The 288,358-nt window shown below is 42.8% G+C and overlaps 4 protein-coding genes across 8 annotated transcripts in view; 2 read left to right on the top strand and 2 right to left on the bottom strand.

The window, feature by feature from the left end:
* The window catches only part of LOC145348401 (leucine-rich repeat-containing protein 52-like), an 8,847-nt gene extending 3,178 nt beyond the window's left edge, over window positions 1-5,669 (top strand). Inside the window, exon 2 of the mRNA XM_080196622.1 lies at window positions 4,252-5,669. Coding sequence (XP_080052748.1) covers window positions 4,252-4,610 — 359 coding nt within the window. The 3' untranslated portion in view covers window positions 4,611-5,669. The remainder of the gene's footprint in view (window positions 1-4,251) is intronic.
* Window positions 5,670-19,922: 14,253 nt separating this feature from the next.
* On the top strand, window positions 19,923-25,089 carry lrrc52 (leucine rich repeat containing 52). Its single transcript, XM_080196621.1, has 2 exons — window positions 19,923-20,544; window positions 24,797-25,089. Exons 1-2 carry the CDS (start codon window positions 19,923-19,925, stop codon window positions 25,087-25,089), a joined length of 915 nt encoding a protein of 304 aa, XP_080052747.1.
* Window positions 25,090-56,275: 31,186 nt separating this feature from the next.
* On the bottom strand, window positions 56,276-129,542 carry hsd17b7 (hydroxysteroid (17-beta) dehydrogenase 7). 3 transcript variants are annotated; one of them, XM_080196619.1, is made up of 10 exons: window positions 92,690-92,892; window positions 85,536-85,739; window positions 83,384-83,476; window positions 80,500-80,614; window positions 79,132-79,326; window positions 77,830-77,934; window positions 76,396-76,452; window positions 68,077-68,175; window positions 67,605-67,727; window positions 56,276-56,333 (listed from the first exon to the last, which is right to left on the bottom strand). In XM_080196619.1, exons 1-9 carry the CDS (start codon window positions 92,758-92,760, stop codon window positions 67,626-67,628), a joined length of 1,041 nt encoding a protein of 346 aa, XP_080052745.1. In that variant the 5' UTR covers window positions 92,761-92,892; the 3' UTR covers window positions 56,276-56,333; window positions 67,605-67,625. The 3 variants fall into 3 exon arrangements, with proteins under 3 accessions (XP_080052745.1, XP_080052746.1, XP_080052744.1); XM_080196620.1 differs by lacking the exons at window positions 56,276-56,333; window positions 92,690-92,892 and adding an exon at window positions 129,498-129,542 and having other exon boundaries at window positions 67,507-67,727; XM_080196618.1 differs by lacking the exon at window positions 56,276-56,333 and having other exon boundaries at window positions 67,507-67,727.
* A 1,933-nt stretch (window positions 129,543-131,475) lies between these two features.
* Window positions 131,476-285,627, bottom strand: ddr2a (discoidin domain receptor tyrosine kinase 2a). 3 transcript variants are annotated; one of them, XM_080195883.1, is made up of 19 exons: window positions 285,458-285,627; window positions 254,355-254,487; window positions 192,566-192,672; window positions 183,181-183,283; window positions 175,707-175,935; window positions 169,623-169,770; window positions 165,091-165,196; window positions 160,468-160,654; window positions 149,481-149,724; window positions 146,149-146,220; window positions 145,838-145,888; window positions 145,239-145,384; window positions 142,911-143,118; window positions 141,683-141,906; window positions 140,474-140,601; window positions 139,458-139,655; window positions 137,662-137,896; window positions 135,112-135,261; window positions 131,476-132,566 (listed from the first exon to the last, which is right to left on the bottom strand). In XM_080195883.1, exons 3-19 carry the CDS (start codon window positions 192,648-192,650, stop codon window positions 132,417-132,419), a joined length of 2,664 nt encoding a protein of 887 aa, XP_080052009.1. In that variant the 5' UTR covers window positions 192,651-192,672; window positions 254,355-254,487; window positions 285,458-285,627; the 3' UTR covers window positions 131,476-132,416. The 3 variants fall into 3 exon arrangements, with proteins under 3 accessions (XP_080052009.1, XP_080052011.1, XP_080052010.1); XM_080195885.1 differs by lacking the exon at window positions 145,838-145,888 and having other exon boundaries at window positions 285,458-285,626; XM_080195884.1 differs by lacking the exons at window positions 254,355-254,487; window positions 285,458-285,627 and adding an exon at window positions 226,292-226,478.
* Between the last annotated feature and the right edge of the window lie 2,731 nt (window positions 285,628-288,358).

Genomic DNA, 288,358 nt, shown 5'->3' with positions numbered 1-288,358 from the left:
GAAAAACCTTATCAGTCAATTATTTGATGGAATTAAAGCTAAAGGAATCAACATCATGGCAATATGGAGATAGCAGGGTGGGGAGGGGGGTGGTGGTGGGGGGGGGGGGTGGGTGCAGGATAGTGGTGGTGCAAAGGAGATCCCTGAGACTAACATGAGACATGCCAAAAGATGGCTGTTAAAACCATAAGACATTGGAACATAATAGGGCCACTCAGCCCATCAATTTTGCTCTGCCATTCAATCATAGCTTTTTTTTATCTCATCCCCATTCTCCTGTCTTTTCCCCATAACCCCTGATCCCCTTATTAATCAAGAACCTATCTCTGTTTTAAAGATACTCAATGACCTGGCCTCCACAGCCTTCTGTGGCAAAGAATTCTACACATTCACCACTCGCTGGCTGAAGAAATTCCTCCTCATCTGTTTTAAAGGATCGTTCCTTTAGCCTGAGGCTGTGCCCTCTGGTTCTAGTTTTTCCTACTAGTGGAGACATCCTCTACATGTCCACTCTATCCAGGCCTCGCAGTATCCTATAAGTTTCAATAAGATCCCCCCTCATCCTTCTAAACTCCAATGAGTACAGACCCAGAGTCCTCAACCATTCCTTATATGGAAAGCTCTTCATTCCAGGGATCATTCTTACAAACCTCCTCTGGACCCTTTCCAAGGCCAGTACATCCTTCCTTAGATAAGGGGCCCAAAACTGCTCACAATACTCCAAATGGGGTCTGACCAGAGCCTTATGCAGCCTCAGAAGTACATCCCTGCTCTTGTATTCTAGCCCTCGCAACATGAATGCTAACATTGCATTTGCCTTCCTAATTGCCGACTTAAACTGTGCGTTAACCTTAAGAGAATCTTGAACAATGACTCCCAAGTCCCTTGCTGCTTTTGATTTCTTAAGCATTACCCCACTTAGAAAATAGTCTATGCTTCCATTCCTCCTTCCAAAGTGCACAACCTCACACTTTTCCACATTGTATTCCATTTGCCACTTCTTTGCCCACTCTCCTAACCTGTCCAAGTCCTTCAGCCCCTGCCCCCCCCCCACTGCTTCCTCAACACTACCTGCCCCTCTACATATCTTTGTATCATCTGCAAACTTTGCAACAGTGCCTCCAGTTCCTTCTTCCGGATCGTTAAAGTATATTGTGAAAAGTTGTGTGGTCCCAGCACTGAGCCCTGAGGCACACCACTAGTCACCGGCTGCCATCCTGAGAAAAAACCCTTTATCCCCACTTGTTGCATTCTGCCAGTTGCTAATCCTCTATCCATGCCAGGATCTACCCTTAACATCTTGTGCTCTTAACTTAATTAACAGTCTCCTATGTGGCACCTTGTCAAAGGCTGACTGGAAATCTGAATAAATTACATCCACTGGTTCTCCTTTATTTAATTTCCTTCTTACTTCCTCAAAGAACTCTAACAGAATTGCCAGACATGATCTCTCCTTGACAAAGCTGTGCTGACTCAGTCCTACTTTATCATGCACTTCCAAGTACTCCGCGATCTCATCTTTAATAATAGACACTAAAATCTTGCCAACGACTGAAGTCAGGATAACTGGCCTATAATTTCCCATCTGCTACCTCCCTCTCTTCTTAAACAGCGGTATTACATTAGCTACTTTCCAGTGCTCTGGGACCTTCCTTGCCTCCAGTGATTGCTGAAAATTTACCACCAATGCTTCCACAATTTCCTCAGCTGTCTCTTCTAGAATCCTGGGGTATATTCCAATCAGTCCATGTGACTTATCCACCTTCAGACCTTTTAGTTTCTCCAGAACCTTCTCTTTAGTAATGGCCACTACACTCACCTATGCCCCCTAATTCTCCTGGAGCTCTGGCATCCCACTGGAGTCTTCCACTGTGAAGACTGATGCAAAGTAACTATTCAGCTCCTCTGCCTTTTTTTTGTTTCGATTATTACTTCTCCAGCCTCATTTTCCAGTGGTCCGATATCTATTTTTGCCTCTCTCTTACCTTTTATATATTGAAAAATACTCTTCCTATCTGCTCTTATATTACTAGCTAGCTTACACTCATATTTCATCTTCTCTCCCTGTTATTGCTTTTTCAGTTGTTCTCTGCTCACTTTTAAAGGCTTTCCAATCCTCTGGCTTCCTACTAATTCTTGCCATTTTGTATGTCTTTTCTTTTGCTTTTATGCTGTCCTTGAATTCCCTCATCAGCCATGGATGCCTCGTCCTTCCCTTAGTATGCTTCCTCCTCCTTCGAAAGAATTTCTGTTGTGCCTCCTGAATAACCCCCAAAATTCCTGCCATTGCAGTCCCACTGTCTTCCCTGCTCGGTTCCATACCATGAGTGAGTTTAATCACAAATGATTGAGGCTGGGTATCTCAGATTTAGGGTAGAAATGATGATTTTGCTTGTTTCCTGCAGCATGCTGCTTATTAATTCACATATCTCATTGTTATTTTCCTGGTGCACTTGTTTAAAATATAAAAAATAAATGGTTGGTGACAACCCCCAAAATCCCTGGGAATGTAAATCATTCTCAAAGTGCCCAAAGCTGGCCATACCTTGATTTATTTGCGAAGTTATCTCCAAATATTTCCTCTGATTTTATGAACATTGAAATTATATCACAATCACTTTGATTTGTTCTGTAGAACCTCCCCCTTGGAAACTGACTACATTATGTATTTTTTATATGTTTTTTGGATACATGGGTGAAGTTGGTAGCCCCATTCCCAGTTAAACTGAGAAAATAGTGATGAGCCTCCTTTGGACCCACTGACTGAGTGGATTCCTAAGCCATGTTGGAATTCAACATTGACTGTGTATTGGAAACATGTGAGGGCACTGTGAATTAGAAGGTTCTTTGATTGAAGGGCAATTGGATTTTTATGACAATACAGCTACTTTAAAAAGGATGAACACTTGGCACATCATAACATTCAGGGCTATGGACCAAGTGGTGGAGGATGGGATTAGGTGGAAGTTCAGGTATTTCTAATGTGTCAGTGCAGACTTGATGGGCTGAAGAACCTCTTCTGCACTATATAATTCTATGATTCTATGATATTTGCATTCTTATTTTTGTTTCTGGTGTTATGCCACAGATGTTCGGATTCATTGAATTCAATCCAATTTCACAACTTTCCAAAATAGCTTTTGTACATTAAACCCTTAAGTTGTTAATCTAATACTATGATCATTATACTATTGGACAATAATTGATAGGGAGATCTTGTGTCGCAATGGATAGTGTCCCTGCCTCTCAGCAAGAAGCTTCGGGTTCAAGTCCACCCCTGGATTTGATGGCCAAGAAAGTTGTCTTCATAATACGGTCAAACAGGTTGAGTGTATCAACCTGCAAATCCTTCCAACATGCCAATGGTTAGCTGAGAGAGTGGGAAAAACTCCTTGTCAGCCATGCATTACGTGGAGTGGCACCCCTCAAGCTATAAGCCCCTAGTGACAAACTAGCTACCTGTTCCTGGAGTTATTAGCTATGGAAACAGACAGAAGTCTGCCTTAATGCACCATTAGATGCAGGAAGAGAATTGGACAATAATTGATAAGTACTCAAACCAGTTTCTTAGGAGTACAGACAAAACTTCCCAGAACTTAGGGTTAAATATTCAGCTCCTATACACATCTAAATTGATCTGAACTTGACATCTTTGGATTTTTTTTCAATGTGTCACAGTCAGACTTGATTTTGGTGGATAGTTTTGATGATATTTTAAGTCACAAGCAGTGTGAATTGTAGTATCTAGACCTTCCTTTAAATTACCTAAATGCCAAGTAAATCTAAATACAAGAATCATACACACTGAAATTTAAAAAATCGTTCGTGGGATGTGGGCATCACTAGCAGAGTCAACATTTTGTTAGCCATCCCTAATTTATTGCCTATGCCTAATTGCCATTGAACTGAATGACTTGCTTAAGAGGCAACCAGATTGCTATGGATCTGGAGTCACACGTAGGCCAGACCAGATAAGGATAGCAGATTTCCTTCCCTAAAGGGTATCAGATGGCACCACAATGGTTTCATGGCCACTATAAGATATTCAATTCCAGATGTTTATTGAATTCAAATTCCATTATGAGCAGGATCCTGAGTCTCTGGATTACTAGTCCAATAACAATAACCCTATGTCACTGCCTCCCCATGATGGATTTGGGATGTAGATTCGCTAATGTATCTGAGTTTGTGTATTTGAATGAACTAGTTACAGCACATTTTAATCAATCACCCTTTTCTTTACCCTTACAGATGCTGCTAATGTCACTTGCACATTTCCAGATCCTTTGCAAGGCGTTCTTGTCGTGGAAGCTGCAGAGAAACTTTTTTCACTTTGCCGGAGCAAGTGGCAACTCAAACTGAGAGAAGTCCTTTACTTCTGTCTTATTGGCCCTGGGTTATTTTCTGCAAGCATTATTCTCAATTTGACTTTCAGTTTACTGATGGCTCACTTCAATAGATTCAAAAAGAAAGAGCTCAAACGTTATCGTAAACTCCGCAGGGCCATCTCATTTAAGTATTCCAAACGGTCTAATGTGATGACTCAAGAAATCACTGCCAAAGCCAATGCAAATATGAATGTTTATCTAGGGACAGAATGCCACCGATGACTTTATACTGGAGTGCTTGCTCCTTGAGTGCTTGCTGCTGTGAGAAGATGACCCCTATTGAATAGGAATGTGATAAACTGGCACAAAGGATGTTAAGTGAATATTAATGTATTGCCTTAGTACAGAATCCATCAGCAATTGGTGCCTATGCAAACAGCTTATAACTAACTCTCTCAACTGGACTTCTAATTGACCTTTATGAAACTCAATTTTGTAACATTTTGTACCTTATACCACACGCAATATGATTTTGACACATTTATTTGTTTCTGAATAATACAGAGAAGGATTACAGAAATATCCAGATTTTTTGATTCATATTACTTTTTCAAATGACAATTGTTAAGACTACAATCTTACTTTATTACTATAATATAAGATAGATCCAAAGAATTAAGTCCAAAGTTGTGCAGGTTAGGTGGATCGACCATGTTAAATTGCCCCTCAGTGTCCAAAGATGTGTATAAGTTAGGTGGCTTGGCCATAGTAAATGCATGGGGTTATGGGGATAGGTCAGAGGAGAGGGCCTGGGTAGGATGTGCTTTTGAGGGTTGGTACAGACTCAGTGGGCCAAATGGCCTCTTTCTTCACAGTAGAGGTTCTAGGGAATTAAGTTTGAACATCTGAGCACTTTATCACTGTGAGCAGCCATAATAAGTAACTTTGCATGTGGGGTGGGGGTTGGTGGAAGCACTGAAAGAAGAAAAAGTAATTGGCAGTAATCATAGAATCCCTACAGTGCAGAATAAGGCCATTCAGCCCACCAATCTCCAAAGGGCTTCTTACGCAGACCCACACCCCAACTTTATTCCCATAACCCTGTAATCCACCAAGCATATACTCCTCTGGACAATTGGGACAATTTAGTATGGCCAAGTCACCTACCCCGCAAATCTTTGGACTATGGGAGGAAACCGGATTATCCAGAGGAAATGAATGCAGACATGGGGAGAACATGCAAACTCCACACAGTCAGTCACCCAAGGCCGGAATTGAACTTGGGTCCCTGATGCTGTGAGGCAGCAATCCTAACCACTGTGTCACCCTGCTGCCCTTAGATGAACACTTTCTCTATGGTATGCAAAATAAAGAGATTCAATAAATGAAAGTTTCTACTGTGTATTTTTTATTTTTCTAAATGGAGTTGAGTTTCGCTTTTAATATGGGGTTAGAAATGGAATCCAAAGACTAGATGTGGTGAAGTATGTTAAGATGCTCTCCTCTTACCTTACAGACCTGGCTCTGAATCCAGCCCATTTCAGTGGAAAGAAAGTTTCCTTCTCTGTTGGAGTGGTTGAATAAACACAGTGGACAGTCAACACAAGTTCTAAGGATTGCACCGCATTCAAAATTCATCATAGTTTGGTACAAACAAATAATCTTTTACACAGAGAAGCATGAAAGTAGCTGATAAGTGAATTGTAACTAAGACTGTTTTGGGAAATTGCCTTCTTAGGCTGTGACTGAGGCAAATTATTCAGGCTGGATAGAAAGAGTCTAAGGCTGTCTATGGATTGTGCAATACTGGGGTTTACATCATGCTGACAGGGAATGCCAAAATTGGGCAGATGTTCTGAATTCCTCATCTGATACCGATTAACTTAATGAACTGCAAATAGTCTTTAGTAGTCCAAACCTTTTGTTGCTGAAAAAGGGACAGGCTGTTGAAGTTTTTTGTCTTGCACTCATCAGGACAATTGCAAGAATACCAAGTTTCACAGGGAGTAACTGCATGGGAAAAGGGTGCCAATTGGATGGAAAACCATCTCATGAAAACTCTTGCCCCCAGGGGTTTTGTTTACTTCAAAAAAAGTGCAATGCCTAGACATTTTCCTCTCGCCTACAGAGTACTGGTGCCTGTGTATGAATATATGTAGCTTTTGGCAAGCTTAACTGAGCCACATTGTGAACCTGCTTGATAATATTAAATTGGCCGTTAGTGTAACGGCAGGTACTATGCCACAGCAACACAAGTTATATTTTCCACTAACAGGGTTCTGCTGTCAAGCCAAAAAGATGTTCTGCCTACCATCCAAATGTATAATGTGGTATATGAATTTCATGTGCTGGTATGATGGCAGGGAGATAGGCTGTACATCCCAAAGACAGGTACATGATATCAAACAGCACTTTCCTTTGGCTATTTGTAATAGAGTGAGTACTGGCTGTTTGTACTCAACCAACCCGTGCTTGCAAACCTCAGGACTTAATGTCTAGGCTAGACATTTTAAGAGCTGGGATTTATTAAATAGTGGTGGTAGGCTGAGAGAGTTTTGGAAATCAAATGGTTTCCATACTGAACTGGCTGGCAGGATGGATCAGCTCTGGGGTGCAAGGATGGGAGTGGGGGGTGGGGGTGCATTGGAAGATGGTTGTGCCAGTGGAAAAGGTAGTGGGGAAAGATGTGTTTGAAAGGGCCAGTAGGGAGCTGTAAGTTTCTGTAGACTCTTGAATGAGGAGCCTTGACTGTGAGATGAGGCTTTGAAATGTATTTGTTGATAGAACATGAGTGTCACTGGCTAGGCCAACACTTATTGCCTATCCCTAAATGTCCTTGAGAAGGTGATGGTGAGCTGCCTTCTTAAGCTGCTGTAGTCCAAGTGGTGTTGATATACCAGAGTTTGTGTCAGGACTTTGAACCAATGACAGTGAAGGAATAGCAATATAGTTTGAACATAAGAACATAAGAACATAAGAAATAGGAGCAGGAGTAGGCCATCTGGCCCTTCGAGCCTGCCCCGCCATTCAATAAGATCATGGCTGATCTGTCGTGGCTCAGTTCCACATTCCCGCCCTCTCCCCATAACCCTTAATCCCCTCTCTTATCAAAAACCCATCAACCCGCTTCTTAAAAATATTTAGCGAGGCAGCCTCCACCACTTCAACGGGCAGAGAATTCCAGATATTCACCACCCTTTGAGTGAAGAAGTTCCTCCTCAACTCCGTTCTAAACCGCCCCCCCTTTATCTTGAGGCTGTGCCCCCTAGTCCTACTGTCTTTTTTGAGCGGGAAGAGTCTCTCCACCTCTATCCTATCCATCCCATTCATCATCTTATACGTCTCAATGAGATCTCCCCTCATTCTTCTAAACTCTAACGAGTACAAGCCTAGTTTATTCAGCCTCTCCTCATAGCTCAACCCCCTCAACTCCGGTATCAGCCTAGTAAACCTCCTCTGCACTCCCTCCAAGGCCAAAATATCCTTGCGCAGGTGCGGCGCCCAAAACTGCACACAGTACTCCAGCTGCGGCCTCACCAATGCCCTATACAGCTGCAGCAAGACCTCCCTACTTTTATATTCAATCCCCCTCGCTATGAAGGCCAGCATCCCATTCGCCTTCCTGACCACCTGCTGCACCTGCAGGCTGGGTTTTTGCGACTCATGCACAAGGACCCCGAGGTCCCTCTGCACCGTCGCCTGCTGCAGTTTTTCGCCACGTAAGTAATAGTCCTTCCTACCATTCTTCCTACCAAAGTGGACCACCTCACACTTGCCAACATTAAATTCCATTTGCCATTTCCTGGCCCATTCGCCCAGCCTATCTAGATCCTTCTGCAGACTCTCCACACCCTCCGCACAATTTGCCTTTCCCCCAATCTTGGTGTCATCAGCAAATTTCGACACCCTACACTCGGTTCCCTCCTCCAGATCATCTATATAAATGGTAAATAGCTGAGGCCCCAGCACCGACCCCTGGGGCACCCCACTAGTCACCAACCGCCAATCCGAATAGCACCCATTGACCCCCACTCTCTGCCTCCTATTTGACAACCAATCCTCTATCCACGCTAACACCCTACCCCCAACTCCATGTCCTCTGACCTTCTGCAGTAACCTCTTGTGAGGTACCTTATCAAACGCCCTCTGAAAATCCAGAAAGACCACATCCACCGGCTCTCCTCTATCCACCGCCCTAGACACATCCTCATAGAACTCCAGTAAATTTGTCAGACACGACTTCCCTTTAATGAAACCGTGTTGCGTCTGCCCTATCAAGCAATTCCCTTCAAGATGCCTCGCAATTTCCTCCTTAATGACGGATTCTAACATTTTACCTACCACAGACGTTAAACTAACCGGCCTATAATTCCCCGCCTTTTGCCTGGCACCCTTCTTAAACAACGGCGTAACATTAGCCGTTTTCCAATCTTCCAGCACTTCCCCGGAATCCAGCGACGTCTGGAAAATAACCACCAAGGCATCCACTATCGCCTCCGCCATTTCTTTCAGAACCCTCGGATGCATTCCATCCGGTCCTGGGGACTTGTCTACAATCAGCCCCTCCAGTCTGTCGAGCACCACCTCTCTAGTAACAGTAATGTCATTAAGACCCTCCAGTCCTACCACCTTTCCATCGCTAACACCCGGCAAATTATTCACGTCCTCCTCCGTGAAGACAGAAACAAAAAAGTTATTCAAGACCTTAGCCATATCCCCATCCCCTACCACTAGCTCCCCTTTCTCATCCTCTAAAGGACCAACGTTCACCCTAGCCAGCCTCTTCCTTTTTATATATTTATAAAAACTCTTGCTATCCTTTTTTATATTAAGCGCTAGTCCAGCTTCATAGCTTCTTCTACCCTCCTTTATCAACTTTTTTGTCAATCTTTGTTGACATTTAAACCTTTCCCAATCCTCTTCTCGCCCACTGCTCTTAGCTACTCTAAATTCCTCCGCTTTTAATTTAACACTTTCCTTCACCTCCTTCATTATGGAGTCAGGATGGTGTGTGGCTCGGAGGAGAACTTGGAAGTGGTGATGCACTGGGGCCCATATTCTTCTAGTTGTTAGAGGTCATGATTTTGGAAAGTGGTAGAAAAGGAGGCACTGCATTGTAGATGGAAGTCACTGCTGCTACTGTGTGCTGGTAGTAGACAGGATGAAGTTCAAGTAGGCTGTTTTGTCCTGGATGGTCTTGAGTGTTATTCCTTTACACTTGACATGTATCTTGTAGATGATGGAGAGGCTTTGGGAATCATGAGCCACTTGCAACAGAATAGCCACATACTCCTCTTATAGCCACAATTTTTATGTGGCAGGTCTAATTATGTTTCTGATCAATGAAGAATGTTGATGGTGGATTGAGTGATATTGATGATGTTGAATGTGAAAGGAAGATAGATTGGAGGTGCCCAGCATCCATATAGTATAAATGTAATTTGCCACTTATCAGCCCAAACCTGAATGCTGTCCAGGTTTTGAGGAATGCAGACACAGACTGCTTGAGTCTCTGAGAAGTCACAAGTAGATGGTGGAATCATCGGTGAATCTCTCCATTTCAGACCTTATGATGCAGAGAAGGTCATTGATGAAATAAATGATGATGGTTGGGCCTGGGATAATACCGAGGCATATTGTCAGCAACATGCTGTGTCTGAAATAATTAGCTGATATGACTCCAACCAGTGGAAAGTTTTCTCCCTGATTTCCTTTGACTTCAATTAGGGCTTCTTGATGCCACATTTGGCCAAATGCTCTCAAGGGCTAGTCTGTTGTGTTGTGTTGTTGTGGGCTGGCCTCTCAGCTTTGAGTGCCCTACAACATTCCACAGACAACTGCTCATGTGCTGGAAAAATGCAATTGACATCTTATAACAGGTATAGGATGTATGAAATGGGAATAATGAATTGATGGCTCACTATGTAGAACGGCATGGTGACACAGTGGTTAGCACTGCTGCCTCACAGCACCAGGGACCCAGGTTCGATTCTTGGCTTGGGTCACTGTCTGTATGGAGTCCTCACGTTCTCCCTGTGTTTGCGTGGGCTTCCTTTGGGTGCTCCAGTTTTCTCCCACGGTGCAAAAGATATGCTGGTTAGATTCATTGATGAAGCTAAATTCTCGCTCTGTGTACATTAGTGGGTGCTGGAGTGTGGCAACTAGGGGATTTTCACAGTAACTTCATTGCAATGTTAATGTAAGACTACCTGTGGCACTAGTAAATAAACTTAAACTCCTTTTGACTGACTTCAATCAAGCATGGTGTATATTCAGTGGCTGACTCAATGTCTTCCCTTTATCTCACAGTCCAAAGTTAAAATTATCCTTACTCTCCCTCAGTTTAGTCACTTGTAAAATTATATAAATAACAACTTATCACAAGTTTCACTCACTTACATATCGATTATCGAAAAATCTACTTCAACTTTGCCATAACATAACTTTTGAAACTTCCCCTTTACATAAGAACATAAGAACATGAGAAATAGGAGCAGGAGTGGGCCATCTAGCCCTTCGAGCCTGCCCCGCCATTCAATAAGATCATGGCTGATCTGTCGTGGCTCAGTTCCACTTTCCCGCCCTCTCCCCATAACCCTTAATCCCCTCTCTTATCAAAAACCCATCAACCCGCGTCTTAAAAATATTTAGCGAGGCAGCCTCCCCTTTAGTTGCTTTCCTCAAGTTGTTTTGACATTAAAGAAAAATTGCTCAGCAAGAATAAAAATAATAATACAGCCCGGAACATTGGGGATCATGCATACACTCCGACTGTATTCAGCAGCGTCAGAGCTCTGAGCACAAACTCAAATTCATGGAAGAGGGTGTGAAAACTTTAAAGAGAGCATTGAACAACACTAAATACAATTCAACGGACAATCATGTCATTGTGAAATATAACTGCATTTTGATTTTGGTTTCTATTTGTTTACGTTCTTATTTTGAACATTGAAAATGATGGTTACTGAGTCAAGAAAGGTCATGAAGGCATTATGAGCAACTGGAGAGAGAGAGAGAGAGAGAGAGACAAGATAATAAAGCTCCACCTGGTGGCCCAGCCTGCAATTGCATGCTGTAGACTCAATGGTTTCTCATGTTAAGATTGGAGCATTGCAGGTCAGTGATCTGACTAACAGTGTAAATTCAATTAGAACACCATTCACTGCACTTCCAATTAAGTTATTTTAAAGTGAGAAAATCCATGGGAATAATTATTTAGAATTTTTCAATGGAACACGTACAGATACACACATTGATGCCTGTGGTAATGCCTGTATCTTGGGCATAGACACTTTCAAGGGAAATAATTAAATCAAATTGGAGTGGGAGGGAGAGGGAGGGTGAAGATGATGAGGATAGAGAAGGAACAGAGAGAGACGGAGAGACAGACACACAGAGTGAAAGGGATGGGAGAGACGAAAGGAAAGGGAAGGGAAGGGAAAGAATCATAGAGTCAAAATAGTAAAATAGGGCCCTAAGTGCTGGGTGGACTTGAAACTGGGAGTGTTCCAGCTCCAACTTTTAGGCCTGTTCTCAGGTGCCCCCATAAGCATTCTGTCTGAAAATACATCAGCAATTCTGAATCGCGCTGCACAAGCCTGTAGGCGGGGCTTACTGCACCCGAAATCCTGCGGCTCCGATTGGTGTCTCCAACTAAGCGTGTGGAAACAAAAAATGATAGAATAATGCTTCCCTGCCACACCCCTCCCGGGCCAGATAACGCCTCCCACTGACCCCCACAGACATTGCCCCATCCCCCACAACATTACTGACCTCTTTATCCCCCCCACTCCCCCAACCTAGACCAAACACAATTTATCCTGTTAATCCTCCTGACAGTAAGAGGCAATTTAGCATGGCCAATCAATCTAACTCACACATCTTTAGACTGTGGGGGAAACCGGAGCACCTGGAAGAAACCCACATAGACAAGGTGGAGAATGAGCAAACTCCACACAGACAGTGACCCCAGGCTGAAATTGAACTTGGGTCCTTGGTGCTGTAACGCAGCACCGCTAACCACTGTGTCACTGTGTGGCCATTGCAGAGAGGGTAAGAGAAAGGGACACATGCTGAGCAGAAGAGGAGGGGAAATGAAGGATGGTGAGGAAAAGAAAGGAAGAGAGTGTTGTCATATATCTTTAAAAGAGAGTAGCAGAATGTCCCTAGAAGGGAAGTGTGTCATGTGATCCAGTGTTAGTTTCATTTTTGTTTTTGTGTAGTGCCCACACACAACTTTGCTGCTGATTTCTTCAAGCTTTCTACCTTTGCATAAATGTTCTCCTGTCTAAAAAAATGGACCCACAATTTATTTATTTAATCCCTTATGAGTGAGTGGTGTCTTTATATCATTATAAAAACACAGCAGAGTGGAATGGGAGCTGAGATGGTGCGAATGGAGTGAGGGGGAACTGCAGATAGGTGAGGGACAAGATTTGGAAAGGATGAAAACAGGGAGATGTGGCAGACGAAATTTAATGCAAAGAAGTATGAATTAATACATTTTGGTGAGAAGAATGAAGAAAGTCTCCCACCAATAGTGAATTGGTGATGACCATATCTCTGGGCAAGAACAGAGAAACTAAAATCAAAAGGAAGAAAAAAAAATCAAGAAAAAGAGAGAAATTAGTTATGAAAAGAGAAATCAGATAATAATGCAGGCTAAATGGTAGGCTCTATCCTTTCCTTATTACTACTGGTCAACTTTCCAAGGCATAGCTTGTGGTATAATAGATATCCTTGTGCCAACATTCTTGCTGTGTTTTCAGTTTGCAAACTAAAACTTGATATGAGCGGCCAAAATTCCACATGAGAACGAAACATTCCACCTATTATTAGCAATCAACTACAACCTTTCAGAATAGAAAAGTTTAAATAGTCTATGGCATGTATGTGCTACATGTAGCATCATGTCATCTTATAGCACACAGTCTCTTTCTACAGAGGATTTGACCTGTCCCATTTGTTTCAGACACTATGATTTGGAAATCCATCTGCCCAAAGACCTTCCATGCCTTCATACTTTTTATGAAGATTGTCTTCAAACTCTTGCAGGGAGTCATGGAGAAGAAGTTGTTTGCCCTTTGTGCAGGAAAGTGGCCCATAGAAACGTCACTTAACACAAAGATTGTGGTAGCCCTCATGAAGTCTGCGCCACTGGATGAAGAAGGACCTGTTCTGAGCCACAATGTCATCAAAAATGAGGAAACTGCTTCAGCACCTGGACGATGTCTTCTCTGCTCCTATAATTATAATGACATGACAAGAAAACCCAGAATCTTGGAATGTTCTCATGTCTTCTTGGGAACTGTCTGACAGCCATCTTATCTTCCTCTCCTGGTGGCTGGGTAAAGTTTATTTACTGTCCTGTGTGTAATGGTCAGTCTGCTGTGTTCTCTTCAATCAATTCCTCCAAGATCTTTGTATCCTGCAGCTGATTGTTGTGGAGTGTCAGCACCTCGTCAGCTCTACCTTCAGCTCTGCCGAGGCTTGCTCGTACACGGAAGGCCCAATGTTCAATGCAAGAGATCTTGAAGTAGAATCGGATGAAACCAGACCTCTGAGCCAACTTTAAACTGCAAATGTTGTGAGCTGTGACATTCCTGTGCCCTCTTGTAACAATTACCACAGAGTATTTTTAAAGGATGGCTTTTTTTGGGAGTGAATTTGATTTTAAACACTAGCAGATGAGCTCTTGTAACTTTGAATATGAAAGAATTGTCTGTAAAATCCACTTGCCATTTTGCAATATTGTAATTTCAGATGCATAAGATTTATATTTTAATAAGAGCTACATTGAAAATTTATTTTATCATCTTTCTCAATGAGCTGAGCATACTAAATAGATTTTAATATAGAATATATAATGCAGAAGGTTTTAACAGCTACTACTAAACAGATGGATATATATTTTATAGGATGGAAATGCTGCATTCAATTGTTCTGCATTGTCTGTTGGCAAATAAAATAACCACTGTGACACCGTACTGCCCCTGCCTCATGTAAGGTGAGGAACAGTTCTTCGCTTATAAAGGATATGAGGTATACAGGACATCATTTCAAACATTTTAGGCGATACAAAAGTCAAAAGCGTAGTAAACCGTGAGGAGGATTGTAACAGGTTTCAGGAGGAATCTAATGACAAAACAGGCAGATAATTTAATACTGAGGAGTGATATATCTTGAAATGATGAGAGGCAATATAAATGAAATGGTAACATTTTAACAGGAGCAGAGAAATTGTGGGGGGGGTGCGGGGGTGAATGTGAGTCACCTGATGAAGGAGCAGCACTCCAAAAGCTCGTGCTACCAAGTAAACCTGTTGGACTTTAAGCTGGTGTTGTGAAACTACTTGCTGTGCCCACTCCTGTCAAACGCCAGCAACTCCAATGTCATGTCTCTCAGTTGAGTTCTTTCTTTTCCACTTTTGTCTTCCACTTTCTCTCTCCCTCCACTGTTCTATCCTTCTGTTTTCGAGATTCCCTATTTGTTTCTGCAATTAAAACTTTAATTTAAGATAGGGTGACAAACCATAGTGAAATAGAATTGGACCCCATCTCCCTCTTGCTACTTCCAATTCTGTGTGTCCACATTATTGTGAGCTGTGGAAGGCATTGGCTGTTTGGTAGGGGCCTGTTCTTGTCAGCAAGCACATGTGTAGAGCCTGTGAACATTCTCTGCTTTGAGATATTAATACTGAGTAATGCTCATCTCTCTGGTATTCTAATCAATAAATAGAGGAATATTTCTGAAGCAGTTTGATTTGAAAATATTATCATGGTTGTCTGTACTCCCAGGGAGGAGAATCTACATCTTATCCGGAGCCTTCAACATGTCATCGATGAAAACAAACATCTCACCATGACCATCCCCATACTCTCACTACTTGTCTTCAAACAACCGTGCAACCTCAAACAGACCATTGCTCACAGCAAACTACCCAGACTTCAGGAGAACAGCCTCGATGACACTACACAACCCCGCCACAGAAACCTCTGCAAGACGTGCTGGATCAATGACATGGATGCCATCATCACACGTGAGAATGCCATCCACCATGTACATGGTACACACTCATACGACTTGGCCAACCTTATCTACCTCACACGCTGCAGGAAAGGATATACCGAGGCATAATACATCGGTGAGACCATGCAGACCATTCAGATGAATGGTCACGGCTCGACAATCACCTGGCAGCACTGTTCCCTTCCTGCCTTTAAGACATAGGACAGTGCAGAATTGCCGAGCAGAAACAGATAGCCAAGTTCTGCACGCTTTAGGACAGCTTCAATTGGGATCTTGGGTTCATGTTACACTATGTGTAAACCCCATCATTTGGCCTTGGCTTGCAAAATCCTACTAACTGTCCTGACTTGAGACAATTCACACCTCTTTAACCTGTGATTAAATCTCTCTCCACTCGCATTGTCTGTACCTGTAAAGGCTTGATTACCTGTGAAGACTCACATTCCAACCATTATCTTGCAATTGAACCTATGTCTATATGTTGTAAACATGATGTGGGTATGCCGGCGTTGGACTGGCGTAAACACAGACTTTTTACTATATGTTGTAAACCCAGCTCTCCACTCAGCTGCTGAAAGAGAAGCGTTCCAAAAGCTTGTGATATCAAATAAACCTGTTGGACTTTATCCTGGTCTTGTGAGACTTATTACTGTGCTTGCCCCAGTCCAACGTCGGCATCTCCACATCACTTTAAAATGAACATTTAACAGTTTATTTATTTAGTTAACAGGGAACTTTAACTAAACAAGTAACACACCAAATAAAATGAGATTTTAAAGGACTGCTGTTCAAATAAATACAATGCCCATTCATTGACTAAAATTTGTTATTACTTTTTTCTTTACTCAGAAAAATATACGGCGAGGTTATGAATTCCAAAACCTTCTGGAGTTTCTTGGTTGATTTTCTGTTTGTAGATTCTTTCTGATTTGGTACCTGTCACAAGTTAGATGGTGCATTCTATATAAAGACATATATAAAGCTGGCAGAACTGAGAGATGAGAACTCTTAGCTCTTGGCAACTGGCACTTGTTCTCTCCCACTTGAGGCTTGAGCAGTAGCTATCTGCTGTTTTCCCCTTTACATTCTTTTTATACTTGTGATGACCTATCAATTTTCCTACACTAAGCTTGGTCTGATGTTGTCAACACTATCAAATTCAAACGTTATAAGTTCTTGGTATCTGAGTGTCTGCTTTAAATTGATAGGCTGAATTCAAAAACATTCAACTGCCTGAAGCCTGTTACCAAGGCAACCCTGTTGCCTGGTCTTAGAGACAAATGTTTCAGTCTGGGATCCCAATATTAACCTGCATTTTAAACCTCCAAGCACTGAAACAAAACACTAACTTTCAAAGGGACAACACAATACTTTTCCCCCCTCTAGCATGTTTATACTCTTTATAACTTTACCAATATCAAATTCCAACTTCACAAACTCAACTCCGCAAAAGTAGTTAAGCTACAGTTGGACAATGGTATAAATGCGTGGGTGAAAACAGACATACAATTTCAATTTTGTATATGTGGTCCCTGGGGGTATGACGGGGAGGGGGGGATGGGGTTTGTGTTGGTGTGCGGTCCATTTGTTATATTCGGACTGCCATCAACTTTTCAAACATTACAAACTCAGCACCAAAAATATTTGTCTGATTAAAACAGGAAGATTTTATTGAATTTCACAGCAAAATCCGGAAATTGTCTGTGGAACTGCAGCAAAAGTGAAAAGTAATTTCACTATCATCCACGTTTTGAAAAGTCATACCAGAAAAGTATGATTTTTGGTTGTTCAACCTAGATAGTTTACTTTCAACAACATATTTTTATGTATTTCTCTGGTGACTCGGTGGACAATAGTTTTATGGTAAGGTCTTAAATTTCAGTTACTACTTGCAATAAATTAGCATAAAACCAGCTATTATTCCAGCTTCTCATTAGGTCAGTGTTCTGGATGGAGCTATTCAAACCATCTATTCCATCCATCTCCCTCTCCCCTGTTTCCACTCTTTATCTATTGTTCCTATTCTCTAGCATGCAGATTGCTTCTTTATAATTTAAAAGTTTAATTTAGAAATGTGACACGCATGAATGAGTATGTTGTTATTTTAAGTGATAGAAGGTGGGTGGAGAATTAGATCCCATTTTTCTCTTGCTACTTCCAGCTGTGTGTGTCCACATATGTTGTGATCTGTAGAGGGAACTGTTCTGTTTGACTGGGACCTGTTCTTGTCAGCAGTCACCTGTGCATAGTCTATGAGCGTCAACAGGCTTGAGATGTTAATGCTACATCAATGCTCATCTCTGACATTCTGATCAATAAATACCCTTCAGACAACATTATTGAAAAGGTTTTACCTGAATATAATCTCTTGGCTGTGGGAACCTATTATGTGCATTTTTCCTGCTGACGTTGTTCCATAATAAAGGTGAGTTTAAGTTAAATTTATTTATTAATGTCATGAGTAGGTTTACTGTAATATTAGTCACCCCACTCCAGCGGTTGTTTGGGTCAATGAGAGAAAATTTAGCATAGCCAATGCACCTAACCAATTTTAGACTATGGGAGGAAACCAGAGCACCCAGAGGAAACCCATGCAGACACAGGGAGAACATGCAGATTCCATAATGAGAATGACCCAAGCTGGGACTTGAACTCAGGTCCCTAGCACTGTGAGGCAGTGATGCTAATCATTGTGCTATTGTGCCACCTCAGCAGTGTGGGTATCTATTCAACTTAGGCTATAATCATATCACTCTTTGTCCTTTTTTTTTAAGTGGATGTTTAGGTGTATAAATGTCAAAAAAATCAGATATGTTAATTTGAAAGCGGAAAATGAAGTGAAGAGTGAACCCAATTTGTGTTTGGATTTTTGTAGCTTTTTCTGTGAGCTTTGTGAACTGTGGTGGGGTCTAGCTTGTGTGACTGAGGCCATTTCCTGTCAGCAAGCCCCTGTGTAGAGCCTGAGATTGGCACCGAGAATTGGACAGAGAGTAATTTTCCTCTCTCTTTGGTGTGCTGGGCAATGTATACATCCTAGACAACATCATTGTGTAAATTTAAGCTGAAATGTTATAGATAATTGTGAATGCTTTGAATCATAATGTTTATTTCCCGTGAAATAAACCCATGATCAGAATCATAGAATCCCTACAGTACAGAAGGAGGCCATTTGGCCCATCGACCTACACTGACAACAATCCAATCCAGACTCTATCCCGATAACCCCACATATTTATTTTGCTAATCCCCCGACACTAAGACGGGAATTTTGGCATCCTGCCTACCACGCGAATCATGTTGGGTGGGGGAGGGGGGGGGTGGAGTGGCGGATCATGTAAAGGTCCATTGATCTCGGGTCGGATTTTCGGGTTTTAGGGCAAGCATGCCTGGAAAATCCTGTCCCAAGTGTCAATTTGTCATGACCAATCAACCTAACCCACACAGCTTTGGACTCTGGGATGAAATTGGAGCACCTGGAGGAAACCCACACAGACACAGAGAGAAAGTGCAAAACCCACACAGACTGTCAGCCAATGTGGCAATTGAACCCAGGTCCTTGGCGCTGAGGCAGCAGCGCTAACCGCTGTGCCACCATGCCACCCATCACTTTTCATAAATTGATAAAACCAATTTCTAAAAAGAAACAAGAACATGTTGCATTACTCAGTTATAACCCTTGGGGAGAGGGACATGAAGTTGTAGGGGGAGGAACATAGAACATTACAGCGCAGTACAGGCCCTTCGGCCCTCGATATTGCGCCAACGGAAAGCGGGGTAGAGATGAAGATGAGTGCGGGGTCCGAAAAATTGTAAGGCCGCCACTGAAATATACCTACACACCTCTGTGGGTCTTCAATAGGAATGAGGGAATGCTGGCATTTCGTGTTGGCTGGGGCCAACCATATTGTTGGAGCAAGTAATTTAGTGGAAATACTTCAACAGCTCTTTGATGAGGGTGCTTTCTCGTGATGGAAGCAGCAATCGCTGACAATGAAGATTGCTCAGTCCATTCTGCGATTGTGAAACCTTTCAGAGGGTCACTGGCTGCCTCCAATGCCACACACACACTGTCTGATCTTCAGTGGACGGTAAACCAGTTCATGTGACAAGCTTGGAGGAGGCATATATATATATATAAAAAAAATCAACAGCAACAATAAGCGACGCTAAGAGTGCGTTTGGAGAGAGGCGCCTTGTATGAGTGTCTGAGCCAAGGGGTGAGTGAGGATACCTTTGCCTGGACAATAAGTGTAACTCCCCCTCCCCCCTTTTGTTTTAAGACTCCATCCAGGACGTCACAAATGTGTTAACTGGCAACTGGTGTGACATTAGATGCAGGGGTTGGGTCACATCTGCCAACTCTTCTTAACTTTCAATGCTTATCTCTGCCATCTGATAAGCTCTCCTGCCAGTACAGGAGGCATGGATAACTTTTGCATTCAAACATGAGTTAGCTGTTGCAACTGATCGAAGCCTCCGTCAAGTCGATCATTTTTTTCTGCATGCGTGTGTGTTAAGTTCGAATGAACCAGCATGGAATTGCAGTTTGGATAACATCACACCAGGATGTTTGTGTGCGGCGCTAAGCCTCAGGGACTACTTTGGGAGTTGCTTCTGATGGGGGTGATGTTGGCAGCGGCGTGCCCCCCGAACTGTACCTGCAGTCCGTTTAAAGTGGTCTGCAAGGGGATAGCCCTGACAATGTTCCCAGACCCTCTCGTGTTAAACACCAGGTATCTGGACCTCTCCAGAAACAACATCGCCGAGCTCAATTCCCTGGAACTCGGTCTTCTCAGTGACCTCGTGCACCTGGACTGCAGCCACAACCAAATATCGGAGATCTCCAAACTGCACTTCCTCGGTGTGATGAAGCTGGTTTACCTGGACCTCAGCCACAATCGCTTGAGGAGCGTTGGCATGTCGACATTCTCCCCATTAACCAACCTGATCATCTTGCGGCTCAACGACAATAAGCAGTTGAAACGAATCGAAGAGGGCGCCTTTGTGAGCAACCAGGGGCTCCGGGAGATCAATCTCAGCAACAACGACTTGTTATATTTAAACGTCACCTCGTTAAAGCGCCTGCAAGCCTTGAAGCGCGTATACGTGTCCGGCAACCCTTGGGAATGTCAGTGCACGATTACACCGCTCAGTGAATGGATGCTTACCAGCAACGAGACTTTTCCAGGTGAGGTTCAATACATCTGATCATCTCTTAATTTGTCTGACTTGTTATTGCGGTTGACAGACTATGTAATGAATGCATTGGGTGGTGTGTGTTTAGAAGGAAAATTTCTGCTAGCGCAAGTTATCAGTCTTCTGAATCAAAGACTGTAGCATCAGCAACCTTTGGCTCCTCAAGCCTGTTTAGTCACCATTCAATGAAATCATGGCTAATCTGAAAGCTCACTCCACACCCCTCTCCCCCACCAGTCGTAGACTCCCTCCAATACAGAAGGAGGTAATTCGGCCCATCAAGTCAGCACCAACTAGAATCCAACCCGGACCCTATTCTGGTAACCCCATTTATAAAGTTTATTTATTAGTCACGACTAGGTTTACATTTACTGTGAAAATTCCCTATGCCCATATCTACCCCACTAATCTCCCTGACACTAGAGTTAATTTAGCGTGACCAATCAACCTAACCTGCTCATCTTTGCCATTTGCAAAAAGGAGTTGCAAATTTTTGCCATCCCCTTGTGTGTAGAAGTATTTACTAACTCCACTCTTAAAAGATACATAAGAACATAAGAAATAGGAGCAGGAGTAGGCCATCTAGCCCTTCGAGCCTGCCCCGCTGTTCAACAAGATCACGGCTGATCTGAAGTGGATCAGTTCCACTTTCCCACTTTCTTCCCATGACCCTTAATTCCCTTGTCTATCAGAAACCTATCTACCTGTGACTTAAATATATTCAGCAAGGCAGCCTCCACCACTTCAATGGGCAGTGACTCACCACCCTTTGAGTGAAGAAGTTCCTCCTCAACTCTGATCTAAATTGCCCCCCCCTTATTTTGAAGCTGTGCCCTCCTGTATAAAAGATGTAGCTTTTTTTTTGGAATGGCCCAGAATGGGAGAAAAGTTGTTCCTTTTTAATATCTTGATCAAATTTGCTTTTAACTTCAAGGAGCTTCAGTTTCCTTCCACAGTCCAAAGGTATATGGGTTAGGTTGATTGGCCATTCTAAGTTGATCCCTAATGTCAGGGTGATGAGCAGGGTAAATAGGTCGGGTTAACTGAGTGAGGGACTGGGTGGGATTGTTGATGGTGCAGGCTGAATGGGTCTCATACATTGTAAGAGTTCTAGTCTATGAAATATGTCCATCATTTGTGTAACACTCCCCCTAACCCCATCCCATCAAAAACTTGTAATTTAACCCTTGCAATTCAGGCATCATTTGGATTAATTCTTTGAGCTCCTTCCAAAAGCGTGATGTGAAGAATTGCTCACAATACTCCAGCTCTGGTTTAACCAGGACTTTGTACAGCTTAAGCATCACCTCAATACTTCAAACAAAGGGTGGATTTTCCAGCCCTTCCTGCTGGTGGGATTTTTCAGACCTATTGAAGGCAAGCCCCTGCAGCAGATTTCCCAGCAGTGCAGGTGGCAAGCGATGCAAAGGACCATTGACTTCGGTGGCAATGGAAGATCTCACTGACAGGGCTGGAAGGTCCCACCGGCGGGTTATGGTGAGCTGCCTCTGCTCCCAGGTAACCCAGAGCCAATTGGAAGCCTAAATTGACTAGATAACCAATAAGATGAATAGATTTTTACACATGAACTAGAGCAAGAAAAAAAGCTCAACACTGAAAATACACAAGAGTTCTGGTCACCCTATTATAGAAAGAGTACAGAAAAGATTTACCAGGATACTACTGGACTTGATGGCTTGAGTTATAAGGAGAGGCTGGATAGACTGAGACTTTTTCTCAAGCGCATAGGAGACTTAGGGGTGATCTTAGAGGTCTATAAAATGAGGGGCATAGATCAGCTAGATGGTCAATACCTTTTCCCAAAGGTAGGGGAGTTTAAAACTAGAGGGCATAGGGTTAAGGGGAGAGCTAGAAAAGGGTCCCTCAGAGGAGCAGTTTTTTTCACAGAGGGTGGTGAGTGTCTGGAACAAGCTGCCAGTAGTAGTAGAGGCAGGTACAACTTTGTCTTTTAAGAAGCAGTTAGACAGTTACATGGGTAAGATGGGTATAGAGGGATATGGGCCAAACGCAGGCAATCAGAACTAACATTAGTGGTTTTTAAAAAAAAGGGCGGCATGGACAAGTTTGGCCAAATGGACTATTTCCATGATGTAAACTTCTTTGACTCTATGGGAAAACAGACTAACTTGATTCTGATGAAAGGTCTCAGATGTAACCTTCCTTCTCTTGCAGATGCAGACTTCCTGCTGTGTATTTTCCAGCATTTTCCATATTTTGCTGAGTGGGTTGTGGAGTTGAAGGAATCGAGCCTCAAAAGGGATTAAAACTTGAATTTTACATGGGAAAAAATGATTTGAATTAGCATGGAGTTACAGTTGGGTTAATATCTCCAACTAGGAAGGAAACATAGAGGACACTGTACGAATGTTGCTGAACTGATCCAGAGTGAAGTTGAAAAAAGACCCAGCAGTTTTAGTAGGCCAGATGCCAAATATGGCCAATTGGTGCAGAGCAGCAATCAACAAAGCTAACAAGATGCTGAACGACATAGCCAAAAGAATAGACTAGAAGTCAAAGGAGGTACATTAATGATCAAACTGTTTAGTGGGCACTTTGAGTACTGCGTCTCATTCTGGCCATCAAGGAACAATAGGTGCACTAGACTAGCGGCATTGCAGAGAAGAGCCATTATACTCAGTGTCTGGGATTTAAATTGAGGAGAGACTGAGGCTATCTGTGTTGGAATGTAACCCCCCGAAGTGGTGACCTGACAGATTTTTATCTATACTCAAAGATTAAAAAAACCCCAGAGAATATTACTTTAAATTAAACAGATTCCAATGAGTCAAAGCTAGCTTTAGGGGTGATATTATGAACAATTTACTACACAGTGGTCATCCTAGAGAATAAAGACCTAGATAGAGACATGGGGAAAAACCTTGATGAGAAACAATTGGCCTCTTTTAGGTGGTGAGAAACAACTGGATGGTGCAAAAATTACAAATACAATTCATTACTCAGCTTTTCAATTTTATAACCTTTCCTTCTTTATCATTTAAGTAATGGCAACACTAAAGAACATTAGCATCCAAATAGTTTTAATACAAATATAGTAAAGCCTTAAATATCACCTACCTGATTTTATTTTGTCAAAACCTTTTAGACAATTCTCAGGAATGTATCCTTGGTGAATCCTGGTTCCTTCAATTGGAAATGGACTGAAGTGTAGAATATAAGTGTAGAATGCTCCTTGGGACTATAGTACATGGTGATGGGGGTTCCAGGGTGCACGAGAAGAAGTTGAGGCTTTAGGAGAAAAGTGTAGATGATTCTGTGCCTTCAAATTAAAGTTATGTTACTAGATACCAAAGAAAAATAAATCCAGATGCCCTACACATTTTAATATCCTGGAGCTCTACTATATCTGGCTTTTAGCAAAATTAGGTTTGTTGATGTTTCATCAGTTTTCCTGTTACTGGATATGGAAAACAGTAATGCAAACCTGCCACAGTAGCAGCCACACACTTTGCTTTAAGAATACAGCCAACACCGCTATTCCAAATTAAAAGCATTGATCCACATCCTGAATTGAATACAAATTGCAAGCTGTGTCTCTCTTGCTTTCTAGATTTTCAAACTATTTTGTGTGGTGGGCCTATGCAGTGTTGACACATCCCCTACTCTTAACTCCCCCATGCACTTTTGTTAACAAAAATATATAAATCTCAGATTTAAAATGAACAATCAATCAAGCATCAGTTGTGGCTTGCAGAAGAGAATTCCAAACTTCTACCACCTTTTTTTTGGAAGCGAAGGTTTTTTTTCCAACTGCACTCCTGCAAGATCTGGCTCTAACCTTTTAGTCTTTATGCTCTCATTCTAGATTAGTTTTCCTCTCCCTTTCCTAACAATTAGTTCCTTAATCCCTTGAAAACGTCTAACCTTCTAAATTTCAGGGAATATGACTCTAATTTGTGTAATATTACCCTGTAACTTAACCCATGGAGTTCAGGTATCATTTCTGGTAGATCTATGTTGCAATGCAAAGGATAACCTTTCTGGGTCTCCTGTGTTCTCATCAGAAATTATTTAAAGTTATCAGTTAAGCGGACATACTACTTTCAGTGATAGATGACTCACAACAAAGCACAAAGCTATGCAAGTTTTAGTTCTATGTATGGCTGTGTGGATACTTTTTTTGCTTGTTTGTATTCCTATTTGTGTTTCAGTATCATTCTAATAACCTCAAATCAAAAGAAAATTATTTCCTTTTATTTAAACAGATGAAGCTAATGCTTTCTGCACTTTGCCAAAATCAATGGTTGGAATTCGTGTCTCCAAAGCTGTAATCAAGATATTTGATATTTGTCACACACCCCTGAGTTACTTTGACTATTTATTTTTCGTGATCGTTGGCTTTGCAATATTTTTCGGTGGTATCATTGTTGCCTCGCTTACAGGTGCAATCATGGTCTTCTTTGAACGTCAGAAGATGTTTTCAGTAGATGACGATGAAATGGACACGATACTACGTAGATCAAATAAAACTATTGCCAGGCTTGCCAAAATCACATGATATGGGACTTTGCAGAAAAATCATCCCACCACTGCATGAGCTCTAATCAGCGGGTGTCTTCATCGTAACACATATTCCCATGCCAATGGATCAATGCAATGATCTATTGTGGAGGACTGGAGTGCATCACTCTACTAACTTATCATGGTTCTTATTACTTTGTATTTCCTTTGCAATTTATGTAATATCAGAAGTACAAACTTATTTTGTAAACTATATGCCAATAAACTTTATACTTTTATCCAAAATCTGAGATTTTGCCATGTCAGCGAGTGAATGCAGTGCATTGAGTACGCAAGAATCATTCCCTCTGAACCATGGAAGGGAAAATGATCCATTCAATCGGAGTGGTCAATTAGATTATCTATTTGCAAATTTGAACCCTACAGATGAACACAAAGATTGCTGATATGGCAGCAAGTGCGAGGTGGTCCACTTTGGTGGCAAATGGAATTTAATGTTGGCAAGTGCGAGGTGGTCCACTTTGGTAGGAATAATGGTAGGAAAGGCTATTACTTACGTGGCGAAAAACTGCAGCAGGTGACGGTGCAGAGGGACCTCGGGGTCCTTGTGCATGAGTCGCAAAAACCCAGCCTGCAGGTGCGGCAGGTGGTCAGGAAGGCGAATGGGATGCTGGCCTTCATAGCGAGGGGGATTGAATATAAAAGTAGGGAGGTCTTGCTGCGGCTGTATAGGGCACTGGTGAGGCTGCAGCTGGAGTACTGTGTGCATTTTGGTCGTCGTACTTACGCAAGGATATTTTGGCCTTGGAGGGAGTGCAGAGGAGGTTTACTAGGCTGATACCGGAGTTGAGGGGGTTGAGCTATGAGGAGAGGCTGAATAAACTAGGCTTGTACTCATTAGAGTTTAGAAGAATGAGGGGAGATCTCATTGAGACGTATAAGATGATGAATGGGATGGATAGGATAGAGGTGGAGAGACTCTTCCCACTCAGAAAGGACAGTAGGACTAGAGGGCACAGCCTCAAGATAAAGGGGGTGTGGTTTAGAACAGAGTTGAGGAGGAACTTCTTCACTCAAAGGGTGGTGAATCTCTGGAATTCTCTGCCCGTTGAGGTGGTGGAGGCTGCCTTGCTAAATATTTTTAAGACGCGGGTTGATGGGTTTTTGATAAGCGAGGGGATTAAGGGTTATGGGGAGAGGGCGGGAATGTGGAACTGAGCCACGACAGATCAGCCATGATCTTATTGAATGGCGGGGCAGGCTCGAAGGGCTAGATGGCCTACTCCTGCTCCTATTTCTTATGTTCTTGTGTTCTTTTCTCTTCTGTCCCTACCACACACCGCAGCTTCCTGAAGGTGTTGACACAGCTGGATGCTGCCATGACAATGCTGGAAATCTTCTAATGTCTTACACCTCTGGCCATTGCTCACCTTCACTTAGCATCCACACATGAATATTGGATTAGAAATGGGAGTCCAAATTTTCATCTTATTAGAGGTCAGTTGAGGCCTTATGTAACTCATCACAAACTATATAGGGATGTATAGACCATTCGCCCACCAGTCCATGCCAGCATTTATGGTCTACCTTGAGCTTCCCCTGTCTTTTGTCATCTAAATCTCCTATTGTAACCATCTATTCCCATCTCTTGGGGACCAGATATGGGTTGGTGGAAAAGTCTTCACCAAGGCAGCATGAGCAGCAATTTTGGGATCCAGAGTATTGCTGGAAATGTGCCATGGAGGATGGGTGGGGTGATGTGTTCTGTGTCTCATGGGTGCAAAAAAGTCATAGCAAAAACACCATGTGGAGAAAGGAACTTGCATGGCTGACAGTGTATGTTCCTGAACTCTTTGAACCAATGCTGTCATAATGCCATTCAGTCCAAGTGGCCAATTAGATGACCTGTTGGCAAATTTGGACCATACAAGTCCATTCAACGTATTCCCTAGTCATTCACACAAAGTGTTTTGCTGCAGGAGGAACCCAGCATTGATGTTATTTGAAGGGCCAAGCACCTAACCTGCAGGTAAAGAGAAATGCAGAGTAGCAAAGTTATTTAAATATAGCAAAGCTTGTGGATTGCTTTTGGAGTTGTGTTGAGTTCCTGGATGTGGCAGGAAGTGTTGCTGTATCCTTACAGTATGGAGGCGGCAGTTAGAGTGTCTGGGCCTAACATAACAGGACATTAAAGGGGAGGTTCTGAGTGATGCCCTCTGCCAAGTTGGTGCTGATCTCCCTCAGGCTTTGGGACAGTGACAGGAAACTGTCTGGCAGCCCACCATTATGCCCACTCAATGTGCAGCCTCACTGGCCTTCTCCTGTAGGTCAGCCTATTAAATTCTTCATCGAAGTTGCCTGCAGCTGAACTCACCTATGACTTTGCCCTCTAGTAAGCTGACCCATGAGCTACCTTTTCTTTCATCCTGGCTACACCCTTTCATGCTCCCTGACTCACCACAATGTGGATCCCAGTGCTACCATCCAAGCAATCTGAACTGGGAATTAACTGCCCATCTGACATTTCACAGGCCAACCTCAGGCCTTCTCTGGGATTTAGGAGTCTGGGGTCAGAGATCCAACCAGCTGAGAGAAAATCCTAAGGCAAGCAGTTCTCCATTGCCCTTCAGCACCATTGGATTACCAAGGGTAAGGTTGTTTTCAGCCTAATCTTGTCTCTTCCCAATGCTGGGTCCTTCACATTAATTGCTCATTTAAGGGCCTCATGTAGCATTTGGGCAGTGAAACTGTCCAAAAGTTTCCCACCTCAAACTCAAGGTAATGAGGTCCCTTCTGCTACACTCCAAATAAATGCTTCCCCCTGCCTCAATGTGGCTGATGGGATGGGGGAGGGGGGTCATTAACTTGGACTCACTTCATGTGAAGAAATGCTTTTTGATATCATCCTTGTATGGCCTAGCTGTAATTTTAAGAACCCCTTGTTCCAAGTTCCTATAACAGAGAATGTAGTTTCTTTCAATCTGCTATTAACTCTTTTTAAATGAAAGAGAAATCAATGTCTGACTAATTTATTAGAGTTTTTTGAGAATGTCTCAAACAAGAGTGGACAGAGGGGAACCAATAGCTGTGTTGTATTTGGATTTCCAGAAGGCGTTTGACAAGGTACCTGACAAAAGGTTAAGTCGTAAGATAAGAGCCCATGGTGTTGGAGGTAGTATATTGGCATGGATAGAGAATTGACTAATGGGCAGGAAACAGTGAGTGGGAATAAGGGGTTCAATTTCAGATTGGCAGCTTTTAACCAGTTGGGTCCCACAGGGATCAGTGCTGAGACCGCAGCTGTTTACAATATATATTGATAACTTGGAGGAAGGAAGCAAATGTACTGTAGCCAAATTTGCAGATGAAAGATAGGTGGAAATGCAAGTTCAAGAGGAATGTAAACAGTTTATAAAGAGACATAGATAGGTTATGAAAAAGGGCAACAAGTTGGCAAATAGAGTATATGTGGGAAAATGTGAAGTTATTCATTTGGAAGGGAGAACAAAAGAACAGTATTTAAATGGAAAGAAACTGCAGAAAGCCGCAACATAAAGGGACTTGGGGGTACTTGTGCATGAAACACAGGAAGCTAGCACACAAGTGCAGCAGGTAATGAGGGAAGCTAATGGAATGTTGGCCGCTTTAGAACATAGAACATTACAGCACAGCACAGGCCCTTCGGCCCTCAATGTTGCACCGACCAGTGGAACCAATCTAATGACCCTCTAACCTAAACTATTCCAATGTTATCCATATGCCTATCCACTGACCATTTGAACGCTCTTAAAGTTGGCAAGTCCACAACTGCTGCAGGCAGGGCATTCCACGCCCTTACTACTCTCTGAGTAAAGAACCTACCTCTGACATCCATCCTATAACTACCACCCCTTAATTTAAAACTATGTCCCCTCGTGTTAGCCATCACCATCCGAGGAAAAAGGCTCTCACTGTCCACCCTATCCAATCCTTTGATCATCTTGTATGCCTCAATTAGGTCACCTTGTAACCTTCTTCTCTCTAATGAAAATAACCTCAAGTCCCTCAGCCTTTCCTCATAAGACCTTCCCACCATACCAGGCAACATCCTGGTGAACCTCCTCTGCACCCTTTCCAACGCCTCCACATCCTTCTTATAATGCGGGACCAGAACTGTACGCAATATTCCAAGTGCGGCTGCACCAGAGTTTTGTACAGTTGTAACATGACCTGACTGCTCCGAAATTCAATCCCTCTACCAATAAAAGCTAACACACCGTATGCCTTCTTAACAACCTTATCAAGCTGGGTGCCAACTTTCAGGGATCTATGCATATGTACCCCAAGATCTCTCTGCTCGTCAACACTACTAAGAGTCCTTCCATTAACCCTATATTCGGTACTCCTGTTACTCAAGGGGTTTGAGTATAAGAGTCAGGATGTTTTGCTGCAACTGTACAAGATACTGGTGAGACCAGACCTGGAATACTGTGAGCAGTTTTAGTCCCCTTATTTAAGGAAAGATATTATTTCATTGGAGGAGTTCTGAGAAGGTTCACTAGGATGATCTCTGGTAGAGAAGTTCACTAGGATGATCTCTGGTATGGAGGAATTGACTTTGAGGAAAGATTGAATAGGTTGGATCTCTGGTCATTGGAATTTAGAGGAATGAGAAGTGATCTCATTGAAATGTATGGTTTCTTAAGGGGTTTGACAGGGTAAATACTGAGAGGATGTTTCTCCTCATGGGAGAGTCTAGGACCAGATGGCATAAAGGGGCGCCATGTTACAAAATAATGAATCACAGTGTCAAAAGTGGCAGAGGAAGGAAAAACAGGAACACATTTAAAATCTGGAACCTCTAACAGAGTCCTGTGGGCTGGTGAACACTGTGGACGATATAACAGCAAAATTTCTCCCCAGCCAAAGGAATGTCCCTCTTGTACCAGCAATGATATAGCACCCAGCCAGGGCATGAACATTGGCCTGACTCCAGGAAATTTGATGAGGGCAGAGTGACATCAATAGCCGACACAAGTTCTGCTTTATCTCAGATCCACTGAGCAAAGAGGCTCTGCATTTAAAACATTCTCCTGTTGTTCATAGCAGGCTTGAAGGGCTGAATGGCACACTCCTGCTCCAATTTCTTATGTTTTTCTTTGTGTTAGCTTTGTGACCAATCACCCTTTGATCCTGCCTTACCATCTAATGTTGTAAAGAGAGTAACCGATGTGCGATCATAAGCTTATCCCAAAAAAAAGTTTAGGGTTTCTGATTGAAGAGATAAAACAGCATGAAATCAAGGTAGAATCCTGAGTTCCATTCCATACCATAATGTTACTTTCCTTGGTCCCTGGAATTTTGGGGCCAAGAGCAATGGGACAAACAATAATGAGGTTAAGTTATGTTGGTGGCACAGATCGGAGTCATGTGTGTGATAAGAATAGAATTCCTAATATTGTTATGGAGGATAAAAAACAATAGGTACTTCTTGTTCTAATTTGGTCAATCACACACATGGGAGTAACTAATGAAGAGTTTCACAATGTATTTTACTGGTGCTTCATTTGCCTGATCTGAAACTTGTTGACACAATATGTGTGAAGGAACAATAACCAGGTTTATGATTTCACAATAACTGCAGTCTGAAGTGATCTTGCATGCTGGGAAAGATCAATGGGCTACATTAAGAAATAACTTATTAAAATAGAGAAACACGGCATCAGAACAAGATCACGCAACATGTGGGAAAAAGGACAATTCAATTCACTGAGTTGTAAAATGAATGAGTAACATTAGATTGAATGCTAATTTGAAAAGCTACCTAGTTTTTTGATTGTGATCTGTGCATTACATCTTGGGGCAGTCACCACAGAGACGCAATGGAGAAAGGTTGGTGTCTAAGACCATAGTGCATTGAAGGGCTGGAAATTCTATAGTCACGCTAGGCCTGTATGGCTAACACTGAATGTATTCCAATTCTCTTCCCGCATATTAGTGGTGCACTAAGGCAGACTTGCATCTGTTTCCATAGCTAGTTATTCCTGAGACAGGTTGCTTGTCTGTCGCGCATTGAAAATATGCAGTGAATATTACCTGCATCACGATTATATTGAAGAACAATAATGTAACATGATCTATGTAGACAACTTAAATATCATTGCACTTTCTGTAATGACGATTTTGACCACTTATATAGATGATCTGGAGGAGGGAACCGAGTGTAGGGTGTCGAAATTTGCGGATGACACCAAGATTGGGGGAAAGGCAAATTGTGCGGAGGGTGTGGAGAGTCTGCAGAAGGATCTAGATAGGCTGGGTGAATGGGCCAGGAAATGGCAAATGGAATTTAATGTTGGCAAGTGTGAGGTGGTCCACTTTGGTAGGAAGAATGGTAGGAAGGACTATTACTTACGGGGCGAAAAACTGCAGCAGGCGACGGTGCAGAGGGACCTCGGGGTCCTTGTGCATGAGTCGCAAAAACCCAGCCTGCAGGTGCAGCAGGTGGTCAGGAAGGCGAATGGGATGCTGGCCTTCATAGCGAAGGGGATTGAATATAAAAGTAGGGAGGTCTTGCTGCAGCTGTGTAGGGCATTGGTGAGGCCGCAGCTGGAGTACTGTGTGCAGTTTTGGGCGCCGCACCTGCGCAAAGATATTTTGGCCTTGGAGGGAGTGCAGAGGAGGTTTACTAGGCTGATACCAGAGTTGAGGGGGTTGAACTATGAGGAGAGGCTGAATAAACTAGGCTTGTACTCGTTGGAGTTTAGAAGAATGAGGGGAGATCTCACTGAGACGTATAAGATGATGAATGGGATGGATAGGATAGAGGTGGAGAGACTCTTCCCGCTCAAAAAAGACAGTAGGACTAGGGGGCACAGCCTCAAGATAAAGTGGGGGCGTTTTAGAACGGAGTTGAGGAGGAACTTCTTCACTCAAAGGGTGGTGAATCTCTGGAATTCTCTACCCGTTGAAGTGGTGGAGGCTGCCTCGCTAAATATTTTCAAGAAGCGGGTTGATGGGTTTTTGATAAGAGAGGGGATTAAGGGTTATGGGGAGAGGGTCGGAAAGTGGAACTGAGCCACGACAGATCAGCCATGATCTTATTGAATGGCGGGGCAGGCTCGAAGGGCTAGATGGCCTACTCCTGCTCCTATTTCTTATGTTCTTATGTTCTTATGAAATATCTGTAATGATTCTTTGATTGTATTGAAGTACCTCAGAGTGCAACATGATCTACATAGAAAACTTATTATTGCACTTTCTGTGGTGGCCATTTTGAAATGTTTTGTAATGTTTCAGATATTTTATAAATAAAGTTTATTTTTGCAAAAAAATCTGTACAATAAGTGCTAGTTTAATGGGTGATTAATGCCTTCTGTCTGGAATTAAGGAATTGCCTAGTGATATATAGCTCCTGCTTTATTGCAAACATCCCCAGAAATAACTCAATTCCTCTGAATAAAAAGAACTGACCAACATTGAGGAGCAAGTGACAACTGAGTGTGTTGGTCTTAATAATACATAACATTACAACCTTTAACCTTGCTTGAGCTGTTAGCATTCAATGGTGTTACTAACCCTGTAGCATCCTTTTCTGTTGGAAATCAAACATGCCAATGATTTCTTACACTTCTGCTTTTTTCTACTTGCTTTTGAAGCTTCTAAAACAACAAATGATCAGCTCCTGCCTGTGCACCACACAATTTGGTCAAGTAAGAAGTAGTGAAGCCAGCTAGGTGACAAAATTATATTGGGATTTAATCTTTCAGCCTCTTTGCACCAGTTTGTGACCATCTGTCGGATGAGACATTAAACTGATGTCCCCACCCCTACCTGTTCTGGTGGACTTAAAGGGTGCTGTTGCATTATTTGGCGTAAGGTCAAGGTCTTTTCCAGGTGTCCTGGCAAATATACGTACCTCAACAGAACTAAAACGCACTAACCTGGTTATTTGGCTCAATATGTTAGTAGAACCTTGCTGTGTAAAAAATGGCACTGTGTTTCCTTTCAAAATATCAGTGCTCACATTTCATTGTACAACTTTTAAGTCTGAAATAACTTGAACCTGAATTCTGACTGTTGCTTTTGTAGACAATGTTTTTAATCAAAAATGTAACAGAGCAAAAGTAAAAGTAAATCAAAGAATAGGTCAGTGGGACTAGTTGGAATGCTATATCGAAGAGGTAGTACAGTCAAAATGGGCTGAGTAGCCTCCCTTTTTTTCTATTTTTTTGTTGTTACTGGGGGAGGACTAGTAATTGTAATAGTTTCAACCTTAAGTCACAGTGAAATTATGATGCTATTAGTATCCCTAAACCCTCTTTGCCATTACAAAACTCAACAAGTATTGACTCAACACTATCTTAAATGCAAATCCATCCCTTTATATGTGTTATAGTCCCCTATGTGTTATGTTATCTAACCTTGCTTGAGCTTATAGCATTCAGAATCTTGTAGCATCCTTTCCTGTTGGAAATCAAACAAGCCAACTTGTCAAGTGTAGCTGCATTTCCACTTGAGCAGTCATCTTCATGAGAGCTGATACATGACAATACTTTTCCAGCGTTGCAACCAATTGTGACAACACAAAGACATGTAATTCCTTGGCATGAGTCACATTTTTGATCTTTCATCTTCGGAACTTTTGACACATTTCAGAATAATAGAAATCAACAGGAGGTGGGGTTGTTTCGCTCTCCATCAGGGGTTTTGAACGTGTGTTGGGTATCTATTTGGCTAGTTAGCCATTCCCATTGTCTTGAAAGAATGACATTTGATTGAAGCCCAGCACTTTGCATTTTTAATGTGTTCCTTTATCCATCAGTATCTTTCGTCAATTATTCTTTCAAAAACAGGTTCTTTTTGAATTGTTTTGGCTAGCTGGTGAAATTATGATTACATCTCACTCAGACACAATTTCTCGCTGTTGTGACACAGGGAGAATGAAATGCTGTCATTTCAACATTTGTCATTTCATTTGAATGAAACTGTCATTTCATATATATAAATAAAACTATGAACACATTCACTGCCATTCATTCTTAGCCTTGCTCTGGATTATCCCATCAATTCTAACTAGGTTTTGATACCCATCTGACCCTGAACTGTGTTAGCTTTTGGATAACCTGCTACTAAATGGATTTTCAGCTGCCCTGTCCTTGGTCCCTTTAAATTTAACTGGTTCTTCAGTTGTCCCTTTGTGCTCTGGAACTTCCCTGGTCCCTGTTTAATTCTGAGAAAAACATATCTATCGACCAAATTTACAGGTCATTCTCTTTTTCTGTTTTAACTTCCTCTGGTCCTTCCTAAACCTCCTTTAACTTTACAAGTGTTGAACTGGGGTAAACACAGTAAGAAGTCTGACAACACCAGGTTTTAAGTCCAACCGATTTATTTGATAGTACACTCACAAGCTTTCGGGGTTTGCCCCTTCGTCAGGTGAATGGAGACTTCTGGCCTCAGACAGAGCATATAATCCATCTAGCCTGTGTGTGCTGTGTGTAAACTGTGTGCGCTGTTATATGCTCTGTCTGAGGCCAGAACTCTCCATTCACCTGACAAAGAGGCAAACCCCAAAAGCTTGTGAGTTTACTATCAAATAAATCTGTTGGACTTAAACCTGGTGTTGTCAGACTTCTTGCTCTCATTTCATCCTTCACAGAGGATTTTGAATATGTTTTGGGTTTCTGGCTAGTTTGCTGCTCCCATTGTCTTGACAGAATGAGAGTTGATTGAAGTCTAGCACTTTACATGTTTAACACCTCTTTTCAAGAGTCCCTACTTGATACTTAGTACAACACTAGTTTGTGTAATTTATCCTCATGATTTAACTCTTGAAATCCAGCTCTCAATCTGGTTAGCCCATGCTGCACTGTATCTAAGGCCAATATGTCCTTCCCCATGTGTGGTGATTGCAACTGCACCAGGGACCCGGGTTCAGTTCTGGTCTTGGGTGACAAATGTTAGAATCCGTCATCAAGGAGGAAATAGCGAGGCATCTTGAGAGGAACTGCTTGATAGAGCAGACGCAGCAAGGTTTCGTTAAAAGGAAGTCGTGTCTGACAAATTTACTGGAGTTCTATGAGGATGTGTCTAGGGCGGTGGATAGAGGAGAGCCGGTGGATGTGGTCTTTCTTGATTTTCAGAAGGCGTTTGACAAGGTACCTCACAAGAGGTTATTGCAGAAGGTAAGGGGGCATGGAGTTGGGGGTAGGGTGTTAGCATGGATAGAGGACTGGTTGTCAAATAGGAGGCAGAGAGTGGGGGTCAATGGGTGCTATTCGGATTGGCGGATGGTGACTAGTGGAGTGCCCCAGGGGTCGGTGCTGGGGCCTCAGCTATTTACCATTTATATAGATGATCTGGAGGAGGGAACCGAGTGTAGGGTGTCGAAATTTGCTGATGACACCAAAATTGGTGGCAAGGCAAATTGTGCGGAGGGTGGTGAGAGTCTACAGAAGGATCTAGATAGGCTGGGCGAATGGGCCAGGAAATGGCAGATGGAATTTAATGTTGGCAAGTGCGAGGTGGCCCACTTTGGTAGGAATAATGGTAGGAAGGACTATTACTTACGTGGAGAAAAACTGCAGCAGGCGACGGTGCAGAGGGACCTCGGGGTCCTTGTGCATGAGTCGCAAAAACCCAGCTTGCAGGTGCAGCAGGTGGTCAGGAAGGCGAATGGGATGCTGGCCTTCAACGCGAGGGGGATTGAATATAAAAGTAGGGAGGTCTTGCTGCGGCTGTATAGGGCATTGGTGAGGCCGCAGCTGGAGTACTGTGTGCAGTTTTGGGCGCCGTACTTACGCAAGGATATTTTGGCCTTGGAGGGAGTGCAGAGGAGGTTTTCTAGGCTGATGCTGGAGTTGAGGGGGTTGAGCTATGAGGAGAGGCTGAATAAATTAGGCTTGTACTCGTTAGAGTTTAGAAGAATGAGGGGAGATCTCATTGAGACGTATAAGATGATGAATGGGATGGATAGGATAGAGGTGGAGAGACTCTTCCCGCTCAGAAAGGATAGTAGGACTAGGGGGCACAGCCTCAAGATAAAGGGGGGGCGGTTTAGGACGGAGTTGAGGAAGAACTTCTTCACTCAAAGGGTGGTAAATCTCTGGAATTCTCTGCCCGTAAGTGATGGAGGCTACCTCGCTAAATATTTTTAAGACGCGGGTTGATGGGTTTTTGATAAGAGAGGGGATTAAGGGTTATGGGGAGAGGGCGGGAATGTGGAACTGAGCCAAGACAGATCAGCCATGATCTTATTGAATGGCGGGGCAGGCTCGAAGGGCTAGTTGGCCTACTCCTGCTCCTATTTCTTATGTTCTCGTGTGTAGAGTTTGCACATTTTCCCCATGTCTGCATGTGCTTCCTCCAGGTGCTCCGGCTTCCTCCTACAGTCTAAAGAAGCTGATTGGCCATGTTAAATTGCCCCTTAGGGTCTCAAGGTGTGTAGGCTAGATGGATTAGCCATGGTAAATGTGTGCGGTTATGGGGATAGGGCCTGGGGAATGTCAGAGAGTTCGTGCAGACTTGATGGGCCAAATGGCTTTTTTCACCACTGTAGGGATTCTATGATTCTATGAAAATCCAGCTGTCATTTAACCAGGGCTTTGTGAAGCATGACTTCTTAACATAATTAAAATTTACGTTATCATCAAGTTAAATGGAAGTGCACGGATGACAAATAAATGACACATGTACAATATCGCAATTGCTTTACAATAACTTTGGCAAAACAAAAGCAATAAAGGCTGGAAATCTGGAACAGGAAACAAAAATGCCTGGAATTGCACAGCACCTCAATTAGCACCTGGAAGTAAAAGCTAGTTTAACATTTTTGACATGGGGATCAAAATTGCTGACATTGTGTTTGATGCTGAGTAACCTGCTCTATGTATCCAGCAGCGAGGTCTCTTTATGTTTATGTTGTGGCTGCTACGTTTCCCTCATTACAACAGTCACTGTGCTTCGGCCAGTGAAGTATCTTTTAGTGTGCGAAAGGTGCTATATAAACTCAACTCTTTCTCATTCAGATCTCTGCTGGATACGGAATATGATGTCTCCATTGCTCTTCATTGTATCTGCCTGCATTGGATCATTGAATCATATAACAAAGTGCAGTAGCCTACAGAAGGAGGCCTCTTGGCCTATTGAGATGTGTAGCCTCTTTCAAACTGCAACCCAATTAGTCCCAACCATTGGCTTTTTTCCCAAACCCTTGCAATTTTTTTCTCTTATTTATCCAGTTCAGTGTTGAAGGCTATTATTGAATCTATTTGTACCTTTCTATCAGGCATTGCCTTCCAAAGCCTAAAATCATCTTTAATAGACAAATATGTGAAGATCTAAACCCCTATAGATTGCAGCAGAATTGAGACAGTGTTGTAAAGCACTTTGCAGAAGCAGGTAGCACACTGCAGTAACACTGCAGCAACAGGATAAGGACATTACCAAGATGTGCGTGGACAGATGGAAAATGCCCATTACCTTTGTCAACTGATCTGTGATGGTGACTTTCCTATTGGGATTAGGTTTAGGGTTAGCTTTGAATTTCAATTACAATTAGAGTCAGTTACAATTACAGTTAGGAAGAGGATTCAAGTTACTCCATTTGTCACTGCTTGATGTCCAGAATCTGTAGCTTTCGGAATTATTAATGTGGCTGCATCATTGGTAACCTTTTAATTCTCTTTCTCAAAGATTTTCATGGGGGGAGTTCAAGTACTTGGATGCAATTATAGAATAAAAATCTTTAGATTCATTGAGATTAATAATTAGGAGGTAAACAGAACTCAGAATGTGAAATATTAATTTGTCACAATAATTAGCAAACCTAGTATTCTACTGCAACACAGATTGCTGGATTGCAGCAATCCTATAAGACCGTTTGGGCACAGACATCCATAGTCATGGTGGGAACAGTCTGAGCCTGCATGGCATAGCAGCAAATGTGGATTTCATGACCTGTCTGAGCTGCCACTGCAGCACTGAGATGTTGGTGGCTTCTGCTTATGCTGCAATGAAAACTGAGACAGCAAACACTAGACATGTCATTGTGGTTTGATTTGTTAGTGCAGTCATAAAGCTGCCTACTTGTCCAGTGCTGGAAAAGAGGAGGTCCAAATTCTGCCACATGCTCTGCTGCATTGGAGCCAGACCTACACATTCCTTGGCAATGACAGAAGGCTGCCTGGAATATCTGCCAATCTAAGTGTACATGTTCATCATCAGCCTTGTCTTGTAGGCTATGCTCACTGTCCCTCCCATCCCCACACCAACAATCCCCATCAATGCCATTATCTGAATGCCCTGTAGTTGGCATAAATACTCCCTTCCCCTCCAGTCTGACCAGTGACTCACCACATGCTAATCCCAACTCTGCACTTGCCATTGTCTGAGCTGGTGCCTGTGAGTATCAGATAAAGTAACGGTGCTTTCTCATCACTGCTGTGGGGTTTCTCTCTCTTCCTCCTCTGTGCACTGTAACTGGTCAGGTGGCAGCTCTAGGGTTTCTGAAAGCATCAATTCTGGGGTGAGGGAAGAGCTGTGGGGTGGAAATTAAGACATCCAGGTTCAAACCATCTGTTGTCTTTACATCTTGCCAGATAGCAGGGTGAGGATGAGGCGAAAGTTGAGAAGAGTCATAAAGCAGTAACATGCAACTATTTTGAGTGGTTTCAGAGATGCCAGAGGCTATGGGCTCCATTGCAGCTGGTTTCCTCATTCCAAGCATCATCTCCTACATCCGGCCGAATGGATAAATGCATACCTGATGTTTGCCGAATCTCTGTGGTTCCCTTACAATCTATCTTGACCTCTATATAAGAGAGAGAGAGGGCTGAATGTCAGTGATTGTGTTGCACTCTATTTGGGTGATCTGCCTTCCATAATTGAATAGCTGTAGATATGTGGAAACACTAACAGTGTGAGGTTGGGATCAATGAAAGGGTGAGGAGGACTGCCTGAAATGTAGGTGTGAGACCTGAGTGTGAGGGCTTGCTGCTGGGTAGGTGACAGGGATATGGTGCATGGAGTCGTATGAGAGGTTGGTGATATGGGAGAAACCTTGTGAAGATGCATTCACTGACCTTGACTAACAGCACAAAGTCATTAAATCTCTTCCAGCACCCCTGTTAAGCCCTCAGAAACAGTTGTTGGGAATCGGCCTGCATGGCCAATACCCCCCATTCCTTCTGAAAGGCTTTCCGCAAGGATCTCTTGGTTCCTCCTTTGAAAATATACCATCCAACGTCCTGGTTACCTCCATGATGAGATCCACCAGCAATGCAATCATGAATCACAAACTCTGCCCTGAATGCATCAATGGGATTCACGAGCAGCTTCCTATGAATCAGTGTGGCTTCCCTTTAAGAGGGATGGACTCCTTTTGCGAGCTAGGGACTATCTACATAACACATATACTAAACTAGCATGCTAATAGGTCTACTCCCCCACTGTTGTGTGTGTGGCCAATTGTCAGTGCGAGTTGTGCTAGGCCACATGGTGGCACAGGCATGGCATGGTGGTATAGTGGTTGCTGCCTCACACTGCCAAGGACTCGGGTTCGATGCCAGCCTTGGTGACTGTGTGATGTTTGTACTTCCCCCTACATCTGCATGGGCTTCCTTGGGGTGCTCCGGTTTCCTCCCACAGTCCAAAGATATGCAGAGTAGGATGATTGGCCATCTAAATTGCCCCTCAGTATACCAGGATGTGTAGGTAAGAGGGATTAGTGACATAAATATGTGGGGTTACGGGGACAAGGCCTGAGTAAGATGCTCTATCAGAGAGAGTCGATGCAGACTCAATGGGCTGCATGGTCTGTTTCTGCACTGTCGGGATTCTATCATTTAAATGAGGAGGCAGCATTGAGTTTGTGTTCTGTTCACCTCAAGTGATACAAGCGCAGGCAGGTTGTGAATTGAAACCAACGCCCCCCCCCCACCCCCCCCCCCCCCCCCCCCCCCGCCCCCCCTCGCAACCTGCACCCCAACCTACACCCCCAAAGCTCTCCATGTCTGTGTGGGTTGCTTCCAGGTGCTCCAGTTTCCACTCTCAGCCCAAACATGTGCAGGGTAGGGGGATTGGCCTGGTGTCAGGAGATCTCTACTGCCTCCCAAAGATTCACAAGGCAAACACACCTGGCCGTCCCATCGTATCGGGCAATGGGACTCTGTGTGAGAACCTCTCCGGCTACGTCGAGGGCATCCTGAAACCCATTGTACAAAGAACCCCCAGCTTTTGTCGCGACACTACGGACTTCCTACTGAAACTCGGCACACATGGAGCAGTTGAACCAGGGACACTCCTCGTCACAATGGATGTCTCAGCGCTCTACACCAACATCCCCCACGACGATGGCATTGCTGCGACTGCATCAGTACTCAATGCTGACAACTGCCAGTTTCCAGATGCAATTTTACAACTCATCCGCTTTATCCTGGACCACAATGTCTTCACCTTCAACGACCAGTTTTTCATCCAGACACATGGAACAGCCATGGGGACCAAATTTGCGCCTCAATATGCCAACATCTTCATGCACAGGTTCGAACAAGACTTCTTCACTGCACAGAATCTTCAACCGATGCTGTACACTAGATACATCGATGACATTTTCTTCCTCTGGCCTCATGGTGAACAATCACTGAAACAACTATATGATGATATCAACAAATTCCACCCCACCATCAGACTCACCATGGACTATTCCCCAGAATCAGTTGCATTCTTGGACACACGCATCTCCATTAAGGACGGTCACCTCAGCACCTCACTGTACCGCAAGCCCACAGACAATCTCACAATGCTCCACTTCTCCAGTTTCCACCCTAAACATGTTAAAGAAGCCATTCCCTATGGACAAGCCCTCCGTATACACAGGATTTGCTCAGATGAGGAGGATCGTGACAGACACCTCCAGACCCTGAAAGATGCCCTCGTAAGAACAGGATATGGTGCTCGACTCATAGATCGGCAGTTTCGATGCGCCACAGCGAAAAACCGCACCGATCTCCTCAGGAGACAAACACGGGACACAGTGGACAGAGTTCCCTTCGTCGTCCAGTACTTCCCCGGAGCGGAGAAGCTACGACATCTTCTCCGGAGTCTTCAACATATCATTGATGAAGACGAACATCTCGCCAGGGCCATCCCCACACCCCCACTTCTTGCTTTCAGACAACCACACAACCTCAAACAGACCATTGTTCGCAGCAAACTACCCAGCCTTCAGGAGAACAGTGACCACAATACCACACAACCCTGCCACAGCAACCTCTGCAAGACATGCCGGATCATCGACATGGATACCATCATCACACGTGAGAATACCATCCACCAGGTACATGGTAAATACTCTTGCAACTCGGCCAACATTGTCTACCTGATACGTTGCAAGAAAGGATGTCCCGAAGCATGGTACATTGGGGAGACCATGCAGACGCTACGACAACGGATGAATGAACATCGCTCGACAGTCACCAGGCAAGACTGTTCCCTTCCTGTTGGCGAACACTTCAGTGGTCACGGGCATTCAGCCTCTGACCTTCGGGTAAGCATTCTCCAAGGCGGCCTTCACAACACACGACAGCGCAGAGTCGCTGAGCAGAGACTGATAGCCAAGTTCCGCACACATGAGGACGGTCTCAACAGGGATCTTGGGTTCATGTCGCACTATCTGTAACCCCCGTGACTTGCCTGGGTTTGCAAAACCTCACTTACTGTACTGTCTGGAGACAATACACATCTCTTTAAACTGTGATCAGTGCTCCTACCACTCACATTATCAGCCACTTCAGGTCTTGAACAGCAGGTTAGGTGTAAGGATTCGCATTTTAATCAGTAATCTCTAAACTGTCTGTGCTTTATATGCTCTGTCTGAGGCCAGAACTCTCCATTCACCTGACGAAGAGGGTAACCCCTCGAAAGCTTGCGAGTATATTATCAAATAAATAGGTTGGACTAAAACCTGGTGTTGTCAGACTTTTTACTGTGTCAGGCAGATTAGCAGGGTAAATATGTGGGATTAAGGGAATAGGGCCTGGGGGAGGCTGAATGGCCTCCTTTTGCACTGTAGGGATTCTATGATTCTATGAATACTGAACCTATTGTGAAAGTGATTTGTGATTCACATATTGTCTGTTTTTAGTTCAGCTTATTTAAGCAGCCTAGCATTGTTTGGGACAACATATTAGAGTACGCTACTAAGTCTTTAGAATTTGTTTGATTAAATAATCAACTCATGGTTAATCTGTACCCCATCTCAATTTACCCTCTTTGCTTCAATATGTCTTAATACCCTTGCCTATCAAAAATCTATCAATTTCAGTTTTGAAATTTTCCATTGACCATCCCCCCAGCCTCGACAACTTTGTTTCAGATTTCCATTATCCTTTGCATGAAGAGGTGCTTCCTGAAATGGATTGGAAATGTTTATTGTCATTAGTGAGGATGGTGATTAAAAACCTCTACCTACCCATAATGCAAATTAAAAAGTTCAAGGAACATCTTAAAACTAAGTTCAGCAGCTTGAATGTTGTTATTCAGTCCAGTTTTTGATCCATAAATCCATGTAACATTATCCAATAATTTATCTACTCTTTATTTCAGCCATTTGTGCCTTCCCTGCACATCTCAATATTGTCGTTGCAGGACTTGGCTTCCCATTTTCGTCACACATAGCTGCTCTCTCTTTTTTCCATCTCCTTTTTCATCCGATGAAGTATTCATTTTCCTTAACTTTTATGATGGCCTTGTGTAATCTGTAATAAATTTGGACCATGTCTTCATTCACTTGAATCTACAGAATTACCTCTGTTATGTAAACAATGTTTTACATCTAACATCATTGATTGTGTCCTTAATTTTAAACAAATTAATTCAACTAAACATAAAATATTACCTTGCAGTTTTTCACTTCTTTTGTGTGTTTGCCAATCCATAGACCTTCCCCATCAATAGTTAGATTACAAATGCTAAGATATTCAAACATTAACCTGCATCTATTAGGGCAAGTACACCCATAGGCTACTGAACAATCTTTAACTAACTTTTAAAACAAGGAGGCTTTATTGTGTTAACTGAGATATGATACATTTTATTATGTAACAGATCACAAAGGTTCTTTCATCGGACGAGGCAGGTAATTATTTGTTTTACTTGTACTTAATTATGAAACACAGACTGTACAGGGCAGGAATTCAGTATAATAAGTGAGACTGTAGTTTGGCAGGGTAACAAGATAGAGAAAGAGGTGGTTAGCTTTTATATTTATTAGTAACTTAAGATGTGCCTGTTCATTACTTGCCTAATGGAATGCATTCATTAACATTTTATGGTGCTTTTCACAGACATTGCTGTGAGAAAGGCAGTAAATTTTGTTCGCATTTCCTCTAACCTTCCATACAAACTTAAATTTGATCTACATCTGAAGTGGAGATGGGGGGTGCAAACAGGAAACTCCATGGTCCCATATCCTCAGTTTGAGCTTTCCATCTGAATGAGGCAACCCAAAATATTTCCTTTATCTGGTGTTAATTCTAAAGAGAGCTGTGATGGGGCAAGCAGTAAGGAAACAGAGACTGATCAAAGCACGAGGACTGCGCGTTTCCTGAACTCAGGAGATTTTGCTTTGGACAATGAAGATAAGCCTGCTAGTTCCCATAATAATTGGACATCAGCTTCACTCCATACCCCGTCTTCCAACCCAACTACTGTATCAGTCAGTACATCATCGACATCCCAGTACAAAGGTTACCGGTTACCAATTTCATACAGTGAGTGGTCCAATGGGAACCATGTATCAACGCCAGCATCGGGCCATGGGATAACAACTCCAATCTTTGACATCACACGACAACCATCATTCCATTACCACACCATCTGGGATGACTACTCAAACCGTTCAGCCAATGCATCAGATCCATCAAAGGAAGGTAATTTAATTGCATGGACAGTTTAGTATCTGGGGTGTGACGTTTTCATTGGTTGGCTAGCTGCAGGCAAAGGTGCAACAATGGTTGTACAAAAAACACATGACAAAGATAATTTCAGACAGGCTGGCGCATTATGTGGAGCTATTAACACCAGCAAGAAGGCACAGAGAGAGTCTGGAAAAACTGGGATTGTGCTGCTGTCTGGCTCAGGAAAGCTTTGAAAATGGCATGAGACAAATTTTAAATCATGAGGGTCCTTCTCCAAAAGCTTGTCCATAGACCTTTGACAAGCAATACAATTATCTGAGAATATAAATTCCAGTGAAACAGCAAATCTTAAATACAAAATGTAGCACATTATTAATTAATCACTCAAAGTGATATACCTGATTTTACAACCAGCATATTAACAATATTAGCCTAGGTTCTGCTAAAATCAATCCATTTGAGTACACAGATATACAGTACTTCATGCCTATTGATTTGTGACCCCCAAACCCACAATTTAACATAAATGATAACTATTGTGAGTCTTACCTCACCATTTTTTAAGATCGAGCAATTTGAGACATCGAAGAGATCTTTCATAGAATCCCTACAGTGCAGAAGAAGGCTATTTGGCCCGTCGAGTCTGTACCGACCACAATACCACCCAGGCCCTATTCTCATAACCCCACACATTCCCCCTGTTAATCCCCCTGACACTGGGGTCAATTTAACATGGCTAATCAATATAACTCGCATATCTTTGGACTGCGGGAGGAAACCGGAGCATCTGGAGGAAACCCATGCAGACACTGGGAGAACATGTAAACTCCACACAGGCAATGACCGAAGGTGGCTCCCTGGCACTGTAAGGCAGCAGTGCTAATCATTGTGCCAGCATGCTGCCCACTGCAGTGAAAGTATTGTGAAAATCCCATAGCTTCCATACTCCGGCACCTGTTTTGGGTAGATTGAGGGAGAATTTGGCATGGCTAATGGGCGGCACAGTAGCACAGTGGTTAACACTGCTGCTTCACACCTCCAGGGACCTGGGTTCGATTCCCAGCTCGGGTCATTGTCTGTGTGGAGTTTGCACATTCTCCCCGTGTCGGTGTGGGTTTCCTCCGGGTGCTCCAGTTTCCTCCCACAGTCCAAAGATATGTGGGTTAGTTTGATTGACCATGCTAAGATTGCCCCTTAGTGTCCTGAGATGTGTAGGTTAGAGGGATTAGTGGATAAATGTGTAAGAATATGGGGTGGGGCCTGGGTAGGATTGTGGTCAGTGCAGAGTCGATGGGCCAAGGGGCCTCTTTTGGAATTTTGGGTTTCTATGATTCTATAATTCAATGCATCTAAACCTAACTAGCACTGTGGGAGAAACCGGAGCACCCAGAGGAAACTCACAGGGAGAACATGCAAATGAGCCGGGAATCAAACCATGTCCCTGGCGCTATGTGGCAGTAGTGCTAGCCATTGTGCCACCGTGCTGAGTATAAAATGCCACCCTAGTAGGATCATGAGGTACTTCATGAGGTACTTCTTCAAAACTGACTGGTCAAATGGTGCCATTATCAAAAAGGTACAACAGTCTGAGGACATGTACCAATCGACTCAAGAACAGCTTCTTCCCTGCTGCCATCAGACCTTTGAAGACCTACCTCATATTAAGCTGATCTTTTTCTAGCTATGACTGTAACATTACATTGTGCACTCTCTCCTTTCCTTCTCTATGAATGGTATGCTTTATCTGCACAGCAGGCAACAAACAATACTTTCACTGTATGCTAATACATGTGACAATAAATCAAATCAAAATTATCTTCACCAAACTGATAAAGTTGCCTTCTTGTTGTTCAACCCCCTACTGAACACAAGAACATAAGAATTAGGAATTGGCAGAGACTAGGTAATGCATCAAGTCTGTTCCACCATTCAATATGACTCTCCCACTCTATTCCCATATTTCTTTAGTACCTAAACATCTCTCAATCTCAGTCTCATCAACTGAATGTCTGCAGTTCTTTAGGCAAAAAATTCCAAAGATTCACAATCCTCTGAGTGAAGAAATTTGTCCTAATTACAGTCCCAAATGGTCAATCCCATATCTTGAGGCTATTGTCCATTGTTCTAGACTCTTCAACCACGAAAAATAATCACTCAGTATTGACCATGCCAAGCCCTCTTTTATGTTTCAACAAAATTATCTCTCATTGTTCCAAGCTCCAAAGAATATAGGTTTATTCCACTCAACCTTTCCTTAATCTCATGAATCTTCAGTACAACCAGCAGTGAGAAAAGTATATAATTCTTTAGGTATGAAGATCCAAACTATGTATGGTACTGCAGATGGCACTGCAGTCTTGCAAAGCCCTATATAATTGCAGCAAGACTTCCTTACTCTTATAATGCCACCTCGTCATAAAGGCTAACACACCACTTGCCTTCCCAATTGCTTGCTGTATTTGCATGTTAACTTGCTGCAATTTCTCCCACCTTTTAAAAAATATTCTGCCTGAAACTGGGGGGAATAGTAAAAGTAAGAAACTTAAAAATATTAATATTATGAAAGAAAAAGTACTGCAGAAATTAATGGGACTGAATTAATGGGACTGAAAGCTGACAAATCTCCTGGAAGTAAAGGTCTATACACTTTGGCTGGAACTCTACCACCTCACCTGCCATGGAATCGGAGCAGGTGAGGGCCTGACAATGGAAATCTCTGTTGGCCTTGGGCAGGACTTTCCGGTCTTGCTTGAGTGAGCCTGTGAAATCCTACCCTTTTGCATAACTACCTGTCAATCTTTCATTAACGTTCCAAAGATCAAGCCAACATTTCCCAAGCATAATATCCAATTACGTTTAATTTTTAAAATGTTTTTCTTATTCCTTTTTCTCTCTTTCTTTCCTGCTCTTTGTTTTGCTTTTGTCTCCAATATGACTCTAACATCTGGACCATTACTTCTCTATCATTCACTTTGTTCTTTTCTCTACCATTTTCTATAATTCTCTACCTATAATTGGCTAAGCAAATAACAATTGAGCAAGGCACTCACAAGGTCCCAGGTGACGTATTGACATTGCTGCGCCATTATCATTTTGACGTTCCAGCAATTTGCGATGCAAGTGTTGTGCAATGAGAATGGTGAAGTAGGAAGTCCAATTCATGTGGTCACAAGTCAGGCTTTTTCGTAATAATTTTTAATTATTATTGCTATATGTCTACTTCCATGGGCAACCCTATGGTTCCAATAACTAAAATTTTATCTTCTGCTTGAAAATTAAGAAATTGCCCCTTAGTGTCCAGGGATGAGTAGGTTAGAGGGATTAGTGGGTATAATATGTAGGGATATGGGGATAGGCATATGGGGGTAGGGCCTGGGTGGGAATGTGGTTGGTGCAGACTCTATGGGCCAAAGGGCCTCTTTCTGCACTGTAGGATTCTATGATTCTATGATTCTATGAAAATATGAGTTTAATTGCCGAGCATGAAGAATGAACTGTTCTTTGTTAGGTAAATGGTGTCATCCTGAATTCTCTGAATTGACAGTGGTACATTGCTGAGAGACAATTTAGTTCAGGATAAAAATGGCTAATCAAGCTTATTGTTAGAAGTGAAATTAGAAAGAAGCACAAATATACCAGTAGTTATATTTCAATTCAGTATTAAACTTTTACCAGAGCAATAGCTGATTTTCTCAGTCAGACTAACAAATGGTTGGAAGAAGATGAAGGATCTTCTTCGCTCAGCCAGGGTAAGTGCCACTGTCTGTCTCCACTGGACCCCCTCGCACCCCCAATCCCTTTTCACACTCAACCACCTTGGCTTCAGCCAATTCCAGGCGCCAGATCCCTCCCTCCTTCTCCACAATCACCATGTTCCCCTATGAGCTGCTATGCTCTGCACATGCCAGCTAGCACTCAAACCCCACGCCTGCCACAGCTCATCATCCTCTAAAGATGGTGCCCTGATCTCAGAGCAGCCAGGCTTTAATAACGAATGGAGCCCCCACCCACCCCTCCCCCAGTGTGGTAAGATCTGGGTAGAAACACATCGATTTTCTCACTGGAACCAACACATTACCAAATTGTGATAAGATCGCCCCCAGTGATTTTAATGCAAGATCAATCAAAATGAACTCTAAATTTTCTATGCACCTAATTGGGATTGTGACCAATAGTTAGGAACCGTTGCCGTAAATGTTTTGGATCACCCCATGCTTCTGACTGACGCTAAATAAATACAAGCTCTCTATTTCTAACATTAGAAGCTAATTTTTCCCCCATTTTCACTTAATTTTGTCAATGCAGGAGCAGTCCTTATCTTTTTTATTATGTGCTACAATAAATGGCTGTGACAAGTGGATTGTTCTAAAGCTCATGAACAAACAATTGTATCTAATGCAATTGAATGTTTTACTTATCAAAACTGGATTGTTGCATTGTAATCAATAGTAACAAAATGTTCTTGCCTTGGTTAATATTGAAACGTATTTCAGATGACTCATTAAGATTGCAGACTTCTAATCACTTGAGAATTTTATCAATAAACCTTAATCTAACAAAAATTATAAAAATACATTATATACAATTAAATACAAAATACAGTGTATTTCTGGAAGTGGAAAAAGCCAGACAGGCACATTTCTGGGGACCACATTATAGGAAAGATGTGAACGCATCAGAGAGAGTGCAGAAAATGTTTACAAGAATGGTTCCAGGGATGAGAAACTTCGGGCCCGATTCTCCCATTGTGACCTGCAACTTTTCTAGCAGGTCTGGTTGACAGAATCACATGTCGGCCATTTCACGGGACTTGCGCATGTGCCAGGAACACATGCACATCTCCCAGAGCCGGAGAACAGTCGCAGTCGAGACCGCACTGGAAACGGGCAGGAAGAAAGGTAAGTCATTTGAATCCTTTTGTAATGTAGCTTGAATATATTTTGCACGCCGGGCCAGAAAGCATCTTCCGCCCTGCCAGGAGTATTTCATTCTGGCAGGGTTTAGAGTAGCTGCTCACGTTTGTGGAGCTAACGGGAAACCCCACCGGAATGAAGGGGGGCAATCGGGGCCCCCCCCAGGAGGCCAGGTGGTAGGGGAATGGTGCCCACACCCTGGCAGTACCGAAGGGGCGAAATGTTCGTGCTGACGGGGCATCTTGGCACTGCCCATTGGGCATCGGGCTGTCAAAGGGGTGGGGTCTATTGTGGGCAGGGCCTCGAGGTGATTGGTGGGGGTGAGGGGTCCCGCTACCACTCTGCAGACAAGATCAGTCTGGGCTGGAGAGAGGGCAAAGATTGGGACAGGCTGCGGGGAGGGGGTGGTCTGCTGGGGGGTGGGGGGGAGTGGTGGGGGGGAGGGTGGGTGGTGGTGTCTGCCTCCTGGAGGGGAGTCTGACCCCAGAGGAGTTCAGCAGGAGATGTCTTCCGGGTTGAGGGGGTGGGGGGATAGCCACTGTTGGTTGTGGGGGCTGGACTTTGGGACACTCTGGGGTGGTGGGTCAGGGCTGGCCCAGGAATTGCAGTGGGGACTGCAATTGGGTCATGCGGGTGGGGGGTGCTGGAGGGGCAGCACTGTGGGGGTCCTGGGCTGGCCAGCAATTAAGCTGGTCAGCAAATGGGGAAACTGAAAGATCGGGGCCACTGCGCACGCGCAGAGTTCCAGAACTGTCAAACTCCGGTGCGGATAGGTCCCGCACCTCCGGGTTTTTAATGAAATTCCTGATTGTGACCTCTGCAGTGCACAGAGTGCGGAGATTCGAGTGTGGAGCTGAACTGACAAAACAGTCGTGATCTAGAATAGCTTTCCCACTAATTTAACACGTTTGAGAGAATCGCTCCCAAAAGTTCTGATTGGAGAATTTGGACTGTTCTCCTTGAAGAGAAGAAGACTAAGAGGAGATTAAATAGAGATGTTCAAATTCTTAAATGGGCAGGATGGAGTAGATGGGGAGAAATAGTTCCTGCTTGTAAAAGGATCAAGATCAGGAAGGCACAAGTTTAAAGTGATTTGTAAAAGAAGCAAATGCAATATGAGAAAACACTTCTTCACACAATGGATGGAATTTTCCCATCCTGCTCACCACAGGAATCGTAACAAGGCAGGACAGGACCATGCAAAGGTCCATTGACGTCAGATACGATTTTCCGATATTAGGGGCGAAGGCGGTCAGAAAACCCTGCAGAGCGAGTGGTTTGGACTTTGAATGCACTACCTTGAAGTCTGTTGGAGGCAGATTCAATCGAGGCATTCAAGAGGCCATTAGATTTGATACAATGTGCAGGGGTACAGGGAAAAGGCAGGGGAGTGGCACTAAACCACAATGCTCATTTGGAAAGTTGGTGTAGATACAACAGGTTGAATGGCCTCTTCTATACAGTAACAACATGAAATCCTGTGATTCTGTGAGGTTGCCAAGATACCTTGCTATCAATCTTCTTTGGAATTCTTTGCCCACCAATTTTTCTCGCCCCTGATTACGATTGAGCAAAGATTGCTTGAACTATGGGAATGATTCCTACAACAAATATGTCCAAAGCATCTTTATCAAATTAAGATATCACCTAGGGCACCTTATCAAATTAAGATATCACCTTTTATCTAATGGTCTCATATTTCATCTCAACTACCTAAATGACAATCTTCCTCTTGATTCTTTTCCCATGCCTAGAGACACAAGGCAGACAAAGAACATGCCTATACCTGTTTTTGTAAATCGGTTTCCCTGGAACAAGTCGTCAGCCTGATGCCAGAGGATATAGCTTTAGGGGCCACCATTAAGTGTGGCCAACCTAGAGACTCTCCTTACCACCTGCCATCGGCATATTGGAAGGATTTACAGGTTGATAATCAACCTGTTTAGCCATATCATGACCACCTCATGGCACCTTCTTTGGCCATCAAGTTCAGGTTTTGGTTTAGAGCCAGGGACGCTATCCATTGCTCCAGAAGATCTCCCTTGATGATAGAAGCTCCTTGCTTATAGTTGACCAACCTTCAAATGTATGGTTGTATCATTAGCTTTAGACATAATACATCAATGTAGTCTCTCTTGCAAAGGCCAAACAAATACTGGCTAACATTTCACAACATTAAAAAAGGTTTGTTTCTATAGCATTACAATTTAAGTATTGCTGCTAGATATAATTGCCTGGGTAACCCAAATGTCAGCTATTGAACAACATAAATTGCCAGCAGAAATACACAGATTGGATGGTCAAATAAAAACGTCAAATTCAAGGAAATATTGATACTTGTCCACTGGAAGTGTTCAACTTCTGCACAACATTCCTGAACAGAGGCCAGAATTTAATTCAAGAGATGGGATCCTGGAAGTCAGCAGGATTCCCAAGTAGTTGGGAAGGGGCCAAATTAGGAAAAGTGATGCACTGGGTCCATCCAATGGGGGCAAGGCCTTTGTCTGCTCTTAGTTATATTAGTACGACTAGTGCCTACTGACCTCCTGTCTTAACACTGCTCCACTTGCCCAACATTGGGATCTCGATTAAAAAAAAATAATGGCTGAGTTATACTGCTCATAGAGATAATAGCACTAAAGTTGTTCCATACCAAGGTGCTGTAAGATTAAAAAGATTGTCCAAAGATTTGCGGGTTAGGCAAATTGGCCATTCTACATTACTAGCTAAGGTAAACAGGGATAGGACCTGGGTGGGATTATGGTCAGCGCAAACTGACCAGTGCAGAGTGGCCTTCTTTGGCACTGTTGATTTTATGATTCTCTGATTATACTTACAATGCAAAACTGTGCTGTCCTTGAATCCTTTTTGTGTTATATATTTCTCACAAGCCAGGCTCTAATATCAAAGAGTTTGTTCTACACTGAGGTTAAGTTGACAAAATCATCAATGGTTGCAACCTCTGGATTTGATGTTTCTGTTTCCCTCACACTGCTCCAGTAGGCTCACCCATTCTGGTCTGTGCCCCACAGATTACAACTTCACAAACTCCTTCTATCCTGTCATGGAAGGCAGCGGCGAAATGACTGGTCTTCCATCTCCCTGGTTCAACATCACCAGCTTTCGCTTGTCAGGGATCTGATGGCCCACAATCCCCATTCGCTACTTGTTCAATCCCAAAGTGTAATATCATTCAGCAGCTTGCAAACGAATGCTGACAGCCTTTGTAACCATCCAAATTGGCTTCCTGCTGCAATGATGTGAGTTCACCACCCCACTGCCTTCCCACCATTATGTTCTGCCATTGGTATTCTTACTCATTCATTCTCACCTAATTCTCTGACCATTCCCACCACCAAATGCATTTAGGCAGGTTGCACTGAATTCCACCCAGAGTGTTAGTTCTGCAGGTTTTTAAAGGGACTGTTATCAAGTGTAAGGATATGTCTGAGAATCAAAACCCATAATGTGGTTGATTTCTCATACTCTTTTGGTTGAATAGAAATCATTGATTGTTTTATTGTGCTTTAAATTTACAAGATGAAACTGTTAATGAATTGCCTCCTATACGGATGGTGGTAAACTCCATATCGATGAGAAATTGTTCTTAATTTACTCAGGTACGAAGTCTCATGGAGATAGCAAGAACAAAGATGTATGTGATACTGCCTATTGGGTATGAACTTTTGAATGAGCCTTTTAAAAACCTCACATGAGTTTACATAGAAATACAACTTTTATTTTAGGTAAATATTTTCAGTGGTGAGAGGATGAAATTGTGTCATTCCAGGTAACAGTGGAATCCAAAGATCCAAGTGTAACTCTAGCACCAAGGTGCCCATTCTGCCAAGCCATGACAACGAGGATCTCACAAGGCTCCTTTGGCATCGACCATGTGGATAGAAGATCTCAAGAAGATGCTTTGCATCTGTCAAATCCTGAAAGTAATAAACAGTTACGTATGAACAAAGTTCAACAGTTTAGGTTGAGAGTCAAAGAAGGGGCTAGGCCTTTTAGAAGGCTATTGACATTGTATGAAGGGTTGACTCAATATAAAAGCTCTTGGCTTAGTTTGTGGTCTAGAGGAGGCATATGTCATCATTACTATGCCATCACTTTAATATGTTGCTTAACAATTATTATTGTATTAACCTTAGTTCTCATCACTAATGTAATTTTAAGGTGATGCATTTTAAAGAACAAAAGATTCTTTTCATGTCAATGGGTAATTGGCAACACCTTAGCTGAAGTGACGTTATTGAAATTATGCAGGTACATAATACAATGGAGAAATAAATCCTGAATGTGGTTTACTTTCAAATGCCCTGTGTTTTTTTTTGAATTGAAGCTATCAAGTGGGCAGCATGGTGACACAATGGTTAGCACTGCTGCCTCACAGTGCCAGGGATCCAGGTTTGAAACCCGGCTTGCCTGTGGAGTTTGCACATTCTCCCCATGTCTGTGTGGGTTTCCTTCTGATGCTCCAGTTTCTTCCCACAGTCCAAAGATGTGCAGGTTAGGTTGATTGGCCATGCTTAATTGACCCTGCTTTCAATGGGATTAGCAGGGTAAATACGTGGGGTTATGGGGATAGGGTGGGATGTTGTGAGTGCAGGCTCAATAGGTCGAATGGCCTCCTTCTGTACAATCAGGATTCTATGAAAATGATTGGGATAGTGCAGGATATTCTGATTTCATCTGTGTAAAGAATCAGTCTACTTGCCCTGCAAAAGGGAAGAAATAAATTCTAAATTCCCAGTGCCCGATTAATCTGCTAGTACTATTGCTAAAGCCAGTTTTCTTGAAGGGTTTTTTGCTTCTTTGAATGTGACGCCCTTGCCTTGCAGTGAATCTATTGATCTCATTTATTTTTCTCTGGCTATACAATGATCTCATTTTCACCATGGAACTCATCTCCAATGCATTAGGATTCTCATGTTTCTCTGTGGCGCCCACTTCACCAGCAGCACAGGCATGCTCTTCCTTCTCCCTGGTCAGGTCGAGGGCTCACTCCTCAAAATGTGTGGGCATGACTCCAGCTGACTGTACTTGCTGATGCATGTTATGGTTGAGTTTGCCTTGCAATGACATAGAGAGGGAGAGTGTAGGTGGGAATGTTGACATTTGAGATGGTGACGAGGTACGGCTAGCATGGGGCATAGGTGGGAGCTGGAGTGTGAGGAGCAACTACTGGGGGAACATGGTGATTGTGGGAGGAAGGGGGGGGGCATCTGGTGCCTGGTGTTGGCAAAGAACAAGGTGGCTGAGTGAGGGAAAGGTTGTGGATATGAGGCGTGTGCGAGGGAGTCCAGTGGGAGACTTAGGGGTGGTTCACTTACATGGGCTGAACAGGGGAGATTATTCATCTTCTTCTGATACTGCTGTTCTGTCCTCTTCTGGAGTGCGTTTGTCCTAACTAGGGCTGCCACTACATCCCAATTAGGGGTGCTGACCTGCTGAAAACCCATCTCCAAGGGCAGGGCTCCTCCAGCATCCTGATGAGGGCTCTCCTCAAAAAGTGCGGTGCTGCCTTCTTATCTGCCATCCCCTGCAGTCATTATGGAACAAGTGCTGGGGTGCCGTTCATATGGATCTCCCCAGTGCTTGCAGCAGTTAAGTCGTTGTAGGGTGGGTGAATCAGAGGGAACACATTGCAGGAGTGATCCTTGTGGCATAAAAATTATTACTAATGAGACATAAGTTGCGGCCTGAAAACATGCCAGGGCTGTGGCAGGAATCACTCTGTTTTTCGCGTGGAACTGCCATTTTTTGCTAATATTTCACCTGATGTTTTGAGTCCATATAACCCTGAACTGTTCTCTCCCTTCAAATGCAACCAGACTTGCTGAGTTTAGCCAGCACTTTCTGCTTATATTTCAGATTTCCAGCATCCACAGCATTTTGCTTTTATGTGAGTCATAAGAATGAACTTGAAGCAGACAAACTAATTGACAAGACAAAACAATAGAGGAAAAACTCAGAATTAAAACAAAAAATAACAAAATGGAGGAAGCTGTGTGAGTATTCCAGATGCCCAGTTTATTGATTTCCTCACACTGCTCCCTTTGGATCAAGATGAATGAATTGAAGAACATAAGAACTTGAGAAATAAAGGTAGAAATCCATACATTCCCTTAAATCTGCTCCATCATTCAATACAATCACGGGTGAAGTACTGTCTCAACATCACTTTCTTGCTGCTTTCCATATCCCTAGATTGCCTAAGAAACCAAAAATCTGTCTATCTCAGTCTTAAATATATTAAACGCTGGGGCACCCATAACCCTCAGGGGGACAGAATGCCAAAGATTCACAATTCATTAAGTGAAGAAATGTTTCCTCATCTTGGTTTTTTATCTAGAGACAGTTCCCTCATGGTCAAAATTCCCCAGGCAGCGAAAACACCCTCCGAATGTCTACCTTGAATGTTTCAATAAGATCATCTCTTGTTCTGTTAAATTCTACAGTACAGCCTTAATTTACTCAGCCTCTCAACATTGGACTATCCTCTAATCCCAGAAATCCATCCATTGAATCTCTTCTGTACCACCTCCAAGGCAAGTATATCCTTCCTTTGTATGGAGACCAAACTGTGAACAGTACTCCAGATGTGGACTCACTAAATCACAATACAAATGTAGCAAGATTCCCTTATTCTTATATTCCAGCCACCTTGCAGTAAAGGCCAAAATGCCATTTGCCTTTCTAATTGCATGATGAACCAGCATGCTAACTTTCTGTGTTCCTTGCATGAATACAGTCAAGTCTCTCCCAACACCATTTGAAAGTTTGACAACTTTAAAAAATATTCTATTTTTCTATTCTTACTACTGTCAGTGGGTAAAGACCTTGCTCTATATTTTCATTATATTTTTACATATATCTAATGAACTGGCTAATTCATAAAATTAGACAAAGAAATTATAGATTGAAGTCATGACTGGCCTTGACTCATAACAGCAATCCTGTTATCTCTAAAGAGGCTTTAATGCCCCTGTGAATGCAGCGATTTAATCCAAAGGGCATGTCCAAGGCCCTCCACATCTCTAAGGCTAGGCTCTGGCTAACAGAAATGATCTGCCTATGAGGACAAAAAGACCTTGAAAGCTCTGTTGAACTTATTAATGTTGGAAACATTAACTCTCTAAAGAATCTAGACAAGTAATATACATCCTTTGTCCAAACCAAGATGGAGAAGTGAGAGCCATGTCACATGAAAGCCCCAAGCTGCTAGAACCTGTAATATTGCTTTGTGGAACTGAAAGAAACAGATTGCTGTTTTCCACCTAGCAAGTAACGGTGGATAAGGACTCTGGTTGGATTTTTGAATACCTGGATATACGTCTATACTGTTTTCCACTGGAACTTCTGAGCTTCTGTACCAGAACCTTGATTCATTCCTATGTATCCATCTCATTGTGGAAGTCCTCTTCGCTTGAAGAGTGGGGTATCAGCTTTAGCCTGCTTACCTACAAGAACAAATACCATATGACTTTTAATTCTGAACTCTGGACTCATATGAAACAATAATTCTCATTTTGTCTGTAGTCTTTGCCCTGTGCTTCTTTCTTTCCCTTATCCCACTTCTGGTCCCCCAGAACCTATGTAGCAACAGTCTCTCCCATATTTTGATTGCCTGTAAAATAAACTAACCCTCTTAGCTCAGATTTACTTTGGGTTATTAATAGAGAATTGAATGGCATTGACACTGCGGCATGGGAAAATAAACCATCACTCATAAAGGGGCAAATCAACAATCAAAAAACACCTTTTTGTTTACAGACAGATGGTGAGAAGAGACATCTGTTTAAATTAAACTCCCTCCTGTCTGTAATTTATCAAAGTGAATAATCTCACATTTGTACATTATAGCCATCTGTCACCTTGTTGTCCACTCAGTTAATCCATCTATATCTGTTTGTTGCACTGGTTTCCAGCATTGTTTACACTAGGTTTCAGCATAAACAGAACCAGGAATTTCTTTACTATTTATGTGACCCAGTTTGGGTCACTTGACCCTATTGTTTGGGTCTGAATAATTAAGATGAATGATATCACATTATTGCATTACAACTGTTAGGTATTTTAAAATATTAGCAGGTCAATTCTAGCACCTCTATCTCCAGCTACAGAGTATTCTGAATAATGAATGAACTTAATGGTATTTGTGTTGTGTACCCGAGCAACCATGGTCAACAAATGAGATAAGGGATGGTATTGAGCTAAAAGTTGCATACATAGGAAGTGAGGTGGAGATTGAGCAGACTGGGAGAGCTATAAAAAGCAATAAAGGAAAGTACAAAATTACAAAGCAAGTAATAAAGTCTTTAAAAAAATTGAATGAAAATTTGCAGTAGGTTATACACCTAATAGGATAGAGTGTTAAGAACATAAGAACATAAGAAATAGGAGCAGGAGTAGGCCATCTAGCCCTTCGAGCCTGCCCCGCCATTCAATAAGATCATGGCTGATCTGTTGTGGCTCAGTTCCACTTTCCCGCCCTCTCCCCATAACCCTTAATCCCCTCTCTTATCAAGAACCCATCAACCCGCTTCTTAAAAATATTTAGCGAGGCAGCCTCCACCACTTCAACAGGCAGAGAATTCCAGAGATTCACCACCCTTTGAGTGAAGAAGTTCCTCCTCAACTCCGTTCTAAACCGCCTCCCCTTTATCTTGAGGCTGTGCCCCCTAGTCCTACTGTCTTTTTTGAGCGGGAAGAGTCTCTCCACCTCTATCCTATCCATCCCATTCATCATCTTATACGTCTCAATGAGATCTCCCCTCATTCTTCTAAACTCTAACGAGTACAAGCCTAGTTTATTCAGCCTCTCCTCATAGCTCAATCCCCTCAACTCCGGTATCAGCCTAGTAAACCTCCTCTGCACTCCCTCCAGGGCCAAAATATCCTTGCGCAGGTGCGGCGCCCAAAACTGCACACAGTACTCCAGCTGCGGCCTCACCAATGCCCTATACAGCTGCAGCAAGACCTCCCTACTTTTATATTCAATCCCCCTCGCTATGAAGGCCAGCATCCCATTCGCCTTCCTGACCACCTGCTGCACCTGCAAGCTGGGTTTTTGCGACTCATGCACAAGGACCCCGAGGTCCCTCTGCACCGTCGCCTGCTGCAGTTTTTCGCCTCGTAAGTAATAGTCCTTCCTACCATTCTTCCTACCAAAGTGGACCACCTCACACTTGCCAACATTAAATTCCATTTGCCATTTCCTGGCCCATTCGCCCAGCCTATCTAGATCCTTCTGCAGACTCTCCACACCCTCCGCACAATTTGCCTTTCCCCCAATCTTGGTGTCATCAGCAAATTTCGACACCCTGCACTCGGTTCCCTCCTCCAGATCATCTATATAAATGGTAAATAGCTGAGGCCCCAGCACCAACCCCTGGGGCACCCCACTAGTCACCAACCGCCAATCCGAATAGCACCCATTGACCCCCACTCTCTGCCTCCTATTTGACAACCAATCCTCTATCCACGCTAACACCCTACCCCCAACTCCATGTCCCCTGACCTTCTGCAATAACCTGTTGTGAGGTACCTTGTCAAACGCCTTCTGAAAATCCAGAAAGACCACATCCACCGGCTCTCCTCTATCCACTGCCCTAGACACATCCTCATAGAACTCCAGTAACTTTGTCAGACACGACTTCCCTTTAATGAAACCGTGTTGCGTCCGCCCTATCAAGCAATTCCCTTCAAGATGCCTCGCAATTTCCTCCTTAATGACGGATTCTAACATTTTACCTACCACAGACGTTAAACTAACCGGCCTATAATTCCCCGCCTTTTGCCTGGCACCCTTCTTAAACAACGGCGTAACATTAGCCGTTTTCCAATCTTCCGGCACTTCCCCGGAATCCAGCGACGTCTGGAAAATAACCACCAAGGCATCCACTATCACCTCCGCCATTTCTTTCAGAACCCTCGGATGCATTCCATCCGGTCCTGGGGACTTGTCCACAAACAGCCCCTCCAGTCTGTCGAGCACCACCTCTCTAGTAACAGTAATGTCATTAAGACCCTCCATTCCTACCACCTTTCCATCGCTAACACCCGGCAAATTATTCACGTCCTCCTCCGTGAAGACAGAAACAAAAAAGTTATTCAAGACCTTAGCCATATCCCCATCCCCTACCACTAGCTCCCCTTTCTCATCCTCTAAAGGACCAACGTTCACCCTAGCCAGCCTCTTCCTTTTTATATATTTATAAAAACTCTTGCTATCCTTTTTTATATTAAGTGCTAGCCCAGCCTCATAGCTTCTCCTACCCTCCTTTATCAACTTCTTTGTCAATCTTTGTTGACATTTAAACCTTTCCCAATCCTCTTCTCGCCCACTGCTCTTAGCTACTCTAAATTCCTCCGCTTTTAATTTAACACTTTCCTTCACCTCCTTCGTTATCCACGGCTTATTACCTCTCTTCCTACTGTCCTTTTTAACCATCGGAATAAATTTCTGCTGAGCACCAAGAAAGATCTCCTTAAAGATCCTCCACTGCTCCTCAGCAGACCTACCTTCCAACGCACTCCCCCAGTCCACATTCGCCAATTCTTCTCTCATCCTACCATACTCCCCTCTATTCAAACAAAGGATGCGTGTCCGGGAACCCACTTTCTCCTCCTCCATCTGCACCAGAAACTCCACCATACAATGATCACTCTCTCCAAGAGGATCCTTCACTGCAAGGTCCCTAATTCTACCCGCCTCATTACATAGCACCAGATCCAAGATAGCTCGCTCCCTCGTCGGCTCCAACACACACTGTTCAAGGAAATTATCCCGGCAGCATTCCAAGAACTCCTCCTCGAGCCCACCTCGTCCAACATGGGTCGACCAATCAATATGCAGATTGAAATCTCCCATAACTACTGCCGTCCCATTCCTGCACGCCGCACTTATTTGCGCGTTAACAGCCCGCCCCACCTCCAGATCATTATTCGGGGGCCTATAGACGACACCCACCAGCGTCTTCCTCCCTTTGCTGTTCCTAATCTCCACCCACAACGATTCCACGTTCTGCTCTTTGGCTCCGATATCATCCCTTGCTACCACCTTGATACTATCCTTAATCAGCAGAGCTACGCCACCCCCTCTTTCCTCCTGCCTATCCTTCCTAAACACTTGATAGCCCTGTACATTCATCTCCCAGTCCCTGTCACCTTGCAGCCACGTCTCTGTAATGGCCACCAGATCGTATCCATTTGTGTCGATCTGCGCCACCAGCTCATCCACTAAAGGACATGTATGTCTGTTACAGAAACATATAAGCAGGACTATAATGTAAATGGGAAAACATTAGCCTTGAATGATGGTAAGAAAAGATAATGTGCCAACTGAATTTTAAAAAAACTAAAAGGAAATCAAAGAAAGTGGAATTAATTCAAGTGAATAAACGGAAGTTGAAAATGGGATTGAGACGAATATTCAGTGGATTCAATAGATTCCATCTGGGGAGAATTGAAAGAAATTGATAAGGAAATTGCAGAAATCTTGGTCATAATTTTCTAAAGCTCTCTGGAGTCAGAAATTGTGCCTTTGGATTGGAAAGTTGGAAATTTCATTATTATTTAACAGGGGAGGGAGGATGAAACCCAGCTGACCATAGATTTGTCAGTTTAGGAATTCAGGCAAGTCATGGGGGTTACAGATAGTATGACATGAACTCAAGATCCCAGTTGAGGCCGTCCCCATGTGTGCGGAACTTGGCTATCAGTTTCTGCTCAGCGACTCTGCGCTGTCGTATGTCGTGAAGGCCAGCTTGGAGAATGTTTACCCGAAGATCAGAGGCCGAATGCCCATGACTGCTGAAGTGTTCCCCAACAGGAAGGGAACAGTCTTGCTTGGTGATTGTTGAGCGGTGTTCATTCATCCGTTGTCATAGTGTCTGCACGAGGTAACCCCCATGATTTGCCTGAGCAACATCTCACTTACTGTCCTGTCAGGAGACAATACACATCTCTTTAACCTATGCTTAATGCAATCTCCACTCACATTGTCTGCACCTTTAAGACTTGAATAGCAGATTAGCTGTAAAGACTTGCATTCTAATCAGTATTCTGTAAACTGTGTGTGCCTTTATATGCCCTGTTTCTGATCAGAACTCCCCACTCACCTGACAAAGGAATAGCATTTCGAAAGCTTGTGGCATTTACTATCAAATAAATCTGTTGGACTTTAATCTGGTGTTGTGAGACTTCTTAAAGTATCAGCTAATCAGAGAGTTTTAGCATTGATCTGCACAGACCATCTCACGTTTGTCATCTTCACTGATTTCCAGTAGGCATTTGGTAAGTTTATGCACAAGAAATTAAAACATAAGGAACTAGAGGTACTCTTGTTGCATTGATTGGCAATTGGCTGGGATGTAGAAGACACAAAGCAGAGATAAAGGTAACACTACGTGCCTGCTGATTAACTGTGTGGTGAATGCGTTGGAACGTGGTGCACGTCATCTTCTAAATTCGTCCACTATCTTCTACTGTCCCCTGTCACCCATGAACTTCCACCCACACTACCCCCTGCCATCCCCGTTACCCTGGTTTCTGCTCTTTATGATCTATTTCAACTTCCCAATTGTTCCGTTTCATAGCTCTTAGTTTAACATATAATAGCAATTGTTCATGTGGCTTACTTATGATTAATGTGTAACCAAATCTTATATTTCCTGAAGATCATTGGTCTCTTACTGCATTGGACACACATATGGTACATGTTCTTGTGTACCTAGTCCCTCAGACTACTTTGCTCTTAGAATTGCTTTTGTGAAAGCAATACTTAGTATTGCTTTTCAGAAAGATTATATGTTCCCTACCTATCAAAATAAGAAGACTTGCATTTACATAGTGCTCTTCATTGCCCATGGAGTCTCAAAAGTGCTATAGCAAATGAAGCTTTTTTTTGAAGTGTAGTCACTATGATAATGTTGGAAATACTTTAGCTACACAGCAAACACCCACAAACAGCAATATGATAATCACCAGATAATCTGTTTTTTGTGATGATAATTGAGGGATAAATATTGGCCAAGGCACCAAGGAAATCTCCCCTTCACTTTAAAATACAAAAGAATAATGCTGAAAGCTGTGTTAAGATAAAATAATGGTTAAAACAAGGAGCCAACATCTGGATTGTGTGCTTTGGCGTATGTAATATGAATAAATATAGAGTTTTATACCATGGGCGGGACTCTCCAATCTCATCCAACCAAAACTCCATTCACTGCAGTGGGACGAGAGAATTCCGGCCATGAATGAGGTTGGAGAATTCTGGCCTTCATCTAAATTAGTAGCCAAATAACACTTTCGAACACCAACAAATTAACTCTGAAGATGAAAATGGCAGCGGTGCTTAATTTTATGTGTCCGTGCCCGTGGGTGACAGAGGGAGATGAAGAGAGAAGGATGGTTAGCCATAGAACTGGGCTCAAGATATAGAGTAGAAGTAAAGTTTATTTATTGGTCACAAGTGAGGCTTACATTAACGCTACAATGAAGTTACTGTGAAATTTCGTTAGTTGGCACAATCTGGCACCTGTCCAGATCAATGCACCTAACCAGTATGTCCTTCAGACTGTGAGAGGAAATGGGAGCACCCAGAGGAAACCCATGCAGACATGGGGAGCATGTGCAAACTCCACATAGACAGTGACCCAAATTGGAAGTATGAACCTGGGTCCTGGCACTGTGAAGCAGCAGTGCTAACCACTGTGCCGGAAGGGCAATCAGCAATTGGGGCCAGGGCTTGGAAGTCAGTGTTGGGCAAGTTGGGTTGCGGTAGATTTTAGCTTACTGTCTTTTGAAAGTTGCATACTGTTTCTTTTGATGAGATTTCCTTTCTCCAAGAAAGGAAACCAATGTTGTAGTGGAGACCTGGAATGGTCTCTTATTTGCATATACAAATTGTTAGCCATTTTGAGGTCATAAGGGGCACCATAGGTCATAGCATCAAAAACTGGATGCTCCACAGCCTGATTTAACTTGCATTATATTTAAATCTAATTAATAACTGATGGGAAAGGTAGAATGCCAACACTAGCTATTCATCCATAATTATCAAGAATATGGATTATGGACTATGGGGTTTACAGTGTACAGGACAGAAAAAGTGCAGAAATACAGCAAACTACTTTCTAGTCTTTGATTTTTGTTTGTCTGATTAGTAGCTTCATTCACTGGAAGTAGATGTTTGAGTTTTAGATTACAGAGTCATTGGGCTTTCAAACAATTCTCTCCAGTGCATCAGCTAATGTCCAAACAAGATCCTGCACCAAATTAGAGGAAAATCAATGACCTGCACCCCCTTACTGACATAATTTACATGCCAGGTAACTAAAATTCCAGGCATTTATTTGTTGTTGTTAAATTCCCCAATCTAGTTCATGAATAAATGTAAAAAAAAATGTACATTATGTGATAACGAACTGAACACTAGACATAATACTTGGCTCAACACAGTCAATTATTTACTTGTAGGTTATACCTGATTTATTCCTGGCAACCTGAACAACGTAAAACTGAGACTAAACAGCGTGAAAAATTTATTCCGACTGATACCTGGATGAAGTTTCAGTTGCTAGCATTTATTACCACAGTGAGATGTTTGTGACTTCTTCAAGACACATTACAAATTTGAGACCTCCAGCTAGGCTGACACTACAGTACAGTACAGAGATCTCTGCATTATTAGAGACTGTTTCGAAAGAAATGTTACACTGAAGCATAGATGTCAAAGATCCCAAGGCATTCAGAAACAAAGAGGTATTTTTCCAATGCCCTAGCCAATATTTAGCTTTAAACTGTCATCACCAGGACTGATCATTTAACTAGCTTTGTTTGTGGGACCTTGCTGTTTGGAATGTGATTGGTGCATTCGCCTACTTAATGACAATAAATGCACTTCGTTAAAAAAAAATTGTAAAGCACTGTGGATTTCTTGAAGAAGGGAAGTCATGATATAAATGCAAGTTATTTTCTTTGGAATAAGGCATTATATTGTCCTCTCCTTCTTTAAGTCTCTTTATGCATTGTACAATTCCCTGGGGAAAAAGGCATCGAGGTAACCAAATCATTGTCAATGTTTCTATTCAGCTCACTGTCGACTCTAGTGGACATAATTAAATTGGATGAGTGATCATGATTGGTTAGAAATTGTTGGAATTTACTTGTGCTATTCTTATGGATATTGTTTAAAAACTACAACATGAATTATGTACCATCATTTTTAGAAGGTTCAAATTCTTGGGTGAGAATTTTGCCTTCCCTGATGGAGGCAAACCTGAAGGCTGGCGGGCAGGACAACATGCTGCCAGCACCATCCTGCCGCAGAATCATTTTCTGGGGGCAGGATGGGGAGGTGGCCACCAATTAAGGGTGTTTGAAGGCTGCTTAAGGCCTACAGTCAAAGGCCAACCCTGACGCACCAAGAACTAGGCCAGCTGCCTCGAGGTAGTCTCCTGACAGCAGATCAGGGGGCCATCATTCCAGACAGGCTTTGTTTCACGATAGCTGCAGCTGCAGGTTGGTCAGTGGTCATCCAGCTGATAATTTAGTTTTTGTTTGGAGGTTTAAAAGTTGGAGGGGGAGCACCTCAAGAGACAAGCGCCCTCTCTCCTACTTGAAAAGGCAGAATGTTACTCTTTCCAACTGCAGGGCCTTGTATAGGCCCTCTAGATTCAAGAGTCTGCCTGCTATCCTTAATTGGATAGTGAGCTCACCCTCAGGCTATTGATTGGCCAATTCATACAAAACCATTTTTAGATGACTGTTCCCCAGAGAGTGCAGGTTTGCAATCCTAACTTGGCCTCAATGTCTGAGTCCTGATCCAAATCCAAACCTTTGAACCCATTGGAATGGAGATTACTGAATACCGTTTTCTCCTTACGAACAATACAAAAAGCATCCCACCTAGGCTCTCCCCCCTGCCCTATCTTCGTGACCCCACTCAGTTATCATAGCTAATCCATCTAACCTACACATTTTTCGACACTAAGGGGCAATTTAGCATGACCAATCCACCTAACATGCGCATCTTTGGACTGATTAATCACAGAGTGAGAGTATGCTGATGAATGTTACAGCCAGTGGAAAGCTCTCCATTAAGAGGTACCATCACGGGGGTCAGAATGGTTGCATTCTGTCCGAATAGTTCTGCAAAGAAAACAATGAAAGAGCCACATGGGAAGACTGCCATCCAGACTCTTCCTAGTAGGTGATGTTGGAGGCAGAAAGGAGCTGCAGTGAAGTGCCATTCCTTTGGACTGGATGATGAGGCCAGCTCCACAAACAGACAAGTGTGGCTGGATGTCTTGGAAACAGTTTCCAGAAATGTCGTCCCTAGAACATGAATATAGTGCCATAAAGTGTTCAATGATATCAGGAGGGCAATAAAGATGTGGCACAACACACTCCGGTATGCATCTCTACACGCTTGATTTTCCCAGCATTATCCACCACAGCACGCCTCAGAGCATCACACCTTGCCTCTTTACTTATCCCCTTCTTTTGAGGCACCTCCTCAATCCCTCATCAGAACAGCCAACATTCAACCTTACCCAAAGCTTTGTGCCATCTCACAGGCATCCCCTATCACTACCCTGAACAAATTTCCTTCTCAAACTTGTTACTCTTTTCTTTCGCTCTTTGCAGATGAAAGTGCGTATCTCCAGAGAATCTCCTGACCATTGCAAAGGGTGAAGTGTTGAAGGTCAACAGGGTCATTAAGCAATAGAGAGATGGAGATCTCCCCCAGACTTGGTGACAGAACTAGGTATCAGAATACTACTTGCGCATGATAGTCATTCATTTTAAATTGCTATCAGAACTATTAACTCAAATGACAAGCTCTGCACAATTTAGACGATGAACCTTTTTCTTATGTCAATTTAATTCATGTCTTTAATCTCACAGGTCTTTCAAGGGTGATGGAGAAGGCTAACAGTCCCCCAATGAGGGTGCTCTGAGGGAGAACTGTCACATGATTCATGCACACCATCAATTAGTGCAGAAATAAGCATCTCAGTAGGAGCTCTAGTGTAGGTAGCTCATTTAATACATGGTGAGGAGCACATGATGCCAATAGGAGTAACAATGAAAAATTTATGTGGTTGTGTCTACATTTCCAGAGGCACTGTGCACTCTTGGAAAGAGATCGGAAGAGTCCATCTCTACCATGAGTGTCATGATATATCGGGCCTTTGTGCTAATGTTCACCTACACGGAAAGAGTGGCTACCTGCTTGGAGTGTGAGCCATGGCAGGCAACTGAGTATATTCACACTCCAGCCTGATATTTTAAATAGGAGGAAGGGGACCTTCCCTTGACCATTCAATGCCTTGGTGGAGTTCAAAAAACTGCACCTTAGCTCTTGGCTAGCAGGAAATTGCGAGTGGACCATGAGAGGGAAGATGGAGATAAGGCAAGTAGAAGTGGAGACTCATTTGAAGGTGTTCCCACTTTTCAAACCTTGAAGCACCCTCCATTTCCAACAGAGTTCCACGTAGCATCTGCCGACAGTCCCAACAGCAGAGTCTGCCCTTGCACAGGTGCAGGTTGGGCAGTTTTTGCTAGGGCTCTCAAGGGCCTGAAAATCTAGAATATGTCCACTATGGACATCTCAGCTGTCACAGCAGGCAGACAAGCAGCCTGCCTCATGCTCTGCTGAAGCCACAGACACTATGTAGGAATAGAAAAGCAGAAGATGAAGGCCTACAATTTGCACAAGGGGAATCACTTGGGTGCTTATTATGGGGATGTGTCTCACATCCCTTGCGGTTGCAATACAATGAATTAAAACAATTTTCACTTCGGCTGAATAAGCATGTAAAGGTTGAGGAGCTGATGGAATGAGTCCTTCGAGCGCAAGCCTTTCACACACACACACGGCAATAACTGTACAGTTTTAATCTTTAAGGTAGCCTATCAGTGTCATTTATCAGTGACTTCCTGCTCATGCTCCAGTCTTTATTCACTCTGGCAAGTTCCACACAGCTTGGGAAACCCATCTTCTGGCTGCTAAAGCCAAAATTTTGTGTTAAAAGCCTAAGTAATTGGGTATTTGTATACTTAGATATCTGATACAACTGCTCCATTGAAGTTTCCCATACAACTCGGAATATGCCTCAGTAAAGTGAGGACAAACATGTTGGTTTTATGTCAGCATTTTTAAAGTTAAAATTTATTTATTAGTTACAAGTCGGTTTACATTAACACTGCAATAAAGTTACTTTGAAAATCACCTAGTCACCACACTCCGACGCCTGTTCAGCTACACTGAGGGAGAATTTAGCATGGCCAAAGCACCAGCCAGCACATCTTTCGGACTGTGGGAGGAAACCAGAGCACCCGGAGGAAACCCACGCTGACACACGGCAAACATGCAGACTCCACACAGACATTGACCCAAGCCAGGAATCAAACTCATGTCCCTAGCACTTAAGGCAACAGTGCTAACCACTGTGCTGCTGTGCTGCCCATAAGTGGGATTTTCAGGGATTTAACCCTGCAACAGAACTTGTTCTCCACCCTGGCAGTTAATATTCTGCCCCATAAATGTTAGTAGATATTTCAGAAATAAAATTTGATAATAAAAACAGTAACCTGAATTTCTGATGAAATATTAAACTTGCTATTAAAGGGTTTATTCCAGTGTTAAGAATACAATCTTTCCAAATCACTTCTTAATAAACTAAGTTCTATTTGCAGTCATTAAAAATTGTTGCATGTACCATTAGCAATATTACAGTATGTTAGCTATGGTCCCCAGTAATGCCATTCTTTTCTTTCATCTTGCCTTCAAGCTTTAACAACTCTTGATAAAATATTTCAGCTGTTTCAACATCGATATCCATCTAGGAAGAAAACAGAAGGCCCGTTATTTCAGTGGAAGCTGTGACAGACAGGTCACCACAATTGTTTCCAGTAATTCAATAAAACTCACTGGCATCCTTCAGAAGTTCTGAATAGCAACAATGCCTGTTATTGACTTTTGGGGATGATTTCTCAGACAGCAACAGATTGCTGATCTATTTGGACTAATATTTTTGGCAATATTGAAAGCTGAAAAATGTTTATATCACCAGGTATTCTGATTCAAGTGTCATTAAATCCAATGCCACAAAATCCAATGCACAGCTATTACTCTTTGTTGTAAACATATAATAAAAGGAGCTATAAATATTGCGGTAACATTTAGTGAACCTTGCATGAGGCTACGTAATTATTTCCAAATACAGATGTACAGCTGTGGTATTTCACCATTGCGTCCAATGACTCTGGCTTCTGTGTGAACAACCAAACCTAGAAAATAAAAAAAAAATCAGAAATCGAATAAGGAGCTTAATGGGAATCACAGTGAACAAGCTATTTTTTCTTTAAGAAGATAAAAACATTTGGAAATTTAGAGCAAAATGTGGCATTGCCGTGTGCCAACTCCTCACATTAACATGGCAGGTCAGTGATTATCTCTCAAATATGGCACCCATAATCTTCAACAAAGATCCGGCATCACTCTCTAAATTAGTCCTGTGGAACATAATCTAATGCATTTGTTTTGATGGATTGAAGTTGGATGCAGGTCATTTACAAGCATTTGTTTAAGTTCAGAAGTGTGGTGTGGGCAGATCACTAACAAAGGTAGAGATAAGCTGCCTCCTTACATGCAGAGAATTATCACTAGTACTCAATAGGCTACTCTCAGGCATCTTCCATCAGCCAGTCACTGGCAGTTTAATGGACTCCAAGTGGAAGGTCCATGTTGCATTCAGAGATCTACGGACTAGTAAGGCCAAATGATGATCAAAAAAAAAGGGTAACATGCCATTCAATATTAGTCATTTGAAAATAATTCACTTTTGCAATGATTTTTTTTTTAGCTAGAACTGGTCCATACGCCAGTTAGCTTTATTCGCTATTTCGTTACATGGTGGGAGTTTAGGAGACAACAAGCTATGATTGGGTTATAAGTCAATCTCCAAAGATCCATTGAACATTGGAGGCAAAAGCTGAAACACAAAAGCTAGAAAACTGAAAATGGATGACACAACTGGGACTGCATAAATTAGTCATGGTTTCTTATTGCTTATACATTTAACAATGGAAGGTTTTTATTGAGAAAAATGATGATTATTTTGGTACCTTCAATTTATAATCAGGTTGCAAAGAAACTGAAAAGATACCAATAAATAAATATTTTCCTCAATTTAAGAGATTGAAAATTTTATGTCCAGCTTATCTAGTGATGATACTTTGACAACCATCCTATTTATTCTTCAGACTAAAAATATTCTCCATCTCAATCACAAACTTATAGTTATGAAAAGTTCTTCAAAACCTGGCTGTTGTACATGTATTTTTTCCATCCAGGGATAAAACAGGAATTCATATTGGCAGATGCTTCCCATCTACACTCGATACCTCACCCATTTTTCACTTGTGTGTTTACCCAGTTTTGGTAGAAGATTTAATCATACCAAAGCTTGATGGATAAAGGTAAGTTATGCTGCTAAATTGGGAGAAGGCTAATTACAACAATATTAGGCAGGAACTGAAGAATGTAGATTGGGGGCAGTGTTTGAGGGAAAATCAACATCTGGCATGTGGGAGGCTTTCAAGTGTAAGTTGCTATGGATTCAGGACTGAAATATTACTATAAGGATGAAGGATAAGTATGGCAAGTTTTGGAACCTTGGATAACGAGAGATATTGTGAGCCTAGTCAAAGAGAAAAAAGAAGCACTTATCAAAGCTCAGAGGCTGGGAACACACAAAGCAAGTATGGGATACAAGGAAAGTAGAAAGAAACTTAAGCAAGGAGTAAGGAGTGCTAAAAGGGGTCATGAAAAAGCATTGGCCAGCATGATTAAGAAAAATCCCAAGGCTTTTTATACATATATAGAGAGCAAGAGGGAGGCAGGGAGAGGATTGGCCCACTTAAGGACAAGGAAAGGAATCTATGAGTGGAGCGAGAGGAAATGGGAGAGGTATTAAATGAGTACTTTGCATCAGTATTCATCAAAGAAAAGGACTTGGTGGATGATGAGTCTGGGAAAGGATATGTAGACAGTTTGAGTCATATTGAGATCATAAAAGCAGAGGTATGGGGGTGCTTGAGAAATATTAAGTTAGACAAATCCCCAAGGCCTGATGGGATATACCTCAGTATACTGAGAGAAGGCAAGGGAGAAAATTGCTGGGGCCGCGAGAGAAATCTTTGTATCCTCACTGGCTACAGGGGAGGTCCCAGAGGATTAGAGAATAGCCAATGTTGTTCCTCTGTTTAAGAAGGGTAGCAAGAATAATCCACGTAATTACAGGCCGGTGAGCCTTACATCAGTGGTAGGGAAATTATTGGAGAGAATTCTTCAAGATGGGATTTATTCCCACTTGGAAATAAGTGGATGTATTGGTGAGAGGCGATATGGTTTTATGAAGGGAAGGTCGTGTCTCATGAACTTGATTGAGTTTTTCAAGGAAGTAACGAAGATGATTGTTGATGGTAGGGCAGTGGATGTTGTCTACATGGACTTCAGCAAGGCCTTTGACAAGGTCCCTCATGGCAGACTGGTGCAGAAGGTGAAGTTGCATGGGATCAGAGGTGGGTTGGCAAGGTGGATACAAAACTGGCTCAGTCAAAGGAGACAGAGGGTAGCAGTGGAAGGGTGCGTTTCTGAATGGAGGCTGTGATAATTGGCGTTCCTCAGTGATCAGTGCTAGGACCTTTGCTGTTCGTAATATATATAAAAATGATTTGGAGGAAAATGTAACGTTTACTTAGTAAGTTAGCGGACAATACAAAGGTTGGTGGATTTGCAGATAGCAATGAGGACCATCAGAGGATACAGCAGGATAGAGTTCGGTTGGAGACTTGGGCAGAGAGATGGCAGACGGAGTTTAATCTGGACAAATGTGAGATAATGCATTTTGGAAAGTCTAATACAGATACGAAATATACAGTAAATGGTAGAACACTTAAGAGTATTGATAGGCAAAGGGATCTAGGTGTAAGGTATACAGGTCATTGAAAGTGGCAATGCAGGTGGAGATGGTAGTCAAGAAGGCAAACGGCATGCTTGCCTTCATCAGCCGGGGCATTGAGTTTAAAAATTGGCAGGTCATGTTGCAGCTTAGTTAGACCACTTCGAATATAGTGTTCAATTCTGGTTGCCACACTACCAGAAGGATGTGGAGGTTTTGGACAGGGTACAGAAAAGATTTACCAGAATGTTGCCTGGTATGGAGGGCATTCGCTATGAGAAAAGGTTGGAGAAACTTGGTTTGCTCTCATTGGAACGATGGAGGTTGAAAGGTGACCTGATAGAAGTCTAAAAGATTATGAAAGGTATGGACAGAGTGGATAGTCAGAAGCTTTTCCCCCAGAGTGGAAGAGTCAATTACTAGAGGGCACAGGTTTAAGGTGTGAGGGGCAATATTTAAAGGAGATGTCCGAGGCAGATTTTTTTTTTTTTACACAGAGTAGTGGTGCCTTGAACTTGTTGCTGGGGGAGGCAGTGGAAACAGATATGGTAGTGACTTTTAAGGGGCGTCTTGACAAATACATGAACAGGATGGGAATAGAGGGATATGGTCCCCGGAGGGTAGGGGGTTTTAGTTAAGTCAGGCAGCATAGTTGGTGAGGCTTGGAGGGCCGAAGGGCCTGTTCCTGTGCTGTAATTTTCTTTGTTCTCTAACCACTATCCTGTTCTTCACCACACACTTTTCACTTAGGGTTAATAATGTGTAAATAGGAATTCCCAGGAGCCTTGGGATATAAAGGCCAATTGATAGTGCCAATGTTAGAGATGAGATCAGTTAACTCACTATCATATCTGCAGCAACATGCTGCATTTAGATTGTATCTTTTATACAGTAAAACATCCCAAGGTATTTTCCATATAAGCTTAAGGACATCAGGCACGAAGGGTTTAGAGGCAGGTTTAGCCAGTAACTAACAAACTATAGGGTAAAAGTCAGGTGAAAGTTCTGCCAGCTCAGGAATAACAAATGGCAATTGTCCTTGATATTAAGACAGCACTTGACCAAGTGTGGCATCAAGGAACTCTAGCAAAACTGGAGTCAATGGGAAACAAGAAGAAAACTCTCCATTGGTTGGCATCAAAGGGAGGTGGATGCGGTGGTTTGAAGTTAATCATCTCAACTTCAGGACATCACTGCATTAATTCTTCAGGGTAGTGTCCTCAGTCTAACCATCTGCAGCTGCTTCATCAATGAATATTCTTCCATCGTAGGTCAGAAGTGGGGATGTTCTTTGATGACTGCACCATGTTTAGCACCATTCATGACTCCTCAGATACTAGTCTATGCCCTATGCAGTAAGATCTGGACAATATCCAGGCTTGGGCTAACGAGTGACAAGAAACATTTATGCTACACAAGTGTCAGGCAATGATCATCTCCAACAGCAGAGAATCTAACAACAGAGAATCCCTTGATCTTCAATGGCATTACCATTGCTAAAGCCCCAACAATTAGTCCTGGGAGATTATCTTTGACCAGATATTGAATTGGACTAACCACACAAATGCTGTGGCTAAAGGAGCTGATCAAAAGCTAGGAATCCTACGGTAAGTAACTCACCTCCTGAGTCCCAAAGCCTGATCCGATTCCTGCCCGAAACCGGTGCAACGGCGATTTAAATGTATTTGCATGCATTTAAATTGAACTAATGAACTGTCCATCCAACTTTATTAGCATTTCCCCCTTTCCAAATTAACAAGCACGCTTGTATTCGGGCTGAAATGGGCACGCTAAATAAAAGTCTATTTAGGGTTCTCCAGCTGCTGAAGAGATATCATTGGCTTCCAATGGCTCTCTAACTCAGATCGGTGACAGTGAGGTGGGCGGGGCGGGGCAGTGGTGGTGGTGCTGAGGAGGTGGGCTAGGCCATTCTCTGGTGAGGAGGGTGGGGTGGGGAGGAGGAGGGGGTGCCTGATTGTTGTCTGGTGGGGGAGGGGGGAAGGGCAAATCGTTGTTTGGTTGGGGGGGCGGGGGGAGGGAGGTGTGCCGGATCATTCTTTGGTGACGGGGTGGGAGGGAGGTCAGATGGGGGAGGGGAGGCAGGCGTGAGGCCAGATCGTTCTCTGGTTTGGGGGGGTAAGGAGGAGGAGGGAGGCATCTCTTGGCGGGGGAATTGGGGTGGGGGGGGGAGGCCCGATCGCTCACTGGCGTTGGGGGGGTGGGGGGGAGCGGGGGTTTGATGCTAGGTGGATCTCTGGTGTGGGGAACTGGGGGACACAGGGGTCTGCTGCCACGTCGGTGGGGGGGGGGGGGGGGGGGGGGGGTGGAAATGGGGGTAGGGGATTGCGATCAGTCTGGATAGCGGGGGTAGTGGGGTGGGTGGATAAGGGACACAGTTATGTTATGCGGGTGGGGGTGATGTCTGTGGGGGCCATCGCTCCAGGACCACTTTATCCTTTTTTTGCAGCACTGAAGTGATGTGACATGGGCATGCTTTTTCAAATTTGTTTCTAACTGCCCGTGTGCAGTTCAGAGCTCTGATCGTTTCCGGTGCGCTAAGCCCCACCCACAGCACAATTCAGACCCACAATTTTTTTTCAAGCTAAGTGGCAAAAAACTGCAGCAGGCGACGGTGCAGAGGGACCTCGGGGTCCTTGTGCATGAGTCACAAAAACCCAGCTTGCAGGTGCAGCAGGTGGTCAGGAAGGCGAATGGGATGCTGGCCTTCATAGCGAGGGGGATTGAATATAAAAGTAGGGAGGTCTTGCTGCAGCTGTATAGGGCATTGGTGAGGCCGCAGCTGGAGTACTGTGTGCAGTTCTGGGCGCCGCACCTGAGCAAAGATATTTTGGCCTTGGAGGGAGTGCAGAGGAGGTTTACTAGGCTGATACCGGAGTTGAGGGGGTTGAGATATGAGGAGAGGCTGAATAAACTAGGCTTGTACTCGTTGGAGTTTAGAAGAATGAGGGGAGATCTCATTGAGACGTATAAGATGATGAATGGGATGGATAGGATAGAGGTGGAGAGACTCTTCCCGCTCAAAAAAGACAGTAGGACTAGGGGGCACAGCCTCAAGATAAAGGGGGGGCGGTTTAGAATGGAGTTGAGGACGAACTTCTTCACTCAAAGGGTGGTGAATCTCTGGAATTCTCTGCCCGTTGAAGCGGTGGAGGCTGCCTCGCTAAATATTTTTAAGACGCAGGTTGATGGGTTTTTGATAAGAGAGGGGATTAAGGGTTATGGGGAGAGGGCGGGAAGGTGGAACTGAGCCACGACAGATCAGCCATGATCTTCTTGAATGGCGGGGCAGGCTCGAAGGGCTAGATGGCCTACTCCTGCTCCTATTTCTTATGTTCTTATGTTCTTAAGTGCTAATGGGGGCGCCTGAAAGCAGATTTCCAAGTTGGATCTGAATTGTGCCCAGATTCAGCACTTACAATGAAAATGGTAAAATCGGGCCCAGTGTGTACCATCTACAAGATGCATTGCAGGAATTCACCAAGGCTGTTTAGACAGCATTTTTGAAATCCATGACGGCTACCATCTAGGAAGGGAAGCAGATACCTGGGAACATTATCACCTGAGGGTGTCCCTCCAAGTTGCAACATACTTATTCTGAAATATTTCAGTCTCATCTTACACAGCTGTAATGGGCATTGGTGGCAACTTGGTGCAGCACTATTGCAGGTAGACTTTGAATGTTGCAGTCACCTGGAAGTTAAGAGCGAAGTGACGGTGGGTAGCTAAATGTCACTTATTTCTGTTTGTGAATTAGACCAGTCTAATTTCTTGCTGGTGTTGCACATAAATTAGGAGCAAGAATGTGATTTGGCAACTTGTATTTTTACTGAGTATTCATGACACGATAATGCATGCAAAATAGAGTTCCTGACATGGACCAGTGGAAAAGTCGACTTGCCAATAGACTGGCATGAAAACGCTGAGGGAAAAATCCCACCTTCTCTTCTTGCTGGCAGAAATCCAAGGGTGGAATTTTCCCACCCTTCTTGTTGAGAGAGCGGTGAGAAAGTACGGCAAAATTCTGGCCTAACGTTTGGCCTCACTTGGAATTTTTCCACTGGCAGGGCTAGAAAATTCTGTTTTTTATTACTAAAATCTTTGTTGGGAGATTTTGACCAGTGCTTCTTCTTGAGTTCTCTGCCCAAAAGGCAGATCTGACCCAAAGCGGCATGATCTCCAACACAAGTAGGGTAAGGAGGTTGAACTGAATCCAACCCCAAGTGGAATAGTGATTAGACCCTGTGCTGTTGGCACCAATCATCTGACCAAATGAGCCAACCAGCCTCCTGAGGTGTCCAAGTTGCTATGGCAACATACATTATTACATGTAGTCTGGAACTATGGATAGTGATGGCAGAGATTCCAATTGTGAACATGCCTTGCTTGTCCATCAGGTCCTGGAATGGGACATGAACCCTGAGCTGCTGGCTCAGAGGCAGAGATGCTATCACAGCACCACATGGTCTCCATTTTTACCACATGTGATAAAATGTGGTCGGAAAGTTCAAGAGTAAACATTTCACAGCCAATGAATGCAGTCAATAAAGTGCGCAGCCTTTTGAATCTTGGGCTATGTTTAGATATAAGGAACCATCTTTGGTCAAAGCAAATGATGATCTTGGCCACATAAAGACAGCTACAGAACACAAAACGAGAACTGGAATTCAATGCATAGCTCTCTTACAACTTTAATACAGCTGCAGTATATTTAATTTTCCTGCGCAATTCAAAAACTAGAATAGCCTTTCTTTGCATACAAGACTGAAGGGAGCAGATTGCAGTAGCCAATTCCCAGAAAGCATTGCCATAAGCATGAGTCACTTCTTCTTGGAAAACAACCCAAGACTCTTTAGAACCCATATTCTGCCAATATAAATCAGAATATCCCTTGTTTGATTCCTCCTCTTAGGTTATTCCATTCCCTTGTTTTATGCCTCCTCTAAGGTTATTTGGATATTGTGTACCATTTCCTAATTGAGAAGTGGGCTGAAGTTATGTTGAGCTTGTTATAAAGGACTAGAAGAAGTGAGGGTGATTTGAGGGCTCACAGCTACCTACAATGTCAAACTATTAAGTTTATTAAAAAAAAAACCTCTTGTCTTTAACATTATTGAACCAGCATGTTAAACATAAATATTTGCATAATATTTCTGGTAAATTTGTATGTTGTTCAAAATTTACATTTCATCTCATGACTTCTAAGGTATAAGACGAATTTACTGTCTTGCCTTTGTTAGGCAATTTCATTAGCAATGTGTGCTGTCATTACATTTAAAAGGGACAGATAGAGACAAGCTGTCTCCATTATCAAAAAGCATGCAAAATCAATTCCTGGATTCTTTTAACTTCCAAAAGGAGGTGTTCTGATGAAGATTTCTAATGACTGTCCTTTGGGAATACAATTTGACCAGCAAAGAACTTAAAACGGTTGTTTCACATAACATGCTGTGAGTTGTTGATGATAAAAAAGAATTACATTGTAATATGATTCATAAAATTGTTATATTTTTATCAGGCTACATACCAATGCTTCTGTTCCATTGTAAGGGCTCAGAGTAAATGAGTTTATGAATATACGAATCTGAAGAAAAGAACAAGTAACACAAAGATTATTAACAGTACAAACACATCATGGTAGCTGTTTTTAAATAACTTGAAAATGTCAGGGATATTGGGGGCCATTCTCCTTGCAGTGCAGTGGGCTACGAAACATAATTCCCATTGGGCGTCACAGCCTTCAAGAGTCTCCCAGCCGAAGGTGTCCAGAGTAATCACCTCCACGTTGAAAATCGGCACAGAGCTGATTACCATATGGAAATCTGGATTTCAATGTCATTAGCGAGCCCGGGACTGAAGTCTCCAAGCCCACTAGTGTTTCCCACACCCTGCCTGGAGTGGTTCACTCCAGTGGGGTTTGCAACTGCTCGCCACTAATGGGGAACAGGTGGCCGATCCTGGTGGAGTGAAGAGAGGCCATTGAGGCCCCTCCAGGAGTTTGGGAGCAAGGAGCACTACCCAAGGGGCAAACTGGTACTGTCCATTGGCTGGGGATAGCAGTCCCACCACCACCTTGCATTCAGGATTGTGGGCAGAAGGAAGGAAGACAGTGATCGGGGCTGTCGGGGAAGGTTGGGGAGATTGGGGCTGGCCAGTGATTGGGAGGCTGGCAATGTGAGGCCACCGAGCATACTCAGCAGTATGCTGCCTGCCTCTTGGGTGGGAATAGGCCTCAAGCTTTTCAGAGTGAATCCTGTAATGCATAGAGTGTCGGAGATTCAATCTGAAAATCATGCTAAAAAAAAAATTGCCAAGGAGTTACTCCTGTTTTCATGACAACTGGGGACTTAGAATCTTTTTAAACATAGAACATAGAACATAGAACGTTACAGCGCAGAACAGGCCCTTCGGCCCACGATGTTGCGCCGACCAGTTACAAAAACAATGACCCACTAGCCTATACCAATCCCTTTTCGTCCATAAACCTATCCACAGATCTCTTAAACGCCCCCAAACTAGGCGCATTTACAACTGCAGCAGGCAGGGCATTCCAATCCCTCACCACCCGCTGGGTAAAGAACCTACCCCTGACATCCGTCCTGTAGCTACCCCCCCTTAATTTAAAGCCATGCCCCCTCGTGCTAGCTTTCTCCATCCGAGGAAAAAGGCTATCACTATCCACCCTATCTAAACCTCTAATCATCTTATATGTTTCAATAAGATCCCCTCTTAGCCGCCTTCTTTCCAACGAAAACAACCCTAAATCCCTCAGTCTCTCCTCATAGGACCTCCCCACCATACCAGGCAACATCCTAGTAAACCTCCTCTGCACCCTCTCCAAAGCCTCCACATCCTTCTTGTAATGTGGGGACCAGAACTGCACACAGTACTCCAAGTGCGGCCGCACCAGAGTAGTGTACAGTTGCAACAGTTTTGGGAGGATCCTGGCCATTCTACTCACCAGCCACATAATGGGGGTAATTAATGTCCAGAAGAAAGGAGGAAATATACCATAGGTCAAGTTAGTCAAAACAAGACCCGGACACACCACGCTAGAAAACAGGCCCTGGAAACGACAGCAGATAAAAGAACTAGGTTAAAGTATGCCTGTGGCAATTCTAAAATCCCTTCTCATGTTCGAAAGCAGCAATATGTTGAAACAATAAACATTCAGTTGATTAGATGTTCTTTTGACAATGAAGCCGAGAACAATAACAAGGACAGATTCCTTCCGTGATACACATGAAGCACCCAATCTACAGCACCAGCCAATAAAAGTTCAGAAATTCATCCCATTAAAAGTTAAAAGAATCCAGGAATTGATTTTCTGTGTTTCTGACAGTGGAGACAACTTGTTTTTAATCTTGTTTTCCTATGAAATGTGATGGCAGCATTATTATGCACTGCTGTAAACAAAAGTCACTTGTTTTAATCATAGTCAATGGAAGTGTGTGCTGGAATGTGTTGATACTATTTTCTCCTTCCTCCATCCCATCTTTTCCTCTTTGTGTGGACTGATTTTAGAAGGAGTGCAGAAGAAGACCATTCGACCTATCAAGCCTGCACGACAACAATCCCACCCAGACTGTATCCCCGTAATCCCACACATTTACCCTGCTAATCCCTCTAATTTATGCATCCTGGGATACTAAGAAGGTAATTTAGCCTGGCCAATGCACTTAACCCGCACAACTTTATACTGTGGGAGGAAACCGGAACAGCCAGAGGAAACCCATGTAGGCACAGGGAGAATATGCAAACTCTACACAGATTGTGACCCAAGTTGGGAATTGAACCCAGGTCCCTGGAACTGTGAGGCAGCAGTGCTAACCACTGTGCCACCATGCTTTCATAAAACACAATAAAAGTGTATGACTTGGGCATCAAAACACGTGATACAAATTCAGCATCAATTATACAACCTGCTATGCACAATCATGAACATAGACCAGTCCTGCTTTCAGGAAAGTTGACAAGGGCCACTATGAAAATTACCCCTTGTCTTACATTTGTTGCATCTTTTAATGGGCAGAAAAATCTCCAACACCCCAACCGACTTGTAAGTACTTCATGACTGAAAGCACTTGTATAAACAGGAACACTGCATAAGGAAAATATTTACAGATTCATTATTAAAGTGATTCATGTTCTAACTTTAAGAATGCTACTTTTCTCAAATAATTTGTTCAAATTTACTTACATGTCTCATCACAATCTTTAGATTTGCATTAAAGTGTGTTGCAACAATTGATACCAAGTTTACCTTGCTATTATAGTGCTTGTTCAAGCCAACATTCAGTAGGTCAGTAGCATATTTGGAAGAACTGTAGGATTCCTGGCCTTGGCTATGCTGGTAGTCAGTTAGACTGAAGGCAGATTTTCTCGCATTACTAGAAGACGTCCAAACTACCTGTGATGCACAACCACCTTGACCGAGTACAGGTTCCAGTTCTCGTATCTAGGAATAGACATTCTTGATAATAAAAAATAATAGTTTAGGTGTATAACATATTCAATATTTTCCTCGACCTTTTTCTTTTTTTTTGTGATGCCTTAGAAAAGACTAAGGTGTTAAATTCATTGCTTTTGGTCACAATAGATGCTTCATTGAATATGGTATATAAATTTAGGACTACATGTTTTATTTTCTAATTTTACTCATTGTAAACAGTAATTTGCTTTCTTTAGAGAAGCAGAAGTTTGAAGACAAATTTTCAACCTAGAATTTCTAAATTTTGGCAGAAGAGGGAAAGGAAATTATTTGGATGCATCTTATATGTAACTTACAAATTAATACATTTTAAAAGTGAAAATACATAAAGAAATTACAATTTTTGTGGCATGAGTCTTAATGTAAATATACAGATCACTACAACAGTTTGTGCTGTAGAGGTGGAAGAAGGCTGGCTTTCTGGTGGCGAATGGTTTGGACATTCTGCATAGGCTGAATAAGAAACAGACTGTGAACAGTCTTGTTCAGCTTGACAATGGCTGGGAAGGGAAGGGAATGTGGTAAGGGAGCAGTATTTGTGAGGGGGGGGGGTGCTGAGGGGGGGTGGGAGGAATGTAATAAATTAGGTGTTTCCAATAATTCAACTGCAGAAAATTGTAGCTCATCCAAGGCAAGATAGTGAACATGCAGTGTGGCTGAAGATAAAAGGCTTGTGCAACACTCCAGACAATCCTGGCAACTGGGGACTAGTCTTCAAATCCAGGGGTGATATCCAGCAGGGGTACTTGCATTTAGATTGAATGACCTCTAGCTCAATGTTTACGTTCCAACCTCAATCATAAAGGATGGGTTTTGGGTCCATTCTAGATATCCATAACAAGATGGAGATTGGGGCACTGATTTTACTTGCTGGATCTATACCCAGTGAGGGTACTTGTCAGTGGCCACTCTACCCCAATAAAGAATAGGTGAGTCTCTTTAGCTTTGGCTGCAGTCTGCCAAGGAGAAGATGCTGGGAAGGTAAAAACTGTGGAGAATGGAAAGGGAAACTGACATCCATGCTTCCTAAACACATGGCTCAATACGAAACTGAATTAGTACCAGCCTTCTGACAATATACAGCAGGTGGTCTTTATATGAAAGCACATCAACTTGTAGTGAATACACATGCATTCCTACCAGTAAGAAATGTCCAAAGACATTAGTCATGAAGACCTGCTGTAGTCCGTCATCTGTAAGCCAATCTTCCTGGGTGAGCAATCCCTGCCCCGTTTGAAACATGATGAAAACTTTTCTATTTAAAATGAAAACACCATCACAAGTTAATATGACTATTAACCTCAATTTATCTTAACCACAAATAGATAACACATGCTTTCCCTTTCATTGGCTTGCATTAAGACATTCAGGCTTATATTCTCAGTCTACTATATAACTGGAATTCACTTTTGTGTGAATTTTAATTATAGGCTTCGTAACAAATTAATTTTGCATGTATTTAGATGAAATGCAATTTACTTAAACTTTCTACTTCTAAGAAGAGGGGGTGGGCACTGCAATAAATTTGTGGTCATTAGCCAGTGTAATAATATGCTGAGATAATGTTGACATTATCTCTCCCTCCCTGCAATTTGTGTTCTTCAAGGCTCCTCAAATAGATTTTCAGAAGTTTAGCCAGTCTAGTGGTATTACTTTGGAGTCAACAGCATGGTAGTAATGTTTAAGGATAAATTAGTCCTCGACAGCTATAGGTACTGTTTAAATAATCCCCGTGAAATTCAAGCAAGTATTGTAGCTTTTAACTTGCTGAGGTCAAAGCATCAGTAACTACTCTGTGAAACAAATCAGGAGACTATAAAATAAAAGAGTTCTCCCTTTCATTTTAAATTTTGTATTTTTTTAAATGCTTCCTTATGCATTGTTCACAGCAATCTGAACATGCATCCTATTACTCAGAATGATAACTGTGCATCATTGCTTGCCCCTACCATAGCCCCCTTCTGAAATCATTACACATGCTTCTACAATAGCAATAACTTGCATTCATATGATGCATTTAGTGCAATAAAATGTCCAAGGTGCTTCACAATAGCCTTATCAAACAAATTTTAATGCTGAACAGCATAAGATTCGGACAGATGACCAAGAACTTCATCTAATAGATTGGTTTTAAGGAGTGTATGAAATGACAGGGGTTTAGCAAGGAAATGATGGAGCTTAGGGACTCCAATAGCAGGGCAAAGGAAGTGAAGGTGCTTAAAAGTCCATAGTCCGAGGATTGCAGCAATCTCAAAGGGTTATAGGGCTGAAGAGATTAAAGAGCTGGGGGGTGGTGGTGGTGGTGGGGGGCATGGAGGGATTCCATAACAGGGATGAGAATTTTAAAACTAGGGCATTGCCAAGACTGTCACGTAATGTAGGTCAGTAAGTAGGCTTAGGGGAGATGGCTGACTGAGTTAAGATACACAGAATACTGATGAGCTTAGCTTTACTGAAAATGGAAGATGCGAGTCCAACCAGAAGTACGTCAGAATAGTTAAGGGTAAAGACACCTGAGTGAATCTGTGGCATTCTTTACTGCAGAAGGCAGTAGAGGTTGGATCATTCAATATGTTGAGAGAGACACATTTTTAGTCAGTAAGGGAATCAAGGGTTATGGCGATAAACCAGGAAAGTAGAATTGGGAATTGTTACATCATGATCTCTTTGACTTGATGGGCTGAATGGTCTACTTCTGCTCCTAGGTCTTATGGTCGTATTCAGAACCCTGGTTTTCCTATTGAACTGAGAGCCACTTTTCACCTGAACAATATCATAAGAGATATAAATACCTAGGTAATTAAGGTCTGGTTGTGCTCACAACATGCTTTGGTCTTCTCCAAGGTCAAGTAATAATGACCCTGCTGAATCCATTTTTGGGACAGAAATTTCTGCAGAGGACAGCCACAGCTCAGATTTTAGGGGTGGCAGAATTTCTGTCCCTGTCCCCGCATCCAGCCATTGTTAATTGGCTGGATGCGGGGCTTCTGCCCCTCACTCGGGAGGAAGTCCCGCCATAGATTGGCTTTAGTCTCAGCAGCACAAGAAGCTGCAGTGGACAGGAATGGGATTGTAAGCAGACCACAGAGTCTAAGGGCAGAATTTTCTGGTCCCACCGCTTCCCTAGATTGTCTGTCTCATTGAAGTCAATGGACTTTTGGCTGTGCTACCAAATCTCTCACGACTGGTCCTGCTATGATGGGGCTGGAAAATCCTAGCCTAAGTCCTGGAGCCCAGGACCAGTTAAATAATGGGGTCACAGTATGGGGATGGGAATTGAGGGCCGGGGATGGTGGTGGGCAGAGGTGTTGGTGAGACACTAGCAGGGAAGAAGCACTGGAGAGGCCAGAATTTTTGGGGAGAGGCAACTGTTGAAATGAGGCTGCCATTGGAGGTACCTTGCACTCTTCACTTCCTACCTAAGGCTGGAGCAGGGTCAATTTGTGGGCTTTCCCGCTGGCCTGAACCCCGTGCACCACTGAAAAATGAGGCTTGTTATGAAATGTCAAGTACCTCAATTGAGGCAAGGGCCTGTCTTATCATAAAATTGCCAAGAGGGTGGGGTGGGCAGGAGTCTTGTGGGAAATCCATTTGAGGGATGTTACTACCACCCACCTTGTTTACAGGTCTGCCAGTGGGGTAATATAAAATTCTGTCCAGGTGACAGTGTGGATGCTTCTTGGAAATACACAATGGAAGATCTCAGAGATAAATAATAGCACACTAAATGTAAATGTCAATTTTAACCTAACTTGTTTGATGAGAACAGGACAAGTTGGAAGGATATTTCTCTTTTAGCACTCCAATGGAGAGCATCATCAGGTAGGGTGTAAAACTGTGTCTGAGCCAAACTATTCCATTCCCACTTTTGGGTAAAATTAAAATCAGAGCTATAATTTTTCAGTAATTTACAAAACAGCTCATGCAGTGGATTAGAAAAATAGAAGAAAGGCCATTTAAGCACATTCTTGTTTAGTATGATTCAGCAACTTAAGCTATTATTTCCAAACACTTGGTACAATACCTGGACAGCAGACTACTTAGAAAGGCTTTCAAACTGAAATGGGGATTTGGCATAATCCCAGCATTTAGATAGACGTAATCCACATGCTGATACCTGTAACAAAACAAAGTATTAACAAATTAATGAAACTGATGTTTATACAATATCCATAAAATGCACAGTATTGTTTTGCTATTAACAATTAATACCAGATGTTGGATTACAACTGGTCGATCAGGTTTTTAGATTACAAAGAAGATTAAGCTGTCTGAATGATTCGGGTAGAAGTTACTGAGGGTCATTTATCTAGGGAAGGACTAAGGAAATCTTACTGATTTCACGTTTCTAAATATTATAGTTTGTCTTCCTCCCATCTTCAATTAGAGGGCAAAGCAAAAAGAACGCTATCCTTTGCATCTAACTGTGCTATTTTTGTCTTATTCTTCTTCCTGTAGTGTTGATATCTGAAGCCTTAAAAGTATTGATGACAAAATGCAGACAATATTTGAAAAAACTGGGTGCAGTACAGATGGGCTAAACTTCCATTTGGGTCTGGTCTGAGGGCACTTTGAGGAGTGATTTGCTTTGGCAGAAGTGGCAGTATGATCAAGGTCTGTATCTAATTGTTACTAAATTTGAATGACATAAACAGGGAAATATTCCATTCCCCAAAAATGTATGAAGAGAATAACAAATCAGTTTTTTGGGGCAGCACGATGGCACAGTGGTTAGCACTGCTGTCTCATAGCGCCAGGGACCCGGGTTCAATTCCGGCCTCGGATCACCGTCTGTGTGGAGTTTGCACGTTCTCCCCACGTTTGCGTGGGTTTCCTCTGGGTGCTCCAGTTTCCTCCCACACTCCAAAGACATGCAGAGTAGGTTGATTGGCCATGCTAAATTGACCCAAGTGTCAGGGGGATTAGCAGGGTAAATGTTTGGGATTATGGGAATAGAGTCTGGGGGTGGGATTGTGGTTGGAGCAGACTCGATGGGATAATAGCCTCCTTCTGCATTGTAGAAATCCTACGATTCTATGAAATCACACCCAGCAAAGCAGCTATCACACATGGTTGGTTACAAGACTTGCAGATCTCAGCATCAACCGGTCCTGAAATTTAAAAGGCAGCCAAAGTCCACTGAAATGAAACGTTATCCGTAGAGAGAAACAAAGTTGCTACATGACCTCCTGAATACTTTCAGCAATTTCTGTTTTCGGCCTGAAATTCAAAGCTGTGTTAACTAATTTGAGACAAGTGTGGATGTTGCTATACCAATGGGTTATGTTCACAGTGTGTTCACAATGGTCGACAACAGTGAGTGCTTGTTAGAGGTGGGATGAGGTACGAAGTACTGCAGGGTAGATCTTGACTTTATGCAATAAAGATGGCGATAGTCGAAAACCTGTTTGGCATCTCCTAATTTTTCATTCCTTTGAATTCAACGGCACAAAGCCAAGATTTACCTCTAAGTTTCTTACTTATGCCAGTGCCCTGAATGTAGAAAACCAATGCAAACTTGTTACATTTGCCGTTGACATTAAGTTAGTGAAATCAGAAGAGGCAGTTCAGAAAATACAGAATGAGTTGAACAAAATATGCAAATTGACCAAGAAAAGTAGGTGAACATAAATGTGGACAACCATCGGGTACTGTAAACAGGAAGACTGAACGGGCATACAGATCTCCATGAATGGTATTTAATTAGCAAAGAATAAAGTTGAAAAGAGCCCAGAAACAATGCTCAAAACGTTGAAATAATGCAGGCTAGCAATCAATAAAGCCACACGGCCTGTGAAATCAATACAAGAATACTAATCAGAGGATTCAATGACTGAACTGTGCCTTGCCTTGGTCAAACTATAACTTGAAAGTGGGTCTCAGGGATACTTATGAGACATTTAAACATTGAAGGCAGTGCAGAAATGCATCACCAGGCAATAATCATGCGCACAAAACACAAGCTTAATAAATGAATGGAAAAAATTTAATTTAAATTTGAAAGAATGTATTTCTCAAACCTACAACAAATGCATTTTATTTCAATTACATAAAGTGGCATTGAAAATTTTCTATCATATTGACCTACTGAATTAATCATTGAAAAACACTGACAATTACCAAGTCATTAAATTCATGCTATATTAACAATATTATGAATCATGATATTATGGTACCTTTGTCTTATTTCTTTTGCTGCTTTGATCACTGAGTTAATATTCCCAACATCTATTTTCAAAAGGCTGATGTCAGCTCCAGGATGTGACAGGTGAAGTTCGGACTTAGCAGTTTCAGCTTTCTTCATGTTGCGACATGCCATACACAGGTGTATCTGGTTATCTTCAGAAAGAATGCGTTCACAAAGAGCCAGGCCAATGCCACTGACAAAGAAAGAAAGCTGTTATCAACTTCAAGGGTAACACATACTGCAATGATAAAATATAGAGCGGAGGTTAGCCATAATGATAGAACCCCTTCAAAAGTGTATTAAGCAGGGGTAATTCCAACAGAAAAGTTTAAAAGCCAGAATCCTGACAATGTGGGAAAACACATAGTAATTTGAAGTGAGCACGCGGAAGACAATGTTAGGAAGGAGGCAAAAAGTGTAAAATCTTTTGTTAGTGCTATAAGAACATAAGAACATAAGAAATAGGAGCAGGAGTAGGCCATCTGGCCCTTCGAGCCTGCCCCGCCATTCAATAAGATCATGGCTGATCTGTCGTGGCTCAGTTCCACTTTCCCGCCCTCTCCCCATAACCCTTAATCCCCTCTCTTATCAAAAACCCATCAACCCGCTTCTTAAAAATATTTAGCGAGGCAGCCTCCACCACTTCAACGGGCAGAGAATTCCAGAGATTCACCACCCTTTGAGTGAAGAAGTTCCTCCTCAACTCCGTTCTGAACCGCCCCCCCTTTATCTTGAGGCTGTGCCCCCTAGTCCTACTGTCTTTTTTGAGCGGGAAGAGTCTTTCCACCTCTATCCTATCCATCCCATTCATCATCTTATACGTCTCAATGAGATCTCCCCTCATTCTTCTAAACTCTAACGAGTACAAGCCTAGTTTATTCAGCCTCTCCTCATAGCTCAACCCCCTCAACTCCGGTATCAGCCTAGTAAACCTCCTCTGCACTCCCTCCAGGGCCAAAATATCCTTGCGCAGGTGCGGCGCCCAAAACTGCACACAGTACTCCAGCTGCGGCCTCACCAATGCCCTATACAGCTGCAGCAAGACCTCCCTACTTTTATATTCAATCCCCCTCGCTATGAAGGCCAGCATCCCATTCGCCTTCCTGACCACCTGCTGCACTTGCAGGCTGGGTTTTTGCGACTCATGCACAAGGACCCCGAGGTCCCTCTGCACCGTCGCCTGCTGCAGTTTTTCGCCACGTAAGTAATAGTCCTTCCTACCATTCTTCCTACCAAAGTGGACCACCTCACACTTGCCAACATTAAATTCCATTTGCCATTTCCTGGCCCATTCGCCCAGCCTATCTAGATCCTTCTGCAGACTCTCCACACCCTCCGCACAATTTGCCTTTCCCCCAATCTTGGTGTCATCAGCAAATTTCGACACCCTACACTCGGTTCCCTCCTCCAGATCATCTATATATTGCAATCTCAAGAATGTCTCTTAACTTGTTAATTGTTTTACATCACTAATGGGGGTGGCATGGTGACAGAGCGGTTAGCACCACTGTCTCACAGTGCCAGGGACCTGGGTTCGATTCCCGGCTTGTGTCACCGTGCGGAGGCTGCACTTTCTCCCTGTGTTTCCTTCGGGTGGGCAGTTTTCCTCCCACAGTCCAAATATGTGTGGATTTGGTTGATCAGCCATGCTAAATTCTCTTGGTGTACCCGAACAAGCGCTGGAGTGTGGCAACTAGGGATTTTCACAGTAACTTCATTGCAGCGTTAAAGTAAGCCTATTTGTGACACTAATAAATAAACTTTAACGTGCCTAAAGATTTGCACCACATAATCATCATTGACAAAAAAAAGGGACGAAGTATAATTTGTAAAGAAGGCAGTGCAGATATCCTGAGAAGATTGTACCATCAGAAGGAACTGCATTAAGCCACATAGTTTCTGCCTGTGAAATAAAATTACAACTCAACAAACAGCCAAAGGATTCCTAATCCCTGAATCTACTTTAATCATGAACAAAGCAAGTGTGCGAGGGGGAACGATTTTTGATATTCTGACCATCTTTCATTTGTGTTCAGTACTTTAGAAAACAATTACCCCTAAAGTTTAAGCCCCCATTTTAGCAGCATATAAAGTTTGAGATGTTCACCCAACCAACAATATATACTGTCTAATGCACATTTACTGTTACCGCTCCATTTTATCAAAGCTGGAAGAACATGGATCTTGTATTTGCAATGAACTTATATATTTTGGCCAAAATGTCAAACTGTGCTATTTTTGGCAGTTTATTTAACTCCCCATAAAACTACAAAATATACATCTTATATTTCATTTTGTTTGTAATGACTAAAATAATGCCAAAATATTTAGGTTAGTTGAGAAGATAAAGTTTCTAAAATAGAATGAATCAAATTGGCTTAAGACTGGCATCTGTGATATGGAGGAGACCGAGATGGATCATATCCACTCTACTTCTGGCTGAAGATGGTTGCAAATGCTTCAGCCTTGTCTTTTGCACTGACGTGCTGGGCTCCATCATCATTGAAGGGAGGGATATTTGTGGAGCCTCCTCCTCCATTTCATTGTTTAATGGTCCACCATCATTTGCAACTGGATGCGGCAGGAGTGCTTTGATCTGATCTATGGGTAGTGGGATGGCTTAACTGTTTCTTGTATACTATTTCCACTGTTTAGCATGTATGTAGCCCTGTGTTACAGCTTCACTGCACTGACACCTCATTTTTAGGTAAATGCTCCAGTACTCATTGAACTAGCTCTGACGAAGGGTCATCCAGATTCGAAACGTTGGCTCTATTCTTCCTCCACACGTGCTGTCAGACTTGCTGAGACTTGTCAGCATTTTCTGTTTTCATTTGATTACCTGGCTCGATGGTATTGGTAGGATGAAGCATACAACAGAACATGAGGTGATAGATTGTGCTTGAATACAATTTTGCTCCTGCTAAAGGATGCCCAGTTTTGAGTTGCTTTATCTGTTCTGAATCTATCTCACAGTGGTAGTGCCACACAACCCAACAGATGGCATGCTTAGTGTGAAGTCATGACTATGTCCCCAGAAGGACAAGTACAAGGACAAGGATCATGTAGGTTTTGTCCTCTTGCTGGATCCCTCACCACCTGCCACAGGCCCAGTCTGGAAAACATGTTCTTCAGGACTCAGAAAGCCCAGTCAGCAATGGCACTACTAAGCCAATATAGCTGATAGGCCATGAAGTTCCTCTCATTCTGTGCCCTTGTCACCCTCAGTGCTTCTTCCAAGTTGTGTTCACCGTGGAGGAGTACTGATTCATCAGCTGAAAAAGGTAATAATCAGCAGAAAGTTTCCTTGCCCATATTTGACTTGATGGCATATGACCTTATGGGAGTCAGCATCAATGTTGAGGACTTTGAGGGCAACTCTCTTTTGACTGTGTCCAACTGTTGAACCATCATCTCTGCTGGGTTTATCATGCTAGTCATATTGGACATATGCAGATGTCTGATTGGATTTATTATTGTCACATGTATTAACATACAGTGAAAAATATTGTTTCTTGCGCGCTATACAGGCAAAACATATCATTCACGGAGAAGGAAATGAGAGAGCGCAGAATGTAGTGTTACAGTCAAATCTAGGGTATAGAGAATGATCAATGGTAAGTCCATTCAACAGTCTGACAGCAGCAGAGAAGGTGTTCTTGAGTTGGTTGGTATGTGACCTCAGATTTTTGTATCTTTTTCACGAAGGAAGAAGGTGGAGGAGAGAATGTCCAGAGTGCATGAAGTCCGTAATTATGCTGGCTCCTTTGCCAAGGCAGTGGGAAGTGTATTTAGAGTGAATAAATGGGAGGCTGATTTGCATGATGGATTGGGCTACATTCACGACTTTCTGCAGTTCCTTGAGGTCTTGGGCAGAGCAGGAGCCATACTAAACTGTGATACAACCAGAAAGAATGCTTTCTATGGTGCATCTGTAAAAGTTGGTGAGAGTCATAGCTGACATGCCAAATTTCCTTAGTCTTATGAGAAAGTAGAGGTGTTGATGGGCTTTCTTAACCATAGTGTCAGCATGGGGCGACTGGGCAGGTTGTTGGTGACCTGGACACCTAAAAACTTGATCCTTTCTACTTCGCTCCCATTGATATAGACAGGGGCATGTTCTCCTTTACACTTCCTGAAGTCAATGACAATCTCCTTCATTTCGTTGACATTGAGGGAGAGATTATTGTTGCCGCATCAGTTCACCAGATTCTCTATCTCATTCCTGTACTCCGCCTCGTCATTGTTTGAGATTCGACCCACTACAGTGGCATCATCAGCAAACTTGAAAATTGAATTGATGGGAAATTTGGCCACACAGTCACAGGTGTATAAAGAATATTAATAGGGGGCTGAGAACACAGCCTTGTAGGGCACTGGTGTTGAGGATAATCGTGGAGGAGGTGTTGTTGCCTATCCTTACTGATTGTGGTCTGTGAGTTAGGAAGTTCAGGATCCAGCTGCAGAGGGAGGCCCAGGCCATGGAGTTTGGAGGTGAATTTCATGGGAATAATAGTGTTGAAGTGAATAAATGTTGTGAATAAGTTGAAGTATTAGTGAATTACACCCTTACAGCCAATGTTCAAACGAGTGTGACTATGTCAGATTTTTACTTGACTGGTCTGGGGGAATAGCTCTCCCAATTCTGGCATAAGTCCCCAGACATTAGTGAGGAAGACTTTGCAGGATCAACTAAGCATGGTATGTTGTTGCCATTTCCATGTTCCCACTTTATTCCTTTTTCACTTTTCTGTAGTGGAACAACTGAGTGGCTTATTATGCCATTTCAGAGGATATTTAACAGTCAAGCATATTGCATATGCTGGAGTGAGTAAAGATGGCAGATTTCCTTTCTGAAAGGACATCAGTAAATCAGATGGGTTTATTTGACAATTTCATGGTCACCATTACTAGGACTAGCTTTTAATTAGCGATCAAGAAGGCGAATGGAATGTTGGCCTTTATAGCAAGGGGGATAGAATATAAAAGTAGGGAGGTCTTGCTGCAACTGTACAGGGTACTGGTGAGGCAGCAACTGGAGTACTGTGTGCAGTTTTGGTCGCTGCACTTGCGGAAGGATATATTGGCCTTGGAGGGAATGCAGAGGAGGTTCACTAGGCTGATACCGGAGATGAGGGGGTTGGCCTATGAAGAGAGACTAAATAGACTGGGCCTGTACTCATTGGAGTTTAGAAGGATGAGGGGGGATCTTATAGAGACGTATAAGATAATGAAGGGGATGGATAGGGTAGAGGTAGAGAGATTCTTCCCACTTAGAAAGGATAGCAGGACTAGAGGACACAGCTTCAAGCTGTGGGGAGGTGCAGTTTAGATCGGAGTTGAGGAGGAACTTCTTCACTCAAAGGGTGGTGAATCTCTGGAATTCTCTGCCCGTTGAAGTGGTGGAGGCTACCTCGCTAAATATATTTAAATCATGGGTAGATAGGTTTCTGATAGACAGGGGAATTAAGGGTTATGGGGGAGAAAGCGGGAAAGTGGAACTGATCCAGTTCAGATCAGCCATGATCTTACTGAATGGCGGGGCAGGCTCGAAGGGCTAGACGGCCTATTCCTGCTCCTACTTCTTATGTTCTTATGTTCTAATTCTTGCCTAGTACCAAAAACACTCAAAAAGGACGTGATTGCACTGAAGATGGTACCTGGGATGGAAAGCTTCAACTATGAGGAGAGACTGGATAGACTGGGTTTGTTTTTTGTGGAACAGGGGAGCTGAGGAGGGACCTGATAGAGACATACAAAATTATGAGAGGTATATATAGGGTAGAGTATAAGAATCTTCCACATGTCAAAGGTGTCTAAGACCAGATGGCATGGTTTAAGGTAAGGGGTAAATGGTTTAGAGGGAATCTGAGAAAAATCTTTTTCATCCAGAAGATGGTGGAAATATGGAACATGCTGAGAGGGTGACGGAGGCAGCCATTGTCACAACATTTAAGAATCATCAGGACGAGCACTTTAATTGCCAAAGCATAGCAGGTGATGGCCCAAGTACTGGTAAGTAGCATTAATATAGATTGGTATTTGACAGTTGGCATAGACATTGTGGGCCGAAGGGCCTGTTTCTGTGCTGTATGACTCGATGACTCTAAGTCTGACACAATCTACAACAAAGCAGCCTGTTAATCAGCATCCCATCCAGCACCTGAAATATTCACTTTCTCCACTGTGACAAGGCAGTGATGTGTACTATGTACACAATACATTGCAGAAACTCACCAAGGCTTCTTCGACAGCATCTACAAAACCTGCAACTTCTATTACCTACAACAAAAGCTGCAGACATATGTGAACACTACCACCCACAGGTTTCACTCAAAACCACACACCATCCTGACTTAGAAATATATCACTGTTCCTTCTCTGTTCTGGGTCAAAATCTTAAGTTTATTTATTAGTGTCACAAGTAGGCTTACATTAACATGCATTGAAGTTACTGTGGAAATCCTCTAGTCGCCACACTCCAGCACCTATTTGGGAACACTGAGGGAGAACTTAAGAGTGTCCAATGTACCTAACCAGCATGTTTTCCAGACTGTGGGAGGAAACCAGAGCACCCTGAGGAAACCAATGCAGACATGGGGAGAACATGCAGTGACCTAAGCTGGGAATTGAATCCTGGTCCCTGGTGCTGTGAAGCAGCAGTGCTAACATAACTGTATTGGCAAGTATCAAAGCATGCAAGCTTTCAGCAAAAAGAGCATCTCTCCTCCACCCCTCACTCTATTCTTCTTAATGCCATTTTGGATCAAAGCAGTGACTAATTCCAAGCTATATATTAAATAGCATTCTGGGCAGATAGTGATGGGGGTCATTTTTCAATAATGAAGAGAACTCTCTACTCACCTGACCAAGGGTCAGAGGCCCGAAAGCTATGGCATTTGCTACCAAATAAAATCTACTGGACTTTAACCTGGTGTTGTGAGGCCAACACAGGCATCTCCACATCATGGCCATCCCCAACTCCCATTCCCAGCCCAACTGTAGCTTCATCCCCAGCTCCATCTCTGCCCCCACGGTGCGCTCCATCCTCAGCCCCACTTCCATCCAGAGCTCCATCCCCAGCACCATCCCGAGTACCGGTCCCCAGCTCCATCCTTGGCCGGCCTCGGTCTCCATGGTTACCTGTTGGCTCCCGTCACCAGGACCACCCTGCGCGCGCCCATCGCTGGGGAAACGGCCGCCTGCGCCGCCATGTTGATGCGGTCAGTCCGCCCGGAGCCGCCTCGCCTCAGCAGCTCCTTCCACCCGATCGCCGTCCGGCCGCTTTTGCCAGCCACCCGGTTAAAGGGCTCCGCGTCTGCTCCTCCTTCTCGGACCGCCCGATCAACCGGCTCCTCCCTCCCCATCAGCGGGTCCGCCTCCTCGGACCACATCGCGTCAGCGCCGCCTCAGTCTCAGTAGGCTGGGCTGGGCTGGGCCGCCGGTCGAGTCAGCTGGCAATGACTCACCGGGAGCGAGTAACCGCTTAAATCAATCAACGATACAACACTTACAGCTACTTCATCGCTGGAGAATGTGCCCGGCGGTTTTTAAAGTTATTGCCGTTTTCCTCAAGCCACTTGTCTATTCACCCTTCCCTCAGTCACACGGCATCACCTGTCTTCATCCATCCACAGGAGCTCCTGCACTGGAAATAGGAAACCCATTCCCCACCCCCCCCCCCGGTAGATTTTCACGAACACAGTGTGTTAGAAATGCCTCAATTGTTTGTCATTACATCCCCAAAATGAATGAAGGAGTTCAGATGTGGTACGAAATCCGAATTCGTTTTGCTCCTTCTTAAAGTTTATTTATTAGTGTCGCAAGTAGGCTTACATTAACACTGCAATTAAGTTGCTGTGAAAATCACCCCCGGTCACCACACTGTTAGGGTACACTGAGAGAGAATTTAGCATGGCCAGTGCACCTAATCAGCACATCGTTAGGACTGTGGGAGGAAACCGGAGCAGCCGGTAGAAACCCACGCAAACACGTGGGATGGAGCTCGGGAGTAAAACGAATTTGGATTTCGTACCACACCTAAACTTCTTCATTCATTTTGGGAGCTCACCCTGGGGGCGGGAGAACATGCAGATTCCACACAGACTGTGACCCAAGGTGGAATCAAACCTGGGTCCTGGTGTTGTGAGGCAGCAGTGCTAACCACTGCCACCATGCCAATCCAGTTATTAGGTGTAAAATTGCTGGGTTCCAATGACTGATGATCAAGGGCTTAGAACAATAAGTTTAATATATGTTATACTCTGAGCAACTCTGAAAGACTATGTGCCTGTTTGTGCTCTGGAGAAAACTTCCACACTACTGATATATAACGCCTTGTGCACCCATCATCATCACAGCATCTACATGAGTACCAGGTATATCCAGGTATTATAGGGCAGCGTGGTAACATAGCTCCAGGGACCTGGGTTCGATTCCTGGCTTGTGTCACTGTCTGTGTGGAGTTTGCAAATTCTTCTCATGTCTGTGTGAGTTTCCTCTGGGTGCTCTGCTTTCCTCCCACAGTCCAAAGATGTGCAGGTTAGGTTCATTGGCCATGCTAAAATTGTTCCTTAGTATCCTGAGTTGCATAGGTTAGTGGGATTAGCAGGTAAATACATAGCGATATGGGGGTAGTGCCTGGGTGGGATTGTGGTCGGTGCAGACACGATGGGCCCAATGGCCTCTTTCTGTACTGCTGGGTTTCTATGATTCTATCTTCCCAGTTTAAGTTGGGGCAACCGATAATACAGAGGTGTAGCTTTCGTTTGATGCAAACTAATCACAACGTTCAAATTGAACAGGCTGCCAACACTACTTGTACTGTGCAAAACATGAATTATGTTACTGCAGCTGAAGCATACTCCAGTGGGTCTCCTCCCCCCTTTTAAATGATGGCCGTTGTAGACTAGTCTATGACAGACTCCTGGAACATTTGTACTTGGTTTAGTTGTATGCTTTGAGAGTGATAGTATGAGTTGACTGTGTTGGAGATGCTCTCAGATTGGTGTTCTTAATGTGGATAAATCAAGTGTCTTATCAGTTTACCCAATGGCTGCAGGCTTCTTGCATCGGCCTCTGGCAGAACCTCCATTTATGTTTGCTTAGGGGGCCTGGATTGTAGGCTGAATGGGTGGGGTGCATGGTGGTTGATGGTGCTGGTTCTGATACTTTAAGTAGGTAATACTGATTTTGTACTGAATGGGCATGATCCGAGGCTATCATGTAGCTGTTTGGCTGCAGGGCATGGCTTTGTACAACCAACAATTTGTTGTGTGTGGTGTCAGCCTTGACCATTTGAAGATTTGTTAAACGGCAGAGACTGTGAGCATTTCATTCATAATATATTTTCCCCCTTAGTCTTCACTCCATGATGGCTCCACTCATGTTGGTTTTAATATTTGGCTGCAAGAACGCCTAGAAGTGGGGATTGTAGGTCTGATGCATCTGGAGAACAGTCACTGCTGACGAGGGCAAACCCTATCTTGGCACATATTGTAGGCAGAGGAGTGCAGCATAGTAATTTCCCTTACTTTGGGCGTATTTCTCATGTAGCTGCTTGGTTAAGCATACCACCCATTTCAGCAGGCTGTTGGGTTGTGTGTATAGGGGGCCACTTGTGATGGGGTCAGAGTCCCTTGTGCATGCGAATTTTGTAAATGTACTGGAAACAAACTGGCCAGATCTGTCTGTCATTACCCTAAGACAGATGCCATCTGTGGCAAAGTGGCTCTTGAGCTTGATTATGACTATGTTGCTTTTCATGTCAGCCAGGTGGTCAAGTTCAACCAAGCCAGAATACAAGTCAGTTGTGACCATGGGAAGTCTGGGACCTCATGTAGGTGCTGTGAGGGTGATTAGGGGGAGGCAGGGGGCTGTAAATGATAGGGATGACATAGACAAAAGACAAACGGATTGTAAATGGTAATGCTAAAGGCTAAGAATGGTGCTAAGAGCATTCATTAAGAGATCATAATGCATAAATGGCAGAACAGAGGTGCAGAGTGCAGGAATGAGACAGATGGCCCAAGTGGTGTTGGGGAATAGGGCGGAATGGTGAAACAAGATGGAAAGCAAAATTTTAGAAGTGGAAAAATAAAAATAAGAATATAAAGGAATAAAAATGGATTAATAAGATGAAAAGAAGAAACAAAATAAATGAAAACAGTGTAGAAGTGGATGAGAGTTCGTGGTCTGAAGTTGGTGAACTCAGTGATTAGTCCAGAAGGTTGTGAAGCTCCTAATTGGAAGATGAGGTGCTGTTCTTCCAGTTTACATCGGGCTTCCCTGGAGCATTGCAAAAGGCAAAGGACGGAATGTGGACAGGAGAGCAGGGTGGCGTGTTGCAAAGGCAAGCAACAGAAAGATCTGGTCCTGCTTGCAGGTGGACCAAAATGTTCAGCCATGTGATCATCCAGTCTCCATTTGGTCTCTTCAATGCAGAGTAGGCTGCATTGGGAGCAGCGAATGTGATAGACCAGATTAAAGGAGGTGCACGTGTAGTGTTGCTTCACCTGAAAAGAGTGTTTGCTCCTTCACCTCCTCCCTGCTCAAGATCCCAGGGCCCAGACATTGCACTTCTATGATTGCATAGGAAGATGCCAATGGCAGTGGGTGACATTTTGAGTGTGATGGAGGAGTGGACCAGGGTGTCCCAGAGAGAACTGTCCCTGTAGATTGCTTACAAGGGGAGACAGATATGTTGAGTGGTGGCATCATGCTGGAGTTGGCAGAAATGACGAAGGATGATCCTTTGAATACAGAGACTGGTGGGATGAAAAGTGAGGACAAAGGGGCCTCAATCTTGTTTCTGGCAGGGAGGGGAGGAGAGCGTGAGAGCAGTGACTCAGGAGATGGGTCAGGCACGGTTGAGAGCCCTGTCAACCACAGTAGTTGAAAAACTATAATTAAGGAAGAAGAAAGATATATCAGCAGATTCCATTTTGGAATGTGGCATCATCTGAACAGATGCGACAGAGGCGAAGGAACTGAGAAAGGGATGGAGTCCTTATAGGATGTGGGGTGTGAAGAGCTGTACTCGAGGTAGCTGTGGGAGTCAGTAGGCTTGTAATGATACTCATGGATAGTCTATCAGCAGAAATGGAGACACAGAGGACAAGAAAGGGAATAGAAGTGTCAGCGATTCCTTTGCCCTTATTTGGATGCATCCAACCCTGGGTGGCTTTAGTGAAATTGCTGGATATGGTGTCTCTGCAGAGAGATGGGAATGGTGATTCATTGTCCCTCCAGTATCAGTCATGCTTGTATGGTTCATTCATCTCTGTTGTCGAAAAATGTGCAGAGCTTTTGGGGAAGCGCTCGGTAGGCGGCACGGTAGCACTGTGGTTAGCACTGCTGCTTCACAGCTCCAGGGACCTGGGTTTGATTCCTGGCTTGGGTCACTGTCTGTGTGGAGTTTGCACATTCTCTTTGTGTCTGCATGGGTTTTCTCCGGGTACTCCAGTTTCCTCCCACGGTCCAAAGGTGTGCGGGTTAGATTGATTGGCCATGCTAAAAATTACCCTTAGTGCCCTGAGATGCGTAAATTAGAGGGATTAGTGTTTAATATGTCGGGATATGGGGGTAGGGCCTGGGAACTGTGAAGCAGCAGTGCTAACCATGGTGCTACCGTGCTGCCTACCAAGCACTTCCCCAAAAGCTCAAAAATTACCCTTAGTGCCCTGAGATGCATAAGTTAGCGGGATTAGTGGTTAATATGTCGGGATGTGGGGGTAGGGCCTGGGTGGGATTATGGTCGGTGCAGACTTGATGGGCCGAATGGCCTCTTTCTGTAACGTAGGGTTTCTATGATTCTATGCTCCTGAAGAGCTAGCTGACATTGTGAAACTGCATGTATATGAAATTCGACCATAGGGCTTCCCTGATATCCTGGATTCTATGAGAGTAAAGCAACTCTGTAGTTCTGATGTCAATGACCTCCTCATGATCAGCCTAGTCACTGCTGGGTAGGAAGACTCTTAAAAGGTACCACTCCTATTGTGTTGTTGTAGTGTTGCAGCTTTAGCATCATGTTCTGCAGCAGTGCAGATACAGTGTGAAGAGGCTTTTTAGAATCGTAACAAGTGACTGCTGAACAGTTTCACACTTAACAGGATGTCCAAATATGAAGTCAGGGAATTTCTGACAGGTGTGGGTGAGGCGTTCCTTGTCAACCTGTACATTACGAGTCACATAAGAAATAGGAACAGAAGTAGGCCATCTAGCCCTTCGAGCCTGCCCCGCCATTCAATAAGATCATGGCTGATCTGAAGTGGATCAGATCCACTTTCCTACTTTCTCCCCATAACCCTTAATTCCCTTGACTATCAAAAACCTATCTACCCGTGACTTAAATATATTTAGCGAGGTAGCCTCCACCACTTCAACGGGCAGAGAATTCCAGAGATTCACTACCCTTTGAGTGAAGAAGTTCCTCCTCAACTCCGATCTAAACTTCCCCCCCCTTATCTTGAGGTTGTGCCCTCTGGTCCTGCTATCCTTCCTAAGCGGGAAGAATCTCTCTACTACCCTATCCATCCCTTTCATTATCTTATACGTCTCTCTAAAATCCCCCCTCATCCTTCTAAACTCCAATGACTACAGACCCAGTCTATTTAGTCTCTCTTCATAGGCCAACCCCCTCATCTCCGGTATCAGCCTAGTGAACCTCCTCTACACTCCCTCCAAGGCCAGTATACCCTTGCGCAAGTGCGGCAACCAAAACTGCACATAGTACTCCAGTTGCTGCCTCACCAGTACCCTGTACAGTTGCAGCAAGACCTCCCTACTTTTATATTCTGTCCTCCTCGCTATAAAGGTCAGCATTCCATTCACCTTCTTGATCACCTGGGTTTTTGCGACTCGTGCACAAGGACCCCCAGGTCCCTCTGCACTGTAGCATGCTGCAGCTTTTCGCCCTTTAAATAGTAATCCCTCCTAGTATTATTTCTGCCAAAGTGGATAACCTCACATTTGCTAACATTATACTCCATCTGCCAGGTCCTCGCCCACTCGCTTAGCCTATCCAGATCCCTCTGCAGACTTTCCACACCCTCTACGCAGTTTGCTTTTCCATTTATCTTCGTGTCATCAGCAAATTTCGTTACCCTATGCTCAGCCCCCTCCTCCAGATCATCTATATAAATGGTAAATAGTTGAGGCCCCAGCTAGTCACCAACCGCCAATCAGAATAGCACCCATTGATACCAACAGTATCACAGGGTCACAGTAAGGGCACTTGATGCAAAATCTATTGATCTGCCATTCTGGATGCAGATGGTGTCAAGTTTGTGCTGGGAGGCATCTGCTGATAGGAATACAGGTGCTTAAACATCAAATTATTGCAACACTGTCCGTCACCAACTTCCTTTACATACAACATGCATAAAGTACTACTTCTGCAGCCATAACGGAGGGAATTCCAGGATTTTGACCCTGGATGCTTCCAACCCTAGGTGTGGGTTGCTGTATGTGCCATGATTATGGTTGTGCTGCTGTTCATGTCAGGCAGGTGGTCACATTCAATTGAGCCAGATGCAATTCGACAAGGACTAAGTGCTATTTGCCATTGCATTTGAAAATGTCAGCCACCGTAAGTGACCCTGGGATTTCCAGGACCTCAGTAACTGCACTGGGTCTTTGGCTTGTGTAACTTGGATATATTGCCTGCTGCTCATCTCGATACTTCTCGGTTCATGTCAGTATACTTGGAGGGCTTTTGCCCTCCATGAAGAATCAAAAAATTGATTCTTTTGCCCTGTATCTGGTTGCAACCAACTTTGGGAGGCTTTACTGGACTTCCTGCGTATCGTACCTTTGCAGAAAGGTGGGAATGATGAATGGCTGGCCCAGTAGTATCAGTTAGACTTGTATGGTTAGTTTGTCTCTAATGTCAAAAATGTGCAGAGCTCATGGGAAGTGCCCAGAGGACTCATGCTGGCATTTGATGATGACATTGTGAAACTGTCTACATGTGATATTCATCCGTAGAGTTCCTGGATTCCATGAGAGGAAAGCAACTCTATAGTTATGATGTTGATTTCTTCCTCATGATCAGCCTAGTTAGTGGCGGGTAGGAATTCTCTGGAAAGGACATCTGCCAGGTTCATCGTCTACTGTGTTTGGAGATGACATTGAAGACGTAGCATTGTAGCTTTAACATCATGTGCTGCAGCCGTGCAGGTGCAGAATAAAGAGGCTTTTTTAAAATCGTAATGAGTGACTGATGAACAGTTTCAACACTTACAAGATGTCTGTATAAGAAGTCATAGAATTTCTGACATGCATAAGGAGTTCCTTGTCAATTTGTGCGTACTGAGTCTCCGTATCAGTGACAGCCCTAAATGCAAAGGCTAATGGTCTGCCATTCTTGATACAGAATGCGCCAAGTCCATATGGGGAGGCATCTATTGATAGCAGTACAGGTGCTTGAACATGAAATTGCTAGAATTGTCACTACTAAGGGTGCCTCTTTTGAGGGTTGAACAGCAATTTAGTGCTCCTGCCAGCACCATTCGCCATATGGTGGAGGAGCTGTCGAAGAGATCCAGTGATCTCACTGTTGCAAGAAATGATCTTGGAAAAGTAAATCATATCAAAAGAAACACTGCAAAGCTTGCTTGTCCATGCAAATTAACATCTGTCCTATAGCTGTTGTCTTGGTTGGATCTGGCTTCCCATCATCAGCTGTGAGCAGTTAACCGACAAAGGGTTTAACAGGATTAAGCTTTAAATCTGGTCCTAATTCTCATAGAAATCATTTGGGTGGCATGGTAGCAGATTGGTTAGCACAGCTGCTTCACAGCTCTAGGGACCTGGGTTCGATTCCCAGCTTGTGTCACTGTCTGTGTGGACTTTACACATTCTTCTTGTGTCTGTGTGGATTTCCTCCAGGTGCTCCGGTTTCCTCCCACAGTCCAAAGATGTGCGGGTTAGGTTCATTGGCCATGCTTGATCCTGGACCGGTAGACGGGCGCCGCAACAGCTCGGTGACTAGCACTGCTAGCTGTGCAGATACATGGATTTGGGCCTGTGTCCGTGGGAGTTTGCGCATTCTCCCTGTGGTTGCGTGGGTTTCCTCCGGGCGCTCCAGTTTCCTCCCACACCCCAAAGATGTGCTCTTAGGCTGATTGGTTTTACCAAATTGACACTATTCTCCCCTGAACCTGGCTAAGTTAGGGGTTCCATTCGTAGACATGCAGGGTAGAATAGGTATAGGGTAATGCAGCAGCACGGGCTCGTTGGGCCGAAGGGCCTGTTTCCCGTGCTGGGTTGTTCTTTGTTCTTTATTGTATAAATTGCCCCTTAGTGTCCTGAGATGTGTAGGTTAGAGGAATTAGTGGATAAAATATGTAGGGATATAGAACATAGAACATTACAGCGCAGAACAGGCCCTTCGGCCCACGATGTTGCGCCGACCAATTAAAAAAGCAATGACCCTCTAACCTAAATCAATCCCATTCCATCCATAAACCTATCCACGGATCTCTTAAACGCCCCCAAACTAGGTGCATCTACAACTGCAGCAGGCAGGGCATTCCAATCCCTCACCACCCTCTGGGTAAAGAACCTATCTCTGACATCCGTCCTATATCTACCACCCCTTAATTTAAAGCTATGCCCCCTCGTGCTAGCTTCCTCCATCCGAGGAAAAAGGCTATCATTGTCCACCCTATCTAAACCTCTAATCATCTTATATGTTTCAATAAGGTCCCCTCTTAGCCGCCTTCTTTCTAACGAAAACAACCCCAAATCCCTCAGTCTCTCCTCATAGGACTTTCTCTCCATACCAGGCAACATCCTGGTAAACTTCCTCTGCACCCTCTCCAATGCCTCCACATCCTTCCTATAATGTGGGGACAAGAACTGCACACAATACTCCAAGTGCGGACGCACCAGAGTTTTGTACAGTTGCAACATGACGTTGCGGCTCCTAAATTCAATCCCCCTACCAATAAACGCCAAGACACCGTATGCCTTCCTAGCTACCTTATCTTCTTGATTCCCAACTTTCAGGGATCTATGTACACATACACCTAGATCCCTCTGTTCATCAACACTATTCAGAGTCCTACCGTTAGCCCTATACTCTACACATCTGTTATTCCTGCCAAAGTGAATTACCTCACACTTTTCCGCATTAAACTCCATCTGCCACCTCTCGGCCCAGCTCTGCAACTTGTCCAAGTCTCTCTGTAAACTATGACACCCCTCTTCACTATCTACCACTCCTCCGACTTTGGTGTCATCAGCAAATTTACTGATCCACCCAACTATACCCTCATCCAGATCATTATATGGGGGTAGGGCCTGAGTGGGATTGTGGTCAGTGCAGACTCGATGGGTCGAATGGCCTTTTTCTGTACTGTAGGATTTCTGTGATTTCTATAATGATTTCCCTGCCCTCTATCTTGTTGTATCTAACCCTGGGTGGCCTTAGTGTAATTGATGGGTATAGTTCATCTGCAGACAGGTGGGTATGATGAATTGCTGCTTCTGGAGTATCAGTCAGTCATGTATTGTTAATTCATCTCTGTTGGCAAAAAACGTGTGTCATGGAGAAATGCTGCAGAGGCCTCATGCTAGCATTTCATGATGACATTGTGAAACTGTCTGAATGCGATATGCACCTGGAGGGCCTCCTTGAGTTCCTGGCTTGTATGAGAGGAAAGCACCACTATAATTATGATTCCGATGTACTCATGATTAGCTTGGTCAGTGGTGGGTAGGAAGTTTCTGGAGGGAGCGTCAACCAAGTACTACTCCTACCGCATTTGTAGATGACATTAAGGTTGGACCTTTGGCATCATGTGCTGCAGCTATGCAGATGCAGTGTGAAGAGGCTTTTTAAAATAGTGATGAGTGTCTGATGAACAGTTTCAACACTTACAGGGTGATCATTTATGAAGTAATGGAATTTCTCATACGCATAACTAAGCTGAGGTGTTACTTATCGCTGTGGTAGAGGAGCTGATGAAGGGGTCCAATGGCCTCACTGTAGCAAGGAATGAACTTGGAAAGATAATTAATCATACCATGGGAATGGACATCTGTCGTATTGCTTCTGTATTGTCTGGATCTGGTTTCACACAATCAACTGTGAGCAAGCGACCCACTTATGTCTTAGTAGGGTTGAGCTTTAACTGTATGGTCCTAATCCTGTCAAGAAGTAAACAAAAACATACATGATGTTCTTACAATGTACTAGAATGTTATTGACGATGAGTTTGCAGGATCATCCTGTAAATATTTGCAGGAGGAGATCCCATAGGCATGCAGAGAAAATGGAATCTGATTACCAGAGACATGAATGTAGTCGGCTTCCAGGATTCTTCATAGAGCAAAATTTGTCTGCACCCACATTTTGCATGAAGGATGCAGAAAACCTTGGCATTGGGCATATCAGCTGTTACTTATTCAACCGTTATGAAAATGTAATGAGTTCTGAGCAGCATCTTGTTTAAGTGGACTGGGTCAGTGCAAATCCTGATTCTGCAATCTTTCTTTCCTGCAGCCATCATTACTAAAACTTATTCTGTGGCTTCATCTTTGGAAGCTATATACCCAGTGTTGTCATCTGAAGGAACTCATCTAGCACTTTCTTCTTCATAGTAATGGATACTCTTCTTAGAACACAGACTATTGGTAGTTCTAAATCATCTAGCCTTATATAGTATCTTACAACAAGTATACCAATGATGTTGTAGTTGAATAGGTCTTTGTACGTTATCATTTCCTCAGCTGGTACTACAGAACATGCACATCTGGACCAAGATGGATAAGCCACAGTGTGAAGACCCAACAGTAGACTTACATCCTGGTCGACAAAAGAAATGTAAAGCTGAACTGTGTGCAATGGGGAGTTGCCACACCTTAATATGCCTTGCAGTCCATTTGGTGATCAGGTCTGATACTGCATATGGGTCTCATCATCACCAACAGAACAGAACTGCATGTTTCACTTTTGTTAAATTCTGGAACAAATGTGACAGATGGAATTGTTTTGCAAAATACTCTAGATCTTATCCACAGTGGCTTCTGACAGAACCTCTGTTTCCACTTGCCAAGGTGGCCAGGATTGTAGGCAGATGGTGGAATTCTAAAATCCAATAAAAATTTTAAAAGTCTAATGATGACCATGAAACCATTGTCAATTGTCATAAAAATCCATCTGGTTCACTCATGTCCTTTATGGAAGGAAACCTGCCGTCCTTACCTGGTCTGGCCTGCATGTGACTCTAGATCCACAGCAATGTGGTTGACTCTTTAATGTCCTCCGAAATTGCCTGGCAAACCATTCAGTTGTGACAACCATTACAAATGAAACAAAAGGGATCAAAACCAGATGAGCCACCTGGCATCAACCTAGGCACCATAAATGAGAACTATTGAACTGCCGTGTCGACCTTGCGAAGCCCTCCTTACTAACATCTATGGGCTTCTGCCAAAATTGGGAGAGCTGTCTCTCAGACAGGTTAAGCAAAAACCTGATGTCATACTTTCAAAATTTATCGCTGTTCCTTCACTGTCAAAAAACCACCATCACCATTCCTGGGGATGTCCTGTGACACCAGAAGGACAGACCCAGTCGAGGTGGCGGTGACACAATGGTATACAGTCGGGATAGAGTTTTTTCCTGGGAACACTTAACATTGACATTGGCACCAGATCAAACATGGGCAAAGAAACTTCCTGCTGATTAGCATGTACCATCCCCAGCTAATGAATCAGTACTGTTCCATGTTGAACATCATTTGCAGGAAGCATGGAGGGTGGCAAGAATGCAGAATGTACTCAGGGTGGGGGACTTCAAAGTCCATCACCAAGAATGGCTTGGTAGCGCCACCGTAGAATGAGCTGGCTGGGTCATAAAGGATATAACTGCTATACTAGGACAACAGCAGTTGGTGAGGAAACCAACAAAAGGGAAAAGCATGCTTTACCTCATCCTGTCCAACTTGCCTACTAAAGATGCATCTGTCCATGACAGTATTGGTAGGAGTGACCACTGCAAAGTACTTGTGAAGACGAAGTTCCATTTTCACATTGAGGATATCCTTCATTGTGTTGTGTGGCACTGCCACGGTGCTAAATGGGATGGACTTCGAACAGATCTAGCAGTTCAAAACAGTGAGGCACTGTGGGCTATCAGCAGCAGAATTGTACTCAACCACAATCTGTAATCTCATGACCTGATATATTCCCCAATCTACCACTATCACTAAGACAGGGGATCAACCCTGGTTCAATACAGAGTGCAGGAGGGCATGCCAAAAGCAACACCTGGCATACCAAATAAAAAGTGTCAACCTGGTAAAGCCAAGAAACAGGACTATGTGCATGTCAAACAGCAAGGAATAGACAGAGCTATGCAATTGCGCAACCAATGGATCAGATCCTGCCACATCCAGCCATGAATAGTGGGGGATAATTAAACAATTCAGGAGGAGGAGGCACCACAAATCCCATCCTCAATGATGGAGGAGCCTAGCACATCAGTGCAAATGGTAAGGCAAAAGCATTTGCAAGAATCTTCAGCCAGAAGTGCCAAGTGGATGATTCCTTTTAGCCTCCTCCAGAGGTCCCCAGTATCAGAGATGTCAGTTTTCAACCAATTCAATTCACTCCACACTGGATACAGCAAAGGCTATGGGCCCTGACAATATTCCAGGAATAGTACTGAAGGCTTGTGCTCCAGAACTTGCCATCCCCCTAGCCAAGCTGTTCCAGTACAGCTACAACACTGGGTAATACCCAAGCATGTGGAAAATTGCCCAGGTAAGTCCTATACACAAATTTAACCTGGCCAACCACTAACTCATTAGTCCATTCTAGATCATTAGTAAAATGATGGAAGGGGCCATCCAATGTGTTATCAAGCAGTACTTACTCAGCAATAACCTGCTCACAATCACTCAGCTTGATCTTTGCCAGGGCCACTCAGCTCCTGGCCTCATTGCAGCCTTGGTTGAAACATGGACAGAAGAATTGAATGTCACAGGTGAGAGCGACTGCTCTTGACATCAAGGCAGCATTTGACCGAGTATGGCATCAAGGAGCTCTCGCAAAACTGGAGTCAGTGGGAATCGAGAAAAATCCTTTGCTGGTTGGAGTCATACCTGGCACAAAGAAAGATGGTTGTGGTAGGGAATTGGTAGCAATTAATCAAATTGCTTTGACCTGGATGGTGTCAAGCTTCTTGAGTGTTGTTGGAGCTGCACACATCTAGGCAAGTGGCATGTATTCCATTACACTCTGGACTTGTGTCTCAAGCAGTTGCTTGGCTGAGCACACCGCTAATTTCACCAAGCTGTTCAACTGTGTGTATAGTGGGCTACTTGTGATGTGGTCAAAGTTCCATGTGTGTGCAAATTTCCTAAACACACTGGAGATGAATTGGCCAGCGTTGTCAATCATTAACCTCTGAGGGATACCATGTGTGGCCGAGTGTCACTTCAGCTTGATTATGACTGTGTTGCTGTCTTCTCAGGCAGGTGGTCGAGTTCAACTAAACCAGAATATGGGTCGACTAGGACTAAGCACTGTTTACCATTGTATTTGAAAATGTCAGCCGCCATAAGTGACGATGAAAGATCAGGGACTTCATGTAGGTGATTGATGTGGTTTGAATGCATTGGCTGGTGCACATCTGGATACTTCCCTGTCCATGTTAGCATACACGGAGGGCCAGTACAGTGATTCCTTTGCACCGTATCTGGTTACTTCCAATCCTAGCTGCCTTATGGAGTTGCTGGGTACAATACCACTGCAGAGAGGGGGTATGTTGAATCGCTGGCCCTACAGTGCCAGTCCATCCTGTACGGTTAATTAATCTCTGATGGCGAAAAATGTGCAGTGGGGAAGCTCTTTTGATGACTCTGGCTAGCATTTCATGATGACATTGTGAAATTGTCTGCATGTGACCCCCACCTAGAAGGGCTTCCTTGAGTTCCTAGACTCTATGAGAGGAACATATCTCTATAGTTATGATGTCCTCCTCATGACCAGCCTGGTCAGTGATAGGTTGCAAGGCTCTGAAAAGTTCATCAGTCAAGTACTGCTCCTTAGCGCATTTCTGTCACATTGTAGTTTTAGCATCCAGTGCTGCAGCCATGCAGGCACAGTGTGAAGAGACTTGTTTAGAATAGTTATGAATAGCTGATGAACAGTTTGAACAAGTGCAGGGTGACCGTATACAAAGTCATGGAATTCCTGACACGTGATAACCAGGGCCAGGAGTTCCTTGTCCATCTGTGCGTGACGAGTCTCAGTGTCAGTGAGGGCCCTTGGTGCAAATGCTATTTGATTACCATTTTGGACACAGACTGTGCTAAGTCTATTTAGGGAGGCATCTTCTGATGGGAGTACAAATGCTCGAGTATCAAAGTATTGTAGCCCTGGCATGGCTGAGAGCGCCTGTTTTGAGTTGATCAGCAGTTTAGTGCTCCTGCCAACACCTTTTGCCATATGGAGGAGGAGCTGACGAAGGGACCCAGCGATCTCACGGTAGTAAGGAATGAACTTGGAAAGATACTTTGTCATACGAAGGAAACACTGCAAAGCTTGCTTGTCCATGGGAATGGACATCTGTTGTATTGCTGTTGTCTTGTCTGGATCTGGCCTCACACCATCAGCTGTGAGGGCTTTAGCAGGGCTGAGTTTCAACTCTATAGTCCTAATTCTGTCAATGACTAAACAAAAACACGCATTGTATTCTTGCATTGTTGGCTTGCAAAAAGTTGCTTTGTGCACCATTGGCTATTTTAGGGCATGCAGAGAAAATGGTATCAGCGTACCGGACACAGGAGATAGAACAGAGCTAACTTTGTGGACTGGCTGAGATTTAGCAACATTTTCTGTTTTTGTTTGAGCTTTAATTCAATGGCCCAGATTCTGTTGAGGACTAAATCAAAGCACACATTGCATTCTTTCATTGTACAACCTGAAACTAGGAAATCCTTGACAATGATTTCACAGAGTTAGCCTACAAAGAGCTGCTCCATGCACCATTGACAGACCTGGCTGCCGGTGGGGAAAGTGTTGAAAATTATATTTGCCTACCAGAGACATGACTGAAGTGAGTTTCAAAGATTCTTCATTGAATGGAATTTGAGATTTGTAGTCTTATCAGGCCTGTACTGGGGCAATAGATTGATTAGTCAGTAATCTAATATTTACATCAAATGCAAAATAAACCACAGTATTAGGAATATGTTCCAGAAAGAAAGGCTGTTTTCAATGAATCATTGTAAGCTTATGATCAATGGAATGCACAGTCTAACAAATACAAAAAAAGCAAAAGTTTTAACAAATACATGGGTAGAATAGTTTTTATTCAACAAGTTCTAGATATACAGTACAAGGCATAGTAGTACATGAAAACACATTTTAATAACTGCCTTCCTGCCTTTGAGTACTCATGTGAATTTATCTTTTTTTTGGATTGTTATACCTGAATTCAAGGTTCCAAATATGAGGAATTGAGTTAAATGGAGCAGGTGGGCACAAAAAGTATAGGATATAAAAATAGGACTTAAGATTGAGGAGTAAGGTCACAGTCTATAATTGTTAAACTCAATCTGTCATGTGCTTAATTGGAAGATGAAGAATGCTCCTCCATTGGGCTTCACTGGAGTGTAGACATGACAGCAAGGTGAAAATAGCAAGCAACTGGATGGTTGGTGTCATGCTTGCAGGCTGAGCAAAAGTATTCTGCAAAGCAGTCACTCAATCTGTGTTTAGTCTCCCCACTATCGAGGAGACTACATTAAAATGCCAGTTTATCCTTTCAATTTTAGTTTTCCAGAAAAGCCCTACCCAATTTGTTATCCTGTCTTTTTCCTTCACAGATGCTGATGACCTGTGTGCTGTCCTGTTTCAGTTTCAGATCCCAGAATTTTCACTTTATTTAGCAAATAGTGAGTAGTACAGATATCTTGCCAGTAGGTGTCACTGACAATTTTACACCAAGCACTAGGCATTGTTTACAATTAGAAAGGTTTGGAACATATTTAATCCATCATTGCTTCCCTCATGCTGAATGACTAGGTCCAGCATTGCCTCTGCCCCAAGAGTCAGAAAATTCAAAATCCAGTCAAGAAGCTTAAAGGCAGTCAATAAGTTAAGAATTTATTAAAAGTTCTGAGTTTCAGGTGCATAATTATGGAAGGATTTAATGTACTATGTGCGCTCTAAATGGCTTATATCTAATAAAATTGTTAATTGCTGCAGGAATGTGGGGCAAGGAGCACAAAATAAAGCTAACTATTGTTAGCATATTTGTGTCTCACTGTCAAAGTTGGGTAACATAAACATGATCCATGATGAATACCAATAATCTATAGTTAAAATAAAGATTGTGTGCAAGGTATGTTATTAGTTGTACTTAAAAACACAACAATGTGTAATTTAATCTCACAATTCCATTTCCAAGCTTGTAAATTATCAACTGGAATTGATAGGATCTATGAACAGTTTAGAAAAGATTTCTTGGAGCCAATCTTCTGACATTTGTGCCTTTTCTAATATTGTCAGTCTGCAAGAGCAGTCTGTCCCCATGTTAATGATGGCTTGCATTGAGTGGGGAGGGGTGGTCACAGATAAGTCTCCACAGCAGCTTCTTTGTGGCTGGCTTGTGGTGGTAGGGCAAGGACAAGGGCAACTATCAGAGTGAATAAATGCTTCAGGCAAGGGCAATAGTGCTAGAGGGAGAGGATCCTCAGGGTACAGGCTACAGTTCATGGAGAGGGTGGAGGAAGTTGTGGTAGTCAAGGCAGCGCAGACTGAAGACTGCATGCAAACATAATGGGGAGGGACGGATTTGAGAAGAAAATGGCCAGGCATATGAAAAAACATGCCAAAGGTAAGCATTCTTCCGTAATTGAGATCATTTTGCTTGACCTTTGTTGACATGCTTAGAGGTGGGATAGTCAAGCAATTTTGTCCACTCAAGCAGCTGAGAGTGTCAATGATTGCTCCTCAACTGTTAACCCCTTGCACACAGACTTCAAAATTGAATGAATGCTGTGATGCTGCACAAAACATTGGGAGATGGCAAGCTTGAGACCCCCTTGGGAAAGGCGGTCGTGGAAGACATACAGGGGTATGTATTCCTAATCTTGTACATAATGTTTAAGGAGACATTGAAAAGTCAACCTCCTGGTTCCAGCAAATGGCAGAGCCTTCGAGTGCAAGTTAAATTTGAGTGCAATATCTGTGCCTGAGATGAAATTTCAGGATGCAGCTGAGTGTCTAAAGCTATTGCCTCTCAGTTGTGTAATGTCGAGTGGTGGGGTTTTGGTCAACCATCATGCACAATAAACACTGGGCATCCATGTGGTGGCCAGGTCTCTCCAGCATGCATAAAGGGACCTTAAGAGGCATGCAATGACATGAGCAAGTGCAGTCCTTCTGAGAAAATTGCTAACCCTCTTTGATACTGTAGTGAGGATGCCATCAGGAAGATAAGGTCTTGTAATTTGCCTCATCACTTAAAGGCAGAAGAGCAGACAGAGTAGAATATGACAGTGACATTTGGCTTACCAGCAGCAGGAGCAAAACCCTCAAGATCAAGAAGCTATACGGCCTCCACATCTAGAGGGTGAACCCAGACAGCTGTGATTCATATTTACATCAATAGACCCAGAATCTACAGAAAGCACATGCAATTGAATGAGAACCGGGGGAGGACAAGCTGATGACTTGGAAGAACTGCATGTCTCCTCAGATGAGAAAGAGATTGAAGGGGATGAGGATACTGAGGTCTTGGCATGTGAGGATGCAGGCGATGAGGCAATTGCATTGACCAGACAAAGTGGATATGCTTGTGAGGCCCGCATAGCCACATGTTTCCAGGAGGATTATGATAACGTAGTGAGGACACTCCTAAGATTTGCATATTGTGTCTGTGAACATATAACATCTTCCTGGCTAAGGGCAGCAGCACATATTCGCACTGTGAAGAGGGTCATGTCACAGGAGTACTGCTGAGATAAAGTGGATACATAGATTTTAGTAACACTTGATACTCTGGCAGGCTTCATCATATGTTTCCTTCGTCACCACAGCTACACCTGTCAGGAATGCTGACAAATCCTATCTCTATTGTTCTGAGAGCACACCGAGAATATCAAGGAACCCTTGACATTTGAGCACAAGATTCTTGCAGCAAACACACAGCACATAGATGCAGACATCATTGATCTGGACAGTGACTTAAAAGCTGGATATTCACTGTGCTCAGTTACACACTGCACAGGGAAGAGGCTGTTGCCTGAATTTGTTTCAGGAACCAAGGATTCACAGCAGATTGATTCGAACACTGCTTTCATAACAAGGAGGCATAGATAAGGAGACAGTCTTGGGAGTGTATTTGCAGCAGTCAACATTATATATAAGCGATTAACAGTAGTGCCCACATGCAACTATATCTTCTTAATCTTTTTAATTCTGCTGCTACATCTTGGTGCATCCTCAACATCCATGGCAGAGGTAGAGACAGCCAACTGATTGTTGTTATGCCTAGTTGTCTGTGATGACCTAGGTGAGTTTTCTCTGAAGTGTCAAGACCTGAAAGGCAGCAGCCTGCTTTTGAAGACCTGCTGTGTGGCAGTGCCACCCTCCTCAACTGTGGAGCTGGAGTTGCTGCAGTCACAGCAAGAGGGTATTTAGATGGGCTGGACATTCCTGGAGTCATCTAAGTGGGATGACTCCAGCAATCTTCTGAGTGCTGGCACCCTGGAATGTCCTCAGCCTGCTGTGGATCAGACAGTGAGGTGTGCTCTCCAGATTGTGACCCCCAAGACTACTGTAGAACTAGATTCCACCAAGGTGTGTGTGTCTGCAGTCGTGAGGGTGTGGTTGAACACTGATGGGCCACTGATGTCAGTGTCTGCAGATACCTCATCTGTGCTGTTCTCAAGGCTGGAGCCCAGAACTTGGCTTGTGGGCCTTGTGGGCTGCTTCCCAATGTGCCTGTGAAAGAAAGGAAAGGTTATTAGTGCATAGCAGGGGCCAGTGAAACAGGAGGCATCGGGGCAAATTTTCCCGTTCTGCTCACCGCAGGAATCGTAGTGGCCAAGGGGCAGACCATGGAAAGGTCCGTTGACTTCGGGCGGGATTTTCTGGTTTCGGAGCGAACAAGGCTGGAAAATCCCACCCGATTCATTTATCTGGTGGATGCTGCAGTCCAGGATCCTCATTTGGTTGAGCAATGCTGTCATCATCATCAGCACAGAAGGTGTCTGTATCCTCACTGGCCAGTTGACTTGCTCTGTCCCCAGAGTCTGTTAGGATCTTGAGTTTGGCAATTAGCACCTTTTGGGACCTCTCCCATTTGTTGTGTGCCAGTTTGTCCTGCATGAAGACAGATGGAGACAGTATATGCAGGGAGCCTGCCAGCCCAGATGATAAAAATGCCTGGTATGTGTGTGTGTGGTGAGTAGTGCCATGAACAGGATGAGGACATGATCGCAAGGCAGATAAAGGTGTATGCGGGTGAGTGAGTGGTTGTGTCCCTTGAGCTGGCAGTGAGTGAGATCCCTTTGGGTATGTGATGAATATGTGAATTGAGAGTCATGGGAATAATGACATCTTGACTGAATTTGGGAAGACCATTTATCCTCTTCTGGTACTGAGTAGCTGTCCTCTTGTGGAGTATGTTTGGCATTGACCACTGCTGTCACCACTTCCCATATTGTATTGGTGACTTTCCTTGCTGGACTTTGCCCAGAGCGGGTGGTAGAAGACATTGCAGTGGACCTCTACTGTGTCCAATAGATGCTTGAGGGAGGAGGTGCTAAATTTTGGGGGCAGTATTTTCCCTGGCCTTAGCAGCCATCAGTTCCCAGTAACTTCTTATCCCTTGGAGAGTGCTAGCTTGTGTAAGGGTGATCTTTAAAGATGGCAGCTGGATTATTGAAGATCTGAGGTCCCGATAGGAAGGGTGAATTGGAAGTAGCCCCATCAGTAATCTGAATAGTAACTTATGTACCAGATAGCCAAAGAGCTGTTTTGCATAGAAGCATAGAATCCTGACAGTGCAGAAGGAGGCCTATGGCCCATTGAGTCCATACTGACCACAATTCCACCCATGCCCTATTTCCAAAATGTAAAATTGGGCAATAACATCATGAAACCATCTGGACTTCAAATGGAAAGGAGATAAAAATGATAACTGATGCCTCAGTCATGAGTTTATTATGGGTGGCTTTTATATTATTTGTTGAGTTAGGAACTAATTGCTATATGAATAAAGTTCCTGGCATATCACATTTTACTGCTACATTGGCTGAACTAAAATGCATCAGAATGTCAGCCTACCAGCCCCATGGAGAGTTGTAAGAAATGCACTTGATGAAGCTACAGCATTTTGGTTGGAATTTTAAATATGATGCATTGTTCCCAATGGTGGAAGAGGAAGTGGGTGCCATTTCCGTTCTCTGGCTTTTTGCACAATTTAAAGCGCAAAGCAGCAAGTACAGCCATAAGGCAGGAGAAACTTTCCAATGTTGAAACCTGTCATCAGCTGACAATGCACCAGGTACGGGCAGACTGTAAAAATGCCTCCTGGATAAACAGGAAGGCTCTTCAACATGGCCCACAACTTTCCTGCACAGCTCCATTGCTATTAATATGAGATGTACTGAGAGCATATTAAACCCTATTTGTAAATATTTCACATTGCATTACTCATGTGTGCATAATCATTATTTGTTGAGCCAAGTTAATCAGGGAGCTATATATTAGCAAACATCAATAGCTATAAGGGATTTAGGGACATTGTGGAAGAAACAGTGTTGTATTTTTTGTTCACTATTGAATGTTCATGCTGATGGCCAGTGTAGTACTTGCCACTTTGTCGGACATGAACTTGCTGGCTCATTTGGCTCTCCAAGAATAGAATAGTAGAATCCCTACAGTGCAGAAGGAAGTCATTTGGGCCATTGAGCCTCCATCAACAATAATCCCACCCAGCTCCTATCCCTGTAACCTCATGTATTTACCACGCTAATCCCCTGACATCAAGGAGCAATTTAGCATGACCAATCCATCTAACCCACACATCTTTGGACTTGGAAAAATGGGACCACCTGGAGGAAAGCCATGCAGACATGGATGCTGTCTGTATTGTTCAAGATCTCTTTCAGCAGGGATAACTGGAAGTCCTGTAGGGAATTTGTCAGCCAACATCATAAGATGGACCCACACGTGGACAGTACTGAAACCCCATTAAAAACCTCTCATTTTCTTATCTTGACTGACTGTTTCCACCACTCCCGGATTTCACTCCTCTATGTCCCCCACCCCACCCTCAGTCCTTTGAATCCCCCTTCCACGCAAGGGGTGGCATGGTAGCGCAGTGGTTAGCACTGCTGCTTCACAGCGCCAGAGACCCAGGTTCAATTCCCAGCTTGGGTCACTGTCTGTCTGGAGTTTGCATGTTCTCCCCATGCCTGCATGGGTTCCCTCCGGGTGTTCCAGTTTCGTCCCACATTCTGAAAGATGTGCTGCTTAGGTGCATTGACCTGAACAGGTGCCAGACAGTGGCGAGTAGGGGAATTTCATTGCAGTATTAATGCAGGCCTTACTTGTGACTAATAAATAAACTTAAACCATGACCCCACTCCACACCTCCCTAATTTGTCCTCAGCCTTCATCCAAGCTGTCATTTTTCTACTCCCAACTTCTTGTGCTGCAGAATTCACCAAGGAAAACTGCTGATCTCAGGTACAACTTCACAAAGCTGATTGGTGCATGCCACCTTTAAAGTAATGTAATCCAGATGCTTCTCCTATGCCACTGAAGGTAGGATATAATTACAAAATAATAAGCATTGATAGAATAAGTATTCATGGTATAAGTAACTTTATTGCAGTTTAGGAACTGTCACGGATTAAAACATTCCTTAAAATCTACTTATTTGGCCAAGATGTCGGCCATCTATGCTACTATTGCCAAATGTGGTACGATATACGGTGGCACAGTGGTTAGCACTACTGCCTCACAATGCCAGGGACCCGGGTTCGATTTCTGGCTTGGGTGACTGTGTGGGGTCTGCGTGTTCTCCCTGTGTTTGCGTGGGTTTCCTCCTGGTGCTTCGGTTTCCTCCCACAGCCCAAAAGATATGCTGGTTAGGTATATTGGCCGTGCTAAACCCCCATGCTAGGGAGTTTCACAGTAACTTAATTGCAGTGTTAATGTAAGCTTACTTGTAATACTAATAAGAAAACTTAAAACTGATGCCTAATTTTCTTCATAACACTCCTTGTAAAATGCCTTGGCACATTTTGTCACATTTTGGCATAATGTAAATAGAAATATGAGTTGTTATTAGATACTTAAAGGAATGGCAGCACGGTAGCACAGTGGTTAGCAATGCTGCCTCACAGAGCCAGAAAACCAGATCCAATTTCCGCCTTGCATGGCTATGTGTGAATTTTGCACATTCTTCCTGTGTCTGTGAGGGTTTCCTCTGGGTGCTCCGGTTTTCTCCTACAGTCCAAAGATGTGCCTGTTAGGTTGGTTTGGCTATGCTAAGTTGTCCCTTAGTGTCCCAAGATATATTGGTTAGGGGAAATTAGTGGGGCAAATATGTGGGATTACCAGGATAGGGCCTGGGTAAGATGCTCTGTGGGGGGGTCAATGTAGACTCAATAGGCCGAGTGGCCTCCTTCTGTACTCTAGGAATTCTATGCAGCATTACTTCTAAAAGGGTTTTTGACGGATCTGCTTTTCTTCTGTTTACTCATAAATACTTATAATTGATGTAAAACTCATTCAAATACATCCTCACATTATTCATGCCCAATTTTACTTTAAGAAGAGACACTTTGCCTTTGGCTTTCCTTGCTGTTCAAACAAAAAAATTACCATTCTTGCAAAGACACTGCTTCCCCAAAATAGAATTTTCCCTCCTGGTTTACACAAATGAATTCATTGCACTGTAATTTTCCACTACTCTGCACAACTTAGTTGAAGGGGACTTTGTGAAAAAACATTTTCCGATCACTCAAGGAATCCTGTGGGATATTCAAAGACCCTGGATCTTATTTACAGCTGGTGGGCTGGGCTCAGTGCTGGCAGCATGGAATGTGTGAGTGAAACTTAATGGCCCACAAGCTATCTCAGAAGATCTTTTTCCCAGTTGGCAGTGCATTATCTCCTTGCCAGGTTGACCTGAAGTGTTTTTTTGCATAAGATGTGTGGGAGTTTAATTGAAACATAGAGAATTAAAGCACACTGTGTAAGAACCCTCTTTGCTTGGACAGTGAATCATGTTGTGTGGTCCATTCACCTACAGGGATCAAAGGATCTCTCAATATGTACACCATTAGGTAAATGATACGGAGCAGATTTAAAAACCTGAGAGAGATGTCCAATGGTGCTTTTAAAAGGACAGATGCTTTTATTGTGTAATTTTAAAAAAACACTTTCATTTTCCTAACACATTTAAATTGTGATTTTAAAAATAATCTCTAGAAAAATTTTATTTCTCTCTCCGATTTATTTCTGTGATAACTTGAGGCAGGAGCAGGTTTGTTGCAAAAGATGTAAACTTTATTGGGAACATACACTGAGATGTTCACAGGTTGGTTGCCATCTTAGTACCTGGAGCATTGTACTGGCACTGTTTGTTTGCAGGAGGGATGGATCACCACTCCTGTTAATACACATGGGGATTTTGAGAATTTTTGCATTGCAATACGTGGAGAACATTGCTGTTGAATTAACAGAGCTGGCTGTGAAATTATGGGAAAGACCAACATAATTGAAGCATTTGCAAAACTTCAGCAGAACCAGGAAATATTTGATGGAAGGAGGTGCAAGTACTTTCCCAGATACCTGGGATCAATGAGGTATCAAAATGCAAGTCACTGAGTCCCATGACTGGTGCAAGCTTCAAGTTAAAATTAATGATTGGGGTTTATTTCAAATATCACTGAAATATACTCAGGAAGATAGGGACACGAGCAGTCAACTGAATCCCTTGAACCACAAAGTGAAATCATGTTTGATCTGTTTCCTAACTAGAAACTGCTCTATCTCTTTTTCCTCTGTTTGATCAGCAAGCATGACGTAGAGATGCTGGTGTTGGACTGTGGTAAACACAGTAAGAAGTTTCACAACACCAGGTTATCATGATTACCATCAACACCGCAACTGCCGGATCCAAGTGGAGAGGATCTCCAAGAAGATCGCACATATCGACACAGACATCAAGTTTTTACAAAGATGCAAGAAAGCAGACAAGATACCGAAAGGACTACAGATCACGAACCCACTCAGGTCAACCTATAACACAGACTACGCTGAGAGACTTTGCCGTCGCACCTCTCTCACACTCCTCAACCACCTCATACACCAGCTCTATAGCAAACGCCGCATCCTGGAAATCAAGATAGAATACATTTCTGAGGTGTGTTCTAGTTAAGATCTGTTCTTTTGTGTTATGATTCCATCTCAACACTATTAGTGTGTTGAAAGAGCACGCATAGAGCGAAAAATATGTGCCTGCTCATTTGACAGCCCAACTTGTGCTTCAGGAAGTGATTTGGCCTCAAGCAACCTCAAGCATCACAATGAGTCTGCAGGTGAAGGACTTTGAAAGGTCAATGTCCTTAAGCTTGTGCTTGTAAGCTGTGCCTTGAATAACATGGAATCCAAACCAGTCATGACCCTGTGCTTCAATTTAATACGGCTACTAAAGTGACAGAGGAAACCATACTGGGTATTCTGATGCTTGAGAAATTGTGCCTCATTTATTTTCTGACATGCAATACTCAGCTGCACTTCATGGGGAGAATTTTATTATTTGTGTGGAAAACATATCAGTATATTTATAACGCGGTGCTGTTGGTGGGGCACATGCATATTTATTGTTCAAGTTGAGTCATAACATGGACTTCCCTCACTCAAGTTCCCAATTCCAAGAACTTCAGCTATTTTAAATTACCTAATGAATGTAACCATGTAATGGAACCATGTAATATAGTCTTGTAATGTAACCATCTGACGGTTTTTCCATAGTTGTTAAAAGTGGGGAATGCAATCTAGGATATTATCATTTGAGATTGGTAATAGTCTGAACTTCATCTGTTTTAATGGATGTTTCCATCTCCTGATGCCTATTTTTAATAGATGGGCATCCCGTGACGTCATTGACGCACCTACTTATTGAACTGAGCTTTTTCCAAGTGCTGTCAGAATTGCTCTGGTCATTACCATTTTACCAAAACTCATGGGAGAAAGTCAATTAATTGTATTGTGAAGTCTAGCTGTGAGCAGATTAAGAATGTATAGGTTCATTCTATCCAGCACACAGAGATCGCTTTGTGCAGAGTGGTCAATAACAAGACCAGCTTTTGCTTATATATTGGCCGGAATATTGCGGCCATTCATGCCCCGCCACCGCTGTAAGCTAGGATGGTACTCAACCAAATCTCCATTCACAGCAGTGAGATCAGAGAATCCTGTTGGCGTGAATGGCCGAAAATTCTGGCCATTGTGTTTAATGTAGCAAAACATTCCAAAATGCTTTGCAGGAGCTTTGGAAAACAACATTTGGTATTGAACCGAAGGACTAGACATTTGGGTGGATGACCAATTGTTTGGTCAGGAAAGAATGTACTATGGCATGTCTTATGGGGCATAGAGACAGAAAAGTTTAGGGTATCAATTCCAGTTGCTGCAGCACAGAAACTGAAGTCATAGCCACCAATGGTAGAGAATCAAAAGTGAGAATGCCAAAGAAGCCAGATTTAGAGGAACACAGATACCTCAGAGAGTTGTGAGGCTGGAGGAGATTACAAAAATTAGGAAAGGTGAGGCCGTGGAGAGGTTTTAAAATGAGGATGAAATTTTTAAAATCGAGATGTCCCTTATCCTTACGTAGGTCTAGATGACCTATGTAAACACAGGGTGATGGGTCAATGAGGCTTCATATGAGTTAGGATACGGGCTGCAGAATTTTGGATGAATTCAGGTTTATGGGGGTAGCATGTGAGAATGTGGCCAGGAGGAGGTCACAGCTACCTCAGAGGATAACTCTGATGAAGAACAGGCACCCTCCCTCAAGGCAGATTCATGCACCATGGTGGGGTCTCGAATGACTAGAGTGGTGACACAGATGAGCATCATGTGAGCAGGAGATGGAGGCAGAGGCATCTCTGGGCAGCCCCCATTAGAGGGTAGAGGAGACATCCAGCTGGAGATGCTGAGTCTTGCTGAGGTCATGTACAAAATGGGTGCTAGAGGAGCAGCAACAGGAGATATATAAACATTTGTCAGCATTTCCTGAGAGAGTGTAGTCCTTTTGATGAAACCGGAGACCATTTATGATGTGAGCATTGCAACATCTCAAGCATCTGAAGGCATTCCTCCCTCATTAGATCATCCTTATCAAGAGTCATCAGATGGTGACAGAGCAGCAAACTGGTATCAGCAGATTTTATGACACAAGCCCTCTTAAAACCCACCATGGTGAAAAAACTCTTGTTCCTCACTTTTAATAACCTAGTGGTTAAAATTATTGCAGGGCGGGTTAAAATTGGGGCTGATTGGCTGTTCTACAATAAACCTAAGAACATACAAGAAATAGGAGCAGGAATAGACCATATGGCCCTGCTCCACCACTCAATATAATCATGGTTAATCTCCAACTTCAACTCCTACATGCTCCACATAACCCTTGATTCTCAGAGAGATTAAAAATTAATCTATCTCAGCCTTAATTATATTCAATGATGGAACATCCACAATTGTTTGAAGTAAAGAATTTAAAATCGTCATTACTCTTGAAGTGAAGAAATTTCTCTTCCTCTCTATCCTAAATGATCAATCCTTTATCCTGAGACAGAGCCCCAGTCAGGGGAAACAAACTCTACGTCAACCCCCTTTAGCATTATGCATATTTCAATGAGATTAACTGTCGTTCTTCTGAAACTCTAGAGAATATAGGCCCAATTTATTCAGCCCTTTATTATAGGACAATCTTCTCATCCCAAATATCAATATAGTGAACCTTTATTGTACCACCTACAATGCAATTCCTTAAAAGTGGAGATGAAAACTGCAAAAAATGTGGTCTCACCAAAGTCCTAAATTGCAGCAAAGTGCTTTATTTTTGTACTCCAGTCCCCTTACAAAAGAGGTTTATATATCATTTGCCCTTTTACATGTTTGTTATATCTGCATAGTAATCTTATATGCTTGTTGTTCAAATATATCCAAATCCCCTCTGAACATCAACATTTGAAAGTTTCACGCCTTTTAATAAGAATCTTGCTTTTCTCTGCCTACTATCAAAGTCAATAACCTCACACTTCCCCACATTATACTGCATCTACTGCCTTGTTGCTCTCTCACCTAACTTGTTTAAGTCTCTTTACATTCTCTTTGTGTCCTTCTCACAGCTTGCATTCTCCCCTAACTTTGCATCGTCAGCAAACTGAGATACATTATTTCTTAAGCCATTAATATAGATTGTAAGTAATTGAAACCCCAGCACTGATTCTTGCAGCACTGCACCCAGACTGCTCATTTGAAAATGACCACGTAGTCTGACCCTTTGCTTCCTGTCGCCAACCAATCCTCCATCCATGTTTCTATGCCACTCCAAATCCATGAACCCTTACCTTTTTTGTGGTCTTTCTGACAAATTAATCTATGAACCTCATTCACAAACAGAAGAGTAGATCAATTTTTGTGTAGCGAGAATCTTGATGCAAAGCCTTACTCAGATAATTGGAAATCAGCTAAGCAATTCAAATCAAGCAAAATCCTGGCACTGGATGCCTCACTTGACAAAATTTACTCCAAGTTATCCTAGTGGAGGTAACTGAGACCACTGAACTCTGTAACAAAATCGTTTGTGATACATTATTAATAAATAATACCTTCCATGAAACAAGTACGGGTATTGTTTCCTTATTTCATCAGAACTGATTGTGCTTATGACAATTATGCTTCATCTCGGGGCAACACGGTACACAGTGGTTAGCTCTGCTGCCTCACAGTGTCAGGGACGATTCCCGGCTGTGTGGAGTTTGCACGTTCTCCCCACATAGAACATAGAAAAGCTACAGCACAAACAGGCCCTTCGACCCACAAGTTGTGCCGATCATACCTCTACCTACTAGGCTTACCATAACCCTCAATCCTATTAAGTCCCATGTACTCATCCAGAGTCTCTTAAAAGACGCAATCGAAAGTAGAAAGTAGAAAATAACTCAAAAAGGAAGTTAGAAGGGCAAAAAGGGGTCACAAAATGTCTTTGGCAGACAGGATTAAGGAGAATCCTAAGGCATTTTATACATATGTTAGGAACAAGAAGGTTGTCAGGGAAAAAAATCAGACCGCTCAGGGACAAAGGAGGGGAATTATGCTTAGAACCAAAGGAAGTAGGTGAGATCCCAAACGAATACTTTGCATCAGTATTCACAAAGGAGAGGGACATGTTGACTGGTAGTGTCTCAGAAGGATGTGTTGACCTGTTAGAAAAAATCACAATTATAAGGGAGGAAGTGTTAGGTTTTTTAGGAAACATTAAGACAGACAGATCCGCAGGGACTGATGGCATCTATCCTAGACTGCTCTGGGAGGCAAGAGATGAAATTACTGGACCTCTAACAGAAATCTTTGTCTCTTCACTGGACACAGGTGAGGTCTCAGAGGATTGGAGGATAGTAAATGTGATCCCGTTATTTAAGAAGGGTAGCAAGGATAACCTGGGTAATTGTATGCCGGTGAGCTTGACGTCCGTGGTAGGGAAATTGTTGGAGAAGATTCTTAGAGATAGGAAAAATGCACATTTAGAATGGAATAATCTCATTAGGGATAGACAGCATGGTTTTGTACGAGGGAGGTTATGCCTCACAAATTTGGTTGAGTTTTTTTGAGGAGGTGACAAAAACGATTGACGAGGGAAGGGCTGTGGATGTAGTCTATATGGATTTTAGTAAAGCGTTTGACAAGGTCCCTCATGGCAGGCTGGTGCAGAAGGTTAAATCTCATGGGATAAAAGGTGAGCTAGCTAGATGGGTGGAGAACTGGCTTGGCAATAGAAGACAGAGTGTTGCAGTGGAGGGGTCTTTTTCCGCTTGGAGATCTGTGACTAACGGTGTTCTGCAGGGCTCTGTACTGGGACCTCTGCTGTTTGTGATATATATAAATGATTTGGAAGAAGATGTAGCTGGTGTGATCAGTAAGTTTGCGGACAACATAAAGAATAGTGATGAACATTGTCAGAGAATACAGCACAATATAGATAGGCTGGAAAATTGGGCGGAGAAATGGCAGATGGAATTTAATCCAGATAAATGTGAAGTAATGCATTTCGGTAGATCTAATGTAGGGGGGAGCGATACAATAAATGGCAGAACCATCAGGAGTGTAGACACACAGAGGGACCTGGGTGTGCAAGTCCACAGATCCTTAAAGGTGGCAGCACAGGTGGAGAGAGTGGTGAAGAAGGCATATGGCATGCTTGCCTTTATTGGACAGGGCATTGAGTATAATAGTTGGCATATGATGTTGCAGCTATATAGAATGTTGGTTAGGCCACATTTAGAATACTCTGTCCAGTTCTGGTCACCACTATACCAGAAGGACGTGGAGGCTTTGGAGAGAGTATAGAAAAGGTTTATCAGGATGTTGCCTGGTATGGAGGGTCTTAGCTATGAGGAGAGATTGGGTAAACTGGGTTGTTCTCCCTGGAAAGACGGAGGATGAGGGGGGGACCTAATAGAGGTGTATAAAATTATGAAGGGCATAGGTAGGGTGAACAGTGGGAAGCTTTTTCCCAAATCAGAGGTGTCGAACACAGGGGGTCACAAGTTCAAGGTGAGGAGGGCAAGGTTCAACACAGATGTCGGGGGATGTATTTTACACAGGGGGTGATGGGGACCTGGAATGCACTGCCAAGCAAGGTGGTTCAGGCGGACACGCTGGGATCATTTAAGAATTATCTAGATAGCCACATGAACAGACTGGAAATAGAAGGATACATACAAATGATCTAGTTGGGTGCATGAGCGGCGCAGGCTTGGAGGGTCAAAGGGCCTGTTCCTTTGTTGTTTGAATTTCTGTCCACCACCACTGATGGCAGCTGATTCCACACACCTGCCACCCTTTGAGTGAAAAACTTACCCCTGACATCTGCTCTGTACCTACTCGCCAGCACCCTAAACCTGTGTCCTCTTGTGGCAGCCATTTCAGCCCTGGGAAGAAGCCTCTGAGAATCCACCTGATCAATACCTCTCAACATCTTATACACCTCTATCAGGTCACCTCTCATCCTGCATCTCTCCAAGGAGAAAAGACCGAGCTGTCTCAACCTATCCTCATAAGGAATGCTACCTAATCCAGGCAACATCCTTGTAAATCTCCCTTGCACCCTTTCGATGGCTTCCACATCCTTCCTGTAATGAGGCAACCAGAACTGAGCACAGTATTCCAACTGGGGTCTGACCAGCGTCTATAAAGCTGCAGCATTATCTCCCGACTCCTAAACTCAGTGCCTTGATTGATGAAGGCTAGTACACCATACGCCTTCTTAACCACATCGTCTACCTGTGAAGCCGATTTGAGAGTCCTATGAACCTGGACCCCTAGATCCTTCTGATCTTCCACACTGCTAAGAGAGTTATCCTTAATATTATATTCCTTCATCCCATTTGACCTGCCAAAATGGACAACTGCACATTTATTCGGGTTGAAGTCCATCTACCACTTCTCTGACCAGTCTTGCATCCTATCTATGTCATGCTGCAACTTCTGACATCCCTCAAAACTATCCACAACACCTCCAAGCTTCATGTCATCGGCAAACTTACCAACCCATCCCTCCACTTCCTCATCCAGGTCATTTATAAAAATCACAAACAGCAAGGGTCCCAGAACAGATCCCTGGGGCACTCCACTGGTGACCGATCTCCATGCAGAAAAGACCCATCTACAAACACCCTTTGCCTTCTGTGGGCAAGCCAATTCTGGATTCATAAAGCAACATTCCCTTGGATCCCATGCCCCCTCACTTTCTCAATAAGTCTTGCATGGGGGATCTGATCGAACGCCTTGCTGAAAGTCCACATAAACCACATCTACCGCTCTTCCTTCGTCAGTGTGTTTAGTCACATTTTCAAAAAACTCATCCAGGCTCTTAAGGCACAATCTTTGACAAAGCTGTGCTGACTACTTTTGATCATACTATACTTCTCTAAATGTTCATAAATCCTGTCTCTCAGGATCTTTTCCATCAACTTACCAACCACTGAGGTTAGACTCACCAGTTGATAATTTCATGGGCTATCGCTATTCCCTTTCTTGAATATAGGAACCACATCCGCAATCCTCCAATCCTCCGGAACATCTCCCATCTCCATTGATGATGGACAGATCATCGTCAGAGGCTCTGCAATCTCTTCCCTCGCCTCCCACAGTAACCTGGGGTATATCCCATCTGGTTCCGGCGACTTATCTGTCTTGGTGCTTTTCAAAAGCTCCAACACATTCTCTTTCTTAATGTCCACATACTCAAGCTTTTCAATCCGCCGCAAGCCTGCACTACAACCACCAAGATCTTTTTCCACCGTGAATACCGAAGTAAAGTATTCATTGAGCACTTCTGCAATTTCTACTGGTTCGATACAAACTTTCCCACCGTCACATTTTATAGGTCCTATTTCTTCACATCTTATCCTTTTACTCTTCACATATTTGTAGAATACCTTAGGATTTTCCTTAATCTTACCTGCCAAGGCCTTCTCATGACACCTTTGGCTCTCCTAATTTCCTTCTTAAGTTCCTTCCTACAAGCCTTATACTCCGCTAGATCCCTAACATTACCTAGCTCCCTGAACCTTTTGTACAATTTTCTTTACTTTTTGACTAAATTCATTACAACTTTTGGTCCCTGTAACCTACCAAAACTTCCCTGTCTCATCGAAACGTTGTCGTGCAGAACTCTAGACAAACATTCCTTGAAAATCTGCCACTTTACTTTGGTACATTTCCCCGAGAATACCTTTTTCCAATTTACGCCTCTAATTTCCTGCCTGATGGCTTCATATTTCCCTTTACTCAGATAAACACTTTCCTAGCTTGCCTGATCCTATCTCTCTCCAATGCCAGTGTAACGGAGATAGAGTTATGATCACGATCCCCAAAATGCTGTCCTACTGAGAGATCTGACACCTGTCCACGTTCATTACCCAATACCAGATCGAGTACAGCCTCTCTTGTAGGCTTATCCACATACTGTGTCAGGAAACCCTCCTGAACACACCTAACAAACTCCTCCCCATCCAAACCCCTTACCCTAGGGACATCCATTCGATATTTGGGAAATTAAAATCTCCCATCACAACAACTCTGTTATCACTAAATTTCTCCAGGATCTGTTTCCCTATCTGCTCCCCAACATCCCTGTTACTATTGGGTGGCCTACAGAAAACACCCAGTAAAGTTATTGACCCTTTCCTGTTCCTAACTTCCACCCACAGAGACTCCGTAGACAATCCCTCCATGGCGTCCACCTTCTCCACAGCTGTGACACTATCCCTGATCAACAGTGCAACTCCCCCACCTCTTTTGCCTCCCTCCCTGTCCTTCCTGAAACATCTGAAACCTGGCACTCGAAGTATCCACTCCTGTCCCTGAGTCATCCAAGTCTCGGCAATGGCCACCACATCACATTTCCAAGCAGCGATCTACACTCTAAGCTCATCCACTTTGTTCACAACACTCCTAGCGTTGAAATAGACACATTTCAAACCTTCAGTCTGAGCGCTCCCCTTCTCCATCACCTGTCTATCCTCCCTCTTACACTGTCGACAATCCATCTCTATTTGCGAGCTAACCTCCTTGCTCCCAGTCACTTCATTTCGATTCCCTCCCCCCAACCACTCTAGTTAAAGTCTCCCCAGTAGCCTTAGCCAACCTTCCCGCCAGGATATTGGTCCCCCTGGGATTCAAGTGTCACCCGTCCTTTTTGTACAAGTGACACCTGCCCCTAAAGAGGTCCCAATGATCCAGGAACCTGAATCCCTGCCCCCTACTCCAATCCCTCAGCCACGCATTCATCCTCCACCTCATTCCATTCCTGCTCTCACTTTTTCGTGGCACAGGCAGCAATCCCGAGATTACTACCTTTGTGTTCCTCCTTCTCAACTGTCTACCTAACTCCTATATTCTCTTTTCATGTCCCCTTCCTTTTCCTATGTCAGCGGTACCAACATGTACCACGACCTCTAGCTCCTCTCTTTCCTGCTTCAGGATTTTTGAGATGCGACCAGAAACATCCCGGATCCCGGCACCAGGGAGGCAAACTACCATTTGAGATTCCTGTCTGCCTCCACAAAATCGCCTGTCCGACCCCCTCACTGTAGAGTCCCCGATTAATACTGCCTTCCTTCTCCTTTCCTTACCCTTCCTACAGGGTAAGAACTACAGGGCGGGACTCTGTGCCAGAGACTCAGCCACTGCTGCTTCCACCAGGTGGGCTGTCCCCCCCCCAACAACAGTACTCAAACAGGAGTACTTATTGTGAAGGGGCACATCCACCAGGGTGCTCCCCAGCACCTGAGCTTTCCCCTTCCTGACCGTGACCCACTTGCCTGCCTCCCGGGCCCCGGTGTGACCACCTGCCAATAACTCCTATCTATCACCTCCTTATTTTCCCTGACCAAATGAAGGTCATCCAGCTGCAGCTCCAGTTCCCTAACACAGTCCCTTAGGAACTGCAGCTCAACGCACCTGGCACAGATATGGACATCCAGGAGGCCAGGAACCTCCAGGACCTCCCACATCCGACACTGGGAACAACGGACTGGCCTCACACTCATAATTCCCCTTTTCTTCAAGGGACACAGAAAAAGTAATTAAGAATTAAACCTAACGTGCCTCATCCGTTTCTGCCTAAGCCCATTGAGCCAAAGCCCATCAGCTCTCACTCTGCTCCCTGCTCACTCCGCTGCCCGCTACCAACACTGCCCGCTGTATAGTGCGGCCTCCTTTTTAAACCTCCCTCGCTAAAAAAAAACCTTCCCAGCTCACCCCGCGGCCCACTTCTGCTTTTCAGTTAAAGTAACTTGTAAAAAGAAAAAACTCGTGAGAAACTAAAAAGATAGTCAATCGCTTACCTTCTCACTCCAGCCACAAATCGATCCTCCTCTCAGCTTGCTCCGAAGAACAAACATATCTGCATGGGTTTTCCTGTGGGTGCTCTGGATTCCTCCCACAATCTGAAAGATGTGCTGGTTTGGTGCATTGGCTGTGTTAAATTCTCCCTCAGTGCACCCAAACAGGTGCTGGAATAAGACAACTGGGGAATTTTCACAGTTACAGTAATTACAGTGTTAATATAAGCCTATTTGTGACTAATAAATAAACTTTACTTCTAAAATCATTACTTTGAAATTGGGAGAACCATTTGTGCAAACCACTGTGTAAATGGACTGTGGGCCAATAATCCTAGAGTTTAGAAGACTGGGAAGTCATATCATTGAAATAGAAAATTCTTAAGAGACTTGCGATGGGAGATGCTGGGAGGATGCCACCTCTGGCTAGTGAATCTGGAAGAGAGTCAGAATCTCAAGAGGCTGGCCGTTTAGACCGAAGTGGGAAAGTATTTCTTTACTTTTTATGAACTTTTGAAATTCCTGACCACAGGGAGCTGAGAATGCTCACTCCTCAAGTGTATTGAAAACAGTGACTGATTGATCTTTAGAAACTAAGGGAATCAAGTGATATGGAGCCAGTGGATCAAAGTGTAGAGATGGTAGAAGAAGAGAGCAGCCATGATCTTACAGGGCAGGCTCAAGGGGCCGAATGGCCTTCTCCTGCACCTTTTTCTTATGTTCATTTGAACAGCACTTTTCTGGGCTTTAATTGGGAATAGGAAATAAAGCCTAAATGTTTTTACTTGCATCTGTTAATACCTCCCACCTCAGCTGGGCAAAGTATCACATTTATCTCGAATTTCTGGCTTGCATGTCAAACATTTCTGGAGCTGGGTACAAACAGATGCGGTACAGAGAATCAAACACAGCAATGGACACGTTGGCCAGTTGGAAGTTTGGTTAAAAGCAAAGCACTGCAGAACAGTTTCTAAGAAAACCAAGTATATAAATATTGGATGTGCTACACTTTGGAAAGTTTTCCAAATGCCTCTCATCTCCCACACTGCCATTTTATTCCAGTTCATCATATTTTAAATTTATGTTTATTTATTGTCGCAAGTAGGCTTACATTAACACTGCAATGAAGTTACTGTAAAAACCCCCTAATCGCCACACTTTGACACCTGTTTGGGTACACTGAGGGAGAATTTAGCATGGCAAATGCACCTAACCAGCATGTATTTTGGACTGTGGGACAAAACTGGAGTATCTGGAAGAAACCCACATAGACACGGGGAGAATATGCAAACTCCACACAGACAGCAACCCAGGCTGCGATTCGAACCCGGGGCCCTGGCTCTGTGAGGCAGCAGTGCTAACCTCTGTGCCACCATGACGCCCTGTCATCCTTCCTTTAGCACAACACCACACTGTAACCTGGACCGTACCAGTGATCTTTCTGAAGGAGATTGAAAGGAAATGTATAAAATCTGGCCAGAAGAAAACTTGCGGTTGAACACAATCACTGTACATTTGAATGAAGGCTTTTATGCAAATTTGCTGATCAAGTTGGTGTTCTTGCTGTGAATAAAACACCAGTTCCAGGATTACTTTCTGATGAATCAGAAAATGGAATAAAAATGAACTTGCCTTACAGCCCAGCAGATAAAAAAATGTAAACGTGTCAGCAAGTTCCTCACCCCAAAGAGCCCACCAGTTCGAACTGTTCATTTGTTTGCCCTTTAACCTGATATGCTTCTCCATTCTCTCTCTTTCTGGCTTCTGCTCCTCACCAGGCCTCAGATAACAGAAATCATTTTCCCAAAAACTATTTGTCATTTTGGGTGAGAAAACTGGTATGATTTGCACCATCATGTCTGATGTGAATCAGATCATATTTTTCCCACACTTAGGGACGGACTCTTCATTCTTTCTGGCAGCGGCCATGGGGCATGAACAGCTGGAGATTTTCAGCCTTAGTCTTTTTTTGGGAGAGGAGAGAGTTTAACATCGGTTTTGGGGCCTAAACATGTCAACGGCAATCAGGCGCCATTTTTAAAGGGTACCCTGATCTCAAAGAGAAATTGAAGATCCTCTCCCTCATTGAAGGGATGTTTCCCCATCCCTCCCCCTCCATATCATCAGGGCCTCCTAATGACTCCTCCTTCCTGACTTCTTCATGTCCCCTCATCCATGACTCCCCTCATGTCCCCCTCCATCTCATACATGACCTCCTTTCATGCTGCCCCTTCAGGACCTATCCTCTTCAGGCCCTACCCCTTTGCACTGTCTTAGTATCCTCACAGTGTCAGAGTGCCAATTGGCATTGCCAAGCTATGCCCAGCTATGTCCCTGACCATCCAGGGTCTTCAACGGCCTCTGAGTCCCCCACCCTCCCCATGTGGCCTTCACGCCGAGTCTCCGTTTGTGGAGATCAGCAATGATTCTCGCCAGGTTCGCGCTGCACCCGAGGGGCGGATAATCCCAGGAGCAGGGAGAATCCAGCCTTGAATGGAGTTGGGATATTTAACTACGTATTTAAATATTCTAATCTTGTTCCCACCAGATTACCCCTGTGGGACCGAATGCTGGGAGCATTACAACAGGATTGCCCGTTGGCGCTGAGCGTGTTAAACACCTTACCAGCAATTCTCCGGCCCTGCTCTTCACCGGGTGTGACCTGGTTGGAAAATCACCGCTATTGTCTCCAATAAATAAATTGGATCCATCTATCTTTTCCCTCTGCATTCAGATGTGTTTTGTATGAATACATACAATTTTGTACTTCTGTATGTAAGCAAGTGTACATGTGTAAATTTGTGCATTGGTGTTCCTACCTGTGTGAAGCAACGAAAATATATGGTCAATAATTTGCTTTAATGGAAAGACGTGTAGAATAGAGAAGCTGTAGAAAGAAGAAATGTAGTTTATGGTCAAGACTTGCACAGGCTATCCAACTATGATGAGATATTTATAAAATACTTAAGTTTGACTAAAAACATCCATCAAGTTTTGAGACATTGGCAGCACAGCTGGTGGGAAACGATTTGTCTTCTTTAAACTTGTTGGCTGTGGGTTTTCTGCAGAAGCAGTTTTCTCACATGGGAGTCACACCACATTATCAGGAGAGGACAAAGAAGAGTTATTTTACAAATGGCTAAAGCCATACTTGTATCAATCAGTGTCCCAAGACTTGATAAGCACAACTAACTACTGGCCAAGAAAAAAAAAATCCAACTTCACTTCTGGACAGTTGCCAACTTAATTTGAACAATGTTTGGCTGAATAACATTGGAAGTAATGATCGGCCCCCAATGTATCACATGCAGTTACAGCCCGAACGATGGAAAAAAAGGGATGCAGTTGAGAAAGAGAAAGAGAGAGGTAGTGTAACTCCATGGTATGAATGTTCAGGATGGTGGGGACCCGACGACAGATTGGCATAAGGCAGGACATCTGCTCCTCAATCTGGAGGAAGTCACACTTTAGAGAGCTACCAGCCATTCAGATTTGCCAGCTGTTCTCTAGTCCCTGCAGGTACAATGCTGCAGTGGCCAGAAGGGACACTGCAGGGGGCTGCTTGGCACTAATTTGCAGGAATTGGAGGACTAGTTAAATGGCAAGGGTCTCAGGGCAAGAAGCGTAGAGAATGCCTTGGGGTTGTAAGGGGCGGCAATGGGGGTGTCGAGGGATAGGCTGGTATGGGTGGAGGGAGTGTGTCCAGGAGATCATTGGTCTTAAAGAGAGGGTGTCCCTGGACAGAAGGGGGGTTTTTGATGAAGATACAATCACCTCTTCTGGCCTGAGACCCAATTATGTTTAATTATGCATTTCTCCTCCCCTGAGCTGTCATCTGCTAGAATTCTGGCCCATAATTCTCTGTATTCTATTGCTTTTTTTTAGTATTCTTTCACAGGATGTGGGCATCATTGGTTGGGTAAGCATTTATTGCTCATCCCTATTTGCCCATGAGAGGTTATTTGGGCCATTTCAGAGAGCAGTTAAAAGTCAACCACATTGCTGTGAATCTGGAGGTCACATGTAGGTCAAACTGGATAAGGACGGCAGATTTTCATTCCTAAGCGGCAGCAGTGAACCAGATGGATTTTTACAACAAATCAGTATTTTGTGGTCACCATTACAAAGACTAGCTTTCAGTTCCAAGTATTATTCATTGAATTCAAACTCCATCAGCTATCATGGTGAGGTTCGAAAGCAAGTCCTTAGAGCATTAGTTTGGGCCTCTAGATTTTTTAAAAATTTATTTGTTGGACATGGGCATCACTGGCTGGCCAGATTTATTACCTATCCCTAGTTGTGTGAGGATAGTTGACAGTCAACCACATCGCTGTGGCTCTGGAGTCACACATAGGCCAGACCAGATAAGGTTGGCAGATTTCCTTCCCTAAAGAACATTAGCGAACCAGAGGATTTTTCTGACAATCAACAATGGTTTCATGGTCATCAGTAGATTCTTAATTCCAGATTTTTTAAAAATTTGAATTCAAATTCTTCCAGTTGCCATGGCGGGATTAGTACCTGGGTCTCCAGAACATTAATTGCTCAATTAATAGTCTAGCGATAATACAACTAGGCCATCACCTCCCCAAAAGTCTTGTGATGTTACCATTAATGCCACCATCTCCCAGTAACAGTATATTGCAACCAGTGCATTGAATTACTGCATTGCAAAAGATTTTTGATGGATAAGTGAGATTTTGAGCATGATCTCACAATTGCTGCAATTCTTGGCTCAGAACTCTCAAACTCTGTTAAGACTAAGAAAAGTCTGACAGATGGTACTGAGAAAAGAGATATTTGCATGTACATTTAATAAAATTTGCATAAATATCTAAATACAGTTGGGTAACTGCGCTCAAAATGAAAACATCTAGTCAATATACAGATATCCAGAACCAAAATAATATAGCAATGACGCAAGTCTGCCAATAAACATTTTGATACCCAAATTAAACCAGCATCTTTATTGCTTGGTCATAACTCAACGAACAACATGCATTAGTAGACTTACTTTTGATGCTGTAATATCTGTCATTAAGCCATAAGCAATTGTATTCTTGAATATAAATTGCACTTTGAAAGCACTCATGACTGTGCTTTTCTAGACATTAGTAGCAAAAAGTGCTTCTTTAAAAAAAACTAAAAATAATCTCTCTGTATTCTGAAGCAATGTTCTTTGATGTGAGCCAGATGCTAAAGAAAACTTGTAGACAAAACACTTTACCAAACATGTTGTGCCCTCCTATTCCAAACAGCATTTACAATTTCTCCTGAAGTACTACTGAAAAGTGTGAATAGAACATTTAGAATAAAGATGTCCATAGGAAGGCATTTCTACTGTTTATATGCTACTGTACATGTATTGCTTTTATTTCTCTCATTTTCTACATATCCTTGCACCTTACCAAAAAACTTTCTACCCTGATATGGCTCTTCTGCTTTCATTATCCTGTCCATTTAATTGCAGGAAGTCCAAATGAACAAAGCGGCAAAGATGTTTGTCCAACGCCATATCATTAAGTTCTAATTTCCACCATTTTATCGTGAAAATAAGACTTTCCACTTGCTTTCTTCCTCCTCCGAATATGCTTCCATCTTGCGGCACTGCAAACGGTAGCTTTCATTCCTCACCCTCCACAATTGAAACACGCCAAAACATGTGTGACGGTAATCAGATGTGAAAAGGTTTATTTAAAGTCATGACTGTTTGGCCGCCCTCTCCCCTCACGACGCGCTCATTCCTCCAGCCCAGATGCAATGGCGGATTCCTGCAAAATGCGATGGATGTCTTGGAAAGTGGGCCGGGTTTTGGGTTCACGTCGCCAACAACTGAGCATCAGCTTGTACACGCCATCCGGACAGATCGCTGGCTGAGAAAGATAAACCTACACACAATAGACAGAGAAGCAGTGTAAGAAATCCACTGGCATGGGTTAGATTCATATAATGTTACAACAAAACAAAGACAAATTTGCATTTGCATAGCTTCATAGCATGGGCAGCAAGATGGCACAGTGGTTTGCACTGCTGGCTCACAGTGCCAAAGGCCCAGGTTCAATTCTAGCCTCAGGTAAGTGAGAAATTTGCATGTTCTCCCCGTGTCTGCGTGGGTTTCCTCCGGGTGCTCCAGTTTCCTCCCACAGTCCAAAGGTGTGCAGGTTAGGTTGATTGGCCGTGCTAAATTGACCCTTAGTGTCAGGGGGATTAGCAGGGTAAATAAATTGTGTTACGGGGATAGGGCCTGGGTGGATTGTGATCGGTGTAGACTTGATGGGCCAAATGGCCTCTTTCTGCACTGTAGGGATTCTATGACTCAGGGCTGCAGATGTCTCAAAATGTTGTATATCCTAGTATTCTTTGAAATATCATCACTGTTCTAGTACAGGGAACTTCAGCAGCCAGTTGTTGCACAGGAAACTTCTGTGGACAGCACTGTGATAGTGACCAGATAATCTACTTTATTACTGATGATTGTGGGATAAATATTGTCCAGGATACAGATCCCCTTCTTCAAAATAGTATAATGAAATTTTTTTTACATCCACCTGAGAGGGCAGACAGGGTCACAGTTTAACAGCTCATCTGAATGACGGCATATGTGTGTGCACGTGTATATGTATTTAAGTGTGTGTGCATATATGTGTGTGTATATGTGTACATGTGTGAGTTTGTGTGTATGCGTGTGTACAAGTGTATGTGTGCATATGTGTGCGTATGTGTGTGCGCGCATATGTGTATGTGCATGTGAACTCCAAGTGCATGTGTTCTTGAAAGCTGAAGCATTTTGAAATAATTTTTACTTAGACTTGATGAAAAAAAGTATGAATGTCTTTTAAAGTCAAAGCATTAAACCAGTTAAACGCTCACTGAATTGACAAGTATTTCCATAGAACCAAAGAATTGCTACAGTTCAGAAGGAAGCCGTTTGGCCCACTGAGTCTACACTGACTCTCCGAAAGAGTATCTTACCCAGGCCCAACCCCACCGCCCCATCGCAGTAACCCCACACATTTATCATGATTAACCCACTAATGCACACAACTTTACGCATTAAGGTTTCTTTTATTCTTTAAAAAAAATCCCATCGTGGTCAAACAAGGAGTGAGGCCAGAGGGAAGCCATTCCATCTCTCGTTCTTTTAAACAAGCATTAAAAAGAATTCTAGTTACACTGTATGGAATTGACAATTCTTTAATATGAAGGGAACTAGGCAGATTAATCAACATTCATATTGTCATGAAGATTTGCTTTATGTCAAATAACGTTTTTTAATCTACCATCTGAAAATCTGAACTTTTAAATACAGAGACATTTAAATACAGGCATCAAAAGGTGACTGCAGCTAATGATCAAAGATGGCTACCATAATTTGCATCAGTGTACATTGCAAACTATTAGGATGGACACAGGATACCTGCAAAGATCAATCAAGGGCAATGACTTGGAGAGTATGAGTGAACTTTATAAACCTGTCCCGTTATCAAGGGAGTCACCCAATCTATTCAACTGGTGGAGCCGAACCATTAAGCGTAATTGTTTGGAAAATAAGACGAGCTGAGAGATGTTCCCAGACATGTGCTCATCAAGCTATAAAGGGAATCAGCTGAACAGCAGAACCCTCCCAGACATGAACTAATTACTCTTGCAAGGGGGAATGCCCTAATGATGACCACTGGACGATGGTCATGTGACAGACCCACCCTGTGTGTCATTAAGTTTTTGCTTTCTCTGCCGTAAGAGAACAAGTAGCTGGGATACCAAGAGAGAAGGCCTGAGTGAGGGAGTCACTGTGGTGGGGCAAATGCAGTTCATTTATTTTAACAATGTACCCTACTTTAAAGTATATCACTTCATCGCAGAAGAAATACAATTTCATTTATTTAAATAAGTTTTGGATCAACCTTTTTGATCATAGTCACATTCCTAATATTTCCCCAAACATGTTTATGTGTCAATTTAGCTAAGTTGATGGTAATTTTGCTTCAGGCAGAACATTATGGGTTCATGTTGCTCTTGCAGAGTGCCAGCATGGATGTATTATGTTGAAAAGCCTCCTTTTGTGTTGTAATCATTCTCTGATTACAGCTGTCACTCCAGGACTTGAGTACATAATCTGGATTGACAGTTGGGTGGCGTGTTAGCAGACTGCTGCTGTGTTGAACATTTCATATCTCAAATGGCGCTCCTGTTTCAGGTTTGTATCCTCATGGGGTACATTGTTGGGTAGGAACATACGGTGCCGAATATAAAGTTTACAAAGCGTGTAACTGGCACGTATTGACTATGTGTCTCATCAACATTGTTACTAAATATTCTGGTATATTGTTTAAGAGGAAATGTAGCACATTTGAGCAATATTGTCTCTGAAGGTTTCCTTGAATTGTTATTTTGCCACCATGTTAGTTTAAGATTGTTGCAACTCAAGCTTACTTGTCGGCTCTGATCTCTGAAGAACTCGCCAGTATTTTCAATGACTTGCTCATCTGACAGTTGGGAGTAGGGCTGTTCTCGGCAGAAAGTTAAGGATTCCCACAGGGTCACTCCAAAAGCCCAAACATCACTGGCTGTAGTAAACTTGCCCTAAAAGGAAAGTAGGCAAAATAAAGGTACATCGCCACCATTATTAAAGAATTAAGAATATGCAGTTACTTCTGCAGCTGAGAGTGATGATGTCTGAAGAGAAGAGGAAATAAAAGAGAATTGGATTATGGCTTGACAAATTATTCTTTGTAGTGATCGAGATGACGAACAAAAATTCCACTTGGAATTATTGTCCACGTTGCTACTCATTCAACTCTGTTCTATAAAATTAGCAAATCCCATTAACTGACAAGGCACTAATTCCTTGTCACAGGGACACAAGGTGTGGAGATACCGGCGTTGGACTGGAGTGGGCATAGTAAGAAGTCTCACAACACCAGGTTAAAATCTAACAGGTTTATTTGGAATCACGAGCTTTCAGAGCACTGCTCCTTCCTCAGGTGAGTGGACTCCAATCACCTGAGGAAGGAGCAGCGTTCTGAAAGCTCGTGATTCCAAATAAACCTGTTGGACTTTAACTTGGTGTTGTGAGACTTCTTACTATAGCAACACAAGACATAGGAGCAAGAGTAGACCTCATGGCTTATTGAACCTATAAAATCATGGCTGATCTTGGGCTTCAACTCCACCTTTCTGCCCATTCCCCATATCCCCTTAATTCCTTGTGAGACTAGGGCCAAGATTCTCCATGACTGGGGTTCTTCCGTCCCACAGCAGTGAATGGAGATTTGGCTGAGTAAATGAGACTGGAGAATTCCGGTCTGGCATTTTATCCTAAGTCTGATTAGTTTATCAATTTATCCACCTACTGTCTTTCTTTCTTAAATGTCTTTATATCATTTTAGTCTCTTCTTCAAATACGTTGGAACTATATAGCATTCCTTCATTGTGGCTGGGTCAACATATTGGAACTCCCTTCCAAATACCGCTGTGGATGTACCTGCATTACAAAGACACCAGCGGGTCAGGAAGGCACCAGCACCTTCTCAAGGGCAATTAAAGTTGGGTCTTACCAGTAATGCAGACATTCCATGAATGAATGAAGTAAAAGCCCTTGTTAACCTCCTTGTAAATACACAGGCAAAGCACTCATCAATGGATGGGGTCATCCCCAAATTTGTCAGAGTGTCAGTTTCAGACTGAAAACTAGCATGTATCCCTCCAGCTTCACAGTCCAGTTTTCATTTCAGATTGTCTAGCACTCAGTGTGCAGCAGACATCCCTCTCTCTCCTCCACCAACCCCCCACCACTCCACCCGCTCCCCCCCCCCCCAAACCATCACTCCTCCCACTCCCCCCTGGAATTGAAGGCATTGAGGCACTTGCACTTCCTTTCCCCCTCGCGCAAGGCATTAGCACGCCTACACACACACACACACACACACACACACACACACACACACACACACACACACACACACATATGCATTAGGGCACCCTCCCCACCCCCATGAGGCTTCCCAGAGGGCTCGTCGCTCACCACTCAGGGGCTATAATTACCTGAAAACTAGTGGTGATTCATGCCAGCGTGATGTCATGCCAACTGGGTGGGAAGATACATATATAATAGAAGTCGTGGCGTCAAGATTGCTAATGTGATTATAATGTATGTAAATTAGGCTTGCGTTCTTCCTGGGTGTGACCCTGATTATGTCATTGGAGAGGGGGTGGCCGGGGATGATCAAACACTGAAATCTCGCTGGTAAAAATCACATTTTTGGCCTCGCGCTAGATTTAGCTGCCATTACGGGATTTGCGCCTGTGTACAGTGCGACCCTTAAATTGCAGTAAATATTTCTGCCATTTCGTTGACATCACCTGTGAGTTTATCATGTGTATCCCTTATTGGCCCAATCCCCATCTTGGTTTAACATGTGTCTGCAAATATTTTACTTTATTAATTTTGTGGTCTGCATTGATTTCCTAATTCCATTTTTGATTTTCTAATTGTAATTTCTTCATATTTTCATCCTCTCATTTCCTGCCTTTCTACGTGGTCTTTGCTTGCTGCTTTAGTTTCAATGTTACCCTTATTTTTCAGATGCTGAAAGGACTCAATGAAATAGGAGGTTTGTGTGGAGCATAAACACTGCCTGTGCCTGTTAGGCCCTATGCTCTAGTTGAGTGTCATAAATTCAATATCATTCTACGTTAGGATTACCAATAGTAATTAATGCATTCCAGGAGATTTTAGCACATGACTTCCCCCCATGCTCCAGCCATTGATTGGCCAACATATCTGTCCTTGTGACATATTGTCTGTCAACACCAATTAGAGTGCAAAATGACCCATTACCCAATTGCGTGATTATTGAAAGAAAGTAAAGTGAAACCATCTCTGTTTTATCAATGCCTGAAGACTGCAGCCTCCAGACCCCAGATTTAAACATGGGTACACACACATGCACCGCGAGTTTGAATGCATCTCAAGGTGCTCACCAGTAGAATGCTTTCCCAGGACATCCAGCGAATAGGAAGCACAGCTCGCCCTTGGATCCGGTAGTAATCTCCGCTGTACAAGTTACGGCTCATGCCAAAGTCAGCTATCTTGATTGTGTAATTTTTACCCACCAGGCAGTTTCGAGTGGCAAGGTCACGATGAACAAAGTTGAGTGAGGAGAGGTACTTCATGCCGGAAGCTATCTGCGTGGCCATCAATATGAGGTTGGCATAGCTGAGATTAGAAACAAAAGGAGACAAATGAAAGGAGATGTCATTTATTTACATGCTTGCTTCTTATATCAAGTGCACATACCAAAGGCAAATGACAAGAGAAAAGAAAGACTTTCATTTGTATAGCACAATGCACAACCACTGGATGTTCCAAAGCATTTTCTAGTCAATGAGATACTTTTGATGTATAGTCACTGTTTTAATGTGGGAAATGTAATAGCCAACTTGCACACAACAAGTTCCCAATGTAATAATGATGTTGATTGAGAAATAAATACTGGCCAAGTCACTGGGGATGACCCCCATGCTCTTTGTAGAAATAATGCCATGGGATCTTTTACATCCACCTGAGAGGGTTGAGCTTTCCACCTGAGAAATGGCACTCAGTACACTACTGGAGTGTCAGCCTTGGGTTTTGTGCTCAAGTCCTGGAGTGGGATTTGAACTCAGAACCTTGTGACTCAGGAGATGAGAGTGCTCACACACAAGTCACAGCTAACAAAACATTCTCTAAATTAAATTTACGCAATCAAAAGAATTACAAAAATTTTCACAATCAAAAGAATTGCAAAAATATTAAAAGCGGCCTGTAGATTTTAATTGCAAAGCTCAGAGGCCAAGAAAATGAGTTATTGCTACTTTGTACATGAATATGGTACCAGCAGCTAAATATAATGGTAAGCAAGTCATGTATAGGCTGAAATTATGACAGTAAGAAGTCTCACAACACAGGTTAAAGTCCAACAGGTTTATTTGGAATCATGAGCTTTTGGAACACTGCTCCTTCATCAGCTGAGTCCAAATAAACCTGTTGAACTTTAACCTGGTGTGAGACTTCTTATTGTGCCCATCCCAGTCCAATGAGAGCATCTCCACATCCTGAAATCATGAATCATAGAATTCCTACAGTGCAGAAGGAGGCCATTTGGCCCAAACAGTCGGCACCTACTCTCCGACAGAGAACCTTATCCAGGCCCACGCACCCTGTCCTATCCCCATAACCCTGCGCACTGACCCACAAATGCCCCTAAGGTACACATCTTTGGACGCTAGGGAACAATTTAGCACGGCTAATCCACCCAACCTGTACATCTTTGGAGTGTGGGAGGAAACCAAAGCACCCAGAGCAAATCCATGCAGACATGGGGAGAACACGCAGACTCCACATACAACAGAATGGACTCCAAGGCCAGAATTGATCCTGGGTCCCTGGAGCTGTGAGGCAGCAGTGTTAACCACTGTGCCACCATACCCTGACTGAACACAAACCGAATTCAATCTGTTGATATTACTATTAACTCCTTCAGCTCAATGAAAGATTCTCAGCTTTGAGAATGTATTTTGTTATTAATAAGAAAACAATTACAGTATAAAAACCAAAGCCTATGCATAAGTTTATTAGCAGTGGCTTACCTGTCCCTTGAACTACTCACATTTGAATGAGCTCAGTTTAACCTTGATACTTCCCAGTGCTGTTCAGATAGACCAGCAATACTGTGATGCTATAAAATTGCATGCCAAGCATCAAGGTAACATTGAACAACTGTGTACAGAAGCCTCACCTTACAATGGGTGCACTGCTTGCCATTGGCCCTGCACTCTCTGGTTCGTGCCGAGTTAAGAACTGATTAAGGTCCCCATTTTCCATGTATTCGGTGATCATACAAAGGGGGTCATCCCTGATGCAAACTGCCAACAATCGGATAATGTTTGGATCTTTCAGCCGGGACATGATCTTGATTTCTTTCAGGAAGTCGTTTCTGCAGACGTGGAATGAATATGATCCGAGTTTAATTAAAATGTGGTTTCTGCTGTGTAGCAAACCAATATTTATATTCTTCAGGATTATTTGGGTTGGCCTTTGGATTTTTATTCCAGTAATATAAACGCCACACCATTGTACAGGGTGAAGCCAAGCATTAACAACTAGCAAGTCTGAATCTGGATACCAGTTTGCAAAATTAGAAAATGAAATTTGATATTTACAGGTTCAAAATTTACAGAATTATATAATCCCTTCAGTGGAGAAGGAGGCCATTTGGCTCCATGAGCCTGCACCAACCACAATCCCACCCTGGCGCTGTCACCGTAACCCCGCATATTTACCCCACCAATCTCCCTGATATCCCCTTAACACTAAGGAGCAATTTAGCATGGCCAATTAACCTAACCCACACATCTTTGGACTATGGGAGGAAACCGGAGGAAACCCATGCAGACATGGGTTGAATGTGTAAACTCCACACAGACAATGACCCAACCTGGGAATTGAACCTGGGTGCCTGGCGTTGCGAGGCAGCTGTGCTGACCACTGCGCCACCATGTTTCTGCTGTTGTCCCTGAATTCACATGGGCATCATGCTGCAAGATACAATGAGTAATATGGAGGCTTTGCAAAACCATCTCTTTACATTAGCTTTTCCCCATTCTTCGAAAACTCTCTTTCGCTTGTAACCAAAGCAAAATAGTTGATAATTGAATCAAATGGACAATCTCCTTACAGCTTTAGAGATGGTGGAAGTTAAGTCCTGGCAGGGTCCTTGAAGGAGATTTTGAAGTGAGGGAACGGAGTTCTTACCTGGCATTTTTGTTGGCATCTGATCGTAGCATTTTTACTGCAACCAACACTGGTTGATTGATGCAAATGTCAAATGGGAACTCCTTGTCCATAAATTCTTGCATCCCTTCAGCTTCACAAAGATGGACCTGAGGAGACCAGAATTTGAAGCTTCTAAATTTACATCCATTCAATTGTGAAGATTTTGACATTGAGGGTTTTATTGATGTGTTGGCATGCAAACTGCTGCCAACCAGCAATGTTTAAAACTTGATAACACGTCTAATTGATACTTAAATATTAATTTTAATGTGGTGAGTGGGTTGCCAATTTCAAAAGGGAGGGCCTTAAAGCCTGTCTGGAGCACTGGCCTCCCTCCACTGGAAGACCACCTCTAGGCAGGTAGCCTAGCCCCTGACACCATGGGTGGAATTTTTCAGTCGTTCACCATCGCTGCAAGTGAGGTTGGAGAATTTGTTGTTCCGACAAATCCCCATTCACTGCAGTGGGACCAAAAAATTCCACGGGCATGAATGGCCGGAAAACTCAGCCCTTTGTTTCCATTTGGCCTCTGACAGTAAACATTAATAGACCATTAACCTACTTCATTGGCTACCTGTCTCTCATGGAGGGCAGGAATTTTCATACCTTCTAGTCTCTGTACTTGCATGGAGGACGTTCTGCACATGGAATGGTCAGTTAATATAGATATTGGGTTAATGAAATAATGGTGACACTTGCAACAAAATAGAGCTTTAGTTCATGAGGGACCAACAAAAAGAAATTTGAAGACCAAGGACCAGATTTTAGTGCTTCCTTTGTGAAGAAATGCAAGAATTGCTGCTTGACTCCAGGTAAGCAGAATAAAACGGACCCTCAAATTTAGGGTAGTTGACTTTCATATAATTAATTGAATGGATAAAATGGTGGCAAACAGAATACAAAGTGGGCAAGTGTGAAGCCATCCACTTAGCAGTCAAGAAAAGATAAAGCAGACTATCCTTAAAATGAACGACACCAGAAACTTTAGGGGATGAAGAGATTTGGGTGCCCAAGTGAACAAGTCACTAAATTACACAAAAGGTCAAATGGAACATTGTCCTTTAGATATCAGCCATGATCTAATTGACTGGCACAGCAGACTCAAGGATCTGAATGTCCTATTCCAATTCTTGGATTTTTCCTGTGCTCTAGTTCAATAGTTAATGACAGTTAAATTGTTGTACTAACCTCCCCAAATTGTCCTTCTCCGAGCTTTTCTTTAAGTGTCAGTAGCTTGCGTGGGAACTCCTCCACTGCCACGTCTTTACCAGAGAGCAAGTCCATGGTCACAGCAGGGACAGAATAAGTGTTACTTCCAGTAACACCCTGCAGGTTTACAATGTCGGCCTCCGCGTAGTGTGGAACATTATCCTGTGGTGCCCCCAGTGGCTTTGCGTAGTCACTGCTACACCCTGAGTAAAAAAGAACAACATCTTACTCCATCACCCTGCACTCCAAATTTCACCTTAAACGTTTAGAAAGTGAAAAACAAACTGCTATTCTAAGTCAGATTTGCAGGGGGACAAGTCACTGTGTATGAATACGAGCAAGCTTGGAAATGTGGATTGTAATTACATAAATCCTCCTGAAACTCTTCAATCAGCCTCTCCAGTGCCACCCGCACCACAATAGCAAAACAACTCTATTAAAGTCACAGATGAGATCCAGTGTGGCTGTGACAAAGGTGAACTTGTCCCTTTGTGACCTTCTCCATCCCTGCTATCTCTCACATAGTTAACCACAGCCTCCTCCAACACCTTTCCAACTTGTCCAACTGCGTGAGACTTCTCTGACCTGGTTTCTTGCTGATCTGGCCAATTATACCCAGAGTAGCATTTACAATGGTTTCTCTTCCTGCTCCTGCATCGTTACCTCTGGTGTCCCCCAGGGATCTCTCCTTGGCTCTCTCCTATTTCTCATCGATATGCTACCTCTCAGTGGTGGTATCCAAAAGCAACATCAGTTTTCACAGATATACAGATGACACCTGGTTTTACTGAACAGCCTCTCTTGACTCCTTCACTATTCCATACAATCACAGAATGCCTACAGAGCTGAAGAAGCCATTTGGACTATCGAGTCTGCACCGACTCTCTGACACTGTTGAATTATCAGACTGCTAATCCAGTACCCAGCACTGGATGATCAGAAGTGTTCTTCAATTAAATATTAGGAAGACTGAAGTCACGATCTTCATACCCACTACAAATTACATTCACTAACTACTGACTCAGTCCCTCTTCCTGGCTATAGTCTAAAATTAAACAAAACTTCTCACAACTTGAGAAGTGTTTTAGCAACACTTCAAGTTGAAACTAATACCTTCTTGTGTCAAAATATTTCTAAAGGTCAAACAACTTTCTGAAATGACTATATGATTGAATTCAGCAGCTTTTGTTGCTTTCAGTATCCTCACCTGGCTCATCCCAACTCAGGGAAAATTCGGGAAGTTTGCGGAGCAGCTTTGATGGCTCCTGGTAATCGGGGCCAAGCGGGAATATCCGGTCATATGTGGAATTGGATTCCTGTTCACTGGGTGGAGAGGACTTGTTGTTTATCATGATGGTCTCACTCTGCAGTGAGAGACTCACCGTCAGCTCATCATCCAGCATTCGGCGTGAAGCCTAAAAGAGAAATGTGATCAGTCAATGAATCCAGTGCAAATATCATCTGACTCTGCGTTCTACAGATGGGAAACAGAGGCCGGAATTTTACCGCCTCGCCTGCCACAGGAATCGGAACGGGTGAGAGGTGGAGCATGGAAAGGTCCATTGACCTTGGGCAAGATTTTATGGTTTTGGGACGAGTGAGGCCCCCTGATTGGCTAACAGCTCTCTAATGTGGGACTTCCAGCCAATGGTAGACATTAGTTCTGCCTGCTGCCAATTGTTGCTCATTTGAGTTTAAAATGGCAGCAGGCCTGTCCGACTCAGCAGGGATGCACTGCCCACTGACTCTAAGGATGGCCATGGAGTTGAGTGTACATTAATGTCTCAGATGTAGCAGGGTCAACAGGTGCTAGCACAAATGCCCTTCATATCACCTGACATGGTACCGTGCAGAACACGGCAGGTTTGAACCTTATGTCCAAAACAATTAAGGTTCTTTGATTGGTTTAGATAACCCTCAATTAGAAGACAGAAAAATAATCATCCAGGATTCCCATTCCTGATTCCATCCAGTCACTCCTAGTGGCAAATGGGTGAAGATTGGTTTGGCAAGGTGCTTCCAAAAGTCAAACCATTTGCTGAAACCTGGTGTCCAGCTTCCATCTGAAGCATGACCATTCCACTGAGTGTACAGCAGGGCTCCTGCCAACCTTGGAATCAGAGCCACAAAAATCCACACAGAAGTGGTTATTTTTATAATAATAGAGATTGCTTGTTCCTTGAACTTATGTCAGGCAGAACCACAGCTAAGTACATCACAGAATAACAGAATTGTTATGGCGCAGCAGGAGGCCATTTGGCCCATTGTGTCTGCACAAGCTCTCCGAACAGGCATAGTGCCATTCTTCTGCCTTTTCCTTGTATGCTTGCACATTGTTTCTAGTCCAAATAATGCCCTCTTGAATGCCTCCATTGAACATGTCTCCACTACATTTCCAGACAGTGCATTCTAGATCCAAATTTTATGAAAAAGTTTTTTCTCACATCACATTTGCTTCTTTTGCAAATCACATTAAATCTGTGTCCTTCTGTTCTTGATCCTTTTATGATCAGGAACAGTTTCTCCCCATCTACTTTGTCTAACCCCCTCATCTCTCTCAAACCTCCTCTTAAGGGAAGAGTCCCAACCTCTCCAATCAATCTCATAATTGAAGTTTCTCATTCCTGGAATCATTCTTGTAAACTTCATCTGCAATCTCTCCAATGCATTCATATCCTTCCTATAGTGTGGTGCCCAGAACTGTACACAATACTCCAGCTGAGTCTAATTAACTAGTGTCTTGTATAAGTTCAGCCTAACGTCCTTGCTGTTGTACTCTATGCCCCTATTAATAAAGCCCAGGATATGATGGGTCGGATTTTATGGTCTCGTTTGTCCCAAAACCAGAAGATCCCACCTGTGGTCAATGGAGCTTTCTATGTTCTGCTCCTTGCCTACTCTGATTCCTGTGGCGGGCAGGGTGATAATATTAAGGCTTATGTGTTTTATTAAAATGTTCTCTCCTCCTATCCTGCCACCTTCAATGATCTATGCACATATACACCCAGGTCCTTCTGCTCCTGCATCCCTTTAAGAATTTTATCTTGTCTCTCCATATTCTTCTTACCAACTACATCATCTCACGCTTCACTGATAGATGACAGATGAAGTTCAATCTGCCCACTCCACTAATCTATGTCCATCTGAAGCTCTACACAGTTCTCTCAGTTTATAATACTTCCAAGTGTGGTAACATGAACCAATTGTCATCACAAATCCTTGGGCACATTTTTAAATCTGACATTGGACGTTGGCAGTGAAGCCAAGAGGGAGGTAGATTAACATTGTGGGTGGGAATCCTGGGGTCAGAACTATAGCTCTGTTGATGAGCCCCAGCACAAATGTTGATCTAGCTTCCTCAGATATTTACTGAATCATTATTTATTTCCAGAATTTCCCATTTGCCCAGTGTACATGTTTCTGCTTTTACTATCTCACTGACAAATTGACCCATGCCTTTCTGGTCCCAAACAGAAGGATATAAAATGTCTTAAAATAGAGTTGGTAAGAATCTCAGTAAGGATATTAAAAAAACCTTTTCCAGCATCTTCTGCCAAAACTGCCGCCAAAGGATGATGACAATGATGGCGACCAGGATAAAAATAATAGCCACCAAGCAGCCAATGAGGATTCGGGTGTTGCTGTCATCCACTTTGTGCATTGGGTTGTTATCTGAAAATACTGTGGGGAAAATGGAGAGAGGGCTTTGTACATTTGCAAACAACATTTTTCCTAATGTTGTTAGGAAAACACAATTCCTAAATAAAATGCATGCACCCCTAACAGCAGCAGACACAGGTTTCATGCAAGGGACATTGTTAAACTGCGCAGTGAGTTGGTGAGGATTCCTTGTACAGCCAAACATTTTGACAGGACAATAAGCTACACATAGAATCCCTACAGTGCAGAAAGAGACCATTCAATCCATCGAGCCTGCACCAACACAATCCCACCCAGCCCCTTTTCTCCGTAACCCATGTATTTACCCTGCTAATCCCATTGACACTAAGGGGCAATTGAACATGGCCAATCAACTTAACCTGCACATCTTTGCACTCTGAGAAGAAACCACAGCATCTGGAGGAACTGCAGGCAGACACGGGGAGAATGTGCAAACTCCATACAGGCAGTTACCTGAGGCCGGAATTGAACCCAGATCCCTGGCGCTGTACAATAACACCGAATCTATGAAACAGGAGCTAATCATGTTAGATTTTGGCAACTGGGAAAATTGCTCAAAATGCTGCTATTTATAAAATTAAGAAGGAAACAATAAAGGGGATTATCCAACAACAGCTGTAACGTGATGGTACCAAACTACACTCGATGTATATTTAAGCAAAAAAAGCTAGCTTTTTCTGAAGGCAGAATTCTTTTGGAAAACACTAATCGAGGGTCTTGTTCAAATGTCTAAAGAGGTTTGAGATGTGTCAATAGCCTCTTACCTATTTCACTGTGGGTGGTGCTGTCGATTTTCACGGTTGGATAAACCCCTGAAGTGTTGTACATTGCGGTGTCTGCAACAAGAAACAATGGTGAAAATGTATTTAGTTGATCAGTTATTGGAAAGAAATCACACAATGTTTAGAATTAATAATGAAGCAAGAAGCTTCATTACCAAACAGTTTTATCTCAAAAGGGCAGTGCAAGATTGGATGACACCGACAAAACAATTAGGTGCTTAGGTTTCCGGAGAGAAACCCTTATACATACATTGCAGTTAAATGACTGGTTAGCCAATGTCTCAGTTCACAGTGAAACAATCTCATCATCAGGTTTCAGGAGGTGCCATGCAGTAACCTCCCATCTGAATTGAAATGAGTATCTTTGAAAGAGCCAGAACTGATTTGATTGGTCAAATGGCCTCCTTCTGTACACGACTGTTTTACAACTTGAGAGGAAATTTAACAAGCAGGCCTTAGAGTATGACCATCAAACCTCAGCTGGCAGCAAAGAGTTACCTAATGCCAAGTTCTGATGTTGCCAAAGAGATCCCACATGAACACTGACCTGATATAAATATTGTGGACAACTTCTCCACAGTAAGTGAGACAAGTTTGACAACATCTTGAGTTCAAATTCAGAACCCTGATTTTCTCATTCAGTTATGAAAAGATAACAGCGGTCAAAGTGTAATTTCTTCCTCATCGTGATGTTTAAGTTCTCAATAGGACATTCATATAATGTGACTGCTTATATAAAGCTGGACTATATTCCAATACTAAAATAAAAGCAACACACTACAGATGCTGGAAATCTGAAATAAAAAGTGCTAGAAAAACTCAGAGGGTCTGGCAGATCTATGGAGAGAGAACCTCGAGTTCTGAAGCAGTCATATTGGATTGGAAAAGTTAACTCTCCTCACAACACCGATGCTACCAGGCCTTTCCAGCACTTTCTGCTTTTATTTCAGATTCCAACATGCTGCTGTAGTAATTTGGGATGTCAATGTACCCTGTAGTGAAGTAGACGGCAGCAGATATTTTGCACAGTTGGAAGTTCCAAGTATAAATTGGCTGGGTGGGGGGCAGGGGGTGGGGGAGGGGGGGGGGGGTGGCAGTGGTGTGGTGGTCTCAACAGTGGATCTTAACTGGACACTGGAGGAGGACCAGGAGTGGGTACCAGAGGGACTGAAATAGGGAAGAAATTGAGGGGTTTCATATTCTTATTCATATTCTTCAAAAATGTTTCATATTCTTAAAAAAAAATGTAAATGGGAGCCCAGTGCATGACCTTATTTTATACTGCTTTTATATTAACATTAATAATATTCTCTGCATATGATAGAACCTTTCTTAACAGCCATTATATGGTATTTTTCCAGATTCCTTGGAAAAGCAAACATTAAATATAATTCACATAAACGTTAGACTAGAACTTAAAATGAACAGTAAATGCCAAGCGCCTGTGTTGGGTAGAGAGATGTGGTTGGTACAAACGCACAAAGTGTCTATACAATCGCAACATAATTGCCAGTTTTATGTTTCTGGGAAAACAGAATGTGATTCCCCCACTTCTTGTGAAAATGAAGCAATTTGAAATTGTACTGCTCAAAACTATTCATGAACACACATTAATGCATGAGTAAGAAACTCTGCTTGATATTTTTTAATGAAAGAGTTACCCCCTTTAAAGCAAACAACTTTAATGACTTCCTTCAAAAAGCAAACAAAAGACTGCATACAAATACATTCCAGATGTTTGTTACTCATGACACAGTGCGATTTTCAACCCCAGAATATTAAACATACTTCCCTATAGATAAAAAAAGTGTTGATTAAGCAGTCTGAGCTTTTCTCCTCTGAACCCCTGCCCCAGTCATAAAGTCTCAGAAAAGCCATTAATACTTTAATTGTCCAAAAGATCCAAAGGTGTGTGGGTTAGATGGAATGGCTATGCTAAATTGACCCTAGTTTTGGGGGAATTAGCAGGGTAAATATGTGGGGTTACGGGAATAGGGTGGGATTGTTGTTAGTGTAGGCTCAATGGGCCAAATGGCCTTCTTCTGTACTGTAAGGACTCTATGATTTTATTTGCTTAATTCATTTGATTCCTTGTGTATAATTTTAAAACAACAAAACTTTGCAGAAATAATTTTTTTGAAATGCTTGTTTGTCAGGAAGGTATTTTTAAAAGGAAATAATGATAAATTGAGTGTCTTCAGATTTCAGCCATACATACTTGGTGTTCAACTATGGGCATCCTTCTTATACAGTGGTAGGTTTTCCCACTAGGAACTGAACAAGGCTGCCCTCAACCCTTTCTCTGTAGGAATCTGTTATCTCTACAAGCTACACACTTATTATTTGTCCTAATGAATTTTAACTTTAATTCTCTCTACAGAGATGTTGTGCCAAACTTGCTGAGCATTGCCAGTATTTTTTGTTTTTGTCTTACATTTTCAGCATCCACAATCTTTTGTATTTCGCTACTTGTCCCCCTATTTGCCTGATCAACTAGTTGCCATGGTTTCAGTATGAGAGCTTGTTCCCTGAAAAATAAGCTGAAGATTGATGCAGGCGGGCGGGGGGGGGGGGGGGGGGGGGGGGGGGGGCGAAGCCAAGAAGCTGTGATAGAGTCATTGAAAAAGGACAGTGGGTGAGAGAACAATCAAGGGGCAGCACGGTGGGCGTAGTGGTTAGCACTTACAGCGCCTGGCACCCAGGTTCGATTCCAGCATTGGGTGTCTGTCTGTGTGGAGTTTGCATGTTCTCCCTGTGCCTGTGTGGGTTTCCTCCATAGCCTGGTTTCCTCCCACCGTTCAAAGATGAGCAGGTTAGGTGGATTTGCCATGCTAAATTGCCCTTTAGTGTCCAAAGATGGGTAGGTTAGGGAGATTAGGGGGGTAAATATGTGAGGTTATGGCGATAGGGCTGGTAGGATGCTCTGGCGGAGAGTTGGTGCAGACTTGATGGGCAAATGACCTTCTGCACTGTAGGAATTCTATGAAGATGTTGAGTATTTGACTTCACAGTCAGGTACTGAACCTGGAATAAACTGCTACTGAAACCCATTTTAATTGCAGACTGAGCTTCTTCATTACAGTGCTGAACACAGCATATGAATTGCCACAGGGGAAGTAGGAGTTAAAAAGTCGCCTCATTTTAGCATCATGTTGAACAATCACGGCAGTAATGTTACAAGATGATCAGTGATCTTCCAGATATGATGGGATCGGATATATAAAGGCCAGCAGCACTTGGAGGGGAGAAATATCAGCACAATATTGGAGGTGTTAAGGGTGAAAAGCTTTCAAACAGATATAATTGGGAAATACCTGACTGGAAGGAAATTTCACTGAACATCATCCATATATCCGCAAAGTAAAACTGGCACATGATGGAGTTTGCCATGCGGTGCTGGAGTGGAACGGTGACAAAACGAGCACTTGGATTGACATCATCTAGAACCAGAGTAGATGTGGCTGGGTTTGGCTCCCATTTACCCGGTTCTGAGCAGAAAAAGCATTGCACTTCTTTGAATATCTTCACCGCCTTTGTGAACATGTTATTGCAATGGACCTGCAGTGATGGAAGGATAAACATTCCATGTTAGATTTGTACACTACACTTAACACAAACCACCCTGCCAACTTGTGCACATGCTATAGAAAACAAATCTTCTCACTTCTAATATGCAACATGCAATTCAACCATAACCTTTTGCCATTTCTTCGTGAAGAACCAATTGGACATTTTCTTGAACACGGAGGCAGTGTCATAGTGATATTGTCACTGGACTAGTAATCCAGAGACCTAGAGTAATGCTCATGGGAGCGAATCACCCCATGGCAGATGGTGAAATTTTAGATAAGAATCTGGAATTAAAAGTCTAATGATGACCATGAAACCATTGTCAATTGTCATAAAAATCTATCAGGTTCACTAATATCTTTTAGGGAAGGAAATGTGTTATCCTTATCTGGTCTAGCCAACATGTGACTCAGTAACCACAGCAAAGTGGTTGACTCTTAAACACCCTCAGCTGAAGGGCAATTAGGGATGGACAATAAATGCTGGCCAAGCCAGTGACGCCACATCCCATGAATGAGTATAAAAAGAATCGCAAGCTATTTTAGTAATTTTCAAATACAACTGAATCTCATAGACACAACTCACTCAATTATACACAGCTTTTCTAAAACTGAGTGGAAGCTGCATTATAATTAGAATCATAGAATCTCCTCAGTGCAGAAGGAAGCCATTTGGCTCATTGAGTCTGCAACGACCACAATCCACCCAAGCTCTATTCTCCTAACCCCATGTGTTTACCAGGCTAGTTCCCCTGACACTAAGGGACAATTTAGCATGGACAATCAAACTAACCCACACATCTTTGGACTGTGGGAGGAAACCAGAGCACCCAGAGGAAACCCATGCAACATGGGGAGAACATGCAACCCCACACAGATAGTGACCCGAGACCAGAAATGAACCCAGGTCCCTGATGCTGAGAAGCAGCAGTGCTAACCACTATACTACCTTTAGAGAACATAAGATCAGGAGCAGGGAATAGTTAATCTGGCCAATTGAGCCAGCTCTGCAATTTAATAATATCATGGTTGATCTGGTTATGGCCTTATTTCCACTCTCCTGTCAGTCCTAATTTATGGATCAAAAATCTGTTTAACTCAGCCTTGAATATATCCTGTAATGCAGTCTCCATTGCTTCCTGCAGTAGAGATTTAAGGTTGACAACCCTCTGGGAGAAGGAATTCCACTTTACCAGTGGGAGAGCCCCTTATTCCAAAACTGTGCCCCCTAGTTCCACATTTCCTCCACTAGAGGAAATATCCTCTCAGGGACTCAACCTCCACAGAATATAATCTTGATATAATCTCTTTTTGCAGAAGTCTCTCCCTGTGTCAGCAAATTTCTTTTTTTCTTTAAAAATTTAATTTATTAGCATTCTTTGAGGAAGTAATAAACAATGTGGACAAAAGGGAACCTGTAGGTGTGGCAAATTTGAATTTCCAGAAGGCATTTGATAAGATGCCACAAAAGGTCTACTACACAAAATAAGAACTCCTAGTGTAGGGTAACATATTAGCATGAATAGAAGATTGGTTAGCTAACAGGAAGCCAGGAATTAAGGATAATTTTTGGGTTAGCAGCCGATAATTAGTGGAACGACACAGGGATCTATGATGGGGCCTCAACTATATATCAATTACTTGGATGAAGGGATAGAATGTGTGGTTGCTAAATTTGCTGATCGCACAAAGTTAGGTAGGGGAGTAAGTTATGAAGTGGACATCAGAAGTCTTCAAAGGTTGGTTGGGGGAAATCTTACATTCTGCACACAGAATGCTGGCAGGGGTAAGAAGACCAGCGTGGAGTTCTTCAGCTGCGCAACTGGCTTTTCTCTCCAGATTCCATGGCACTCTGTGCACAGACAATATGGAGACGTGGTTTCCACCAACATGCTGGTGTGGTGAAGCCTGATAGAGCCAGCAAAGCCAACTCCACAGAGATCAGGGAGACAAGCAATGGGGCAATCCCCACCCCTAAAGGTACCAGTGTAACGACCCCCCCCCCCCCCCCCCCCCCACACACACACACACACACACACAATGGGGCAAAACATCCCTTAACACATAAGGGGAACCCCCCAGTGTGGCTTCAAGAAGATCCATGCAGCTCAGCCCCCTGCAGTGCCATTTTGGCACTGCCAATTTTGGAAGTGCCAGCACACTGCCTGAGTATGCCCCATTCCACTTAGGGGTTATATCTACTTTAGTGCCCCAAGCAGATTCCACTTGACTATTTTCCATTTTGTAATTATTGTAAACCTTGCCAATGTGACGTTACAGTGGCACAGTGGTTAGCATTACTGGTTCACAGAGGCAGGAACCCAGGTTTGATTCCCAGCTTGGGTCATTGTGCAGACTCAGTGCACAATCTCCCTGTGTCTGTGTGGATTTCCTCTGGGCATTCCGGTTTCATCCCACAGTCTGAAAGATGTACAGGTTAGGTGCATTGGCCATGCTAAATTCTCCCTCAGTGTACCTGAACAGGTGCCAGAATGTAGGGGATTTTCAGAGTAACTTTATTGTAGTGTTAATGTAAGATTATTTGTGCCACCAATAAATACACTCAAAAAAAAAGGAAGAGTTCCTTACCTGGGGGGAATTAATTAAATTCATTTCAATGCATTTGATGGCAAGGGGCAGGGAAAATCAGTAAACAATATCTCACCGGTGAGAACCTCGTCATATGAAGATTCTAGGGGAACTTGAAAGGATAAAGTTTAACGTTTATTTATTGGTGTCACAAATAGGCTTACATTAACACTGCAATTAAGTTACTGTGAGAAACAACTAGTCACCACACTCAGGTGCCTGTTCGGGTGCAGTATGTGAGAATTTAACATGGCCAATGCGCCTAATCTGCACATCCTTTGGACTGTGGGAGGAAACTGGAGCACCCAGAGGAAACCCACGCAGACACGGAGACAATGTGCAGCCTCCACACAGACAGTGACCCAAGCTGGGAATCAAACTCAGGTCCCTGGCAGTATAAGGCAGCAGTGCTAAGAACTGTGCCACCATGTCCCCACCCCCCCCCCCCCCACCCCCCACGGATGTCAAGATGATGTTTGCCCTTGTGGAACATACTGGAACAAGGAGACAGTTCAGAAATAAGGGGTCTCCCATTTAAGATGGTGATGAGTTTTTTCGCTCTCAAGCAGGTTGGCTGTTCTGTGGAATTCCCTTCCCCAGGGAGTGGTGGAAGCAGGGTTGTTAAGTATTTTTAAGGCTGTGTTAGATAAGATTCTTAATTAAGAGGGGAGTCAAAGGTTATGGGGCAGGAGGTGGACAGGAAAGTCATGTTGACAGCACAATCAAATCATACATGGTCTTGTCAAATGGAGGAGCAGGCTCAAGGGGCTGAATGGCCTGCTCCTCCTCTTAATTCATATGCTCACATATTCACAAAATAGTTGTATTATTTGCATCTTTTCTGTTGGCTTGGGGCCCATTAGCTTTTAAAGTTCCCAATGAACCAGAAGAAGAACATAAATCTCTGGTCTCCTGATTTCTCCACTCCACTGTTTGTCCAGCTTGGAGTTAGCAAAGGCTAGCAATTAAAGTTATGAACAAAATCTTGACAGGACTGAAATTTTCTCACGGCAACTTGCACTTCTGCAGCTGCAACTTGAGTTTTAATAGAGGTTGACACTTCAATCTGTCAAATACATATGAAATTGCGAGTTTGCCCAGATTCCTAGGATTTACTTTGGAGAAAAATGTGGGAATACAATTCATCTGTCCACCATCATCCAGAAATCTTTCAGCAGCTGATCTATGGGATTATTCTGACAGAGCCTAGTTCTTCCAGGAAGCTGCTTCTAGATCCATTTACACTGGCAGGGGAAATTAATTCTAATCCGAAGAGTGATCACAGAATAGTTACGGTTTCCCTGCCGAACGGTTCACCACCTGTTTATTTTGATAACACTTTTAAAATATAATTTTTCAAGTGTTTCAATTCATGTAGACTGGAAAGCTGAGTGGGCAGCACAGTGGCACAGTGTTAGCACTACTGTCTCAGAGCGCCAGGTTCAATTCCGGCCGCGGGTTGCTGTCAGTGTGGAGTTTGCACATTCTTGTCATGTCTGTGTGGGTTTCTTCCGAGTGCTCTGGTTTTCTCCCACAGTCCAATTGATTGGCCATGCTAAATTGACCTTAGTGTCCCCAAATACAAAATTGCCACTGAAATCTGCACTAACAGAGGTGCCTGAACCTTCATCTAGCTCAAGGAATGCAATTGCTTCTGTTGAACAAAACACGAAGGAAGTTCCAAGTTCCAAGCCTGATTAAGTCCTTTCAAAAAAATGACCTTTATCTCCAAAAGACTGAACGTCACTGACGATGTCGCAAATAAAGAAAAGATGGGAGATGATGAAAGAAGTACTGATAAAGGGGATTAGCAGGGATAAATATGTGATGTTACAGGAATAGTGCCTGGGTGAGATTGTGGTTGGCACAGACTTGATGGGCTGAATGGCCTCCTTCTACACTGTAGGGATTCTATGATTCTATGACTAATGAGATATTGTGGTGCCAATCTGATATTTAATTGAAGAGTTTATGTGTGCACAAGTTGTGACCTGTACAGATTTCTAAGGTATTCTGAAATGAAAAATCCACTGAACAAAGCACTTTACAGGGGCTCATGACACTTTGGGGGACAAATAATGGTGAGTCAACAACAACTTGTATTTATATAGTGCCACGTGGGGAGACGTCAGGCCTGCTGATTTGAAGCTTGGTCAAAGAGGGAGGTTGTAAGGAGTGTCCTAAAGGAGGAAAGCAAGGCAGAGTGGTGCAGGGAGGTTATTCCAGAGCTTTTAGGGCCAGACATCTGAAATGGCAGCCACAAATGTTGGCAGTAATTAAAATAGGGGCTGTGTGAGAGACCAGAATTGGCAGAATGCAATGGATCTTAGCGCTAGAAGGTTGGAGGAGATCACAGAGACAGGAGGCAGAGGCCATGGAGGAATTTGAAAACAAGGTTGAGAAATTTAAAATCAAGGCGTTGTTTAACTGGCAGCCAATGTTGGTGAGTGAGCACAGGGGAAATGGGAAAGGAGAGGTGGCTCCAATCCCCAGGTGACCCCTGCTCTAAAAGCCCCACAAAAAGGGCAGCACACGGTGGCACAGTGATTAGCACTGCTGCCTCACAGTGCCAAGGACCCAGGTTCAATTCCGGCCTTGGGTCACTATTTGTGTGGAGTTTGCACATTCTCCCCGTGTCTGCTTGGGTTTCCTCCAGTTTCCTCCCACAGTCCAAAAATGTGCGGATTAGGTTGATTGGCCATGCTAAATTGATCCTAGCGTTGGGGGTATTAGTGGGGTAAATATGTGGGGTTATGGGAATAGGGCCTGGGTGGGATTGTGGTTGGTGCACTTCTGCACTGCAGAGATCCTATGATAAAGGATTGATTTGCTTTGTGAGCATTGTGCATGCAAAGTCCTGAGTCTCTTTCATACTTCTGTTAACTTGCTATGGGAGCTTTAGAATTACCCATTGTGATATTTAAATGATGACTCTGTGAGAAACCGCAAAGAACAATAATTACATAGGGACTTTGTTTTATAATATTGACATGCAAAAGGACAGCAGCAATTTACATCTTTTTCAATGAATGTGAAAAACATAGAGAAGGAAAATATAGGGATTAAACATATTTTGAAAAGAGAAATTTCTCCATGAGTAATGTTGAAAATTACTGGTCGGAGAGGCTGGAATTTATGTTTTAAAATTCCCTTGCCAATTTTCAGTTTGCTCTTCCGTCTCCTGAAGGCATTAAATCATAAATGGGAAACAATTTCACAAGAAGTAAATATTTGCATTTATTTGGTGCCTTGAATAAGGTCGTGATGTTCCAAAGCGATTAACAGCCAATTAAGCGTTTTTAAATGCTGTCATAAGAACATAAGAACATAAGAAATAGGAGCAGGAGTAGGCCATCTAGCCCCTCGAGCCTGCCCCGTCATTCAATAAGATCATGGCTGATCTGAAGTGGCTCAGTTCCACTTTCCCGCTTTCTCCCCATAACCCTTAATCCCCTTGCCTACCAAAAACCTATCTACCCGTGTCTTAAATATGTTTAGCGAGGTAGCCTCCACCACTTCAACGGGCAAAGAATTCCAGAGATTCACCACCCTTTGAGTGAAGAAGTTCCTCCTCAACTCCGTTCTAAACTGCACCCCCCCTTATCTTGAGGCTGTGCCCTCTAGTCCTGCTGTCCTTTCTGAGCGGGAAGAACCTCTCAACCTCTAGTCTATCCATCCCCTTCATCATCTTATACGTCTCAATAAGATCCCCCCTCATCCTTCTAAACTCCAACAAGTACAAGCCCAATCTATTCAGCCTCTCTTCATAGGGTTCAACCCCCTCAACTCCGGTATCAGCCTAGTGAACCTCCTCTGCATTCCCTCCAAGGCCAAAATATCTTTGCGCAGGTGCGGCGACCAAAACTGCACACAGTACTCCAGCTGCGGCCTCACCAGTGCCCTGTACAGTTGCAACAAGACCTCCCTACTTTTATATTCAATCCCCCTCGCTATGAAGGCCAGCATCCCATTTGCCTTCCTGACCACCTGCTGCACCTATAGGCTGGGTTTTTGCGACTCATGCACAAGGACCCCCAGGTCCCTCTGCACCGTAGCATGCTGCAGCTTTTCGCCCTTTAAATAGTAGTCCCTCCTACTATTATTCCTGCCAAAGTGGATAACCTCACACTTGCCAACATTGTATTCCATCTGCCAGGTCCTCGCCCACTTGCTTAGCCTATCTAGATCCCTCTGCAGACTTTCTACCCCCTCCGCACAATTTGCTTTTCCACTTATCTTTGTGTCATCAGCAAATTTCGACACCCTACACTCAGCTCCCTCCTCCAGATCATCTATATAAATGGTAAATACCTGAGGCCCCAGCACCGATCCCTGCAGCACTCCACTAGTCACCAACTGCCAATCCAAATAGCACCCATTGACACCTACTCTCTGCCTCCTATTAGAGAGCCAATCCTCTATCCACGCTAACACCTTACCCCCAACTCCATGCCCCCTAACATTCTGTAACAACCTTTTGTGCGGCACCTTATCAGTCACTGTTGTAATGGAGAAAAATGCTGCAAGAAGAGTGCACAGCGAGGTCCCATGAAGAGCAATGAAATGAATGACAATGTAAAGGTTTTTTAGGTGTTGGCTGAGGCATTAATGTTGATATGGAGATGTCGGCGTTGGACTGGGGTAAGCACAATATGAAGTCTCACAACACCAGGTTAAAGTCCAACAGGTTTATTTGATAGCACAGGTGCTGCCCCTCCAAAAGCTTGTGGCTTGTGCTACCAGATAAACCTGTTGGACTTTAACCTGGTGTTGTGAGCCTTCTTATTGCACTAACGTTGGCCAGAATGCCTCCCTTGCTCTTTTTCCAATCTTTTACATCCACTTGAGAGTCAATGATGGGCCTCCAGCATAACATCGCATCTGAAAGACAAAAGCTCCAGCATTCCCTCAATACCACTCTGAACAGTGAGTGCAGGTTATCTACTTGAATCAGATGTGAATCAACAATCTTTTGATGAGAGGTGAGAACACTACTAACTGAGCCACAACTCGCAACCAACACAGGGAATATTTAGATAAAGAGAATATTTATCCTGCTGTAACTCAAAGTGGCTATTGTTCCAGTGTGAGCTTCCATAATGAGTGCGATAGATTAATCAACTAAGGGTCCTGAGATATAGAATTCCTGCAATATGAAAGGAGCCCATTTGGCCCATCGAGTCTACACTGACAACAATCCCACACAGGCTCTGTCCTCCTACTAGCCTGCTAGTCCACCAATATTAAGGGGCAATTTAGCATGGTCAATCCACCAAACTGGCACATCTTTGGACTGTGGGAGGCAACTGGAGCACCCAGAGGAAACCCATGCAGAAGCAGAAAGAAGGAGCACACTCCACACAGACAGTGAGCCAAGGCCGGAATCTCTGGCACTGGCATTGTGCGGCAGCTGTGCCCTCATTAGTGCATTACCTTCTGACAATACTGAATGATCAGAAGGGGCAGGAATTCAGGTCCATCTTTCCTATCACAGTAAGGAGCAGGAAGACCTGATGCAAAACCTCTCTAGCCCTTTGAGGCTGATTGACCATTGTAAATTGCCCCTTGGTGTCAGCGGGACGAGCAGGGTAAATAGGTGGGTTTAAATGGATAGAGCCTGGATGAGACTGTTGTCTCTGCAGATTCAATGGACCAAACGGCCTTCTTCTGCACTGAAGGGATTCTATGATCCTAACTGAAATAACGGCCCAAATTTTCCAGTCCTTCATGCCAGTGGGATTTTCTAGTCCTGCCAATGGCAACGGAGATGACAACGGTTTGCCAGTCCCAATGCAGGGAAACTCATGGTGGGATGGGGACTGGAAAATTCCAGTCAAGATAACAACGTAGGCTGGGGATGGGACTGGAACTTCTGCCGGGCTGTTGGATAAACTCGCTGAACTGGAGGAGAGGCGTCAGTATTGCCAGTTTTAATTATTACTCTTTACTGAACTTTTCTTCCTCTCTCTGACGGGTTCTGTTCAGCTAATGTAAGCAGTTGAAATATGTGGAACTGGTGCTAACACCTGTTCCTGATGTTATTGTCCTTTGTAATGGAAAGATAGGAGTTCAGTTCTTTACAAAGCTGACTGGAACATCCATGAATTTTCCAGTGGGCTCTGTTACATGAGGAAACATCTTCTCCACATCCAGTGGAATTCCACTCCATTGGAACCCCCGAGGAAGTTGGAGTCCTTTATCTTTAGTAAAGTTGGGATGTGATTAAGACATTTCCTGATTTCCCTGTCTGGCAACATCTTGATTTAAAAAAGCTCGGGTGGGATTTTCCAGCCCTTCCCTTCGGTGGGATCTTCCAGTCCTTCTGAAGCGGCAGGCTCCACAGAAGTGGAGTGGATGAGCCATGCAAATGCCCATAGACTTTGGTGAGACTGGAAGATCCCACTGCTGGCCAACGGCTCGCCACACCCACTGCGGGAAAACCTGCCATAACGGAGCTGGAAAATCCTGGCTATCATCCTTGTTTTCAAACCCTGCCATAGTCTCATCCTTCTCTAACTGTATCATCTCCTCCAGTCCTATGAATCTCTGGCGTCTCTATGTTCCTCTAATTCTGCTGGCTTGTGTGTGATTTTCATTGCTTCACTATTGGCCTTTAGATGTGTAGACCCCAAACTCTGGGGGCTGAATTTTATGGCCCAACACAGAGGGGGTGGGGCTGGAGAATGCAACCGGCAGTCAAAAATTCATCGATTTTGGCAGGAATGGAAAATCTCACCAACAGAAAATTCTTTTCCTAAGTCCCTTTGACTCTCTATCTCACTCTCCTCTTTTAGAATGCAACTTAAACCTGATCTTTGCACATCTGGCCTAATTTCTCCTTAGTGCTCAATGCCTAATTTTCCGGATATATGTACAGACAATTAGGGACAGCCCTTTGATCCTGCTCTGCCATTCAACAAGATCATGATTGGTCTAGTTGTAATCTCAACTTCACATTCCTGTGTACTCCTGATAACTTCTCACACCTTGTTAATCAAGAATCTATCCAGTCAAGCCTTAAAAATATTCAAACATCAGGATTTTCCAGAGCCACTCCCTGTAGCACACTTTCCCACTGCAAGTGATACCAGGATGAATGAATTAGAGTCAACCTGCCACAGGCACGGCATGAAACATGTAGGATTTCTTTTCCCTTAAGTGTCTGAAATTAAGATGTGACATCTTGCTGATGCTGTTGGTGAGCTACTCTTCGTTCTCCTCACCCCAAACGACACTGAGCCAATGTAATGGAAAATACTTGTGACTATTAAATAAGCTTCCACTGCCCCTTGAGGAAGAAAGTTCCAGCGACTCACGTCCTCTTGAGAGAAAAAGATTTCTCCTCATCTCTGTCTTAAATGAGCAAGATGTGGAGATGCCAGTGTTGGACTGGGGTAAACACAGTAAGAAGTCTCACAACACCAAGTTAAAGTCCAACAAGTTTATTTGATAGTGAACCCACTAGCTTTTGGACTTTGCCCCTTCATCAGGTGAGTGGAAAGTTCTGGTCACAAACAGAGCATATAAAGGCACACACTCTCCAGACAGGACAGTAAGACATTTGCCTGGGCTTGCAACATCTCACTTACTGTCCTGTCTGGAGACAATACACATCTCTTTAACCTATGTTTAATGCTATCTCCATTCACATTGTCTGCACCTTTAAGAATTGATTGGCTGTAAAGACTTGCATTCTAATCATATTCTGTAAACTGAGTGTGTGTCTTTATATGCTCTGTTTGTGACCAGAACTCTCCACTCACCTGACGAAGGGGCAGAGCCCCGAAAGCTAGTGGGTTTACTATCAAATAAACTTGTTGGACTTTAACCTGGTGTTGTGAAACTTCTTATTAAATGAGCAACCACTTATTTTTAAACAGTGACCCCTAGCTCAAGATGCTCCCACAAGAGGAAGCACCCTCTCCACATCAACCCTGTCAATATCCCTCAAAATCTGAAAAGGTTTCAATCGAGAATATTTTGTTTGATAACATTCCTGTGAAACAACTTGGAATGTTTTATCATGATGCTATCTATATAAATGCAAGTTGCTGTTGCTCCAGTCATCTCAAGCAATGATGTCAACCACCAAACATTTGCTGATATTTCAAAAAAACATTTAAAGAAAAAATAATGTTTGCACCTTCATTGCGGTGAAATTTCGGATTCGATCAAACTCGAAGAGTATTTCCACATAGCCATTTTCAAAGCTATCATTCCTCCATCCCAAGTAGTCATAGCCTGGCCACACATTGTATACGTGACTCTGTGTGAAGTCATCCAAACCCCAGACTCCATCAGTCATCTGACCAAGTCCTTCTGAAACCATCCTGGGAATAAAACACATATGATGCTGTTTATTCAGAAACACGGAACAATAGGCGTTATTACATGATTTATGGGATTCAATACAAGCAAACAAAATTTCTTCACGTCCTTCAGTAGCTTTTGTATTCTACCAAGGATAAAGTTAAAAGAGTAAAGCTTATTTATTAGTCACAAGTAGGCTTACATTAACACTGCAATGAAGTTACTGTGAAATCCCCTGGTTGCCACACTCCGACCCCTGTTTGGGTACACTGAGGGAGAACAATGCATCTAACCAGGGATCCAAGGTGAGGTATATAAATGGATACAAAATTGGCTTCTTGACAAAAGCCAGAGGCTGGTTGTAGAGAGTTGTTTTTCAAACTGGAGGTCTGTGACCAGCGGTGTGCCTCAGGGATCAGTGCTGGGTCCACTATTATTTGTCATTTATATTAATGATTTGGATGAGAATATAGGAGGCATGGTTAGTAAGTTTGCAGATGACACTAAGGTTGGTGGCATAATGGACAGTGAAGAAAGTTATCTCCAATTGCAATGGTATTTTGATCAATTGGGCCAGTGGGCTGACGAATGGCAGATGGTGTTTAATTTAGACAAATGCGAGTGATGCATTTTGGTAGACTGAACCAGGGCAGGACTTACTCAATTAATGGAAGGGCATTGGGGAGAGTTATAGAACAAACAGACCTAGGGGTACATGTTCATAGCTCCTTGAAAGTGAAGTCACAAGTGGACAGAGTGGTGAAGAAGGCATTCAACATGCTTGGCTTCATTGGTCAGAACACTGAATACAGGTGTTGGGACGTCTTGTTGAAGTTGTACGAGACGTGGTAAGACACACTTTGGGCATGATTTTACCATTTTCGTTCATTCTTAGTGCTGAATCTGGGCATAATGCAGATCCTGCATTCAGGCCCCCCCCCCCAACCACAGATACATCTTACCTGCTTTCCTCCTCCAACCCCGCCCCCCTCCAAGACAACAATCTGGCCTCACTCAGCCCCCACCCAGAGAATGGTCTGGCCTCACTCACCCACCCCTCCTCCAGACAACAATGTGGCCTCACTCATCTCCCCCCCCACCAGAAAATGGTCTGGCCTCACTCACACTCCCCCCCGCCTCTGCCCAGGGATACATCTGATCTGCCTCCTCCTCCTCCGCCCCCCCCACCCCAACCACTGATCTGAGTCAGAGAGCTGTTGGAAGCTCAGAACGCGCTCTTCAGCAGCTGGAGTGCCCGATTCAGACTTTTATTTAGCAGGTTCATTACGGTGCGTTCCGGATTGGCAGATGTGGTGGTAAAGGGGAAAATGCTGATAAAGTTGGGCGGGCAGTTCATTAATTCAATTTAAATGCATACAAATGCATTTAAATCACTATTGCGTCCGTTTGAGCGTGAATCGAATCACTCGAAAGCAGGCGTGACGCAATGGTAAAATCAGGCCCTTAGAATACTGTGTGCAGTTCTAGTCACTCTATTATAGAAAGGATATTATTAACATAGAAAGACTGCAGAAAAGATTTACTAGGATGCTACTAGGACTTGATAGATTGAATTATAAGGAGAGGCTGGATAGACTGGGACTTTTTTCTCTGGAGCGTAGGAGGCTGAAGGGTGATCTTATAGAGTCTACAAAATAATGAAGGGCATAGATTGGCTAGGTAGTCAATATCTTTTCCCAAAAATAGGGGAGTCTAAAACTACAGTTTAAGGTGAGAAGGAGAGATACAGAAGTGTCCAGAGGGCAATCTTTTCACACAGAGGGTGGAGAGTGTCTGGAACAAGCTGCCAGAGGTAAAAGTAGAGGCTGGTATAATTTTGTCTTTTAAAAAGCATTTAGATAGTAACATCGGTACGATGGGTACAGAGGGATATGGGCCAAATGTGGGCAAATGGGATTAGCTTAGGGGTTTTAAAAAAAAAGGATGGCATCGACAAGTTGGGCCGAAAAGCCTGTTTCCATGCTGTAAACTTCTATGACTCTATAACCAGCATGTATTTCGAACTGTGGGAGGAAGCCGAAGCACCTGGAGGAAACCCATGCAGAGATGAGGAGAATGTGCAGACTCTGCACAGACAGTGACCCAAGCCAGGAATTGAACCCAGATCCTTGATGTGTGAGGTAGCAGCGTGCTACCCACTGTGTCGCCCTGTTGCCCCGGGGAAAGGACGAAGAAATGAATACATGAAATATTTACAAAAGTAAAACACAATGGATCTACGAATTGGAATTGTGAAGTAAGCAATGATAACAACAGAAAATAGCAGCAATAACTTGCATTTATCGAAGTTCATTTAACATAGAAAAATTTGCCAACATGTTTCACAAGAACATTATCAAACAGACATTGATATTAGGTCATCAAAAGATAAATTAGAAATTTATAAAAGCTGGGTCAAAGGAGAGTCTTAGAATCATGGAGCCCTAAGTGCAGAAAGAGGTCATTCAGCCCATCGAATCTGCACCAACCACAATCTCACCCAGGGCCTATCCCCATATCTCTACATATTTTACCCACTACTCCCTCTAACCTATGCATCTCAGGACGCTAAAGGGCAATTTTAGCATGACCAATCAACCTAATGCACACATCTTTGTACTGTGGGAGGAAACCCACGCAAACACGAGGAGACTATGCAAACTCCATACAGACAGTGAACCAAGCCAGGGATCAAACCTGGGTCCCTGGAGCTACGAAGCAGCAGTGCTAACCACTGTACTACCATGCTGCCCAAGAGAATAGAAGAGAGAGAGTTAAAAAGGCAGAGAAGTTTAGCGAGGGACTTCCCAAATTTAGCACCAAGACAGCTGAAGGTGTGTCCATCAGTGGTGGGGTACAGGGAGTGGAGAATGTGGAAAAGACCAGAGTTAATAGAATATAAGGCAGGATTTTCCAGTTCCAGCCAACTGGGATGGCAAATTGGAAGATCAGCCAAAAAATCCCATTCATAGTTCTTGAGGGATCATACCATGTGAAGAGGATATCAGTGGTAAGGAAGGGTTTGGGTATCATTGCAATTCACTAAAACAAAGGTCGGACTAATCAAGTTTTCCAGCTGCGAAGGTGGCTTGCCATTGTCCAATGGTGGGATCTTCCAGTCCCACAAAGTCAATGGCCATTTGCCTTGCTCACCTGCCATGTCGTCTGGCAGGAAGGACCGGAAAATCCCAGGCAAAATAAACAATTAATAGAGAATATATGCAACTATCTGTGAAACACAGTTGTCTCATTTGCTGTTTGGCATTTATGCTTCTTGTTGTAAAAAGCTGATTTTTCTGATGAAATTCCATTGCTCAAAAAAGTATATTTATCCTGCACCACATCCTGCTGCAAGACAAAAAGAACTTTTGAAACAGGAATCAAAACTCTCAAGTGGGATGATGTATGCATTGTGGTCAGCACCACCTCCAGGTCAGAGAGAGAATGTGTACTTAATAAAATTGCAAGCAGATAATTCAAGAAAAGTAAAACTAGCGATACAGAAAACTGTTTTTAAGACAAATTCATTTTTGGTGAGAAGTTGAATTTGAATCCCATATTTAGTGAATTCAGTACACTAGGTTTTTTCCTTTCTTTCCTTCCTGACCCTCCCCACATCCTCCTCTACCTGCCTGCTTTATACAATAGCATGTAATCAAGTTACATAGAAACTAGAAGTAGCAGTAGGCCATTTGGCCCTTCCGCCCTTCAAGCCTGCTCCACCATTCATCTTGATCATTGCTGATCATCAAATTCAACATCCTGATCCCCACTTCCCCCCATATCCCTTGATCTCATTAGACCCTAGATCAATATCTAACTTCTTCATGAAATCACACAATATTTTGGCCTTCTGTGGTAGTGAATTCCACACATTCATCACGCACTGGGTGAAAAAATTTCTCCTCCCCTCAGTTTTATCCTCAGAACCTCTGGTTCTGGACTCCCCCACCATTAGGAACATTCTTTCTGAATCTACTCTGTCTAACCCTGTTAGAATTTTCTAAGTTTCTATGAGATCCCCTTTAATTCTTCTAAACTCCAGTGAATATAATCCTAATTGACCTAGTCTCTCCTCATACATCAGACCTGCCATCCTAAGAATCAGCCTGGTGAAACTTTGCTGTACTCCCTCTATAGCAAGGACATTCTTCCTCAGATAAGGACACCAAAACTGCACACAATACTCCAGGTGTGGCCTCACCAACACCCTATACAACTGCAGCAAAACATCCCCATCCCTTTGCTCAATTTCTGTCACTATGAAAGCCAATGTACCATTTGCCTTCTTTACTGCCTGCTATACCCGTGTGCTTACTTTCAGCAACTGAAGCACAAGGAGTCCAAGTTCTCATTGACAACAAGTCTAATTGTAACCTATTGAAAATAACGTGAGAGGAAAGCGTGCTTGGCGGAGAGCTGATAGAAAGTTGTTAAAAAGTATAGGATATCTTACCTTGAACTGATTGCACCGTCATAGACGGAATCATTCAAATAAACCGTGGGGCTCCTGGCTGAGAAAATCTGGTGACCAACTGGGCTACTATATGACACCAAACCATCTGTACAAAAGACATAAACAGGTCAAATCAAAGACCCACTCACTGACATGTAACCATTTCGCACATTTCGGTGGATATTTGTGTTCCCTCCACTCAATGAGAAGCTGAACAGAGATAAATCTAAGTTGGCCCATTTACTCTGTGTCTACCCAAGACTACCTTACACTGGATGGATAGACCCTCAAGATCTAATATTAATTGGGGTTTGTTACATTGTTAGTATCTCAAAGCCATTGTATGGCTAAGTGTGTGGATCGCCTGCTGTAGAAACTCTACTGGCTAGAAGGAATTTGGCCAAAAACACAGGTTCTCCATGGTAATTAAAAATAACATGGCAGGATCAGAGTTGGCCCTCTGAAGAATGCAACAAATGGTTTGGGAAACTGATACCCATTCTTCCCCCAATTCTGTATTCCGGAATGTCGCTTCATGCTCTGGCTAATGATGTTCTTGCCAGGCCTCTTAATATTGCACAGGTTCAATCAAAGGAATTTACCCAATTGGAGATGAGCTTATAGAATCATAGAATCCATAGAAACCGTACAGTGCAGAAGAAGGCCATTCAGCCCATCAAGTCTGCACCGACAACAATCGTACCTCGGCCCTATCCCTGTAACCCCAGATACTTACCCCACTAATTCCTCTAACCTACGCATTCCAGGTCACTAAGGGCTGGTTTAGCATTGCTAAAACACCTAACCCATACAGCTTTGGGCTGTGGGAGGAACCGGAGCACCCGGAGGAAACCCATGCGGACACGGAGAGAACATACAAACTCCACACAGACAGTGACCTAAGCTTGGAATCGAGCTCAAGTCTCTGGAACTATGAGGCGGCAGTGCTAACCACTATGCCACCGTGCTGCCCAAATCTGACATGGTAGGATACAAATCCACAACCTTTGAATGTCTCACCAGACAATGACTAGACATCTATCACGCTATCTGTTGTGCAATGAAAACTGGCTCTGAAAGTTGATTGGGCATTGTGCATGCACACCTTGGAGGGTCTGTGCAGGCATTCAGCTGGCTGCTAGCTCAGGAGTTAAAGCATGACTTATTTAATTTTATTCTCAACTCAAAGAGGCGAACAATTTTCCAGTTTAAAGTTCCATTGCGTAACATTGGATCTCCTGGCAACTAAATAGTTGGTGAAGTAGCAACTGTTTATTTACAGGGAGGAAGGACTATTTATGAGAATTTTTAAAGTGAAACAACAAAACTATCGAACTATCACAACCTGCTTGTCCAACTGTGGATTCTATAGCCCATTCTCTAGCTCCAAATCATGTGTATTGCCGTCCCGTTGCTCAGGGAGTCATGTGGTCCCTGAGGTTTGCTGAAATTTCACAGAACTATGTAGAAACCTCATAGAATTCCATAGACCTTATAGCAAAATACAGGCCATTTGGCCCAAAAAGTTGATGCCAATGTCTATGAGGCTAGTACTACTGCCTTAAGGTGCCAGGGTCCTGGGTTCAATTCCAGCTTCAGATGACTATGTGTCCCTGTGTTATCCCACATTCTCCCTTTGTCTGCGAGGGTTTCCTACAGGTGCTCAGGTTTCCTCTCACAGTCCAAAGAAATGCAGGTTAGGTGGATTAGCCATGCTAAATTGCCCGTTAGTGTTCCAAGATGTGTAGGCAAGTGAATTAGCTATGGCAAATATGGGGATAGGGTGGGGGGTTGGTAGGCTTGGGTTAAATGGTCTTTAGGAGAGTCGGTGCAGACTCAGTGAGCCAAATGGTCTCCTTCTGTACTGTAGGGATTCCATGATTCTACATATAATTCCTCTTCAATTACTTACCTAATGCTATCAACATGTGTCTATTCCTGTCTTTTTTATCTAGCTCTCTCTTAAACGCATCCATGCTACTCACTGCAACTGCTCCATGTTTTATAAAATTCCACATTCTACCCGCCCTCTGTGTGAACAAATTTCTCCTGACATCCTTATTGGATTTATTAGTGACTTTTTCAAAATCAATAATATCCGGTTTGGATTCCCCACACTGGGAGAAACATCTTCTTTACATCGACATCTATAGAATCATAGAATCCCTACAGTGCAAAAGGAGGACATTTGGCCCATTGAGTCTACGTTGTCAACAGTCCCACCCAGGTCCTATCTCCATAATCCCATGCATATATCCTGCTAATCCCCCGACACAAGGGTCAATTTAGCATCCATCTAACCTGCACACCTTTGGACTGTGGGAGGAAACCAGAGCACCTGGAGGAAACCCAAGCAGACACGGGGAGAATGTGCAAACTCCACATAGACAGTGACTCAAGGCTGGAAGTGAACCTCGGTTCCTGACGCTGTGAGACAATAGTGCTAGATACTGTGCTACCATGCCGTCCTATCTAACCCCTTTGTAATTTTGAAGACCTTTTATCAGGGTCACCTCTCTATTATCTCTGTTCTGAAAAAAGGAGTCCCAGCCTGTTGTGATTTTTCTGATCAATATATCCCCACAGATTCGAAATGTTCTGAAGTAATCTTTTGGGAACACATACTCTGGAATGCCCTGAAGATGTAATGAAGTGTCATGTAAATGCAACTGTTGCCTTCTCGTCCTCGCTTAACATTCGCTTGCTGTGAGTCCCTAAGTTAATTTAAAATAAGCTATCATCTCATGATTGTGAGCCACATTGTCACCCATTTTCTGCCAATCTGAGGCCCAACAGAAATTTTGAGGTTTGTACCAAGGAGAAAACTTAAAACGTGTTTCAATCTCCAGGAATAATGATAGTTAATTGATTACGGCAAGTCTGATTGAGTCTAATTTTTGCAGTTTGGCAAGGCCAAATATGTGCTTCCTTTGCAGGTCACATTGACGCAGATTATCCAGTATCAAAGCCCAGAAATATAAGGAGGAATTGTTCTAAAGAGGCCCCACTGACAACCGGGATCGTAAGATGAAGCTGCGTTCTAGTTGTATTCAAGGTTGTGCTTTGAATAAAGAGGTATCTTTGTCTAAAAAATTATTCAAAATTTTTATATTTTTGAATTATAAACCAAAACATTCAAACATCAGAAATTGGAGGAATAGGCCATTTGGCCCCTCAATTCTGCTCTGCCATTTAACTACATCACACTTCATCTTCGACTCAATGCCATTTTCTCACATTGTCCCTTTTTCCCTTCCCTTGGTATCTTTAATATATTGAAATTATATATTGAATTCCAAAGATTCACCACCCTCTGAATGAACAAATACCTCCTCATCTCAGTGTAAATTGCCCACCCTCCTATTCTGAGGTGATGTCCGCTGGTTCTAGACTCCCCAGCCAGGGGAAACATCCTTCCTGTTGAGTTTGTAAGAATATTGTATGCTTCAATGAAAAATACAATAAAAGAAGAGCTGTGCACCATTTTTGTCACTAATGTTCACAGCTTAATGACACATTTTGGTGTGATTTACATCAAGATACACTGTAAGGTTTCCAAATGTTTTTCACAAAAGCAGTGCACTTTGATTTTCATGAGTGGTGTTTTTATAGGATGGTTCCTTACTTCCCTAAATCCCTCCCCTTCAACATTTCTTTCTTGAAACCCTTCTCTTCAAACATGGGATGCGGACATTGCTGGCTCAGCCAACATTCCCGAACTGTCTTTGAGAATGTGGTAGTAAGCTGCCTTCTTGAATTTCTGCAATCCATGAGGTACACTCACAGTGCTGTCTGGGAAGGAGTTGCAGGAGTTAGGGAATAGGGAAGTAATGGCAATCTATTTCTGAGTCAGGATGGTGAGTGGCTTGGAGGGGAACTTCCAGATGGTGGTGATCCCACGTGTCTGCTGCTCTTGTCTTGAAATTGTAGAAATCATGGGTTTGGAAGGTGCTGTTGATGGAGCTTTGGTGAGTTGCTGCAGTGCACACTACTTCCATTGTGTGTTGGTGGTGGTAGGAGTGAATATTTAAAGTTGTTGATGGAGTGTCAATCAAGTGGGTTGTTTTATCTTAGATGGTGTTGAGCTTCTTGAGTGTTGTTGGTGCTGCACCCATTCAGGCAAGTGGAGTGCCAGTCCCAAAACAGGTCATTTTGGGAGAACCAGATTTCTACATTCTCTTCCTTTTTTAATTCACCTCTTCATTTTAAACCCCTTTGCTTTCAATTTCACTGTTGCACATCCCTGTCTCTGTAATCGCTTCCAGTCATACATTCCGAAGTTAAATGTGCTCCTCAGATTCTGCTCACCATGAACAACCTTAACTTTAATTGCTCTACCATTGGCAGGACCTTAGGGTCCCAAAGACAATATATACCGGCCTTGGGTTTCCCAAGGTTCAAGTAATAATCAGTGGGAAGCCCTGTTGACAATGGTGACACTATAAAATCCAACTGCCAGCGAACATCACACCACACAGAAAGACAAAACTCCTGCCCACAGTGTCATTTTTTGGAAGAGCTCTCACACTTACCTAACCATTCACATCCATAGAGCTCCACTCTCATGCACACACTCATGGAATGATCGGTCATTGGTATGAACCGGACAAATCTGGCTATCATGGGGGGCTCCAGGTCTCTCAGTACAGCATCATATGGGTTTACATTTCCTTCAATCACCTGAAGAAGAAGAAGTAGACACAATAACGAGATGAAAGCTGCTTTCACATACTCGAGTCTTTCAAGGTTTTAAGTGAAGCTTTGTGTTAGATGTCACGCCTCGCCTGAGCAGCACTCTTGCCTCGGATTCAAGACGTTGTGGGTTCATATCCCTGAAAGCTTTTGGCTTAAAAATTTCAAAGTGAAAGATGTGTAAAACTCACAAAGTGGGCAGCAACCCACAGCACTGAGGTTATGGAAAGTCATATGCAAATTATTATTTTTCTTTATACATTACAATTGAACATCCATTACTTCCCGATTGGGGCAGCACGGTGGCACAGTGGTTAGCACTGTTGCCTCACAGCACCAGGGACCTGGGTTCAATTCCCAGTTTGGATCACTGTCTGTGCAGAGGCTGCACGTTCTCCCCCTGTCTGCGTGGGTTTCCTCCGGGTGCTCTGGTTTCCTCCCACGGTCCAAAAAATGTGCTGGTTAGGTACATTGGCCGTACTAAACTCTCCTTCAGTGTACCCGAACAGACGGCGGAGTATGGCGACTAGGGGATTTTCACTGTAACTTAATAGAAGCCTATTTGTGATGCTAATAAATAAACTTTGTTACATATTGTATGTAATCAATCTGCTGCATGCATTTGGAAAACAATTTTTATTGCCTAGACAAAGTATTGGGAAAAATTAATACACATTTTTAAGTTCAGAATGACGGACGAACATCAATAAGTTATTCAGGGATCATAATTAACTGACCAGGGAGACAGAATAAAGGGACGTTAAGAGAAACAGACTTCTGTTTATAAGTATCTTTCACTATTTCATAACTTCCCAAAACTGTGAATAGTCATGATTACCTTTGAAGTCGAACTACATTGTTATCCTGCACAAAACATCAGCAACCAATGGGCTAGATTTTATCAGTCCTTCGGGGAAGGGCTGGGAAGTGGCAGGACTTTAAAATGACTAACCAAGACATAGGTTTACGGATCCTTCCCACTGCCATGGCATTTTAACAGCGGTGGGGGAGGTGGCAAATTGCACACTGCCCAAGGGTCAATTCCCTTAAGTGAACATAAGAACATAAGAAATAGGAGCAGGAGTAGGCCATCTAGCCCCTCGAGCCTGCCCCACCATTCAATAAGATCACGGCTGATCTGAAGTGGATCAGTTCCACTTACCCGCCTGTTCCCCATAACCCTTAATTCCCTTATCAATCAGAAATCTATCTACCCGTGACTTAAACATATTCAACGAGGTAGCCTCCACCACTTCAATGGGCAGAGAATTCCAGAGATTCATTACCCTCTGAGAGAAGAAGTTCCTCTTCAACTCTGTTCTAAACTGACCCCCCCTTATTTTGAGGCTGTGCCCTCTAGTTCTGGTTTCCTTTCTAAGTGAAAAGAATCTCCCTACCTCGACCCTATCTAGCCCCTTCATTATCTTATATGTCTCTATAAGATCACGCCTCAGCCTTCTAAACTCCAATGAGTACAGGCCCAATCTACTCAATCTCCCCTCATAAGCTAACCCCCTCATCGCCAGCATCAACCTGGTGAACCTTCTCTGTACTCCCTCCAAGGCCAATCTATCCTTTTGCAAATAAGGGGACCAAAACTGCACACAGTACTCCAGTTGCGGCCTCACCAGTGCCCTGTACAGTTGCAGCAAGACCTCCCTACTTTTATATTCTATCCCCCTCGCTATAAAGGCCAACATTCCATTTGCTTTCTTGATCACCTACTGCACCTGCAGAGTGAGTTTTTGCGATTCGTGCACAAGGACCCCCAGGTCCCTCTGCGTGTTGTAATTTTTCACCATTTAAATAATATTCCATTTTACTATCATTTCTTCCAAAGTGGATAACCTCACATTTGCCAATGTTACACTCCATCTGCCAGATCCTCGCCCACTCACTCAGCCTATCCAAATCTCTCTGCAGACTTTCCGCATCCTCCATGCAATTCGCTTTTCCACTCATCTTTGTGTCATCAGCAAACTTTGTTGCGCTACACTCATTCCCCTCCTCCAGATCATCTATGTATACGGTAAACAGTTGAGGCCCCAGCATTGATCCCTGCGGCATTCCACTAGTCACCAACTGCCAACCAGAAAAGCACCCATTTATTCCAAATCTCTGCTTCCTGTTAGATAGCCAATCCTCAATCCATGCTAACACTTTACCCCCAACTCCATGTACCCTAATCTTCTGCAGCAACCTTTTGTGAGGCACCTTATTGAACACCTTCTGGGAATCTAAAAACACCACACCTACCGGTTCCCCTCTGTCAACTGCACTCGTCACATCTTCATAAAAATCCAGTAAATTCGTCAAACACGACTTTCCCTTCATGAATCCATGCTGCGCCTGCTTGATCAAACCATTCTTTTCCAGGTGTCAGTTCAGAGACTTTTCACATTGCTGTTGGCACTTTTTCAATGGTGAGTCAACCAGGTGGAGAGAGCACCTAGTGAATCCTAGCACTCTCCCAGCGCGTTTGGAACAGAGTGTGCATTGAGCACTCTGTGGTCCATAGAGGAGCACCACGGAGCTGCCGGTTTTCCAATTGGATGCAGCTCCTTTTTTGGGGGGGGGGGGGGGGGGGGGGGGGGCGGGGCGGTGGTGTGGGGGGTGGGGTGGGCGGGGGTGGTGTGGTGCCTGGGCTTTAAAGGGAAGGCAACCTCAACTTCTTAGTTGATGGAAAGCCAAAGAATGCATCCAGGTGTCCCACAAGCAGCTGGAGTGGGATCACACGTGGCTTTCAGGCCTGTCATCAGTACCCGTGCCTCGACAACAAAAAATTGTGTAAGGCAACGTCCTAGAACTGTAGTGTGAAATTGTCCAAATACTCAGTTTTTATAGTTGTGGGTTCGAGAGATAAATGTTAGTTAGAGCACTTGGAAGAACTCTACTGCTCTGCTTTCAACAGAGCAGTGGGATCTTTTCTGTCCACCCGAGAGGATACATGTTAGTGCAGCCACTGAGCTTACATTATCCGCTTAAATCTCTAGAATGGGGCCTGACATCATGAAAGAGGGTGAATTACAAATCAGGTACAGAAAGAGAGATGCAGCTGTGGAAGGCTTGGCGTGCAGGGAAACTTTCGATGTGAGGCCAAAGATCAGTTTCCTGGTAGCGGGATAAACTTTAGCAATTCTGTGGGACAGGAAATCCCAACCAAAGGTCAGTGGATGTTTTTCTGGGATCGCCAAATTTCCCGTCCCACCCCTGATCTGCCATCCATGTTCTCAGGACTTTAAAAGGCGGATTAAAGGTGGGCCAAGCTTCCTCTGAACAGTGCTGGGAAGTCTGTTTGCACATCGTTCATGCTCATGAAAAGGCCAGCTCACCAGAATTCTGTCTCTCCCTTCATATTAAGTACCTCGGCCAGTGAGAAATTGGAATGTTCAAGCTCATGTCTACACGTAAGTGGCATGCACCTGGTGAGACAGATTTCTTCCATGATTAACAGTGAGTTTCCGCTGCATTATCCTCTTTTGGGGAGTGTTTGTCAATGTCAACTTATGCTGGCGGCTGTGTAGTTCCAGTGCAGCTTGTACGGAGGGTGACCAAGGATAGGTTAGCAGAGAGAGGCAGAGCAGTGGTTGAGAAAGGGTACAAGGGATAATGGAGGCTATCCCAGTGCCCTTTCAATATGGCAGCCAAATCTTTGAATCCATGAGGGAATGGCAGGTTATAGTGACCTCTCGCTTGTCCCTGCTGTGAGATTCAGTGAGCTCCGCATGGATATATATGCAATGAGTCGAAGGTCCACATGACCAGCAGAAAGCCCACTTTCAAGTCTGGTACTGGACTTCCACTCCAGAACTAAAGGTTCTGGCCACAGAGTGGGAAAGAATGGTTGGATTAAGAGAGGAGCAAAATAAAAGGCAGAAAGGAAAAGTAACAACAAATTAAATATCAAATTGGGATTTTATAATAAAATTTCTCTCATCTTTCTCAGGTCCTGGTAATGTTTAGTAAAGTCAAAACAAAAATAGTTTGGGTTTTTTATATTGAAACTGGAGCTTTGCAGAATAATGAGGCATCACTGCTGGAATTTTCCAACCATTTACGCCAGTGGGAGTTTCCCATCTTGCAATAGTGAATGGAGATTTGGCTTGCTGCCAAATTCTCTGACTTTGCTGCAACGGGAATGGGCAGTAAAATCAGGCCCTGCAAATCAGAAATCAGCCTGATCATAACTGTGATCAAATCAGCTCAGAGGACCAGGTGAGGCTGCTATACACAAAATGGAGAATTCAAATGGTGTTACAGCCTCATAGACATGCCACAATATTTATTTCATTCTGACTTGGTTTATGATGATGCTTTTGAATGGTTTCTGCTGAGTTGTAACAACTGAAATGTTTTGTTATTGAATGCTGTCAGTGAGGATAAAGGTTCTTTTGTCATCTGACAAAGAGGGAACATCTTGCATTTTGACGGGGGGGCCTATGTATCACAAGGTTTAGCTGTCTGATAAATAACACTGTTTTTGAATCTTACACCATGAAACAGTAATAAGTTTTCTGAATTTTTAATCCCCCCTCATTGCAGCATTATTACTATATATAACACAAGGCTGCTCATTGTACATTTTTTATTTGTTATATTGATCAAGATTGTTATATATTTCATAATGATAGGATTTGTTGTGTATTCAGTACGGTCAGTAATTGCATCACATTGATAATATCTGCTATGCATTTCGTGCTAACCACACTAGTTTTGTGGAATGTACTAAATACATTTGCCAAATGGGCTTAAGTTCATCAAACTCCTGCTCCCAGCAAGGGGTAGGTCCCTACAGGTAAAAGAATCTACTATTCCTTTCAATTGGCCAAAGCATGGGAAAAGGCTCTTTATCTCAACCCATAGCCCACAAAATGGGCAGGGCCTAGAAGGGGGTTTGTAAGAGCCTAAAGCAGAGGGGGCAACCTACGTTCCACATACAGCCCACCTCTGTTCTCAGCGCAGTTCACGAGACATTTTGTTGACCGTTGCCCATGTGCAGGGTTGCCACATTCCAGTGATTTCTATCCATGTAGCTTTTCCTTCCACCAAGACTGAAGTGAAAAGCATGCAAAGCAAGGGCAAATGAAGTGAGGCTTATGCTGATTGCGCACATCGACTGCGAGAGCCGTGCACCACCTCTGCGTCCAAAGTGTAAATACTTATTTTGTTTTAACCATTTCAAAGTTGATGGCAGTTCTCCTAATATATAAATGATTAAGCATTTTCTATAATTCATTATGAAATATACAGTATTTAATCTCATTCGTGGGGTCATGGTTAATGAACAAGCCTATTCAAACCAATAGAGAAAATGCTGGAAAATCTCAGCAGGTCTGGCAGCATCTGGAAGAAGAGAAAAGAGTTGATGTTTTGAGTATAGATGACCCTTTGTCAAAGCTCAATTTCAATCAAAGCCTGATTTCAATTTTGTGGCTCATTGCAATGAAGGAGGGTTACACCTGTGGCCCACTCACCAGCCTAGGTTGCCTGTCACTGGCCTAAAACCAGAGTAGGGAGGAGGAAGATACTGTAATGAAAGATGCAAATGGTGTTTTGTTTGTTCATAGGATGCGTTCCGATTTTCAACTGACATTATATCAGGCACATGGAGGACAGTTTGTGTTAGGAGCCCTGTGTGGAGCAGACAATATCAATGATTCAGCCACCTGTCATACATCTGTCTACATTTAGCTAAACTCAAAATTATTCCTAACGTGGTTATGTTTGTTCAGTTTAATTTATTTTAATTGAGCTTAGTTGGGAGGTAAGATAAAAAGTTACATTTAACCACTATAAATTTGACTGACTGGTTGATCTCCAGCCACACAAAATAGATGTTACCAAGCACCACTGAACAATGATTTCACCTGCTCCCTTTCACAAGTGAACCAAATATTTGACTTGCCTTCACTGTCGGGATTTACCTGTTTCCCATGTCGATTTTTCCACGAGTTCCATCGGTTTCCATCCCGACTGTAGTCGAGCCGATACATCTGAGCAAACTCATTACCATGGCCTCCAGCGTGGCGCCCCTGAGTCCCCACAAGGGTAATAAAGTGCAGAGTCTGGAGGTCAACCTGAAGGAATTCCATGTCCTCGGGATCTACTGGACCATCCGGACACCAAGCTCCATCCCCTTCTTCAAAATCCAGTCTGTGGGACAGTAAGAAAGTTTGTCAATGCCAAGGTTGTGACAGCAGAACACAATAGTGTTGCAGCTGAATGCCTTGAAATGCTACTGATGTCTGGACTAGTGAATAAAGAATAAGTATGGAGGGTGAAATAGAGTCATAGACTGGTTGTAGTAATTCGACTCATTATGCTCTCTGCAAAGCAGCTCAGATAGTCCCAATTAAAAACAAAAAAGGGCTGGAAAAACTCAGCAGGTCTGATGACATCTGTGGAGGAGGAAACAGAGTTAACATTGAATGCAATATGACTTTTCTTTGCAACTCCCACACCTCCGGCCTATTCCTGCAATTCTTCAATTTTTTTCTCTTCAGTTAATTATCCAATTTCCTTTTGAAAGCCCACGATTCAATCTGCCTCTGCCCTCAGGCAGTGCATTCCTGATCCTAACCACATGCCATGGAAAAAAAAAATTGTTTTCCTTTGTGTCGCCTTTGGTTCTTTTGCCATTTGCCTTAAAACTGCACTGTCTCATTCTCAATCCTTTCATGAATGGGAACACTTTCTCTCTATTTACTCTGTTTAGATGCCTCATGGTTTTGAACACCCTGATCAAATTTCCTCTCGATCCTCTCCTCTCTAAGGAAAACAACCCCAGCTTCTCCAATCTATCCATGTAGCTGAAATCCTTCAACCCTGGAGCCATTCTTGCAAATCTTTTCCATGCCCTCTCAAACCCTTCCAAAAGCATGGTGCCCAAAACTGTTGAAGCCAATATTCCAGTTGAAGCCAAACTAGTTTTTTTAAAGGATCACCATAATTTTGTTGCTTTAGCACTGTACAGGCTGATTATTTAGTCCACATGGTCCCATATGCTTTATTAACCACTTTCTCAACCAACCCTGCCACTTTTCGACAATTTGTGTGCATATATCCCCACTCTCTTTAGAATTGCACTCTTTATTTTACAGTGCCTGTCCTCATTCTTCCTACCAAATTGTACCACTTTGCCCTTCTCTGCATGAAATATAATCTGCCACATGTCCACGCATTCCACCAGCCCTCTTCTCCTCTTGAGGTTTATCAGTAGCCTCCTCACAATTCACAATACTTCCAAGATTTGGTAGATCATGAAGACATGGCAGACACTATTACATAATTTCAGATCCACAGACTGAAACAATAACGGCCTGTATTTAGCATAATCAAACATTAACAAAAATTGCACGTTCTTTTCTTTATTCATTCTTGGGATGCAGGCATCGCTAGCAAGGCCAGCATTTTTTTGTCCATCCCTAATTGTCCTTGAACGGAGCAGTTTGCTAAGTCATTTCAGAGAACAGTCGAGTCAACTACATTTCTGTGGATCTAGAGTCACATGTAGGCCAGAGCAGTTAGGGACGGCAAATTTCCTTCTTGAAAGGACAGCAGTGAACCAGATGGGGTTTTTGTATGACAATCAATGATTTGATTTATTATTGTCACATATATTAACATACAGTGAAAAATATTGTTTCTTGTGCGCTATACAGACAAAACATACTGTTCATAGAGAAGGAAATGAGAGAATGCAGAAAGTAGTGTTACAGTCATAGCTAGGGTGTAGAGAAAGATCAACTTGATGCAATGGAAGTCCATTCAAAAGTGTGACAGCAGCAGGGAAGAAGCTGTTCTTGGAATCAATGGGTGCTATTCTGGTTGGCAGTTGGCGACTAGTGGAGTGCCGCAGGGATCGGTGCTGGGGCCTCAACTGTTTACCATTTACACAGATGATCTGGAGGAGGGGGCTGAATGTAGGGTAACAAAATTTGCTGATGGCACAAAGATGAGTGGAAAAGCAAATTGCGTGGAAGGGGCGGAAAGTCTGCAGAGAGATCTGGATTGGCTGAGTGAGTGGGCGAGGACCTGGCAGATGGAGTATAATGTTAGCAAGTGTGAGGTTATCCACTTTGGTAGAAATAATAGTAGGCGGGATTATTATTTAAAAGGCGAAAAGCTGCAGCATGCTACGGTGCAGAGGGACCTGGGGGTCCTTGTGCACAAGTCACAAAAACCCAGTCTGCAGGTGCAGCAGGTGATCAAGAAGGCGAATGGGATGCTGGCCTTTATAGCGAGGGGGATAGAATATAAAAGCAGGGAGGTCTTGCTGCAACTGTACAGGGTACTGGTGAGGCCGTAGCTGGAGTACTGTGTGCAGTTTTTGTCGCCGCACTTGCGCAAGGATATTTTGGCCTTGGAGGGAGTGCAGAGAAGGTTCACTAGGCTGATACTGGAGATGAGGGGGTTAGCCTACAAGGAGAGATTGAATAGACTGGATCTGTACTCGTTGGAGTTTAGAAGGCTGAGGGGGGATCTTGTAGAGACATATAAGATAATGAAGGGGATAGATAGGGTAGAGGTAGAGAGATTCTTCCCGCTTAGAAAGGATAGCAGAGCTAGAGGGCACAGCCTCAAAATAAGGCGGGGGGGGGGGGGGGGAGGTGCGGTGGGCGCAGTTTAGATTGGAGTTGAGGAGGAACTTCTTCACTCAAAGGGTGGTGAGTCTCTGGAATTCTCTGCCCGTTGAAGTGGTGGAGGCTACCTCGCTGAATATATTTAAGTCACTGGTAGATAGGTTTCTGATAGACAGGGGAATTAAGGGTTATGGGGAGAAAGCGGGAAAGTGGAACTGATCCACTTCAGATCAGCCATGATCTTGTTGAATGGTGGGGCAGGCTCGAAGGGCTAGATGGCCTACTCCTGCTCCTATTTCTTATGTTCTTATGTTGTGTTGAGTCAGTTGACCTCAGACATTTGTATCTTTATCGCAAAGGAAGAAGGTGGAAGAGAGAATGTCTGGGATGCATGGTATCCTTAATTATGCTGGCTGCTTTGCCGAGGCAGTGGAAAGTGTAGACAGAGTCAATGGATGGGAGGCTGGTTTGCATGATGGATTGGGCTATATTCACGACATTTTGTATTCTTTGCGGTTTTGAGCAGAGCAGGAGCCATATCAAGCTATGATACAACCAGAAAGAATGCTTTCTATGATGCATCTGTAAAAATTGGTGAGAGTCGTAGCTGACATGCTAAATTTCCTTAGTCTTCTGAGAAAATAGAGGCATTGGTGGGCTTTCTTAACTGTAGTGTCAGCATGGGGGTGCCAGGATAGGTTGTTGGTGGTCTGGACACCTAAAAACTTGAAGCTCTCTACCTTTTCCATATTGTTCCCATTGATGTAGACAGGGGCATGTTCTCCTTGACGCTCTCTGAAGTCAATGACAATTTTCTTCATTTTGTTGACTTTGAGGGAGAGAGCATTTCTGCGGCACCAGTTCACCGGGTTCTCTATCTCATTCCTAAACTCTGTCTCGTCATTGTTTGAGATTCAACCCACAACGATGGTGTCATCAGCAAACTTGAATACCAAACTGGAGGGGAATTTAGCCGCATAGTCAGAGGTGTATAAGGAGTATAGTAGGGGGCTGAGAACACAGCCTTGTGGGGCGCCGGTGTTGAGGATGATTGTGGAGGAGGTGTTGTTGCCTATCCTTACTGATTGTGGTCTGTGAGTTAGGAAGTTCAGGATCCAGTCGCAGAGGGAGGTGCCGAGGCCGGGGCCATGGAGTTTGGAGATGAGTTTTGTGGGAATAATAGTATTGAAGACTGAGCTGTAGTCAATAAGTAGGAGTATGACATAGGTGTCCTTGTTATCAACGTGTTCCAGGGTTCAGCGCAGGACCATGGAAATGGCGTCTGCTGTGGACCTGTTGCAGCGATAGGCAAACTATAGTGGATCCAGGTAGCCCAGGAGGCTGGAATTGATTCATGTCGTGACTACCCCTTTTGAAGCATTTCATAATGATAGATATCAGAGCCACCAGCCGATAGCTTGGCTTTTCTTAAGTACTGGGATGATGGTCGTTTTCTTGAAGTAAATAGGGACCTCAGATTAATGTAAAGAGAGGTTGAAGATGTCTGTGAATACCTCCGCCAACTGATCCGCGCAGGATCTGAGTGCGTCAGGTACCCCATCCGGGGCAGTTGCTTTCCGTGGGTTGACCTTCAAGAAAGCCGCTTTAACATCTGCATTGGTGACCCCAGATATAGGTTCATCCAGGACTCAAGGGTGGAAGGCATGCTCTCGCTGACCTCTTTCTCAAAGCGGGAGTAGAATGTATTGATAGTTGATGAAGTGATAGTTTCATGGTCACTAGCTTTCCATTCCAGGTTTAATTCATTTCAATTTCACCAGCCTGGCGCTCTGGATTACTGGCCCAATGACATTACAACTAAGCCACTAACTCCCTGTAGACAAGGAGACATTAGGGAAAATTACTTAAAACTTAGTCAAAGAGATGGGATTTAAGCTTATCTTAAAGAAGGAAAGAGAGGTGGAGAGATATAGGTTGTTTCAGAGACTAGGGACTGAAGACACAGCCACCAATTCTACAGTGATTAAAATCAGTGATCGTTAAGTGGCCAAAATTGGAGGAGTACAGATATCTCAATAGAGCTGAAAGTGCTTGCAGTGATAGACAGGACTGACGTCATAGAAGGATTTGAAAATAACATTTTTAAATCAGTGTGCAGCTCAGTTACGAGCCAGTGTAGGTCAATGAACTTGAGCGTGATGGGGGAATGGGTCTTGGGATGAAATAGGACAAGGATAACAGATTTTCAGATGAGATCAAGTTTATGGAAGGTGGAAGGCAAGATACCGGTGAGTAGTATGTTGGAATAATTGTGTCTAGAAGTAATAAAGTCTTGGATGAGTGTTTCAGCCACCGATAAACTGGGACAGGGAATGTTACAGACCTGGAAGTAGGATATCTTGGATGATGGAAGTGGATATACGATTAGCAGCTCATTTTGAAGTCAAATACGACATCAAGATTGCCAGGGTAAGGGGTGTGTCAGTGGCTAGGAGGTGGAATTTGTGGCAGGAACTGAAGACAAAGCTTCACTCGTACAAAGAACAAAACAGCACAGGAACAGGCCCTTTGGCCTCCAAGCCTCCGCTGATCATGTTGTCCTATCTAGGCCAACCACTTGTATCCCACTATTCCCTGTCTGTTCATGTGTCTACCCAGGTAAGCATTAAATGTCACTAATGTATCTGCCTCAACCACCTCATTTGGCAGTGTATTCCAGGCCACCACCATCCTCTGTGTAAAACAATTTCCCCCGCACATCTGAGTCAGAGGTTTATAGCATGGAAACAGGCCCTTCGGCCCAACTTGTCCATGCCACCCTTTTATTTTAACCACTAAGCTAGTCCCAATTGCCCGCGTTTGACCCATATCCCTCTAAATCCATCTTACCCACGTAACTGTCTAAATGCTTTTTAAAAGACAAAATTATACCAACCTCTACTATTACCTCTGGCAGCTTGTTCCAGACACTCACCACCCTCTGTGTGAAAAAATTGCCCCTTGGACCCTTTTGTATCTCTCCCCTCTCACCTTAAACCTATACCCTCTAGTTTTAGACTCCCTTATCTTTGGGAAAAGATATTGAATATCTAGCTGATCTATGCCCCTCACTGATCTCTATAAGATCACCCCTAAGTCTCCTACACTCCAGAGAAAAATGTCCCAGTCAGTTCAGCCTCTCCTTATAACTTAATACATCACATTCCGGTAGCATCCTAATAAATCTTTTCTGCACTCTTTCTAGTTTAATATGTCCTTTCTATAATAGGGTGACTAGAACTGTACACAGTATTCCAAGTGTGGCCTTACCAATGTCTTGTACAACTTCAACAAAACATCCAACTCCTGTATTCAATGTTCTGACCAATGAAACCAAGCATGACGAATGCCCTCTTCACCATTTTGTCCATCTGTGACTGCACTTTCAAGGAGTCTCCACTGACCCTCCCCTCCTGCACCCCTTACCTTGAACTCATGCTCCCTTGTAATTGTCATTTCTGCTCTGGGAAAAAGTTTTCCCGATGTCAAGTTGCAGAAATTTTCTGATCATCTAGCAAAAGATGTCAGGTAAGTGATGTGACAAGTTGGAGGCATGCTGTGCCTGAGCCACCTCTTCAAACAGCTGCCAATCAGTTCTATACCCCTGCTCTTTGCATAACTCTTCTTTCTCTTATTTTCAATTCTGTTGGAGAGCACGCTACTGAAATGTTGACTTGCTGTTTCTTTTTAATTCTGCTGACAGTTCTGCTATGTCTTGTTTTGAGCACCATTCAGGATGACACTGATGGCACAAAGGTGAGTGGGAAAGCGAATTGCGTGGAGGACGTGGAATGTCTGCAGAGAGATTTGGATAGGCTGAGTGAGCGGGCGAGGATCTGGCAGATGGAATATAATGTTGGCAAATGTGAGGTTATCCACTTTGGAAGGAATAATAGTAAAATGGACAATTATTTAAAAATTACAACATGCTACTGTGCAGAGGGACCTGGGGGTCCTTGTGCATGAATCGCAAAAACTCAGTTTGCAGGTGATCAAGAAGACAAATGGAATGTTGGCCTTTATCGCGAGGGGGATGGAATATAAAAGCAGGGAGGTCTTGCTGAAATTGTACAAGGTACTGGTGAGGCCGCAACTAGAGTATTGTGTGCAATTTTGGTCCCCTTATTTGCGAAAGGATATATTGGTCTTGGAGGGAGTACAGAGAAGGCTCATCAGGTTGATACCGGAGATGAGGGGGTTAGCTTATGAGGAGAGATTGAGTAGATTGGGCCTGTACTCGTTGGAGTTTAGAAGGCTGAGGGGACATCTTGTAGAGACGTATACGATAATGAAGGGGCTAGACAGGGCAGAGGCAGAGAGATTCTTTCCACTTAGAAGGGAAACAAGAACTAGAGGACACAGCCTCAAAATAAGGAGGAGTCAGTTTAGAACAGAATTGAGGAGGAACTTCTTTTCTCAGGGGGTAGTGATCTCTGGAATCCTCTGCCCATTGAAGCAGTGGAGGCTACCTCGTTAAATATGTTTAAGTCACAGGTAGATAAATTTCTGATCAAAAAGGGAATTAAGGGTTATGGGGAACAGGCAGGAAGTGTTACTAAACCACTATCAGATCAGTCATGATCTTATTGAATGGCGGGGCAGGCTTGAGGGGCTGGATGGCCTATTCCTAGTCCTATTTCTTATGTTCTTATGGAATCTCCTCCTCTGACTTTCCTACATTTTGACATGGATAGATCCTGGACATTAAAAACAAAAGGTCCTAGCATTGTACAGTGGGTAGCTTACCATGTGACCCTTACATAAATCTCATGCCACCCATCAGTTACTTGCAACTGCAAGTGGGTTGTCCACTCACCTTCCGTATTTGGCTGCTGTAGAATCGTACCACTGGCTGGAAGCTGTAATGTCTTCATCGGGAATTTTCCTCCCTGACATGCCAAGAGGGTAGCGACACACAGCTGTAGGAGATCACAGGAGGTTAGGACTTTGACACTGCCTGCTCTACCCCAGCTATCTCTCTCCAGGAAGATCGTACAGTAACCCAAAAGGTGGAAATTTTAACCTCACTCACGGTGGTCAGTTGCCATTCTGGTTTTCAATCCAGTGATTTCAATGGAGGGTGAAACTAAGCGAATTTGGTTAAACCTGCCCGGTGTTTCTCCCACTAGGGGTAAGGTTTAGAAACAGTGAAACCTGGCCTGCTGAAGATGTGCTTCTGGTTCTTCCCTCTGTTACTTTTAGTAAGTTCATAAATGTGGTTCTTATAAACCCTATTTACAAATTGCACAGGACAAAATATGAATGTGTGCCAACACCCTGCAGCTTTCTTGCATTTAAAACATGTTCCAAATGGACAGGGGGGTTTTAATGAAACTGATGGAGCGTTAAACTCTTCAAAACTAAATTCTCAATCCAAATCCACATCAACTCCTCCTCTTCCAGCTTTAACGAAGGCAAAAGGTGGGCAGGTGACCAACTTCAAGCCTCATTGACATTCAGCTTTTAGAATTAAACCTGTAAAGTTACGACTTTTTTAGTGTGACAGTTACCTGTGTTCACTGGTAGTTCTGTTTGGGAAATTTAATTTGGAACCACTGAACATTTTAATAAAAATGTGATGAATTTATTTTGCACAAGACTGCTAATTGCTTGAAATGTCAGTTCAGACCTATGTGCTGGATGGGATTCCAGCATGTGTACTCACATAGAAAATGTGTGCACCTTTTGTCTCACAGGTAACAGGATTATTCTGCCACTGTGCTTGTTAGAGTGCTAAAGTTTATTTATTAGTGTCACAAGTAGGCTTACATTAACACTGCAGTGAAGTTACTGTGAAAATCTCCTAGTCACCACACTCCGGCGCCTGTTCAGGTACACTAAGGGAAAATTTATCATGGCCACTGCATCTAACAAGCACATCTTTTGGACTTGGACTGTGGGAGGAACATTAAAGAAAGCAAAAATCCACTGCATGGTGAGAAAGCTGAGGTTCTTGTCACAAAGATCATTAAATTGAGATCCCCATTAAAAAAAGGCTTTCTTCAAGTTCCCTTGCTTTGCTGCTGATTGCAAAATCCAGGTCCTTGTTTTGAGTCACAAGTTCACTCCTCCATTGTTCAGACCAACTCAGAAGAAGTTGCGTTTCATACAAACAAATGACGTCCAGAGACAATATTGCAGCATGATGGCACAGTGGTTAGCACTGCTGCCTCACAGCACCAGGGACCCAGGTTCAATTCAGGCCTCAGTCACTGTCTGTGTGGAGTTTGCATGTTCTCCCTGTGTCTTCTTTGCTTTCCTCAGGGTTCTCCGCTTTCCTCCCACAGTCCAAAGATGTGTGGGTTAGGTTGATTGGCCATGCTAAATTGCCCCTTAGTGTCAAGGGGATTAGCAGGGTAAAAGTGTGGGGTTACAGGAATAGGGCCTTGGTGGGATTGTGGTTGGTACAGACTTGATGGGCCAAATAGCCTCCTTCTGTTCTGTGGGGATTCTATGATTCTATGAATTGTCCCTTGCATGTTTTAATTCAATAAAGGGGACTGATCACATTGCAATCAGTTTAATTCCACCAATTCCCTCAATTACTTTTAACATCTATGTTTGTTACCGAGCCATACTTCTCACTGAAAGTTACCCAAAAAGATCAATGCATGGATTTTGATTAACTACAAGTAACTCATATGATAGCAAAGGAATAACAGTGTTGAAACAAAAACAGAAAATGCTGGAAATCTCAGCAGGTCTAACGGCATTTGTGGAGAGAAAATAGAGCCAATGTTTCGAGTCTAGACGACCTTTCGTCAGGACTGAACTTGTCTTTGTGGAATGGTATCAGTAGGGATAAAAATGAGGAAGAGATTAAAACAGGTTACCAACTCATTGTCATCTATTTTACATCGTCACACAAAGTGACAATCTACCACTGCTCTCACAGTAAGGCTTGATGCAGTTACTCATCCAGGACATTTGGTAACCATTACTGCTTCTGCCCAGATCTGCACAGGCATTTATCTTATTTATGTTTAAATACTACTCTTGAGTGCCAAATCATCATTTGGTGCTGAAAATTCAATGGATTTTTTAAAAGCACTGCTAGCTTCTGTCGTGATACCACTTGGCGTGCATTCCTCCTTTGACTGAACAATGGCTAGCACTGATTAGCCATGCTAAATTGCCCCTTAGTGTCAGGGGGATTAAGAGGGTAAACATGCAGAGTTAAAGGGATTGGACCTGGGTGTTGTTGATGCAGGCCAAATGGCCTCCTTTTGCACTGTAGATTCTATGATATTTGTCAAATGCATTGCATATGTTGTTGCACTGTCTTTAAAAAGAGACTAAGTAATAAGGCAATATGTAATTTGGAGGACAGGCTTCATATTGCTGGAAACTCTTATTTGCTCTGGTTTGAAGAAACAACAAAGCTCAGCATATGAAGGTACCTTCCTCAGAGCAACAAACGCCAGGAGGTCTGTCAGTACTGTCTGATAATGTCTCCAAGCAAAACAAGACTGTTTCTCTAAGTTTCTATGAAATTCTTGAGGGCAGCAAGATAGTGATTCACAAGAAAAATGTTAAAAGTTCAAGATCATCTCGGCATGCAATCTCTACTCTGATGAGACGGCGTCATGGGTTTGGGGTACTGTTTTATGAAGTATTTTGAAAACAGAATCCTTGGCTCAGCGCTGGGGCAAAGCAAACTGAGTTGAATCCCACAGACGTTACACAATCACCACGTTTCCAAAGTGTATTGGGTTTATTTTCATTAAGTTGTCAGGCTCGTGAGATTCAGTCTGGAGTACATTTTAAATTGTCACCCCCTGTGCCTTCCCCCAGCACTCCTGGTAGTCAGCAGCACACTCAGTCCCTATGTCTCAACGACAGACCCATGGAGTGGAAGCATGTATAGGTTTCAGTAAGATGAAAGACTACTTTCAGCATTGAATACAAAGAATGGAAAAGTACTAGCTTCAATTCCACCCTGACTTTATAGCTGTTTGGTACAGTCCTAAACCAGCACTGTAGACCTTGGCAGCAATGTGGGAAAAAGCAGCAAGATGAATGGTCTAATTGTTTCCCCAATATTTACCATTTTACCACTGATTCCAGCACACATACATTATCACTAGATTCGGCTAACATGTATCATAGAATTGAAGCAGAAATATCAGTTTACGCCAAATGTTACAGCTGGACTTTGAGAAGCAAAACAGAGAGTGTAAATTGAAAGATATATTTATGTTCCAGGAAAGAAACTCTTGAATATACTTTTGATAAAACAAATGACATTTTTCAGCTGATGCAAAGTTTTTTTTTTAATAAACACTGATACTTGGAAGTGCTTTATTAGCAAATTTTCTGCTTCTACGTGCACAGAGTCCGGCACATTTCACATTTCTCGAGAAGGATGATAGTCTCTATATAACATAACAAAAAATTGCTGCCAAAAGGAGGGTGTTGCCATCTTCTGCGGAGCTCCACAACCAGCGTGGTACTTGGCCCCAACACGAATGACTCAAACTACAAATGGAGGTTATGTGTACAAGCCCTACTTCTGAGGCTTGAGCACAGAACCTGACACTCGGGCACAGTGTCAGGGAGTACTGCGCTATTGGAGGTGGTTATTTTTGGAGTAGATGTTAAATAGGTGACCTGACTTTCTTCTCAGGTACAAAGATAGTGGTCAGTGGAATGTCTAGTCACGCTATTTATATGGCTTTCTGGAAGGTGTTTGATAAAGTCTGTTAGCTAAACCTGAAACTCAAGGGATTGAAGGCAAATTATTGAACAGGATGGGTGGAAGGAGACAGAGAGCCATTATGCCGCTGGTTATACTGTGAGGTTCAAAGAAACTTTGAATGGGAGCGGAGCACAGTTCATTAAACTGTCATGAACAGGTATGGAAGGCAGGATGTGAACAGTGGTCTCTCTGAGGATCTGTATTGGGGCCTCAACTATTCACTGCATTAGTTAACCACTTAGGTGATGAAATAGAAAGACATGTATCCAAATTTGCTGATGACACTAAAATAGGCAGCATTTTAAGCAGTACAGATGGAAGCATATAATTATAAAAAAAATTAATAGATTAGGTAAAAGGGGATAAACTGGCAACTTCAATGTAAGCAAAGGGGAAGGTCAATCATTTAGACTGAGAAAGGATCGATACTTTCTAAATCTGTAAGTCAATGCTGTAAGCCAGTGATACTTTCTAAATGGTGAAAGGTTTTTTAAGTTTATTTATTAGTGTCACAAGTAGGCTTACATTAACACTGCAATGAAGTTACTGTGAAAACCCCCTAGTTACCATACTCTGGTGCCCGTTCGGGTACACTGAGGGAGAATTTAACACGGCCAATGCACTAACCAGCATGTCTTTCAGACTATGGGAAGAAACCCACACAGGAATGGAGAGAACATGCAGACCAAAGCTGGGAATCGAACCCTGCTACTGTGAGGCAGCTGTGCTAACCATTGTGCCATCATGTCGCTGGTTGTACTGTGAGGTTCAAAGAGACTTCGAATAGGGGCAGAGCACAGATCTTTCAACTGTCATGTATAAGGACAGACGGTAATCAAAAATGCTAAAGGAATGCTGGTCTTTATATCTTTATAAATAAAATGCAAGGGAGTAGAAGTCATGATTTGGCTATATAAAATCCTGGTGAGACCACACCTGCAATACTGCAAGTGACTGTGGGCACCACACCACAGGAAGATATATTGGCCTTGGAGGAATTCAGCATTGACTTACAGAATGATACATGGACTCAGAAGTAGATAACACAAACCATTCACTGGATTTTAGAAGGTGATTTAATCAACATTTTCAAAATATGAAGGACTATGAGGCAATGCCAGGTATACAGAGTTAACTTGGGATTGGGGCCTGGTCAGACTGAACAGGCCTGAGGAGATAAGTGATTGATTCCAGTTTCTATGATCAACTTCTAGGTTGATCCTAAATGCTCTACAGCTAGGCCCCTGTTTCTACGTGAATGTAACAGGTCCCATGTGGCACTACATGAAGAAGAACAGGGAGTTCTTCCAGGGTTGGTTGGCCATGTCGCTGTCTATTGGACTTTGCTTTGTGAAAACGGGCTGCCATGTCTGGGTATCTGCAGCTGTTAGTTGATGGCAGGGTCCCATCCACCACTTGCTGGGGTCAGTACCCATTTTGGTCCCAGCCGTGGGTCTTTTTTAATGGTGAAGAAACACAGCCTGTTAACTCTGTTCCTCTCTCTACAGATGCTGCCTGATCTGCTGAGTATTCCCAGCATTTTCTGGGATTTTGGTTTCAGATTTCCAGCACCTGCAGTATTTGCTTTTGTATTGGAGTAGTGCAAGAGCATCCTATTCTGGACCGGTGGCACTGTTAAAGATCAATGCAGAACTATTTTTTCTTCATGAACAGGCTGATTTAATTTCAGAAGTTGCAGCTTTACTAGACAACGCTAACCCAGATACCGAGCTAGGGCATGAGTGAAATTCCACACTTTTCCTGTTTGGTAAGTGCCTAATCGCAGCCTGGTTACTTAACAAATGAGGGAGAAGCATTTTCTTCAATGTAGGAAGGGAAGAATCAGGTTGTGGATCAATGCAGGCTATAATCTTGTGCAACTCCTAAAGGCATCTTAGAGCAGACATACCATATCCCAAAACACTGATGTTCATTTATTTGGCGGGGGGGGGGTGGTGATAGAGTAGGCACCTAAAAGTTAACTTTCAGAGACTTGAGAGATGGCATAGCACTCAATGAGTTCAGTTGATTTGATTTATTGTCACATGCATTGTTGGGATACGGTGAAAAATATTGTTTCTTGCACGTTATACAGACAAAACATACCATTCAAGAAGGAAAGGAAAGAGGGCATGATATAGTGTTGCAGTTACAGATAGGGTGTAGGGAAAAATCAGCTTAATATATGGCAAATCCATTCAGAAGTTTGATGGCAGCAGGAAAGATTCTTGAGTCGATTGGTACATGATCTCAGAATTTTGCATCTTTTTCCCTAGGTGGAAAAAAGAATGTCCGGAGTGCGTGGAGATGTTGATTATGAGGCAGTGGGAAGTGTAGACAGAGTTAAGGGATGGGAGGCTGATTTGCATGATAGACTGGGCTATGTTCACAAACCTTCATAGTTTCTTGTGGTTTTGGTCAGAGCGGGAACCATACCAAGCTGTAGTACATGCAGAAGGGATGCTTTCTATGGTGCATCTGTAAAAATTGATGAGAGTTGTAGTGGATATGCGGAATTTCCTTAGTCTCCTGAGAAAGTAGAGGCGTTGGTGAGCTTTCTTAAATATAGCATCAGTGTGGAGGGGCTAGGGTAGGTTGTTGGCGATCTGGAAACCCAGAAACTTAAAGCTCTTGACCATTCCCACTTCATCACCATTATGTAGACAGTTATGATGTGTACACTCATTATGATTAAATGGTCTGCATATATTAAATGTCCAGCTTCATAAATAAAGAAGGGGGTGAATTAGACAAGAAAGCAAAAGATTCTATGGCTGTTTTATTGCATGGTTATATGATTGGAGAAATATTTGACTGTAATGACTCAGACTCAGGTAACCTGACTGCAAAGAATCATAGTTTACTACAGAATGCAAAATAAAGCCACTACCGTGGTGCACACACAGTAGGACCTGCCTGGGACTAAAGTTCAGCAGGCCCAGTCCTGGGCCTGTCTTATAAAAGCCTCAGATAATGAGTTCCAAGTGGGAAAGCCACTGCCTGTTACTAGGGGAAGTCATACTCAACAAACCCCACAGGGAGATCAATCAGTGATTCCCCATGGAACTCAAGGGGGGGGGTTATCACATTGACAATCTAATCACTGCTAATGAGAATGGTGTGCAGTGATGTTTGGTGATCCGTTTCAACTTAACTGACCCTGCCTAAGATTATACTTCAGAATGTCTGCAGCAACACTGGGTACACGCTCGGATACTACAAGTCTCGTCTTATTCGGCCAGACTAAGGTTTAACAAGAATCCCAAGTATGAAAACACAACCACGGAAAATTCCACAGCTACAAAATGATGAGAGTAGCAGGCAATCACCAGGGCCCACAGGTGGAGGAGGATTTTAGCTGCTGGATGTGTTTGTGTTTCATGTGTTTTAACGTTTAGTCTCACACCTGCCTGGAGAAATGCCAGTGGAAGAAAGAATCACATCTTCACTGCTTAACATCACAGTGGCAAAGTGACACCAGGGGCAGCTTCAGTTATATTTCCTGTACTGTGTTAGCTGCTAAAATACTTTTTTTAATTTCATGTTAGAAATATACCAGATGTGCCAGAAATGTTGTCCTGGCAACTGATTAAAGAAAATATCCCAATCCTGAGCCTGCCGATTAGCCATCCCTTGGGAACTTTCCCGTCAGTCTCATTTCACAGGATCTCAAGGTAAGTACGGATCAGGCCCATTCACCGCCTCCTGCCGCGTTTATCTGGTAGAATCCAATTTAAAGTTTATTTATTATTGTCACAAGTAGGCTTACATTAACTCTGCAATTAAGTTGCTGTGAAAATCCCCCCATCGCTGCAATTTGGCATCTGTACGGATACACTGACGGAGAATTTAGCATGGCCAGTGTACCTAACCAGCACGGTTTTTGGACTGTGGGAGGAAACCGGAGGACATGGGGGAAACCCACGCAGACAAGGTGAGAACGTGCAAACTCCACACACACAGTGACCCAAGCGGGGAATCGAACCCAGGTCCCTGGCATTGTAAGGCAGCAGTGCTAACCACTGTGCCGCCATGCCACCTTACACCAGCTTCCTGCATCGCATGCAGTTCCCTATTAAATGGCTCAAAAATTTAGTCTTTGTTACTCTACCAAAGATAAGTTGATCTTTTCGTGAAGAAATGAATTTGCTTTACAGTGAGTTGAAGTTGGACACATCTTGAAGTGGAGAGGGTCAGAGGTTGGGGTGGGGTGAGATAGTTGAAGGGAAATATTGACTCCGGTAGCTGCACATACACATCTGCCTTTGCCTCTTGACAAAAGCAGCAAATATAAATCTGTGAGGAAAGTAAAATGAAATTGTTATGAAATACATAAAAGTAAATATTGAAAACGGACAGATTTTGTTGCATTCAAAAAAGAGAAAACAAAAACCTTGGTGTTTCAGATTCTTTGCTAAAACTGAATGTTCAACCTTTGGCAAAGAATTTTGCATTCAAAGGGACAATTTTCCAGCCATGCTCGCCCCGAAATTGGAAAATCCCAACCGAGATCAATGGCCCTCTGCCCCAGCTCACTCTGATTCCCGTAGTGGGTGGAATGGGTAAGTTCACCCCAAAATGTTAACGTTTAAACAATGGTAATCCTGACCTATTTTTCAACATTTGTGGGTTCTATTTTAGATTTGGTTGGTCTTGTTCGGTGTAGCCTATGTGATTCTGCTGTTCTGGCTATCGCCTGATTAAAAAAGTCATGAAGTTGTCAACTCATCGCACCAAGCTGTGTATGTTGACTTTGTGCAATCGTGTGAAATTGAATATGCTGACTATAACCTAACAACCGGGCATTAATCTTGTTCAGGCATTCAGCAGCACTCTTCCAAACAGTATTGCTTAATCCCAGGAAATCAAACAAAAAAAAAGGAGTAATTCTAACAGCATCTGTAGAGATTCAACAGGCTAAAGTGGTTTGTACATCTGACCTGCCCATGGCAAACAGCCAATTGACAAGGAGTTGATTTAGTAACAGCAGCATGAAATAAAAGGCAGCATAGGGTGGAATTTTCCATTCTCTGCACAGACGTGCAGGCTGAGGCGGGAAAGCCAGTGTGCGGCTCGCTGGCTGCACAGCTGGCTTTTCTCACCAGATAATCTAGTACGGTGTGCAGAAAACATCTGCAGGCATAGCCCACACCGTCACAATGGCATGGCAGGGCCAGCAAATGCTGGTGACACCAGGAACCCCAAGTTTGAGATGCAAATTTAAAATGACCACTGCCACAATTTTGTGACGAACGTGGGTGCAAAACCTTGGCAATAATGTTAGTTTAAACATTTCCCTTTTGATTAAGAGTCACCTTAAAGTGTTTCAAGTATAATCCAGTGGAACATAGGTTTTGAGAATTTAGCATGTTTGGCATGAGGTTCATTGCTTTGTGGCATCAACTCTCAACCTAAGAAATTGTGAACTCACATATATGTGTTTAATCCAAAGAAATTACTTCCAGAAGCACTACACCAGTCGTATTGCTGGTTGACACCTTACCTGGATTTACTTGGGCGCTTGTGAGACCAAAGCAATGGAGCAGCATCAACAGCAGATGCATAATTGGACAGGAAGTGGCAGCCATTTCAGGTAAGCAGTGTTCAGGTCTGAGAAGAGAATCAGAGTTAGTGCTGAGCTGCATCACCCTTTCAAAACTGTACTCACCTTACTTCTATAGCGCACCTCATTGGCTTCGCTGTTGTATCTTTTTCTGAGACTACAGGCAACTGTAAAACTTCCCCTACTCTAATGAAGCAAAAAATATACTGCGAGTTTACACTGTGCACCTCAGGTATGGCCAGGATTTTCCCCACCATCCGCTCTCCGGTGGGCTGTTCTCCAACGTTGGAGGTGACTCATCACTGGTCACTGGCAGGATCTTCTGGTCCTGCCAAAGTCTACATTGTTTTGTATGTTTTGCGTGCCCCACTATCGGAGAACCCGCTGTGAGGGAGTCGCCTTTGGCAAGACTGGAAGATCCCAATGGTAGGAATGGCTGGAACATCCCACCCATCATTAATCATCTTATCATTCCAACCTCTTCAACAGGACGATAATGATGTGACAGTCGTCGCCTGAATGTAATACGTCACACAACAAAAAATAAAGCATTTTTTAAAATGCATCTTGCTACTGTTCACATGCCTAGGCAACATTTCTCACTATTGGTACTTTTTATTAGTTCAATAATAAATAGCAGGCGTACGAAGAAAGGTCTGGCATTTATATAATGCCTTGCACAATATCGGAATATCCCAAATCATTTTGAAATGTTGGGTAACACAGTGGCCAATCTGTTTTAGTAATAATGATTAATATTGGCTGGGATATCAGGAAAACTCTTGCTCCTTTACAGACTTATGGCATGAAATATTTTATATCCAACTGCGTGCAAGCAGCTGGGGCCTTGGTTTAACATCTCATCCAAACTTTAGCATTGCTGGAAGTGTAGTACTCCCCTCGTTCTGCGCCAGAATTTCAGCCTAAATGTTGTCCTTCTCTAGAGTGTGAATAAAACTCATAGCTTTCTGACAGTAGTGTCAAAGAAATCGTAGAAACCCTACAGTACAGAAAAAGGCTGTTCGGCCCATTGAGTCTGCACCGAACACAATCCCACCCAGGCCCTACCCCCATATCCCTACCTATTTTACTCACTAACCCCTCTAACCTACACATCTCAGGACACTAAGGGGCAATTTAAGCATGGCCAATCAACCTAACCCGCACATGTTTGGACTGAGTCAACAGTGCCTGAATGTCACTGTTGACTCAGTCACTGTTCTGCACTACAGTGCAGAAGGGAGCCACTTAGCCATTCAAGCCTGCACCGACAACAATCCCATGCCCTAAAACTATCAGTGCAGTGGGATATGAGAATTGCCCTCCAAACCTTTTTCAAGCCAACTTCTAAAATCAATAAAACATTTAACTGCACTGGAAGTACATTTTATAAACAGTAATAACTGCCACTTCCTGGCTTGTTAATAGCTTCCTATATTTTGTGTAAAAATCTACTGTTGCATTTTGGCATTTTTATGCATTAACCATTTTTAAACTTTTCAAAATGAACTGAAAAACATTTCTGCTCATACAAAACTTTGATCTTGTTTCCAATATTCTCAATTCCATTTCCAATTACAGGTTCCAAACTTTAAAACATGACTGACAGTATCATATGCTTGCAGCTGATCTGTGCACAACTCCCGGAAGGAAAAACATTTTGCATGTCAGGGCAGTCCACGTGTCGTTGCTGTGTGATTTGGTCCACATTGGGTTTGCAGTTTTTAGTAAAACAACTGAGATGAAGTGCCCGAGAACCATGACGCCTGTCTCAGCACTCAGCAGCCCTTAAGGCAATCTGCATCAAAAGTTAACTCCAGGGCCCGACTCTATCTTGCACCCAGTCCACCAGAATGAAAATCCCGTCATTCAGGGCACTCTTTCCTTAGGTGGGAAATTTCCTGAATTGAGTTGCGTGCCTCTAAGGAAACCATTGAATGGCACTAACATCTCTGAACTCCCCACTGTAAATATCTTGGGAATTACCATTAACCAGAAACTGAACTGAACCAGACGTACTCCGGAAGAGCAGATCAGAGGCTGGGAACTCTGCAATAAGTAACATACCTCCTGGTTTCCCAAAGCATTTACAGAACCCACAAGGCACAAGTCCGGACTGTGATGCTCTCCACTTGCCTGGATGAGTGGAGCTCCAACTGTATTCAAGAAGCTTGGCACCACTCAGGACAAAGCAGTCCACTTGACTGGCACCCTATCCGCCACTTTAAACATTCATTCCCTCCATCACCAACACACAGCAGTGTGGTACCCTCTACAAAATGCACTGCAGCAATCCACCGAGGCTTCTCAGACAGCACCTTCCAAACCCATGACCTCTCTGCCTAAAAGGACAAGCAGATTCATGGAAACATCACTACCTTGAGGTTCTCCCCCCAAGTCACTCGTCATCCTGAATTGGAACTGTATTGTTGTTCCTTCACTGTCGTTGGGTCAAAATTCTGGAATTTCCTCCCAAACAGCACTGTGGGTCTACCTACACAACAGGGACTTCAGTGGATGGTGGCTCATCACCCGCATCTGAAAAACCAACACTCCTGTTCACCTTCAATTTATTACCCTCTTGCCCCAATACCTCACAATCGGTCTTCACATGTACTGTCTTTCTCACCTCTCCATTGCTAACACTCATCCCTTCTGCTATCTCCCCTTGAAGAAGAAGAAGGGAGCACACAAGAGATAGAGACTCAGTAGGTGGTCTTCCAGTGACAGGCAACTTTGCAGCCTCTGGAAATGTGTGCCCACCAGGCCTGTTAAGAAGGGGCCCTCTTGTTCCAGGAGGTAGCAGTGATCGGTTGTGAGGGTGCGAGCTTCCTACTGTCCTTGGGGGAGCTCAACTCACTGAAGTCCCTCATTTTTCACAGCAGGATGTGAGACATGAGCGAGACACCCATGTCTCCTCCCCTTCTCCTTTCCTGTGATTGCTGCAGCCACAGAGAATTACAGTAGGAGGAAGATGGATTTGAATGAGAGAGTTTCATTATTTGACACACTGGTTTCAATGGGATAGTTCCAGTAGTAGAGATTAGTTTCAAAAGGGAATTAATTTAAAAATTAGAATGATGGGTTTTAATGAGGAAGTTACGGTATTAGAGTATCAGCCATTCCTACCCCTGCCGAGGTCCCTTTAATTTTTCCTTTGACAGATTTGGTGTGCCATCCTGCACACCCTCTCTGATTGGTTGGAAAACCTGGAACTGGGATGCCAAAACCATGACTCAGTTATGGAGCCATTGCTGCAGATCCAACCTGAGATTAATTCAAAAGTCTGCCTGCAATGTCAAAATGCCCTGTTATTAAGAGGAAGAATAAAGCAACAAATGCTGTACTGAATCTATCTCGTGTCCCTAATATAAAACCCCTGGACCAATGTATTCCACTCACACTGGTGCTACTTCATTAAGCAAAGCACCTCCTTTGTCAAGACATTGTCCTTAACAAAATTCCCTCTGCTACTATTCAATGTCTGAAATGACAGTGAAGAGATGTTTCAATAGTTATTGTAACTGAGAGTTTAGGGAAAGGTTTCAAATCCATCCTGCTCCCAATCACATATGATCTTGCAATACCCAGAACGGAAGTGACTAAAATAAAAATATTCCACTGCCTTCTGAGTTCCAATTTTTCAAAAAAAAAATACATGCAAAAGTCAAATACTGAAAAGAAAGCCAGAAAATCTCATAATATACAGGCTGGAAGATTATAGTAATTGTGTATTTTGATATAGGCTTTTGATAATAACAAGATGCTGAGAAGCTGTTTTTATAAATGGTGGTGGGATTCAGACAGTTCCGGATAATAGGTGTCTTTTCCGTTGTAACGTTTGATGCAACACTAATGTCTCCCTTGCTACAGTAACAGAAATCCACATCACTGCAATCCCCTTCATCTTCATCACAATTTGAGACTCATTTCTTTCCAGTGGTATTTATTCAGCTTGCATGAATCCGATTCAAGCTACAATCACAACAGTTTAAAGCACGGAAGGCCTTAGTGCACTGTGTGTCAAAATTGAAAGAGGAATGGCAAGCTTAATCCCTTTTTCCAGCTCTTGGTCCCTAGCTTTGTAGGTTATAACACTTCAAGGGCAAATTTGAGTGAGTCATAAATCACAGAATCCCTAAATTGCAGAAGGAGGCTATATATTTTTAAATTCATTTGATGGACATGGGCATCACTGGCTGGCCAGCAGTTATTGTCCATCCCCAATTGCCCGAGGGAAGTTACTGTGGCTCTGGAATGACACGTAGGCCTGACGGGTAAGGACGGCAGATTTCCTCCCCTAAAGGATATTGATGAACCATATGGGTTTTTCTGACAATCGACAATGTTTTCATGGTCATCAGTAGATTCTTAATTCCGGATATTTTTTATTGAATTCAAATTCCACCATCTGCTGTGGTGGGCTTTGAACCCAGGTCGCCAGAACATTAGCTGAGTTGCTAGATCAATAGTCTAGTGATAACACCACTAGACCATTGCCTTAAATTTGGCCCATTGCGTTTGCACCGACTCTTCGACAGAGCATCTAACCCAAGCCCTATCCCTGTAACCCCACGTATTTACCCTGCTAATTCCCTGAACCTATACACCTTGGCACACTAAGGGACAATTTAGCAAGGACAATCCACCTAACCTACACATCTTTGTACTACGGGAGGAAACCGGAGCATCCAGAGGAAACCCATGCAGACACGGGGAGAATGTGCAAACTTCACACAGACAGTGACCGAGGCCTGTATTGAACCTGGATTTCTTGTGCTGTGAAGCAGCAGTGCTAACCACTGGGTCACTCCCAGGTGCTTTTTAAAAAAAATGTCATTAAGAGATTTTTTTTGTCCCTTCCATCCTATCAGTGGTTTCCAGATCCCAGGACACTTTGTTCCCAACTCTTCATTAATCTTCTCCCAATTACTTTAAATCATTTGGTATTCTTGTAAATTGTCCTGATGAATGCAAAGCAAAAGCTTTACTCTCTCCTTTTTTTAGCAATACTCAAGTTATGTACCAAACGACTCTTTAAAATTAAACAAATTAATACAGCCAAGGTAAAGCATCATTATAATTAAGGGATAAATTAATATAACCCAATGAGAGCCCATCATAGAACTGTAGAATATTGCAAAGCACAAATATTTGGTTCTTAAAACCTGTCAGTGTTGTTCTCCACAAGTCATCTAGTCTAATTCCACGCTCTGAATGGTTTCCTGCTTTCACATGTTTATTAGCTTTGCTTCAACCATGGTTTATGACAGAGAATTCCATATTCTAACTACTTAGTTTGCCAAGATTTTTTCTAAACTTTGCCTTCAACTCCCCTTATGATTGTTTTACATTTGTGACCTCCTGTCAGAATCTCATCAATCATTGGAAAAGATTTTTTGCTATTTACTTTAACCCTTCAGCATTTGGAGGAGAAAGGGAGGGGGTGGGGAAAGGGATGGTGTATGGTAATATAATTGGATTGGTAATCCAGAGGTCCAAGCTCTGGGGACAATGCTTCAAATCCCACCACAGCAGCATTCAATTAATAATCTGGAATTGAAAAGTTGGTCTCAATAATGCTCTTTAGAGAAGGAAATCTGGCATCCTTACCTGGTCTAGCTTACTTGTGGCTCACAGTCCACAGTTATGTGGTTGACTCTGAAGTGTACTCTGTAATAGTCTGGCAAGCCATTCAGCTCAAGGGCAATGAGGGATGGGCAATAATGCTGGCTTGGCCAGTGGCACCCACATCCCATGAATGAAATGGGCAAGCATGAGAGTAGGAATGGCACCCGTCGACAATCAAATGGCCTATTAAGGCCATTGCAAATCCTATTGACTGTGATTTTATGTCACTCTTACGATTTTGTACTCACCACATGGGCAAAATGGGAAGGCAATTGTTTTTGTCAAATTATCATTCAAGGGCCTTACTTCCTCAGATTGCTCTTTACATCTTTCATTCCTGGTAGCCTCCTGATCCACATTGTTTTAATACTGCTCCTATAATGCCCCAAACTGTAACCGTGGCCTAATGTCTTTTTGTTTTAAAAGCCCAACAAAGATGCAATTTCCGTGGTAATGTTTTTGTCATGAAGTCAAAAGGTTGTGGGTTCAAGTCCCATTCCACAGACTGAGCACATAGTCCAGGCTAGAACTTCTGTGCAGAGCTGAGGGAAATGCTTTACTGTTTGAGTTGCCTGTCTTTTAGATGCAATGTTAAGTTGTGGTTTCCATCTGTTATTTAGGTAGATGAAAAAATGTCTCATGGCATCTCTTGAAAGAAAGCAGGGGATTTATTTCTGGATCTTGGGCAATATTTATTCCTCAACCAATTAAAAAAGATTATTTAGGCATGGTAGCCATTGTGGTAATGTAGAGAAATATGGAGCCAATTTGGAATAAGGAAGTCCCACAAAAATAGCAATAATATACTGACCCGGTGATTTTGGTTGTCAATTAATCATTGCCCATAGCCACCAGGAAGAAGTCCCCTGCTCTGCTTTGGAAATTGGTCTTTTAGCTCCACCTGAAAGGGCTGACACATCTTCATTTAAGACTTACGAAATTTGGTTTGTCCACTATGACTCTCTCCAGCTTTTACAGATGCATCTGGTTGTATTACGGCTTAGTATGGCTCCTGCTCCTGCTCTATCTAAGACTGCAAGAAAGGGTCGTGAACAAAGCCCAGCCCAGCACACAAACAAGCCTCCCACCCATTGACACTGAATATACTTCCCACTGTCCCGGAAAAGCAGCCAGCATAATTAAGGGTCCCACACACCCTGGACATACTCTCTTCCACGTTCTTCCTTCAGGAAAAAGATACAAAAGTCTGAGGACAAGTACCAACAGATTCAAGAACAGTTTCTTCCCTGCTGCCATCAGATTTTTAAATGGACCTACATCGCACAAAGTTGATCCTTCTCTACACCCTAGCTATGACTGTAGCACTACATTCTGCGTCCTCTCATTTATTTCTCTATGAACGCTATGCTTTGTCAGTATAGTGTGCAAGAAACAATACTTTTCATTGAATATTAATACATGTGACAATAATAAATCAAATCAACTGAACATCTTATCCATCACACAGTGGAAAGACTATGCCACTTGATTGAACATCTCCTTTACATCCAGGATGATGCTAGCAAAATGATGATTCCAATGGATGACATTCCACATGGTTGGGTTAAATCAGTCAGCTTGTGAAAATTTGTGCAAAAAACAAAGTTATAGGTCACAATTTAGCAATTGGATAAATCCAAGCCCGATTTAAGAGGGTTCCCCCCTTTTGGAAGCAAGAGCTTGAAATAATTTTGTGTGTCCAAATGGAGGTCACATTCAGTATTGTGCAGCCAATTTCTTACAGATCTTTACTGATGGCCTAACCACTTGCATTGACAGCAATTATTGCAGGAATTGATGTATACATTTAGAATTGCACTATGGTTAGGTGCCAATTCCAAGTAAATGCTCTAGAGTTTACACAAGTATGTCAGAAACATTCCAATTGTTTAATGCAGTGCCAAGCAACTCTGGATTAGCATGTAGCAGCAATGATGGCTTCTGAGAGAATGCAGTAAGAAATCAAAGGGATGTCACAGAAAACAGGACAAAAATAAGCTAAATTAAAATCAAATTAGCTCCAGTTTGAACAGTGAGTCTAATGATCTTCACATTCTGAACAGAAAATCACTGCTGCGTTCCTCATAAAAGACAAACGCTCATATTTACTATTTTTTAAGAATGAACCAAAAATCACCGAGTGCAGTCGATACGGTTCGGAGTGTGATGCATGGTCAAGTTCAGCTCACCTTACTGCATAGATAATTGTGATCTTCAGGAATTTGCTTGACCACTTTATGGAACTGGGAAAAAATATCCTCCAATTTCTGAAGCTGGCTACAGGAATGTTTTGGCATTCCCTACCCTCCCCTCCCAGAGTCATTATTACATGTGGTTGCCAAGGATAGGGCAAAAATTATTACCTAGTGGCTGCCCACTCACCTGTCCAATGAATTGGGCAAATATTATAGGCTTCCTTTCTGCTCTTTCAGTATGCTCAGTGTGTTTATTAATGGGTGTGAAACAGAAATACAACCCACGTATGATGAAATGGATATAACCCACATATGGTGAAATGAATGCCATCTTTAGAACGTTTATTCCATTGTATTTTCATTGAATAATTTGCCACTAATTCACAATCAGGAGTCAAAGAATCTACATCTTGGTCAGATTTATTCCTGGCACTATCCTGAAGATATGGAGTTGAATTTTCCAGCCCTTCCCACTGGCAGGATCTTTTGGTCCCACTGATGGCAACCCCTGGTGGTCAGTTTTTCATTGGTGCAACTGACAAACAATGTTGCCAGTTGACATTGGTGGGAATTGGAGGATTTTACCACCAGCCAGTGGCGAGCCACCTCCACTACTGGAAAACCCATCACTTGGTGTTGCAAAACCCTGCTCACTTTGAGCTATTCCTCATTATTACAACTACTATCCCATTTCTATATCTGAGGCATTGACTTCTACTTTCTTCACTATCTCCAATATTGGGAGAACAAAGGAGTGCACCCAAGAAGTTAGCATATTTATTCCACACATAAGCAGCCTAATGTTCAAAACCATATCTCTCACCTTAAAACAGCATCTATTCCCTGTGCCAGTATGACAATTCAATTTTTCATAGCAACTTAGAAGTATTAGTGTCTCAATGCTTCACTTCGTCCACGTGTAAATGTGAGTAACTGGGTTTAGAAATAATGCATTTCCTGTGACACCAGGCCCTTGTCAGACAAAGAAACAAAGAAAACACTTAGCATCATCCATAAAGGCTTTGAGCATTGCTGCCAGAGGTTAAAGGCCAACAATTTAACTGAGCACTGCATCCTGAACCATCTTCAGTTCTCAATCACCATCTGATAATTGGCAAAAAATCCCACTTTGGCCCTTTCTTCCTTTAATTCTTTTGCAGGATGTGAACGCCATTAGCAAGGTCAGAATTTGTGCTCAGCCCTAATTGTCCTTGAGGTGGTGGTGTTGGGCCACCTTCTTACAGCTGCAAGCCGCCTGGTGTCGGTAAACAAACAGTGCAGTTAGGGTGAGAGGTTTTGACCCAACGATGGTGAAGGAATGCTGGTATAGTTCCAAATCAGGATGGTATGAGGCTTGGAGGGGAAGTTGCAGATAGCAGAGGTCACAGGTCAAGAAGGTGCTATCAAAGGAAATTTGGCGAGTTGCTGCAGTATATCTTGTATATATATAGTGCCTGTGCGCTTCTCTCCACATGGTATCTGCAGATCAATAGTTAGTTCACACTGATGTACAAAATGCAGAAAACTCTTGTAGTACCAATCATTTGAGTGCAGGTGTCTCTGCACTGTTTAACTGAATCCTGCTGAACTATCCTAATGATGCTAAGAATTACACTGAAAACCAATTTAATATTATCAGTCAGGCTTGCAGTGTGGTTCACCAACGCTTGCTAGAAACAACATATATTCATACACTGGTGTCTACCTTTTACACACAGAAGGAATATTGTCCACAGTTTGTGCATTAAGCTTAGGGAACAGTAATTCCCTGGTTCATTTCCCAGGGCAATGCCAAGACCAGTGTCCATCTGCCCAGTTTGACTATGAACAAAGCTGGGCAGTTAACTGCTTCATGCTACATGTAGTACAAACTGTTGTTCCTGAACTGCAGCTGGTAATTTCCTGTGAGCTACGAGTACATGATAAAAAGTTTAGATAGCATGTTTTTTTTCAGAAATATTCAAGTCCTGATTTACTGAGTACCATCTTGTTTATTTAACAGCTCTATTTATTTTTGTTTCAGAATAAACACAAATCTTTCATTATTGCTGACAATATAAACAGGGGTCATTCAGTTTTATTATTTTGCACACTGTAGTGCAGAGCTATGGTCGGACACCTTATTTGATGACCATAAATAATACAGCATTATTTCCTTGGAAGATCTTTATTATGACAGGAACCATAAGAATAATCTATGTTGCTTCATGCTCTGTCTCCCATTTTTCTCCCTATTAACATCAATAAAATTAAGATAAATCTGGGTAATAAAATGGGCAAAAGCAAAATACTCGTAATCTGAATTTAAAAAAAATACTCAGCTGATCTGGCAGCATCTGATTTAGGATCAGGACTAGGCCATTTAGCCCTTTGAGTCTGTTTTGTCTGCCATTCAACAAAATCATAACTGATCAAGTTGTGAACTCAACACCACTTTACTGCCTGCCCTCCATATTGCTGGCCTCCCTTGTCAATCAACAATCAAACTCAGCCTTGAAAATATTCAATGACTCAGTCTCCACTGCTCTCTGGCATAGAGAATTTCACAGGCTAACAACGCTCAGAGAAAAATGTTCTCCTCATCTTAGTCTTAAAAGGGAGACCCCTTTTTTGAAGGCTGTACTCTGTTGCCACCACCGCCCGCCACCCACCCCCCCCACCCCCAAGTAAAATAAATGAACAGTGTTGATGTTTTAGGGCAATGAGCTTCTATCAGGTTTGGAAGATAGAATTATCTTCCAGGTTTGATGAAGCTCATTGCCCTGAAACATTAACACTGTTCACATTTCGGATCTTAGTGATGAATAACTTTTACCCTTGAAAATCTTACAATTCTGACAAAAAGTCATCAACCTGAAACCTCTGACACAGATGCTGCCCGGCCGACTACGTGATTCCACTATCTTCCATTTTTATTGGGATAGATGTGACATTTGCTTAATATGTTTTAAATCCTCTAAATTACTCAACTGGTGGTCTGATTCATTTTCCTGCTGTTTTGGCTGGATTGAAAAAAGAATTCTGTGAACCTCTACTTGGAATGACAGATACAAGTTATTCTGAATGAAGTGAAGCAAGCACAGCGCTGTTTGCCTGTCCTATAGTGTCAGACTTTTGACTTTCTAGTCACGAGAACAACATATGGGCAAAAAAAATGTTGTTTTCCCAAAACACTGCAGTTCGCATAGCAACCGTCTTTTTCCTCTTGGCTTGATAGCTGGAAATTCCATCAGTCGCTCTAAAACTGTAATAGCTTTGGATGGAACTCGTGAAAAGCACTCTTAATTCTTGTCGTCCAACAATTGGTGGCCAAGAGGTGGCAAAAGAGCCAAAAGCATCAAATGCTTGATTAAAATGCTTCCGATTTCAAAATAAATGCTTGAAATGCACTTATTTCTGATAAATTGATTTTTAATTGCTTGATTGTAAAATTCATTGCATTTTAGATTACCTGCTAAAATAAAGGAACTACCAATGACATACACAGAATTAAGAATGATAAGAATTTGAAGAGTTAGGGTCAAAATTTAGGTTAAGCTTTTCTAAAAGTTTTATTTATTAGTGTCACAAGTAGGCTTATGTTAACACTGCAATTAAGTTACTGCAAAAATCCCCGTAGTCGCCTCACTCCAGCGCCTGTTTGGGTACACTGAGGGAGAAAATAGCACAGCCAATGCACCTAACCACCCCATCTCTTTTGGATGCAGACCAAAGATAATCCTCCCTGGTTGTTATCTGAGCCTGGCGCCAACTGGCATAGGGTCGAACTGATTAAAGAATTCAACACGTGGCTCACAGAGTAGTGTGCGAAGAAGGGATTATGATTCATTGGGCAATGACACCTGTACTGAAGTAAGAATGAGCTATGTTGTTGGGAGGATGCCACTTAAAACTGGCTGGGACCAGTATCTTGGTCAATAATGAAGCTGGAATTGTGTACACAGCCTTAAACTAACAAGTGGTTAATGGGTTAGGGATCGTGTGAAGGTAGATTTAGAACTCCAAAGAGAAAGATTGAGGCAGTGGAACAGTCCAGTGATGTGAGTAAACATAAACAGAATGGGACAGGGAAGAGGCCTCGGGTGGGATTCACTATCCTTCCCTGTCGAAAAGGATCCTCTGGTCTTGCAGAAGTTAATGCTTGCCTGCGTCTCCCAATGGCAGTGCACACAAGCATGTAAATTGCCATCGACTTTGGCGGGACCAGAAGATCCTGTCGGCAGCTGATGGTAAGCCATCTCGGTCACGGGAAAACATACTTTGGAGGGCTGGAGAAATCCCCCCACTAGAGTTTAACAAAAATTGTACATCACTGAATACATAGAAACTAGAAGTAGGAAGAGGCCATTTGGCCTTTTGACCCTACTCCGCCATTCATTATAATCATGCCTGATCAAATTCAATATCCTGATTCCCCCTTCTGCCTATATCCTTTGATCTCTTTAGCCCCACCAGCTTTAGCTAATTCATTCTTGAAATCACAACATTTTGGCCTCAACTACATTCGGTGGTAATGAATTCCACACATTCACCATCCTCTGGGTGAAGACATTTCTCCTCACCTCAGTCCTAAGAGGTCTACCCTTTTTCCCTCAAACTATGACCCCTAGTTCTGGGCTCCACCACCATCATGAAAGTTCCTTCTGAATCTACCTTGTCTAATCCTGTTAGAATTTTAAAAGTTTCTAATGAGATCTGCTCTCACTCTAAACTCCAATGAATATAATCCTAACCAACTTAATCTCTCCTCATATGAGAATCCCCTGCCATCACAGGAATCTGCCTGGTAAACCTTAGCTGCACTTTAGTAAGAACATCTTTCCCCCGATTAGAACACCATAGCTGCACACAACATTTTAGGTGTGGTCTCACCAATGCCCTATACAATTGTAGTGAAACATCCCTATTCTTATAATTAAATCCTCTCATTATGAAAGCCATTTACCTTCTTTGTTGCTTGCAGTACCCGCATGCTTACTTTCAGTGACTGATGCACGAGGACACCAAGGTCTTGCTGAGTATCCGCCTCACTCAATTTACACCCATTCAAATAATAATCTGCCTTCTTACTTTTGCTATTGAAGTGGATAACTTCATATTTATCCACACTATACTGCATCTGCCCTGAAAATGCCAACTCACTCAGGATCCAAATTGCGCTGAAGCATCTCTGCATCCTCCTTGTAGCTCATCTTCCCATCCAACTTTATATCATCTGCAAATTTGGAGTTAATACATGTAGCTCCCTCATCTAAATCACTATAATGTAATATGAACAGTTGGGGTCCTAGCAGAGATCCCTGCTGTACCCCATTAGTCAATGTCTGCCAATCAGATAAGCCCTACGGACAAGCTTTCTGTATGTACAAGATCTGCTCAGATGAGGAGGATTGTAACAGACACCTCCAGACGCTGAAAGATGCCCTCATAAGAACAGGATTTGGCGCTCGACTTATCGATCAATAGTTCCGATGCACCACAGCGAAAAACCCCAATGACCTCCTCAAAAGACAAACATGGGACACAGTGGACAGAGTACCCTTCGCCGTCCAGTACTTCTCCGGAGCGGAGAAGCTACAACATCTTCTCCGGAGCCTTCAACATGTCATTGACAAAGCCATCCCCACACTCCCACTTCTTTCCTTCAAACAACTGCACAACCTCAAACAGACCACTGTCCACAACAAACTACCCAGCCTTCAGAACAGTGACCATGACACCACACAAACCTGCCACAGCAACCTCTGCAAGATGTGCCAGATCATCAACACAGATGCCATCATCTCATGTGAGAACACCATTCACCAGTTACACAGTACACACACTTGCAACTCGGCCAATGTTATCTACCTGATACACTACAGGAAAGGATGTCCCGAGTCATGATACATTGGGGAGACCATGCAGACGCTACGACAATGGATGAATGAACACCGCTCGATAATCACCAGGCAAGAGTGTTCTCTTCCTGTTGGGGAACACTTAAGCATGGGCATTCAGCCTCTGATCTTTGGGTAAGCATTCTCCAAGGTGGCCTTCATGACACATGACAACGCAGAATCACTGAGCAGAAACTGATAGCCAAGTTCCACACACATGAGGACAGCCTCAACTGGGATCTTGGGTTCATGTCACACAATCTGTAACCTCTCAACTTGCCTGGGTTTACAAAATCTCACTAATTGTCCTGTCTGGAGACAATACACATCTCTTTAACCCAAGCTTAACCCTCTCTTCATTCACATTGTCTGTACCTTTATGACTTGATTATCTGTAAAGACTCTCATTCCAACCATTATTTTGTGAATTGAGTTTGTGTCTTTATCTGCCCTGTTTGTGAACAGAACTCCCACTCAGCTGATGAAGGAGCAGTGCTCTGAAAGCTTATGGCTTGTGCTACCAAATAAACCTGTTGGACTTTAACCTGGTGAAGTGAGACTTCTTACTAATCAGAAAAAGACCCATTTATTCCAACTGTTTGCAATCTGTTTGCTAACCAGCTCTCCCATGTGCTTTAACTTTACATTGTAGTCTGTTATGTGGAACCTTGTTGAAAGCCTTCTGAAAGGCAAAATAAACCACATTTTCCTTGATCAATTCTATTAGTTACATCTCTAAAGAACTGCAATAGATTCACCAAGCATGATTTTCCTTTCGTAAATCCATGCTGACTTTGTCCAATTATACCACTGCCTTTCAAATGCTGTACTATGAAATCCTTGATCATGGAATCTAGCAACTTCCCTGGTACTGACACGAGACTCACTGATCTATAACTTCCTGTTTTCTCTCTACCTCCCTTTTTGAATAGTGGGCGTACATTAGTTACTCTTTGATCTGTAGGAGTCATTCCAAAGAATTTTGGAAAATGACCAGCAATAGATCTACTATTTCTAGGGCCATATCCTTATGCACTCTGGGATGAAGATGATCAGGCCCTGGAGATTTTAAATAAATGAAGGCAATTACAGTGTTGCAAAAAAAAGCAGGTCTGAGGATTGGAAGTGTTTTGGAAACTAACAAAACGTTGATAAGGGGAAAAATAGAATACAAGAGTAAAGTAGCTAAAAATAAAAAAGATTGTGAAGTTTTTTTATAAGTCAATAAAAAGAGAGCTCAAGTAAACTCTGGTCCCTTAGAAGCATAGACACATGAGGAATGAGAAAATGGCAGAGACATTGGACAAATATTTTGTATCTGTTTTCACAGTGGAAGACACAGATTTCACATCAGAAATAAACAATGATCTGGGGGCTAAAAAGACTTAAGAAATTAAGGAAGTTAATATCAGAAGTGAAAAACATCTTGGATAAACTTAAAGAATTAAAATCCAATAAACCCTTCTCATTTGATGACCTGTGTCCCAGAGTTCTAAAAGAGATAGCTGCAGAGACAGTGGGTGCACTATGATTTCCCAAAATTCTTAGATTCAGGAATGGGTACATTAGATTGAAAGTTGGTAAATATTTCACTACTTTCCAATAAAGGAAGGAAAGAGTTAACAGTGAACTACAGGCTAGTTAACCTGATATCAGTTCTTGGGAAAATGCTGGAATCTATTATTAAGAAAGTCTTAACAATGCACTTAGAAAATCATAGTATGATTAGAACAAGTTAACATGGTTTTACTAAAGGAATAGCCTGTTTGCTAAATTTGTTTTTGAGGATGTTTTTGACGGTGCAGAGGGACCTCGGGGTCCTTGTGCATGAGTCGCAAAAACCCAGCCTGCAGGTGCAGCAGGTGGTCAGGAAGGCTAATGGGATGCTGGCCTTCATAGCGAGGAGGATTGAATATAAAAGTAGGGAGGTCTTGCTGCAGCTGTATAGGGCATTGGTGAGGCCGCAGCTGGAGTACTGTGTGTAGTTTTGGTCGCCGCACTTACACAAGGATATTTTGGCCTTGGAGGGAGTGCAGAGGAGGTTTACTAGGCTGATACCGGAGTTGAGGGGGTTGAGCTATGAGGATAGGCTGAATAAACTAGGCTTGTACTCGTTAGAGTTTAGAAGAATGAGGGGAGATCTCATTGAGACGTATAAGATGATGAATGGGATGGATAGGATAGAGGTGGAAAGACTCTTCCCGCTCAGAAAGGACAGTAGGACTAGGGGGCACAGCCTCAAGATAAAGGGGGTGCGGTTTAGAACAGAGTTGAGGAGGAACTTCTTCACTCAAAGGGTGGTGAATCTCTGGAATTCTCTGCCCGTTGAAGTGGTGGAGGCTGCCTCGCTAAATATTTTTAAGACGCGGGTTGATGGGTTTTTGATAAGCGAGGGGATTAAGGGTTATGGGGAGAGGGCGGGAATGTGGAACTGAGCCACGACAGATCAGCCATGATCTTATTGAATGGCGGGGCAGGCTCGAAGGGCTAGATGGCCTACTCCTGCTCCTATTTCTTATGTTCTTATGTTCTTATGTTCTTACGTTATGTTCTTAACTGGTGGGTAGATAAAGTAGATGTAGTATACACAGATTTCCAAAAGATATTCAATAATGTGCAACACAGAAGGTCAATAGACAAGATAAGAACTCATGGAGGTGGAGTAATATATTAGCATGGTTACAGGATTGGACAATGAAAAAAGAAGCAGAAAGTGGGCATAAACAGGACTTTTGTGAGTTGGCTGGCAGTGAATACTGAATGCCATAAGAATCAGTACTGGAGCCTCAGCTATTAACAATCAATATTATTGACTTAGAAGAAGAGAAAGAGAGTCATTCTTCAAAGTTTGCTAATGATACCAAGATAGGTGGGAAGATAAGCTGTGGGGAGGGTGCACAGAGGCTGCAAAAGGTATAGACAGGTTAGGTGACAGGGTAACAAGATGGCTGATGGAGCAAAATGTAGGGAACTGTGAAGTTCTTTACATTAGTTGTAAGAATAGAAAACAGCAGTTTTACATAAATGTGTAAAACTTCTAAGTGTCAATGCTCAAAGAAACTTGAGTGTGTTTGTACAAGGAATGCAGAGTTACCATGTTGCTGCAGCAAGCAATTAGGAAGATAATGAGATGTTGGCCTTTTTTTCATTCGAATTGGAGTACAAGAATAAAGAAGCCTTGCTACAATTGTACAGGGTTGTGGTGAGAGCACACCTGGATTACTGTTTGCAGATTTGGTCTCCACATTTAAGAAAGAATATACTTGCATTGGAGATTGGACAGCGAAGGGTCACTAAATTGATCACTGGGATGAATGGTTGTCCCATGATGATAGGTTGAGTAAATTGGGCTGATATTCTCTGGAGTTTAGAAGAATGAGAGGCGACCTCATTGAAACCTACAAAATTCTGAAGAGGCTTGATGGGGTGGATGCTGAAGGATAGAGTCCCTGACCAGTGGAAACAGAAACAGAAGGGTACAGTCTCAGGATAAGAGGCCAATCATATATGACATCGTAGAGAAATTACTTCACTCAAAGAGTTGTGTATCTTTGGAATTCTCTATCCCAGAGGGCTCTGGATGTTCCATTGTTGAATACATTTAAGGCTGGAATAAACGGATTTCTGGTGTCTCAGGAAATCAAGGGATTTGGGGAGTAGGTGGGAAAATTATGTTGAAACCTAAGTCAGCCATGATCATACTGAGCAGCGGAGCAGGCTCGAGGAACCATTTGGTTTACTCCTGCTCCCATTTCCTATGTTCTTACTGAAATAAATTGCTCAGGCCAGCTACTGGAGAGTTTAAGTCCAACATAAAAGATATTGGTGTTAGACAAAGCTACATACATCTAGTATCAATATCAAACCCAGGTCAGATATAACAAGGCCAATGCTCAAGGTTAAAGCTCTTTCTCTTCTCACCTAAACATCAGAAGAATTGCCTCTTTGGGATATTGTTCCATTCCTTACAAAAAGTCCACTGTTAATCCCTCTTACTGTTCATTGCTGAATTTGTTCCAAAACTTAAAACTAGTTTCAAACTTATTTCATCCAAGAAACAAGAAAACTAAATCACAGCAGCAAAACCTAGATTCAACCTCATGAATCCGGTGCACCATTTAAACTCCAGAAGTCTTTTATCCCCATTTTGAATACACAAATTAATGTACTTGCAAGAGAGAATTCAAAATTATTTTTCAACATTTTACAAAGCTTCCTGGATATACCTGGCATGCATCTTAACATACTTTTTCAAAAGTACATTTACTAGGTTCTGCAACACCCTGGAAAACATCTTTATCTCTTTCTTAGAAGCTTCGAGAACTTGAAGACAAAGACAAATCTGAGGAAATGCACGTTAACTTAAGCAGAACAAGCAAAAACCTGCCAAGAAGTTAAAGCTGCAGTCTCAGAATGTGTGGACTGGTTCAAAGTAATAAAAGGGATCCACAAGCTGTCAACCCAATGCTGAGTGTTACCATGCATTCTCTGGACAAGCTATAGAACCTCAGTACTGTAGAAGTGGCACTGCCTGGTGATATACGATGAATCTGAGGGATTGGCAGACAAATCCACTTCCGATGCTATGATCTACTGTTATACCCTTGAAACTGGGAACAAACAACAACCACTGGAGTGCCCTGTGGTTCATTGGATAAATGTGGTGCGAGATGTATTGAATGGATTTTGAATGTGTGGGGAGGGGCAGAGACGGGCAGAACAAGGTATTCGTGGGCTCTGCTTTCAGCCTTGGAATATTATAATTCCTGTTATTTAAATGCTGCCGCTCTAATTCCCGCACACATAATCACACTTTTAGAACCAACAGACAGGCATACATAGGACTGGCCTTCATTTATACTATGTGTGTACATGCACAATTACAGAATCTCTACCTGTACCCATGTGACAGGACCCAACACACATTAGTCTTGCATATTCACAGGACCTCCAGTCTCTCTCTCACACATACATGCACACATAGAAACAGACAGAGACACACATACACACGTGTGTGTAGACTCATCAAAACTGACCAACCTGCTCAGCGATCAAAACATTCTTTATTTTTAGTTTTCAACGTTTTGTGGCCTCAGTGCTGTGTGAATCAAACAGCCCTCACACAAGTGTGATTGTAGTGGGTGCTGGGATTAAAGGCAGAAATGATGTTCTATTTATCTTAAACTGCATCATAACACCCATTCAAACCAATGCATACAACACAACAGATTCAGTAACAGCATTTCAGAAGAATGTTTCATGGGATGCTCTCTTCAAAATCTTCTCTTGGGAGTTCAGAAAAAACAAATGAGGCTGCTTTCAATGTATTTTTTTTTCCCTGTTAGATAATATGGATGCCAAAGTAGATATGAGCAAAATGTTGTTTGTAGAATCATAGCAATCATAGAAAGTTTGTGGCACAGAAAAAGCCACTTGGCCCATTATGTCTGCCCCAGCCAAATACCAGTAGGATGCCTTAATGTCAGAAGAAAGTGTTCATGAGACCATCGGACCATACTGGCTCTCACAATCAGAAGTTAATTCATGGACGTTGCTTAAGATCTCTCCCAATTTTTAACAGATGGTTGAGATTGTTGCTGAGGAACTTGTATAGCTTTCCACAAAATTAAGTAGTGAGTACCTTACTGTTAAATGTGGATCTGATGAGTTTAAAAAAATAGGAACCTTCAGTGCAAGACTATAGATAGCAGTGACAGATTTGTTTAAGTTTTAAGTTTAACTTTATCTATTATTGTCACAAGTAGGCTTATATTGACATGCAATGAAGCTACTGTAAAAATCCCCTAACTGCCACACTCCGGCACCTACTTGGGTACACTGAGGGAGAATTTAGCATGGCCAACGCAGCCACCAGCACATCCTACGGATTGTGTGAGGAAACCGGAGTACCCAGAGGAAACCAAACACACAGGCACAGGGAGAACATGCAGACTCCGCACAGACAGTGATCCCCAATCAAAAATTGAATCCGTGTCCCTGGCACTGTGAGGCAGCAGCGCTAACCACTGTGCCACCACTGCAGTGAAGGGTGCAGAGATGTTCATTTTGTCAGAAAAAATGATTATAGAATCCATTGAAGTGGTGATGAGACGATAAGGAGGGAGGAAGAAACGAGGAAATGGTGACGATGACTCATGAAAATAGAGAACTCACAATTAACAATGCAACACAATGGGTAGGGTGTGATGCTGTGATTTGAATAGGTGTTACAGAGCACATTATGAATATGAGCATAGGCTCACTAACAGGGCTGGTCCATAAAGATTTGCAAAGGTCAGTCAGTCCATTGCAATCACTAATAGTGGCACAGATAGTCTGTTTTCATGCCAGAGCCTCTTTCCAGGCACTCACGGAATAGTTTAGGAGTCAGTCCAAAAAACTAAACAGCTTGTTCTTTCTTTTCCAAAAAGACTCCAAGATACAGTTGCCAAGCCATTCTTTGCAACTCGTGTGTAGCCCATGAAGACCTTCTATTTATATACAGTTTTTCACAATCTGCAGTTTGCTGAGAGACAAGGATGTATGAAGTATGGAGGTGGAAATTTGTCTCCCCATTTTTTGGTCCAGAACCATCCAAACACTTGGGTCTTGCATTTTAAAAGTAATATAGTTTTATGAACACTTCAACGTTCGTACCTCTGAAATAGAAGCTGTCTAAAAATCTGATGCCGGTCATCCTATTATAGTAACGTGAAAATGAACAATTGTTCATGAAGAAGATAAGGAGGTGTGGGATAGAAGGAAATTTGGCCAATTGGATAAGCAACTGGCTGTATCATAGAAGACAGAAGATAGTGGTGGAGGGAAAATTTTCAGCATGGAGGCCAGTTACCAGCGGTATACCACAGGGGTCAGTGCTGGGTCCTCTGCTTTTTGTGATTTTTATCAATGACTCGGAAGAAGGGGCTGAAGGGTGGGTGAGTAAATTTGCCGACGACACCAAGATTGGTGGAGTAGTAGATGAGATGGAGAGCTCTCGCAGGCTGCAAAGAGACACTGATAGGATGCAGAGCTGAGCAGAAAAGTGGCAGATGGAGTTTAAGCCTGATAAGTGTGAGGTGATTAATTTTGGTAAGACAAACTTGAATGCAGATTACAGGGTCAACGGCAGGGGTCTAAGGAATGTGGAGGACCAAAGAGATCTTGGGGTTCATATCCACAGATCTCTGAAGATTGCCACTCAAGTGGAAAGAGCCGTGAAGAAGGCTTATAGTGTGTTAGCTTTATTGACAGAGGGTTTGAGTTTAAGAGCCGTGGGGTTATGCTGCAACTATATTGGACATTGGTGAGACCACATTTGGAATATTGTGTTCACTTCTGGTCACCTCACTATAAGAAGGATGTAGAAGTATTGGAGAGAGTGCAGAGGAGATTTACCAGGATGCTGCCTGGTTTGGAGGGTAGGTCTTATGAGGAAAGGTTGAGGGAGCTGGGGCTTTTCTCTTTGGAGCGGAGTAGGATGAGAGGCAACTTAATAGAGGTTTATAAGATGATGAGAGGGATTGGTAGAGTGGACGTGCAGAGATTATTTCCTCGGATGGATGTAGCTGTTACTAGGGGGCAGATATAGGAGGGATGTCCGAGGTAGATTCTTTATTCAGAGAGTGGTTGGGGTGTGGAATAGACTGCCTGCTATGATAGTGGAGTTGGACACTTTAGGAACTTTCAAGCGGTTATTGGATAGGCACGTGGAGCACACCAGAATTATAGGGAGTGGGATGGCTTAATCTTGGGATTGGACATAGCTTGGCACAACATTGAGGGCTGAAGGGCCTGTACTGTGCTGTAATGTTCTATGTTTCTATGTTATTTCAACGTTAATTGTGCAAAGATTCTTTTCACGGTGGCAGTGGTTAGCATTGCTACCTCACAGCACCAGGGACCCAGATTCAATTCTAGCCTTGGGTGATGTTTGTGTGGCGTTTGCACATTCTCCCAGCATCTGCATGGGTTTCCTCCGGGTGTTCCGATTTCCTCCCAAAGTCTAAAGATGTGCAGGTTGGGTGGATTGCCATACTAAATTCCCCTTGTGTCCCAAGGTTAGATGGATTAGCCACATTTGAGTGGAGCTAGACCCAAACTCTAAATGGAGATGAGAAGAGTAAGGAACTTTTAATGTCATAAAAGGCTAATTCCAACTTGGGTCTCATTCCTTTAGCTCTTTAATGAATCCTCATTTGGGAAAGATCACATTCATGTCAATCCATTAATTAAGACAGACATTTCAAATCACCAATGCCTCGAGGTGATGAACCAGGCTTGGACATATATTCCCATTCATAAAGTCTCTACAGTGCAGGTGGAGGCCATTTGGCCCATCGATTCTGCATCAACCCATCTTTTTATCTTACCCAGGCCCTATCCCCGTAACCACACATATTTAGCCCAATAATCCCCCTAACCTACATATCTGCGCATACTAAATGGCAATTTAGCATGGCCAATCCATTTAACCCACACCTCTTCGGACTTTAACACCCTGGAGATGTACTGACCATGGATTTTGTGGCAGTATTCACATCTCTAAAGCAGAAGGATTGAGCTCAGGCCACTCTCTAGACACTCACTGAAACTGGATTTACATCTAGTGGGGGTTTTCTGTGCAGGTTTCCTTACAAACGATAGCTTGGGACCTTGGCTGTAGCCTGAGGTACTTCATAAGTGAAAATCATGAGGGAGGCAAGGGAAATTACCTCAGCAACTCCTCCCTATAAACTGGCTCAAGAAACTTAAGTAGGAATACCCTTCACAGGGCATACCATGGCTCCTGTGCCTACTAGCTATACAAGCCTACAATATCTACCACCTAGAAGGACCTGCAGCATCCGGTGCAGGGGGAAACCATTGCCCTAAAGTTCCCCTCCAAGTCACGCACTATCCTGACTGAGATAGAAATCATCATTCCTTCGTCACTGCCTCACAATCCTGGAACTTGCTACCAATCAGCACAGTGGGAGTGCCTACACCACACGGACTGCAGTGTTTCAATAATAAGTTCACCATTAGCTTCCCGAGGGCAGATAGGGAATAAATGTTGGCTTTGCCAGTCATGTCCACATCGTGAGAATGAATCGAGAAAAAGGATTACAGCAGCTCAAGGAGGTCTAGCAGCATCACATACATGCAACTAAGGATGGACAATTGAAGGTGACAGCATCACAGCCATCCTGAGAGCAAATCAACATGATGACCAAATAACATGGCGATAGCCTAAGGATACGTCAATAATGGCCATTCTCTTTCTTTAGAATCTGTGAACATTACGCAAGCACAGTACAAATAACCCGTCCCAATCATTCTCAATGCACAGTTAATGATACATAAAAGCTCTAATCCAGCAGGTTAATCTTTACAGCTATTAAGCACCTCAGTCAAGTAGTTTCTTGCTGCCATTCGATGACAATACTATTAATAAGTTTCCATACATACTCAGAACTTTAAAAGAATCAGGCCACCTTTTACTTAGCGGACTTGCTCTATGTGCCAAAGAGACACAAAGCTTCTCGAACTTCATCGGGCTGAACAATCTTTACAATGCACAAGATAAAAAGTTGAAACCTTTTAAATTCTTCATTTGTCAGTAAAAGCTCCCCAGAGAAGAATACTAAGTAAATCAATTGATTTTTCAAAGCACATCAAACGTCAAAAGATATATCCTGCAGCAGAAATATTTACTGCCTAGCTTTAAACTCAGACCTTATGCACGCCCTCCGAGGAGTAATGAAAACCACATTTCAGTGGAAACCGAAGATGCCTGGAGCACAAAGTTTCAAAGTACTGAGCTTGAGACAGACTGGCACAGTTAAATGACACATCAACGTCGGCTGGTTAATGCAACCCCCGTGATGGCATCAGTACAGAATGCGAGAAATATTTCAAAATGACTAAAGGGCTGTCTAAACAGCTTGAGCATTTTACTGCCACATTTCAGCAAATTAAAATAAATATGATGGTCCACATACTAAAATAGAAATGTTAATGTGAATAAGTTGATGCTGTTGCAGACTATTCCTATTGCTGATGGAGTGTGTAGAATGACTCCTGCCCCCAGTCAAATGTTCCTGTTAGCTTTATGATCATTTCGGTCTGATTGCTATCAAATCATTCTAACTTTTTCTCCACTATATTCTTTTTCTCTCTGATTTCATAAATAAATGCAGTTCTCCAGTATATTCCCCAAGAATAACGGCAAAAGCCAACACATTCAATATTTGACTGCATGTCTCTTTGTCTTGCCAGCTGTGGTTCAGTGGTCGAACTCGTCACTCTGAGTCAGAGATTATAGGTTCTTGCAGAGACTTGAGCATAAAAATCCAGGCTGACGCTTCATTGCAGAACTGCACTGAGGGAGTACTCAGATGAGGTCTGGGGTTTTCCAGCCACGCACGCCCCAAGATCAGCAAATCCTGCCCAAGGTCAGACCTTTGCATGGCCCATGTCACGCCCACTACAATTCCCATGGTGGGTGGGACAGCAAAAATACTGTGCAAGGTATTAAACTGAGGCCCCAGCTGCTCTCTCAAGTTGATAACAGTAGCAACATGGATTTTGTTTTATGCAAGAGATGCAGGGTTCTCCTCAACATTGGCCAATATTTATCCTTTAATCTAGCTACAATTCAAAGAGTAGTTCATTGCCACTGGGGTACCTTAGGTCATCCTGAATCATAAGAGGTGCTGCATAACTGCATATTTCTTTCTTATTCACAGGGCAGTTATGGAGGTATGCTTTCTTGTAGAGGTCAAAGATAGCATGGTTTCACAGTGGTTAACACTGCTGCCTCACAGTGCCTGTAAGAAGTCTCACAACACCAGGTTAAAGTCCAACAGGTTTATTTGTAGCAAATGCCACTACCTTTCAGAACTGGCTGTTCCTTCATCAGGTGGGTGGGAGTTCCAGAACTCCCCTGTTTACCCCAGTACAATGCCAGCATCTCCACATCATCACAGTGCCTGTACCGGGAAGATACAATTCCCGCCTTATGAGACTATCTGCGTGGTTTTCCTCCAGGTGGTCCGGTTTCCTCCCACTCTCCAAACGATGTGTAGATTAGGTGGATTGGCCATGTTCAATTGCCCCTCAGTGTCCTAAGACATGTAGATGAGGGGAATCAGTGGGGTAAATATGTGGGGTTACAGGGATAGGGCCTTTGCATGGTCTGTGCCCCACCCAATATGATTCCCGTGGCAGGCAGGACAGTAGAATCCTGCCCCAGTCTCATGCACTCAGCACCCACTTGTTCACTAATCTACATTGGATTTCTGTATGGCAAGTCTCAGTTTTAAAATTCTCTGCCTTCTACTCAAATGTCTCTTTACCTCTCCCTACCTCTAGCCCTAAGCCCATCTATTACTTTTCTTCACCATTAGCAACTTTGTCTCCAGCCTTCTGGATCTGGAATTCCCTCCCAAACTCTCTTCGGCTCGTTCCATATCCCACTTCAAAGGTTCGTAAAACCTATCTCTCTGGTGAAGAATGTGGTCACCAATTGTAATGTCTCCTGCTTTGGCTCAGTGGAATTTTTTTGTTGCATTATGCTCCTGTGCAGATCTTTTGGGATCTTTACTGAGTTAAAGAGGCTAGATAAATGTGATAAAACAGAGTTCTCACGTGATGTCTACATGATATTTTTTCTGTAGTGCATTAATTAGACAGGGCATACTTGATTTAAATACTGGCTTTAGGTGCCGACAAGAGGGAAAGAATTACTTTCTCCCCATGATGGGGGATAAGGATCAAAACACAGAACTGTGCTGATTCACAGTGGCACAGCGATTAGCACTGCTGCCTCACAGCGCTAGGGACTTGGGTTCAATTCCTGCTTCAAGTCACTGTCTGTGTGGGGTTTGCATGTTCTCCCTGTGTCTGTGTGGATTTCTTCCTGGTGCTCCAGTTTTCTCCCACAGTCCAAATAAGTGCGGGTTAGGTTAATTGGTCATGTGAAATTGCTCCTTAGTGTCAGGGGTACTAGCAGATTAAATATGTGGGGGTTAAGGGGATAGAGCCTGGGTGGGATTGTGGTCAGTGCAGGCTAGATGAGCTAAATGGCCTCCTTCTGCAGTGTAGGACTCTATGATTCTATTGTATTATCATTCATGCACATTTTTAGACAAAAGATGCTTGGTACCATTGTCAACCAAATCCCGGAATCTCTGCTCTAGATGATAAGTTATTTAAAAAAATCTCTTGAGAGACAGTAACTATTAATAGGTGATCACTGAATTATTGATTTCTTACAATGATTGATAAAGTCAAATTATAGCTGTTTTAACCTTAGATTTCAATTGTTTCCAAGTATTAACATTTGTAAGTTTGCAGGGAAGCACAAACATTCATTAATTGATAAATTGAAAGGAAGAATGTTCATGTTCCAAGGATATTGTATGAGACATGAAGATCTTCTTTTGATACTTACTGATCTTTTGTTGAGTTTAATTCAGATTCCAATGTTGACATTTGCACTTGGTTAGTAGCAATATTAGTTTATTAATCTACAAACAGTATATCAGGAAGTCTGTGAAAGACTTCATGTAATATGTCTGCGGAGGCAGAAGTCTCTTCACCAAAATCTCTTTATTTACAAACTCTAACAGCAGTACACAGAGTGCTAGTAGTTAGCAGTCTATTTCTTGGGGTGTCCCGGTTAAGTACAAAGCAAAGTCTCCCTGATTGACCCATCAATTGGATCCTTAATCAAGGATCTCTTTTCCTGTTTTTTTAATACCTTTTCCTGGATCCTAATCTGGAAGTTCATACCCCAATAGGCCAACCCCAATGGCCTGACTGAAGCCATTACACTGCAAGACTACAAATTCTTTCTGATTCTTGTACTCTGGAAAAAAAAAGAAACACATTCTGGAGGACTTTTCAAAACCTTGCAAATCGATTCAAACTTAGTTGTTTCATGGTTATTTGTATTACAGGTAACTTGCTGTGTCTATCTCAGCTGATGCTCTTGTTACTATTGAAAGCCACTGTCTACGTGGAAAAAGTAATTTGTTTGAAAGCTCAATTTAAGTATGTGAAACAAAAACTCAGGCAAAATGTCATTGCCATAAAAAAAAGTACTCTTGCAAGACAAAAATGTCCCTTTAAGTTATGAAGGCATTTTACTGCTGTTTTTGGCATGTCACAGATCCCCTCATATTACACAAACAACAGCTGCCTTTATACACAGAGCACTACAGGAAATTTGAAAAAAAGGACAGACATACAAAGAACATCATGAAGGGTAATACATATTAAACCATGGTGGAAGCACTGGGATATAATGTGATTTAAAACCCCTGGCAATGTTAGCAGAAGTTTCAGGATCTCATCTCACCGAGCCCCACTTGTCAACTGATGGTAAAAGCAGAATACCTTATGCCAGGGTTCTGCTAATTGTATGCTTCACCTAGCCAACATGAGGTCAGCGACACGGCGATTTATTCATTCTCTTCATGAATTAAAATGCCAAGTCACGCTCTGTGCCTAACCCTGCCAGCAACACGGGTAAGAGCAATCTATGGTGTTGTCCAAACATTCTGAGTGATAGCACATAAGAACCCCAACAAACTGCGGCATTGTATCTCTACAATGTGATCTTTCACTACCTTCACAACAAGGACTGTGATACATTCAAACTGATTCATTCCTTATGCATCGCACAAACATTTTCTTTTGGCTCCACATTAGGCTATTCCAAACAAGCTACAAATGGAGAAAAGTCTAGTTAAGAAGCAGGCCTTCAAAGTAAGACTCCAAGGTATAACTTTCAGTCAGGTCAACCTAAATTTGTTACAGTCACAAGTGACAGAATTGGGCTCGATAATGGCCATTTTGGGATTCCAAGTTGGTATTAACTGCATATACACTTATGATGTGAAGTGCTCCAAAGTTATATTGGTAATGGGGTTCACGAGCTGGCACCTAACATCTCTGGTAACAGGAAGAGCAAGCACCTCAATGTTGTTTAACATTCACTGAGCATTGCCATTCTAGAGCTCCAAATTTCAGTCTATACCATCTATTGGCCTAGCACAGATGAATATTCATGAAATAGCAGGAAGCACCATCCATACCTTCTCCACCACCACCACCACCAAGCACTATGTAAAAAAAAAGTTCAACTACTCACAGGATATTTCTGCTCAATTTCTTCTGGTTATTGCTAATATTCTGCAACAGTTTGGGCTCTAGTTTACCAACTTAAGGTTTCCAACCTCAACAGGGAATGACGTGCTGGGTGCTAAAGGACATTATGCTGATTTCAAGACTTCTGCATAGAATTCCCATGAGTGCACTATCAGGCTTTTCTCTTGGAATCAACCTTGTCTGGGAGAATGAAGTGAAGCCACGCAGAACAGGACTAGCTGCTGGAAGAGGAAGCAGAGGGAGGAATGGAAGTGGGGCTGTTGGTGTGAGATCATAGCCTTCCAGGCTGATCAGAGATCTATTCTCACACTTCTGTAATAACCAACGTTTGAGAAGTCTATGCTTCACAAAAAATGTCCTCACTGAAATCGACCCACTGCTGCAACCATAGCTCCAATCTTAGAGCAGAGTAGAATTACATTCCAGTAGCGGTCAAGGTGATGATAGCTAGGAACCTTTATGCACCTGGCTCCTTCCAGGCCACTGCTGAAGGTAGAAGCAACATCTTTCAGTTTGCAGTGCTCTGGTGTTACAAGGGAGGTGACTGAGGCTGTTTATAACTACGCTTCATTAAGTGGGTGGAGTGAGCACGCGGCTTGGTTCTGATTGCCGGTTTCTACAAGGTACAGAGTGCCAGTGACTGCTGGCACATCTCTGTGCGCAGCATATGTCAACTCTGACAAAAAATGGAACCAAAAGGGATTCCGCTCTCTCAGTGGCTCGCTGTTGTCTGACCATAGGCAGCAAGTGATGCAGGTCGAAGGCAGATATCCGCAGCAGTCATGATGTGTCTGTTCTGTGGAGGTTCACAGTGCCAGCTGTATTTAAGTCACCATGGCAAACGAAATGGCGACTACAGGGCAATGGGCAATCCACTGAGGATAGGCTTGTGACTGTGGTTTGACACACATACGCACATGCACACACAAACTAGCATCGTGAAGCAATGATTCTACGGCCACTGTCAAACTTTGTAGTGGTCTGCCGAATGCTCACCATCATGCTGGAAACAGCCTTTGCTACCCAGCATCAGGAGAGGAGCAGGAGCACAAGGTGAAGGATAAGAATGAGGAAGAGGAGGAGGTGGATAGAGAGGAGGAAAAAGAAGTGAGTTTGTAACCCTAGGCAGCCTCTTTCTGCCCACGCTCCATGTGAAGAACTCATTTATCTACTTTAACTTCAACCCCAATTTTCCAATCCAACAGTCCCATTTCCTTACCTTCCCACTGTTAATGACAATCACTACAGCCTCTACGTCACATTAAAAGCCACCCGAAATGCACAATCCAATTCCAATTATAAATTAAATATGCCATACGAAAATTAAACTAATCACCCTTACGCAATCCTTCGTGCCCATTTGCTGTATAACTCTGACTGTCCTAGCTCTATCCCAGTGGAAGCAGCATGACTGGGTTGACATGGCTGCTGCCTTTCAGTGGAGAAGAGGGCAGATGGCCTTCGAGGTTGACTAGAAGCTTTAGAAGGCTGGGCTGTCCATGATGGAGGCCATTAACAGTCTGGTTCAGTCTCAGACAGTAGCCAGTGTGAAGGATAGAGTCCGTGGTTAGGGAATATAATTTGTGGTGGGAACTCAGCACAATGGCTTCAGGCTTCCCAATTTTAAATTGGAGCAAACTTCTACCCAGTAATAAGTTAATGTTTAGGGATATTATTGTTAAGGATAGTAGAAGATGATTGCATCCAATTAAACCATTCTTGTTGACTCCATGGAGGTATTGAGAAAGAAAGGTTACATAATCTATTTAATGTGAAGTCAGAATATATATGGTGATGCACAGTTTGCTGCATTAATGGTAGGATTGTGCTGTGCAATTTGCAGTTGTGTCTAATGTATACACGCAGTGACCTCTATAATGATTTTCTGAATATTTTAAATGGTTGACACTGAAAAGACTATGGGAATATTGTCCCTTATGCTTAATGCTCAAAGGGACAGCTGGGTACAATCACTAAAGATTATTATTTGAACAATATTATTAAAAATGTGTTTTTAAATTGGACAGGAAGTGGTTTCCAACTTGTGCATTCATTCTTGTACAGTTAACCCTCTTGAGGCATTGGTTAACCCTCTCAGTGCCAATTCTTGAGGGGAGAGGTGCAATGGTGGCAACAAGTTGGATTTCATGTTTGGAGATACTCAGGAAGTCTGACATTATCTGTGGAGAGATAAACAGAGTCAGCATGTCAGGTCAATAACCATTTGTCAGAACCAGTTCCAAGTTCCGGTGATAGGTCATTAGACTGACACGTTGGGCAGAGGTTGGGACACTAATATCAAAACAAAATAAACTCAACAGATGAAGGAGCAGCGCTCCGAAAGCTCGTGATACCAAATATACCTACTGGTGTTGTGAGATTTCTTACAAAGCTAAATCAAGGTCGTGAGCCCACACTTACTAGAAGTAGGAATGGCTCAATTCTCTGGCCAGAGGTAGCCTCCTAATTGGCTGCCCTGCTCTAGCCCCCTTATTAAGAATGGCAGATTGGCCCTCAATGCTACAGGCCCAGAGAGGGCCCCTAGCTCAATAAGCTAGGTAGACTCACCAGAAGATGAGGGCACTGCTGAGGGAGGTAGGAGACTTTGAGAACACCTCAACATGGGGGCATTCTCAGCGGTATAAAAATAAATCATGATTTCAGAGAGGGGAAGGCAAGAGGTCCCTTGGAATGGCTGAGGGGAGGGTGGACTTTTATGTCCACTGCTCCCTCTTTTGGGGAACAAACCTCCATCTCTGATGGTTCCCCTGGAAGGGAGTGTCCATGAGGCTGACAGCCTCTTCCTGGGGGTGGCAGGAGCTCAGCCACAGGCAAAATGCCACCAAGACTTGAGAATCACCCCAAGGTACCTCACAAGAGGTTATTGCAGAAGGTCAGGGGACATGGAGTTGGGGGTAGGGTGTTAGCGTGGATAGAGGATTGGTTGTCAAATAGGAGGCAGAGAGTGGGGGTCAATGGGTGCTATTCGGATTGGCGGTTGGTGACTAGTGGGGTGCCCCAGGGGTCGGTGCTGGGGCCTCAGCTATTTACCATTTATATAGATGATCTGGAGGAGGGAACCGAGTGCAGGGTGTCGAAATTTGCTGATGACACCAAGATTGGGGGAAAGGCAAATTGTGCGGAGGGTGTGGAGAGTCTGCAGAAGGATCTAGATAGGCTGGGCGAATGGGCCAGGAAATGGCAAATGGAATTTAATGTTGGCAAGTGTGAGGTGGTCCACTTTGGTAGGAAGAATGGTAGGAAGGACTATTACTTAAGTGGCGAAAAACTGCAGCAGGCGACGGTGCAGAGGGACCTCGGGGTCCTTGTGCATGAGTCGCAAAAACCCAGCTTGCAGGTGCAGCAGGTGGTCAGGAAGGCGAATGGGATGCTGGCCTTCATAGCGAGGGGGATTGAATATAAAAGTAGGGAGGTCTTGCTGCAGCTGTATAGGGCATTGGTGAGGCCGCAGCTGGAGTACTGTGTGCAGTTTTGGGCGCCGCACCTGCGCAAGGATATTTTGGCCCTGGAGGGAGTGCAGAGGAGGTTTACTAGGCTGATACCGGAGTTGAGGGGATTGAGCTATGAGGAGAGGCTGAATAAACTAGGCTTGTACTCGTTAGAGTTTAGAAGAATGAGGGGAGATCTCATTGAGACGTATAAGATGATGAATGGGATGGATAGGATAGAGGTGGAGAGACTCTTCCTGCTCAAAAAAGACAGTAGGACTAGGGGGCACAGCCTCAAGATAAAGCGGGGGCGGTTTAGAACAGAGTTGAGGAGGAACTTCTTCACTCAAAGGGTGGTGAATCTCTGGAATTCTCTGCCCGTTGAAGTGGTGGAGGCTGCTTCGCTAAATATTTTTAAGACGCGGGTTGATGGGTTTTTGATAAGAGAGGGGATTAAGGGTTATGGGGAGAGGGCGGGAAAGTGGAACTGAGCCACGACAGATCAGCCATGATCTTATTGAATGGTGGGGCAGGCTCGAAGGGCTAGATGGCCTACTCCTGCTCCTATTTCTTATGTTCTTATGTTCTATTTGGAACCTTAACATGTAAATTGGCTCCCCCTTTCCATGTTCCAGGAAGCTAATCCACATTCCTGACTGGTCCTGGGAAAATTCTCTGGTGGCGGGAATGTGTTTGGGAAGCCATCTTGACGTGGCTCCCCACTTTTTTTCTGACATCTGCCCCCCGCACCCCCCCACCAACCTCCAAGCCTGCCACTATGAAATGGGGTGGGGGTTGGAAATTCTGCCCACTAACCATTTATCAGCGCAACTAAATATTTACAGCATTAACCTTTTATTTCAGATTTCCAGCATCTGCAGTATTTTGCTTCTGGATTTTGGCTCTAAACTATATCTTCCATCAGCTATTAACAACTTTTTTTCTTTACAGTTCTTAACTTAAAGAATGGAGAAGGTGAAATGATCGAATCTGAGAACAAACAGACAGAACAAAGACATTGCAATGAAATGTTAGCATGAATTGAAAGTGCTGAGAGAAAGGACTCAAATAAATTTCAATCAACCAGCAATCACTAGTAGCCAGAGAAACACGAGGAACATTTGAAACAAAAAGTAGGACTATATGCTGAGGGACTCAAACTTGGGGCAGACACACCCAAGGTGCAATGGGGAAAAGGCTACTGTGCAAGACCTTTCAGTCAATGTACACCAAGGGCTGGTGTTGACTCCTCCAACCACAAGATTATTCTTGATTGTATATAATAAATACAACTGTGTTGAAGCACCTCAAGGGTGCAATATGACCCATGTATATAATTTGAACATTATACTATCTGTGACAAAAATACTGAAACGTTTGTAATGTTTTCATCTCTGTATTGAAGAACCTCAGAATCCATTTTGATCTTTGTGGAAAATACGAATACTGTTGTGCTTTCCTGTCATGATTGTTTAAAATTGTAGAATGCCTACACTGCAGAAGAGGCCATTCAGTCCATCAAGTCTGTACAACTCTCTGATAGAGCATCCTTTCCCCCTGCCCTGTCCCCGTAATCCCACACATTTCTAATGGCTAATCCATCTAACTTACACATCTTGGGATACTAAGGGGCAAGTTAGCACGTCTAATCCACCTAAACTGCACATCTTTGGACTGCGGGAGGAAATTGGAGCACCCAGAGGAAATCCACACAGACACAGGGAGAATATGCAAACTCCACACAGACAATCACTCAAGGCTGGAATTGAACTTGCTCTCTGGTGCTGTGAGGCAGCAGTGTTAACCACTGTGCAAGACTTAGAGGTGGCACGGTGGCAATGTTTTCTTCGAGATATTTTATGAATAAAGTTTATTTTAGTTATTTCACTTCACTTGTGCTTCCTATCTACTGCCAGTCACACTTTTTTAGCTGGTAATTGTACAGATGGGGGTCAGTTAGCTCGATTGTCTGGACGGCTGTTCAGTGATGTAGGACAATCCCAAACCGGCTGAGGTTATCATTAAGTCCCATCTTCTCAGTCTTGCCTCTTGCCCGAGGCGTGGTGATCCACAGGTTAATTCACCACCAGTCCTCCCTCCCCTTCAAAAGAGAGCAACCTATGGTCATCTGGAGCTGTGGCAATTTGCAGTTGTACAGATTAAAAGTGCAGCAAGTGTGCAGGTCACGAAGCACACAGATTTAAAAGGGTTAAATAACCCACTATAAAACTGAGTGCCTGTTCACGGAAAATAAGACAGCAAAAAAAGGAGACAGGAAAGGATTAAATAGAGGTAAATTGGAGCCAAAATCCAGCAAAGACAAATTAAACAAGTCCTGTTCTGTGATTCACGTACCTGAGCCGATTGAACAAATAATCTTCCAATAATCCTGACTTTCTGCCACAAGCCTTTCACACACATGCAAAATCCCCAATTAGTTACACTTTCCTTCATACACTCAATGTTTCACATTGCATCCAGAGTCCAGCTCCTGGTGCCCGAGAGTCCAGCTCTGGAAAAGGGCAAGCAACATCTTGGGTTTTGTACAAAACAGCAGATTAACATAATTTATGTTTCCTATCCGCCACTTTTGTCCAATGAAGTCAGGGAGGCAGATAATCATGCAACCAGGTCACGCCTGCAGCACTGAACGCACTTGGCTCAGATTCGATGGAGTCTGCGCTTTCTATCAGGATTATGAAGTTTAAACGGGATACTTGTAGAGAGCGGCTAGGTGAAAAGTTTTCAAACACCGAGAAGAAAGCCCTTTTCAGGGTATAAAGTAAAGCACACCAGCGATCACGGTATCAACTGCTCACCCAACGCAGAATGTGTGCAACAATTATAACTGTGTCCAGTGTCGCCACTTGCTCTCTGAGACACACGGATTTACAGCCTCTTTGCCCCATCTTGTCCCAGATTCAGTATGTGCAATCGTCCATGCAGAGAGAGAGAAAGAGAGCGATCCAAGGGGAAACTCAGCTTTCCGTCTGATGTTAAAAAAATAATGATGCCAATAAATCCAGATGTTATTAATAATGCTCAGTCATCTCTGCACGATATACCTCATGCTGGTTGAAATGGCAGAGTTATTTACAAGAAGAGTGTCTCATGAATAAAAGACACATCGAGGATTCCAACAAAATAGCAAGAGATGCGGATGTACAAAATCCCTTTTTAATGTGAGAAAAATAATGTCTTTTTTTGACATCCCCCAGCTTTTGGCTCTTCGCTCCCTCATAATTTACTAGTAAGGAAAGTGGCTACTGCAGGACTTCTGCTCACACTAGATTCATAGAATCCCTACAGTAGAGAAGGAGGCCATTCGGCCCATCGAGTCTGCACCAACCACAATCCCACCCAGGCCTGAGCCCCATAACCCCACAAATTTACCCTGCTAATCCCCCTGACACTAGGGTCAATTTAGCACGACCAATCAACCTAACCCGCACATCTTTGGAATTGGTGTATTTAGATTCAAATTTCTTCGCTGCTTGTATATGTGAAAAGCAAGGGAGGGGTTCATCCCCTTCTCGTGGGTTATTTCTCAGAACTATCAAACAGGCCGCTATAAATTGTGGGCAGAGCTGCTGTGGCAGATTAAATGATGCACGTTCATGCAGCACAAACTTAAATTCTCCTTCTGGGGGGAGAAAAATATTACTAATTAACATCGCCAACTTAATGCTTTTTATCAAATACAAGTTCCATTGGCAGAAAGGTTGGTAACAAAAGAACACAGAATTACGTTCATTGGCCAGGAGGAATGGAGGAGAATTTTTTGTATCCTGGTTATTGCAATCTGGAAGTAGATTCAGCAGTAAGGGGAAATCTGACACATGTCTGAAGGGAAGGCAGCTGTAGCCCTACAGAAGAACAGCATTGGAGTGGGGCTAACAGAGTAGCTCTTTCACAGAGCGGGCACAGGCACAATGGGCCATATGGCCTCCTTTGTGTTGTCTGGGCTATGTAACTATCATTATATGACTTTGATTGGAGAGTAACCACTGATTTAGGGAGCTGCCAGTTTAAGGGGATCTACCAGATGCTTGCTCCAGCTAAGGAAGTATTAATCCCTGGAACACTTAATGTAAATCTTACATGTGAGATTATTTGACCTGACAGACATCTTGTCATCTTGTCAGTAAAGTCACGGCAAAGCTAACAATTAGAGTCTCAATAGTGGCTCAGGTGGTACCACTCTCATCTCTGTACCAGAAGGTTGCTGATACAAAATCTACAGGAGAGTACAGAGGGAGTACTGCACTATTGGCAGTGTGGGGATAATTCAGAAACTAAGGCCCTCTCTGCTCTTACATTTGGACAGCCATGGCATTATTTAGAAAAAGAGCAGATGAATTTTCCTATGCCTCAACCAACATCATTGAACACCAAATGTGCTTATGTCTGTACAAATAATGTAAGACTTTTTATCTTTTTCAAATAATCCCCATCAACTAGTCAGATAATTCTGGTAAATGGGTAAAAGAATGGGTTCCTGTTAAATTGGTCTTAGAAGCCTTGAAATAATTATTTGTGTTTAACGTATTCACACCACATTCTTCTTGTAATATAAGGTCTGCTGTATACTGGGTTATTGTGGCACTGAGTACAGTACCACCCACACCGTGATGTAAAAAGGTACATTGACCCAGATCAAGTCTAGGATGGACAGAGATATGCAAAGACTTAGGGATATGTAAAGACCATACCTGAACCCTCTACTGTATATACAAATATATATCATATGTGTGTGGTTATGATTTGTTACTACAAATGTGCTGTTAATATACTCAAGATTATGAAGCCTCCTTCATGATGTCCAAAGCAGGATTCTTCACATCTGTCTATTGTTTTAAGGGAAGACATTACAATTTTTTTAAAGTAAGACCTCCATTGAAACCGAGAGCAGAAGAATGTCCAATGAACATGCAAAGTATCCACGGTTGGTATCGCAAGCAGTCACTACTGGACTGTATGATTTATAGATGAGGTTGACCTGGGCTAGACTGGGCTAACTCATACAGGTACAGAAATTTTTCAAGCCTGGGCCTGGCCCACCAGATTCAGAGACAGACTTGCACATTTGAAGGGAACAATTCCTTTCATGGTGTCTTGCCAAACATTTGGTTTCATTACTGCGACCAGCAGCTGAGTCTGAGGTGTGTAAAATCTGGCAGCACTGCATTAAAAAGTGTAATCGGATTGTATTCTTTCCAGCATTTGCCACTTTTATTAAATATTTAAGTAACAAAAACAGAAGGAAAGAACTCTCTTAGTCTTTATTGAAGTATCAATTGTTTCACCATATTTTCCCCTTGATTCTCTTGTCGGAAGTATCAGTGGCACTAGACATATCCTGAAAGCCAAAACAATTGCATCTGGATGTCTACGGGATTTGGTACTGCAAATCTTACATGTTGAGAGTGGGAGGGAGTGAGGGCTGTGCTAAAGTACATCTTATTATTGTGGCAGTACTCCAGTGTAAATGATGCTATTAGCCAGCGGCAGAAAAATAAGGAGCTTTGATCGCATTTATTTCTTTTGCAGTTTTAGCATGGAAACAGGCCATTCAGTCCAAACTGTCTGCCTTGGTGTTTAACCTCCAAACATGCTGCAATTCTAATATGATGTGACAGCCCTGTTTTCAAATCCCACTTCAATTCTTACCGATTGTGAAATGTTGATGGGCAGTCTTTATTCTAATAATAATTAACGTCATTTCAATGAAGTTTGACTATAGTGAAAGGAAACAGAAGGTGTTTGTCTTTACATAAATTGCAACACGATTGTGTGCACAGTGTATATAGGAGCACCTTATATTGCCAATGTCTGACAGCATTACAGTGAGTTTGCTTGCTGGGGCAGCAGTTTTCCTTATTGGCTTCTGAGCCCTGCCATCAAGCTCAGATGGAGGTGGCCAGAGGCTCTTCCTGAATCTAGTCAGACATCAGAGAGGGCTCTAATCTGCCAGAAGGGCCGCAATGGTACAGGTGTTGATGGACACCATTCACTTTCTTCTCGTCTCTGTTCAGTTGAATCAAAAAACATGCTGTAAGTTGTCTCTATGAATCTTACCAACTGTAGCCTACTGATATTCCAAATGTTTGTGTTACGCACGAATGGGATGCAGGCATTGCTGGCTAAGCCAACAGTTATAGCTCACTGTTATTGCTCTTGAGAAGTGGTTGTGAGCTGCCTTTCTGAACTTTTGCAGGTCCCTTTGCTGTAGGTACATCCACAGTGCTGTCAGGGAGGAAGTTCCAGGATTTTGACTCGGTGATAGTGAAGGAATGGCAATATATTTCCAAGTCAGGATGGTGAGTTGCTTGGAGGGGAATTTCTAGATGGTGGGATTCTCTGTTTCTGCTGCTCTTGTCCTTCTTGATGGTAGTGGTCATGGGTTTAGAAGATGCAGCCTAAGGAGCCTTGGTGAGTTCCTGCAGTGCATTTAGCAAATGATATACTGGTGCCACTGTGTGTTGGTGATGGAGGGACTAAATATTTGTGGTAGGGATGCCAATCAATTGAGTTGTTTTGTCTGAGATGGCATCATGCTTCTTGAGTGTTGTTGGAGCTGCATTAATATAAACAAGTGGAGAGTATTCCATTACACTCCTGACTTGGGCCTTGTAGATTGTGAGCAGGCTTTGAGAAGTCATGAGCTGTGTTACCACAGAATTCACACCCTTCACACAGCCATTCACACCCTTCCACTGCTGCCAGCACGAACAGAGAATTTGGCATTCAGCGAAATCTCTGTTCACAAAAGCAGGACTGGAGAATCCCAACTGCAGGCGAGGTTGGAGAATCTAGCTCCTAGTGCCTGACCTGTTTTTGTAGTGATGGTATTTATATGGCTAATCCAGTTCAGTTTCTGGTCACTAGTAACCCACAGGATGCACAACACCATTTGTTCATTTCTGAACAGTGGCACCATTAGGATTGATTTGTGGGAGCAGCATTACTGAAAAACATTACCATTATTGGCACTGAGTTACTGAGTTTCCGATATTTACTCAGGGATGGGGACAGGAGAGTGAGTGGGACATCACTGGCGGAGGAGGTTGAAAGGAGTTAGACATTGTAAGGAGGTGGAATTTGGATACTGCCATTTGTGTCAAACATTTGCCAATTGCATTGGGGTGATACTTACTGTGTTGCAGGAAAACATTCCTTCTTCCTCTTGACCCACAAGCAGTGCCTTAAGGACATTTCATGCCATGCATCTGGCCTCCATCATCTCCATTTAATTGCTCTTAATGAGGCTTTAACAGTTTTTAATTGCCGTCAGATGGAAGGAGAATGGAATTCTTGTTTTGTCTTCGCCGCCTACTCTGATGGCTTTTGCTGATGCCAGGATTAGTGTTTTGCAACTGTCACGCCATCTGACACTGGTATTTTTGCCGCCCTCTCCTTCACTCCCAATTTTGAGGACCCTGAAAATCCAGCAGATGTGTCTGTTTGCCAACAACTGTTGATCATTGGCTTTGAGTGTCACAATTGGTCTATGAGTATCTGTGTCTGAAAAATCCCATCACCCATTTAATGTTTGGCAACCGCTACACATTTGACCTTGATCACCATATGTCAATAGCAAAGAATGCCTTCACTGTCAATAAATAACATCACTGATTGGTTTTGACCTGATTATTTTAGGCGGCAAATTTCTTCAAAAATACACCACCAAGGTTGTAAATAAATTGGTGGAAAAAGTTCAACATGACTTTTCCACTTATCAGAAAAATAAGAGAAAATGTAGCAGAAACAGATGAGAATTGGACTGTCAGGATTATAGTGGCACAGCGGTTAGTACTGTTGCCTCAGACTGCCAGGGACCCGGGTTCAACTCTGGCCTTGGGTGACTGGATGAAGTTTGCACATTCTCCCAGTGGTTTCCTCCCACGCTCCAAAGATGTGCAGGTTAGGTTGTTTGGCCATGATAAATTGCCTCATAGTGTCAGGAGGACTAGCAGCAGAAATACGTTACAGGGATAGGACCTGGGTCAAATTGTCAGCGGTGCAGGTGCGATGGGCCAAATGCCCTCCTTCTGCGCTATAGGGATTCTATGATTCTATGATATAAATAAATACAAGGAATAATTTTGTAAGATTCTGCAGCTAACACAGTGTCGCTAGCAAGGCTTGGAGAATTCATCTTATTATAATTCTACCTGTGGTCCTAGAAAGCCTCTCAAAATGATCACCATTGTATAAAAATATAATTCAGTAAGCGTACATTTTCTCAAACTCATCATGTCAATTAACTGCTACTAAAAATTTAACACGTGCATTTTGTTTTGCAACAACAATCCTATCAAAGGACTTTTCTATATTTTTAAAAAGGAATGTGTATCTCATTGCAATGCTCATGTTTCTGGTTACGCAAAATCATTATAGTTCCCTCACAGAGGAAGTATTTTTCAATGTCAGTATAACATTCTCAAAATGATTGCCCCCGCAAATTTCTTTCTATTTGGTTGGCATATAAAAAGCTTGAAAAAAATCAGATAAAAAAATTTAAAAACAGACAGTGATGGAAGGGAAAATGGAAACATTTGACAGGTTCCAGAGGTCACAATAAAATGAGGGATTTGAAAGAAGCAGTTGGACTGGCAATTTGGGACAAGGCAGCTGGCCAGTTCGGGCTTCGTATCAGACTGATTACATTTCTTTTTAAAAAGCACAGCGTCCCTTTCCCTCCAACCCTCTCTCCCACGCAACTCCCCTGCTGAAAATATGGGTATTGTCAGAAATAGAAATCAGAATAACAGTTTTTACAAGGGGAATATGTTGTGAGCCTTAGAGTTGTGTACCTCTTAACAGCTTTTTCCATATCCCATCCCAGATTCTGAAATTCTTCCAGGTTCTTCATCCTCCGGGATTTGAAAAGTCCAAAAACAAGTCTGCAAAGGGAGCTGGTGATACAATTTATGCGGCACAAGAAGGTTTCCAGAATCACAATTTTTTACTGTTTTCAAGAAAAGATCTAGACCCAAACTCCCTTCACAATAATTCTTCTTTTATAAAAATTGCCCACTGGACAGCTCTCTGGAAACATAGAAAGCATTCTTCCTTTCTGGTTGTATCACAGCCTGGTATGGCTCCTGCTCTGCCAAGAGTGCAAGAAACTACAAAGGGTGGTGAATGTAGCCCAATCCATCACACAAACCAGCCTCCCGTCCATTGACTCTGTCTACATTTCCTGCTGCCTCGGCAAAGTAGCCAGCATAATTAAGGACCCCACGCACCCCAGGCATTCTTTCTTCCACCTTCGTCTGTCAGGAAAAAGATACAAAAGTCTGAGGTCAGGTATCAACCGACTCAAGAACAGCTTCTTCCCTGCTGCTGTCAGACCTTTGAATGGACTTACATTGCGCTAAGTTGATCTTTCTCTACACCTTAGCTATGACTGTAACACTACATTCTGCATTCCCTCCTTTCCTTCTCGATGAATGGTATGCTTTGTCTGTATAGCACACAAGAAACAATACTTTTCACCGTATACTAATACATGTGACAAATAACAAATCAAATCAAATATTGGACCAGAGTATTACTTCAGGTTACTCTTGCTACTTACACACAGGAAACACATGCATTCTCCCGACATCTCCCTGTGCTCTACACTGGAAGACATTTATTAATGTCTCCCTTAGGCTTGAAGGATTTTTGTTGTTAAAGGGCCACTCTTTAAAGAAGGAATTTTGGCAAATCTTTTTTGACTGGGGAAGTGGAGGAGCCAGAGGAGCTGTCCACATGAATTTCAACAAGAATAATGTTATCATGGAAGAAAGAAGGTGTATTTGTACAGCTGATCTCACAATCTCAGGATATGTCACGAAGTACTTCATAAAAGTTTTACCCAACGCAGTATGCTGGTGCAACACAATTAAGACATTCTGTATAACAAGACTTAAAATTATAAAGATAGACCTCTATAAAATGTCTTTGGAATACAGCACTTTCTTGACATGTTGCTACATGACAACCGACAGTGACTAAGATGCAATTAAAGAGGAAACGCTTTTCCAATACAAGATCATTCTATAATAAAAATACCTCCATCATTCTCAGACATTAACTCAGCCCAATATCTAACTAGTTTACAATTGTGGTTATACTATATAGATGGGCTGTGGTTGTTTGTCACAGAGTGAAAAGGAGACAAGGAAGACGAGACTACAATGGACAAGAAGGCAGTTCCATACTTGTGAAATGAGTATTTAGTACACTCATTTTCGAGATAGCAAAAGAACTAAGTCTACAGCTGGTTCTGGGGATCATATCTCCAGCACTGCAGCTAGGCTATCAAGGCCTGCAGCCTTTTCTGTGTTCACGCCGAGGTAATTGAACGGCTGAAGACTGATATCTCTGGTAGTGGGGGCCTTAGGAGGAAACCAAGATGGATCATTCAGTCTGAAGGTGATTGCAAATCCTTCAGCCTTGTATTTGGCATGCACATGTGGTCTCTGCCTTCGTTGAAGATGAGACTATTCATAGAGCTTTCCCCTCTTGTTACTTGCTTAATCGACTATTACACTTGCAACTGGATTTGCCAAGAGAAATGATCTGACCTATTTGTACTTATCTTTATACGTAACATGACTCATCTGCTGTTGAACGTGCACCTAATCCTGTGTTTTAGCTTCACCAGTTTGACACATCAATTTCAGTTGTCTCCGATGCTGTTCCTGACATACTCTTCTACTCCTCATTGAACTAAGGTTGTACCTGGCTTGATGGAAATGGTAGAGTGGGGGATATGCCAGGCTGTGAAGTAACAGATTCTGCTCATGCTGATGTCCCCAAGCTCCTCATGGATTCCCGGTTTTAATTTGCTAGATTTGATTTTCATTTACCATACTTAGCAGTGGTTGTGCCACTCAATGCAATCGAATGTTTCTTGTTTGGTCGTGGGATTTTGTGTTCACATAATCCGTGGGGTTGTCACTCCTACCGGTGCCATAATGGACAGAGACATGTTGATGGACAGTTGGTAACAGAGAGGTTACGTAAATTCTTCCCTCTTGTTGGTTTTCTCAGCACCCGCTGCCAATTCAGTCAGTAGTGGGTGCTACTGAGCCATTCTCAGTGATGGACACTGAAGTCTTCCACCCAGGATGCACTCTGAGCCCTTTCCACTACTAATGCTTCTTTCTAATGGTGTTCAATATGGAAGGGTACTGATTCATCTGCTGAAGTAAGGTGTCAGTGGTAATTGACAGGAGGGAGCCTTGCCTGTGTTTGACTTGAACCCATGAGACTTCATGGGATCCGGTGTCAGTGTTGAGGACTCCCCAGGCTACTGCTGCCGTAGAGAATGGTGCGGGGCTAGGTTTCAGCAAATATATTTTAGACACGCAAATGTTTTTTTTGGCAAAAAAAGACTGACAAGAATTGCTAAGCAAAAAGTGAATTAATTCACATGAAAAATGTGCAGCAAAATATAAACTCATTTTTTAAAAAGCCCTAAGGCTGTTTCTAAACATTCAGGGACACAATGCAAAGTTTCTAACAGTTATCATGAGTTACTGTCTGCAATCCGTGCAGTAAAACTTACACTTCAGATGGACTTTATTCAAAAGGGTGATTTAATCAGGATTTCTTTTCCAGATTTTTTTTCCCTGAAAGGTTCAGCCTGGTGCTAAGTTCATTGACAATTCTTCAGAGCATTAACAGGTAACAGCCAAAAGAGAGCAGTTTTCAGTGACAGTGCAATTGTCAAACTGCAGAATAATTCATTCGCCTGCTGCCTTTTCCAAAGATTCTCTGTTGGGAATTTAGGCCATCCCAATGTGACCTTTAACTTGAAGTTTCTTTTAATAGATAAATGAAACAAATGTCGTATCCAACACTGGCAGCGAAAACCTTTTCATGAAAAAGTGTGGGTGTGATTTTTCCAAAAATAAACAAAGCGCACAACAGGTGGGAAAACAGGAAGATTTCCTGCCTGTTTTATTTAGGCAAGCTTAGTTAAATAAATTTCTGGCACTCTGTCCAGCCCACTGTGCCAGGCTGGCAGTGCCAGGGTACCCAGTGGGCAGTGCCAACCTGGCACTGCCAAAGTACCAGGTTGGCAGTGCCAGTCTGGCACTGCTCAAGGGGCACCGCCCTGCCCCCAAACTCCCAGGGCCTCAATGGCCTCCAGCCCTACCATGATGCCCAGTCCTCATTGCTGGGAACAATATGTGATTCCAGTTAGTGTGAACCTCCACCAGCAGGGCCAGGAACATTAGTGAGTCCAGATAGCTGCGTCTCGTGCTCACTAAAGAGATGCAAATCATAATTTGCATATTGTTCCCCAGCACGAGGCTGAATACGTTGAAACAAATGGCCCAGGAAGATCGTGACTGACCAGATGCCAGTCGTGATTCCCATTTTTGGTCTGCTGCTGACATTTCCTGCCTCACTATGCTATTCGGCCAGTGCAGCAAGCCAGGGAAATCACGCCTGACATTTGTTTCAGTCAATCTTATGTATTTAGTGCCTTTTCTTTATCCCTATCATAGTTTATTGTGCCTAAGCTAAAAGATCATCTCCAATCATTTCACCAGTGAAGTATGACTGGCGGCAATGGAGTTCCGCCTGTCTCCCCATTTACTGAGCACCTCCCAGTGGACCAACCAGCTTGAGAGACTGGATGCACGGGCAGGCCACAGTCGGGAAGTGCAGAAGAGGGAGCGAGGAGGAGATCAGTTGGAGTGGCATGTGGCACAGTAGTTAGCATTGCTGCCTCACAGCGCCAGGGACCCGGGTTCAATCCCCCGGCTTGGGTCACTGTCCATGTGGAGTTTGCATTTGCTCCCCGTGTCAGCGTGGGTTTCCTCCCACAGTCCAAAAATGTGCGGGTAGGGTTGATTGCCTGTGATAAATTGCCCCTTAGTGCTAGAGAGATCAGCATGTAAATACACATGGTTACAGGGATAGGTTCTGGATGGCCTTCTTCTTTTAGAGATTCTATACTATTCTATTCAGTTGAGTAGTCAGGATTGAGATGGGAAGTTAGAGCTCAGAGGAGAGAGGTCAGATCACTTCAGAGGGCGATCTGGAAGTCACATGTGAGCCAGACCAGGTTAGGATGGTAAATTTCTTTCCTTAAAGGACACTAATGAACCATATGAGTTTTTAAATAACAAACAACATGTCATAGTCATCATTACACTTTTAATTCCAGATTTTTATTGAATTCAAATTTTACCACCTGCCATGGTGAGATTTGAACCCTGGTACCTAGAGAATGATGCTGGATCTCTGGAATACCAGTCCAGTGACAATACCACTGTGCCACTACTTTGCCTATTAAGCACAACATTCAGTCCAAAGCAACCTACCTGGTTTCTGTGATATCATTATTATTCTCCTTCCTAACTCTTTTTTGACCATGCTCACCCCAAGACCGGAGAATCCCACTCGAGGTCAACAGACCTTTGCATGGTCTGTTTCCGCCTGCTACGATTCCTGTGGCAGGCAGGGTGGGAAAATTCTGGCCTTTGTCTCCTCAAAACTGCACTTCAACTTACATGCTCAAATACTGTTCAACAGGTGTTAACAATGCCTCAGCTGGGTGTCCATGTTCTTTTATAATATCAGCAGGCTATGAGACTACAAGGACTACAATTACTGGTGAGTTCAATCCTGTTCCCACTCACTATCAACAAATGACAGCAGGAATTGTTACTGTTAGGTAGAAATCTGAAGATTTTTTTCATTTCTTAAACGAGCGAATGGAGCTGGAACCAATTTCCACATCTGTCCCTCCCATCCTGGTACACCTCACAAATGTTGACTACATGTCACAACTGGGATCCCTCATAGTTTATGTTACTCATATCCACTGATCTAATGGATGAACTGGTCTTTATTTTTAAATTTGAGAGTCTTCTAGGAAACACAAACAATCCTGAATCCATTGCCCATTTATGCGATAGTTCACATGCACGTAGCTTGGAAAAAACAAAATAGGAATTGGACTTGGTAATATTTTTTGTTCAGGTGTTTGGAGTGTCTTTCTGGTTCCAAAATGGCATACTCAGTGTATGCACTCACTTTTGACACAACTGAGTTGGATGCCATCTTGGTGAAGGCATTAGCATGCCAGAGCCATGCAAAGCCTCAAGTCATGACTATAACAGTCCAGTTATAGCCCTCTTTCAACCTTACACAGCTTAACATTTGTCAAACCACTAATGCACTTAATCTGCATACAGATTAATGACTGGCTATTGCTACACCTCTGTATACTCTTGGGCTTTTTCCCAATTGTTTGGAGTTTAAGAAGTCCACATGGTGGGCTGGCCGGTGCTGTCATTTTTTTGCCGTCTTCAAGGCTTCTACTCGAAGCAGTGACTCCCTGACATGGTGCAGTAGTCGGCTTTACTCTAAGAATAGAGCACGACTTGAAGAATGAAAAGGGGCACACAGTGCAGAGCAAGCAACTGAAAGAAGGAGGATAGAGAGAGTGGGCCATATCCAACCAGGGTGCTAAGAGAGCAGTTCTGCTACTGAACCTCAGTGAGGAGTAATGGGTTGGAAGCCTGTACATCAGTAAGGACCATCTTCAGTGAAATCTGTCAACTGCTGCAACCACAACCCCTATTTCAAAGCACGGTCAGAACTGCTTTCAGTGAGTAGGAAGGTGACTGGCAGCTTAAGGAGGTTAGAAGTCCCCTGATTCAAGTGACATCATTTCAATTCATTCCCTCTTGCCAAAGAGAACAAACATGAGACTTTGCCATGGTTGTCAGATTATCCATGGTGCAAGTTATCATTGACTGCATGTTGTGAGCACCTCATGCTAGTTCTGCCATAGACCAGAACCAAAAGGGATTTCACTCCCTTAGCATCCAGCTGCTGTGTGATCAAAGCAAATCATGCTGGTCAATGCCCAGTATCCTGGCAGTTACCATGATGCCTTCATTCTGTGGCAGTCAACTGTGCCAGCTGTATTTCAACCTCAAGGGCAAACCAAAGGGTAACTAATGGGCAAGAAGGAATAGCCACCAATGGCATGGCTGATAGTTTAACTTGAAAATCACCTCACATTTGCAGCATGCATGTAATTGTAGCTATGTTTCCACAAGAAATGTGTTATCACCCTGTTCACTGAGGGTGGGAGGCTAAAGAGTCTGCCCCTATAGCTTTGCATCATATCTGGTACTCTTGATTGACTAGATTTGACTTATTATTGTCACATGTATTGGGATACAGTGAAAAGTATTGTTTCTTGTGCGTTACACAGACAAAGCATACCATTCATTGAAGACATAAGGGAGAAGGAAAAGAGAGAGTGCAGAATATAGTATTACAGTCATAACTAGGGGGTAGTAAAAGTTCATGTTAACATATGATAGGTTCATTCAAAAGTCTGATGGCAGCAGAGAAGAAGCTGTTCTTGAGTCACTTGGTATGTGATCCCAGATTTTTGTAACTTTTTCCTGACAGAAGAAGGTGCAGAGAGTATGTCCGAGGTGCTTGGGATCCTTCATTGTGCTGGCTGCTTTTCTGAGGCAGCAGGAAGCTTAGGCGGAGACAGTGGGTGGGAGGTTGATTTGTGTGATTATCTGAGTTATGTTCACTACCCTTTGTAGTTCTTGCGGTCTTGGTCAGAGCAGGAGCCATACCAAGCTGTGATGCATCGGGAAAGGATGCTTTCTATTGTGCATCTGTAAAAATTGGCGAGAACTGAGGTTCCCTTTAAGCCTGAAGTCTACTTTTGCATCTGTGGGAGATTTGGCACTCATTCCATCCACATAGTGAATGACTTTTTAATCAAAGGATTAGATACGCTGACTTGTGACTCTGCAGATGCCAGTGTTGACAAACAATAAGCCTGTATGTAGGAGTAAAGATAAGCACCAAGAATTTGCATTGGGCATCTTTTAGCTGCAGTTCATCAACCTTCCGTTATAAATGCAGATTCTTCTTCCAATATTAGACTTAAATTTATGGCAGTACCCTGAAGGGAGGATAGGATTAAATTTCATTTATTCAGTGAGCAGCTGGAAAAGTACTTGCTGTGCTGTCTAACTACACACAAATAGAACAGAAAAGGAAACATTTGCATGGTTATTTAAAAAGACGTTGGCAACTAATAGGATTGTTCTTGCAAAAAGCCAGCACAAACATGATGGGCTGTACGGCCTCCGTCTGTGGTGGAAGGTTCCAATTATGCCAATAAATTCACAAGATTTTTGTTGAATATCAATAAGTTAACATTGCAATTTATATATTTGAATAATATGGGCTGTGAGGCAGGTTGCGGGATTTGGGAAATTTCCCAGCTAGGTCTGTTCGCCACAGGAGGAAGTTCCCACGAAGGCTGATTTTTCATTATTTGTTGGGGTGTGAGTGGGCTGCATTTGAGTCAGCGAACCTGGGGAAGAGTTCGGAGGCACCACTGGGGCTGTTTAAAAGGCAGTGGAACATCATCCCAGTTATAATAAAACATTCTCCAATCATTACTCCTCACACCCCTGCACCCACCACACACTTCCCATACAACCAACCATGCCACTTTATACCCCCTACCAAACCTCTGTGGCCTCTCATGCCTCCCATACTAGATATGCCCATCGCCACCATCAATTTTATTTCCCTGTAAAAAGGAATTTTTAAAAAAGAAAATGGCAAGCTATTAATGAATGCTTATTTTTAATATATATACATCATACTGTCACTACAGGGTTCATTTCTTCTATGCAGTGTATGGTGGGTGAATATGAGGGGCATGAGGGGCCATCATGGATGATTGAAGGCCTAGGGATTCATTGGAGGTGGGCAGGAGGAGGGGATTTCTTGACAGGGGGCAGTCAGAACAAACTGTCAAACTCATGTTTCAAAAGGTTTCCTCATGCAGATTATAGTTCATGACACCCCTGAGGGGCCGTGAGCTATGACCCTATGAAAAGCTGGTCTGACTCCAGGAAAATTGCAGAGGATGAGGTCATGCCCACTCTCTCAATGGAGATAGCCAGGTCGGGAGTACAGGGTACTGAATCTCCACACCCTTAAAAGGCCCTGACCCTGGCGAACATTGGAAATATCAGGAATGGAGCCAGGAATCCCGAAATCGGGTTCTGGCCTTCATTTTTAAAGGCGCTCCATGAATATAGAATAACAAACAGCTTCTGCATTTTGCAGGAAAGAACATATTTCCAAACCATGACCATGGCAGCCCTTCCCAAATGAGGCAGTTATTATCCTGCTCCGTGCCTCTTCCTTCTGTTAATTGAATTGATGGGAAGGTTGATTTCATTTTTTGGGGAGGTAACAAGGAAGATTGATGAAGGCAGCATGTTTGATGTGATCTATATAGATTTTAACAAGGTGTTTGACGTGAACCCACATGGCAGTTTGGTCAGAGAAGTAAAAGCCCACGGATCAAAAGGTGGCAAAGTTGGATGCAAAATTGATTCAGTGGTGGCAAAGGGTGAAGGTGCACAGGTGTTTTTTGTGACTGGAAGGCTGTTTCCTATGGGGTTCTACAGGGCTCAACTCTGAGTCCCTTGCCTTTTTATAGGTTTATACCTATTTAACCTGAAAGTACATGATTAAGAAGTTTTCAGATAATACAAAAATTGCCCCCACTGCAATTATACCAATGGTGGGGTGGCATCTTCCCCTAAATATAGCCCCCATTTGCAGGAGAGGGGAATGGGGATGGGTTCCAAGTTGCACATTGTTGCTACACAGAGGCAACTATCCATATAAAACAACATCTTCTTCCAGTCATTGTTGATTTTCATTTGCTAGAAGTGGGAAACATGACATGTGCAGGTTAGATCTGGTAGGAGCAGGTCTAAACTCCCGTCAAGGCTTTTAAAATTCCTTCCATTTAAATATTTGATAAAAATCTCTGTGGTGTTTTAAAAAAAATCCTCCTTATTTCAGTCTGTTAACATTAAGCTATAAGGATTTCTTTAGTGGATTAATGCTGCATAATGAGTTCACAACTTTCCATTATCACGGTGGGATGTCTCTCAGTTCAGTCTGATTGACAATTCCAAGTGGTTATAAAGTCTTTGAAGTGAGACTATGACTATAAATGTCATTTTAATATGGGATTTAAGCACTTGAATAAAATCTTTGTTTTATAAAGTTGATGGAATGTAAACATCGTGAATGGGCTTTTGTTAATGAGGGTTTTATTTACACATGAAATTAAAGTGTGTAATAGCTACTTAGAACTTTATTTTGTTGCATCTAAGCATTAGCCCTAAAGTCTGCCCATGTTGGATACTGGGTGATTTGGCATGGAGGGTGTAAGGGCAAAGGGTGGGGAACATGGGTTGATATGAGTTTGCTCGAAGTTGGCTTACAGGCTATAAAGGCCCAGGAGCATGGGTAGAGGCACATATGTTGGCATGAAGGTATAAAAGACCATGGGAGATGGGTGGCATAGACAGTATGTCGGCCATGGAGTTAAGTGAGAGTATGAGCTGGCCATGGGTTGGAATGGATGGGGGTGAGAGGATATGAGGCCTGAGAACTGAATAGCTATTCTATATTTTATTGTTCTTTCAAAAAACATTGACATAGTGCCGGTGCACGTCAGAACTTTTGCCTAACCTATCTGCTCACCATGCACTAATTCCAGGGTCACCCATCATGTCTGCCTACCACTCTGCCCACAACCATCCCTCCTAACCCCTCACCACCACAGTGAAGATTCCTCTCCACAAAATTCTGACTTTGTGGGGCACTTTCTCCCAGGTTGAGTTTATAGAGTCAGCGTTGTCCCAACTCTGTGTTGTCGACTCAGGAGCAAAAAATTCCAGCCTGTGAGTCTACAGCTTGACTGAATCACAGCACACATTGTTGGGTGAATATTGGCCTGCCACTTCCTGGATGGGCCAATACCACATCTTGTTAATTATAGTGGGTGGTGTCACTAAATGCAACCAATTAGAATAATCAAATTCACACACGAAAGTCATTACAAACAGCATTGTCACATCATTCTTTAAGCTTATTAGTTGAATTTGCGAACATACATTAGTGAACTGTTTCATTTCAACTAGAAATAGAGAAGACTGGTTTTCAGTTTATAACCTTGCAATGAAGTAGAGGCTACAATATCTCTAATTGGTCATTGCATGTTTGTGTGTAAATCAACCCCCATGCACACTCGTGGCTTCGCCACTAGAAATCCTGCCCACAAACAGGACAAATTGGAAAAGTTCAGATGTGCAATGCCCACAATATTCTGACCGACATGGCAGAAAGATTCCCTGCCCACTAGGGGGAGATGTTGGTGTGGTGGTAATGTCACTCGTAAGCCAGTGGGCTAGACTAATGCCCAGGGGACACAGGTTCAAACCCCATCATGGCAACTAGTCGAACCAAGATTTAACTTACAAAATCTGGAATGGTGATCATAAAACTATCACTGACTGTCATTAAAAAAAACTCATCTGGTTCACTAATGCCCTTTAAGAAAGGAAATCTGCCAGCTCTTACCTGGTCTGGCCAGAAGTGTTTCCAGGCTGCCCTCTGAAATGGCTCTTGCAAGACATTCAACTCAAGGGCAATTACAGATGGGTAATACATACTGGCCTTGCCAGTGATGCCCACATCACATGAAGGAATAAACAAAAAAAACTAGCAAGTCTGGCTCATAAGATTGCCCACAGTGTTTGTAGTCCCCTGCAGCAATGAGAGGGGAGATTTGCCCATCATTGACAGAGCTACCCAATTAGTCCTTTTCCCTGTAGCCCAGGAAATGTCACCTTCACAGCTGACAATGGAATCTGCTCTCATTCCAGATAACAATCCACTGGGTAAGTAAATCTCTCCTCATCGCCGCCTGTTTTATTTAGCCCTTTGCCTTAAATTTGTCTCCTGGTTACCAACTCTTCTGTTTATATAAATTGAACTTTACATTTGTTTGATTTCACGCTTCTCCTGGTTATTGTCCAATAGCAAGTGATGTAAATCACATAAGCCTCAATGGTCAGCTGGTAGGTCATTCAACTACTGGGACCATCACAGACAAAGTCAGTTCTATGCTGTCCCGATGTCCACAACAACATATTTCCTGCACTTAGGTTTGGTAACCCTAACGAGATTCCAGTCCTCACTCCCTAACTTGCTCCCCGCCAAACTTCAAGTTCAACACTTGCGCTCAATCCTTCATCAGACAAACACAGTGCATTTTTCTCTCACTCCCTCCTGAATATGATGATGCTGATGCAGATCTGGGTAGCAATTAAAATGGAGAACTGTTAAGTAGGAGGAGGTGGAATGCACAGGGTTTCCAGTTCAGGTTTAAGTTACTAATCCATTATTATTTTAATGTTAAAAGAGCTTCCACAGGTTCTACACTGGCACGCGACTGACTCCTCCAGCAAGTCTGGCCAAAGCCGCTGCCAATTCAGAAATTATGGCCCGTGTAGTTTATAGTGGCATAAAAAGTTAGATTTCAGCAGGAATCAGACCTCCCTTGCCCCCCTATAAAATGCAATATGAAAACTATTGGGTTGACCGAGTATCTTTCCTCAACTCATTTCCTGGGAATGTTCAAATACACATTTCATCAGAATCCAATTTACTCCTTGCATGCGAATACAGCCTGCTCTCTGAAGTACAAATCTGGTTCTAAACTGTTTTTTACCCCCTGATTACTTTTTTAGATGAAGGAATCATTGGCAGGGTTGTCATTTATTATTCATCTCACTTTGCCATGTTACTTCAGGAGATGATGTGGGATTGAAGTCACATATACAGGCAGCAGGTTTCATTTGGGGTCATTCATAGGTCAGTTGGGGGTCTTCTAACAGCCTGGTATCTTCATGGCTACTTTTAGTGGTACCAGCTTTTTACTTCCAGCAGATTTTTTTTTTGCTCTGACCAATTACCTAAAATAGGAACCCAACGGAGAGGTCTCTCAACAGCAAACTGTGGAACTGGAGGGAAAAGCATTACTGGAAAATAAGGGAGGCAAAATCTATCTAACAAACCGCGCACAGATCTACCTATACAATTACTTAAGATTTGGCTGAGAGTTCAGAATCTTTTTGCAGAGTTTTGGCAAAAGTGATGTTTAAGAGACTATGGTGCCACTAGTAATGGGGGGGTTACGTGCTGAGGAATATTCAGAAAATGCAACGTGAAACATTCAGAACAAACCACTTATATAGTAGACACCTACTCATTGCATTTTGTCAAAGCAATAAAAAGTAAATAATTTTAATAGCAGCTTTTACAACTTCATGACATGCAAAAGATTTTTACAGCCAACAACACAGAAGTGTAGTGCCTGATGTAAAGTAGATTGCACAATAGTCAATTTGCACAGAGCAATCTTACAAACAGCAATGTGACAATGAGCAGGTAATCTGGTTATCTGCTGGTGACTGAGGTATTTGTATATTGGTGAGGACCCTGGGAAGCATTCTGCTGCTCTTTGTTGAACAGTGATGTGGATCTCTTACGAGGGGGCAGAAGGGAAGGCAATTCAACATCTCATTGGAAAGATAATGGGTGGAATTTTCCCCAAAAATGGCAAAGTGTCAGGTTCTCAATGAAAACCAGCATGTTTCTCTCCATGGAAACAGTCAAGTTTTCACTCTAGATTTTCTGACGCTGCCATTTCAGCCAGGGTGCTGCCCATCCATGTCCCTCACCACCCGAGGGCTATACTCACCTCCAAGTCCTGATCATGGTCATCAGCACTAGGTTCCGTTTTGGAAACCAGTAGTGATTCCCGTGAGCATGGCATTAAGGTGATTGGGGGGGACGGTGGTGGGGGTAAACATACAGCGAACCAGGAAGGTAAGGCATTATGTGTTCAGGTATATTTCAATTTAAATTGATGGTAATCAGGTCACGCCCTCGCTGAGTGTGAACTTGACTATGTTGCTGGCAGGGGGGTGGGGGGTGCAGGGAAATCTCATTCTGAAATCTCCCTGGTGCAAATCCTGTTGTGGCCTTCTGGAGTGAGCTAGCGGACCTTTGGGGATTTGCATCCACGATGAACAAGGCTGAAAAATCACCCCTAGCAATGCTTCAGTAGTGCTTGCAGAGTGTCAAGTGTGTTCAATTTTCGGAGTGGAATTTGATCTCCCAACTTCTGACTCAAATGTACTACCTACTGAGCCATAGCTGGCACCACACGTGATATCTTTTTTTGATTTGATTTATTATTGTCACATGTATTGGTATACAGTGAAAAGTGTGGTTTCTTTGCGCTATACAGACAAAGCATTCGGTTGTTGTTTGTCCATCATTGTTGATGAGGACCTTGACACCATTAGTCATTTTGAGGCTGGATGCAACGTGTCCAAAGATGACTGATCAGGCCAATTCAGACATGGAATGTCCTGGCACATATTGGACAGACTTGTGTAGGCATTGTGGTTGTTGCACTGGTGGCCCTGGCGCAGCTCGCGCTTAAGTTGTGCTTCAGCAATACACCTTGCTTTGTAAGCTTGACAGCCATTGTGGATGAGGCAGTGCCAGGTAGGGCGGTTTTGTGCTAGAGTTTCTCAAGTGGTCGTGTCTATGTCAAGCGACTTCAGGGAGGCCTTGAGTGTGTCTTTGTAACGTTTCTTCTGCCCTCCATGCGAGCGCCTTCCAGCAGAGAGCTCCCCAAAAAAGAGTTGCTTGTGTCTGCGCTCGTCTGGCGTATGGATGACATGACCTGCCCACCGGGTCTGTGCTCTCATCAGCAGTGTGTGGACTGATTTGGTACATAGAGAAGGAAAGGAGAGGGTGTGGAATGTAGTATCACAGTCATAGCTGGGATGTAGAAAAAGATCAACTGAATGCGAGGTAGGTCCATTCAAAAGTAGCATTGTTAGCGAGTTCGTAAGAGTTAGAGTACAAATGTAAAAGCATAGAACACGAGTAAAAGATAGAATTAGATGGTATGCTGGGGACACCTTGCAAAAAGTTGCCACGCTCTAGTGCCATAATTCTCCTGTTCTTCCATGTGATGCTTGTGTGTAAGTATGCTTTGAACAGACGCAGCCTTTTGTTATCCACAGCATTCCAATCATTTGGAAGTCTTCATTCAATGCCTTTTGTAACCCTCACTCACAGATGAAATGAGATTGATTTACTTTACAGTAGATACTATAGACAACAAATACTACTTATTAATTAGGCCTTGCAGCATCCAGCATGATATAAAATGCAGATACGACATAAGACCATAAGATGTAGGAGCAGAATTAGGCCATTCAGCCCATTGAGTCTGCTCTGCCATTTAATCATGGCTGATATTTTTCTCATCCCCATTCTCCTGCCATTTCCCCATAACCCCTGATTCCCTTATTAATCAAGAACCTATCTATCTCTGTCTTAAAGACACTCAATGACCTGGCCTCCACAGCCTTCTGCAGCAAAACGTTCCAACGATTCTCCACTCACTCGCTGAAGAAATTCCTCCTCATCTCTGTTTTAAAAGATCATCCCTTTAGTCTGAGGTTGTGCCCTCTGGTTCTAGTTCTCTGCTCTTGTATTCTAGCCCTCTCTCCAGTTAAGATATAAAATTGGAGTCGAAAAAATGGTTTTAGGTTTAATTAAATCCAGATTGTGACTGAATCTATTAAAAATGTTTTTAAGAATACATTTTCCCTCTGTCACCACACAAAGGGTATTGACTCCTGGGTGCAGGTGATAGTGGTCTTGCAGTGCTTTAAATATGTGAACCTAAATTGTTTTATTTGATTTGATTTATTATTTACTATTGGGATACAGTGAAAAGTATTTTTTCTTGTGTTTAATACAGACAGAGTATGCTGTACATAGAATACACAGGGGAGAAAGAAAGGAGAGGGTGCAGAATATGGTGTTACAGTCATAGCTAGGGTGTAGGGAAAGATCAACTTAGTATACGGTAGGTCCATTCAAAAGTCTGATAATACATAAGAACATAAGAAATAGGAGGAGGAGTAGGCCATCTAGCCCCTCGAGCCTGCCCCGCCATTCAACAAGATCATGGCTGACCTGTCGTGGCTCAGTTCCACATTCCCGCCCTCTCCCCATAACCCTTAATCCCCTCGCTTATCAAAAACCCATCAACCCACTTCTTAAAAATATTTAGCGAGGCAGCCTCCACCGCTTCAACGGGCAGAGAATTCCAGAGATTCACCACCCTTTGAGTGAAGAAGTTCCTTCTCAACTCCGTTCTAAACCGCACCCCCTTTATCTTGAGGCTGTGCCCCCTAGTCCTACTGTCCTTTCTGAGCGGGAAGAGTCTCTCCACCTCTATCCTATCCATCCCATTCATCATCTTATATGTCTCAATGAGATCTCCTCCCCTCATTCTTCTAAACTCTAACGAGTACAAGCCTAGTTTATTCAGCCTCTCCTCATAGCTCAACCCCCTCAACTCCGGCATCAGCCTAGTAAACCTCCTCTGCATTCCCTCCAAGGCCAAAATATCCTTGCGTAAGTGCGGCGACCAAAACTGCACACAGTACTCCAGCTGCGGCCTCACCAGTGCCCTATACAGCTGCAGCAAGACCTCCCTACTTTTATATTCAATCCCCCTCGCTATGAAGGCCAGCATCCCATTCACCTTCCTGACCACCTGCTGCACCTGCAGGCTGGGTTTTTGCGACTCATGCACAAGGACCCCGAGGTCCCTCTGCACCGTCGCCTGCTGCAGTTTTTCGCCACGTAAGTAATAGTCCTTCCTACCATTATTCCTACCAAAGTGGACAACCTCGCACTTGCCAACATTAAATTCCAACATTAATAGCAGGGAAAAAGCTGCTCTTGGATTTGTTGGTATGTCTGTTGGAATGTGTACTCAGATGTTTGTATATTTTCCCGATGGAAGAAGGTGGAAGATAGTGGGAGGAATTTTGCTCATCCAAGGTTTGCACGATCCCACTCGAGGCCAAGGGGAGAATGCCATTCTCCAAGCCTCACCCACCCCTAGAATCAGGGTGGGTGCGCTGGTAAAATTCCAGCCAGTGTGTATGGGATATGTGGGGTACTTGATTATTCTGGCTGCTTTTCTGAAGCAGCCACTATAATTGTGACTAAAAGTTGGCTGTTCAGCGGTGTTAGGCATCACAGGCAAATCTGTTCTTGTCGTCAAGAGACTTCATTCTTCCAAGCTTAACAAGAAGAGTTCCTAGAAGGCAACCCGGAGTGGGAACGTTGGTTGATATTTACCTTTACAATCCCAGGTAGTGCTAGATTAATTCAGTATCTCCACTCTCATTCTTCTCAAGTTTAATTGAAAACCTGGCAAGGCAGACTCTAGGCAATGCCACAAACCAACCAAGTGACAGATTGAGCCCAATGCGATAATTTATATTCTAGACACATTTATGAAATGAAGCAGAGGATATCATCCAATTATGAATGAAACCGATTCACCAAAGCTCTTGTCACGATTCTATCTGCCTTCAAGTCTTCCAATAAGCAACAGGAGCTTTGGCAAACATATAGCAATGACATCAGGAATAACTGGCCAGCCAAAATCTCCATTGTGTGAACTGCAGAGTCCTCACAGTATAAGAAGTCTACAAAATTATGAGAAGCATAGACAGGGTGGATAGGCAGGATGGAAGTGTCAATTTCAAGGGGGCATAAGTTCAAGATGAGAGGGGAAAAGTTTAAGGGAGATGTGCGGGGGAGGTTTTTCATGCTGAGAGTGGTGGGCGTCTGGTGTTGCTAGAGGAGGTGGTGGAAGTAGGCACATTAGCAACATTTAAGAGGCATCTGGATGGGTACATAAATTGGGAGGGAATAGAGGGATATGGACTAAGTAAGCTATTTTTTAGTTCAGTTAGAGCATCATGATCAGCACGGACTTGGAAGATTGAAGGGCCTGTTCATGCACTGTTCTTTTCTTTGTTCTTTGTTGTATATCATAAGCTTTGTGTCTTTGCTGGCTGCACAATCAGGTTAAGATTCAGAAATGACAGATTCCTGCTGGTTGTCAGTGAGTTACCATAACCTGGCCAGTTATAACTGCCCACCTGCCTGGTTCCTGCAGCCTGGGGTGTCCTGCACTCAGCAAAAAGTGATGGCAATTCTACCGAAAGGAAAAAGATAATTAAAAGACTAATTCAGAGAACCAAGAAAGTCTGTGTTGTGTCAGCTCTTTACATGTTGAAATATTTTAAGCCTTATGATAGCTGATGTTACAGGAAAAAATACATGTTCTAAAATAGAACAAGTATTCCCAACATGCCAACGGGAGCACTTACCTATTTCAAACTGAGCTAACATTTCTTGTCCAACTGACTCTTCTTCAGAAGTTTCTCAAGAGTCATACAGACTCAAAATGTAAACCCTGTTTCTCTCTCCACTTACGCTGCCAGACCAGCTAAGTTTTCCCAGCATTTTCTGTTCTTATTTCAGATTGCCAGCATCTACAATATTTTGTTTTTATTTGCTATTATTTCTATTTGATATTGATGGACGCATCTCCCAAAGTATAGGTGAGAAGAGTGAACAGCATTAATCAAAATGTCACTTGCAGCTGAATGGATGGGAACATTTTCAGAGAATGTTCCATGCAGTTGTTAGCCCCTTAAAAGCGTGTACTTCAGGAGGGTCATGTCAGCCAGCTGCCAATGGGGAATGAGTGGTGGGATCTTGGTGCAGAGCACAGGCTTTTGCAGTCAGAGTGGATGCTGAAGCTAGAAGTGAGAATACCAAGGAGGTACTCTGAATATTTATGTGTTTGCAAATATACCTTTATAGTGCGTTATACTAACTGGTGATTACCAATCTTTTCAATTACTACATTAAGCTTCAAAATAATCTGGACTGTGTCAAAAACAGAACAAAATATAGGCCAGAATTATATGGTCCTTACTCCAGTCATTTTCCGATGCCAGCAGGGGACTGGCGGAAAGGGAGGATGTAAAATTGAATGTAAAATTAATTATCCGAATTTATCAGCAAACTGTAGAGAATGAAAGAAAAGGAAGAACATATTGATCTGAAAATCAAGGAGCTGCTCTCTTTATAGCCATTTGAGCTCACTCTGTGACTCAATTAAAGACTCTGTGCCTTTGAAAGAAGCAACAGTGACCAAGAAATGAAGAGGCACCTAGAGATACAAAATCACAAGAGAGTACATGTTCATGATGGAAGTCCTGCCTTCAACCAATTAGTGCATGTTAGACCGTGCTGTGTTTCCTGCCAACTATTCCAATGCTGGGAGCCAAGCCTTGTACCATCCAGAAAACTCAAGCCAATACTGAGCTAGGATTCCATTTATCACAGAACAGAATATGTTCCAACTCAGATAAACATTGTGCAATGATTAGGGATATAACATGTGATGGCTGCATTTCATAACAGCTGGCGGAAAGGCAGGCATGTTTAGACAAAAACATCTACTTTAACTAGATTCCATTGACCAGTTCCCCTGATATGTAACATTGTGCAATATACAACAGTGTATTGTGCAATGGAGTCATTCTCACCACTAAGAATGAACACATATTGGGTGGACCGAGTGGAGATGAAATGGTTACAGTCCAAGTCCAACTGCAAGATGGATGGTATTTTCTGTTATTTAGATACCTAAAATGGAAGTTTGTGCAAAAGCAAATTGTATCTTTATGTCAGTCTACGGCAGTGCAGCATGAAATTGATTTGGAAGTGTCTTTGGATGTCTTAATTAGTAAAGCAAGATGAAAGTTACACTTAAGACCTGATTTTACCATCAAGTTGCGCCCGTTTTCGGGTGTGCAAACTTGGGCATGAGACAAGTAGTGCAATCTGTGCCTGCCTCCATATCCGTTCCCCCTTTACCAATTGCCAAAAATAGCCTCTGTCTGGACCGCACCCAAAACAGGCTCGACGTCAATGTAAATGCGTCAATGCATGCATTAAAATTGACTTAATGGGCTGCACGCCCAAACTTATCGGCATTTCCTCCTTTACCACCATGCTTGCCCATCCAGATTTGGCATGAAACAGACATGTCCGAAAAAGTCTGATTCGGGCGCTCCAGCTTCTGAGAGGTAAGTCCTGAGCTTCTGGTGGCCCTCTGACTCAGATTGGTAGTGCTGGGGGTTAGAGATGGGTCAGATGGCTCTCTCTGATGGGGGAGAGAGAAGTGGTTCAGATGGCTGTCTGGTGGGGGGGAGCAGGGGTCCGCTGCTACTCTGTGTGCAATCAGTGAGGACAAAGGGGGCAATCGGCCAGTGATCAGTCTGGGTAGCGGAATAAGGGGACAGTTATGTTGTAGGGGTGGGGCAATATCTATAGGGACTAGGGTGAGACATTATCCGGCTCGGGATTGATGTGGCAGGGTAGCATTTGTCTATTTCTTTTACTGCGCATGCGCAATTGAGGCTCTGATTGGAGCTGCTGCATTTCGGGCACGATAAGTCCTATCTACAGGCTTGTGCAGCACGGTTCAGAATCGCTGCTATTTTTTGGGGTGCAGTGCATATGGAGATGCTTGAGAATGGGTCTAAAAGTCAGATCTGAAACACTCCCAGATTCAAGTCCACCCAGCACTTCGAATCAAAATGATAAAACTGGGCATTAGATGCGATCATCGCAGAAAAATAAATTAGTCCCCTGTTTCTGATTACTGAGTGAAAACCCTTGCGCAAGGTGGTTACATTCAGATATCGAGCTGGGATAGGGTCAGGCTCAACTTTATTACTGACTGCTTTGCCCAATAGACAACACAAGAAATGAAGTATTGGAGGGCAGCTATTGTGCCTGTAAAACCGTAACAGGCATCAAAGCCGTGAGGAAAAATGGGCAGTCAGTGGGCATGGAAAACTCCCCACCCAGCCACTCACATAATATAATTTATTCATTTATAAATTATCCATTCACGTCACAATTTGCAATCAGAACCCACCAGAGGTATACATTTGAGAACAACCCCCCCATGGAAGGTTGGGGGGGTGCGGGGTAGGTGGGTAATGAGTGTCATGCTAAATCAGTACCTGGCTTTGTCCTAGCATTGCCCCCTGGTGTAATATCTTATCTATGTTAAGGGGTTGCGGGTTTTAAGCACAAAAAGGAAAAATACAGTTTACACATGTAGATTCAAAATAACACACAGCAGGTTCATTCTCGGAGCTCTTGCCTGTATAGAGTACAAACTGAAAGTAAAACAGAAGCCTGTGCAGCACCCTAATGACAGCACCATCAAATCATGTCACCTGCTCTTAAAGCAATCATGCAACTGCTTGAATATATAACACTGAGGCAGTACTGGGGATAGTGCTAATGTACAGTGTGGTGGAGGGAAGGTGGAAGGGAGGGTTCCGTGGGGACAGTACCAAAGGGATCCCATGGGGAGATGTCAGGAGGATCTATGGGTGATATGCCAAAGCGTTCCATTTAAAAGGTGCTGGAAGGTTCCATGGGAAAGGTGCTGGGGAGTTTGAGGAGGATTTTTTATTGAAAGGGCGCACAGTAGTTTAAAAGTGAGAGTTTCTGGCGGTCCCATCAGTGTAACATTGTGGGATCCCACCCCTCCTACGATGGACAAAGCCAACTGTGCAGCTGGTGGGCTATTCTCTGATTTTACCACCCTAGTTGATACCCTGATTTAAAAAATTGTTAAATTCTATCTGTTATGTACACAATACTTTTTCATCAGTGCTACAGCTGTGATAGGAATTCCAAAAAAAAAGGAGAATTGGAAATGGGAATTTGATTTGTTACAGTTCTTGCCTTGGAAAAAGATCCTGCTCACGTGTATTACTAATATCAGCATTTCCTCACAACACAAGAATTAGGAGCAAGAAGAGACCATTCTGCGCCTCGAGCCTGCCTCTGCCGTTCCATAAGAGGATGGATGGTTTGATTCTGGCCTCAACTCCACTTTCCTGCCTTATCCCCAAATCTTTGACTCCATTGACAATAAAACATCGAATCCAACCTTGAGTCTATTCAATGATCCAGTCTCCACTGCTCTCTGGCAAAGAGAATTCCACAGACAAATGATCCATTGAGAGAGAAAAGGCTCTTTATCGCCACCTTAAATGAGACATCCCTAATTTTTAAACTGTGCCCGATAGCTCTAAAGTCCCCATCGCCCAGGGGAAACATGCTCCCAGCATCCACCCTATCAAGTTCCCTCAGGATCTTGTATGTCTCAGATATCAGAAACGTGGTTTTGAAATCAAAGAACATCCTTGACCATCGCATGGGAAAGTACAAGACATGAGAAATCAATTAAACTCGAAGGAGAATGTATAGGTGATGCAACTCTCAGACACAAAGGATTAAACACATACATAGCTTTGTTATAAAAGTGGAAAAGCAATATCAGCAAACTGAAGAGCAGGATGGGGTAGTAGGAGAGGAGTTTTATTGAATGCAAGGAATGGGGGAATCTCTATGATTAAGCCACTGAGTTCCTTCCACCCATAAATTGAACCACAGGAATGATTTTTCTGCGACACAGTACCACTGATGGTGAACACATACGCGGCAGACAGTGTCTTTCTTTTTTACTTACGTTGGGTGATCTTCACTTGTTACAGAACCATCCTGTTCTTCAGACCCCTCTTCCAGCACTAGGGTTTTTTCACACAGTGGGGCTGGCAGCTTTGATGCCTTTTCTCCAAAAGGAGTAAGCAACGTTGGAGATACTAATGTTAAAAAACAACAAAATAACCAAAATGAGCAGAACATCTGGTTTGAAATTGAAACAAGGTAAAATCTGAATAGCCAATTGAGCAGAAATCATTTTTTGTCTCCTCCCTTTGATTTGATGCAGGCAAGTCTGTTGTCTTTAGCTCCCCTTTTTTTACTGATAGTTTTAACAAATAATAGTCACAGGGATAATTGCAGGTACATTACTTGTCTAAATTATATGCATTTGTCACATTAAAAGGTATTTTGTCACATAAAAGATATTAAACATTATGTTTGAATTGAAGAGGGGATTTCTACCTCAACAACCTTTGCAATGTTGGGAGAGCAAAATTGGGGAATGGTCTATCATGAGCCTAGGATTTTCTGAATAGATAAAATCCAGATGAACTGCGAGATTATTTACCTTACCATGACTTATATCAGTTTCCACATTGCCAGGGTACAAAATAATACCTCCAGAACTAGACCAGTGCGGTGTTTCACTGATAACGGTGCACTAAAAGAAAAGGATGTGTACTTCTGAAATTACTCCTCAGGTGCTGGTGTCCCTTCACCAGTTTCACCTTTATTTACAAACTCCACTCCTCAGAGTGCTTTGGGTACAAAGTCAGAGTCCATAGTGTCAGTAACCCTGACACTCCTCAATATAAGGAGGCAAAGCCCATGTTGGATTGGGGTGGCACAGAAAGAAGTCTCTCAATGCCAGGTTAAAGTCCAACAGATTTATTTGGAATTATAAGCTTTTGAAACACTGCTCCTTCATCAGGTGAGAGACTGATATTCTCACCTGAGGAATCAGCAGCGCTCCAAAAGCTCATGATTCCAAATAAACCTGTTGGACTTTAACCTGGTGTTGTGAGACTTCTTACTGTGCACTCCTCAATATATACACAAATGAGATTCCCTGTTTGGGCAGTGAAAAAAAGATTATCTCAGTCAGGGAGCTCATACCCCAAAAGGCTAAGCTCATGGACCTTGCTGAGGTCATTACAATTTCTATAGCATCTTTCGTGACCTCCGGATGTTCTGACTTCACAACCGATAAAATACCTTTTAGGTGAGGTCTCTGTTGTAACGTAGGAAATGTGTCTTTATAAAGATATAAAGGTACCAATCACTCAGAAAGGCTTTGGTAAATATGTTGTTTATTAGAACTGGGCGCATGAAAACAGATGTAATAGGTAGGAAGCTTGAAGTTCATAAGTAAAGGTGAACCTGGTGAAGCAGTGGAGCTGGTTGCATGTGCTCTGCTTGAAAGCAAAGTGAATCTAAAACACTTACTTTAAGGTAATGTTATGCTGCAATCCCTTGAAAGCATATTACAACATTAAAAGCAGCAGCAACCAATTTGTGCATTGTAAGATCCCATAAACAACAATGTCACAATGACTAAATAATCTGCTTTAGTGATGTTGATAGATGGGTAAATATTGGACAGGATATTGCACGAACTCTCATGTTGCTTTTCCAATAGTCCCATGGAATCATTTACACCCTCCTGAGTGAGCACATGGGGCCTAATTTTATGTCTCACTCGAAAGTTGGAACCTTCAGCAGACAAGCACACTCAGCACTGTTCTGGCCTGACCAATAGACCAATGCTCCCTCAGCACTGTTCTGGTCTGACCAATAGACCAACGGTCCCTTGGTACTGCACTGATGAGTCAGTCCAGATTATACGTTTAAATCTCTAGAATCAAACTTGAACTCACAATCTTCTAACTCACTGGTGGGAGTGTTATCTCTGGGCCACAGCTGATAACACCAAGCCTTTTAAAGTTGTATTTAGCAAATAAATTTGAAAGAACAATTAATTCTAAGATACAAGACTAAATTCCTACAATTTTCTGGCATTTTAAAGATAGTTTAAAATAGTCATCCAGTATGATTGTGGAAGTGGCTATCAGTGAAGATCAGAAATGTAGGATGCATTCTGAGCAAATGTTAACACTTGCATAGATCACAGAGTCATGGAGTGATCTGTGGAACGCAAAGAGGCCATTCAGCCCATTGAGTCAGTGTTGGCTCTCTGTGGAGCAATCAGCAACCATTCCCCTGTTCTAACACTGTGGCTTTGTAAGTTGTTTGTCTCAAATGTCTGCCCAATTTACTTTTGAAACCATTGATTGTCTCTGTTTCCTCATCAGCAGTGAGTTCCAAACGACTCTGTGAAATAGAACTTCCTCTTCACATTCACCCTCCATGTGTTGTCCAAAGCTGTAAATCAATGTTCCTTAATCCTTTTATGATTAAAGAGAATAGGAACAGCTTTTCTTTGTCTACCTTATCTAACCCTGTCATAGTTGTGTACACTGCTGTCAGATTGGGGAAACCTTGATAGCATAGAAACCGTTTTAAGACTCCCACAGGATTTTCCTTCCCCTGCTGCCATCCCTGGCCCCCCCCGCCCACCCCCTTCCACCGAAAACAAGAGTGGCACAGTGGTTAGCACTGCTGCCTCACAGTGCTAGGGACCTGGGTTTGATTCCCAGCTTGGGTCACTGTGTGTGTGTGTGTGTGTGTGTGTGTGTGTGTGTGTGTGTGTGTGTGTGTGTGTGTGTGTGTGTGTGTGTGTGTGTGTGGAGTTTGCACGTTCTCCCTGTGTCTGCGTGGGTTTCCTCCGGGCACCCTGGTTTCCTTCCACATTCTGAAAAGCTTGCTGGTTTAACTGCATTGACCCAAACAGGAGGCGCAGTGTGGCGACTAGGAGAATTTCACAGTAAATTCATTGCAGTGTTAATGTAAGCCTTACTTGTAACCAATAAATAAACTTTTAAACTTTAAGAGTGGCAGATCCCCCCAACAAGTTGTGAAGGGAAGTGAAGAGGAAATTAAAACTGGTAGAGAGAGACTATGAGAATCCAGTGATAATCCACACAAAAGGAATCCCCTAATTCCTCTACAGGCATGAAAATAGTACACAGGTCGGAAGAGGGAGAGTGCAATCTATTATATATAAAAGAGGGCAGTGTGTACCTAGAGACACAGGAAGTTTAGTTTATTTCTTGAGTACTTTGCCTCACTGTTTACTAAGGAAATATCAGCAGAAGTGGAGATGGTAGGGGTAATGATACAGTGAAAACTGAGAGACAGGAGTTATTGAAAAGGCTGACTCTTCTTCAATTGGGAGTCATCTGGTCCAGATGGCTCACATCCCAGGTTGCTAAAGGAAGTGAGGGTGGAGGAAAAAAGCTTACAGTAATCATCTAATCTCCTCTAGATACAGTGAAGTCCACGAGGATTGAAAAGGAGCAAATAGTTTATTTAAGAAAGGGTGTAAGGTCAGCAACTACAGGTCAGTTAATTTAATATCAGTGGTGATCAAAATTTAGAAACAACAAGGAAAGGAATCAACATGCACTTTGAGAGATTTGAGTTGATTAAGGAGACCCAGCACAGATTAGTAAATCTGTGCTTGGTGAATCCAATCGGGCGGCGGGAATGGTGGTGGGGGAGGAAAATCCTGCTGCAGTCACAAAACAGCTTTTATGCCAGCAGAATTTCCTCATTAAATTGACCCCTCCCGCAATGTAACGGGAATTCTAACTTTGAAAGCTGGGATTTCTTTTTAAATACATTTAAATGCAATTATCAGGCCTCTTACACCTGATAGTCCCCCATCCCCGCCCTTCCCCCACCATTCGATTGTCCACTCACGGCTACATGAATCACAACAGGTCCCCCATGATGTGCCCATGGTGAGCAGAAGCCTCCAGAGGTGCACAGGTGAGTATAGACACTGGGAGAGCAGCGTCATGCCCGGGCACTACCCTGGTACTGTGGCAGTGCCATGGAGCAGTGCCGGAGTCAGGAGTGGTGTTCCATGGTGAGGTTGTTCTCTGGGGTAGAAAGGGCATGGGTAAGTTCCATGGTTGGGGGAGGGGCATGGGGGAGTTCAATGGTTAGGGAAGGGGAGAGGGGTGTTTTTAGTTTTTTAATCAGGGCGTCCTTAAAAACCTAAGTTACTGGAATGGCGGGTTGAATCTGAGCCTGCCCTGCCAGCATGACGTATGGGGACCCGTGCCTTACATTTATTTTGACCAAGAGACTCACAATATGGCAGAGGAAGCCACTTTTGAGGCTGGTGGCCTATGTCCCATTTCTCCTGCTCACTGCCCCACTCCGCCAAATTATGAGAAAATTCCAACCATTTTATTTGACCCGATTTTCACTTGAAGAATTCATGCCCCATACAACTCTTTTATTTCATCATAATCTTTATCTCTTCCTTGTCATCCAAGGAGCTCTGTTTTTGGTCCCCGTATTTTACATTCTTGTTGGAATGTACCCACCCTGTATCTGCATCTCCTTAAAGATTAGCCATTGTTCCGTTACAGATTTTTGTGTCAGACTTTGGTTCCAGTTTTCCCCTGGCTGGATTCCTTCTCATCCCATTGAAATGAGCCCTCTTCCAATTTAAACGTTCTGCATAATCAGAATATATTCTAAATGTATTCTATTTGACAAAAGCCCAAAGATCAATGCAACATTAGCACTGAACTGCATCCACACCATATTCAATGAGGTCAGTATGTATTAAGAGTAAATGCTAAATCGCGTTGAGCAAGTTGACGCTAGTTTGGCAGATGCAAGGATAATCTAAGATATAAAGTTAGATCCTGCATAATTTTTGTGGGAATAACATACATTGATATAGCACATCGATATGGAAAAACATCTCAGGACTCTTCAAACAAACCTAATTCAACAAAAATGGAACTGAACCAAGGTGTTAGGAGAAATGACTGAAGGTTTGATCAAATAATTGGCTTTTAAGAATGGTCTTAAAGGAGGAGATGAAAGCAGAGTAGCAAAGTGGTTTAGGGAGGGAATTCCAGGGAAAGAACACTATTCCAATGAGTGGTAGAAGAAATGTGTGCTGCCAAATAGTCTAAGCAATATATTTAGGCCAATGTGAACATTTTTTCTGCCATTTCAAAAACAACCAGCCTATAATTTAATTTCTATAAGTACCAACTGAGCCTGTTCCACACAAAACACATTACCACTCTAAAGATCATAGAATCTTAGAATCCTACCATGCAAAAGGAGGTCTTTTGGCCATAGAGTCTGCACTGATCACAATCAACCTAACTCGCACATCTTTGGAGAGTGGAAGGAAACCAGAGCACTTGGAGGAAACCCACGTAGATATGGGGAGAATGTGCAAACTCTACACAGAGAGTGACCCGAGGCCGGAATTAAAACCTGGTCCCTGGGACTGTGAGGCAGCAGTGCTAACCATTGTGCCACTGTGCCCCCAATTGCGGTGTTAACGTTGCCCAGATACATTTGAAGCGACCAGGATATTGAGTAGGAAGGAATGCAAAATCGAAAACCATAGATAGGAGATGAGGACTTGGTGTTGGTGATGTGTAATGTTACCAGCTGTTACTGAAGCATCAATGGTCTGTAAGGTGGGGACAAGGGTACTGTCCTGGAGACAGTGTAAAGAATGATTAGTTGAGAATGGATGAGGGTGATAGTGGACATGGATGGGTTGAGAATGAATGAAAGTGATACTGAACATTGGATGAGGATACAATGCTAGCAGTTTTGTATCATACACCCATTATACATCCAACCTCACACCGCCCCAAACACCCACCCCCCCCATTCCCTCATCCCACTCCTCACCCCTGCACCCCACCCCCCATCTTCCTGCATACTCATCTCCTGTGATGTTCAGTTTCCTCAGTATTGTGTGTTTTATAACAATCAGTAAAAGCAACGCTACTTGTCTTGTGCCTCTGTCTAAGTCCAATTTCTCCCACAGCTCATCTAAAGTTAACATTGTGGTTTTTTTTTTGTCTAATATATCGTGATTGCTGAGTAGGTCAAAACAAAGAAGATGTGGTTCAAATAAAGCATCCAACAGATCTGCTCAATGCAACAATGGAGGTCTAATGTTCTGAGAAATGAGGTGAATCACTGATCTTCATGATCCACATCATAGTTGATCGGATGGAAATTAATCTCCAATGGACAAGAAGCCAAGTTATTTCAACATGTGCTTCTGTGCATCTTTCATGAAAACCGACAGTAGCTCACAGAAACCAAACTCATTGACAGAATCTTTCCAAAGGCCTCTGTTTCCCAAGCATCCAAATCATTCCATTTATGTTGAACTTTTCTTTCTTTTGTGGTTGGGATTAAAACTTCTGATGTCGGAACTCTGGTGTGGCTTATATCCCTTGGTGCTGAGCTCTGGTTGAATTTACCAGTCACCCTCTTACTAAGAGCTTACAGCTGTCACAACACCAGAAGAAAGTATACACAAAGTCTTATTTTAACTCTGTGCTAATTAATGGGCTTTAAGTGAGTTAAAATTGGGCCCTATTTACTTGATTATGTAAAACAGCATTGTGGATAGGGTGAATGGTTGGAAACCAGGTAGAGTGGTCTATGTATAAACAGAAGTACATTGACTGTCACAGAGAAGCTAACCAAGTGTCAGTTTTGAACTGATAAACAGTGTACAAAATGTAAGTCAGCAACTTGTTTTTGTATTTGTTCATGTGATTTGAGCAAGACCAGTATCCACTTCCCCTTCCAAATTGTTCTCGATCTGCCTTTTTGGTGAAGATGTGCCCTTGGTGCTGTTAGGGAGTGTGTTCCAAGACTTTAACGCAGCACTCATGACCGAACAGCAATGTATTTTCAAGACAGGATGGTGCTCACTTGGAGAGGAACTTGGAAGTGGTGCCGTTCCCATGGAAGTGGTGCTGTTCCCATGTACCTGTTGCCCTCATCCTTCCAGGATTGCTGATATCACAGGTTTGTGAGCTGTTGTCAAGGGAGCCTTGGCAAGTTGCTGCAATACATTTTGCAAATGACACACACAGCTGCCATGGCGCACTAGTAATTTTACCCATGTTATCCAAAAATATGTTTTAACAGGAATTTAGTATAGTCGCTGCATAAGTTAGTTATTTTGCTCTACTAATGCAGCAAATTCACAAAATCTTAAAGAATTTCATTGCCAATGAACTATTTTTGAGATAAAGTCACTGCTGTGATGAAGGAAAACTCAGCTGATAATTTACATATGGCAAGCTCCCACTAATGGAAATGAAATAAGTGATCAATTAATCTGCTCTTGTGATTTTGTCTGAGGGATTGCAGTGGGCCCCATTTATCAAGAAGACTTTCTTACTCTTGGAGCCTTGTTATAACATTTTATCAGAAAAACGGGCCCTCTGAGAAAGCAGCACTCATCAGCAACAACAAATTGGTTTTATATAGAACCTTTAACCGCATCAAATGTCCGAAACTGCATCGCAGGAGTACAGTCAGGCAAAGGTGGAAATATTAGGGCAGACAGGCAAAAACCTGGTCAAAGATTTAGATTTTCAGGAGCATCTTAAGGAGGAGTAATATTGTCCATCTCCTTAAGCAATTAATTTTAAAGATGTAGAAGAAAACAAGGTGGACAACAATAAGGGAATAGGGTTTAATAGAGTAACATAAGAATAGAAAGAAAAACAAAAAAGAGAAGGAGGAAGGTTGGATATCTTCCAACCTTAGAGGAAGGGAGGCAGAAAGGAAAAGTAAGAAAATCGTTTTAAAGCATAATATTTATAATTTCTGAGACCTCGCGGAACATTTTTTTTACATGGAAGAATGAGGTTCTACAGTTTCTGAACCAGAGAAGCTAAATTTAATATGATTCTTAGAACATGAGAAAGCCCTGAATATGTGTAGTGATTTCCATTTATATTTACAGCATAAATGCAGCAATTTCTTGAACCTCGTGGCAGAGTTAAAGATTTTAAAGTGGTAACAGCAATGCAACTGTCAAATTTTGGCACCATTATTGTATTTCAGAGCATTTTTTGGAGTCCGCATAGTCAAAGAATAAAACAGAAACCTAGAAGTTATTGTCAGTGATCCTACACTTGTCTGTTGAGATGCCTCCAGGCATCAGAATTGACAATAACTTCCACTCTTCTTATACTATTTGTCTCATTATAAAAGCCCTCGAAGACCTTGTGAGATAAAGTGCATTTTAGCTTTAAACTGCATAGTAATGCCATAATTACTGCTAGCCACTCTTGTCTGAAATATTGACTTTATACTTGTGCAATAATAAATTTCTTTATTATAATTTTAAAAGCTCTATATTTTCAATTTTTTTTAGTTTGTTTGCCTTTATTATGGCTTCTAATCATAATCATTTATTTTGCCACCTGAAATTTTAAATTAACACTTTTAACTTCCTGGTTTGCTACTTGTAGGAATACTTCAGTGTAATTGGTTGATTTCCTACTTGCTGACATTATTGTTGTTGTATGCCTAGAGGTCCCTTTGACTTGGCCAAAAACTCAGATCCCTATTTTTCCAAGATTAATAGCAAACGGCACACAATTTCCGATAACTTGTGGCAATTCGCAACTAATGAGGCATCTTCTCTTCACCACAAATTGCTGGGGATTTTAATACATGATTAATGGCAGAGACATTATTGAACTGAGCGCTTTTTTTCAGTAACTTCTGGTACAATTTCCCATGTTACTCATACCTAAAGAACTGAACAGGAAATCATTCAGTAAATTTGTTTAGTATTTAGTATGACAAAAAGAAATTAAGCCACAGTATTTGATTCAAGTATCATGTCACAGGTATGACTTGTTTGTTCTAATTTAATTTAAAATGTGCCTTTATAGATTAACTCAACAAGGAGCAACAATCTACTGATGTTTCCTTTACATTCTATCAAATGTGGTCTAACAGTGACCCAACGGGAAACTAACGGCCAAGTTATAATGCCTCGACCACACAATGGGCGGGACTTTATGACCTCACTCAGAGCTTGAATGGAGAATTCCATTCTGAGAGCCTCGCCCATCCCAATTCCACAGCAGGTGAGACGGTAAAATTCCAGCCTATATCTCCATATACTTGCCCGTATTGATCGGATCCATATCTTGTGGCCTTGCAGTGCTCCAATAGAACTACTTTACACATTTGCGAAGAAATACCTAAAGTTGAATTATTTTATTTCTCATTGGAACATGTCTACTTATGAAGAATTGCCAAATTTAACTGAAAGGGAAGCAGAATGACAAAGTTGTGCAATTTTGCTGCCCAAAAGATTATTTTGGCATTGTGAATTCCGCAGCAGGAAAGAAAGAAAAGGGAACAAGCCGATCACTGCAAACCTTTAATAACGTTTCTGTCACATGTCTCATGTTGCTCTTTTGTCTGCAGCATGTGGCGAACTCTTGTAAAGAATGACTCAGTGAAAAATCTCACTGGTCAAAAACTGGACGTTTTTATGGACAGCATTTTAGAAAAAAGGACTTTCAGAAATGAGAGAGTAGGTCACAAACTTGCCTTCAGAGATTTGATACAAAGGTCAGCAAAGTAATACATTACAGGCCAAGTCGTCTGGGAGCTGACTATTATAACCACCTGGAAGGAGATGCAGAAGTTTGTGACTTGCAAAAGAATAATATGGAGATAAAAGGGATAACCATCTCAGAATCCCATAGAATCCCTACTGTACAGAAGGAGGCCTTTCAGCCCATCAATTCCTCACCAACTACAATCAAACCACCCAGGCCTGATCCGTGTAACCCCACATTTTTACTCTAGCTAGTCCCCCTGACACAAATGGGAAATTTAGCATGGTCAATCCACCTAACCCGTACATCTTGGAACTGTGGGAGGAAGCCAGAGCTCCTGGAGGAAACCCATGCAGAAACAGGGAGAATGTGCAAACCCTACACAGTCACCCAAGGCCAAAATTGAACTTGGGTCCCTGACACTGTCAGGCAGCAGTACTAACCACTGTGCCACTTATTCACTTCTACTTTTCTTGAAAGAAAATCTAATGTACAACAGAATTTTTCACTGATAATTTTTATGATCTTTTTACTTTCTTCTTTAATTTTCCACAGAAATTTTTTGTATTTGCCAGTAAGGTGACTCGCCTGATGTAGGAGCAGCACTCTGAAAGTTTGTGATTCCAAACAAACCTGTTGGACTTTAACCCGATGTTGAGAGACTTCTTACTGCGCAGTCTAACGCCGGCATCTCCACATCATATTGTGTTTGAATTCTGGGTTTCCTTGTACAGGATTGGTATTCACAAGGAATCACTGGTAACTTCAAGATGGGGAACAATGTAATTGTGCTAACCTGGTGACACTGAGCCTAAGAAATACAGCATAGGTACCAATATACCACTGCTTACAAATTATATCCGTATCGGTGTACTAAATGGTTTCATAGAATTATGCACAATAGTAACATCAATGTTATAATTCCCATGTCAATATAGGGGACATTTGACACTATTTTAAGATCAGCTTTAATTACCTAATTATGATGTACTGCGAAACTAAAAATGTATAATTCTGGCAGGCCCTGTGGTGTGAAAAATTGGGCACCAGTGATTACTCATGGAAAGGGAAAATGGTAATTACTTAGCTGCCAGACATGTTGTTCATGTTTTACACAATTTGTGATATTTGCCATTGCTGTGGCAGGCTTGTTGTACCTGTAAGTACAGATCAGTGCTGTATGCCCCAGACCACAAAGTTAGAATGTTGGGTATACTTATCCTGGAGGTGCAGCAAAACTCTTCCTTTTTTTATCTCCTATGCTCTGCATGAAACCACCAGGCTTCCCAGGAAAGATAATATTGTATTCCTTTGATAGGTTATTTGAGCTGCCTGACAGCCTCCAGAGAGCTCATGTCAGCTCTCACCCAAACAAAGCTGGAATTACTCTTGATAGCAAAAGTTGTCAATTCTAGCAGTAGGTACAAGGAAATGTACCATATATGATTCCTTACACCAGTGTTTTTTTTTGACTCCCATTAGGTTCTCCGCTGCTGCCTGTCACCAAACACACCACAGGCAGGATAAGTAAAGGCCACCCAATATTCCATAAGACCATAAGAAAGAGGGACAAAAACAGAAAATGCTGAAAACTCTCAGCAGGTCTGACAGCATCTGTGACGAGTGAATAGAGCTTTGTTCTCTATTCTCTCCCCACAGATGCTGTCAGATCTCCTGAGATTTTCCAGCATTTTCTGTTTTTGTTTCAGATTCCAGCATCTGCAATATTTTGCTTTCACCATAAGAAATAGGAACCGGAGTAGGTCTGGAATTTAAAGGGCAATATTAGTGGGAGAGAAGTCTAGCAGAGTGGTTTTCATCCTGAACTCCTTACTTCCACCCCTAGCTCAAGTCTACTTTTCCCTTGTTCCCTAAACCAAAGGAATTTGGGGCCTTATTGTAATATATCCTTCATTAGAAGTCTTTGGCACAATTCAGAAACTCTGATTTAGTTTCAATACAAAACTCTGGTTCAGCCTTAAGAGGAACGCTTTGAAGTTCAGAAGGAGAGGTGAAATGATTGAAACATTTAAGATTTTAAGTGGTTAAACAGGGTAAATGTTGGGAGGATGTTTCCAGTCATGGGACAGTGTAAGTCTAGAGGGCATACTTGCAGGGAAAGTTGGGGGAGGGTTCATTTAAGATGGATTTGAGGAAGAATTTCTTCTCTTTGGAATTCTTTACTCCAGGAAGCTGAGGAGGCTGAGCCCTTCAACATTTTCAAGGCTGACAGCGATAGATTTCTCATCAGGAGGGGAATTAAGGATTATGGAAAGAAGTCGGGAAAGGGAATTTAGTGAGTATTAGATCAATCATGGCCTTATTAAATGGTGGAGCAGGCTTAAAGGGCTGAATGGCCTACTCCTGTGCTGTAACCATGCTATGATTTTACAAGATTTTTATGGGATTACCACATCTTTGGCCATGTATCTCTTTATGCAACAATTTTAATGATAATGTAGATGTGAGTGGCCGGCAATGCTGATGGAGACCACACACAAATTATTAATCTATGTTTAGCACAAATTTGTGGATTTATATTTCTCAAGAAAGGATTCGTGGACCTAAGTAAAAATTTCAAAAGCACCACTCCATGTTTGTTGAAGTTGAGAAATGAGTCATCTCCTACAGTGGAGCAACTCAAAACGTCTTTCGTCTGTTTATCTGGCTTCTCCACTAACACTGGGACTCTGACAATCTACTCTAAGATTCTATACAAACAATAATCATCTTTAGATTCAGGTAGAAGAACTTAGAACTTACTACACAGGAAAACAAATGCTTATAAAATTATAGCAAAAACATTTGCAATAAAATCTTGCCGTCTGGCTCAAGTGCTACACACACACACACACACACACACACACACACACACACACACACAAAACAAGCATAAAAGCCAAAGTAGTTCATGATTGCACAAGCACCAAGTTATTTAAGCATCCTGCTCTTACAACATGTCAATCTTCTGGCAATTTGTCCTTTAACTGGTGTTGTTCTAATAAAGCATGAATGTAATTCTCTGGCAAACCAGGCTTGAATTCTGATTGATCTCTACCATAATGTGTTAAAGATCAAATGATGATTCCAAGAATCTATGAAGGATAAATTGAGGGATCAGTGCTGGGATCTCCACTGTTTACAATTTATATAAATGCCTTGGATGGAGGGATGGTTGGCAAATTTACTGATGACCTGAAGCTCGATAAGAAAGTGATGTTAGGGTACCAGATCAGAAATTTTAAGGTTTATTATGAAGCCAGACTGGATCCCAACAACTTCCTATCTTTTGGCATTATTGAGCATAAGATGCTTCACTCCAGAAGAAATTCTACTGACACACTAGGAATCTTTTATCAAAAACAAACTTTATTTAATAACTACTTTAATTATAACAAATGAATTAGCTTAACTTTTAACAATCGAACAATACTTAAACATAAAACACAGTTGTTAACTGCTAATCTATGAGTTCTAATCATATAATATTTCTCTTATAGAATTAAACCTCGTTTTATAATTAATTACCCAAAACACAGACATACTTGCTTTTACTTATATTACCGGGCATTAGAGCTTTCAAAAAGCCTTTGGAGAGAGGGAGAGAGAGAGAAAGGGAGACAGTGCTTTCTTAAGGCAGCCCATGTAGCAACTGCTTGTATTTTAATATGAAAATGAAACTGGTCTTTTCCAGCAAGCTTAGCTCTTCCCACTAAGCACATGATTCTGTCTCTGTCAATTACCCTATTCAAAGCACTACACTGAAACCTGAGGAGGACCTAAATAAACACAAATACATTAGCTCTGCTTAAATACATACTCAATGTCTAAATGAGTGCTTATCTTGTTCTCCCAGCTTCTAATTTAAAGGTTTTCCTAGACAAACCAGCACACTGAAAAACAGAGCTGAATTTTAAACATACCCCTTACAAGAAAAATGATATATTTCTTAAAGGCACAATATTACAGTAAGCTGTGAAGAGGACATAAGGTGGCTACAAAACTATATAGCTAGGTTAAGTGAGTAGGCAGAGAACTGGAAAAGAGATTATAATGTGGCAAAATATGAAATCACCTGTTTTGGCAGGAAGAATTTTAAAAAAGCATATTATTTATATGGTGAGAGATTGCTGAGCTCTGAGGTGCAGAGGGACCTGGTGTCCAAGTGCATGAATCATAAAAGGCTAGTGTGCAAGTACAGCAAGTAATGAGGAAAGCTAATGGAATGTTATCATGTATTGGAAAGTGAATCGATTACAAAAATAGGAATGTTATACTTCAGTTGTACATGGTACCAGTGGGACCATATTTGGAGTACTGCATATAATATTGGTCACCTTCTTTAAGGAAAGATGCCAATACTTTGGAAGCAGTTCAGCAAAGATTTACCAGATAATACCTGGAATAGTTGGATTGACTTGTGAGGAAGGTTAGAGAGGCTAGGCTTGTATCCTCTGGAGTTTAGAAGAGTATGAGATGATTTGAATGAAACATAAAACATCCTGGGGGATATTGACAGAATTGATGAGAGAGGGTGAATCCTTTTGTTGGAAAATCTAGAATTAGGAGTCATTATTTAGAAGAAAGGGTTGCTTATTTAAAATGGTGATGGGGCAATTTTTTTTTCACTCAGACGGTTGTCTGCTTTGCAACGCTCTTCCTGAAAAGGTGGTGGAAGCAGAGTCTCTGAATTATTTTTAAGGAAAATTGGATAGATTTTTGATAAGCGAAGGGGTGATTGGTTATCCGGGGCAAGCTGGATGCAGATTTGAAGTTACTATCAGATCAGCCATGATCTTATTAAGTGGCAGAGCTGGCTCAAGGCGCTGAATGGCTTAATCCTGCTCCTCATTCGTACATTCTTCATCTTTTTAGTCACAGCCGAGTTGCAGTATGTAATTCTCACTTTATGCCTATCTTGAATGGTTGGTGAGTATTATTCAGCAAAAATAAACTTACTATTTACACTCCATGTGCACTCAGGCATGTGCACAGCTATTGGTTGTGTTTATAATTTGCCTTTGCACTAATACCATTGTTAGAATATATCATGCTAAATTTTCTAGTTGCTTAACATAGGTAAATGTTCATAAAATTTAGCTCAAATGATACTGGAATGGAAGTGGTAGAATTTTGAGTGTCAAACATGCAAAACTAGTGTTGGTTCCATTCATGTGACCTTCAAAATATGATCTATTTACTTTGCAAAATTGTTGATCTTAGTAGCATGTAACTATAAGATTATTATGACTATTAAGTCACAATATCCACATATGATGGAGTGATCTGCCATTATTATGTGCTTTGTGTTAGATTTAATGTTCCTGTGGTGCATATTTAATTTTAACCTTTGACTGTTCCAATCTTCCCTCGGCGCCTTCCCTGCAGTCTGCCTATCCAACATTTGCTGGCATTGGTAAACGTGGCTATCTGTCCTTACAATGATTTGTTCTCCAATTCAAAAAAACAACAGACATTGTGTAATCTTTTTAAATGATAAATATCACGATGAGGGGTTATTACAAACAGAAGAAAATTGTTAACAGATGGGATGAACAAAAATATGTTATTGCTTGGAAATGATCAACTGCTGTATTGACTTGGAAAACAGATATTGAACACTGCTCCACTTTGGATTAATATTAACATATGCAATGATCTGGGTCATTTATCAACTCTGGCATCATTGGATGGATTTCAATGAAACTTGATAAACAGGTAGGAGGAACTGATTAGTTTTTGTTGATGATGTGGATTCTAATCCTGGATTTTGTTATAAAGGATCCGTTAACAACTAGAGACAGGAGGAATTGACTTCTTTTTTAAAGAATGTTGTGGGTTGTTTGATTTCGAATGTTGCCAATTGTTTTTGAATGTTGTGGTTTGTCTCAGCGCTGTGGTGGAATTTGTCACAGCTATCAAATTGTGAGCAGAGTTTTCAGAGCAGCTTGCTATATGTAGGTTGGCCTAAAGCCTCGTCATCTAAATGGAAGCCCGTGATCAAAAATATTTCCTTTTCCTGTGTTGTAGTTACACTGCATTGACCAGGCATGGAAAAGCTTCAAGAGAGAGCTGCAAAATTGTAGTAACTTGAGCATCGCTGAAACAAAGAGGCAAGCTGCCGAAGCTTTACTTCTAGCACTCATCTGGAGAGAATTGTAAGAATACCAAGTTTCAGAGGGAACAACAAATTGATATTGCATGAGTAAAGAGTACTTATTTTTTGGCAACTAGACACTGAGTGGTTGAGAATGCACCAGGGAGCAAATTTCTCCCAAGTTTCTTTTTAAATTTAAACCAGCAAGTTGACTCTAATTAGTCAAAGCAAGGCCATGCAAATACACCAAAATACAACTGTTCTCACCAAACTTTCATTATCCTAAAATAAAACTCAATACCTGAACATGTTTTTTTGTTTGTCAAGGACACATCCCTGCCTATGAATATATGTAGTACCTGACAAGCTTAGATGTGCCACATGATAAGTACAACTGATAATATTGAATTTAAACAAATGTTTATGGAATAACTTCTCTGGTGCATTCTCCATGGTAATGCCTCAACCAATCAGCCTCAACCAGAGTCCACTTGCCAACCAAACAGCAGTATATATTTGTTAGTCCTTTTGAAACTTGATACTCTTGCAAATCTGCTGAGTGCAAAACAAAAAGCTTCGATGACATGTCTCTATTTTCAGAAATATCAATTGCAATAATGTTGTGTTAACACAGCATGGTGGAAGTACATACTCTATTCTGAATTCCCTTTTCATTTGTTAAAGCTGTGACACTTGCCATATACCTTTTTTGTTCTATATATATGGATTTAAGGCTATATAATTCAGATTTGAAGTGTTTGTTCCTTTTGTGTTGTGAGTGCTGTTTTGTCTCCAAAATGGGGTCATCAGCATGCATGCACACATCAGGTACTAACCATCCTGGGCACTATTTTGCTCAGATCATAGAATCATCGAATCCCTAAAGTGCCAAAGAGGCCATTTGACACATAGCGCCTGTCTTGACTCTTTGACAGAGTACCTTACCCAAGCCCTCTCCTCCACCTTATACATTTTCCATTCCTAATCCATCAAACTTACACATGTTTGGACACTAAGGGTCAATTTTCCATGGCCAATCCATCTAACCTGCACGTTGTGAGTGTGGGAGGAAATTGGAGCACCCGGAGAAAATTCATGCAGACACGGAGAGAACATGTAAACTGTACACTGTCACCCAAGGCTGGAATTGAACCCAGGTCCCTGGCGCTGTGAGGCAACAGTGCTAGCCACTATGCTGTCCCACCATTAGCAAGGGATAGTCCATAGGAATCTGGTGGAGTAGACAGAATGTGACATCAATCATTTTGTAACCCCAATTTGACATCTGAGGATCATGATGCTTTAGCCAATTCCTTCTGTTGAACTCACATGGCTGGACACATATTAAGCAGCAAGGGAAAGATCTGTTAGTGGTGATATTTAAAGGGATCACCAACTACTCTCAGGGTAGTTGCTCCAATGGTTCTTACTGCCGTCTTGAAGGGTTTAGTAGTTTCCAAAGCAGTCTGAGTTTGCCTGGCAGCAAGCTGAGCTTGGAGACCTTTGTCTGAGCTTCCACAGCAGCACTCTGAAGTTAGGTGGCTTCTGCTTGCACTACAATACAAGCTGAAACATTGACCATCAGGCACTATATCATGGTTAGATTGGCAGATGGGCTCATGGAGTTGGTCAATGTTTCAACACTGAGAAGGATAGGTACTAATCTCCATGCCAATTCTGTGCCAGGTATCTCCGTTCTTATTGACAATGAGTTCTGGCAGGTCTACAAAAACAACAAGCATTTCATTGTGCATACTCAACAACCCTCTTCTGTAGCCTGCCCACGAAAGTGCTAATTTGAGTGCTTTGAAGTAGAGCTCCCATGTGACCTCAGGCTGTGGCCAGTTGGCACTAGCGATAACCTTGTCCCTGCCCTTTTTGCTGATTATTAGTAGCTCACCACATGCAGATCCTGCCTATAATCTATCCTCTGAAGCTTGCACAGTCTCACCATCTAAGCTGGTTGCTGAAAGTGTGAATGACAAATGTTTCTTCCTCAGAACTGTCTTCCTGTTGCTCCTTCTGCTCTTTCACCACTACCTGGCCAGATTGCAGTTCTTGGGTCGCAGAAAGGAGAAATGCACTAGGGTAGAATCATGCTCAGGGTTAGTGGGAAAAAGAAAGAGGTAAATTCTGACACTATCTGCAGCCCATAAGTCAGAAGAGACTATGAGAAAAGTGGGAAATGGGATGTGAAGGGAAGAATGAAGTTAGAACTTACCATCCTCTTCGATTGTTTCCAATTCATCATTGAAAGCAACCTCAACTGTGGCTTCTCCAATGATAGCCAATAATGTCTCTGCCATGGCAGTGAGGACATGCAAGCATGCCTGCCTCCACTAATTAAGTGCTGCTGCCTCTGATTGTGTGCCAACTTGTCCTGCGAGAGGGAAGTGTGCCAGTGTGTGTGGAGCAATGGAGACGACGTGACTACCATGATCAAAAAGCTGATTGTGGGCAAGCTGCGAGACGTTGATGTGGGGCTTTCAGCCAGGCAGAATGTGCGAGAGTGGGGTGAAGCAATGAATGTTACATATAAGTAGTGACTGATAGAAAATGCTGCTGGATGATGGATGGAACTACCATGTATTGAGTAATGCCCAAGGCTGGTGGTGCATTGACAGGATATTTGAAGATATGTTTATTTATTATTGTCACAAGTAGGTGTACATTAACACTGTAATGAAGTTACTGTGAAAATCCCCTAGGCGCCACACTCCAACGCCTGTTTGGGCACACTGAAGGAGAATTTAGCTTGGCCAATGCACCTAACTAGCACGTCTTTCGGACTGTGTTCAGACTATGTTCACTGATCTTGACTATTAGTGTTTGGTCGTTGAACTTTTTGCATCTAGGTTCTTGGGTCTTAACTCCTGGTGTCAACTACCTTGGCATTCTGCTTCCACTCTCTTCTCAAAGTTTGTCAGGAGGGCCTCCTTATTCACTGTGGATAGATGACTCTCTCCTGTTCTCCACCTCCTGAACCAAGAACCAGTACAGCTTCAGAAAGTATTGGAGCCCATCCTCTACCATGTTGTGCCATTCTGGTATCATTCCTGATATACAATGACTTTTAGAGTGACCTCTAGCTCCAACCAGTCGTAAACATGATGCTCTTCCCTTTTAAGGAATTCAGGCTAACCTCCCAAGATTTTATTCTAGCTGAGTTGAAGCTCGCAGCTACTTAGCAGCACGCTTAGCACTGACTGCACAATGTCACTTAAACACACAGACACCACAAGTTGCTGTGCTGACTCTATCAGAAGCAACCAACACAGATTAATCACACATTGCAATCTCCACATCCGCTTTCAAGGGTCATTGATTTTTTTTATGTCCAAAGAAACATTTTTCTGGTTCCGTTCTTTATGGAATAATTTTTTCAGCAGTGATCCATTTCAGAAATGCAGAGCCTTACGTTTATAAACTGGATCTGTGAGCCAATACAGATGTCTCTTTGGTCATTAAAACAAATGCTGTCATGTTTGCGGAACGCGTTAAAAATTGAATTTTAATTCCAACTAGTCAATTATTTCCATTTGCTATCGTTGATCATACTCAAAATATTATTGGACCAAATATGATATAGGCCTTCCTGGGACACATATGGAGGTTTTTTTTATTCATTCATGAGATGTGGGCTTTGCTGGTTAGGCCTGCATTTATTGCCCATTAATTGCTCTTGAGAAAGTGGTGGTGAGCTGCCACTGTAGACCATGTAATATAGGTACACCCACAGTGCTGTAAGGGAGGGAGTTCCAAGATTTTGACCCAGTGATATTGAAGAAACGGCAATATATTTCCAAGTCAGGATGACGATGGTTCAGAGGGGAACTTCTAGGTGGTGGTGTTCCCATGTTTCTATTGCCTTTTTCCTTCTAGACAGTAACAGTTGTGGGTTTGGAGGGTGCTGTCTAAGCAGCCTTGGCGAGGATTTACAGTGCATTTTGTAGATGGTGCACAATGCTGCTACTGTGTATTGGTGGTGAAGGAAGTGAATATTTGTGGATGGAGTGCCAGTCAAGCATGCTGCTTTGCCCTGGATGGTATCGAGCTTCTTGAGTGTTGTTGAAGCTACACTCATCCAGGCAAATGGAGAGTATTCCATCACACTGCTGACTGGTGCCCTGTAGATGATGGACACTCAGGCATGATACAGATCAACACGGACCAGGTTATCACCAGTGCTGGAGTATTAAAAATACAACATTTTAAAATCTGAGTGATTAACTTTTTATTTAAATATTTCGGCTGAATATAAGGAAGTACCTTACATAAAAACAGAAATTCAAACTTCACTGAAAGTTAATCTTCAATTAAACAGAATGGCATGCATTATTAGAATGTGGTTCTGCACTGATGAATTTCCAGACAGTAGGTCATCACCTCATTCAGAGATATATGAAGAGACAAAACATTTTTTAATTCATGCACCTCTATGCGACTAGTGGAAGTGTGATTTGAAAATTGAGAAGCTGAGGGCTAGAAAGACTGAAATGAATAGAGAGGGACAAGAAAGCACGACTGGAAATTTAACAATAGCCCCTCTATTGAGTGAGAGAATGATGTGAAGTACAGAATGATGTGATTCAGGAGCAGATAGAAAAAAAAGGAACATGTTAACTTCATGATATAACTTTCAGATACTATGACCCTGATTTTACTGGCACAGCCGCCCTGAAATCGGGGTAGGCGAAGCTCGCAAAACAGCATTCCCCGTCAACTTCAGGCACGATCTTATGAGCCTCGGGTGGCCACGTATGGCCGGAATGATATGGCCTTTCACGCCAGCAGGATTTTCCCATTCCACTGCAGTGAACAGAGATTTGGCTGGGCACCAAATTCTCCGACCTCGCTGCAGCAGGAGTGTGGCGAGAACAACCGGTAAGATGGCACCCTTTGTATATTGTTATCCACTTTAGCAAGAGTGCAATTTTGGTAGACTACTCATAAGAGCTAAGTAACTAATAGTTTGTCACTGTCGCTGAAGGTAACTATAGAAAAGCTTGTTTTTCAAAAGATGTGAACTGCTCACACATTCAAACAACTATATCAATAGAAACACACCAAAAACCGACTGAATCAACTATAAATATTTTCTATTGCTTGTTTCTCTACAAACCCAAAGGTTTGAAACTCTGAGCACTCCCATTTCATCAAACCAGCTATTGGGAGATTGCAGCTCCACATTAATAAAGTTAAGATTCATTGTTATATCAAATGGGCACAAGCAATACTTTATGCATAAGAGAATATATGCAGTCATTCAAATTGGCATACATATCTTGTCAGAGTCTATTACCCTCAAACATAAATGGGACCACAAGGCATCCACAAATGCAGAACAATTATACCCACATCTTGACAGGATTTGGAGTCTTGACATCTTTATATTTCAATCCAGTTTAAATTCAAATTAATTCTTGGCCTTAATTCTGAAGGAGCCCTAATCTATTTTTGAAATTTTGACACTTCCACCTTTTTCAAAACCTTTGCAAGTCCTGAAATGAAGCTGTAGATTATTGAAAAGTTCATTAATGGGATGTAGACACTGCTGACAAGGCTAGCAACTAATGTGCTTATAAAGGCAATGGGTAAGCCATCCACTGGAATGAATGTCTTGCTAGGCCATTTCGGAGGACAGTTCAGAAAAGCTCACTGCTGTGGAAGTAGAACAACATATGCTCCAATTTTTTTAAAATTGTTTGGATGTTTTTTTAAGTTGACAAACACTTCAGATTTCTTGAGTGGCCACTTAGAGGAGATAATGGGATGCCAATCAGCACAACAGCTTGGAGGAATCATGGTCTAGAGTCACTTGTAGCCCAGAGTAGTGAGGGCAATAGAGTGCAGTGAAGCAAAACTTCTTCTGTAACATTCCAATAGTTTCATGGTCTCCATTACTGATAGCAGCTTTTTTTTGGTTAAATTTCTAGGTTTGATTGAACTTAAATTCCCAGCTGCCAAGGTGGGATTTGTACACAGATCTTTCATCCCTTGAACCTCAGGGGTGCTAGGTGGGTAACATTAACATTATATTACCATACTGTACATTGCTGCATTGTACCATTTACATGATGGAAGAGCTTTGTTATTTGAGCACTTTCAAACTTCACAGTCGATAATATTACAGTAGGAAAAAAATTAAGTGATTAACTTTTTTTGTTTCTAAACAGATGCTATAAACAAATTGTTTTCCAACCTCTGACTTAACAAAACATTAAAGCTCTACTAATCAGCCCTTGTTTCCTTAACTTTACAAATGAAATTAGAGTAATTTAGTGCACAATTATTTTCTGTTGCCTTCTTTACCCTCTATTTTCCAGCTCAATGCCCACATATAGGCATGACTTTTCCATGATATACATGCTTTAAATTTGGTCTCTAAGAAAATCAGGACTTTGGATTTCAGATCCATATAAACATGATGTGAGGTGAAACAACCGAGGCCCCTTTTCCCTTTGATTATTTATAGGCTTTAGCAATGAACCTTGCATGCAAATCTACCCCATTAGACACCAAAAGCATAAAGATTAGATGAGGCCATGAAGCCCCCTGAAATAATTCAAGTTAGAACATAGAACATAGAACATTACAGCGCAGAACAGGCCCTTCGGCCCACGATGTTGCGCCGACCAGTTAAAAAGCAATGACCCTCTAACCTAAACCTTTCCATCCATAAACCTATCCACGGATCTCTTAAACGCCCCCAAACTAGGCGCATTTACAACTGCAGCAGGCAGGGCATTCCAATCCCTCACCACCCTCTGGGTAAAGAACCTACCCCTGACATCCGTCCTATAACTACCACCCCTAATTTAAAGCTATGCCCCCTCGTGCTAGCTTTCTCCATCCGAGGAAAATGGCTATCACTGTCCACCCTATCTAAACCTCTAATCATCTTATATGTTTCAATAAGGTCCCCTCTTAGCTGCCTTCTTTCTAACGAAAACAACCTCAAATCCCTCAGTCTCTCCTCATAGGACCTCCCCTCCATACCAGGCAACATCCTGGTAAACCTCCTCTGCCCCCTCTCCAAAGCCTCCACATCCTTCCTATAATGTGGGGACCAGAACTGCACACAATACTCCAACTGCGGCCGCACCAGAGTCTTGTACAGTTGCAACATGACGCTGCGACTCCTAAATTCAATCCCCCTACCAATAAACGCCAAGACACCGTATGCCTTCCTAAGTTACAACTAACGTTTCATACATTCCAGTCTGAAACGCCAGTGCAGTATTAAGAGAGTACAGTGTTGTTGGTGAAGATGGTTCTACTATGAAACATTTAACTGAGCTCCTGTCTGCTAGACACATGTACAAGATCCCATATAGAAAGAAGTCCCAGTTCCAGTCAAAAATCTTCCCCCAGCCTCTGTAGGCTATCTGGTTGTTCACTCATTTGCTGTACATGAATTGGATCCTGCTTGTGTTTAAATAGTAACAGTAACTGGAGTCCAGATATAATCCATTGCCTAAAGAGCATCAGGAGACCCTAATAATGTAAGGTGGTAAAATAAATGCAAACTTTTTCCTTTCTTATTGCAAGTTGACCGTTTTCATAGAATACATACAATGCAGAAAGAGAACATTTGACCCATTGAGCCTGTACCAACAACAATCCCACCCAGGCCATATCACCATTACCCCATTAGTCCCCCTGATACTAAGGGGAAATTTTGCATGGCCAATCCACCTAACCCGCACATCTTTGGAGTATGGGAGGATACCAAGCACCCAAAGGAAACCCACACAGACACAGGGAGAAGGTGCAAACACCACACAGACAGTGTTGTGAGGCCAGAATTGAACCTGGATCCCTTGAGCTGTGAGACCACCCTATACAGAATTAAGTGAAAAGAGAACACACACATCATGCTCACAGATGTATAGGCTGGGTTTTTCTGAACTGGACCTTGGTGAGACTGGAAATTGCTACCATTTGGTTGCCTGGTCAGATTTTCCATCCTGCTAGTGATGCATCCCACCTAGAAATTCCTGGCCACATTATTTTGTTCATTATAAAATAAGTTTGCATTTTACTGGGTTCGGTTCATGAACAAATCTACTTATTTTAAAGTAAATTTTGAAAAAATTCAGAATGAGTTCTCAAGTGCAACATTATTTATTTTATGAATATATTCAAACTCACAAGCTATAATATAAGAAGTGAGGGGCCGAATATTGCCCTGACATGGTGTTTCGCAATGTGATGGAATGTAAGTGTGATCCCTTCTTCCACTGAGTTCTTAATCTCAGATGTAATGTGGGGGAATACATCCACCTCAGCAGGGAATGGGGGAGTTCATAGACGTGGAATGGAAGTGAGGGAAAAAGAATTCAGCAGTTGTTATCTCCAGACCCCATCAGCCTGCTTTCACGTAAAGAAGAAAATAATTAGATTCATGCATTGAAAACTATATAAATTTTGATGAAGCAGCAAAAATTTGTATTTTTATGGCACATTTAATGCAGTAGTGTGCTTCACAGGACTGTAGTCAGACAAGGTTTGACACAATGGAGAAAAAAAAAACTTGCATTTATATAGCACCTTTCACAACTTAAGCACATTTCAAAAGTGCCTTACAGCCAATGACATACTTTTGAAACATACGATTCTCTGGTCCATTTGGTGCAGACACAAATCCTGTACTGGCCACTAACTCTCGCAAGAGGACCGTGTGTGATTTTCAGTGGTGAGATCTCAGTTTGAGATCTTCCCCGAACCCCGCCAGCAAATTAATCAGCTGGGCGTGAGTGAATCTCTTCACCATCAATGTAAATATACTTGAATGGCTTTACACCATTGCTTCTGGGGTCATTAGGTATTGCGACCCCCCCCCCCCCCAATCACCACCACCACCACCGGCATGACACCCCATCAATGGAAATCACGACTAGTCTCCGGCCGTTGAGATGACCATGAGGGGGGCACGGAGACCAATGTAGCCCGAATGGTCAGGGAAAATGCCAGATTGGCACTAGCATGGGAGTGCGGCTGGGAGCAGAACCTTGGGCAGGGTCTCCAGGGAACCCCATTGTGAGGGAGGAATTACGTGAAGGAGGGGAATAGTCATGATGCCCCAGTGCAGTATGGAGGGAGAATCTGATGTCAATGAGCATTAGGATGGAAAGGGGCTTTCACTTTGATTTTGAGATTGGGGCACCCTTTATAAAAATGCACCCTGATCTCAGTGGTCTTGCCAATTCTGTCAGGCCTGCCCTGCCAAAGTGACAGCACAAAATGCCTCCCCATTCCTGTTTGACAAAGTGTCAGAGGTGAAAAGCTGGCTGTGTTTCTGGGGAGAAACACATTGGTTTTCAGTCAGAACTTGACACTTATCATTTTCTTTTGGAAAATTCAGCCCAAAATCACTGTTGTCATGTTGAAAACATAGCAGCTAATTTGCAGACAGAAAGGTCCCATCAATAGCAATTAAATAAATGGTGAGGTTGTTCATTTTTAGGCATTAGTTGCAAAATAAATGTTGGCTGGGACATTGGGAGATTTCTCTTTCTTCTCTCTGGAATAGATCTGTCATATCCATCTGAGAAGGCAGATGCTTCAACATCCCATAATCTCAAAGACAGCAGAGGGAATTCACCAGCCCCCTCTTCCACTCGTGGCGAGTTTTCCCATGACAGAGGCAGCTCGCCATTGATTGCCAATGGGTTGAAGAAATCTGCTCAGCATCTCCAACGCTGCAACCAAAGACACCAATGTAACAGCTTTCTGACTGAGATAGAGCGCCCCCACTGGACCAAGGCTGACAGTGCTGCCCAATTCATGGGTTTGGTCAGAATTGAACATCAGACCACTGCCCCCCCACCCCCCAAACTTATTTTCTTACAAGCTACCCATCGTAGCTTCTGGCAAACCTATCAAATCATTTCATCTGTTCTGGATCTACAAGTACTTCCTCTTCTAGTTACTCTGTCTACAATGATTAACAGAAAACCTTGCCAATTATTCTCAGAACAATCACTCGATATCTGGAGAGGAAATCCCAGTTGTTCCAGCACAGCAGTTGTGGTGGTCTAATTGATTGCGAGGATTGATAGAACATAGCAGACAATTTAAAGAAGGTAAATTGAAAGCATCCTACTCAAATAACATGAATGTTACAGTATTCAAGTTTGAAATTAGAAACCTAACAGTAATAAATAGTGGGTTTCATGTGAAGATTAATGCACATAATTTGATTTGAAAGTTTGAAGCTCTCTTTTCACAAATTGCTAGACCATTTCAACATCTGGAATGAATTTCCAAATGCACTAATAGCTAAATAACTATTTGAACGATTGATTGATTAACAGGAGACAAATTTAGGTTTAAATTTCCAACTGAATGAAATTCCCCCACAATATGTTGTAACATTGGAAAAACTCCATGTGACAGAGTTTCACTTTGAAATTGTAAAATGATGAAAAATATCTATTCTAAAAATATCTGTTCTGGTGGCACAACATTTCCAGTTAGGCATAGTTCAAGCAGATTTTGGAATGATATTTGTGCTAGCCACCATTTACAAAATGGGCAAGCTGCATATTTTTTCAGCCAAATCCTTCCCATTCTTCGGGTATCATTCCAATTAATGGAATCTCTTTCCTAGCGGGGAAGAACACCTTCTTCCCTGCTGCCATCAGACTTTTGAATGGACCTCTCTTATGTCAAGCTGATCTTTCTGTACACCCTAGCTACAACTATAAAACTACATTTTGCGCCCTCTACTTTCCTTCTCAAATATGCATTCTACAAATGGTATACTTTGTCTGCATTTCTGTAATGACTTCAATCAGGCCATTGAGGTTGGCCTATTGGAGTATGAGCTCCCTGATTAAGGATTCAATTGATCGGCCAATCAGAGAGTCTTTGCCTTGTACATAATTGGGAGTGTCAGTTCCTCTGACACCCCCCAAGATAGACTGCTAACTTTGTGTACTGCTGTGAGAGTTTGTAAATAAAGGGATTTTGGTGAAGGGACTTCTGCCTATGAAGACTTACTACAACAGTGTGCAAGCAACAATGCTTTTCATTGTATCCCAATACATATGACAATAATAAATCAAATCAAATCGAAAATCCCTGAAATTCCTGTTTGATTGCCTCCAGCCTAGAGTCAGCATTGAAACAGTCCATGTTATAGTCAAAAACAAGTCACATTTCTTGAATCCTTGATGTCCCATCAGGCAACATATACAACATTAAGTCATGGATGGTAACAACTTCCTCTATTTTATAATTGGAAATGATGAAGGTAGACATGCATCATTCACTCTGCTCCCTTGCCACTGACTCAGTGTGAGGTACTTTTAACCTGACTCACTGAGCAGAAGCCCCACGGATTGGGTGGAATGTTAGTTTTACATCCCAACAAATATTCCTCTCCACTAATCAATGAATGTAAAAGTAGTATTGAATCCAATCCTGTCTGTTCCCCAAGCAGCCGGTTAGGTTGAAAAGGGGAATTTCACTATAACTTCAATGCAGTGTTGATGTAAGCCTTACTTGTGACTTATAAATAAACTTTAAAAAAAACTTTAATTGCTCTTGATATCAATTCTTGCCTTTGTGGGTGAGAAGGGAAAGAGAAAGAAAGCACTGATTTGATTTATTATTGTCACATGCGTTGGGATACAGTGAAAAGTATTGTTTCTTGCTTGCTATACAGTCAAAGCATACTGTTCATCGCATATATGGGGGAGAAGGAAAGGACAAAGTGCAGAATATAGTATTACAGTCATAGTTCAGGTGTAGAGACAGGTCAATTTAATATATGATAGGTTTATTCAAAAATCTGATGGCAGCAGAGAAGAAGCTGTTCTTAAGTCAGTTGATATGTGATCTCAGACTTTTGTATCTTTTTCCCGTGGAGGAAAGTAGGAGAGAGGATGTCTGGGTGCGTAGGGCCTTTGATAATGGTGGCTGCTTTTCTGAGGCAATGGGAAGTGTAGATGGAGTTAATGGATGGGAGGCTGGTTTGCGTGATGGACTGGGCTACATCCACAAGATGAATTACTAATGATTATTACAATACAAAGCAATTGAATGGCCCAGAATTTCATTTATCAATTAAATAAAAACTGAATCCTGCCCCACTGAGAAAAAAAACAGTTCTTACGTATGAAAATTGAGTGGATATTTGCACCATAACTGTTTCAGACTCTCAGCAAAAGGAAGGTTCCTTTCTCAATAATGACCTGCAACATTCAGCAGGTCAGGGAGAATCCATGCAGAAAGAAACAGAATTAGTGTTGCAGAGTGAAAGAATTTTCAGATTCCCAGTATCTGCAGGATGTTGGCTTTTTACTCTTTACTCAATGGTTGTTACACATTTTTTCAAAGCATTAAAGTACAATCCAAAACAAATTTACAAAAAGCTTTTTAGTCTTTCAACTTTGTGAAGAGAACACAAGAAATAGAAGCAGATGTAAATCATTCAGCTCCTCGAGCCTGCTCTGCTATTCATTACAATATATACTCAACAATGGACCACCCATAACCCTCTGTGACAGAGCTCTAAAGATTCACAGCCTTTTGAGTGAAGGAAGTTCTCCTCATTTCAGTTGTAAATGCTTGCCCATAATCCTGAGGTTGCACTCTGTGTTCCAGGGCATGGTCTTACCAGCTGTTCACGTCACACTCCTGCTGCAGCTAAGTCGGAGAATTCGGCACCCAGTCAAATCTCCATTCACTGCCGCAGGATGGGAAAATCCCACCAGCATGAATGGTGATAAGATTCCAGCCCTAGATTCATGAACACAGGGAAACAACTTCCGTCTACCATTTCAAACCCCTTCAGAATCTTGTATATTTCAATGAGATCAGCTTGCATTCTTCTACTCCAGAGAGAGAGAGAGAGACCCACTTTACCCAACCTCTCATCATAGGACAACCCTCCCATCATAGGAATCAATTTAGTGAGCCTTCGCTGTGCTACTTGCATTGAAAGTCAATCCATCCTTTGAAATGGAAATCAAAACCGTACACAGTATAATACTGCACTCCAGATGTGGTCTCATCAAAAGTCCTATAGAATTGTAGCAAGAATTAGTTGCCCTTGTACTCTAATTCCCTTGCAATAAAAACCAATGTTCTAATGCTGTTATAATTTCTTGCTGTACCTCACAACCTACTGTGTTTCTTATGTGAACATCTTTGTAGCTTTGAACATCAACTTGTACTATGTACTATATTTATAATGCATAGTTTTCCACTTTTGCAATCATAAAATTGTTGTAGCACAACATTACATGATCCTAGGGGGAATCTGAGGAAGGAGTGCAGTTTGTAACTGGCATTTGTTGAATGAGACCAATTAAATAAAGTTTCTGTGCCTGCCTGCATCCGTTTCTTCTGGTGTGTTTTTCCCAAAGGCTCTTTGACAAGTCTCAAAGCAGAAACTCTTGAAGATTTGATCAATGCAAATTCCAGAAAAAAAGTGTATTTAAATGGTTACATGTTTTCTGTTTGAAAGAAGTTGCTAACTTTAGACTCTCAGAAGTTTTATGGCTTCTTAAAAATATTTTTTAAATACTCCATCGACCGCCTTGTTGCCCACTCACTTAATCTGTCATATCTCTCTGCCTTCATCTTTATGTCTTCTTAAAGCTTACATTCCCACCTCATTTTCTAATACCAACTAACTTGGATACATTACTCCTGACCTTCTTGTTCTAAGTCATAAACATAGATTGTAAATATCCGAGGCCCCAGCACATCACTAGTCATAGCCTGCCAAGTTGAAACTGTCCCATTTATCCCTAACTCTCTGCTTCCTGTCCATTAACAAATCCCTGTCCATGCTAACGTATTATACCCAGCTCTATGACCCCTTTGGTGGGATGTTATAGCCTTGCTCATCCGAAAACAGTAAAATCCTGCCTGAGGTCAACAGACTTTGCATTGTCCGCCCTACACCTGCTCCAATTCCTGTGGCGGGCTGGCGGAGTGGTAGGATTCCAGTCCCTATCTTGTGCATTAACTTTTTGAGTACCTCTTGGAAATGCAAGTACACTACATCCACTGGTTCTCCTTTATTTACCCTACTTGTTACATCCTCAAAATAGTCTGGTAATGTTAAGCACTATGGCTGGAATTTTACCATCCTGCCCGCCACAGGAATCAGAGGGGTGGACCACGGGAAGGTCTATTGACCTTGGGTGTAATCATACGGTTTTGGGACAAGCAAGGCATAAAACCCCGCAATGTTTCTCTTTTGTAAAATCATGTTGACTGTATCTGATTTTCAATGTGCATTGTTAAGACTTCCTTAATAATAGATTCCATCATTTTTCTGAGGATTGGTATCAGACTAACTGGCCTGTAGGTCCCTATTTTCTCCCCGCAGCATCTGCTTAGCAAGTTTCTGAATCACCATCTCCCATCTCCACAACATACACCAGCCATTATTCACAGCTATATTTGTGGAACATTTCTGGATCTGGAAACATGTTAGTCCGAAGGTAAATAGATCTCAGTGTTGAGCAAGTGGTAGGGAAAACTATATATTTTTTCTTGCGATAGAATTAACACTGGCAAGGTTCAGCATTTGTTGCCCATTCCTAATTGCCTTTCAACTGAGTGGCCTAGCTAGACCATTTCAGGGGGCATTTAAGGGTCAACCACACTACTATGGATCTGAAGTCCTGGTAGGATTAGACGTACATGGCCAGAATGGCAGATTTCCTTCCCTCAAGGGCATTAGTGAACCCGATGGGCTTTTCTTCATGACAATTGATGATACTATCACTGCTCACTATCACCAAGACTAGTTTTCAATTCCATATTTTATTAATTACTAATAAATTCCACCAGTTGTAATGGTGGGATTTGAACCAGCTCCTCAGAACTTTAGCTTCGGTCTCTGAATCACTCTGGATTAGTTACATTACCACTGCTCAACCAGCTCCCTAACTAAGGTAAACAAGCTTACAAAACTGATTCTACGGATGCAGAAATAAAAGTCCATGCAGCACGATTAAACAGCTGTACAAACAACTGGGAAAGTACAATTTGTATAGAGCAGCTTAGACAATAAGACAACTGTGCAAAATAGATATGGACCGAAAAGCTTGCAGATAGACAATACAATAGTAATGCATGACCATAGCAATACACATTAGTCTAGCAATGGATACTGATCCTAAAAATTTCTACTTCCATGGATTCTGAAAGTTAAGAGTCCACAAAACTTGCATCTGGACACTTTGCATGCAGTGGAATTATCGGTGCTGTCGATGATCATCTGGTTATGCCTGCCATGCAGACAGCAAAAAAAACTTATATTTGAACCAAAAAAACTTTTCTTTTTCCAAAGTGTATCAGTTTTCAATGCTATCGTGTCCATGAAATGAGAGCTACAAATGATGTGGTAGCTCTTTATTTTTATTAGGTTTGAATGAGCCACGATTCGCCTATCTCTTAAAAAAAAGTAGTAAGATTTTCCCAGTTTAAACAAAAACATCAGGCGTCCAGTTTAAAGCTGCCGCAAAGGATTTGCAAGGAAAACCTTACTTGGATGATGAAGATCACTTTCCTCGGTATGAAGATCCAGAATATTTTGTTTTCTTGCCTGTGTGTTGGTACACAGTCTTTGGTCTGAAGTTTCTTAGAATTCTATACTTTTTCTGTCATAAACTAAGCTGATGTAAGATGCCTGCAGGAGAAAAAAAGCTAACATTCTGGGCATTCTTGGGAGCCAGCCAGGGATCCCAGAATTCCACCCACCAGTAACACAGGCTGTTTCAATTAGAGGTGGCGATTATAGCCAATCACGGCAGTTCAGACCCATTTTTACTGGCCTGAGGGATTCTGCCTATTACTGACAACAAGCACTGTATAAAGAGTGCTGTCAGCCCACAGGTCATGCAGGAGGGCTTATTTTCTGTTATACGATTACAACTTTCCAAAAACCAAAAAAAAAGCCTCCCTGGCAACAAAGTGAGAAGGAAATCACACTGCACTGTCAGCATTATAACTCCAAAATTTCAATTGTGTGGCTGTTGGGATTAAACCGAAAATTTCTGACCTTGCCCCTGTCCCAGAATACATCTGCTGAAAGCAAGTACAATGTGCTTTAAATTAGCCAGACTGTACTTAAGCACTCGTGAGATCGAATGCACTTGTATTTTGGAAACAAAACTCTTTTTGTCTAACTGCCATGCATATTATTTGAAATAAATCTGTCAATGATATTTGCCCCGGTCGGTTGCCAGATTGTCATAATATTGAAGAGTTGAAAATTATTTCACTTAATGATTGAACAGAACTGAACAATTGAAATTCCTGAGACAAGAGACTCTAACTGAAACAATAGGCATGATTTTAACTCTATGGACCTGCTGGGAACTCAATAAGTGGGCAAACTGTTAAAGTCATGCAGGAGATTATTTCAAACACCTACATCTTAATCTGTTCCCTTTGTTTTATGTATTAATCTGAGCAGCAGAGCAGGGTGCCTGCCTGAAGCCAGTGGGGCCTCTTATTTAAATATACAGGACAGGGTTCTGATCATTCCCTCAGTCCCAAGTGCTATTTTAATTGAGCTGGGGTGGCCTGAGCTGGGAAGCTTTCCCACAAATGAAGACAGCAGGAAGAAGGTCAGACACTCAAAGAAGCCCAATCACACACATTTTTTTAAAAAAGCTTTGCTTGTAAAACCAAGAGGTAAGAGGCCCTACAAGGGAAGTTCAGTCCTCCTCTTCACTAGAAACGCTTACTTTCCCAAATGCAAGACTCTGCCAAAACTGCCCCCCCTGCAGCTCAACCAGTGCTGGCCAGGGACTTCCTTCCACTGCAATTATGTTTCCGCTCGCTGGAAACAGCCAACTAAGCAAATACACAAAGCTGAGGCTTGGAAAATATAATTGAGTAGGCCTCTTATTACTGGGGTCATGGAGATTTGTACACTCACCTTGGCCGTGTGCCTGATTCCCAATACAGGTTAAAATTGGGCCTCACGCATTATACACTACGAGTGCATAGCTGCTTGACCTAATTGACATTGTTTTCATAGAGCGAGCACCCTCTTTAACTTCGCTATACAGTCTTCAAGAGATATTGGAAAGCTTGGCCTCCACTATTAATATCAGTTAGGCCCAACTTTACATTCAGGTTTGCATCCGTCAAGATGCACTGAGAACTTCGAAGTGCCGTGTGAAGATGGAAAAATAGAGAATGGGAGGGACAGAGACAAGTATGCCAGGGTGAATTAGAGGGGTGACAGGGTAAGGCAGGCAGCATAAATGTGAAAAAGAAATAGTAAATGCCAGCTTGAAGTTAGAGGTGAAGCAAAGCAAAAAAGTGTGGGAGAAGAATGACAATCTGAGCAGTGTGTGTTAGAGAATGTTGGGAGATATGGAGGAGGTGAAGGAGTGGGTATTTGAAAAAGCACAGAAACCTGAAATGTATTAATCTTGAATTAGGGAAGGGAGAAAACTGCAGCTTTTAAAAAAAGGAAGATTTATATCACATCTTTCATGATGACTCCAGTGCGGAGTTTCTCAACTGCTTATTATGGTGATAGGTGGTTGTCATTCCATCCCATTTATCATGGGTGGACAAACATTTTTGTCTCCAAACTGTTTGGACAGTTGGGCACCAACTCAGAAATTTAGTGTCAGCAGCAATTTCTGACCACTAAACTACTTAAAAATTTCTGAGGGCATGCTTTATCCTGGAATTTAAAAGCTTTGGCTCACCCCTGCTACATTTCCTGATTCTGCACTCTGAGATTTGAAGCTGGAATTTCAAGAGATTCTATGGAGCTACAATGAGGAATTTCGGCCTTCTGTGCGAAACTTTTCTCTGGCGATTTTCCTCTGCTTTTCTGCAGGTTAGAGTGATTCCTCAAGTTTTTCTTTTGTCTTGCAGTGTTTATTTTATTTGTTTATTAGTCACAAGTTACATTACATTAACACTGCAATGAAGTTACTATGAAAATACCTTAGCCGCCACACCCTGGCATCTGTTCAGGTACAATGAGGGAGAAATTAGCTTGGCTATTGCACCTAACCAGCGTGTCTTTCAGACTGTGGGAGGAAACCGGAGCACTCAGAGGAAACTCATGCAGACACGGGGAGACTGTGTAGACTCTGCACAGATATGACCCAAGCTGGGAATCGAATCTGGGTCCCTGGCGCTGTGAGCCAGCATTGCTAATGACTGTGGCACCATGCCACCCAGTGCTTTTGAAGAATAGTCTTTGTCATGATGCAGTAAAGGTGGAAGCCAGCTTGTACACAGCAAGATCCCACAAATGGCAATGAGGTCATAGCCAAATAATATATTTTTCCATGTTGGCAGAGGAATGGATATTAGCCAGGACAATAAGAGTCTCACAACACCCGGTTAAAGTCCAACGTCAGGAGCAGTACTCCGAAAGCTAGTGGCTTTTGCTACCAAATAACCCTGTTG

The sequence above is a fragment of the Carcharhinus amblyrhynchos genome, chromosome 9, assembly GCF_965287045.1.
Source record: "Carcharhinus amblyrhynchos chromosome 9, sCarAmb.v2.hapA, whole genome shotgun sequence".
In the NCBI taxonomy this organism is placed as follows: domain Eukaryota; kingdom Metazoa; phylum Chordata; class Chondrichthyes; order Carcharhiniformes; family Carcharhinidae; genus Carcharhinus; species Carcharhinus amblyrhynchos.
This window is presented reverse-complemented; position numbering and strand designations above follow the sequence as displayed.

Excerpts from the sequence above, each read along its gene's own strand:
- lrrc52 (XM_080196621.1), top strand. The coding sequence starts at position 19,923 with ATGTTTGTGTGCGGCGCTAAGCCTCAGGGACTACTTTGGGAGTTGCTT. Across the intron at positions 20,545-24,796 it reads CAGCAACGAGACTTTTCCAG|ATGAAGCTAATGCTTTCTGC; the intron begins GTGAGGTTCAAT and ends TTATTTAAACAG.
- ddr2a (XM_080195883.1), bottom strand. The coding sequence starts at position 192,650 with ATGGCTGCCACTTCCTGTCCAATTATGCATCTGCTGTTGATGCTGCTC. Across the intron at positions 169,771-175,706 it reads AAAATCGACATGGGAAACAG|GTGATTGAAGGAAATGTAAA; the intron begins GTAAATCCCGAC and ends CTTCTTCTTCAG. Across the intron at positions 137,897-139,457 it reads AGCAGTGCACCCATTGTAAG|CTATGCCAACCTCATATTGA; the intron begins GTGAGGCTTCTG and ends TTCTAATCTCAG.
- hsd17b7 (XM_080196619.1), bottom strand. The coding sequence starts at position 92,760 with ATGGCGGCGCAGGCGGCCGTTTCCCCAGCGATGGGCGCGCGCAGGGTG. Across the intron at positions 83,477-85,535 it reads GCAAAAGAAATAAGACAAAG|GTATCAGCATGTGGATTACG; the intron begins GTACCATAATAT and ends GTTTTGTTACAG. Across the intron at positions 76,453-77,829 it reads TTACCCCCATTATGTGGCTG|ATTCGTATATTCATAAACTC; the intron begins GTGAGTAGAATG and ends TCTTTTCTTCAG.